The sequence below is a fragment of the Balaenoptera acutorostrata genome, chromosome 6 (assembly GCF_949987535.1).
Source record: "Balaenoptera acutorostrata chromosome 6, mBalAcu1.1, whole genome shotgun sequence".
Classification (NCBI taxonomy): domain Eukaryota; kingdom Metazoa; phylum Chordata; class Mammalia; order Artiodactyla; family Balaenopteridae; genus Balaenoptera; species Balaenoptera acutorostrata.
This window is the reverse complement of record NC_080069.1, coordinates 120,671,439-120,939,907: the sequence shown is the minus strand read 5'-3', so window position 1 is coordinate 120,939,907 and position 268,469 is coordinate 120,671,439. Positions and strand designations below refer to the sequence as shown.

Genomic DNA, 268,469 nt, shown 5'->3' with positions numbered 1-268,469 from the left:
ATATCTTCCCCAAATCAGTTTAAACATTAGATCTCCATATGATCACAGTAGGTTTCTGTGTAATTATCAATATTACTCCATAATACCCCTATCATAGCACTCAACAAATTATATCTGCATGTTCTGTGCATGTGTCTATCTTTGTCCCCTTCTTCCCCCCCACTGAGCCGTGAGCTGCCCCCTTCCTAGAGCAGGAACCAGATGGAACTCCCTGACTAGACAGGACACATCACGGGCACTGCTGAACTGGGGCCAAAGTGAATGATTGCACTTCAGCATTTCAGGGGCAGCCCCCCACTGCTGCTGAAGCAATTGACTGCTATTGAATGAGTCTCAGACATCTTTGAAATGAAGCTTTCAAATGTTGTTTGCATTGAAATATCTAAGGGCTCCCCAGGTCCACCGAGCCCGAGAAAGTCATTGATAGATTAGTTTGAATGAAGATTAATCAATAATTTATGCTGATGTTTTTCCTCCTGCAGCAGGGAGACCTGCTTTGATATGATTTGACAGGGTCAGGCACACCTTGGTTTAATTAAACCTGATACAGAAAATTAAAAGGAAAAGAAAATGCCCAGCAACCCACCAGCAATTGGTTACCCAAGATGGACTCAATCTACAATTGATGAAGAGGGCTGGAGGAGCAGATGGGGATGTGGACGGAAGTCCGGACTCAGCAGATGCTCCTGCATGACTGCCCTGATGGAGCAACGGCAAATGTAAATACGCTTATTGGCATCTTCTCATAATGTGGCCTTCAGGAGGCAAGCCGTTTGCACACAATGATGGATGATTTTGCTGGCAGGAGTGAACGCCACGTCTAGAAACCAATATCACTTAGTCCTCCCTTGGAGGAGCCAGAATGCTGAAACCGGCATCCTCAGAGCAGCCATCAAAAGGAACATGCAGAAATTGATGATCATTGTCTTCCCAGCAAAAGGGAGGCAGTCCTGAAACCCGGTGGGGAAGCATCATCAGGGGGAGCTTCTTGGTGGGACTTTCCGAGTTTTTTACCCTCCAAGCTCAGCAGGATCTCCTCGCTTTTTGTCACGTTCTGTTAGAGAGATCTCAGTGGATTCTTTCGGTTTTCAACCATATCCTCCCCGTCCTCTGGACATGGGTGTGAATCTTTGAGGAGGTAGGCCTGGGGTAAACTCAAGTAACTGTCCAATTCAGAATGGTATCTCCACCAGGGGACACTGAGGTTTGTTGCTCCATCAGGCTAGTCACCCGACGCCCTCTCCCCAGAGGACAGCTTCTCACTCAGGGGTCCTCGGTCCCACCCAACATTTGCTAGACATGGCCAGACATGTCTCAGAGCCAGAAGTGGATAAGCCCCAGGTGGCAAATGAGTAGCACACAGACCTGCCTCCTCACTGCCCTGTCCATGGCAGACATTACCAATCCATCCCTGCATGTTCTCTTGATGGAGAGGAAGTGGGAAGACTGAAGCCCAGCCCTTCCCACCCATGCAAACTAGAGGAAGTTCCAGGTAGACAGGGAAGGGCAGGAAGTGGAGAAATGCAAAGGAGAGGTAGAAGGGGAGCACATGTGTCCCCGTGCCCCTTCTCCAGACTTTGGCCCAAAGGGATGCTACATTGGTCCAGAGGAAAACTGGGAGCAGGGAGGTTTCTGTCCAAGTTCACATTTGAGACTCTGGGAAAAGATCACTTCCCAGGCTGCCCGCAGCCAACCTGGGAAACCTGCAGCTCCCCTATGGCCTGGATGGGTTGCAGCGACCCCACATGCCTGGAAGCAGCTGAGAGTCTGTGGGACCAGCTCGCAAAGCGGTGAGGACCCTGCAGCCGAGGATGCGGTGGTTGATAAGAGGCCAGGGGTCACTTGGAGCACACGGGGGAGACACAGAGGGGCTGGGAAGGGGGACCAGGCCAGCGAGAGCAAGCACCTCAGGGCCCAGGCAAGAGGGGCCGCCGGGACATTACCTGAAGCCTCACCAGCAGTGCTCAGTCCTGAGGGCTCCTGGGCAGCCACTCCCAGCAGAGAGGGGCGAGGATGGAGCTGCTGTGCACCCACAGACCCCTGCCCTCCGCCGCCATCCCATTTCCTGCACCACAAGCACCCAGGTTGGGAAGGAGTAGGGCCGTGTGGGACTCGGAAAGTTCGTTTGCCCAAAGCAACTGGTTGATTGTTGGATGAGGTTGGGTCTATCTGATTGGAACTCCCGATTGCCACTCACAGAGTGAGCAGAGGAGAAGTGTCTCAGTTTCTGTACAACAGGCAGAGGCGGCCAAATAGGAGGTCCAACCAGCAGTTCCCCCAGCTCCAGCTCCCAGGCAGCTCGTGCAGCTGGCCTTGCACACGTCCCTTGGGCCACAGCTGGTGTCCCCGAGTCCAGACTCTGCGGTGACGGTCGGCAGGCTTCCAAGTGCTGCTCGTCCTCTCCCAGCACAGCCCTGCTCGTTTCTGCTGGCCCAGCATCTGTCCCACCTTATTTGGAGGCAGCACTCCGAGGTGACTTTGGGAGCCCCCAACCCAGGCCAGACACACGTATGCTGCCTTGGAAGGGCTGTCATTGGAGGCGCCCCCTCCCCCTGAACAAGGGATGGACACAAGACTCTGACCAAGCCAGCTGACCCCCGCTCCCTGGGACGCTGACCCCTGAGCCGAGTGATCCGAGGGCTGGACGCCGGCTGGAGCCTCTTCTCCCTCAGAGCCAAGAAGAGCCTGGCCTCGCTCTTGTTCCCCTCGCCCCCGAGCTGCCTCCCGCCTGCCCTTTCCGCCACCGACTTCTTCACCTTTGCTTTGTATTTTTCAGTTTAATTTTTCTTATTGTAGCAAAATATACATAACATGAGATTTACCATTTTAACCATTTTAAAATGTTTTTTTAATTATTTTATTTTATTTTATTTTATTTATTTTTTTATTTTTTTAAATTTTTTAAAAAATTATTTATTTATTTATTTTTGGCTGTGTTGGGTCTTCGTTTCTGTGCGAGGGCTTTCTCCAGTTGCGGAGAGCGGGGGCCACTCTTCATCGCGGTGCACGGGCCTCTCACTATCGTGGCCTCTCTTGTTGCGGAGCACAGGCTCCAGACGCGCAGGCTCAGTAGTTGTGGCTCATGGGCCTAGTTGCTCCGCGGCATGTGGGATCTTCCCAGACCAGAGCTCGAACCCGTGTCCCATGCATCAGCAGGCAGATTCTCAACCACTGCGCCACCAGGGAAGTCCCCTATTTTATTTATTTATTTTTGGCTGTGTTGGGTCTTTGTTGCTGCACGTGGGCTTTCTCTAGTTGCGGCGAGTGGGGGCTACTCTTCGTTGCAGTGTGCGGGCTTCTCATTGCAGTGGCTTCTCTTGTTGCAGAGCACGGGCTCTAGGCACACAGGCTTCAGTAGTTGTGGCACGTGGGCTTCAGTAGTTGTGGCACGCGGGCTTCAGTAGTTGTGGCTCGCGGGCTCTGGAGCGTAGGCTCAGTAGTTGTGGTGCACGGGCTTAGTTGCTCCGCGGCATGTGGGATCTCCCCAGACCAGGGATCGAGCCTGTGTCTCCTGCGTTGGCAGGCGGATTCTCAACCACTGCGCCACCAGGGAAACCCAATTTTAACCATTTTTAAGTGCACAGTTCAGTGGCATTAAGTACATTCACGGTGCTGTGCAACCGTCACCACAATACATCCACAGAACTTTCCATCTTCCCAAACTGAAACTCTGCCCCCATGAAACACTAATTCCCCCTCCCCCTCCCCCCAGCCCCTGCGCCCACCATTCTACTTCCTGTCTCTGAGAATTGGGCCACTCTCAGTACCCCACATCAGTGAAATCATACAGTATTTGTCCTTTTGTGTCTGGCTTATTTCACTTACATAATGTCTTTAAGTGTCTTCATTCACGTTGCAGCTTGTGTTGGGATTTCCTTCCTTTTTAAGACTGAGTAACATTCCGTTGTGTGGATGGACCGCGTTTTGTTTATCTATCATCCGTCAAGGGACATTTACGTTGTGTCCGCCTCTTGGCTGTTGTGAATAATGCAGCTGTGAACACGGGTGTACAAATATCTGTTCAAGTCCCTGTTTTCGATTCTTTTGAGAATATACCCAGGATGGAATGACTGGATCAAATGGCAATTCTACGTTTAATTTTTTGAGGGCCCCTCCACAGCGGCTGCACCATTTTACATTCCCACCAGCAGCGCACAAGGGTTCATGGTTGTCCACACGCTCACCACACCTGCTGTATTCTGGCTTTTTGATCATTGCCGTCCTGGTGGGTGTGAGACGTTTACTGCTGCTTTGGATTCTGTGAGCCCCATTTCCTTCCACAAATCCTCTTTATTCTTCCTGATATTAGCCAGAGTCACTTTCTGTTGCTTAGACCCCAGTCACCCTGACTGATCCAGGAGGGGAGACTGTCACGTGTGCCCGAACCACGGGACCACGTGGAGCTCATCGGAGCCAGCCCCGTGTCAGCTGCAGTAGGCCCCCCTGTGTGCAGGGCCCTGGGGGCGCGGGGAGGGGCTACGGCCGTGCTCAGAGGACTCGCCTGCTCGCCAGGAGCACAGGGCTGTTTGGAGGGTGAACTCTGTGCCGGAAAGCACACACCCCACTCCTTTCAATCTGAATTGCCAGGGCTGGGAACCCGGATGTACGGTAGCGTTGAGAGCCATGGACCACAAAGAGGCGGCGGTGGCTGGCCCGGAGGGTGTGGCTGAGGGAGGGCAGACGAGGCTGGGGGATGGACACGGCTAGAAGCTGCATCACAGATGATGCCCCAGGACGATGGAGCACAGAGGGCCCGGAGCACAGCTGGGCGGCCCAGAACGGGAGAAGGTAGTCCCCAGGTCACCCAGACGCCGACCGTGACCCAGCGGCCACTCCCTGGCCTGGGTCTCCGGGAAAGTCACTTCCTCTGTCTGAGTTTCACAGCCCTCGTCTGCTAAGTGGTAATAAAACATCCCGTCCCAGCCAGAGCAGCTGGAACCTGGGCTCGGCGGGCTGCCGCGGAGAACTAGGCCAGCAGCGGCTCCCAGAGGTTTCCTTTCGGAGTCCTGGGACTCCGTCCCAGGCGGGGCTTGGGGCCCAGCTGTGCCCTGAGAGGAGGAGGTCACGGCAGGCGGCTCTGGCCCTGTTGTACATTGTGCTGCTGTGTCTCTCGCTGAAGTGGGTTGAATGGTGGCCCCCAACACCCCCCCAAAGATGTGTCCACCCAGAACCTCAGCTCAACCTTATTTGAAATAAGAGGCTTTGCAGCTGTAATTAAGGTAAGGATCTTGAGGTCATCTTGAATTAGGGTGGGCCCTAAATCCAGTGACAGGTGTCCTCATAGAAAAGAGAGACACAGAGAAACACAAAGGAGAACACAGCGTGTGAAGGTGGAGGCAGAGACCGCAGTGATGTGTCCACAAACCAAGGACGGCTGGGGCGTGCCGGAGCCTCCAGGCGCGAGGAGAGGGGAAGCAACAGATTCTCCCGCGGAGCCTCCGTCTGCTGACACTTTGGACGCTGGCCTCCTGAACTATGAGAAGACTGTCGTCTTGAGCCACGCGGTCTGTTGGCATCTGTTATGAATACTTCGCCCTCCCAGGTCCATCTCCAGCTTCTCTGAGGGCAGGGGTGCCCAGCGGCCGCCCACCCACCTCCGCTCCCCTGCTTTGGCTCCGCCCTGCCCTCCGCTCATCCAGCTGTTGAGGCCTGGATGGAGCAACTCAGAATCTCCTGTTCAGGAGCCAGACCACCTGCCGCTGGGACGGGGGCGTCTCGTCGGCTCCACAGGAAGCTTGTGATGCGGCTGAAACTGTCCCCACCCAAGGTGACCGTCTCATGACAAGCCTGGCGCTGGCGTCAATTATTCACAAGGAGCATCTTGGAACGCGCTCAAAACACACGGGCCAGGGGTTTTTGTTGTTACCCCCTCCCCTGACTTTAAAGACATTTGTCAGATCTGCGCCTGGCAGAGAAACAGAGAGACGGGGCACTGGGGAGGGGCGGGAGCAGAGCGCCCAGGGCTCCGCCGGCGCGGGCAGAGGGCTCTCACGGCGGCCCCACGGCGGGCCTCGAAAGCCACGTCGCTGCTCCTCCGCGCAGAGAGAGCTGTCGGCCCGCCGCCGGGGGCCTTTGATTCCTCTCTGACAGGGCGCTGACAGATTGATCTGGCGCCCGTACATAATTCATGAGCCCCTGAGCAGCTGTGAATTCTGAGCAGACCTCTTCCACCGCGAAGCTGGGCTGGAGCGAGGGGTTTGGGGAGTGGGTATGGGTGGGGAGAGGGGACCTGCCCCTGCCTGTCCCTCTGCTGGTCCCCCCACTGCTGTCGCCCCCAGAGGTTTCTCCAGGAGGTGGGGAAGAGCTAAAGCGGGGTCCCGGGGCTGGGAGAGGGCGGTCCTTGGAAAAGCGCTCCAGGGTCTGCCGTCTCAGAGACAAGGGCCACGGGACACAGCCCGCTCCCTCCATGTCAGCCTGACCCCTCAGTCCTGCAGACCCACTAGCTGGATGACCTTGGACAGGTCACATGGGCTGCCTGAGCCCCGCCCTCTCCCTGTAGAATCCCAGTGACAATGTGGGGTGAGGCGCTTTCCCTCCACGGGCGAGCACCTTGGGCCATCGCTGTTAGAGGTGATGGATTCTTCTAGTACATCCCATCTTTTCCACTTGGCTCCCTGGGGGTGACGGCGCCACTTCCTGGGGTCTGGCCACAGACAGGCTTTAAGGACCCAGTTCACACTCGGATCAGGATCCAAACCAAACAGGAATAGAGCCACAGCAGGTGAAGGAGGTCTTTGCAAACGCAGCGTCAAGGAACCTAGAGACAGGGGTTCCCAAACCCAGTGTACCGTCAGAACCACCTGGAATTTTTACAGTGCAGAACCCAGGCCCCTAGGGATTCCGAGTCGGAGGTCTGGGTGGCCAGGAATCCACACAATCCTCCCAATCATGACCCCAGTGGCCACTGCCTGGCCAGAAACGGGTTCCTCAGAAGAGGCCCTGGCACGTTCCACAGAGTATTTTCCAATTGGAGTATGGCTTGAGTTGTTTTTGCGAAACAAGTAGGTTGTCCTTATTTTTCCAATATTTCTTTCTTTTTTTTTTTTTTTTTATAAATTTATTTATTTATTTATTTTTGGCTGTTGGGTCTTTGTTGCTGCATGCGGGCTTTCTCTAGTTGCAGTGAGTGAGGGGTTACTGTTCATTGCGGTGCACGGGCTTCTCATTGCAGTGGCTTCTCTTGTTGCGGAGCACGGGCTCTAGGCACGTGAGCTTCAGTAGTTGCGGCACGTGGGCTCAGTAGCTGTGGCTTGCAGGCTCTAGAGCGCAGTCTCCGTAGTTGTGGCACACGGGCTTAGTTGCTCCGCGGCATGTGGGATCTTCCCGGACCAGGGCTGGAACCTGCCTCCCCTGCATTGGCAGGCGGATTCCTAACCACTGCGCCGCCAGGGAAGCCCCCTCCAATATTTCTGTTTGGTTGAGGACATTGATTTTTTTTTCCCCTTTATAGTATTTATTGTTAATAGAATTTTTTTCCAAATTACAAAAGTAATATGTACATAAATGTTTGTTTTATTTTTCTCCATGCTTCTCTGTATTTGAAATTTTTCACATTAAAAAAGCAATATATATCCCATGCAAAAAAAAAAAGTGGGAAATAGAAAAGCAGAAAGAGAACTATCTCCCACAATCCCTTCACCTGGAGGTGACGACCATGAATGAGCGGGTCGGTCTGCGCCTTTCTAGGACTGTGACCGTGTGAACACAGGGACATCCTATTTTATTGCATTCTTTTTTTTTTTTTTTTTTTTTTTACTGTGGTAAAATATACATAGCACAAAATTTACCATTCTAAGCATTTTTAAGCGTACAGTTCAGGGGCATTAAGTACATTCACATTGCTGTGCAGCCATCACCACCATCCATCTCCAGACCTTTTCATCTCCCCAAACTGAAACTCTGCCCCATTAAACACTAATTCCCCGTTTCCCCTCCCCCAACCCCTGACAACCACCATTCTACTTCCTGCCTCTGTGGATTCGATTTCTCTAGGGACCTCATACACTTGGAATCATACAGTGTTTGTCCTTCTGTGTCTGGCTTGTTTCACGTAGCAAAATATCCTCCAGGTTCATCCAAGCTGTAGCATGAGTCAGGATTTCCTTACTTTTTAATGCTGAGACATCCTATTTATGAAATGAAATTATGTCGTGTGGTACAGACTGCTCTGTACCCACTTCTTTTTCTCACAGCGTTAGATTGCAAACATCCTCCCGTCAGAAAGTGAAATGTAACTTGCTTCCTCCTACCTCTTCTCCCACCAGTTACACCCTCCTGGAAGCAGCCCTGGCCCAGAAGCAGCAAGCTCTGATCCTCTGTGTCGGGGGTCCTCAAGGCCACCCCCAGGACAGGTGATTCACTGAAAGGCTGGCAGGACTCAGCATATAGTTGTATCACAGCTATGACTTATTACAGCAAAAGGACACAAAGCAAAATCAGCAAAGGGGAAGGCGGATGGGACAAAATCCAGAGGAAGCCAGGTACGAGCTTCCAAGAGTCTTCTCCCAGTGGAGTCATGCAGGGTGCTCTTGTAGTGTTGTCCCCCAGGGAAGCTCCTTAGAGACTCAGCACCCAGAGTTTTTCTTGGCAGCTGGTAACGTAGCCACCTTCTGCCCAGCACGTGCCAGAAATCCAGATTCCCCGGGACTTCCCTGGTGGTCCAGCAGTTAAGACTCCACGCTCCCAGTGCAGGGGGCCCGGGTTTGATCCCTAGTCAGGGAACTAGATCCCGCATGTTGGTGCAAACCACATGGTTTGCACCAACAATTTGGGCACAGTGAGCCACTCTTATACATTAGGGAGTGGTGGGCACTCTCCCAAAATCGAGGTTCCCAGATGCCAGTCCAAGGCCCACCTTGCATGCAGGCCTTTCAAAGGGTAGCTGTCTCAGGCCTGCTGTGGCACAGCTACCTCTTTCCTGCACACACACCAAAGTCTAGGGTTTTTAAAGTCCAAGATATAAAACAAAATTGAAGACCATCTGGCCATGATGGGCCCCTCTCCCACAGGCCGACTCAGCTGGGGCAGAACAGCTATATCTTTAGGGCAGGTGGGCAAGGTTTAGAATTGCCATTATTTTATTCTTGTGAATTAGCTGTAAATTTGAAAGTTGGAAGAAGTCTAATGAAGACACCCAAGACCTTTACACTGAAACATACAAAATGTTATTGAGAGAAATTAATGAGGTTATAGAGGAATATACTATGTTCATGGATTGGAAAACTGCAATACTGTAAATATGCTTTCCCCCGATTAATACCTAAACTCAATGCAATGCCAACCAAAATCCCAGTGGGTTTCTTTTTGGTAGAAATTGACAAGCTGATGTAAAATTTTATATGGAAAAGCAAAGAGCCAAGAACAAACAAGAAGATCTTGAAAACAGAGCAAGATGGCACCTATTAGGAGGCCGTGGTAATTAGGACAGCATGGGATTGGCACAAGGATAGACATTCTGACCAATGGAACACAGAGAGATTCCAAAAACAGAAGCTCCCCCCGCCCCCACCCAACACAGTCAGCAGGGGCACCCCTACAGTATAATGGTAAAAGGAAGTCACCTCGAAAACATACCTCACAAATTACAAAAAACACACTCCACACGGATCACAGCTCTACATGTGAAAGGCAAAGCAATAAAGCATTTAGAGGATACAGCTTTGTGACCTCAGAATAGGCAAAGATGTCTTAAACATGGGAAAAAAAAAAGCACTAACCATAAATTTAAAAAATTAATAGATTGGACTGTTGTAAGAATATCTACTCAACAGAAGAACCTACTAAGAGAAGGAAAAGGTAATCCACAGAATAGAAGTTATTTGCAATAAAAGGACTTGTATTTAAAACATGCCTATAAACCAGTAAGAAAAAGACAAACATACCAGGAGAAAAAAGGGCCAGAACCATGGCCCAGAAAAATGGTCAATAACCATATAACAAGGGGCTCAACCCCACTGGCCATTGGGGAAATGCAAAGAGCAGCCATGGTGTGATCCCATTACACACCCCCCGGAACAGCTAAAATGAAAAGATGGAGAATACCAAGAAGTTGGCAAGGATGTGGAACTGCTGCTGTCATGCATTGCTGGTGGAAGGTAGATTGGAACAACACTTTGGAAAACTGTGTGGCAAATCTAATAAAGCTGAACATATGCATACCCAATGACCCAGCAATTCTGCTCCAACCAGAAACGCATAAATATGTTCAGGAAAGACATGCCTCAGACCATTCATAGTATGTTTATAATTACCCAGAGGCCCAACAACAGTAGCATGGGTAAAATGTCGTATTCTCACCCAAAAGAATACTATACAGCAATGAGAATGAGTCATCTACCATGACAGGCAACAACATGTGTGAATCTCCCAGGCATGATTTTGAGTGATACGGGCCAGACACAAAGAGGACATGCTGTACGATTTCACTTACAAGAAATGCACACATAGATGGGAGGGGCCTTCTGGGGTGCTGGTTACACGGGCGTCCAGTGTGTGTAAATTCATACACTCGTGGGCACTCATTCACATACTCACGTATGCTCTGGGCACTTTTCTATGTGTGTTATACTTAAAGGCAAACAAACAAAAACTGGGGGGAAAAAAAGTGGGGCACGCTCTGGGTTACCATACCCCACCAGGAGCCTTCTTCCTTATTTGACATTGTGACCTCTGACCTGGGTGACCTCTGAGGTGCCTTCACCTTGTCCCTGGAGGCCTCCAGTAGAATGTATTTGTTCCCAGCTGCAATCCAGACTCATGCCAACAAGCCAGTGGATCAAAGTGTCATCATTTTTTGCTACATTCTAAAGGTTCGGGCAGTCCAGAAAGTTCTAAAACCTCCTGGGTGAGACCCAGCCCAGGCTCAGGGTCCAGTTCCAAGACTAGGCGTCCGAGAGGGACCAAGGGAAGGAATTGGGAAGACCCCACCCATACCTCCCCTGGGATAGAGGCTCCAGCTCCCTCCTGACCCGGGGCTGGTCCTATAGCCTTACACACCAAAGCCAGGGCAGCCCAATCCCACCACAGATGCGTCTAGTAGCAGAGGCTTTAGAAGCCAGCAGCAATAATCCCAGCCCTGCCTCTTACTGACTGTGTGACCCCTGGCAAGTCACGTACCCTCTCTGGACTTCCATCCCCTCATCTGTGACTAGTAACACCACCCATTGATGGGGCTGTTGCCGAAATTAACCTGAATCACTTAGCACAGAGCCTGGCACGAGCTCAGCCCCCGGCACGTGGCACCCGGCACGTCACTGTGATTACCATCACCATGGCCTTTCTTACTCTCCTGTTCATTTCCACTTCCAGATTCCTCCGCTCTGGATGAGGACCGTGAGCTCCCGTTTCCTGAGCCCTGTAAGGTAGGACAAACAAAGGTGGAAAACCGATTTCCGAGACGAACTCTTTTTAGCCAATATGATCAGCGCAGCTAAGCAGGTCCAGTGCCGTACTTGCACACTTGTTCCTTCCTTTCTCTGACACACGTAATATACCCTCGATGTCGCAAGGGCCTGCGCTGCCTCCCAACACCCACAGCGGGTCGGGGAAATGCACCTCTGCACGCTTCACGGAGGAAGATTTATTATTGCAGCATTGAGATGCAGAAGCAGCCCGAGGCCGTGGTTTGGGAGCCAAAGGCAGCTGGAGCTTGCATTTCATTTGGCTCTTATGAAAATGGTGCAGTAGATTCCGAATGGCCCTCCTCGTCTTCAGATCCCAGGGCAGTTCTTCTATGATAATACAGACCAGCTCCAAAAGCTGTTCTCTGGAAAGGTTTATTAAAACCCCCAGCATTCTCCCTGCTGTGGCTCAGGCTAAACCCAAAGTGCAGAAAGCCTCGGGCACCAGGGCATCACCGCTAATGCCCAGTGGCTGCGCCAGCTCAGGTTCTCAAAGGCTGTCACAGTCCCCTAAGTCCCTCCATGAAGCCCCCAGACTGTAGCTCTAGGACCGATGGGCCTGTAAGGCCCCCAGGGAAATCAAATTGACTTCTTGACTGCCAGGGTAGGAAGGCGTCCGTCAGCTCAGGGCTAGCAGGGTATAATCCAGCAGGGCAACGTGTGACAGGCAGGCCGCTGCTCCCCCGCCCACACCCTTGCCAGACATTGCTAATCAACCCCAGTGCCCTTTCCCACTGGGCCCAAACATGGCTTCTGAATCCTTCTTAGCCCAGGGCTCCAGGCAGCCAGATCGACGCGTGGCAGGCAGCCAGTGAAATGTCTGCCATCCCCAGTCAGGAGGAAGAACCCCAGGCTCTAGATCTACCCGATTACCCATGATACCTCGAGGTGGTCATTGAACTCACTGGCCTCTATTTTCTGGTCTCTAAAACGGGGATGAATTCAGGGGCGGCGCTGGTCATTCATCTGGCTTCGAACGCTCCCCATTGGCTGAGAGCCAGTTCCTGCCATGGCTGTGAGGCCCTGGGCCACTTCCAGGCCTCTGTTTCGTAAGGTGGGGACAGTGTCAGGCCCATCTCAGAGGTGCATGCGTAGGAGGCACTTAGCCTGGTCCCTGCAAGTAAGAAGTGCTGAAAAAACGGGGGACAGCATTGCTGTTTCCTTACTCAATGTACTGAAGGGCGATCTTGCATCATTCATGCCACTAAATCAGCCTAAGAAAAAGAGTCAGTCTCTTCCTCCCTTCCCTCTCCTTCCCTGCCCCCAGTGTGTCCGACACACGCAGAGGAAAGACTGGTCCATCTCGGGATGCTGACCGGGAACTTGGGAAGCTGCCTGGACACCGTCAGGCCCTCAGAACCGGATGGTTCACTGTGAAGGGTCCACTATTCCATGGATGTGAAACGACCCGCGCCCCCTCCACCCCTCCACCCCTCCATATGCCTCATGGCAACTGCTTGGAGTGTGGCAGGGCCCAGAGGGGTAAAGGTGCTCAGTGGAGCTGAGGGCAATCCAGGAAGGCTTCCTGGGGGAGGAGAGGTGGGCCCCACCTGGGACAGGGTCATAGGAGTGTGACCCTTGGAGTGGCCACCATAGTGGCCACTTGGTCTCCTAATTACTTCTTCTACCAGGATGGTGTCAAACCCCAGAAGAAGATGGCATTGAGGGAGGGGAGGAAACCCTGGCCATTTCACGGGAAAAGCACTGCTCCCGGGCCATGACAGCGTGTGATGACATCCATGGGGACACAGCCAGGCCACCTCCCTCACTCCTGCTTAATGGCCAAGGAGGCCCCCCTACCTTGCCTCTCTTTCCCCTCCCCCTCTCCATCTCCCTGCTCTCCCTCCTCATCTTGCCCTTCTGCTTGTCTGCAGGAAGGGGAGACGGGGACAGAGATGCCTGCCGCCCAGCTGTACCCTCGCCATCTCCCTCTCCACGCCAGGCCCTGGTCAGCCTTCCCCCTCCGCCTTCTGGGCGGAGACAGGCGGCTCCCCTCCCGGGTATCGGGGGAGCCTGGGCCGCCGCCCAGTGCCCTCCGCCTAAGAATGTTTGGAAGCTGCCTCTGGGTCGCTGCCAGGAGCTCTGCACAGACTGGCACGTTGGCCAGGGTCGCTGCTCCTGCAGGCAGGTCCTGGAAAATTCCACCCGTCCCATGGCCTCAAGATGCTGGCTGTCCAGAGCTCCCCCCTCCCAAGTGCTCTCACCGGCCAGGCCCTCCGGAACACCAGCCGCACTGGGAGAAGGCAGCTTGGCTTATGGAGAAACATAGGTTCTGGGGCACAGTGACCTTGGCCGAGTCCCTCGGCCTCGCTGGGCCTCCACTCCCTCTAGAAGCCAGTCCAGCCGTGAACACGGTTGGCCAGTCCAAGGGCAAAAAGTTAGGTATTTTCTCAAAGCAGCCAGGTTGGTAGGAGTCTGGAAATGTCTGCCCCTCCCCAGGCCTCGAGCTGTATTCCCGTAGCCCTCCTGCTGCTGCTGGGGAGACGAGGTTTTGGAGCTGATGAATTTTTCGAACACTCTGCCAGCTCCTGGAATAGAAAGTAAGCACAGCAGCAGCAGCAGCAACTAGGAAGGGCAGGGCGTGCCGCATGCCGGGCACCACCCTGAAGGCTTCACCTATGGAGCCCATGTGGTCCTCAGAGCAGTCCTGGGGGATAGGAATCTGCACCAGTTACCACCCAGATTTCACAGAGAAGGAAGCTCAGAGAGGTCAAGAGGCTTATCCAAGGTCACACAGCCAGGGAGTGGAGAAGCTGGGATTTCACGCCTTATCTTGGGGGAACACCAGCCCCTCCTCACTCTCCCTCCTCCCACCCCCTCATTCGTCACATTCAGCCTGAAAATCTCTTGCCCCAAGAGCCAGTCCTGAAATGTCACCGTTACTGCCCAGTTCCCATGGCTAATGGCAAAGTCTTTCTCATCAACGCTGCCTCCTGCTGGGGAGAAGCTGTTCTGTGCCTGAACTCTGCCGTCGGAAGGGGATTGGGATCCTCTCCTAAGACCAGAGAGAGGGACCCTGCTTCTAGGATGGAGGTGAGGGGACAGGAGCACAGTGCAGGGAAGCTGTGGGCTGAGAGTCGGGAACCGAGACTATTAAGGACCTGTTTCATGCCAGGCGGTTTTGTGCGTGTCTTCTCATTGCGCGCGGTAGGGATTTCCACCCCCAACCCACAGATGAGGAAACGGAGCCTGCAGAGGTTAAGTGAGCCCCTCGAGATTGTGCTGCTGGCTTCCGTCCCAACTGGGCATCTCCTGGCGTCTGAGCAGCTCTGGGGAAGCCATGGGCTCCTGGGGGCAGTGGGTCCCGGCAGGCGTAGGTAGCCGGCTTCCTGCAGGGCGCCCAGCCCCCCTCGTTCTTCCCGAAGGCTCCGCTGGCCCTGGACGCAGAGGGGCCGGTGGTGAGTGCCAGTAGCTCCTCTCAGAGTCATCGGGCTGGACTGGAGCCGCTGCCACCGACTGTGCCTGCAGCCCGGAGCCTTCCAGGTCTCCACAGGGCCCCGCCGGCCCGGCCAGCTCAGGGCAGCTGCCGCTTTGCATGGCTCCGGGGCAGACAGAGGAGGTCCCCTGCTCCCACCCCGGGGCAAGAGTAAACAGCATCCAGGCCTGCAGAGAGAGAGGGACCGGCGGAACCGCTGGCCCCACTGCCAGCCAAGCCCGCCCCGTGCCGGGCCCTGCACCCAGGGCTCCTTGTCCTGTATATTCTCACTGACTCCTCCCACTGCCCTGTTCAGGGAACAGGTGACACCACCTCTCAGAGAGAGAGGTTACCTGACTTACCTGAAACCACCACTAAGTCAGTCAATGGCAGAATGGAAATTTGAATCCAGGGCCGGGTCTAGGAACACTCTCTAAACCACTGAACCGCCTTGTCAGGAATTCTGGCCACTCCAAGGAGCACGGGCTCCTGCTCTGGTGGCATCACTCTTTCCTTTGAGAAAGGCTGTGAGCCAAGCCTGTGCTGGCCTCTGGGGATAAAACAGTGACCAAGTAAGACAACGTCCCCTCTCCGGGGAATCCTACAGCCAGGCAGGCACATGGCACGTGATTCAGAGTGTGGCGTCAAGCTGGGAGTCCCGCTCTGAGGGAAAGTGGTGAGGTTTGGTAAGAACCCAGGACGAAGGGCCCTGGGCCGGCCTAGGAGTCAGGGAAGGCAGGAAAGGAAGGCTCCATTTGACATCTGATCATGTCGGCATCAAAAGACAGAGGTCGGCAGCTGGGGGAGGGGAGGAGAGAGCCCTGGAGCAGAGGGAACCGTGTGTGCAAAGGCCCTGTGGTGAGGGGTCACGGACATGGAGGATTCAGGGAACCACAGGCCAGGGCAGCTGGAGGGCAGGGCCGGGCTCTGATAGGACGTGGTGAGGGTCCTAAAAACAGCAGGGTTTGTTGGAGATTTGTTGAGCACATTAACAAGTCGACTGTCCTGCGAGGTGTCTCCCCAGCAGAAATGGCCCCCCGTGTAGTGTCCTCTGCCCGCTTCCTTTGTTGACAGATGTTGTCTCTCTGCTCCTGGGGGCCGCCCGCTCTCACAGGAGCCGAGGCCTTCTCTGCTCAGCTGCGGGCCGGGCACAGACCCCTTCGTGTCTCTCTGTTGCTGGGAGGGCTCTGTCTGAGCAAGATGTCTGGTTTTCGCAGCCACTCTTCTGACCCCCACGAGGGATTCTGCTTACTCTTTGCTGGAGCCTGGCCTCTGGGTGGCGCCTGCCCTCGTGAGCTCCCGTCTTTAGGCACACACGCTCTCACAGAGAAGTCAGGTGACAGCCCAGCAGCAAGCATCCCCCACCCTGCCCCCTGCCACCGCTCCACACACACCCCTCCAGCAGCGTGTCCGGCCTTGGGGAATCCCAGGGCTCTGCCATCCGCCAGCTGCCGTGTGGATGTCCTCCCAGGGTCCCACCAAGAGATTGAACACCCATAGGCGACCAGTCCTGGTGACACCCTGGCTCCCTCCCTGGGCGCTTGTTCAGCATCCCACAATTAATGACAAGTTATTAATCATTAATGACAAGCGTCGAGTACTGTGCTCAAGGGGCCCGTGGGCGAGACGCCCAGGTGAAGAAAAGCTCCCACGACCATGGACCAAGTGCTAAACCTGAAACAGGCCCAGAGTCTGTGGGTCCTCCTTTCCAACCTTGAGCAACGTGGTGGAAAACGCCTTCCTTGCATTTAGCTGACAGCCGTCTCCTTGTCGCTTTCCGCCTCCTGATACTAATTCAAACGCCATCCAGGCTCCTTGGCTGCAGGATCCTAGATTCATTCTGGAGGCAGGACCCAGAAGGGCAGTCAAGAGGCCTCTCTTCCACCGAGGGAAAACAGAACACTCACAAAACTAGTTGTCAAGCAGATTCATGCTAAGCTGGTTTGGTTTTTTTAATTGGCCAGGGGCCTAGAATCCGACTGGCAGCAATGGAGCGGACAGATGGGATCCTATATGAAGCTACTGACGCATTCAACTTAGAAAGAGAAGAAAACCTTATTAGTCAAGGTTTCAAAGGCTGCGACTTCACAGGAAGCCTTCTCCGGCCCAGCCAGCTGGGCCTGCATCCCTGGCTGGTACCGCCCGGCTTTGCCAGGCCCTGCTCGAGGCTCCCAGCGTCTCAGCCAGGCGCCAGCAGCCGAAAGCCGGCCCCATTCTTGTCCCCCAGGAGCTGCTGCTTCCTGAGTCCCCGGGGGCTTCTGTCTGCCCTCCCGCGGGCTGGACCAGGCAGGAAGCTCTCCACAGCCACTCTCACTGTCCCATCCTTGCTCTGAGCTCAGAGTGACCTGTTCTAGGTTGAAGTGTGTCCCCCACCCAAATTCATATTTTTTTGGGGGGGGACACCCAAATCTCTTTTATTGCGGCAGGGAGTGGAGTGGCCGCTCACTGCACGGGTTGTTCATTGGCGCGGCTTCCTGAGTCCCACGGCTTCGTCACAGCTAGAAGCTCGCGTGCGCTGGAGAAGGGCTGGATGCGCAGGTCCTCAAAGGCTTCGTGTGCCCTGAAGGCTAGCCCCGCAGCGGCTGGGCCCCGAGGCTGTGCCGTCTGGCTGGTTAAGCCACACTCGCCCGGTGTCTTGCCATCGTCCGGAAGCCGGTTGTCCTAGTACAGCCGCTGCTCTTCCGGCGGCCGCTTGAGGATGCCCTCGACGGCGCGTTTCAGCTCAGACACGGCGCTCGATTCCCTGGCGTCCGTGAAGATGGTGGTCTTGGGGCGCCGGATCATGCGGCACACGTCCATCGCGGCTGCTGCCGCTTCCCCTCGATGCCCCGGCGCGGCCGCGCTTCCGGATTCATATGTTGGAGTCCTAACCCCAAGTATCTCAGAGTGTGACCTTGTTTGGAGACAAGGTCTTTGTAGAGGTCATAGTTAAAGTGAGGTCCTTAGGGCGGGCTCTACTCCAAGATGATGTCCTTACAAAAGGGGGACACGTGGACACAGACACACTCACAGAGAGAAGAGACTCAGGTAGAAGGCGGCCGTCCACAAGACAAGGAGAGAGGCCTGGGGCAGATCCTTTCCTCGGGGCCCTCGGGAGGAACCAGTCCTGCCGACACACTGATCTCAAGCTTTTGGCCTCCAGACAAATGTCAGTTGTTTAAGCCGCCCGGTTTGCAGTACTGTGTCAGAGCAGCCCTGGCAAAGGAATACATGACCTTACCCAAGAGGCCTCCCATCTCATGGGCTCCACCCCCCAGGATCCCAGCATGTGGCCTGGACACGGACATCTGCCCAGCCCAGGGATGCTCACCAGGCCTGCTCTCCTGTCACACCCACCCGGCCCCCGCCACGGCCATCCACTGGTCCGTGGATCCCCTCGCTGTGGCCAGGTGGAAATGTCCCTTCCGAGGAGCTGGAGGAGTGGTCTGGGCTTGACTTCATCGTCACCTTCTGAGAGCCCTGGAGGAGGCGTCCCAACCCACAGGGCTGAGCCAGGCACCCTGGGACGGAGCCTGGGAGCACCCTGAGTCCCAGATGCCTCACCGCGCCCGACATCTGCACACCTGCAGTGTTCCAGGTACTGGGCAGCACTACCGATGACATTAGGATGGACGAGACTGGGCTTCCCCGTGGTTGCAGAACTCACAGTAATCCTTTACGTTTGTTTTCAAGGCACATGCTTTCAGGAGGTCAGTAAGCAAAGTGTATCATACAGCGTTGTATCCTCGCTCACCAGGGTGAAAACTACCAAGTCAGTCGTCCTTCTACAGCTCATCGTGAGTGCCCACTCCACGCCACACGTCAGCGATCTCGCTTCAGCCCTTCAAAGATCCTTTCAGGGTAGTTAATGTCATCCCACGTCACAGGTGAGGAAGGCGATGCTCAGGGAGGCTGTGAGCTTGCAGAAGGTGACAGAGTTGCTAAGGGACCCACTTGGGGTTCAAACTGGACCCCAAAGTTTGTGCTGAGACCACCCTGGCATGCTCCCTCTCCAGGCTCGGCCCACATGCTCTGCACAGGGTGTCATTCTGAGGACGAGGAGGGACAGTTCCACCAGGCCATGGGCTCTGGGGTCACCCCCTACCCCCAACCTCTCTCAGAGCACCTGGCGTTGCCGAATTTTGCTTTATGAAAAAGTTTCGAGTCGCACAGCCACTGAGCAAATAGAAGAGTGGCTTCGTCTTACAGTGTATGGAGCTAGTTTTCCGTACTCTTGACAGCTTCAAATCATTCTCCTCCGGGAGTTGGGAGGGGGGGACAGGCAGCCCTCATCCCACTACACAGCGTTTGTGCTGGACCACAGGTGTGGATAAACCAGGGACCCCGCCCTCAGCCCCCCGATGGCTGTTTGACAGCCGTCTCACAAAACTCTCAGGTCCTGTGTGGGTGCATATCAAGGTCTGTGGGCGCCCCAGGGGTGGGCCTGGACCTTCCAGCCACGCCCGGCTTTTCCGTCGCCCACACCCCAGCAGCTGCCGCTCTTCTCTGCGGGACAATGCGGGTGAAAGTACTTGGAAAGAGGAAGGAGAGCTCAGCTTAAGGGGGCTTCCAATCGAGGTGGGCAGAGGGGCTGGGAGGGTGGGGGAGATGATGAAGAGTTTGGGGAGGCAAGGGCCCCCCTCTTTTCTGACTCGGACAAAGCTTTCTTAGGAAACACCGCACTGAATCTCCGCATTTAGAAGCGAGGAAAACTGAGGTCCACTGGTGGCAGTGGAAGGTCCTGGGCCAAGCCAGGTGAGGGACCTCCCCCTACACTCCCCCAGTCCCGGCCCACCTGGGCACTGGGAAGCCTCAGCTCCCCCCGACCCTTGCCCTGCCCCTCCTCTCCCCAGGTTCCCATTTCCATCAGGCTCACTGATCCATTCAGGTCAGAGCCACCGGCCAGAGGCCAGGCAGAGAGGTCACTGCTAACTGTATGCTAATGACAGCAGGGACCAATCAATCTCCCCCTTAATCAGGCAATCAATGTGCACTGCAGGTGTGTCCGATCCAGGCCTGCAACTGAGGAGTAGGGAAGGGGGAGGGAGGGGAGGGAGGGGAAGAGGAGGAAAGGGAGGGGGAGAGGAGGCTGGATAGTCGGGGAGCTCCCTCCCAGCCCCGTCCTCTTCTCCATCCCAGAGAGAGTCGGCTGCAAATTGAAATCACTGCTCAGGAAAGAACTGAGGGGGAAAGAGAAAGGGAAAAAAAGATGGCATCTTTTTAATCAAGGCTCAGAGCTGCAGTCGCTAATGAATTCAAGGTTCTCGGGAATCCCAGGGCAAGTCAGGGTGGATAGAAGCCAAAACACTTCCTCCTTCCTCTCCCCTGCGGCCCCTCAGCAGGGGGGAGGGTGGGACTGGAGGACCAGGAGGTTCCCCGCGTCCTCCTGCCTTTAGAGTTGGAAGGGTCACCCAAGGTCACGGCCAGGCCCCTCCCGCCCAGGACTCCTCTGTTAGGGTCCCTCTCAGCCTTGCTTTAGGAGGGACTGTTCTTAGGAGAGGTGCCAACAGGCCGTTTCCTGGTTCTTTCTCTGAACAGCCCTCCTCTGCACCCGCAGGAGTTTTCAACCTTTACCACTGATTGCGTACCTACTGTGCGCCGGCTTTAGATACAACAGCACCCTGAGTTCTCACAACCCCCTCACGTATGTAACCTAGTTGCTAAGATTATCCCATTTTACAGATGAGAAAACCAAGGCTCAGTCAGGATCATGGAATCTGCCAACATTTCAGCCGAGGTGGGAGGGCGGGGACACGGCCCCTTGGCCTCCAAATTCCCTTCCCAGGAGCCCCGCAGCCACTCGGGCTCCAGGATCCTGGTTAGGATCATGGCACCCCCCACCCCCCATGCTCTGAGGTGCCCTGATGCTGCCCCCAGCTCTGCAGCTCCTCAGCCCCCCACCACCTGCCTCAGCTTTGCCCCTTTTACAGATTAGCCTAGGATTCAGATCTGATTGTCTGTGGAGTTCCTTCATTTCCAAAGTGTGAAGGTACTGAGTTATGGCAGTTGGCACTTAGGCTGTGTTTGTTCCTTAGCGACTGTGTGCTTATACGCAAGTTGCTGGCTGTCTCTGGGCTCAGCAGGCAATGTGTGGCGTGACCGAGCTACCAGGCCCTGGCCCACTGTAAGGCCTTCGCTGTACCCCACTTCCCCATCTCAACAGATGAGTCACCTGAGACCCAGAGAGGTTAACTAACTTGCCCAGGGTCACCCAGCAAACCCAGGGCAACACAGGCGCTGAGCACGTCTCTGTGCCCAGAAAACCCGAGAACCTTCCACTCCCACCTCTTCTCTTTGCCACCCCCAGAGCTGTCAGATGGAGGAGCAGAATGAAGAACTGGCCGGAGAAGGAAAGGGGTAAATGATGCTGGTTAAGGAATTCACGGCCTGGGAGACGTATTCCCAGGGCAGCTCACTTCAAAAGTTCTGTCGTTAAGGGCTCTACGCAGGGAAACTACGCAAAAACTGAGGTTCCAGGCCACGCCCATGAGGGGAGAAGGTGGGCCTCATCTGCTTCTCCATCAGGCCTGCCTGGCCTGACCTCCCTTCCCGAGTGGCTTGCTCTCCCACCGTGCACAGACACTCACACTCACACGCAGATATAGCCTTGGGAGGCCCCGGCCCCCAGCCTGAGAAACCCCACCCGGGGCAGCTTAATCGCGGTGGCAGGGGTCGCTCCCGGCCCCTCTACCCAGGCAAGACCTCGGCCTGGGGGAACGGCAGCGAGGCACTAGAGCTTCGCTGTCCGAGGTGACCGCCAGCTGCCGCATTTGAATTAGAACTAATTTAACGAAATAAATGTGAGCAGAGTTTACGTTTCTGTCACGTAACTGAAGCGCCCCGTCCATTGGCTCAGCTGCACTTGTCACACCTCAGGTGGTCAGTAGCCACACGTTATAACCGAGGCTGAGCCTGAGAGCCACCGCCCGCCCCGGCCGGCCATGCAGACACAGCACATCAGAAGGTGCTACTGGACAGACTGTCTCCTAGAGACGTGGCTTTTCCTCTTCCTGGGTCTGCTTCACTCTTCTCTCTCGTTGGATATTCCTCTGTTTGCTCCTCTGGTACGTGGTCCAACATGACCGTCAGCAGCACTTCATCACGCCCTCTCCGCTAACACGTCACCCCAGTCCCTCCTAGGTCAGAATCCCAGGAGAGAAAGGCGGATGGCTCAGCCCCATCTGCAGATGAGCACGGGCTCCCCGGTGCAGGCAGCGGTGCCCAGGGTGTCAGGGCTGTGCCTGGGAACCCAGGGCTGCGGGCAGGGTCTCCTCAGAAGGGATAGGGCTCCAGGGGCCAAAGCACTGAGAATACGAGCGAGCGAGAAGGGACACCATATGTAAATGCCACTGGGGAGGGGGAGTGGGGGACATGCCTCCCTGCCGAAGGTCCCATATTGCCAGCAACTCTAGGAGAAAGGTCCTCTTGATCACGTTTTACAGATAAGAAAACTGAAGCTGGGGGAGGGAGAGTTAAGGAATTTATCCAGCATCACACAGCCAGTAACTGACAAACCCTCAAGGTCACGTTCCCTAAGATGACCGTCCTGAGAACAAGGTTGCCTCTCCAAGACCAACAGGCTGGCACCAGTACGGGCTGCCCATGGGGCTCCCTCTCCCCACACTCGGGTCTTCTTCCTATTTTATCTCCCATGAGGAGAGAAGGGTCCTCACCACTCTGTAAAAGTAACCTCACCCAGACCACACTTCAGGGTCACCAGGCCTAAGTGACTGTGGTCCTGCAGGAGCCCTGGCCTGGAGACAAGCCTCCTTCCCAGGGTGTGCAGGGCACAGGGTGAGAGGACAGACTGGCAGCCGTGTTTCTGCTGCTGCCAGAACCGGAGCTCCGGGCAGTGTGTATTCACGACCCCCAACCTCAGTAACTCAACACACTGAAGGTTTCTTGCCTGTTTGTGGCACATTCCCATGAAGCTTATTGCAGGAGGGGAGCCTGTGCTCCGCAGTCATCCAGGGACCCAGGCTTCTTCCAGCTAGTGGCTCCCCCATCCCCCAGAGCAGGAGCCAGCAAGCTTTTTCTGTAAAGGGCTAGGTAGCAAATATTTTAGGCTTTGCAGGCCATAGAGTGGCAACTACTCAATTCTGCCATTGTGGTATGAAAGCAGACATAGACAACACAGAAAGGAATGAGCATGATCATGTTCCAATAAAACTTTATTTACAAAAACAGAGGGAGGGTCATAGCTTTCCCACCTCTGCCCTAGAGCCTTGGAGTCCCTCATTGGGCCCTCTGTATCTGATGAGGAGACCAAGAAAGAGAAAGCTATAGGGGATCATACAGGAGGCTTTGGGGGCCAGGCCTGGAAGTGGCATACATTACTTCCACCCACAGAAATAAGTGCTTATTTTTGCATGACACTGAGATTTGGGGGTTGTTTGTTATGCAGCATTATTGTAGCAATAAAAGATACACTCTTTTTTTTTTTTTTTTTTGGCTGCTTTGGGTCTTCATTGTTGGGTCTTTGTTGCTGCACACGGGCTTTCTCTAGTTGTGGCGAGCGGGGGCTTCTCTTCGTTGCAGTGCGTGGGCTTTCTCATTGCGGTAGCTTCTCTTGTTTCGGAGCTCGGGCTCTAGGCGCACGGGCTTCAGTAGTTGTGACATGTGGGCTCAGTAGTTGTGGCTTGCGGGCTCCAGAGTGCAGGCTCAGTAGTTGTGGCACACGGGCTTAGTTGCTCCACGGCATGTGGGATCTTCCCGGACCAGGGCTCGAACCTGTATTCCCTGCATTGGCAGATGGATTCTTAACCACTGCGCCACCAGGGAAGTCCCGACGATACACTCTTGTTCTCTCCATTTTGAAGATGGAAAAAAGGAGGTTATTTGCTCAAGGTCTGACAGCTGGTAAATGGCAAAGCCACTCCAGGAGAGCCAAAGCTTTTGTCTAAAGATTTGACATCTGCTTGATCCCCTCAACTATAATGGTGTCTAGCATACAGTAGGCGCTAATATTTGTGGAGTGACAGAACCCTGCTTTTGAGTGGTCGTGACTGAGAGGCCCTTCTCACTCTCAAGGACAACATGGGGGCATTGACTTCCCCACAGCGGGGAGAGGAGGAAGCCACTGAGCCAGCAATCGAAACTCCCCCCATCGACAGGAGCCTGAAATGAAGGCTGACACGAGGGACCCGTTCCATTCCCGCTCACTCATGCACTTTGTTCTCTAGCAGACCCGGGGGAAACGGGGGCAGAATCAAAGGATGAGGAGAGAAAGGCTTTTTTAAAAGCCCTGGGCTTCTGACATGGTGACAGCCCCTTTGGGAAGGATGCAGAGAAGAGGGTGCAAGGGGCAGGGGAGGCTCAGAGCAGGAAGGAACTGCCCAGAGGGCCATGTTGGGGGATAATGGAGGGAGAGAAGCTTGACCAGGCCCCTTCACAAGCATCTTACTGGCCCCTGTTCACCCCAACCTTGCAACTCCAAGAGCTCCCCAGATAGCCCCTGCTCGGCTCAGCATCAGCTCTGAGAGCAGCCGAAGCAGCATTTTCTCATTGGCTGGATATTTTACACACACACACACACACACACACACACACACACACACACAGGGAAGTGATTTTCACTTATCTTATTTTCCCCATCATGCACCCATGCTCCAATAACCTTATGATTTCATCGTGTTCCTGCACCTGTTCCTTGTCAAGATTGGTGTATCTCTAATTGAAAAGAAATGCAGAAGTGCACAGGCATGCGTGTGCACCACTCACCACACAGACACCACACACACACACACACGGAAGTGATTTTCACTTATCTTATTTTCCCCATCATGCACCCATGCTCCAATAACCTTACGATTTCATCGTGTTCCTGCACCTGTTCCTTGTCAGGATTGGTGTATCTCCAACTGAAAAGAAATGCAGAAGTGCACAGGCATGCGTGTGCACCACTCACCACACAGACACCCCCCCCACACACAGAAACCCATCCTGATGGACCGGCTTGGCTCCCTGGCTGGTTTGATGTCATCCAACAGCCTGACAATGCAAAGCAGCCACCAGATAAGGCGTATCTATGGTTCACTGTCTCCTGAAAACTCCAGAGCCCCCGTCCCAAATGCCCCTCTTGTCTCTCCAGGAGTCCACGCAATTTTCAGAATACTCCAAGGTCTCTCTGAAAGCAGAGAAGCTGGTGCCACCTATTGGCTGGGCCTCCAGGAGAAAGATGGGGCTGGGCCACCGACTCCTTTCCCGATTCTCTAAAATCTTCTGTCACAGGCTGACAGTGTCAGCATGTGTTGTATTTATGACCATCTGACTCAGTACTCATCATACCGCATAATGCATGGCATGCAACGGACACTCCATAAATATGTGTAGAAATTAGTGCAACTCTTAGAGGCAGGGGAAGATTGCAGTGCTCTGCTCCATCCCGCTAAAAAACGGTACTCTCTCTGATTCTTCTAGCACTGATTCTCGGGGGGGGGGTAGAGTTTCACCGTAAGTAAAGAGCAGAGCCGAGCTGGTTTCAGTGTGTGTTTCAGTTACGGGTCATTGCTGTGAATCTGATGCACTGGCGGTTAAGAGCTGGTCTCCGAGGTCAGACAGACCTTCTCTTGAACCCTGGCTCTGGTGCATCTATGGCTTCGGGCAAGTTACTCGATCCCTCTGAGCCTCCCGTTATAATGACGATAATTACTGGACCTGCTTCAAAGAGTTATTCTGAGTTTTCAGTGAGATAAAGTGTGAAAAGCGCCAGCACGGCCATTGCACGGTGTTAGCGCTCATTCATGGCGGTCGATGGTCTGCTGATGGTGATGATGGCGATGATGATGAGGATATTCTCGCCCAGTCCCGGCTCGGCTCTTCTGGACAAGAATCAGGTCCTCTGAGAGCCCACGGCTGGGTGGTGAGAAAGAGAAAGCTCACGGGGAACAGCTAGAGAAGCACCACTTGCTAAACTTGGCTCTAAGTTCAGTAGGAGGTCAGAAGAGCAAGAGGGCAGAGTGGGCTGAAGTGGTCAAGAGGGGCTTCCTGGGGGAGGCTACACTGAGGATGGGCCTGGAAGGATGTAAGGGGTGGATAGATGAAACAGTGGGAAGGTGAGCAAGAGGCCTGGGCTGAAAGGAACAGAGTGAGTGGAGTGGCCTGCAAAGAGCCGGCGGACAAGGGGAAGGGGTGTGAGCACAGATCCTAGGTCTGGACACATGGGATGGGTTTGCTTTTCACCATAAAGGCATTGTCAGAGCACAGTGGGTGGGGGAGAAGTGCCCAAGTTTCCCACAGTGGGGAGTTATTGCTTAAGGGTTGCAGTAATGTAGAAAGAAAAGTCCCACCCTCCAGTAGTCCGGCATTGGTTGTGTCTGACCAGCAGCCTTTGTCTGGTGTCACCTCTCACTCTCTATCCTCCCTTCGCCACCCCGCCACTTCTTGTCTCCCCTGGCTCGGAATTCCTGAAAGAAGGCGGAGAGGCTTCAACTGAGCCCGGGCAGAGGCGAGGCTGCTGGGCCCCTGGTCCAAGATGGTGGTTCAGCACCACGGAGAGTACCCAGGGGGCAAGCCCCGCCTAGACGGTGGGCTCGAAATGCCAGTGATTTCCATGCCCCCATAAAAGCCCCATCTCCTCTGACTGCTGGTTACCGCTCTCCTACCGTGCCCACTCTCAGACCTCCACTCCTGGCGTGTGTGTATGTGTGTGTGTGTGTGTGTGTGTGTATCTCACACTCACAAAGCCTAGTTCTCAATCTCCCAAGAGGTCAACAAAAACATCTGCCCGTCCATTCCGCAAGCATTTGCCGAGTATCCTGTGTGTGTCAGGCAACGTACTGATGCGAGGCCTCGGCTTACCTGCCCATGGCAGTGGGCCACAGAGGACCTCTCTGGTATCAGCTGATGCGCATTTTCCCCAAGGTCTCTGGAAGCTCCGGGGTGCCTTTGCCAGCAAAGCAACTCTGAAGAAGCGAGTGCTGGGCAAGCCAGCAGGAGAGCCACACCCTCCCAGTGCCCCTGTGAGTTGCTAGTTAATGCTGCCGAAACAGCTGCTGTTGACTGCGCCCTGCTTCTGCAGTGACCACCGCGGCAGGTAGTGATGCATTCGGGTTCAGGGAAGCTGCGTGCCCTCCCTGGGAGGCAGTGCCGTGATTACTCGTGCTCAACAAGCAGGCGCAGAGCGATGAGGCCAAGCTCCCTAAGCCGCCCAGCTGACAAGTAGTAGAGCAGGACCGGACCTGGTTTCTGACTCCTTTCTCCTCCTCCTGCCCTCCCTCTCTATAGGAGCAACTTAGATGGTCCTATTAGGTTGAAATGCCATTTTCCTGAGTCGACAAATGGCTGAATATCAGAAATATCATATGGCTCGTCTTAATATCTTCTCCTGTGAGAACATCCCACCCCCTGCCAGGTATCTGCTTCCCTCCACAGATTCCAGGCCACTGGGTCTGGCCAGTAGTGACCTTCCAGTCACTCCCCACTCTCCCAGTGGGCAGGCTGGGGAGAGCGTCCCTCCAGGGGGACTGTGTGCTCAGAGGTGGCCTCTCTGAACCAGCGAAACTGTGCGACCCTTGCAGCAGCTAATGAACACGAGTCACAGGGGAAAGCAGCTTTGTGAAATAATCCTTGATCTGGGAGGCTGCCTGGCTCAAGCACGTGGCTTCATCAGAACGTTGCTGGAGGGGAATTGATCGTGAAACTGGCTGGAGTCACCAGCGGTGGAGAGGCGTGAGGAAGGTGGCAGAGTTTGGGGTGGGGGGCTGTCCCATCTCAGCAATCAACACTAGAAAGGATTCTGTGAATATCAGTTGTCCCAACGCAGTCTGGAGGCTGGTCGAGGACACCAGAAAGCAGGAAGAGCCAGTCGAGTGAGAAATAACCCATCGTCCTCTGCAGCTGGAGAACAGAAGGGTTGCTGGCATTCATTTATTCATTCATTCAACTTCTAGTCAATTAAACAGTGTTTATGGAGGTCCTTCACACGCTGGAGCCTTGCTGGGTGCTGGGACGGTTACACGGGTGACCGGACAGGCATGGCCCGGCCTTCAAGACTGAATGGAAGAGCCATTTAGAATCCAGCTCGGAGATTTTGAACCTATTTACAACGCCCTGAGTTCCCCCACCTCTCCCCTGACCGCTGTTGTGTTTCATCATCATCATGTATTGAGCCCGTACCCTGTGCCAGGCACAGTGCGGTGCTCTCGGTACATCCTGTCGATGCATTTTGGGAGGAGACACAATTATTCTGCTGTTACAGTTGGGAGAACAAGGCTCTGAGAGGCGAAAGAACTCACCCAAGTTCCCCGACTTAGCAAGTGGCGATCTGGGTTCCAAACCCAGGCCAGTCTAAGTCCAGAGCCCACTCTCTTAGCCACGCTGACCTGCTGCCTCCTGGAGGGAACAAAACTTTTTAATGCTGTGACCAGACTCTCCATTTCCCTCGGCCTCTGCATCCCCACATCCTCGCCTCTTCCAGCTCACAGCCCTGAGGTAAGTTTCTCTTGGCCCCCCTTAACCCTTTGTGTCCTCTCACTTACTGTTCACCTGGACGATAATTAAGCAAAATGAAAAGATTTAGAGGAAAACCGAAGTTCTTTGAAGACACGGAGGGGAAACTCCTGATGTCTAAGTGTGTGGGAGTGCCTCTGGCCTGTGGTACCCTCTCCTTGGCACCCCCATCTGAGAGCCCCTCGGGGCCCCCCACCTGTGCCCTCCCATCCTGTCCTGAGGACTTGCCGACAGCCAGCCAATCTGCAGGAACCCTTCTAGCTCTTACTGTCTGTGGGACCTCCTGGACACTCCTCACTCTGGGATCCGAAGACGCAGCACAAGGCAGGGGTGGCCCTGGCTGTACCCCTTCTCACCTCCTTTCCAAGAGCCTGCCAGCCTCAACATTCATTCTGCAGACAGTCACAGTGCGCCTGCCCTGGCTGGACACCACAGAGGCAGCAGGAGTAGCCCAATCCAGTCTTTGTTCTCATAGACCTGCAAGTCCAACCGGAAAGACAGGCATCCGACAGATCATTACACCAATAACGGATTATTTCCAACTGTGATGAATTTTCTACAGCCAGGGGATGAGTTGAATAGCGTCCTCCCAAACACCGCGTCCACCTGGAACCTCAGAATGTGACCTTATTTGGAATAAGGGCCTTTGCAGGTGTAATAGGGTAAGGATCTTGGATTGAGAACACCCTGGATTAGGGTGGGCCCTAAAGCCAATGACAGTGTCCTTATAAGAGACTGAAGAGAAGACCCAGACACACAGAGGAAAGGGTGATGTGAAGATGGGGGCAGAGATTGGAGTGATTCGGCCAAAAGCCAAGGAACGCCAGTGATTTCCAGAAGCCACCAGAAGCTGGAAGAGAGGCGTGGAACAGATTAAGTCAGAGTCTCCAGAGGGAACCGGCCCTGTAGGGAGTCAGGGGCAGTCCCTTGAGGAGGTGACATTTGAGCAGAGACCTGAGGTTGTATGGGAGAGAGCATGCCAGGCAGCAGGAAGAGCAGGTGCAAAGGCCCGGAGCCCGGAGGGAGGAGCTGAAGGAAGGACCCAGGAGGCCGGTGCCCCAGGGAGGGAGGAGGTCATGGCAGACATGTCCGGAGAGGGGGCAGAGACAGCCCCGGAGGAGCGCGGGCTTCCTACCGAGAGAAGCAGGATGGTGCTTCAAGCTGGGAGTCTGACAGATCTCGGCCCCGTGGGATCCGAGGCTTACTGGTCTCTGCCCTTTGCACACATGAGGTGCTGGATAAATATTTGTTGACGGGTTTCATCGTGTGTTTGAGTGTGTCTGCAGTGTGCATGCCACGCCACCTCCCAGGACAGCAAGTCACACCTACCCCCGAGCTCTGGCTTCACCCTGTGGGCTGCAGCTTCATTCCACCCTTTCAAACACGTTTCCTGGAAGCCCCCTCGAGGTCCCTGCATCCCTGCATCCATCCTGGGTCCTTTGTCCGTGTTAGACAAGTTCTGAGTTCCTGTCACCCCCTCCAAATTCCTGTCCCCCAAGCTCATCGTGTTAACAGGGGACTTTCTCTCCTTTGGTCATCCTCAGACTGAATTAAAATAGCGTCGCCACGGAGCCGAGTCAGATGTGCCCAAGGAATTCCGAGTCTCCGGTGACTTCATTAGCTCCAGTGCCTTGAGAAACTGAGCCACAGTGCTTTCTTGTCCCAGCCCCTCCCTCCTGTAGAGGGGGCCTCATTAGCTGGGAAAGATGAACCACTAAATAGTTCCATTAACTTGGTGCTTCCAACACGTTTCATCTCTGCCTTTCTTCCCGCTCTGCCCTGTCACCTGTGGTTCTCTGCCTCTCTGCTCATTAGCCAGAGGTGCCTCCGAATGATGACTCCCCCCTCGCTCTCCCTGTCTCTCTTCCCCTTCCCCTCCTGATTCCCCATCCATTTCAAACCTGAACACTTGGACATCTTGAACCAGCACCTTCTCCCGTAGTGAATCTAAAATGCCCACTGGCTGGGGGGTTCAGAGTTTGGGATGTGGGGAGTGGGGTCTGGGTCAGAAAGGCCTCTGCTACCATTTTGTCTCTGCCGCTTCCAGGCTGTGTGACCCTGGGTAAGTTGCTTCACCTCTCGGGGCCTCAGTTTTGTCATCTGTAAAATGGGGGGTAGCAACGACCCCGTGTAGTTGTAAGAATGAGATGAGGTGGCTTGTTCAGGACCACCGCTCAGTGCCCAGCACTCAGTTAGCACCTCACCAAGGTCTGTTGCGGCCGCTGCCCTCACAAGGGCGTACGTGGATGTGGGAGTAGAAGCGTGGACGTGGACGTGAAGGAGGGTAACGTTCTGACCGGCGCTTGAGCTGAGCCTAAGAGGACCCGGACGTTCCATTAGGTGAGAAGCATTTGTGTGCCGGGTCCACGGATCAGCCAGGAGGGTCGGCGAGTCTGAGTGTGGCAGCTTGAGCGTCCCTCCTCGGTGGCGCATTTACTGAGCTCCTGATTCATGCAGGGACCAGCCCTGCCAAGGTGCACACGCCCAAGTGGCACCGTTCCCACACAGCCCGAGGTGATGGGCGCCCCCTGGGGTTGTGCCACACGGCAGCCCTGCACTGGCTGTGCTGGCTGGGCACTGGGACGCCGGCGATGGGCAGAGCAGCTCCTACGCTCACGAGAGCCAAGGCTATGCGGGAAGGAGACGGGAGACCCGTGACATGGAGGCCCAGCCGCGACTCGGAGCGCGCCCACCATTTCCCAGGTGTCGGGCCCCCAGCGTCCCCGCAGAGGCGGCTGTTCTTCCTGCGTTTCAGTTGCGAGGTCCCCGTGGGTCACGAAAGTAGCAAGCAAGCTTGCCCTCCCCTCACTTAGCCCACGGCTCTGTGAAGCCAATTAAAGCGCATGCTAATCACCTACACAGGGAAGAGCAGACCTGGGGTCAGTTGAAGCAAAAATATCCACATGCTTCATTGTGGGGAGGAGGTTGTCACCCTAAATCCGGCTCTCACACCCGTGCCTTCTGGGCAGGTTTCCTTTACAGGAACTCGGGCAGCTGAGCCTCGCAAGGGGTCTCTATGGTGCTGCAGGATGCAAACACCCACCCACCCAGCCACCCATCCATCCACCCACCCAGCCACCCACCCACCCATCCTTCCACCCACCCATCCACCCATCCACCCATCCACCCACCCATCCACCCATCCACCCACCCATCCATCCACCCACCCAGCCACCCACCCACCCATTCACCCACCCACCCACCCATCCATCCACCCACCCAGCCACCCACCCACCCATCCATCCACCCAGCCATCCACCCACCCAGCCACCCACCCATCCACCCACCCAGCCACCCACCCACCCATCCATCCACCCATCCATCCACCCACCCAGCCACCCATCCATCCACCCACCCATCCACCCATCCACCCACCCATCCATCCACCCACCCAGCCACCCAGCCATCCACCCACCCAGCCACCCAGCCATCCACCCACCCAGCCACCCATCCACCCACCCACCCAGCCACCCAGCCATCCACCCACCCACCCATCCATCCACCCACCCAGCCACCCACCCACCCATCCATCCACCCACCCAGCCACTCAGCCATCCACCCACCCAGCCACCCACCCACCCAGCCATCCATCCACCCACCCAGCCACCCAGCCATCCACCCACCCAGCCATCCACCCACCCAGCCACCCACCCACCCAGCCACCCAGCCATCCACCCACCCAGCCAGCCATCCATCCACCCACCCACCCACCCAGCCATTCATTCAGCAGATACTGATGGGGGCTCCTCTGTGCCAGATGCTGGGGACCCAGCCCTGCCACTAGGTGCTCGCTCCTAGGAGGAGGCAAGCATCAGTAAGGACATTAGAGAGAGTGTTGAGAGATGATTCACTCCAGGGAGAGGAATAAAGCAGGGCCACTGGGTCAGGAGTTGGGGGGTGGGTGCTGTCAAAGAGGTCAGTGGGGAAGGTGTCAGAGAATCGAGGTTCTAGCAAAGTCTTGAAGGAGGTGAGGGAGCTGGCTGGTGGGATCTGAGTTGAAGGCATCAGGCAGAGGGGGCAGTGGCCCTCCTGGCTTCATGTATTAGTGCCCTAGGACTGCTGCGACAAAGTACCACAAACTGGGTAGCTTAACACGACAGAAAATTATTCTCAGTCCAGGAAGCCAGAAGTCCAAAGTCAAGGTGTTGGCAGGGTTGGTTCCTCCTGCAGGCTCTGAGGGAGGATCTGGTCCAGGCCTCTCTCCCGGCTTTTGGGGGCTCCGGACATCCCATGTCTTATGGACGCGTCACTCCACTCTCTAACGCCGTCTTCCTGGGGCCTCCCCCACGTGGCTCTGTGTCTCTTCTCCTCTTGTTATAAGGATGCCAGTTTTTGGATTCAGGGCCCACCCTCATCCAGCAGGACCTCTTCTGAGCTAATTACATCTGCAAAGACCTTATTTCCAAAAGAGGTCATATCCACGGGTGCCTGGGGGTTAGGACTCACGCATTCCTTTTGGGGGACACAGTTCAGCCCACAGCACTTTGGTTTTCTTGAGTGTGGCTTCAGCCCAAGACTGGCTTTGGACACACTGAGCATCCTGACCCCGGTCACGAGGAGATGGTAAGGATGAGGACGATAACGAATTCCCGTGCCTGGCACCCTCCCCCCAGGCCAGGCCCTGTGCTAAGCTGCCCATCAGACTCACCCAGAGTTCACAACAGCCCATGAGGCAGGGCAGGGGGACCCACTGTACACAGCTGCCCGTTCCTGCACCCGCAGAGCTTGGGGGAGGGGGGTCCCTGCCTTTTCTCCCCTCCACCCCGTGCCCTGTGGTCCCCCTCAGCCAGGGACAGCCTTGGTCTCAGGGGGTCCCAGGGGCCACAGTGCCCAGCGTGGAACCCGCCTCCTCGGGCATCTGTCACGGTTCCCAGTTCGGGTCCCAGGGCGGGTCTTGGTGAGGTGGAAGGAAGCAGCCACTGCTGTCACCTGGGCTGGTGGCCCTGGGGACAGAGCTGTGAGGGAGGGCTGGGGAGAGCCCTGGCTGACTGCGTGCATTACGGCACCGAATCCTCTCAGTGGCCACGAGTCAGGGATCGGGGTTACCCGGCTCTGCAGAAGAGGGAGCCGAGGCCCAGGGCGGCAGCGCCGCACCCCCAGCGTTTCTGCTCCCGGCCTGCAGCCACACCCCCTCTCTCGTGGTCACAGCCCCCGATCGCACATCAGCCCAGCGCCTGGCACGTAGGACTCAGGTGGTAAACAGAAGCTACGGTTATTACTATCATCACCTCTGGTTCTCCTGTTCATTGGTATCCGGTGTTTTAGCTCCTCAGCAGCGTGAGGGCGGATCTGACTGGTCCCCCGCTGACCCCCAGTGCCCAGGGCAGGACCTGACTCCTGGTGGGCCCTCGGACACATCTGTCACTCCCCGAAATGGTTTCATCCGGGCTGCCTACCTTGGAAGCTCCTAGAGGGCAGGACCCTGGTTCTAGCCTCACCGGTCTCCCCAGGGAGCCCAGGACAGTGTGGAATATTCGGGGAGCCCCAGAGAGCGCCGCGTGGAGCAGGAGGCGCCTCGGTGGGAGCTGCAGAGCTGGTGGCAGCGCCTCCCCTACAAGTGGGGCAGCGTCCCTGCCTGCCCGGCTCGCCCGGCGGGGACTGAGTGAGACAGCGACCTGCCGAATGAGCCCAAACCACTGGGCTGCCTCGGGGTCCTCCACGTGGGTAACCACCACAGGTCGCAGTCCTTGGCCTGGCCGGACACGAGGCCCTGCTGGGTGCTGCTGCCTCCTGCCGACCCCCACCCGCCTCTACGCCCCGCTTCCCCGGCGGCCTGGCCTGGTGCAGGTACCACGCCCACCCAGGGCTTCTCACCTCCACGCCTGCGCTGCCCTCCTTCCAGCCCCTCTCTGTCTCCTGGGAAGCTCCAAGTCGTGCTCTGCGACCCACTCAGCACCCAGCGGAGCGGCTAAAGGCCAGGAGGCTGACAACACCAAGTGCTGACGAGGCTGCAGAGCGGCTGAAAGTGGCGTGTGTTCCCACAGGAGCACGAGATGCCCCCTCATGGGAGGGCTGACCACCGTTTCCTGCAACATCCAGCATCCACCTGCCCTGGGACCGGCAGTTCCACTCCTGCGAACTCACCCAAGAGACTGGAAGACACGTGTTCACAAAAGACGTGCTTGAGAGTGCCCACGACAGCCTGATTCATCATGGCCAGAAATGTCCACCAACAGGTGAAAGGCTAGACATCCTCATTACCGGATGCTGCTCAGCTATGAAAAGGAAGGAACTGCTGGCTCACAAACATCACAGACAGCTCTGGAGACAAGCCCAGTGAGTGTGTGAGGGGTACATTTAAAGAAACCCTAGATCAGGCAGAAGTGGTTTACGGTGACAAAAATCAGAACAGTGGAGGAGGGGCGTTGACTAGAAGGGCTGATGGGGACGGTTGGTATCTTGCTCTGGCTGCCAGACACATAGGCGTATAAACTTACCCAAGTGAATGTAAGATCCGGTACACTTTACTGTACCTGAATTATTCCTCACGTACCTATCTGTAGGTATCTATGTGTGTGTGCAGGTGTGTAAAGACCCCCCTCCTCAGGCCTCACCCTCCCAGGGCTGCTTCCCCGATGCCCCCCCCCACCAGCTGAGGCAGGAACCCCTCCTTCGTGCTCCCCCGTCAGCACCTCTGCCTCGTCTTTGCTCCGTTGTAATCATGGGTCTGGCTGCTCAGCAGCCCCAGCCCTCAGGGCGCCCCTGGTGGACACTGGTGGTGCTGCATCCTTTTCACCCGTGTGTCCCCCTGAGCCCAGCATCACTCCTGCTGCCTCTGGGGGCTCAGTAGGCGTTTAGTGAACAGACAGATGAGGAAATGATTGCTGTGTCTTTATATTTATGGTTTAGCTACAGTCTAGATACATGTTTATGTCCATAACCTCCATTTCCTGTTTATATCGATCTCTATTAAATCCATATAGAGCCATAAACTCAATTTCCAGTGCATCTGTGTCACTAACTCTCTCTGTGAACCTAACTAAGCTCCTGGGACAGTATAGGCACCAGTCAACCCACAGGTCCTCAGGGTCCCCGTGGGCTGACAGATCAGCAGCCTCTGCCAGCCCCTCCACCCAGGCTGGCCTGCTTCCAAAGACCCTCTGCCACCTCCCCCTTCTCGCCTTTCTTGTCCCCTGCCAGTGTGGGTGTCTGCCCCCTGCTCTAACGTATTGCATAGAGCTCAGGGATTCTGAGGTCAGGCTCTGAGCTGAAGAGTGCTCGGTTTGATTTCTGGCTCTGCTATGTGACCTTGAGCAAGTAACTTATTCTCCAGGCCTCAGTTTACTCATCTGTGAAATAGGACAGTATCAGCACCAGCCTCGTAGGGATGTCAGGGGGACCAGGTGAGATTTTGCTCATAAAGCTCTGAGCTGGGTGCATGAGGGAAACTGGCCAGCCAGGCAGCCCCTGTGTGCCCCCCAGGGGTTGTGTGAGTTGAGGGGGGTCTCCAGATGCAGAGTGATGCCAGCCTTGCCCCACCCCTGCACCCGGGCAGCCTCCGGTGGCCTTCTCAGCACAAAGAGCATTTTCAGCTCAGACCAAATAGCCCTAAGCTAATTTTAAAATAAGGCTCGCATGGTGGCTACAATTAATAATACTGTTATATACTTGAAGGCTGCTACGAGAGTAGATCTTAAATGTTCTCACCACAAAAAAAGAGATGGCAATTATGAGAGGTGATGGAGGTGTTAGCTAACGCTATGGTGATAATCATTCTGCAATGTGTAAGTGTATCAAATCAACACATTGTACATCTTAAACCTATACAATGTTATATGTCAATTATATCTCAATGAAGCTGAGGAAAAACATTTTAGTACAAAAAATTAGAAGGACAAAGGTTTTTAATGTCTGTCATTTAAATGAAAAGAAAATTAACAAAGTGATTTATATTTAAAAAAAAAAATTGGGGGACTTCCCTGGTGGCGCAGTGGTTAAGAATCCGCCTGCCAATTCAGGGGACACGGGTTCGAGCCCTGGTCCGGGAAGATCCCACATGCTGCGGAGCAACTAAGCCCGTGAGCCACAACTACTGAAGCCCATGCGCCTAGAACCCGTGCTCAGCAACAAAGACAAGCCACCGCAATGAGAAGCCCGCGCACCGCAAGGAAGAGTAGCCCCCGCTTGCCGCAACTAGAGAAAGCCCGCGCACAGCAACGAAGACCCACTACAGCCAAAGTAAAAAAATAAAAAAATAAAAAATAAATTGGGAATTCCCTGGCAGTCCAGTGGTTAAGACTCTGCGCTTCCACTGCAGGGGGCATGGGTTGGGTTCAATCTCTGGTCAGTGAGCTAAGATCCTGTGGGCCATGAGGCTCAGCCAAAAAAAAAAAAAGAAGGCGGATTGGAGACCGCAGACCGCCCACCCGCACCCAACTACAAGAGAAAAAGCAGAAATGAAAACTTTGAAAAAATAGTGGCCAAATGCTGGTGTGAAACTCGGTTCTGGGCAGAAGGGGGAACCTGTCCTGAACGTGGCGAAGGTCATTTCTCTTTCCTGGTGGAGGCAGCAACCAAAGGCCATTTTCCTGAGGAAGGACAGAGAGGCGGGGTCATGTAATCAGCCCACAAAGCTCGGACCTGGGTTGTTGCCCAGGCTCCACCCCTTCCTCAAAGCTGTGTGACCTCTAGTAAGTCACTGAACCTCTCTGAAGTGTTTGTGTGTTTCGGTCCCAGGTCCCTCCGCAGGGCTGGGCGTAAGTGGGATACTTGATACAGACTCGGTAGAGAATGAAGGACAGTCTGAGCTGGGGGGGAAACTGAGGCACGGAGGAGTTGCTTAGGGTGACTGCAGAGGAGCATGGAGATGCAATGCCAGATGTCACCCCAGACGCTGAAGGCAAAGTCCCTGTGGGCGTGTGTCTTCCCTCTCCTGTGTACTCTCACAGCCCTGATAATCACACAAGAAATATATGTCCAGGAGAAATTAGGAACTATAGGAAAATACAAAGAAAAGAAAAATCGCCCAAATCCCGCCACCCCAAGCCAGGTAGAGGTGAGACTGCAATGCACCTTCTTGACCCTTCGATGCATGTGTTCACATATGCCCTGGTGGGCACGATTTAATATACATGGGATCAAGCTCCTCCGGCTTCAGGCCCAGTGTTGTTCACACAATGATAATTGTGCACATCTTTTTACATCAATAAAAATGCACCTCTGGCATCATTTTTACTGGCTGTGTGATACTCTGTTGTGTGGACAGATCCTAATTTAATCAGTAAATCCCCAGTTGGGGTAGAGATCCCTCAGTGGTGTTTGTTTGTTTTCAGATATAAACACTGGAAGTAGGCGCCCCTGGCAGGTGGACATCCTTCTCTGAATCACCCCAGGTGACAGATGCTTGCTATTCCCAAGGCAGCCTCATTCCATTGTCAGGTGGCCCCAGGGCTGGGGAATCCTTCCTGAAGTGGACCCCAAATCTGTCTCCCAAGAACTTCCACAAGCTGGTGTCAATTCTGCATTGGGGTGACTCGGACTGTCCACCCCTTGGCCTCAGCCTCGGCCTCCTCCTCCCCACCCGAAGACAGCCAGCATTTTCCCAGCTCACCGCACACCCGTCCTTTTCTCTCACTCAGTTCCAGGGAAGGATGCCTTCCCCACAGGCCTTGGGAAGCCTCCCAGGTGGGTGTGAGGTTTGCAGGTTTAGAGGTCCCTGTCTTTAGAGCCAGGCAGAGCTGAATTCAAACCCAGCTCCACCACTTCCTGGCTCTGTGACCTGGGGAAGGCCCTTGACCTGCCTGAGCCTCACTTTCCTCATCTGTAAAATGGGTTTAATAACAGTGCTGACCTCGTGGGGCTATTGCAAGGATTTCACAGTGCCATCCTCGTAAACCACTTGGTTCTGGACCAGCTCCTGGTAAGGACTTAATAAACAGTGGATAATGATGCCCTAGACGGCGGGAGTTCCTGTCCGTGAGAATCCTGGGGGGGCGGGCTCAGCCGGGCTGTGGGGTGTCCCCGAGACACGCAGCACTGCCCCCTGCCCTCTGGCTGTCAAAGGCCAGTGATGAGCTCATCTCTCATACTGGGGAGGACCCCAGTGCGGCTCAGGGGCAGGGGAGGGCTGCAGACATGGAAAGCGATCAATACATTATTTAACAGCAAGAATGCAAATGAGGAGAAATTAATGAAGGCACTTCCTCCGCCCCCGCCCCCCAGCCCCCACTCTTCCTCGACTCTGCGATTGCTGACAAATTCTCTAGAAAATATCAAAACAGCCTCCGGCTGGAGCCTGCCACAGCGATGCACCGTTATCTATTATTGATGTAAACCCTGACAAGTTCTCTTTTTGAGGAAGGGGAGCTGGGGAGAGAGCTGCTAATCTGTGTTTAAAGGGAGAGGCTCTTGTTTCCCCCTCCCCAGGGCCACAGGAGCAGCTGCAAACTGCAGCCTCCGCCATCTGCCCCCTCGTCCTAGCCAGGCAGGGAGGAGGAGAGGGGTGGGGACCTGGAGAGGGCAACAGGTAGGCAGGGCTCTTGCCTCTCACCAACTTTCCCTTGGCTGTGCCTCAGTTTCCCTTTGTGTGCATTTGCCAAGGCCAGCAGTTAATGGCATGGCCTGCGGACAGTGGCGGGTGGGGGAGAGCTGCGGGGGTCCTGCGAGAAGCCGGACAGCTCTGACTCTCGCCTCTAGGCAGTGGAGGAGGGGCATGCCCGGGGCAGAGGACTGTCTGCGGTGCTCCAGCATCTCACTCTAAGGACGGAGGACCCTAAGGTCCATTCTGCAAAATGGAGTCCGTCCAAAGCTGGTGATTTTTAAATGTTTAATATTAGAAATACCTCAGTCATCCAGAAATCACTGGATGAACAACTCAAGTGGCCTGGAATATTGAAAAGAATCCGAAAGGGAAGCTGAAAAATCCTCCAAAGGGGCCATTTCAAGGTTGCAAAACCCAAGAATTCAAGTACGTGCCCTTGACCCACAAGTGAGTTCCTCGGGCCCCATCAGTCTTATTTCAGACTCGTTTCTAACAAGCATGGGATTTTCTTCTCATTTCTTCTCGCGGGTGTGAAATGGCGATACTTGGAAAGGCAGAAGGGGGCCGTTGTGGAGATCAGACGCTATAAACAGCACAACTCGACAAGAGGCAGCCAGACCAGAAGGAGGGGAGAGGGTGTGTAAGAGATGGAGGCCAGAGGTGAAGAGGCAGGACCAGCCGGGGCCACTTACGGGGCCCAGTGCCCTTGCAGGACCTCTGGTTTCACAAAGCAGTTGGGTATTAAGCAAGTCTGACTTGCTTGAATTTAAAGCAGTTAGAAAAAGGGCTCCAGAGACCTCACTGCTGTCTTATAGCAGAGGGATCACAGGAGGCAAAGGGAGAGAATTTGACTCACAAACTCGAGTGCCTTTGTGGGACCAGCCAGGTCATATAAGTGAAAGGAACAGGAGGGGTGTGGTCACAGGGAGGAAGGGTGACTGTCACAAGCTGGGGACCACAGGCCTGGTCTCAAAAGGGCAGCTGGCCCTGAGCTCTGGTCACCCCCCCAGTGGAAGAACTGGGCCCATTTCTTCAAAAGAAGGTAGAAATAGAATTTTAAGATGCGATTCCCAATTTTCAAACCTGGACAACTCATTTTTATTTTCTAAACACTGAGCAGGCTAAACAAAGCCTGTCTGTAGGCTGAGCCCAGCCTGAGAGCCGGGTCTGCAGTGTCCCATCTTCACAGACAAGGAAAGTGAGGCCTGGAGAGGGTTGATGACATTGTGGCCAGCTGCCCAGCCTGGTGCCCTTTAAACAGTTTGGTACCTTCTCCGAATTAAGCAAGAGGAGCTTGGGCCTGGGGCACCTCACGCGAACATCAACGCGTCAGGCCTGTGCTGCGGCCCGTACACGTTCTACCTTGTGAAACCTCCACAAGAGCCCTGTGGGGTGGGGATTACTCTTCTCCTTTTACTGATGAGAAAAACAGGCCCAGAGGAGTCAAGCGGCTTCCTAAGGTCACATAGCTACAGGGTATCACTTCGCTATAAAATGGAAATCAGGAACTTCCCTGGTGGTCCAGTGGTTAAGGCTCTGGACTCCCAATGCAGGGGGCCCAGGTTCGATCCCTGGTCAGGGAACTAGATCCCCGCATGCTGCAACTAAAAGACTCCTCATGCTGCAACTAAAGATCCCGCATGCTGCAGCTAAGACCAGGTGCAGCCAAATAAATAAATAAATATTAAAAGGGAAATCAAGGGTGGGGGAGCAAATACAGAATTGCATAGTAGTTATATATAGTAGTTGCCCAGAGCTGCTCTGACAAATTACCACAGCCGTGGTGGCTTGAAACAACACATGTTTGTTGCCCTCCAGTTCTGGAGGTCAGAAGTCCCCAAATCAAGGTGTCAGCAGGGCTGGTTCCTTCTGGAGACTCCAGAGAGACTCTGTCCCTTGCCTTTTTCAGCTTCTAGAGGCTTCCTTGGCTCCCTGCCCCTTCCTCCACGTTCAAAGTCAATCTCCGTCTCTGACCTCTGCTTCTATCATCACATTTTCTTTCTCTGACTCTGACCCTCCCGCCTCCCTCTTGCAAGGACCTTTGTGATCACATGGGGCCCACCCACATGATCCAGGATAATCCTTAACTTAATCCCATCCGCAATGTCCCTTTGCAGTGTTAGGTAACATACTCACAGGTTCCAGGGATTAGGATGTGGCCTTCTTGGGGGTAGCACTGTTCTGTCCCCCACAGCTGTCTTCCCTGCAGAGTAGAGGGGTGGGGAAGAGACCAACGGTGGAGGGTTCCTTGAGAAAGCTCGGGCTTCAGTTTGAGGGCAGGCAGATCCCCCTGAGAGGATGCAGGAAGCCCGTGCAGGGGGCCAGTCCCCGGTGACCCCAGGAGCAGCTCAGGGAAAGCTGGGGCAGAGGTGCTGCCACCTCGTCCTGCCAGCCCCACACCCCAGGTTGGAGCGATAGTTACCCAGTGTCAGGTGAGGCCTTCATCACCTTTTACCGCCTGTCAGCCCTGATGCGTCACTCCCTGGGGAGAGGGGCTGGGACCTGAATCCCACATTCTCTGTTCCAATACCCGCCCTGGGCTCGAGGCCTCATCTGAGCCCGGCTTCATGGTCCTGGAGAGCTCGGGAACTCCAAGGGTGGGCAGGGAGCGCCAGGTCATTTCACCCAGGGATGAGGCTGTAATCAAGGCAGATGGGGCCCAGGCCCACGTAGAGCTGTCGGTTTGGCAAGAGAGATGGGTATTAAGCACGCAGTCATTTAATTGCAGATATGAAAAGGTGGTTGGGGACATGGAATATTTGAGAAGTGAGAGCCCTCATGTGCATTTTCTGGAGAACTGGAGGTCCCTCCTTGAAGGAATAATACAGGCAGTTGGAGAAGGAAGAGGAGAAGGAGAAGAGGTGAAATATCTCTGAAATGCACCCCTCCCCTTCCCCATCCCACAGCTCCCATCCCAGCCAGTACAGCTGTCAGCACTGTGGTCTGGCCTTTAACCTCTGATTCACGCTTGTTCTGGGCTGTGAGGTGCTGACTCCCTTCTCTCGTTTTGGGTTTCTCCCATTTTTTGCTTCTACATCCCTTTCCTGACTGCTAACCCCACTTCTCCCAGGGGAAGGGCTTTTGGAGCGTCACCTCCACTGCTCTGCTGCTAGTGTCCAGGGGACCAGGTGGGGGACCTGCATGCAAGTCCCCCCAGCCGGGGTACACCAGGCCCAAGCTTCTCCAGGAGCCCAGGGCCCTGGAACTCACGAAGGCCCCGTATCACTCACAGCCCGAGAGCCATGTCCCAAGTCTGCCTGGTGGTGGACAATGGCCCTGGGCAAGTCTCACCCCATCTCTGAGCCCCAGGGTCCCCATCTGAAAAGTGGGGAAAATGGATCAGCCGGTGCCCAGGGCCCCTTGTAGAGCCCTTTCTTGTATCATAAAAGGGACCTCGTGGGTGTCGGGCTGTCTTCCTGGACTGGACTGCAGGCTCTTCGGGCAGAGGGTGGCCGCCCCCCAGGAACACTGGCGTGAACAGCCTGTGAGCTGCTGCGTGGAGCTCGGCCTCCCGACGTCCGATGATGCTCGCAGTAGGGCTGGTACCGCCCCCGTGGCTTTGGCCCAAGGCTGCAGGCACCGGCGGGGAGGTACCATCCTGCCACTCCATGGGGAACTGCAGACACTGTGTCCTTGTCTGTGGCAGGGAGAGAGCCGAGGCCAGCTTGGGACTCCCAGGGCTGGCGCCTTCCCTGAATTCCTAAAGGGCCCCCAACCCGGCTGCACGATCTCACCCCCTCCCGCCCAGAGGAGAGCGGTCTGAGCGGGTCAGCCTTCAAAGCTGGCACTTGGGAATCTAACAGCTCTGGGTTCAAGTCCTGCTTTCTCTCTTGCTAACAAGCAACCTTGGGCAAGTGGCACAACCTCCTACAGCCTCCGTTTTCTCATCTGCGAAAAGAGAGATGAGAACCCCCTCTCAGGGTCCTTGTGGGGCTAAATGAAGATAGTAAGGTGCGGTAGAGTGTTTAGCATGTAGTAAGTGCTCAATAAGTAAACGGTGCCTATTAAAATGATTAAACTGATCAATCAGCCTACTGGTTTCAAGGCTAGGCTGCTACTGACTCACTCGGTGACCTTGGGGAAGTCCTTCCTCCTTGGGGAGTGGGAGAAGGGCAGCGGTCCTAACAGTCTCTCCGTACCTTTCAAGCTCACATTCTGTGACCTGTACCAGCAGTTACTCCCCTGTCACTCCTCTCTAGCACTAGATTGTGGCCTTCGAAAGCCAGGACCGCCTTGCCCCTGGCTGCCCAGCAAACAGTCAGTGCCCAGTAAGGACTGGTGGGCAGAGCCACTGGGGGAAGTGAGCGATGGCTTAGCCGGGGTGGTAGAGGCAGGCGAGGCCACCCACAGCGAAGGGAGGGGGCGACAGGGGGCAGCCCTGCAGCTCCTGAACAAAGGTCACCCTTTCCCCCATCAGAGGTCATCCCTCTCTAAATATCAGAGCCCAACTTTCAGATGAGCCAAAAAAGCTCCCTGGATTTAAGAGCTTATGGAGAGTTTAATTAAAGAACCTCGTTGTTACTTTTGAAAAAAAAAAAAAACCCTGCCTGCATTGATCCTTTTTTGAAAGGTGTTTTCTCCAGCAGAGCATCAGGGGAAGTGGAGGGCGAGAGGAGGAAGGGGCCGCCCGTGACCTGCATGGGCAAGAGGCCCGGCTCCCTAGGCGCCCAGGCCCTGCCGTCTGGGAGGGGTTTGCCTCCTGGAAAGATGACTCTGGGTTCAAAGAGGGCTGGAAACCTCCCCGCCCCGCCCCCAGGGCCCGGCTGGCCCGGTTGCCATTCTGTCTGTCCTCTCCCCCCTGGAGAGGCTGGGTGTGGCCGCAATGACACAGCAGATGGTCTGGGACCTGGGCACGGAGCTCAGGGGCAGCGAGCTCTTTCCAGCGGGGAGTCTCGTGAGACCTCACAGACGGCCCCAGCTCCCCTCCGCTCGGCGGGAATCTGGCTCAGCGAGGCCCTGAATTACCGCAGCCCCTGAGTTACCGCAGCCCCTGCTGACCCCTCCTTTGGAGCCCTTCTCCCCACGGCCACTGGGGCCCCCAAACCCTGGGGCTGGCCGTTAGACCCCTCCGTGTCTCAGGGGATGGAGTCGTCTGTAAAATGGGGGCTTTCACAAACCGCGGCAAGAGGCAGCGAGGCACCGGGGTACCGCGGAGGACTTCACACGCGAAGAGCGGAACCCTTGGGCACAAGGGGATCTTGGGAGTCACCGCGCGTCTCCGGGAAATCAGGGGCAGGAGGCTGCCAGGCCTGTGGACAGGGCAGAGCCTGAGACCCGCAAACCAAGCCGCCCGCCCACTGGCTCCTTTCTTTGCCGAGCCTCCCTCTGGAGGGGCTGCCCTGTGCCCTCTCGTGTTCTTCAAACCACAGGGAGGAAAATGGCCGCTCACCAACCCCAAGTGGACCTAGTGCCCTTTCTTGGTCCCGCCTCCAAGCCCCTGGGAAAGCAAGTTGGATTGGTCCTCCTTGGGTCACGTGCCCACCTGGCCCAATCAGCCACACACACAGGCTGATTGCTCCCCTGAGAACCCAACCCTGAGATGAGGGAAGAGGGGTTCCCAGAGTCCCTGATCCTCCAGCAAGGAAGTCGCTCCCAAGGGGTCCCTGACAAGTGGCCTGTGGCCATGGTCTGGGAGTCTGGAAGAGCTGGGGTAGGGGTGTGGGTGGGGGGGAGTCTAGCGCAGTTCAGCACCTTGGACAAGACACCCCAGTTTCTTACTTGGCAAAAGGGAGTGTGATACCACCTGCCCTGCTGCCCTGCCTTCCTCACAGTGAGGCCAGCAAGGGGCCACTGAATGGCCAGAAGTAGACTCACATCCTAAACTCCTTACCCAGGGTGTGGACAAGAGCAGACTGTCTATCCAAGGTAGAGACTGATGCAGGCGTTCATGTGGGAAAGTGTTCTAAAATGTAAGTTTTCTGATTATTCAGGTGTGGTTAGGCCAACAGATCAGGAGACAACTGCCATTGAAAAGACGGTTTGTTATACTCACAGATGGGAAGAGGAAGGACATGCCACACCATGCAGGGCCACACCAGGAAGCACCAGCGTTGCTCAGAAGGCAGAAGGAGTGAGGGGAAAACATGGGCAAGGGTCTTTTTGTGGTTTCTATGGGAAGGAACGGGTGAGGCAGCATAAACAGGCTTAGGATTGGATAGTTTGAATAATTTCAGTATGCTATGGGGCATATGGGGCTATGTGAGCTGGCACCTGGCCCTGGGGAGATTAGGGCAGGTGGACAGAGGCCCAGAATATGAGAGCCCCATAAAGGAGGTTGAGGGTGTGGACTCTGGGTTGGGTGGCTGCATATGTAAGGTGTGCTCACAGGTGAGTCCTTTACTGTCTCTAGGAACTGGCTAACCCTGGAAGGGGCCATCCCTCCAGGGTCATCAAGGCCCCAAGATGTCAAATTATCAAAAATACAGACAATACAAAGACATGATTAATACAAAAGTGTGGATGTCTGGGCAGAGAAACCCCAGGGTCCAAACTCCTGAGCAGTGACTGGCCCCTCAGAGGGTCCCATCTGCCCAGCTGAGGAAAGACTGAGGTGCCCTGAGGAAGGGTGCTGGCGTGGGATGAGTCAGCCCCGCTGTCCATCCCCAGGGCCCACGTTATCCTGCCTGACATGCTCTTATTCAACTCTCCACACCCAGCCTTGTTCTTCCTCACCATAGTGGCCTGGTCTAGCAGCACCCAGGCCAGTGCTAGGTGGGGGCTGGCAGGGGCGGCTCTCTGGCTTGACTTCATATAGCCTGGCTGGTGAAAGCAAGGGTTCAGGAGTCAGACTGGGGGTAGAGACTAGGGTGGGGAACCTAACCTCTTCAGACCTCAGTTTCCCATCTGCAAAATGGGACTAATGACATCTAATCACTGAGTACTAGGGGTGTGCTGTGGGTGAAATGAGATGGTGCTCGCAAAACTCTTAGCACAGGGCATGGCACAGAGCAAGCCCTCGGTAAGAGGTAGTTAGTAATAGGATTATTTCAAAGGCTCTTTATGGGCTGTCTGCCTCACCAGCCTCATCTCTCTTTGCTGCCCACTCACTCACCCCTCTGCTCACATGGACATCCTAGAGTTCCTAGGATGATAGAATGATATGCTATCATTTGCCTCCCAACCTTTGCACATGCTGTCCTCTTTGCCCAGAATGCTCGTCCCTCCTCTGCTCCCGACTCCTTCCCTAGCTCACTCCTGCTCTAGCTTAGATATTCTCTTCTTCAGAATGTCTTCTCTGACCCCAATTCCTCACCTTGGGAGATACCCCTCTCACAGGAACCCAGAGCACTCTGTCCCCATCCCCTTACTCGGCACTGACCACACAGGATTGTAACCACATGCCCTCCTCCTAGACCAACTAGTCTGAGAGCTCCCAAATTTGTATTAGTTTCCTGTGGCTGCCATAACAAATTACTCCAAACTGGGTAGCTTATGATAAGCCCACAGCTAACATCATTCTCAATAGTGAAAACCTGAAAGCATTTTCTCTAAGATCAGGAACAAGACAAGGATTCCCACTTTAGCCACTTTTATTCAACGTAGTATTGGAAGTCCTAGCCACGGCAATCAGACAAGAAAAAGAAATAAAAGGAATGCAAATTGGAAAGGAAGAAATAAAACTGTTACTGTTTGCAGATGATATGATACTATACATAGAAAATCCTAAAGATGCCACCAAAAAACTACTACAGCTTGTCAATGAATTTGGTAAATTTTCAGGATACAAAATTAATATATATAAGTCTGTTGCATTTCTATACACTAACCACAAGGAATCAGAAAGAGAAATTAAGAAAACAGTCCCATCTACCATCGCATCAAAAGGGATAAAACACCTAGGAATAAACCTACCTAAGGAGGTAAAAGATCTGTACTCAGAAAACTATAAAACACTGATGAGAGAAATTGAAAATGAGGCAAATATATGTGAAGATATACCATGTTCATGGATTGGAAGAATTAATATTGTTTAAATGACCATACCATCCAAGGCGATCTACAGATTCAGTGCAATCCTTATCAAAATATCAACAGCATTTTTCACAGAACTAGAACTAATAATACTAAAATTTGTATGAAAACCCAGCCAAAACAATTTGAGAAAGAATAACAGAGCTGTAGATATCATTCTCTCTGACTTCAGACTATACTACAAAGCTACAGTAATTAAAACCATATGGTACTGGCACAAAAACAGACACATAGATCAATGGAACAGAATAGAGAACCCAGAAGTAAATCCACGCACTTATAGTCAATTAATCTACAACAAAGGAGGCAAGAATATACAATGGAAAAAAGACAGTCTCTTCAATAAATGGTGCTGGGAAAATTGGACAGCTACATGTAAAAGAATGAAATTAGAATACTTCCTAACACCATACACAAATATAAACTCAAAATGGATTAAAGCCCTAAATGTAAGGCCAGACACTATAAAACTCTTAGAGGAAAACATAGGCAGAACACTCTATGACATAAATCACATCAAGATCCTTTCTGACCCACTTCCTAGAGTAATGGAAATAAAAACAAAAGTAAACAAATGGGACCTAATGAAACTTAGAAGCTTTTGCACAACAAAGGAAACCAATAAACAAGACGAAAAGACAACCCTCAGAATGGGAGAAAATATTTGCAAACAAATCAACCGACAAAGGATTAATCTCAAAAATATACAAGCAGCTCATGCAGCTCAATATCAGAAAAACAAACAACCCAATCCAAAAATGGGCAGAAGACCTAAATAGACATTTCTCCAAAGAAGACATACAGATTGCCAACAAATTCATGAAAAGGTGCTCAACATCACTAATCATTAGAGAAATACAAATCAAAACCTCAGTGAGGTATCACCTCACACCAGTCAGAATGGCCATCATCAAAAAATCTGCAAACAATAAATGCTGGAGAGGGTGTGGAGAAAAGGGAATCCTCCTGCACTGTTGGTGGGAATGTAAATTGATACAGCCACTATGGAGACCAGTATGGAGGTTCCTTAGAAAACTAAAAATAGAATTACCATATGACCCAGCAATCCCACTACTGGGCATATACCCAGAGAAAACCATAATTCAAAAAGACACATGCACCCCAGTGTTCATTGCAGCACTATTTACAATAGCCAGGTCATGGAAGCAATCTAAATGCCCATCGACAGATGAATGGATAAAGAAGATGTGGTACATCTATACAATGGAATATTACTCAGCCATTAAAAGGAACGAAATTGGGTCATTTGTAGAGACGAGGATGGATCTAGAGACTGTCATACAGACTGAAGTAAGTCAGAAAGAGAAAAACAAATATCGTATATTAACACATATATGTGGAACCTAGAAAAATGGTACAGATGAACCGGTTTGCAGGGCAGAAATAGAGACACCGATGTAGAGAACAAACATATGGACACCAAGGGGGGAAAGTGGTGGTGGGGGGGGTGATGGTAGTGGGATGAATTGGGAAATTGGGATTGACATATATACACTATTATGTATAAAATAGATAACTAATAAGAACTGCTGTATAAAAAAATTAATAAAATAAAATTCAAAAATTCAAAAGAAAACCCAAAACACTAAAAATAGAACTACCATATGACCCAGCAATCCCACTACTGGGCATATACCCTGAGAAAACCATAATTCAAAAAGAGACATGGACCACAATGTTCATTGCAGCACTATTTGTAATAGCTAGGACATGGAAGCAACCTAAGTGTCCATTGACAGATGAATGGATAAAGAAGATGTGGCACATATATACAATGGAATATTACTGAGCCATAAAAGGGAATGAAATTGAGTTACTTGTAATGAGGTGGATGGACCTAGAGACTGTCATACAGAGTGAAGTAAGTCAGAAAGAGAAAAACAAATACCATATGCTAACACACATATGTGGAATCTAAAAAAACGGTACTGATGAACCTAGTGGCATGGCAGGAATAAAGACACAGATGTAGAGAACGGACTTGAGGACACAGGGCAGGGAGGGGAAGCTGGGACGAAGTGAGAGAGTAGCACTGACATATACACTACCAAATGTAAAATAGATAGCTAGTGGGAAGCTGCTGCATAGCACAGGGAGATCAGCTAGGTGCTTTGTGACCACCTAGAGGGGTGGGATAGGGAGGGTGGGAGGGAGGCTCAAGAGGGAGGAGATATGGGGATATATGTATACATATAACTGATTCACTTTGTTGTACAGCAGAAACTAACACAACATTGTAAAGCAATTATACTCCAATAAAGACATAAAAATTTTTTTTAATTTTAAAAATGAAAGCAAGTAAGTGTGCTGGGAAAACTGGACAGCTACATGTATAAGAGTGAAATTAAAACTTCCTTTCACACCAGACACAAAAATAAATTCAAAATGGATTAAAGTCCTAAATGCATTCTCTTTAAATTTACAACTATAAAACTATAAAACTCCTTGAAGAAAACATAGGCAAAACACTCTGACATAAATCATAGCAATATTTTTTTGGATCTGTCCCCTAAAGCAAAGGAAACAAAAGCAAAAATAAATGGGACCTTATTAAACTTAAAAGCTTTTGCACAGCAAAGGAAATCGCTGACAAAACAAAAAGACAACTTACTGAATGGGAAAATATATTTGCAAATGATATGACTGATAAGAGGTTAATATCATATATAAACAGCTCATACAACTCAATATCAATTAAAAACTGGGCAGAAGAACTGAATAGACATTTTTTCCAAAGAAGACATACTAAAGATGACCAACAGGCACGTGAAAAGATGCTCAGCATCACTAATCATCAGAGAAAGGCAAAGCAGAACCACAATGAGATATCACCTCACACCTGTCAGAATAGCTGTCATCAAAAAGACCACAAGTAACAAGTGTTGGCAAGGACGTAGAGAAAAGGGAGCCCTTGTACACTGCTGGTGGGAGTGTAAATTGGTGCAGCCCCTATGGAAAACAGTATGGAGGTTCCTCAAAAAACTGAAAATAGAACTATCATATGATCCAGCAATTCCACATTCCTGGGTATATATCCAAAGAAAATAAAAACACTAATTCAGAAAGATACATGCACCCCAATGTTCTCAGCATTATCTGCAATAGGAAAGACATGAAAGCAACCTAAGTGTCCATCAACAGATGAATGGATATAGATGTGGTATATGTATACGATGGAATATTACTCAGCCATAAAAAAGAATGAAATTTTGCCATTTACAACAACATGGATAGACCTGGAGGGTATTATGCTAAGTGAAATAAATCAGATAGAGAAAGACAACTACTGTATGTTATCACTTATGTGTGGAATCTAAAAAATAAAACAAACAAATGAATAGAAACAAAAAAGGAAAAAAAAAAGGACACGTGATGCATTTAGGGCCCACCTAGAGAGTCCAGGATGATCTCCTCATTTCATGGTCCTTAACTTAATCACATCTACAAAGACCCTTTTCCCCCCAAAAATCAGCATTTGCTCTTTTGCCATATGAGGCAATATTCACAGGTCCTGGAGACTGGGAAGTGGATATATCTTTGGGGACCATTTTTTTCAGCTGGCCACAGGGCCCATGTCTAGTTCACAGCTGGAATGCCAGTGCTTATCGCAGCGCCTGGCACATTGTTGGTGCTCAGTAAACACCCGTTGCTGGAACGAGTGGGGTCGGTGGTAGACAGGGTGGAAGAGGGCTTTTTCCTCTTGGTCAGGCTGGATGGGGCGGGAATCATAGGCTCAAAGCTGGAAAGAGCGTTTGATTCAATCTCTCCATTTTTCTCCTCTTTTGAAGCCCAGAGAAGTAGAGACAGGCCAAGGCTGCAGAGCTAATTTGTGCCCTAGACACCGGGGAGCATGTTTCCAATGCCAGGGTCCCCATCATTGGCACCAGCCTCACAGTTTCGCCGGCCAAAAGTGACACAGGCCTCGTGCACCGGCCCCCAGGGGCACTGCTGGCTCCTGCCTACAGAGGAGGGATGGGCAGGGCTTTTCCACCACCACTCATGCTGGCCCCCTGGCCGCCCTGCCTTCTGAACCCCATTTTTGTGGCTTGACTTTGGAATACGGACTGTACGCCCTGCTGGCTTTCCTATTTGTTAGTCAGGCTTTTGGTCGGACACATCCTCTTGGAAGCAGCCTGGGGTCACCTTCACATCCCGCCCGCCCCCACCAGAGGGTCTCCTGGCCACAGAGAAAGACGGGGAAGAAAGGCAGGACCCTGGGGAGACCCCGATCGATGGGGGTCTTTCTTCTGGCGCAGCAGCGGCTCAGCAGTGCCCGGCTTCCAGGCTGCCTGTGTGCAGCCGTGGCTCTGCTGGCTGGAAGAGAAAAGCTGGACCCCGCAGAGGGACTGAGCCATTGTGGAGAGCCTGGGCGGAGCTCACGGTGCCACAGGAGTTCAGCACAGGCCAAGCTGGTGGGGGGAACAGGCCTGGGCCAGGGGTCCGAAGGCTGGGCGTGCGGCCTCCAAGGGGAGTACACTTGCTGCCCAGTGCCCTCTGGATAAAGCCAGGCCCCTGGGACACCAGGCTGCTCTGGAGTCAGGCAGGCCTGGGCTAAACCCTTGGGCGAGGTATTCCACCCCTGGGTCTCAGTTACCACATCTGTAAAATGGGGATAATAACAGTACTTCCTTATAGGCCGCAGGAGGAAGGAATGAGGTGAATACACCTGACTCATTGTAAGGGCCCGATTATCAGTCATTCCCATTACAATAACACCCCCAGCTTTCTTGCTACTCTCCCACTCCACACTCTAGCCAGACTGAACTGTTTTTTTGCTTTTGGAAGCTTCCATGCTCTCTCTCCTCCAGGCTTGTGTATGTGGAACACTCTGCCAGCTCCTCTTACCCAGCTTCTAGGTCTCAATCTCCATGTCACCTCCTCCAGGAAGCCCCTGTGTTAGGCACTCTTGCTGTGTGCCTGTGCTTTCTGCATCCCGGCGCTCCTCACGGTCATGGTGGAGTCTCTGTTCGATTGTCTGTCTCCTCCTCTAGGCTGTGAGCCCGCTGGGGCTGGAAGCATCTGAACGGTGCGCCCCTGTGTCTCCAGCACCAGGTACCTGAACGTAGTTACACGTCGCAAATGAACGTGCTTAGCACACCGGGGAGCTCCATCTCCAGCGTCGGGGGTTGTTACGACCGAATTGGGCTGACAGGAGATGAAGTAATGAGACTGAAAAGTCCCTGGTGTCTGGGAGGCGCGGAGGGAGTGATGCTACCTTATTTACTTGGAGTTTTCAGCGGAAGGTGAGATACTTCCTAGGAAATAGGGTCATTCCCCGCGAGGCTCAAGAGACCACCTCGCACATGGGAAAGATGTGGATTCCAATCCAGATCCCTCCTCTCCCACTTCCTCCTCCAAGGCCAACGGACTCCCCTTTGATAAAAAGCACACACCACAGAGGACTTTTGAGAGAGTTAAATGTGATGTTCGAGTACCTAGCGCAGAGTCTGGTGTGGAGCAGGTGATAAATTTTTTAAAAGCAACAAATGTTAATTTTTTAAAAGACACCATAACTCAGAATCGTGTTTTACATCTTCTCCCTCTGATATCTTTTCGCCGATCCCCAATACGCAGTTCATAATTCCTTCCCCATGACATTATCTTCAAGAAAATGTTTTCAATTTATAATTTATTGGGTTTTTTTCCCCCTGAGACAGACATCTTCTAGTTTTGATCTAAAGGATACAATCAATGAAATTAATATTTAAATCTAGAAAAATCTAAATTTAGTGACTGATCTCAGGGATTTGAATTAACAGGAAGATTTTTAGACCTTCCAGGCTCTGCACATTCTCTGTGATTCTCCCGGGCCAAGGAGGGCAGGAAAACTGCCCCCCTCCCACTGCCCCAACCTCACAGCCAGAAAGCTCAGCAAGGAAAGGGGCTGTTAGTGATTACACGGGGACGACAGCCATGAGCCAGGACAGTTGTGGCAGACAGGGAGCCCTGGTACCCCTCCTGACAGCTGTCATCGCTAAGGACTCACAGCCTCCTCCCCACAGAGCCCCACCAGCCTCAGAATCCTCTCCAGTCCCAGGCTGCCTGTCTCAATGCACCTTCCAGACCGCTAGACAGGACGCTCCACACGGTCAGCAAGTATGTCCATTTTGTTTGAAGCGTATCCCCAGAACGTGGTCTAGAACGGTGCCTGGGTGTGGTCGGCGCTCAGTAAATGCATGTGGAATAAACGAACGAGTCAGGGTTGGCACGCAAGATGAAGCCCTTTGCCGAGCCTGCAGCAAACAGCGGTGACTTCTGCTTTAAAATCATCATTACCTCCAATAAACTCTGTATTTCTTCACTTTGGGTCTTCCTACACACGCCTTTGAATTCATTAATGAAAACTGATGTTTGAAAAAATCCTTAGCAACCAAGAGGCCCTTCGGTAGATGACTGGATGAACAAACTGTGGTACATCCATACGGTGGAGTATTACGCTGAGCCGTCCAGCCTGGAAAGTTAAATGCGTATCACTCAGTGAAAGAAGCCAATCTGAAAAGGCTACATATTATATGATTCCAAGTATATGACATTCTGGAAAAGGCAAAACTATGCAGACAGTAAAAAGATCAGTGTTTGCCAGGTGTTGTGCAGAGGAAGGAATGAATAGGCAGACACAGGATTTTTAGGGCAGTGAAAATACTCTATATGGGTACATGTCATTATACCTTTGTCCAAACCCACAGACTGTATAACACCAGGAGTGAACCCTCATGTAAACTATGGACTCTGGGTGACAATGATGTGTCAGTGTAGGTGCACTGATTGTAACAAATGTACCATCTGGTGGGGATGTTGATAGTGGGGAGGAGGTATACGGGAAATCTCTGTACTTTCTGCTCAGTTTTACTGTGAACCTAAAACAGCTCTAAAAATATAAAGTCTATTTTAAAAAAAAATTCAGTTCTTACGCTTGTTTTCTAGCCAAAATTGGAATGACTGTAAGAACACTTACCACATCTGAACTAATTACTGAAGTCTCCTGGCATTTAGAGAAACCTCTACTCCCCTGCCAGGATGCCCTGAGACTGGCCCCTCTCCCCCTTTTAAAGTGCTTCTTATCATTCAAAATATGGAACAATATAAATGCAGAATCAATCTCCAATGTATGTCTCCAGCTCTGCCCTCTCCCAGGGGGGCTCCCCCATCCTGGCTTCTTTCCAGCTCTGTGCAGCAGGTCCTCACCACCCCTCCTGCCACCCTGTGGGCTCTCCCCCCTCACGGCACATATCGCCCCCTAAGTGTGACATATTTATTTACTTGTTTTTCTAACGGCTCTCTGGAGGAGTAATTGACATACACATATTTAAAATGTTCAATTTGATACTTTTTATGCCTGTGAAGTCATCACTACCATAAAGATAGTGACCATACTTGTTATGGGCTGAACTGTGTCCTTCTAAAAATTCATATGTCGGTGTCCTAACCCTCAGGACTTCAGAATGTGACCATATTTGGAGAAGGCGTCTTTTTAGAGGTGATTACGTTAAAATGAGGGCACTAGGAAGGGCACTAATCCAACATGACTGGTGTCCTTATAAGAAGAGGAGATTAAGACACAGACAGGCACAGAGGGGAGACCACGTGAGGACACAGGGAGAAGATGGCTGTCTGCAAGCCAAGGAGAGAGGCCTCAGAAGGAACCAACCCTGCCAACACCTTGATCTCAGACTTCCAGCCCCAAAGACAGAAAATAGACTTCTTTTGTTTCAGCCACCTGGCCTGTGGTGCTTTATTACAGCAGCCCAGCAAACTAATACGCCACCCCTCACCCCCCAAAAGTTCTCTCGTGCCCCTGTGTGGTCCCTCCCAGCCCCCAACGTCCCCGCACAACCACTGACCTACTTTCTTTCACCGTCGATTAGTCTGCATTTTCTAGAATTGCATATAATGAAATTCTCTAATAATACTCTTTTTTTTTAAATCTAACTTCTTTCATTCAGCATCATTGTGTGGTTGTGTGTATCGGTAGTTCCTTCCATTAGTTTGCTGAGCACTAGTCTAGTGAACTGATATGCTGTAGCTTTTAAATTCGTGACAGCCAAAAACTGGGGGGAATCCGAATGTCCATTAACAGATGAATGGACATGTACTTGGTTTACTCCCTTTCTCCACTTGGAGTGGACACTCCGTGATGTCAGGGACTTGGTTTATGGCTCTGCCCATAGCACCCAGGAACCCGTGCTGGCACATAGTAGGCCCTCAATAGCTAGCAATTGCATTCATCATTTAAAGGCTCATTCCCGTGGAGGGGACATGCCCTCCCCCCTACCCCCCGCAGCCGGGCTGGCCTCTCTCCCTGGACGACAGCCCCACTGGCACACTGGCCTGAGCCATCTCTGGGCTGCCTTGCGCCGTCTCCTGCCCGTGTCCTCATGCCCCAGATGGCAGGTTCGTCTCATCCCCTGCCTGCCCACCATCGCCCCCCACCCCCAGGGGGCCTGGTCCTGGGCTAGGCACAGGGTGTAGCCCCCCGGGGAGCGTTCCTGTCAGCCCCTGCCCACGAGGATGCCCCTTTCGCTCGTGCTCCGCCCCTGTGGCCCAGCTGCTCAGTTAGCTCAGCTGCTGATGTTTGCATTTATTCACCAAACAATCACTGGGCGCCTGTTGTGAGCCCTGGGCTGGAGGCCGGGGCAGACAGACGCCGAAGTCACGGTCCAGTCTGGGAAGCCAGGATTGAACAAATAATACATAATCACCCTCTTCGAGCTGCTGTCCTGTGCCACGAAGGGCGAGGCTCCTGAGAGGGGGTGATGGCAGTGGAGGAACTTAATTTCCTTTGGGGGTTCTCTGATGGGTGACGGTCGGGCCAGCGAGGGTTGAGGGGAGACTGGGGGCGTGGGGTCCACGTGGGCAGGGCTGGAGGGTACCAGAGGTTGGCCCATTGCCGTCGCTGAAGGAGGGTCCGTGTGGCCAGGGAACGGTGAGCAGAGGTGAGGGGCCCCCAGGGAGGACGGGAGCTCAGGCATGGCCTTGAGGGTTGGGGCAAAGGTGTGGCTTTTGTTCCAACCCCCCCTTAGCATTCATGCTGCATTTCATGCTGTGCCCAAAGCCAAGGCCGTGTCCCTCTCTAGCCACAATTCCGTCTTGCGTGTCGAGACCCTCAGTTTTCTTACAGCTCCTAACACTACGAGGTCCACGTGAGGCAGACGACGTGCACTTCTGGGCTGATCAATGGCTGACGTGATTGATCATCTCATTCTCGTGCTGGGGAAGGGGAGACTGTCGTGAAGGATGCTGTGTCCTTCCGAGGACGGTGATGTCTGTAGAAAGGGTGAGACTCTCCTTCAGAGCTGCGCTGTGGGTTAGGCTGGAAGAGAGTTTATTTACAGGTAAAGTGGGCTTTCTTACCACATTACTTTATTCCCCAGGAGAATAGGGGCCATTAAAATGCTCTCAGAAGCGCTAGGGTCAAAATGCACCCTCTTTCTCATATATCCTGAAAACTGCTTAAAATGTGGAATTTATTCAAGTAAAATGGATTCATCTCTGCATTCAAAAGAGAAGGTTGGTAGCATAGATCAGAAAATGATGATGAAAAAAAATGTGCATGTATATGTGAGCCTCTTTTTCCTTTGTTTCTTTTTCCTTTTTCCTCTTTCCGGTCTCACTTGTTAATAGCAAATTCTCTTCCACCAGACCCTGGTGCCCCGTCCCTGGAACGCCACATGGGCTTCTAGTAGCTGTTCTGTGAGAAATATCGCAGATTTGGGCTAGGAGAGGGCCAGATCGATTATGTTAAAGGTTGGTCTTGTGAAGAACCCCAGAGGGGAAGGTTAGGCTTCCAATCCAGAATGAGAAAACAGGAGTGTGGCTGGAGCCAGTGAGGTCATGAAAATAGAGCCAGAAACAGGGTAGAATAGAGACTTCATAGAAAAGCTGGGGCCTCCAAAACTGGATGTGCGGGTGGGGAGTGGCTGCAATGCAAGAAGGAAAATTTTAAGATTAAAAAAAAGCAAAACAAGACACAAAAAGAAGTCTGCACTCAGTAGGGAAAAGGTAAATGGAACTTACCAGCTAAAAATAGAAATAGGTTCAAGAAAGGTGTTCATAAAATATTTAGAACTCAGAGGGACCTCAGGAATTATCTAGTCTAGTGGTTTTAAACATTTTGGGGGTTAATTTTAGCATCAGAACTCTTTTTCCAGAATAAAATATACAAAGCCTGTAAGAGCTGCTCTGGCAGGAAGTGGGGAGGAGGGCGCGACACCACGGGACTCCTCACCTACCCCCGGTCCCTCTGACCTGCAGGACCTCTGGGGCACCTCCAAGAAGCATTGATTGAAAAGCACTGATTCTGGGCTTCCCTGGTGACGCAGTGGTTAAGAATCCGCCTGCCAATGCAGGGGACACGGGTTCGAGCCCTGATCCGGGAAGATCCCACATGCTGTGGAGCAACTAAGCCCGTGCGCCACAGCTACTGAGCCTGCACTCTAGAGCCCTCGAGCCACAACTACTGAAGCCCATGTGCCTAGAGCCCGTGCTCCGCAACAAGAGAAGCCACTGCAATAAGAAGCCCGCGCACCGCAGCGAAGACCACTCACCGCAACTAGAGAGAAAGCCTGCGTGCAGCAGCGAAGACCCAACGCAGCCAAAAATAATACATAAATTAAATATGTAAATTTATTTAAAAAAGAAAAGAAAAGAAAAGAAAAGCACTGATTCTCCTCTAGCTCCTCACACTGCGGGGAGAGAAGCAAGGTTGGGGGTTGGGGGCTGCAGCGAGCCCCGGGAAGCCAGCTCTGGGTTTGCAGCTGCCCTTGCTGCCCGACATCACGATAACAGTAGTACAGATGCCACCTGGGGAGGTGACAGCCACGTATGTACACGATGCCTGAGACCTCACAAACAACCCAGCGACTCTGATCAGGGGCTCTGTGGCCAGACTGCGTGGGTGGAGTCGGGGAACCCCAGCCTGGCTCCTACGACTCGGTGGGTCAGTTTGCCCCTCAGTTTCCCCCTCTGTGCACTGGCGATCATTACAGCCCCCATCATGGTGTGCTGTGGGGTAAAGGAAGGAGCTGAGTGCATGCCCAGCAAGGAGCAGGGCACCTAGCATGGGCTTGCGGGGGGTGGGGAGGCGTGTAGATGTGGCTGCTGTCGTGGGTCCTCGCCCCCCTCCCCTCCCAGGTCCTCCGAGGGCAGAGGTGAGGATTCTAGGGGAGAATGCTTCAAAGCACCAGCCTGAAGAGCCGCACAGGCTCCAGCTGAGAGTAAGCACCTGACAGATCATAGACGTTACCAATAATTATTACTGGCACTAAGCCTCACTATAGACCCACAAAGTGAGCAAGACGTTATTATTGCCATTTTACAGGTGTGGAAACTGAGGCACAGAGGAGTTGAATGATCCTCCCAAATCCCAAAGCTGGTGAGGGGCAGGAGCCAAGCGGGCCTTGGATCTCCTGCCCAGGGCCCAGCGCACCACCCCAGGGTGGGAGGCGGGGAGAAAGGCGGGTCCCTGAGGAGTGAGAAGCAAGGTCGGCCACTGCCCGCCCAGCTCCTCTCCGTGTGCCCGGCCGACGCGTGGAGCCGGGCCGCACGGTCCTTCTGCGGGGCTGTGTCGCCCCCTAGTGGTTCCACACAGGACTCTGGCCACAACCAGGCCGTCCAGAGGGACACTCGCCCTTGCCCTTCACACCCTCGAGCTGCAGAGACTTCTCGCATTGCCCGGTCCTGTGCGGGCAGGACCACTCAGTGACCCCCATCCAGGACATAAGTCAGCCACCCCCGGAGCAGCCTGCAAGACCTCACCAGGAGCTGGGGAGAGTGTGTGACTACAAATTGGGCTGGATCAGGTGCCTTGGCTCGGGTGTGCGTGGGTGTGTGCGTGTGCGTGTGTGTGTGTGTGTGGAGGCGGTGTACATAGGTGAGAAGGAAAATGGAAAGACAGAACTCCAGTGCATATGGTGCTCACTCTAGTGCATTTAAGGTGTCACCTTAAATGGAGTTTAGGGAAATAGTGGGACTCCTTGCAGGTGTGTGTTTTGCAATTATCTACATCATCACAGCACGTTCTAAGAGCCAAGAGACAGGCAGGAGTGTAAACTGACACAACCACTTGGGGAAAATGTTTGGCAGTACCTACTGAAGCTAAGGGTACATACACCCTAAGACCCAGCAAGGCCGTTCACTGGGTATGTACCTGGACTCAGGAAACACACACACTCTGTCCACCAAAAGACAGGTACAAGGTCCATGACTGCTTTAGTGGTAATGGCCCAAACCTGGAAACAACCCAAATATCCATCAATGGTAAAACAGATGCACAAATGGTGGTAGTTGTGCACATTTCCTGTAATGGAATATTAGGCAGCAATGTAAAAGGGTTACATGCACAGCATACATGAATGTCATAGGCATAGTGTTAAGCAATGGAAAGACCCAAACTTCCCATTTATATGAAATTCAAAACCAGGCTAAGTGAATCTATGGTGGGAGAGGCCAAAGTACTGGTTGCCTCCAGGAGGTTGGCGGGGGACCTGTGTGTGCACTTAAATGTTGTAGATTTCTTTCTGGATGATGCCTATACAGGTGTGCACACGTGTGAAACATCATCAAGCTGTACACTTAAGATCATCCTGCTTTATTGTATGTGTGCATCAAGCTGTACACTTAAGATCATCCTGCTTTACTGTATGTGTGTTAAACCTTTAAAAACTCTAGCAATAAAATGAAAGCCAAGAGACATGGCGGGAAGGGGGGAGTGATAAGCACGTGGCAGCGCAGGGCAGTGGTGGGTAGGACTCTGAGGCCTGATGGGCCTGAGGACTGCTCTGGGGCCCTTCTGGGGCAATCCATGTGAAGCACGGACAAGTTCCCAGGGATGCTGGCTTTTGTTCACTGTTTTCAAAACCCCAAAGCATCCTGCTAGATGGCTTCCTTTCCTGAAATGTACTTAGTTGATTTCCTAGTTCAAAGCTATAGGATAGGGTTGTGGCTTTTTGCCCCTTTCTTTTTGCTTCTCTGTATTTTTACCTATTTTTTTCCCCCTATAATGAAAGTGTTAGAGCTTTTTCAATATGAAAAAAAAAGCCAATAAAAGCTATTTTAATTAGAGGAAAAAAGCTGTGAGCGCAGATTCGGGTTTGTGGATTTTACACGAAGGCACATTTGGTAGCAGGGCCAGACTCTAAGAGCATTCAAGTCACGTGGGTTGGGAAAAGGGTGGGGGATTTTGAGCCTTTTGGCCAAAGCTGCCTCTACCTGCTTCATCTGTCTATGAGGTAGCAGGCTTTTTATGGACACAAATGCAAAAACATGGCATGCCTCCATGAATCGCCGTGCTACGTCGTTTCTTGAGCGCTTACTCAACTAAGTCACTTTTCCTCCCTTAGGTTTACAACAAGGTAGATGGCTCAGAGTGGCTTTGGTGACAGTGGGCTTTGATGGCCGTGGGTGGAAGTCAGGAGTGCTCTCTTCCAGTCCTGACCTCTCCCTTGACCAGTTGATATGCTGTGAATCACCTCCCTTTCTTGGACCTCCCTGTCTCCATCCTTCCTGTGAAGGCATCGAGCTATAGTATCACTCCCTGCCTTACAAGAATGGTCACTATTATTATATCCATGTTACACTCAAGGACACAGATTTTAAAACATTTAAATAACTTGACCAAGACCTCCCAATCCATAAGTGACAGCATAGGGAGTCACAGGTAGAACTCTTTGGCCCGGTACTGACTTCGCCAACCCAAGCCGATGGTCCCTCGGGTTCTGACCTTCGGGTTGTCTTATTCTACCTTTCTGGGTGAGGAAAACTGTGAAAATTAACATTTTCCCCCCTCTAGCAAATGAGAGGTTACACAGTTTGTTTTTCAGAGCAGCAAAAGTGAGAGTAGAAAGGATTTCAAGAAGACTTCTCAGGTAAAGACTAAAGGAAATGTTATATCGAAGCTAGCAATGGTGGATTTTTTTTTTAAATATTTATTTATTTATTTATTTTTGGCTGTGTTGGGTCTTCGTTTCTGTGCGAGGGGCTTCTCTAGTTGCGGCAAGTGGGGGCCACTCTTCATCGCGGTGCGCGGGCCTCTCACTATCGCGGCCTCTCTTGTGGCGGAGCACAGGCTCCAGACGCACAGGCTCAGTAGTTGTGGCTCACGGGCCTAGTTGCTCCGCGGCATGTGGGATCTTCCCAGACCAGGGCTCGAACCCGTGTCCCCTGCATTGGCAGGCAGATTCTCAACCACTGCACCACCAGGGAAGCCCGGTGGATTTTTTTTTAAACGTCTTTGTTGGAATATAATTGCTTTACATTGTTGTATTAGTTGCTGCTGTATAACAAAGTGAATCATCTATATGTATACTTACATCTCCATATCCCCTCCCTCTTGTTTTCAAAACCTAGAGCATTGTCTTTTCATTTTAAAAAACAGTCTAAGTGATGAGTTGGTGCATTTGCCTCGTAGGAATTTGTAAATAAGGAAGGTGTGCCTCTGTTTTTCATTCTGACACCCTGGGTTGTATGTAATATAGAAATAAAGTTTATCCAGGATTTTTATTGGCTATGCCCTTTCTTAATTTAAAGTGTGGATTAGTGAGGAGAGAAAGGGATTGTTAGAGTCAGAGGATGAATCCGTCAAGTGAAAGTATAAATTGATACAGTCTTTCTAGAGGACAATATGGCAACATGTATCAATGTTTCACTTATGCATATTTCCTGACCCAGAAATGTCGCTTCTAGCAAAGATATATACACAAGGATGCTCATAGTAACATGGCTTGTAGTGGTAAAAATTAGGAACAATGTAACTCTAACAATATGGAATTGGTCCAATAAAATATAGCACATCCAGCCAATGAGATACAGCACAACTTTTAGAAACAGAGGTGCAGAAACTGATCAGTGGGTGTTTCCCGGGGCAGGGGCGGGGGAGACGACCTACTTTTCATTGTCTAAATACATTTGTGATTTTTTTTTAATGCTTTATTTTGAGATAACTAGATTCACACGTAGTTGTAAGAAATAATACAGAGAGATCCCAGGTATCCTTTATCAAATGGTTAACATCTTGCAGGACTCATACGATAACTCAACCACCATACTGACATCTACGCAGCCAAGATACAGGGCATCCCCATCGCCACAACCATCCTACCTGTTTTCCTTTTATAGTTACACCCGCTTCCCTCCTGCTCCCACCCCCTCTTTAACTGCTGGCAATCACTAATCTGTTCTTCACCCTTATAATTATTTTATTCCGCAAACTTCATATACATGGAATCATACAATATATAGCTTTGCGGGACTGGCTTTTTTTAATTCAACGTAGTTCTCTGGAAATCTATCCAGCTATTGTATCAAGAGTTGATTCCTTTTTATTGCTGAGTTGTGTTCGATGGTGTACAGGTTTTTGTGTGAACACAAGTTTTCATTTTTCTGGGATATATGCCCAGGCGTGTAACTGCTGGATATGACGGTTGCATGTTTAGTTTTGTAAGAAACTGCCCAACTGTTTTCTAGAGGGCTGTACCATGTTCCATTCCCACCAGCAATGTAAGAGTGAGCCAGTTTCTCTGCATCCTCACCAGAATTTGGTGTTCTCACTTTTTTCATTTTCACCATTCTGATAGGCATGTCGTGATATCTCATTGCAGTTTTAATTTTCATTTCCCTAATGGCTAATGGTGTTGAACATCTTTTCATGTGCGTTCTTGTCATTTGTATATCCTCTTTAATGAAATGTGTTTTCATGTCTTTTGCCCATTTTCTAATTGGATTGTTCATTTTTTTAATTTTTTTTAAACTTTTAAAAAAATTTCTATTTATTTTTTGCCTGCATTGGGTCTTTGCTGCTGTGTGCGGGCTTTCTCTAGTTGTGGCGAGAGGGGGCTACTCTTCATTGCGGTGCTTCTCATTCCATGGCTTCTCTTGTTGCGGAGCACGGGCTCTAGGTGCATGGGCTTCAGTAGTTGCAGCGCGTAGGCTCAGTAGTTGTGGCACACGGGCTTAGTTGCTCCGCGACATGTGGGATCTTCCCGGACCAGGGATCGAACCCATGTCCCCTGCATTCGCAGGCGGATTCTTAACTACTGTGCGACCAGGGAAGTCCTGTTCATTTTTATTTAAATGTTGAGTTTAGAGAGTTGTGTATTCTGCATACTACTCCTTTATCAGATATGTAGTTTGCAAATATTTTCTCTCAGTATATAGCTTGTCTTTTCATTCTCTTAAAAGGGCCTTTAGATCCAAATGGTTTTCCCTTTTTTTTCCTCTAAAAGTTTTATAGTTTTACATTTTACATTTAAGTCTGAGATTCATTTTGAGCTAACTTTTGTACAAAGTATGAGACTTAAGGTGATGTTCATATTTTTGCATATGGATGGCCACTTGCTCCAGGACTATTCGTTTAAAAGGCTCTATTTCCTCCACTGAATTGGTTTTTTGCACCTTTGTCAAAAATCAGTTGGGCATACTTGTGGGATCTATTTCTGGGTTCTCAATTCATGTGCATTTATCATCTATTAAAATTCATTTTAAAATTGCACTGATGATATATCCTTATTAACATGGGAAAATGTAGGATAAAATCTTATAAAAGGGCAATTTGGTATATGCTGATTTTTGTAAAGCTTTTTTTAAAGAGTGCTTTTATGCCTGTACATGGGGTCAACTCATTAGAAAGACGCTGAAATAATGTTTTCCAATCTGGGTTCCTGGGGTTACTCTCAAGGGTTTTAAGAAAGCCGAATTCAGCGCCTTTACCTTGCTTATTAGCTGTGATGTTCCGTGAGTATAATGTAGCTCTTCCTGGGGACTTTTTTGACTATGGAATCCCTGTCTTTCCCTAAGAAGCTTTTCTCAGGGCTGTCGTTCAAAGGAATACACTTTCAGAAACAGGTTTGAAAGGTTCCCTGCCAAAATATTAATAGTGATTATCACAGAATTGTGGGATTTAGGGTGGTTTTTCCTTTTCCCCTTCTCCTTTCTAAGTTCGGTTAGCTGAAAAAAAAGTTACAACAAACGTGTTCATTTTATAAACCAGAAAGATAATAAAGATGTTTGGGGGTGGAGGGGGAGCAACTAGGTGCCAGAGGACTAGAAGGGAAGGCAGATGTGAGCTGGTTTGCAGAAGCTGGAAAGAAAGCCAGGCTGGCAAGAATCCCTGGGAGGATGGGAGAAGCAGAGAACACAGAGGGCGCACTGCCAGTTCACCTACAGGAGGGAGAGAGAGGGAGATGGGGGCTCAAATCCACACAGATCACAGCAGTGCTGCGTGGTGATGGAGAATGTTGTCATACACGAACACTCCCAGCATGCCCTTGGGAAGACCTTGCAGGGGGCCACTGGGAAGGGCTGGTCCTGACGCCACCTGCACGGGTGGTGGGGGGGGCATGAGTATGAAGGTATGTGTGATGCTGGGGGCTGTTACATCTCTGAGACTTCATAGCAGAGTATTTTGATGAAGTCAGCTTAAAATGAGACTCCTGCTAATTGTATCCCCAGACCACTCTTTTTTCAATTTCTCATTTATTTATTTATACCCTGCCTTGTTCTGGGGAAAAAAAAAAACAATTAAGAATGGCTCACAGGGTTCATAAAATAAGACTAAATAGTGTAAAATTAAAAGCAGATGGAAGAAGACAGGAGAACAAGGATGGGTGCCAAGAGGATCCAGCAAGGAGGCTTCTTCTTGGTCCTCTTCTCATTGTCCAGGTGAATAAGATGGCGCAGTGGAATTCCTTAGGGTGCAGGCAAGGGGACGGCCACCCTGAGCTGGGGTATCAGGTCCCGCCATGGGCCCAGGCCCTGTCCGAGATATGCTCTCAATACATATCTATTGAATGAATACGCACATTTGACATCAAAAAGTCAAAACTGCCTCAGGATTCCATCGGTGACTCTCAGGTTGTGGAACCACTATTGGGACAGAGCTGAGATTTCCCAGGATTAAGATTTGTGTGGCTTGGAGACCAGGGTTCTCTCAGGAGAAGACCTTGAAGAGGGAACAAACCAGCCCTCAGAAGTGGACTTTCCCTCATACCCATTAGGATGGCTATTATGAAAAGAAAAAAGAAAAAAACAAAACAGAAAATAACAAGTGTTGGTGAGGATGTGGAGAAACAGGAACCCTTGTGCACTGTTGGTGGGGATGCCAAATGGTCCAGCCACTGTGGAAAACAGTATAGTGGTTCCTCAAAAGATTAAAAATAGAATTACCATATGATCCAGCCATTCTACTTCTGGGTATGTACCCCAAAGAGTTGAAAACAGAGACTCTGAGAGATATTTGTACACCCACATTCACAGCAGCATTATTCACAATAGCCAAAAGGTGGAAGCAACCCAAGTGTCCATTGATGGATGAATGGATAAACAAACAACAAAGGAACAAAAAATATATATATATAATAATTATTATTATTATTCAACATCAAAAAGGAAGGAAATTAGTTAGATGCTACACATGCTACGACTTGGATGAACCAACCTTGAGGACATTATGCAAAGTGAAACAAGCCAGACACAAAAAGACAATGCTGTATGATTCCACTTATATGAGAGACCTAGAGTAGTCAAATTCATAGAGACAGAAAGTAGACTGGTGTTTGCCAAGGGCTGGGGGTGGGGGCGGAGGGTGGACTGGGAAATTAGTGTTTAATAGGTACAGAGTTTCAGTTTTGCAAGATGAAAGAGTTCTGGAAATGGAATGTGGTGATGGTTGCACAACAAGGTGAATGTACTTAATGCCCCTGAACTGTACACTTAAACGTGGTTAAGATGGTAAATTTTATACTGTGTGTATTTTACCACAAAAATAATTAAAGAAAAAAAGAAGGTGATTTCCAAAAGGAGGCTGTGAGCCGGGAACTATGGGTCTACGAGCTGTCACATCTAGGGGGTGTGGGAGAGCAAGGGGTGCCAGAGAAGGCTAGGGACTTCCAAGAAGACAATTTTAGCAAGGTCCCTGCTCTCCTGCTTGGCTAGAGAGACTCAAGGTCTCCCTGATCAGCGTAGCTCCTGGGACTTCCCTGGTGGTGCAGTGGATAAGACTGCGCTCCCAATGCAGGGGGCCCAGGTTCCATTCCTGGTCAGGGAACTAGATCCCACATGCATGCCACAACTAAGAGTTTCCATGCCACAACTAAGGAGTCCTGGAGCTGCAACTAAGACCAGGCTCAACCAAATAAATAAAATAAATAAATAAAGAAATTTTTAAAAAACAAACAAACATAGCTCCTGCCCCAGAGAAACTACCTAAGGTCATAGTGTTTATTGATTTAGTCAACAAGTATTCATGGGGCACCTACTATGTGCCAGGCATCATGACACAAACCCTGTCCTTGTGTATCTTGCACTCTTTTAGGGGGAGATGCCCCCAAAGCAAACAAGAAAGTATAAAATTGAGATAGGAACCAAAAATACACACCAGTATGATTCCATTAGATAGCATTCTGGAAAATGAAAAAGAATCTAGAGTGACAGGAAGCAGATCGGTGGTTGCCTGGGGCTGGTGGTGGATGAAAGGGTCAAGTGCCAAGGGCACGAGGAAAGCTTTGGGAGTGATGGAAATGTTCTGTATCTTGATTGTTGATGGTGATTTCATGGGTGTGTGCATCTGTCAAAACTCATCCCACTGTACACTTTAAATGTATGCTGTTTACTGTGCATACATTCTATTTTGCTTGATAAAATATTGTTTTAGTTGAGTGATAAGCTACAAAATAGTGGGTTTCTCAAAGCTCACATTTCAAGTGAGGCCTGCAGGAAGAGATGGGGCCATCTCGACAAGGATGGAGGGAGGGGAGGAGGGGGGGAGAAGTGTCCTAGGTGAAGGGAGCAGGATTTGCCAAGGTCCAGAGATGTCAGGAGAGCCCAGCACATCCAGAAAGCTCGACTGGCTGAGGATGACCAGGGGTCCTGGTTGTGTCTGGTGGGCCTGGTGAAGGAGAGATGAGGTTGAAGATGAGAGTGGATGGTTGTACTTTGTGCTGAGGGTGATGGGGCGTGGCTGAGGCTTTTTAATTTGGAGATTGACACAATCAGGTTAGCATGGGGAAGATTTCTCTGGCCGCAGTGTAGAGCACGAATTGCCAGAAGGGCAAGAATGAAGGTTGGGGCCCATTAGGGTCCTGTTGGCATAACACAGGTGTGAGATGGAGGCCCAGATGAAGAGCAAGGAGAGTGGCGGTGGGGTCGGAGTGGAGAGGAAAGCCTCGGGGCATTTGTAATTGAGTAAGTGGGGGTTGAAAGAAGGCAGAGGCAAGATGGACGCCCAGGCTTCTGAACTGGGCAACCCATGGAAGGAGGTGGCATTTCCTGAATAGGAAACCCTGGAGGAGAAGCAGGTTTAGGGGCTGAAAGGCTGGGTCCAGGTTTGGACATTTGAGTCTGAGCTGCCTACAAGACAGCCTGGGCAGGTGTTCAGCAGGCCGTGGACACTCAGGAGAAAGTCTGAGCTGGAGACTCCAGGAGGCATACACATGGGGTTGGAAGCAGGGGCTAGGGCAGATTAACCTCCCAAAGATGCTCACAACATCATCTTCCATCCCAGGTGGTCCTTTTTAGTGACCGTGGCAACCCCCACCAAGCAGTGCAGTCCATTGCTCCACCCCCTTGAATCTGGGCGGATCCTGTGACTGCTTTGACCAATAGGACGTGGGGATGGAAGGTTTGACCAATGGGACATAGGGATGAAAAGTTTGACCAATAGGACATAGGGATGAAAAGTTTGACCAATAGAACGCAGGGATGGAAGGCTTGACCAATAGAATGCAGGGATGGAAGGCATGCCCAGCCAGGTCCAGGAGTGGCCCTTAACTGTCCTGGTAGCTTCTGCTTCCAGGCTCTCAGAGGCCAGCCACCATGTTCCAAGTGCATGTTTTCCAAGACCGCTGTTCTGTAAGAAACCCAAGCCATGTGGAGACAAAGAGAGTGGTCGAGGAGCACTGAGGCCCAGCACATTCCTGAAGAAGCCACTTTGTAAGTGAATCCTCCAAACCCTGACCCTGACTGATGCCACCAAGATCAGATGCAGGCTTTCTAGGCGAACTCTTGCTGGTACCCAAGAGCTGCACAGATTTAAGCTATTAAATCCGGAGATAGTTTGTTATTCAGCAATATAAATAATCAACCAAGACAATAGCAAATGGTCCACTGAGCGAGCGGATCCTGCGACAGGGGGACAGGTAGAGGAACGGAGGGGCCAGACTCACCTCTCAGAATAATCCCAGAGCCAGGAGGAGAGCTTTGAGGTATGATTGTCGACAGTATTGCTTCTTCTTCATTTTTACACCACTCTTTCCTTCTAGATGGAGAGAGCTCAGATAGCATAACACTCGTAGCCTCTCTCTGCTCCTGCACCAACTCCCACCCCCCACCCCCAGGAGGAGTTGCCCAATCTGGTTGGTCAGTTTAGAAGGAGAAAGTGGACACGTGTGATTAAGCCCTTTCCCGTCTCTTCCCCTGCTCTGTTCCCCCCACACCAAGTTTTACAAGGTAACCCTGCAGTTCCCTGTGCATCTCCCCTCTGTCCTGTGAACTCTGGCTACCTTATTCTCCCCAGACTCTCAGCATTGTCTCCTCAACTCAGGGAGTCTGCCAGGCTCTGCCTGGGTCGCCCTTCCCTGCACTGCGGCCTGGAAACTCTCTCCAGGCACTAAGCTGGAACAATCTTAAGGCTCACTTCATTTGTATCCATCCTTCAGGGGTCACTGTCCTTCCTTCCTTCATCATTGAACCTTGATCAGTTTATGAGGTAGGTACTCATATCCCCATTTTATTATCCCCATTTTACAGATACACCGATATGAGGCAGGCACCAGCATTACCCTCATTTCACAGATGAGTAAACTGAGGCTTAGAGAGGTTAAGTGACTTGTACAAGGTTGCTTAATAAGGAGCAGGACCAGAACTTGGACCTGGTTCTTTCTTTCTTCCAGGATCTGAAACACCGCACTCTACTACCTCTCCAAATGCATGCCATAACCAAATGTAACTATTCCAGGTCATTCTCCACTGCCCAGGTTGTTGTATTTCTGTGTCCTTATCTAAAACAATAGGGAATAAGAACCTGCCCTGCAGAAATAATAACATGAATGAGCAAGATATACTGACCTTGATATTTATTGCAGTTTTGTTTATAATTTTTAAAAATTGGAAACATGTGCCCATCAAGAAGAGGATGCTTAGGGACTTCCCAGGTGGTCCAGTGGTTAAGACTCCACACTTCCAATGCAAGGGGCGTGGGTTTGATCCCTGGTCAGGGAACTAAGATCCCACATACCCTGCGGTGCTGCCAAAAAAAAAAAAAAAAAAAAAGAAGAGGATGCTTAAATACATTCTGATACACCCATACAATGGAGTGCTGCACAGCTGTTAAAAAGTATCAAGAAGATTTATATGTATTGGGTATTAAAGATGTTCAATCTCTCTCTGTATATATATATACACACATACATATATATGTAAAATGATAGTACGTTGCTTTTTAAAAAAAATCTATCTATTGATACCTCCAGTCCCATGCAGGTCCATGAGGAGGAACATTGCTCTGCTCCAGGCAGCCATTCAGGGACCCAGACTCCTTCCATCTTCCATATTTCATCACAGCAGGAAGAGAAGAGAGAGAGTAGAGGATCAGGTGTGGGAGATTTTTATGGACTGGGCATGGAAGTGGCAGTCATTACTTCGACCATATTCCATTGTCCACCCTTGAGCATATGGCCACTCCTCACCACAGGGGAGGCTGGGAGATGTCGTCTAGCTGTATGCCAGTAGGTGGGCTTGGTGAGCATCTAGCCAGCCTCGGTTGCACCAACTGATATGTACCTTTTAAACCGATTCATATAAAAAAAACATAAGTATGTGCATGGATATATTTTTAATATGGAAAAGTCTGGAGGGATGTACATTAAGCCGTTCCCTCTCATGAGTGAAAGGGAGACTTTGACTTTATATGTCTGTATGTTATTTTTCAAAATGATGGCACGTATTTTCTGTGATGAACACTTAAAGATTTGTATGGGACTTCCCTGGTGGTCTAGTAAGACTTTGTGCTCCCAGTGGAGGGGGCCAGGGTTCGATGCTTGATTGGGGAACTAGATCCCACATGCATGCCGCAACCAAGAGTCTGCATGTCGCAACTAAAGATCCCACATGCCACAACTAAGACCAAGCACAGCCTAAATAAATAAATATTTTTTAAAAAACACACACACACTTAAAGATTTGTAAAATGATATTACGTTGCTTTTCTTAAAAATGGCTTTGGGGCTTCCCTGGTGGTGCAGTGGTTGAGAATCTGCCTGCTAATGCAGGGGACACGGGTTCGAGCCCTGGTCTGGGAAGATCCCACATGCCACGGAGCAGCTGGGCCCGTGAGCCACAATTGCTGAGCCTGCGCGTCTGGAGCCTGTGCCCCGCAACGGGAGGGGCCGCGATGGAGAAAGGCCCGCGCACCGCGATGAAGAGCGGTCCCCGCACCGCGATGAAGAGTGGCCCCCGCTTGCCGCAACTGGAGAAAGCCCTCGCACGAACCGAAGACCCAATACAGACAAAAATAAATTAATTAATTAATTAAAAAGAAAATCCTTAAAAAAAAAAAAAAAATGGCTTTGAGCTACAGTAATCAAGGCAGCATGGTACTGGCACAAAAACAGAAATATAGATCAATGGAACAAGATAGAAAGCCCAGAGATAAACCCATGCACAAATGGTCACCTTATCTTTGATAAAGGAGGCAAGAATATACAACGGAGAAAAGACAGCCTCTTCAATAAGTGGTGCTGGGAAAACTGGACAGCTACATGTAAAAGAATGAAATTAGAACACTCCCTAACACCATACACAAAAATAAACTCAAAATGGATTAAAGACCTAAATGTAAGACTGGACACTATAAAACTCTTAGAGGAAAACATAGGCAGAACACTCCATGACATAAATCACAGCAAGATCCTTTATGACCCACCTCCTAGAGAAATGGAAATAAAAACAAAAATAAACAAATGGGACCTAATGAAACGTAAAAGCTTTTGCACAGCAAAGGAAACCATAAACAAGACGAAAAGACAACCCTCAGAATGGGAGAAAATATTTTCAAACGAAGCAACTGACAAAGGATTAATCTTCAAAATATACAAGCAGCTCATGCAGCTCAATATCAAAAAAACAAACAACCCAATCCAAAAATGGGCAGAAGACCTAAATAGACATTTCTCCAAAGAAGATATACAGATTGCCAACAAATACATGAAAGGATGCTCAACATCACTAATCATTAGAGAAATGCAAATCAAAACTACAGTGAGGCATCACCTCACACCAGTCAGAATGGCCATCATCAAAAAATCTACAAACAATAAATGCTGGAAAGGGTGTGGAGAAAAGGGAACCCTCTTGCACTGTGGGTGGAAATGTAAATTGATACAGCCACTATGGAGAACAGTATGGAGGTTCCCAAAAAAACTACAAATAGAACTACCATACAACCCAGCAATCCCACTACTGGGCATATACCCTGAGAAAACCATAATTCAAAAAGAGACATGTACCACAATGTTCATTGCAGCTCTATTTACAATAGCCAGGACATGGAAGCAACCTAAGTGTCCATCGACAGATGAATGGATAAAGAAGATGTGGCACATATATACAATGGAATATTAGCCATAAAAAGAAATGAAATTGAGTTATTTGTAGTGAGGTGGATGGACCTAGAGACTGTCATACAGAGTGAAGTAAGTCAGAAAGAGAAAAACAAATACCGTATGCCGTATGCTAACACATATATATGGAATCTAAAAATAAAATAAATAAAAAGGTTCTGAAGAACCTAGGGGTAGGGCAGGAATAAAGATGCAGACATAGAGAATGGACTTGAGGACACAGGGAGAGGGAAGGGTAAGCTGGGACGAAGTGAGAGAGTGGCATGGGCATATATACACTACCAATTGTAAAACAGATAGCTAGCGGGAAGCAGCCGCATAGCACAGGGAGATCAGTTCGGTGCTTTGTGTCCACCTAGAGGGGTGGGATAGGGAGGGTGGGAGGGAGCCGCAAGAGGGAGGAGATATGGGGATATATGTATACGTATAGCTGATTCACTTTGTTATACAGCAGAAAGTAACACACCATTGTAAAGCAATTATACTCCAATAAAGATGTTTTTAAAAAAATGGCTTTGAGCCAACGAAGTTTAGAATTTTAAATGTTCACTAGGGGGCAGGAGAGATGTGCGTTTTGTGTGCTTCTACTATTTGCTAATTGCCATTTACCACATTTCTTGCATAATTTCCTCCTTCAGCAGGCCATCTGTAACGTTTGCTGAACTGCTTAAGAAAATGACAGCACGGCTTCCCTGGTGGCTCAGTGGTTAAGAATCCGCCTACCAATGCAGGGGACACGGGTTCGAGCCCTGGTCCGGGAAGATCCCACATGCTGTGGAGCAACTAAGCCCGTGCGCCACAACTACTGAGCCTGTGCTCTAGAGCCCACGAGCCACAGCTACTGAGCCTGCATGCCACACCTACTGAAGCCCACGCACGTAGAGCCCATGCTCCACCACAAGAGAAGCCACCGCAATGAGAAGCCTGTGCACCACAACGAAGAGTAGCCCCTGCTCGCCGCAACTAGAGAAAGCCCGTGTGCAGCAACGAAGACCCAACACAACCAAAAATAAATAAAGCCAAAAATAAATAAATAAATAAAATAAATTTAATAAAAAAAGAAAGAAAATGACAGCACCCAGGCCTTGCACACTAGCGGGCTTCAGCTATGGGCTCAACCATCCCATTTTAATCGGATCCTCAAGGCTGTGGTTACCTTGTGTCAGGATTGAAAATGCGTGTGTTTCATACTAGCTTTCGAGCACCCAGAGCAAGAAGTCTGTTAACTTGCCCGAGAAAAGGCCAAAGTACTGTGAAGCCAATGTACTGCCTGCTCTGCTGGGATCAGTCTGGGAGATGCCACATTTAGATCACGGAGTGATGACCCAGACATCTGTCCCCACCTTTTTGAGGAGGTATGTGGACACTTCCCCAGTCTCCTGAGCACGGCAACCAGATCGGGGACTAAACCATTTGGGGAGGCATGGGGGAATGTGGGGGAACTCATGCTCACAGGAATGAATAATGAGCAAAATTTCAATGAAAACAAAATCACTAATGTCATCTAAAGTCACTAAAACATTTGTCTCCTCTGTTTGGACTTTCCTGATGCTCCGAATCGGGATGAATACCCTCACACCCAGACAACATGGTGGGCACCCCCCGCTGGAATGTTCATCATAGCCAGTCTCATAGAAGAGTTTGCTGGGGACTGAGAGTTCCACCCCCAATTCCCTTGCAGCTCCTGGAGACCAGGAACCAGGTCTTGTTGGTCTTTGTTTTTCTCATGAGGCCAGTACGCTGAGGACATGCAATCTATGTGAACGGAATGGAACTGAACTGAACAAATACAGAGCATCATGTAAAATACTGCGGGGTATCTAAAGAGAAGTCTGGGTGAGGGAAGTTGTAGCACAGTGGTTAAAACATGAGCCTGGGGGGAATAAAGTTAAAAAAAAAAAAAGTGTGGAGCAGACTACTTACTAGAAGTGTGTCTCTGTGTAACCCACTCAGCCAAGGGAGGGGAGAAGATGGACGTGACTGCCCTCCTTCACCAGACCAGGAGGGTTAGACCCTAGCAGCTGTTTGGACTGTGTAACCCTATCCACCTGGCCAGCCCCGATTGGACCGGGGGTGAGCCTCTGACTGGAGCTGGGCCAATCAGATCATCTCTCTTGGAACTCAGGTTTGGGAATGAGCATCCTTCATGGGTCTGGTCTGTTAGCTGAGGTGGGAGAGGAAGGGACCTGGGGGTGGGTGGATAAGGGGCCGTGTGGGCAGTTCAGGTGCCAGTGAGGTATTGCACTTCCTGCCCTTCGGTTCTACTCATGAGACACCCACGTGCTTTCTAATAAATTCTTCTTTTTGCCAAGCCATTATTAAATTGGTATCTGTAACATGTGACCAAACAAATACTCCCTGATCTAGATCCCACCCTCCCAGGATTACTGTGAGGGTTGAAGCAATGACCAGCCGCAAGCAGCCCTCATACCATTGCTACTATTATTAATGGACTCCACCTCCCCTTCTGATCTGCAATAATGATATAGTGAAGAGATCATCTCTGTCCTCAGGGAACTGACGGTGTGGTTGGGGAGTTCAGGCAGGGACATGTGACGTGATTATCAACAATCCAATCTGAGATGAGCCCTGGAGCCACCAGTCTCACTTTGGCTGGTTTTATTTGTTTATTTATCTATTTATTTATTTATTTTTGGCTGCATTGGGTCTTCATTGCTGCACGTGGGCTTTCTCTAGTTGTGGCGAGCGGGGGCTACTCTTGGTTGCAGTGCACGGGCTTCTCATTGTCGTGCCTTCTCTTGTTGCGGAGCATGGGCTGTAGGCATGTGGGGTTCAGTAGTTGTGGCACGTGGGCTCAGTAGTTGTGGTTTGTGGGCTCTAGAGCGCAGGCTCAGTAGTTGTGGTGCATGGGCTTAGTTGCTCCGCGACATGTGGGATCTTCCTGGGCCAGGGCTCGAACCTGTGTCCCCTGCATTGGCAGGCAGATTCTTAACCACTGTGCCACCAGGGAAGCCCCAAAAGCCCCGTCTTAAAAAGGCTCTCTTAGCAGGCTCCTGGCCACCTCGCTGTTCCTTCCACCGTGGATTCTGCAGAGCTGTGTAGTGGTCATCTGGTTCATTCTTCCCTGGACTGTTGGGAGAGGGCCCAGAAGCACCCTTGCAGGTACTGATTGAGTTCCTTCCCTGTGCTGCTGCCACGTACATAAGCCAGACATGGTCCTAGTACTAATAATGTTTTTCATTTTCTGTATCTTATGATGTGTTTTTTTTTAAGTTGAAATTTTATTTTTATATTTACTTATTTATTTTTAATTGAAGTATAGGTGATTTACAATGTTGTGTTAGTTTCAGATGTGCAGCAAAGTGATTCAGTTATGCACACACACACACACACACACACATATATTGAGTATAGTTCCCTGGGCTATACAGTAGGTCCTTGTTGGTTAGTTATTTTATATATAGTAGTGTGTATATGTTAATCCAAAACTCCTAATTTATCCCTCCCTCTCCCTGTCCCCTTTGGTAACCATAAGTTTGTTTTCCATGTCTGTCTCATGAAGTTTTGACATCTTAAAAGTCTTGCTGGCTTGGGAGAGACTAGCCAATTCTTAGAGATAGGAAAGGGAGCACACTTTCATATGCAAACCAACCCATCCCCGATCACCTTATGAGAGGACATGCCTGCCTTCATATGGTTCTCTAATTTCTTGTATCTGTTATGTTACTCTCACACACCACACCAATATTTCCTCTGCCCTAAGTTATCCCAGGGCCAGGCAACTAGAGTGCACCCCTTTTTCCAGAGCCCATTGGAATTATTCACACTAGTCAATCCTAAACTGTTTACCCTGCCCTGCCTTGCCTTTCCTGAAAAAAAACCCAATAAAGACTCTGTCCTAAGCTTTCCTCTCACTCCTGCTTCTGCCTCCTGACCACCCTGGTGCTCCCCATGTGGTCCTGCATGGTATGGTGTGACCCCTTCTCTCAGGAAATGTAAGTAATAAATTCTCAACGGCATTGGCCTCTCCTTGTTGTCACTCAGTCACCTCCATAAATTAAAATCCCATGGGTACAAATGAGACAGTCCCTGCTTGTAGGAGCTCACAGTGTCCTGAAGGGGACAGACATTAAACAGATACAAGAAATTAAAGAACTATATGGAGGTGTGTGCTATCAAGGAGACATATAGGATGCTGCAAGGCTCTTAACCCTCCAAGATGCCAAGATGAATGTCCATGGATTTTGCCTCATCAGCATCTCTTCCCCAGATATTGCTTTGAGCATCACCCGTCCCCACTCCCAGTTGCTGGTTCTGTGGCATCCACTCCCAAGCTTTCTTGCATTTGGTGCAATTCTCAGGCCTGGCCGATTTATGCACCCTACCCCCCCACCCCCTGCCTGCAGTCATTGGCTCAGGGACAGGCATGTGACTCAAACTAGGCTAAGGAGAGTCAGCTGGCACCCAACTCAGCCACTGCACAGAGAGAGATCACTTGGGAATAGAGCCAACCCAGAGGAGTAATGTCGTAGTTTGAGAGCCTAGAGGTAGCTGTTGGTCCTGGCTGTAACCCTGGTTTGCTAGTTATGATGTCCAACAAACTCCCTTTTTGCCCTAACCGAGCTGAACTGGGTTTCTGACAGTGAAATCAAGCATCTTGACCAGTACAGGGAACTGGCCCTAATGCGAGGGGTGGGGGGGTCAGGGAAGGGTTTCCCGTAGAAGTGGCAGTTAAGCTGAGAAGTGAAAGATGACTAGGAATTAGCCAGGTAGAGAGGAGGGAGAGAGAATATTCTAGACAAAAAGAGCAGCATGAGAGAAGGCTGTAAGGTAGGAAGAACAAAGCTGTAGGAATTTGTTTGCTTTCATTACCTTGCATGTGTTCTCTTATAGCTATAAACACCTTTGATGAATAACCTTTATTAAATAAGCTCCATGACCCTTATTAACAGTAATGTCCATTTATAAAGTACTTTTTAAAAAATTATTATTATTATTTATTTTATTTATTTATTTTGGTTGTGCTGGGTCTTAGCTGTGGCAGGTGGGCTCCTTAGTTGTGGCTCACCGGCTTCTTAAGTTGCGGCACGTGTGCTCCTTAGCTGCAACTCACCAGCTCCTTAGTTGCGGCATGCATGTGGGATCTAGTTCCCTGACCAGGGATCGAACCTGCGTCCTCTGCATTGGAAGCTGGATTCTTAACCACTGCGCCACCAGGGAAGTCCCTATAAAGTACTTTATTGTTTGAAAATGTCTTGTCATTTGATATGTCATGATTTATTGAATATATTTGGTTCCACTCTCACGAACCCCTGACTGGGCCTACTATTCAGACTGATTTTCTGCTTTGCACCCAGACATTTGGACCTAAAAGACTGACTCAGAAGCCTAGAAGGACTGGGGACAGCTTTGGGAGTTGGGGGGGGGGTGGTCTGGGGCCAAGGGCCAGTTTTGCCTGACGACGCAGCTGCCACGAGAGCTGAGCAGTGCGGCTCTGGCTCAGAGCAGCCATTCATCAGCTCGAAAAGAGAGATGAATTTGTCAATCTTTGGCTTTGCCTTTGACCCCTAGAGAGCTGGAACTGAGGACTCTGGAAATTTGGCCGCCACCCAGGGCCAGCTCTCAGTTACAGAATCAGCGAGCCCGCCAGAGTGTGCCGGCAGATGCGAACAGGAATCTCTGCAACGTCAATTACCTTTCCTTCTCCCTCCACCTCTTCCAAACCCTTTTCCCATCACCAGATTATTTAATTTATCTGAGGGAAACAGGAGGGAAAACCGAGTTCGTTTTGTGTTACTTCCTTGTACTCCATCTTGGGCCAAGAATAGCGAGCAGGGGGCAGGATGTGAACATCCCTTGTGTTACTAAAATTTGTTGTTATTTATACTTGCATTATATGATTTAACTTTGACTCCCCAAGTTACAAACTCTTTGGAGGGAAGAACTGATCGTGCACATTTTTGTAGGACCCATAGCAGCTCACACAGTGCCTAGCCCTAAGTGGATCTTTGATTCTTTAACCAATGACTTTTTCTGAACTCATCGCCGTGCTAGAAAATGCCCACAGCTGAGACCCAGGCTGGAGGATAGCCTGGTCCCCATTTGGGGGTCAAATGAGTAGAGCAGGCAGGGGTCGCTGTGTCCTAATGGGTTGGGCCCAGACGTTGGCAGGGAGACTCTGGGCCTCTGGGGACACTGAACCTTCAGGGGAGTCTGGCCCAGACCTAGCCAGGTGGCTCCTGCCCTCAGGGGCTGCTGAGTCTCAGGTAAGGGGACAGGTCAGGTCAGGCTGAACCCCTGGTCAGGTCAGTCCCCGGCCTGGAGCCTCTGGGAGGGCAGGGCGCACCGGCCAGGTGACTCAGCCAGCAGGGGCTGCCGAGACCCAGATGGAGGGAGGGAGGGGGGATTGGTCCCAGGCCTTGGCATGAACTATGGGCCATTGAGGGGCCCTGAATCCCGGGTGGCGTCAGTCATAGGCCTGGCATGGAGGCTAGAGTTCGGGTGGGAGCTCTGTGTTCCAAGTTGTGAGGGGGCATGCCAGGCCCTGGGCAGGGGAGGGCGCTGAACCCTGGATTGGGGTATCAGTCCCAAGCCATGGTATGGAGACTACAGGCCAGCAGCGGGGGGTTTTGGGGGGGGGGTGGCTGAGTCTCGGGAGAGAGGGTCACGATAGCCTTTCAGCCAGCAGGGCAAGCTGAGTCCTGGTTGGGATCAGACTCAGGCTTTGAGCTGGAGACTCTGGTTCCACGGCAGAGGATGCTGAGTCTGGGGTGGTGTCCAACTCCAGGCCTTGGCTTGGAGGCTCCGCGCGGGCAGGGGACGCTGAGTCCCAGGTGCAGGCGGGGTTGGGGGGGCGGGTGGTTGTCGAGGGGGTGGGTCCCTCGCCCTGGCTTGGAGACTCCGGGCCGGCAGGGGGCGCTGAGCTCGCGGCGGCGCGGCAGCTGCCCGGCAGGTGGCGCTCTGGCCGCGGCCGAGGCCGGCGGGCGGGCGGCGGCGGCGCGGCGCTGCGGCCGGCTCGCGGGCCCGGGGAAGCGGCGGCGGCGGCGGCGACGGCGGGAGCGGAGGAGGCGGAGCGGCGGCGGCTGGCGGCGGGAGCGGCGGCGGCCCCGGGCGGGCTGGGGCGCCGCTGGCCGAGCGCACAGGCCGCGGCCCGCAGAGCCCGCCATGCCGGCGCGGGTCTGAGGCGCGGCGAGCCAGGGCCGAGGCGAGCGGCGGCCGCGCCGGCCTGTGGCCCCGCAGCGGCCCGGCGCGGGCCCGATGAGCGGCGGCCTCGGCCTCCGGCGCAGCCCGGAAATGTCCGGCAAGATCGAGAAAGCAGGTGAGGCGCGCGGCCGGTGCGGGGCGGCCCATGCCCGGGGCGGGCGGGCGGCCGGGCTCCCGGGGGGGCGCGGGCCCGTCGCCGCGCCGGGAGCAGAAGTGAAAGCGCCGCCGGGCCTGCCGGGGCGCGTCTCGGGCGGGCGGCGGGCCGGGCCGCGCGGCGCTCCCCGGGGCGCACGGCCGGCGGGGGCCGGGGTGCGGGCGCAGGGCCCCGCGGCCGGGCCGGTCGGTGCCCGCCGCTCGGCCCGCGGCGTGAACTTTGAGACAACGGCGGCGACTGGGGACTGGGCAGGGACCGCGGCCGCGTGCCCGAGTGGCTCGGCGGCGGGCGGTTGTCTTTCAGGCAGTGAACAGAGCAGAGTCGTAAAATGTGTCATTTCTGATGAGCCTCGAGTTTATATTTAACCAGAAGTATCCACTTCGGAGGCTTCAAAGGAAGTGGGCAGGATGTGTCTGGGCGTTTTCAGGGCGCGGGCGAGCTCTCCTCTGGTATCAAGCTGAGCCCTGGAAGCGGGGCTTGTGGGGAGCCAGTTGGGTTGGGGGTGGGTTGGAAGTCTTGATGCCAACCCCATCCCTTTGTGTGCTCCTGGAAATCTCGGAGCCTCGCCTTCCGGTTAGCTGGGTTTTGCCCGGACGGGGAATAGAGTCTCCAAAGATTCTTCTCGGGCCGTGCACCTGGGGCCCAGGGCTTAATTAGCGACACCTTGCAGGGCGCATCCTTGAGTCGCAGGTGAGGGAAGCGGGCGGTCCTGGGCTCCCTAGCGGGGACATCACTGGTTGTCATAACCTGGTACCTTGTCATCACCTTGGCAGCCAAGCTATGGAAGGTGGGAGCTTAGGGGAATGGATAGGGGGAAGGTTACACTGATTTTGGAAGTTGCTGGTTTCCGAGGTTGAACCAGGACACTTTTCGGAGAGGCGCCTCGGAAGTGGACCGAGCCGGCCGTGTAACTTGCAGGCTGTGGCTTGAGCACAGGAAGGAAATTTTCGTCGCCTTCTTTGAGGGTTTTCTGTGTATCCGGCTCTGTGCTGAGCACCTTAAACGTATGGCTTATTAAATCTTCGTAGATTCTCTGTGACAGAGAACGTGGTCCCGGTTTGACAGGCTTGGGGGCTCAATGGCTTCTCGTAGGCCGCCCGGCCAGACGACAGCAGGCCGGGCCCGATGCCCTGCTCTCTGAGTGGAAGCCTGGGTGCCTTCCTTGGGGGCAGGGCCCTTGGCTTCAGGTGCTGCTTCTTGGGTATTTCTGTCACTGTTCTTCAGGGCCAGGGCCGTGCCCAGTGACCAGGAGTTTCCTCCCAGCACACATGCCGTTCCAGAAATAACCTCTGGTTAATATATGCAGTGTTTCTCAGTATGCGTCGCATCTCTGAATGGTATTGATGGGAAACTTGGCTGGTTTATTTTCAAAATAGCATTAACAGAGTTTTGTCTAATTATAAGGATAATTGAAAAATTTGTCGATCACGGAAAGCCAAAAGAGCACAGTGAAAAGCACCTGCCACCCCACGGGCTGCTTTCCACAGCTCAGCCCTCTCAGAGGAGCTGCCACGTGCATCCTCTACTCCCTGGAGAAAGGAGGCCTGAGGCCAGTTCTTTTCGGCCCAGGTTATGCCTGGGCACCTCCATCGGCCAGGGGCTGTAGCAGATGCAGAATCCAGTGGTGCCTGCCTTCGGAGAAGCTTGTCTGTGGGTGGGAGAGCTGGCCCCAGCATCACCCCTGGGCTGCCAGGCCTCGGGAACTGTGGGGCAGCAGGAGGCAGGGCCCGTGGGCACAGGTGAGGGGTGGCCTGTGCACTGAGGGCATGAGGAAGGCTCTGGAGGAGGGCGAGGGTGCCCCACGTGGAGGTGGGGGAAGAGGCCAAGCAGGGGTTGTGGAAATCTCAGGAGGAAGATGCATGTGGTGGGAGGCGGCTGAGCTGAAAGTGCTGAGGTCGGCAAGACCAGAGATGGCAGCTCACGTGGAGCTAGCGGGAGGTCTGTCCTTCTAGTGTAAGGTCTTCTGCTCTGATTCACACACAACTGTCGAGGAAGCCTGGGACACTCTGGAATGAGGGGCACACCTTCTCGGTGGTTTCTGCTTGGCATTGTGGGTGGCTTTCAACTTTGCATTTTGATGAGATTTCCCATTCGGTTTCTGTTGGAGTTTTCTAAATGGACCTACTGTGAAGTCACCCGCAAAGTGTTTCCTGAAGGAAGGGTCCTTAGGTGAAGTGGCGCCTCCTGTTAGCAGGTGAACAGTCTCTGGGAGATTACAGAGCCTGACACCCCGTCAGTGCTCATTGTTGTTAGGTTTTGCTGTTTTCTGTTGACTTGAGCAGAAGAGTTGCTTACATGTGTTCATAATCTCTTCTCTCTGATAATAGGACCAGTGCTTTCACTTCTCAGGGCTTAAGGGAGCCAAGGTTTTTTGAATGTAAAAGAAAACTTTGTGCATCCCTTACAGCCCCGAGACTCTTGCCCATCCTTCCCACCTGATACCTCTCATGAGCCGCAGCCTCTTCAGCCTCTGGGGGAGATCTTTTTGAAGCTGTTTGTGCTGCTTTTCAACCTGTTTACTTACTGAGCAGTGCCTGCCTGGGATGGGGGTGTCATACATACTGCCCTCCTAGGAGGGCCTGCCCTTCTGTAGGGACCAGATTGGCTGTCTTCAGTTATCTGCTCTGGGCCCAGTGGGGGATGAAGACAGCCTGGGTTCCAGAGGGTGGCACAGGATCAGCTTGCTAGCTGGTTGGGCCAGTCCAGTTAGGCTTGGTGGAGAAGGGTTGAATTTGGAAGGCCAGGAAGAATGCTGGAGTGGAGGGGGAGGCTCCTTGGTGTCTTCCAGAGATAATGGGGAGGCGGGGAGTGAGTGGAGCCAGACAGATTAGGGCGCTCCCGGGGTGAGCTTTCGGGCAGGCCTGGCAAGGAGAAGAGGCGCTTCCCTGGGAACTAAGAGGGACTTGTTCTGGAGGACCCACACTGGCGGGAGATGTGTGCAGTGCTGAGGCCACTTTGGGGGACCAGTGAACCTGGTTCTGGCGTGTACGCAGTTACGGTGGGTCTCAGCGTGCTCATGCTTACTCCCAGCAAATGCACTAAGCGGAGGGAATTGAAGCCTTAATGCTTCTGGAGCTGAAGCACCTCTCTGGCCTGGTGAGCAGAGGTGACAGACTGGTGGCTGTGGGCTGGATTCAGGCAATGGATGTGTTGTGTGCGATCCATACATGTTCTTGGAGAAAAAGGAAAGAATTGATGGTCAGTATTTAACAATCAGGAAATGACTCACAAATCTCAGGTTTCTGGTTCTTTTGGAAAATGAGCAGCTCTAGTAACCCTGGGCGCTTGTTCCTACGAGGCCACTGTGGCGGGGACCTCCCACTCCTGCTGCCAGCCCCAGCGCTGATTCCTGCTTCCCACTTGGACTGTTGACGTTTGAGTTTGCATCCCTCTCCTTGCAGAAATCACTCGTGTTTGTTTGCTTTTTATCTGGACTTTGAAGTCTTTGCCCCATTCCTTCATGGATTTATTCTTTGATCCCCTTGCTTGGCACTGATCGAGCTCCTGTCCGGCGCTGTGCAAGGCTCTGGGGAGCCAGCGGTGAACTCGGCGAGCATCATGCCGCCACACAGGCCTTACCTCTCTGGCAGTGTGAGGAGCGCTGGGGGGGTTACAAGGGATCCCATCAGACTCACGGTGGGAACTGCCTCTGTGAGGGGCTGAGATTTCAGGTGAGATTTCAGGTGAGCCGTTAGCTGGGTGCAGCAGGGCGGGTAGGGAAGAAGGTGGCCTCAGTTTCACCTGTTGTACTCATCAGAGAGTCTCAGGTGCTCATTCCTCAGTTCATTTATCAAATAGTTTATCCAGAACCTCCCAAAGGCCCAGAGTTTCTAGTGTTTGGGATACAAGAAAGATCTGTGCTTCCTGGGCCATACCATCCAACTGGGGCAGACAATAAAAGTAGACGTCATAAAGATATAAATTACGCAGGTTTTTCTATTTGTTTGTTTGTTTGGTGGGGGGGGTCTTTCCCTGCTGTGTATTTCCAGCAGACCACTGGGAGTCTGTCTAGGAGTTTCATCAATTACCGAACCCTCTGGCCACTCTCTAGGCCCCCTGTGGCCTCGGGCTACTCCGTGGGGCTGCTGAAGTGGCAGCAGACTCAGCCAGTGCCCTGCCCAAGGACTGAATAAATACGGTGTCTCAGACTCAGGTGCTGTGTATTTCAAATGTGTGAAGATGCTTTCATTATAAATTAAAATGAAAAATTCACACTGTCTGCTGTCATAGTAACTTTTTGTCATTATGTATTCTCTCAGAACAGATGAAAAGTACAAGTGCAGTCTGTCACATGAGGCTGCACATTTTTGGCCTAGGAAAGAGTCCTTGTAGATCAGCGGTCACTGTATTTTGATCAATTTTAAACTCCTCTCAAATTTTACACTTCCTTTTTTCCCCACGATTATCAATCTTTGCGCTCAAAATGTATCCGATCAATAAATACAGCACTCTCATGGCACCTGCTAGTCATTCATTCCCTCACTCCTGTGGCACTTACTGCGACCCTCCACCCTCCTCGTTGGCACACACCGTGCCGCCTTGTGGTGGCCCGGAGCCAGCAGGAGCCTGGCCCTCCCGGGCTCTCGGTCCAGGGGTAACATCAAGATGGTCTTGAATATTTGTGCAGTTTCTATAGTTTCCGCCCGGAGTGCATTGACAGATGACCTCATTTCAGTTGATCCCTACAACAAGTCCTGAGGACTAGAGCAGGGCCAGTTATCCCCGTTTTACCCTGAGGGCAGTTCAGGCCCGGGAAGGTTGGTGATTTGCCCAGGGTCACAACCCTGGTGCGGTGCAGGGCAGCGGGGCGCCCACCTCTGCTCCGACTCCTCCAGCCCTTTTCCAGAGCACTGCTTAGAGCTTCCCACGTTGCTGGAGACACAGTAACTTTATCTTAATTATTGTTCATGTTTCTAAGTTTCTTTTCTGGTGTTACAAAAAAAAAAAAAATCGCTGTTAAATTAGGGTAGGCCAAATGCAGTCTTTAGGCTGCATATGATACTAATATCACCGGCAGTACTGTACGGAGGTAAAAAATAGCACAGATGCAGAGGCTAAATACATCTTAAAAAATCAACCGCAGCAACCCCAGTGTTTCCTGGTCTCCTGAGCAGCTGTTGGCAGAGGTGGTTTGAATGGGATTCCTTGTAGCCAGCAGACCTGATAGGAGGCCTGTAAAGATGAGTCATGTATGAGTTTGCAGAAAAATCATCTCCCAAACCAGCCCGGATTGGAGAATGCCTTGAGCACAGGGCTGGGGCTTACCTCAGTCCAGCTGAATGTGTTCCCGTTGCCATAATAAGATGACGCGCTGGAAGGAGTAGCGACCTGGCAGGCCGCTCCGCTACCGCACCCACACGGCCCCGACTGGGCGCCCGGCTGCCGGGACAGGTGTTCCTCTGACTTGTCATCCACCCTGCCCCAGAGGCTGTTTTATGATTTAAAAACAAACAAACAAACAAAAAAACCAGTTTGTGAATTATTAAGGGATCTGTCATCTTAGGTTGTGGTCATTTGTTTTAGACCATTTGACCATGTACGCAATTGTGACCTTGGGAGATTCGTTCCCTTTTCTGGGTCTCATTTTCTCCATCAGTGCCAAGAAGCGGGGAGAGGGAGAATCTAAAATTAGTGCTTCCTTGTTTTGTTTTGTTTTAAAGCATCAGGCCTTTTATAACATATAGGAAAGCTCTTAGCCAACCATCAATGGGGAGCACTTTGGACACAGCAAGTCCTTACCACTCAGCTGTGGCCCCTGAGGCCCCTCCTTGGATCCTCCACCAGCACAGTGTGGAGACCCACTTCCTGGATGCGCTCAGCCTCCTCTTCCAAATCCGCCTTCCTTTAGGCTCTTCGTGCCTTCTCTTCCTCTAGCAGATAGTGAATTCCGTGCGAAGACCCCAGATAAACCCTTTGGATAGAACGATACTGTTTAGCTCTTTCAGAAACCAAAGCCCCAGTTTCCTTTCCTCAAGTTAAAAATCAACAAATACAGTTTTAAATAGACCATTAGCCCCTCGAGGGAGTGTGCCTGTCTGGTCCACCACGGGGTTGCCACCACTGTACCTACAACGTAGTAGGTGCTCAGAAACTACTTACTAGTGAATTTAATTAATGTTGTCAAAGAATGAACTTAGGTTTCTGATTCCAAGTCTCAAAATCAACTTTAAATGGAGCTTCTTCTGGGTTTTGAATTGCCAACTGAGATGTTTCTTGGTGAGTTAGTAGGACTAATACTCTGATAAGGGTATGCAGTTGGTTGGGGTTCTGTGTTAACCATATACATTGATCAGTGTTCTGGTGTATTCTTCCGAAAATTGATGGAGGGGCTGAGATGAAATTCCCAGGACACTCTGTAGGGGGGAGAGCTCTAGGAAGTGACGAGAGGCCGAGGCCCGTGCAGCCCGGACAGTCTGGAGCTCCCGTTTGTGGTGGCTGTGTGTGGTTCTGGGGCTGCACAGGAGCGAAGTACTCTTAGGCAGCGCTCATTCGCGTCGAGCAGTTGTGATTTTGCCTTTCATTTACAAACCACAGCACATGCCAGCTCTGCTCTGCCTGCCAGTGTGACCAGCGCCATGATGGGAGGCCCTGTCTGTACTTGTTACTTTTTTCATTTGGCCTCTGAGCGTTATTTCGGACCAGCTCCCTGCACCGTCAGCTCTCTGTTTATGGAGTGGTTGTACAGTACACGCTGTCTTCGAGGGGCTGGAGAGGCAGGCTGTTGGTGTTCTCTTGGCGCCCCCTTTCTTCTATATCGGGGGGTTTAAGCAGAGTCTCTCTTGCCACTTCTTCCTCTTTGTGAGTGAAGATGCAGTGGAGAGACTTACCTAAATGGATTAGAAATCTGGCATCAGATGGTCACAATTCCTCTTTCTCCCCACTTTTTTTTCCAGGCTGTGGGGTGGAAGATAGACGATAGTTCTCTGAGCCTGTCCTGTCCTGCAGTCTGGACTGCGTCTTCCTAAAGTACTGTTACTATGTCATAACAGCTCAGACCCTTCGTTCCCATTGGTCCCTTAAAGATGCTCTTTCTCCTTGCTTTTCATTGGCTTGCTGGCTCCACACAGTCATTTTACTGCAAATTAAGTTTCAGGATCAGGAAACTCTACCCTGCTTTTACAGTGTAGACGAAATGGAGCTGTCAAACCCAGGATGGTGTGTGGTGCCTCCTGGGCCGGGCACAAAAGGGCGGAGTTCAGGCATTTGGTGTGGACTTGACTGGACGCACACTGTGCTGTTAAGGATGGGAGCAGCCCGTGGGCCCCCTGAGCAGAAGTATGGTGCTTGTAGTCTTTGGAAGAAGGAAGGCGCGGACATGGAATGAGAAGACAGGACAGCGGAAGTCCAGAGGAATGAGATGGCGCCGCAGAGCCACTTAGTTGGCCCAAAACAAGCAAACAGAAAAACAAACAAAACCTCTGGCTTGCAAACAGTGGTTGTATTTATTTGCTGGGTCTGGATGATCACGTGTGCCCTCTGTCCTTCAAGTGACTATGAATAAATAGACGGATGGTTGTGCATGGGTCATGGATTTGGCTGCTCTCAACCTCTCCTTTCAATGATAAATACAAATAAGAGTAGTAGCTAACATTCATTAAGCACTTACCACGTGCTGGTACCAGGCTCTGTTCTGTGTATTTTACACACATGGTCTCCTTCAATGCTCACAACAGGAGAAAGGTACTGTTACGTTCTCCTTCTACAGAGGACAAAACTCCGACACAGAGCTTTTCTTTTGTGCGTGGGATCCTGAGATCCAAAATAGCTGAGACTTGCCTATGGTCATACCAAGTTGGGGCCAAGACAGGACTAAAGCCCATTTGACTATGTCCCATTTATCCATATTCTCATTGGCTGTGATGACACTGGACATTGTTCTCTTGGTTTTTGTGACTTGGCTCAAAATGAGCGTCCACGTTTCCAGGGACTTTTCCATCACTGAGGTGGCTGCTACACTGAAAGGGCCACCTGATAATGTTGGAGGGGATGCTTGCGATGACATTGGTCCCCTGGCTATCCTGCTCCAGCTCTCAGGGGGCCAGGAAGCCCTGCTTCTTGCTGGGTGACCTTGGGCAAGTTGCTTAATCTTTCTGAGCCTCTGGTGCCTCTGTTGTAACCTGATGAGGGGGACAAACCCATCTCCAAGCCCTTTCTAATGCTGATTCTTTGTGAGTCTAGTCTGCAGTATAAAGGGGTGTGTGTGTTAGGGTTGTTTTGTTGGTTTTTACTGACACTAGTGTTGCATGGCATGTAACTATTCATCATCATGATAAAACTTACATGATCCTTTGTAGCTTTCAAAACACTATTATAGGCATCAGTTTTTTTTGCTCTTGTTTTAGGTTTTGTTTGTCTGTTTGTTTTGTTATTAAAAGGTATTAGAGTAACACAGCATTTTTCCCAGATGAGAAGGGTGACTGCTCACGATTGTTGAGTACTTCCTGTGTCCTTGGGAGTTTTACCTTTTTATTTTTTAATTTTTTTTAATTTATTTATTTGGCTGCAGCAGGATCTAGTTCCTGGGCCAGGGATCAAACCTGGGCCCCCTGCATTGGGAGTGGGAGTCTTCTTCTTTTTTAAAGATTTATTTTATTATTTATTTAATTTATTTTTGGCTGCATCGGGTCTTAGTTGCAGCACGCAGGCCCTTTGTTGCAGCACGCGGGCTTCTCTCTAGTTGTGGAGTGTGGGTTTTCTCTTCTCTAGTTGTGGCGCGTAGGCTCCAGGGCACGTGGGCTCCGTAGTCTGTGGCACGCGGGCTCTCTAGTTGAGGCGGGCGAGCTCAGTAGTTGTGTCGCACATGGGCTTAGTTGCCCCGTGGCATGTGGGATCTTAGTTCCCTGACCAGGGATCGAACCCGCATCCCCTGCACTGTAAGGCGGATTCTTTACCACTGGACCACCAGGGAAGTCTCTCAGAGCTTTACCTTCTGATACTTGTATGATTTAATTAGGTCTATTGTTATAAAGAGAGAAATGGCAAGTATTGTGCCATCTGACGGCTGAAGAAAGGGAGGCAGGTGACAAGTTGAGTGAGAGGTAGAACTGGTTGGGGAACTTGGGTTTCCTTCATCCCTTGTCTTCCCTGCCTTCGTGTGTGCTCCTCTGGTCCCACTGAGAGTCTGGATCTGGGGTCTGCTGCTCTTCTACCACAGAGCCACAGGGAGGCTGGCTGGAAGGCACTGTCATTGTCTTTGGTTGGAACCTGCTCTGGGATTCCCCTGGGGCTTTCCAGCCTCTCTGCAGGACTGTTAAGGTGGCTTCACATCTGCCTACAGATTTATGAAGCAGCTCCTGCTTTTTCCATTATAGAGGTGGCTTAAAAAGTGCATTTGCTGAAAATATTGCAAGGGCATCTACTTTGGATGTATACCAGTGGGAAGTAGCCCTTAGTCGACATAGCTCTATCCACCCACCTACACACTCACCCACCCATCCATCCACCCACACACCCATCCATACATGCACCCAACACCTCTTCATCCATACAGCATTGGCTGAATGCTCACCAAGTGTCCAGCAGCCCTCCAAGGCAATGGGGGTACTGAGAAGTTTGGAGGCATCTGTGCCCTTAGGGAGTTGAGAATCTGGCCACCGCATGTGCTGTGTGCAGGAGACTTTTGATCTAGGCTTTCATACTTTTCTTAACACTCATCCATGTTAGAGGCAGCATGAGCCTGGGCTGGAGGTCAGGAGACCTGCTTCGTGGCTCCTGGGTCTGCAGCAGTGGCCTGGATCAGTGTCCCTCTGAGCCCTCAGTCTCCCCATCTGTGAAGTGAGAGGGTGGCCTCATAGAGCAGCGATGGGGAGCTTCGACTGAGTCCTAAAGCTGTAGTTTCGGATCCCAGCTCTCCCCTGGAACGGTAGAATCCTGGACAAGTTGCTTTCCGTGTCTGAGCCTCAGTTCCTTATCTGTAAAATGGAAAAAAGTTATAACAGTGCCTACCTTATGGTGTTGAGAGAGGATTAAACGAGGTGATGTACAATAAAGCATGTTAGCAGAGTCTTGACACAGTAAACATTAGCTTTTGTTCCTACCTCATGTCCCCTTCTGCTCTAAAATTACCGTTTCTTCAAAATGGTCATATGGTAAGTGAAGTTCGGACCTCAGCACTCACAGAAGAAGGGGAGGTCTTTGGGTATTGAGGTATTACCTTGCAGGGTGTCTGTCTGTCTGTCTGTCCGTCTCTCTCTCTCAAGTTGAATTCCAGGGAATAGGTTTTTAGAACTAAGTAATAAACCTCCAAAGAGATAATTTATGGGAAGAGTTGATGACATTTCATTTCAGCCACACACGTGGCCCCAGCACGTGCAGTAGATGGAGGAAAAGTCCTGATTATATCCTTTTGTAAGTTTTTCTGAAAGGAACGGGCCTGTGCTCGTGGGCAGCGGCTTATCTCAGAGCCAGAGCAGGGCTGAGCAGGTCACCAGCAGGTAGGCTTTTGCTCCATCCCTTGAGACACCACCTCAGTTTCTCCTTGTAGGGGTGACTCTCAGGATTAACTAAACCATCTTTGTTCAACACTGAACGTGAAATTATCACAAGATGTTGTTTTTGTTTTGTGACAGCTAAAACACCACAAGCCATTCAAGGGCCTTGTGTACAGGTAACTTACAAATTGCATTGAACGTGGCAAGTGGGGTGGTTTCATACCCTATATTCCCCTTCCTTGATTAATTTTCACAGTTAAGATAAATGCAGAAATTCTAGTGTATTTTTCTGAGTCTTCCTTACTTAACCTGTGCTCTCTTGGGCCTTTCTGTTTAGAGAAAGTAGATGTGTGTAGTCTGCTTGCAGTTTTGTCAGTTCAACAAGCTCAAAGCACACAGCTATTTGCAGAGAGACCAAAGCCCAGTCAACCCTTTTCACTTGCTTCAGTCACTTGGTCCTGGACCTCTCATTTAATTACCATAACATCACCAATTTGTGCTTCTGCCTCAGCTTGTCAAGAGTACCTTGCAAATACTAATTCTCTGAGGTCATCAGAAAACCAAAGGTGCAGATCAAAAGCATGCTTTCCTGCATGAGCTATCCTTGTTTTATTCTGTTTATGGGGAGCTGTCTATTACTTACCCTAAATGTGCAAGATTGTAGAATGAAGTTTTTATATTTGACCAAGATAGGAATTGGACTAGGAACCTGGGCTCCGTTTCAGGCCTGAGTTGCAGGGAGGCCAAAGTACTGGTCCCAGCTTGGTAGTGAAATGCACCTACCACTGGGGAAGTTGTGTAGACTAAAATCATCTCGGGGAACATACGAAGTCACTGTCACCAGAAATGCTTGGAACTGTGGCATTTTTTGGATGATGGAGAGAGAACCAGCCTGAGTGTCTGGAGCCTTCCCTTCTGGCCTGGCACTGTCACAGATGTGCTGTGTCCTCTGGGACAGGCCACAGCCCCTCCCTGGACCTTGAACGGGAACGGTGGTTCTTGAGCTTTTTAAGATCCTAAGTGCTGCTAAGGATCTGATAGAAGCCCTGTGGACCCCATCCCCAGGGAGAAAGATTATGTGTGGATGTGGTTCTACCAACACTAAATTCCTCCTACTGTATGATAGATAATAATTTACAAACACCCCAGGTCTTGGAAAGATTGAGTGGAATCTTGGGTATCTGAATAATCAGGACTTAGTTTCTCCTAGTTCAGTCAGACCTGGGCTCAAGTGACAGTCAATATTTATACATTTCTGAAGTTTTGTAAGGATTCCCTGAGATGATGCTTATAAGCTGCTTAGCGTAATGCCTATGTGGTTGAAAGGAGAACCCTTTCCCCTTCTGCATGAGAATGTCTTAAAATTTTACATGTAGTAAAATTGACCCTTTTTTGGGTGTACAGTTCTCTGAGTTTTAACTCATGTGTAGATTTGTGTAACCACTACCACAGTCAGGATTGAGAACAATTCCATCACCCCGCTTTTTGCTGTCCCTTTGTTGTCAAACCCTTCCTCCACCTCAGGCTCCTGGCAACCATTGATCTGTTTTCCATCCCTATAGTTTTGTCTTTTCCAGAATATCATATAGCATGTAACTTTTGGGAATTGGCTTCTTTTACTCAGCATACTGACTTTGAGATTCATGAAGTTATTGTTTTTATGAGTAGTTTATTGCTTTTTATAGCTGAGTAGTATTCCATTGTATGGATATAATCATTGTTTATCTGCATAGAATTTGATTTTGGTTAACTAGCTCTGTTTCCTAGAAATAAAGATGGCATTTGACCAACAAAAAATCAAACAACTCAATTAAAAAACTTGAGTAGACATCTCCAAAGATATGCAAATGGCCAATAAACACATGAAAAGATGCTCAACATCACTAACCATTAGTGATGTGCACATCAAAACCACAGTGAGATACCACCTCACACCCATTAGGATGTCTGCTTTCAAAAAATCAGACAGTAGCAAGTGTTGGCAAGGATGTGTAGAAATCGGAACCCTTGTGCATTGTTGGTGAGAATGTAAAATGGTGCAGCCATTATGGAAAACAGTGGCAGTTCCTCAAAAAATTAAAAATAGAATCACCATATGATTCAGCAGTCCTCCTTCTGAGTGTATACCCAAAAGAAATGAAAGAAGGGACTCAAAAAGATATTTGTATATCCAGTTTCATAGCAGCATTAGTCACACAATAGCCAAAAGGTACCCATCATCAGATGATGGATAAACAACAATGTGGTATGTACACACAATGAAACATTATCCAGCCTTAAAAGGAAGGACATTCTGACACACATTTCAACATGGATGAACCTTGAGGACATTATGCTAAGTGGAAGAAGTCAGACACAAAAGGACAAATACCGTATGCTTCCACTTGTATGAGATACCTAAGAGTAATCGAATCATAGAGACAGAAAGTAAGTGGAATGGTGGTTGCCAGGGGCTGGGAGAAGGGAGAATGGGGAATTATTGTTTAACATTTAATTAATGTTTAAATTCAGTTTTACAGGACAAAAAGAGTCCTGTGACCTCAGCAGTCCCCAACCTTTTTGGCACCAGGGACAGGTTTTGTGGAAGCCAGTTTTTCCACCGGGGTGGGGGGCAGGGATGGTTTGGGCGGTCACGTGAGTGACGGGGAGCGGCGGGTGAAGTTTGCTCGCCTGCCGCTCACCTCCTGCCCTGCTGTGACTGGATAGTAGCACAACAGCGTGAATGTACTTATTACCACTGAACTGTGGTAACACTTAAAAATGGTTAAGGTGGTAAATTTTATGTATATTTTACCACAGTTTCTTAAAAAAAAATACTGTGGATACCAATTATTTTTCAATATTTATTTGTGTAATAGTTATTTAATCTTAAATGTCTTATAATAAGTTATATTAAAACATTTAAAAAGTGATGGCATAAGCCAAGTATATTACTAGGGAGCAGTGCTTATGGTAAAAATGACCTCTGGTTTAATTAATTACATCTGGGCTGGGAGGACCTCTAGGTGAACGATAAACACTTGGTGGGACACAACACCCTGGGCTCCCTGAGTGCGGTGGCTCTCGTAACTGGGTGTGCTTCTTTTTTTTTTTGCTGCGTTGGGTCTTCCTTGCTGCGCACGGACTTCCTCTAGTTGCAGTGGGTGGGGGCTACTCTTCACTGCGGTGCGTGGGCTTCTCATTTCGGTGGTGGTGGCTTCTCTTGTTGTGGAGCATGGGCTCTAGGCACGTGGGCTCAGTAGTTGTGGCTCATGGGCTCTAGGCGCGCGGACTTCAGTAGTTGCGGCACACAGGCTTAGTTGCTCCGTGGCATGTGGGATCTTCCCGGACCAGGGCTCAAACCCGTGTCCCCTGCATTGGCAGGTGGACTCTTAGCCGCTGTGCCACCAGGGAAGTCCTTGGGCGTGCTTCTTGAGGGAGCCTGTGAGATTATGAGACGTGGGCTCCTGTGGGGCGGGAAGCTTTTAAGCCAGGGTGGATCCCCTCCCCACCGGATGTGGCACTTCTCAGCTGTGCTGGGCTCCTCGAGGACCCTGACAGAGGGAATTTGTCCAGTGCTGCCCTCTGGCAACCTTTGGTTCCTGTCCTTTATTCTTCTGAGTAGAACGTTGCCAGGAGTGGAAGAGAAGTCCAGGGACCTCAACGTCTAGTTGGGCCCCAGAGCCTGGGGGTGCTATAGCCTGGCGCACAGTGAGTGCTCAGTGCATGTCAGCTCTTAGTAAAGACCCTCACGAGCCTCTCAGCGGCTTCCTCTGGGACTGCCTGGGTACCATCGTCGGCACTTACTCTGGGTTGACAGCACAGATGGCATTCACTCTAGCGCTGTTCGGCAGGATTCCAGGCTACTGGCCACATTCATGAGAAGGTATCACTGACTTGGGGGAGGGGAAGAGAGAGGACGATCTATGGAAGCAAGATCAAGGCTTTCTCTGAGAGTTTTAAGGCCAGGAAACTGTTAGATGGAATGGTGCCTCCATTTGGGAGATGTCGCCTCGAGATTGTCACAATTAGGTCTCTGGTCCCATGAGTATCATTAACACATCTCCGCGAATCTGCGATGATAGGCAGTCGCTGTGTTTTTTGATACTATGGCACCAACACATGTAAGACATTTTAGCGATATAGTAACACTTCTCAGGAAACAGAGAAAAATAAAATACATTAGCAGGGTTGATTACAAAACAACATATCCTGATTTTAAAAGTTAAACTGTGAAGAAGTATACATTTTAGAATCAAGGAAATACAACAGGAAGCATTGCTTCATTCTTTCAGCTGCTTTCTTGAGCAGCTGCTGCCTTTGGTTCGTGAAGGTAGATGCTGAGGACACAGTGATAAATGAGCCAGGCTGCTCTCGTGGAGCTCACTGTGCCTGTCCAGGTCTCCCCTCTAGGCCAGGTCTAGCCTTTGATTGAAGAGTCAGACTCTAGAGTTTTGCTTATAAATGTAGCTCTCATCTAGCCTCACAGTTAGGTGTCTGGACACCAGAGGAAAATTACGTTGAGGATCACTGGGCTCATGCAGACATGACAGATGGGGTAATGATCACACATCCCGGCTTACACCTGCTGTCCTGGCATAATTATTAATAGCGCCGTCCCTGTCACTCTCAGAAGTGTCCTGATTTGGATGGGAAAACACTGAGGGAGGAATCATTTACAACTACTGAGTTCCACACATTTGTGTTGGAGAGGGTCTTGCTTTTGCAGTGAGAGAACTATTTCAGAAATATGGCTTATTCCAAGGCGGGATCAGTCCCATAGAGTCCACAGGAGGGTCAGCTGAATTCGGTTTTCGTCCCCTTCTCCCTGTGGGCATCTGCCACTTCGTATGTTCCAATCACTCAACTCATGGAAGCATCAAAATCTGGGACAATTTGGTTTCTAAAAACAATAAACGTGTACATAAAACAACCAGAGCATGTTTTCCTTATGAGAAAAATTAGACTAACCAGATCTTAAATTCATATTCTTTGGAATGGATGGAAAGGATCTTAGTGTTCGTGTCAAGAGAATTGGAAAAATAATTATATAATAATTACATAATTATATAATAATTATAAATATGTAGTGTATAACATAATAATATATATTATTACTTATATATAATAATATATATAATAATATATATAATTATATAGTTATTATATAGGAACAGTAATCTGGGTTAAGTTAGAGATTTTCTTTTCCCTGCTGCTATAGAAAGGAGGGTAGGGATTGAATTTTTATAAGAAGTTTTATTTTTATTCAAGTGATATAGTTGATGTTTAAAGAAAACAGCCAGAAAGGTAGGAAGCTTTGTGTTTATAACAGATTGGCAGCTTGCAGCCTGTTATATTAGCAGGTATTGATGACAGGATCGTCTGGGTCAGGTGGTCCCTGTCCTGAGGACCTGCTGGGTGTCCCAGAATGCCGCCTGCCTTCTCCAGTAGGTCTCAGATTTTAGCACCTGGAGGTTGCTGTGCTCCAACCCCCGGTTTCTACTTCAGTAGGTCTGGAGTTGGGCTGAGAATTGGCATTTCTAACAAGTTCCCAGATGATGTCGATGCTCCTGGTGGGGTAGGTGTTTGGGGGTGGGGGCACCCTTTGGAATCACTGCTTAAAGTTAAGTATGGAGAGGAACGGAAAAGCTCCTAGGGATTCGACCTGAAAAGTTGCTCTTGGCGGGGGAGGAGGGATATAAAAAACAACTTACATGCATTGATGCCAGGAGCTGTGCTGAATATATTTAATGCCTTCAACAGCACTGCAGGGAGGTGATAGTGGCTTCATTTTACAGATGAGAAAACTGAGGTTTATATGACTTGCCCAGTTGGCATGTGGAAGAGCTGGATTGAACCATTGCCCAGGACTGAAACAAACCCTTTTTAAATGGATAAGTGGCAAAGACACCACAGATTGAAGAAGATTCTAATAATACACACACAGGTGAACAGCAAGAGAAGGACGATGTTCACAGTTCCTCTACTCCCAGTACCTGCTTTTGTCAGCAGCTTTGTGAGGTAAAGAACAGCAGTCTAATTATCTCTGACAAGAGGATGGCCAGGAGATTGGCAGCTGTGAAGAAAACTCTTTGATGAATACCACACTAAATGTATATTTTTCCTTGGGATATCAGCTAATTCATTGGTTTGATATATTAGTCGTCATGATTAGCAAGACAGTTTAAAACTAGTATCTAGGACTCGAGAACCAAACTCTAAAATTTAAATTATGTTTAAAGTCAGTACTTTAAAAACATCGTGGTCAGTGTTTACAAGCTTCTTCTGAATTGTCTTAATGTGTAAGTGTTCTGGTAGCACGTAGACACGTCCATCTCAGCCCTCCTTTTCTGTATCCTCTGCTCTTCCAGACTCTCAATTTTGGAATATCCTAGGGCTGAGTCCTCCAGTCTCTTCCTAGGCAATCTAGTCCCATGTCTAAATGCCATCTAAATACTGGTCATTCCCAAGTGTATGTGTCCAGACTCCATCTCTTCCCTGAACTGCAGACTGCCCACTTAACATCTCCACTCGGATGTCTTGTAAGCGTCAGACTTGATGTGCCTAAACCAGGGCTTTTGGTTCACCACCTAACCTCCTGCCCAACTGGCTCCTCCCTGGGTGCCCATGACGGTAAATAATGCCATTTTTGACCTAGTTGTTCAGGCTCAGAAATCTTGGAGTCCTCCCCGACTCCTCTTTAGTAGCCCGTATCTGATCCATCAGCAGATCCTCTTGGGCTTACTTCAAATATATCCTGCCTCTGGTCCCTCTTGCCAGCTGCTCTGCTGACTCAGGCTCCAGGCCACCGCCGTCTCTCCCTGTACTGCCGTGGTGCCCTCCTAACTGGCCTCTTGGTTCCCACTTTGCCTCACAGCTCTCTAGTCTTCCTTCCTTCATTCAACAGCCAGAGCGTAAATTAGATGAAATCAGGCCTGATCAGGATTGTCCCGTGGCTTCCCTTTACACTGTGAATAAAACCCAAAGTCCTTACCACGGCCTGCGTGTGGCACCCTGTACTCTGGCGCCTGGCTCGCTCGTACCACTGTCCCTTGCTGCTCTGTCCCAGCCGCTCGGGTTTTTGAGCTTTTCCTTCGAGTGTTCTTGGAAGATACCAAGCCGACTCCTGCCTCAGAACCTGCACTTGCTCTTCCCTCTGCCTGTTCATCCCCCCAGGCATTGGGGTTAATGGCTGCCGAGAGCCTGTGGTCAGAAGCCACTTGCTGGTTATGTGACCTTGGGAAGGTCACTCACGCCTCTTCCTCTTAAAAATCTTCCTCATGGAGAAAATGGAGCCAGTGGTGGGGTCCTTATGAGTTCGCGCACAGGAAGCACTTAGGTCCTGAGTCTCGGGAAACGTGAGCTGCCCTTCTGGGTGCGTTTGCTCCCTAACTCCTTTCGGCTCTTTGTTCATGTGTCACCCCCGAGCGGCCCCCTCTAGCCACGGGGGTCCAAAGTAGTACTCCCATCACATTATCCCCTCACTGTCCCCTAACCCTGCCTTTGCTTTTTTTTTTTTTTTTTTAATATAGTGCTTATTTGCTTCTTTTTTATGATCTTTCTCTCTCATTAGGAGGTAAGCTCCTTGTCAGCTGCTGTTTCACCAGAGCTCAAAAGGCACACAGGTGAAGCTCACAAATTCTTGTTGAATGAGTGGATAAAAGCACACTTTGGCTGTGGGCTCAGCTTCGTAGTGGAGAAGGCTGTGCGGCTTTAAAAGCCTGGAGAGCGTTAACTCGAGGGCGCTGCTGTGACTCTCACGCCGGCCCCGCCCCAAATAGAGGCCGCTTAGTCCATGTGGAGGACCGCGTCTGCAAGTCGGGTGCTGTAAAGGGCAGGAGGCCACAGGCCCTGGGGGCTTAGTGGGCTAGCGGAAGGTGATGGGGGCCTGTCCCCAGTGAGGGCGTTGCCTCTTCTGACCCCGCCATGTTCCAGGCAAAGCAGAGAATGTGCTTCCCCTTGATGGTTGCCCATTGAGAGTCTGCTGGGTGTTGACTCTTAGGTTTCATCTGCTTTGCTGGGGAGGAAGGAGGTGGGATTCAGTGCAGGCAGGAGCAGGTTCACACAGGGTATTGAGTCTTTAGCCAAAGTAAAGGCCCCTGAGGGGGGGATGTGGGAGATGGAGGTGGGAAAGGTAGTTCAGGGGCTGCACTCCCAAAGGCCTCAAATGGCCGTCTGGGCACTTGACTTCCTCCTTTGGTTATTCCAGGAAGCATCAAGAGCTTAAGAAATGTTCTCCACACATATTTAGATTTTACCCCGAGTATTCCAAACAGTATGAAATAAATGGCAGAGGAGAAAATTACTATTTTTGTTCACTTAAAAAATAGCTCCTTTCTCTCAATTCCAGGTGGAATTAATAAAGTTGAGGGTGTGGGCTTTCTCCCTTTCATGTCCTGCAGGCTAGTTCCTGGCCCAGTCCTGACTTTATGTATGTATGTATGTATGTATGTATGTATGTATGTATGTATGTATGGCTGTGTTGGGTCTTCGTTGCTGCGCACGGGCTTTCTCTAGTTGCCATGAGCGGGGGCTACTCTTCATTGCGGTGAGCGGGCGTCTCATTGCGGTGGCTTCTTTTGTTGCGGAGCACGGGCTCTAGGCGCATGGGCTTCAATAGTTGCGGCTCGCGGGCTCCAGAGCGCAGGCTCAGTAGTTGTGGCGCACGGGCTTAGTTTCTCTGTGGCATGTGGAACCCTCCCGGACCAGAGCTCGAACCTGTGTCCCCTGCATCGGCAGGTGGATTCTTAACCACTGCGCCACCAGGGAAATCCCCAGTCCTGACTTTAGAAAGAACAAAAAATAAGCAGCTTCTTTAAAAGTCTGGATGCTGATTTAGCAGCGAGGACTCTGCCTTAATTGCCCTTCCTTTAGTGAACCAGCATCATCTGCCAGGGTCCCTGAAAACCCAGAAGCTTTCTCATGGGGGTGCCTTGGAATTGGAGGTTCTGCCCCCTGTATTTTGCAGGTTAGGTCACACCCCAAGAAAGATGGACTGGCCGACTTTACAGTTCATTCTGTAGAGTGTCAGTTCTGGGGCTGCCTGGACAGAAACAAGAGTAGCCTTGTGTGGGATACAGTATCAGTATTCAGTGAGGATTAGCACTTTGTTGTTGTTGACACACCCCTGCCAGAAGTAAGGCAGCCGGCTAGCTGTGGAAGAACACCAGACTGGGATCCAGTGATTAGGGTTCTCTGGCTGTCTGTGAAACCGTGGGGAAATGTCTTTCCCTCAAAATGAGAGACCTCAGTTTCCTTGTTTTGGAATGAGAGGGTTGGACTAGCTCTGTGGATCTTAACCTTTTGGAACTCTTTGAGACTTTAATGAAAGCCATGGACTTCTCTTCCCAGAAAAATGAACACACGTGATTTGGTCAACACTTTAGGCACCCCCTGAAGCCCATGAGATGAAACCCTGGACCTCTAAGGCTCTGCTTTATCTGACCCCCATCCACCTCCCCCCGTTCTCATACCTCCAGCTGCACAGGGCCTTTGCACGTGCTGCTCCTGCCCAGAATGCTTTTCACCCATTTGCTTGGTCAGCTCCTGCTCATCCTTTGAGTCTCACCCTTCCCTGACCTCCCAGATTAGATTAGGTTGCCCTGCTAGACATGTTTCCCTTCCTGGAACTTCTCAGCACTGATTACAGTGGTAACTAAGTGATTCTTTGCTCATGTTGTCTGATTCTCCCTAAACTCCACGTCGGCACTTGTCGGATGAATCTGAGGCCACTCAGGCCATGACATTCTGAGACTGATCTGTGAGTGTGCAAGTGTGTCGTAAGAGAACCCCGGTCTCTGTTTCCTGTGATGCACTACTCGAGATGTGCATTCTCCTTCAGTGATTTCCGCAGCACTGGGCAGGAATGTCACTTCAAAGCAGGGACTAGGGCACCCAGAAGACTGGCTCCCAGACTTTTTGCCTCAGTGCTCTGCTGGCCTGACCTCCAGGCTGGTCATTCCCCTTTGTTTATACTCTGGACTGAGCTGGAACTCCCACTTTGGAACATTCCCACAGTGCTTGGTGCTTCCTTGTATTGTTGTATTTTTCTCTGGAGGGGAAGTGACCAACATCAGACTTTCCTCCCAACAGACAAATTCCATGCACAAAGCTTCAAGTCAGCTACTGGGCACCGGCTCCAGAGCCCAGCTTCCATCTCCCGCCCGCACACCTGGGGGCGGGGGTGGGGAGGAGGTGGTGAAGGTGCACATTACAGCGATCACTGGCCTTTCCCTTCTGAGCAGTGAGCGGCGCCTTGCAGGACTCCCTGACGCAGGTTTCTTTTGAATCCAGTTGCATCTTGCATTGAGAACAGGACTCCGTAAAATGTTTCAAACTTCAGTAACCACAGTGTTACCTCCCTGGTTTATGTCGCTTGCATTCCATGATCAAAAAAGTATTCTGATGATACAAGTGTTTGGAAGTAAAATTTTATTTTATTTGCGCTAAGGGAATGAGTTATTTACCAGAATATTGCAATGGATCTTACTGGGATATTTAAGAAAACAAAAAAATCTCTGTGACGGTAAATAATTTTTCTTTAATGTATTGTCTCTAAAGCTGGATGTTCATAGATAATGAAATTAAAAAGAAAAAAAAACAGCAATGGTAACTATTCTTTAAGTGTGCCAAGCACCTTTAAAACATCATATTTAAGCTTTAGACTGCCCTATGAAGTAGGCAGCATATTAGTACATATTTTACAGAGGCGAAAAAATCAGGTCCAGGGAGGTGAAGTTCCTATCTCAAAGTCACCCTGATGGGAAGTGCTCACATAAAGATTCAAACCGGGTCAGCTCTCCTCCAGAGCCAGCACTTTACACTCCTCCCGTACCTCGTCCCTCTGGTCAGGAGGAAGAGGTAGCAGGTTTCCCGGCTAAGAATTAAAATTCTTGGGCTGGATCTGGCTCTCTCACTAAGTGTGTAACCTTGACCCCTGCCCTGCCCTGCCCCAAGCTCTTAGGAGGAGATGATTTTGTCAGTCTGTGTCCTTAGGCCCTACCCTTCTGTGAGTCCGTGATTTGGGGCTTGCGGTAGTAATACCTCAGGAGTAACTTGGTAACACGCGGTCAAACACGGTCTGATTGGAAGCAGTCCATGCACCCACAGCACCCTTGGAGGATTTGCGCAGGACGTGGAGACACGTGATACTGGCCATGCAGTGAGCTTTCCACTTCTGGTGGCCTTTCACTTGTGATTCGTCTCATCTGTTTGAGTCCCATGTTGTCTCCCTAAGGTGTAGACGGGGTGGGTCACTTGCCCATCTTGGATGGTGAGCATATTCACCCTTGGGGACGACTCTGGGAGACATTCTTTCTGAGATGAGAATTAGGGAGGAATTCTTAAGAACAGGCTATTCGATTTATCTTCCCCAGCCCCCCCAGCCCCCATCCAGTTCACACGGAATCATTTTGGGAGGCTGTGGTTACCCGAGAAGCAGTTGAACCACAGGGTCCTCACTTAAGAGCTGCTCTCAAGGAAATTTCTAGTTTGTTTGGAAGGTTCATGAGAAAATTAGCTGTTAGAATGTGGCAGCCCCTAGCTGAGAAATGGCAGCGTCGGCCTCGAGCCCAGGTTTCCCTGGTGACCTGTTGTCCTGTGCGCACGCAGGCACATGGGAACTGACCCAAACCCAGTGCCTGACTTTAAAGGCTTTACAGACTAGTGGGGATAAAAAAGATACGGATGAAACTCCAAGTTGGGGACTTGGCCTGAGCTGAGGGGTGGGGAAGGTGGATGAAACAGTGCTCTGGTGGGCCCACGCCCCTGGCGCTTGCAGGAAGGAGAGTTCATTTATGGATTAGAAACTCCGGTTGGGCTTCTCTGGTGGCAAAGTGGTTAAGAATCCGCCTGCCAATGCAGGGGACACGGGTTTGAGCCCTGGTCCGGGAAGATCCCACATGCCGCGGAGCAACTAAGCCCGTGCGCCACAACTACTGAGCCTGCACTCTAGAGCCCATGAGCCACAACTACTGAGCCCGCACGCCTAGAACCGGTGCTCTGCAACAAGAGAAGCCACCACGATGAGAAGCCTGCACACCACAACGAAGAGTAGTCCCCGCTCGCCACAACTAGAGAAAGCCCGTGCACAGCAATGAGGACCCAACGCAGCCAAAAATAAAATAAAAATAAAAAATAAATAAATGTATTAAAAAAAAAAAGGAACTCCGGTTAACACATTGTAGGGTGTGTTTGCGGGGGGGGCGGGGAGCCTTCATTTGTTCATCCATTTGTTTATTCCTTCATCTGTCTGCCCATTTATTCAAAAATTATTAAGCACCTACTGTGCGTGGGTATTCTGCTGGTGCTGGGCGGCATCTTGTGCAGAGCATTTGACAAGTTAAAACTTTCTTTAGGTGAAAAGAGACATTAAGATGCAGGTTCAAAAGTAGAGCCTTTTTGATCTATTATGCTTTTGTAGATATTTTGAACTAAATGTCTTCTGGAAGAAATGAGGTCAGATATAATATCTGGCATTGAAAACTTGCCTAAGGAATTGTTACGGTTTTTGGAAAGAAACTGAAGTCTCTTCAAGTGTATCGAAAGGGTGGGGTGGTTGCTGATGAGTTGGGGTGGGTGCTGAATTTGAACTGGATCTTTTACCAGCTCTTAGGTTTCAGCGGCCCCCTCTGGCGCGGTTGGGGTGCAGGCCTTTGCTCTTTTCCGGTTTGTGGTTGCAGTTTGATTGGAAGGTGAGTTCAGCGTACAGTGTGAGGGAAGCGGGGTTGGCCGTGGCCTTCACTGAAGCATTTGCTCTCTTTCCTGCCTGTCATTGGAGGAGTGAAACGGACACGTGCTATTTGCTTTAAGAAGTTTGGAATCTCAGGCTGTGATTTTGTAAAAATGATTTCTGTATTGGTAGATCAAAATAGGAAACCTTAAGATCTTGTAGAGACTTGGATTTGGCTTCATTCATTTTGCATACATTGGCAGGATTATTTGTGTTTCCCTCAGAATGGGCAGTGGCTGGTGCAGCGCGCTGGCCATGGCCCTGGGAGTGGTAACAGAGCACACTGAACAGTTGGAGCACTAGTGCATTTAGTGCCTCTCCAACTCCATTTCTTTGGTTCTGTGGGTCTTTTTTGGAATATTGTCTTTAAATTTTACTCTGGCTCCCACCTTGTACCCTCCAACCCCAACAGAATGAAATTCACTGTGATTATGTGCCTTTGGCTAAATTGCCTGAAGCCAGATATCGGCCATCTGAGCTAATACAGTTTCACAGTCAAAGAGTATAACAGTGTTGGTGATAACGATTTACCAAGGGATTCCTAAGTGTCCCTTTTATTTGATCCTCATTATGTTGCAGGAAGGGGGACCCCTTCCAGGGCCCGAGAGTGGGCTCTTGTCTAACACTCGGAAATGAACTGTCCGAGGAGACACATGTGCTGACAAAGCAAGAGACTTTATTCGGAAGGGGTGCCCGGGGCGGAGAGCAGCAGGGTAAGGGAGCCCAGGAAGACTGCTCTGCCACGTGGCTCGCAGTCTCGGGGTTTATGGTGATGGGGTGAGTTTTGGGGTTGTCTCTGGCCAATCATTCTGACTGAGGGTCCTTTCTGGTGGCACGCGCAACCGCTCAGCCAAGATGGATTCCAGCGAGGAGGATTCTGGGAGGTTAGTAGGACGTGTGGACTGGCGTCTCCTCTCTCCTTTTGACCTTTCCCCTATTCTTCTGGTTGGTTGTAGCTTGTTAGTTCCCTGTTCCTTACCAGGATCTCCTGTGGTAAAATAACTTCTGCACATTGTTACTGTCTTTGCCTGGCCAGGGCGGGCGGTTTCAGTCAGTGTTTCCCCTAACGATTACAGCCGGGGAGGTGGGACTACTGGCATTATGCCCAATTAACAGATAAGGAAACTGAGACGGCTGTGCTCTGTTGGCAGAGGCAGAATTTGAACCCAGGTGGTTGGTCCTGCAGCCGGTCTCACCCACTGCATGTGCTCCAGGGATTCTTTAAGAGCTTTTCTACCCTCAAACTCTGGTATCTAAATCAATGAAATCTTTCCACGTACCTTGCCATTTTCTTTGTTTTTACCAAAAAGCATATGATTTCATGCCCTTCTTTCTTCCAGGAAACCTGTTGTTCAGAATTTAGGTGGTGCCACATTTTCTCCAGGAAAATTAATTCCGAAATAGAGTGTAAGATTGGAGCTTGAGGTTACAAACTCCTGGCTCCTTGTCCTCTGAGGCCTTTTCTTCTTTGGAAACTGAAGTGCAGCTTGCATTCTGATGTTTGTTTGTTTTTCCCTTGGAAACACAGGACTAATGAAGTCAGCTTGTTTTCTCTCTGATGGAACTTGTCACCTGATGCACACTGGTCTGAGGGCCAGAACCTTAAAAAGTGTGAAAATGTTTCTTGTGGCACACCCCCAAATTGGTCTATTTTTAACCTTCAGCTTTTTGATCATCTCATTTCCCACTCCTCCCCCCAAAGAAAAGCAGTGTCCAAAGCGTTTGGAAATTAATCTGAGGCTGCTGTGCCAGTGAGTAACAGAGTGTCAAAGGAGGGCGGAGGAAGAGCTTCCTAGTATAGACGGTACCGAGACCCACCGCCAGGGCGATAACAAGCCTTTTATTCTGATTTCCTTCCTGGGAGTGAAGGGAGTTTGAAAGGCAGAGGCAAGGACCTTCCAGAGTAGAGTTCAGGTTTTTCTTGTGAGGGTTTGCCAGGGCTCACCGCTGGGTGATTGGGATGTCTGAGAGATGAATCCCCTTCCAGCTAGTGACTTGGTCCGTATTCGCTGTTCAACAAAGACACCTGGGCTTGGAAGGGCCCTGTGATCCTCTGGCTTTAGAATGGGAAATGCTATTGAAAAACAGAAGCCCCTGAAACGAAGCCATCTGTGCCCCTGGAAACAAGGTAAGAAGGCCCTGCGCTTCATCTCCAGGAAGAGGGAAGGAGGCAGCCTTCTGTTGGGAAACTTTGGTTTAAAACCAGAGCTGAAACTGCTTGGGGAAATACCTTTCATCAGAAAATGCTTGCAGTTCAGCATATTTTAAAGAAAATTAACAGGCAGTTCTCCTAAGGAATAAAACGATTTGCATCTCAATGTGATGGCCTGGCTTGGCTGAGAACTTAGTTCAGTTTGAGATTTTTATTTAGTACAGCACACGTCCGTTGGTTGAAAATTTTCAGCTTTAAAAAATATCCCAAGTAAAAATTTTGATATCCAGGAGTTTGAATCTTTTGTGACAGTTTGGTTTAGAGAATGTTATTAATAGCTTTCAAATATATAGCGCCTTTCTTCCAAAGAGTTCAAACTACCTTCTATTAAAAAAAAAAACAAGTCTCATATTTATCCATCCTAGATGTCTGTGACCCGGGACAGCAACACCTGTTAAAACCTACTCGGTGTCACTCAGGCTTGTGTTAGCGTCAGCGTTGAGGAGGAGGAAGCCAGAGGGGCCACACGGCGGTGCGCTGTGGTGTGCCTGGAACTGGAGGACCCTTCAGCAGCCCCAGGGCCTTTGGGTCTCCCAGTGCACTCGGCTGCCCTTTTCACTGATACTAACCTAGCAGACCAGCAGTTCGCAGACCCGGCAGGCACCAAAATACCAAAGATGGTGCCCACAGGACTTCATCAGGTATCGGCTCTTTTTTTTTTTTTTATAAATTTATTTATGTATGTATTTATTTGCTGCGTTGGGGTCTTTGTTGCAGTGCACGGGCTTCTCATGGTGGTGGCTTCTCTTGTTGCGGAGCACAGGCTCTAGGCGCGCACGTTTCAGTAGTTGTGGCACATGGGCTCAGTAGTTGTGGCACACGGGCCTAGTTGCTCCGCGGCATGTGGGATCTTCCCGGGCCAGGGCTTGAATCCATGTCCCCTGCATTGGCAGGCGGATTCTTAACCACTGCGCCACCAGGGAAGCCCCAGGTATTGGCTCTTTTATCTCCACTTGCCAAAAAGAGTGGAGATAGCACCTGACCTGTAGCAAGACAGTTTGAGCGCAAGCGTATGTACGGGTGTGTGTTTATGAACAGAAAAAATAAACTGGAAGAAAATGCATGGAGATGTTAATAATAGTTGTCTTTTGTGGTCAGATTATATATAATTTTTTTTTCTTCTTAATAGGGAAAAGTAGGTCGGATGCTAATTTACTGTTCAGTTCCAGCCCCTCTGACTTTCCATCAGTCATTCATTCTTTGTCCAACAAGTTACTTTGAAAAAGGTACTCCTTACTGGTCCTTGATCAAATCCTGGTGTGAACAAAACAGTAATAAAAGACATTTGGGGGACAGTTCAGGAAATTTGAGTATGAACTGCGTGGTAGATGATATTTGGGAACTGTTGCTTATGTTATTACGTGTGATGATGGTAATGAGTCATGTAGGAGAATGTCCTTTTTGGGGTTGTCATGCTGAAGTATTCAGAGCTAAAGGGTTATGCTGGCCATAATTTTACTCTAAAATGGTTCAGGTGACTGAATGAACACATACATACAGATAAGAAAAACAGGATCATTTTAACAACTGTTAGAATCCAGGTAATGCATATATGAGGTTTGTTATATTTTCTTTAATGTACTTTACTCATTTGGGGGAGAAAAACATTAAAAAAAAAAAAAGCAGTTGCTGCTTACATCATAGTACCTTGTCCTTCAGAAGAATGAATCTTAGCAGACATGGGTATTTACTGGTGGGTCAGGATGTAACACTCTTTCAGTGCCATGTGGCCTGGTATCTCCAACCACCAAGAAGAAAATTGGCATTGATCCAATAACTCAAATCACTTTTATAACAGGAATTTAATATTTTACTTACTTTTAAGTTATCTCTGGTTTTCCTTAGAAAAATGTGTGAGTTAAAACTTCTTAATACTTCCATAGGAAGCAGCTGGGCTTACAGACAAAATTTAAAGCTTTTGTGTTTTGTTGTGTTGTTTGGTTGTGTTCAGAAATTTAAACGAGAGGAGTTGATAGTAGGGATTTCAGGATCCACAGTGAATTGGGGATAAAAAGAAGAGCAGTTAATTGCCACTGATTTCTAAGTCTTCACAGATCCCATTTACCAGGGCTGTGTCTCTCGCAGTGTAAGATTTGTTGGTTTGAGCAGCGTAGACCCTGGACCCGCAGTTTGTTCTCCAGTCCAAGGATCCACGATAACAATGGTGTGGTTATTTATTCTTCACAGTTTGTCTGTTTGTCTTTGTCTTTAAAGTTGTTTATATTTTGGAACTGGGATTTTGGAACAATGGTTAGGAATGATTTAGTGCAGGGGTCCCCAGCCCCTGGGCCACGGACCAGTGTCGGTCCTTGGCCTGTTAGGAACCAGGCCGCACAGCAGGAGGTGAGTGGTAGGTGGTTGAAGCTTCATCTGCCGCTCCCCATCGCTCACATTACTGCCTCAACCATCCCCCCTCACCCCCCGCCCCCCGCCCCCCGCCCCGGTCTGTGGAAAAATTGTCTTCCGCGAAACTGGTCCCTGGTGCCAGAAAGGTTGGGGAGCGCTGCTTTAGTGGATCCCACCCACCACCCTGACCCTGATCCGCGTGCATTTTTCAGAGTCCAAGCTCAGTGGATGACTGGTGGCACCGGGCTTGAGAGCAAGCTGCGTGGTATCTGTGTCTGCTTTAGGGGCAGGTGAAACTGGGGCACGCCCTTGTGTGCATTTGCTGCAGGCAGCTGGAGCTGCCCAGCCTGCCCCTGACTTCTGTCCAGTCTGTGTGTTGACCTGCGACGGCAGACTTTAACCAGAGCCAGACTGTCGTGATTAGGAAGGTCAAATGCAGAATAAATTCTGAAGGGACATTTAAAGGAAATCATTATCTGCCTTTTGGATCATTTATGTTTCTGTTTCCATGTTGTAGACCTGGAAAGTTAAAAAACTGAGGTGACAGAATACTAGTTTGAGAAACATGAATCTCACTTCTGCTTGCCGTCACCCTAAAGAGCATTTTACACCTAGTAGAGAAATGTCTCTCTAATGATTTTAAACAGTGTGGGACGTGCACCCTTTGAAGGGACCAACATTATATACTCTCTGACTCTTATAGTTCTAGTTTTCCTTATAGCTCTCAGAACCCAAAACATAAGAAAGAAACGGTACTGCCTTTTTGGTTTTTACAATAATGAATGCTTGCAGTGGTTGATAAATTTAAGTCATTTGCATTACCATAGTGAGTTCTAGCAGGCCCTGTCCAAAAAAATAGGATGGGAGGTAGGATAAGGCAGTGGCTTCCTGTGATCCCGAGTGGTCCATCCAGCCAGAGCTCTGCTGCGTCTGACTTTCTGTCTGACCCTGAACAAGTGAATTTTGTAATCCCAAATCGTTTCCCCACTGTCCTTACCTCCAGTGGCCTTCCAGTGACTGCATTACAGCCCTCACCACAGGGATGGGCCGGTGGAGGGCCGGCGGAGGAAGGGGAGGTCTGTTTACTACAGTACCTGACCAGAAACCTGAGGGCTCTCCCTTGGGATCATTGTTCTGTCCTCCATGCTAGCACAGCGTATGGCACTTGGTGCCCTCCGTGAGTGCACTCGGTAACCAAACTGAGTGCTGCCTGGCCTCCAGGGCTGCCGCGGGTATACGTGAGGGACGAAGGGTGCAGCGTGGTTCCTGGTGCACGGTAGGTGCTCAGCAATGGCGTCTACCAGGGCGGGCGGGCGGGCGTGTGGGGGCAGCGTTCCTTCTTTGCCTTCTGTGCCCAGAGTAGAGGCGTCGGGGGATGAAAACAGGTACACCCTCCTCTGTCCCACAGCAGTTCTGAATTTACGAAGACTAAGTAAATTCATTGATGATTGTTCACACTGCAAAAGATTGCTTCACAAAAGGCACTTAAATCACAGTAGGCATTTCGTTATTGATTCATTGACCCAGGCATCTGGGGAAACCTTCATTTTAGAGCTAAATCGAACTGCTCTGAAATATACCTACTATCCGTCCAGTGCTCTCAGAAGAATTCTTTGTTTCTTCTGGTCTTTTTTTTTTTTTTCATGAATAACTTGAAGGGTTGCTTACAGTGGTCATTTTGGCTTTTGGGAATATAACACGGGCAGAAGTTTCCTTGGGAATTAAAAATTGCGGCTGTAGTTGCAAATAGAATTGTTATCTCCTTCAGAAATCCCAGCAGCTCAAGGCCATACCGGCCTGGTAAATGGAAATGTTAATGATTTGCATGTTTGTACACAGTTGGGTGTGAGCAAATGAAATTAACACCCTCGGTGGAAGAGCTGAGGCTGAAGTGTCTTTCCCAGGCCTGGGCTGACTATGGGCTTAGCAAGGCTGGGAAGGAGATTGCCTGGCTGGGCGGGAGTGGGGACTCAAGGATTTGCATAAATTCTACATGCTCTCTGGTTCCTGTGCTGTGGGGGCAGATTTATAATTGTTTGGATTCCAGTCAGCAAGGGCGCTTAGACTTGCCTCTACAAGCTTGTACCTAGCTAGGTAGTCAAGAAGCATCTGGGGCCGCTGGATGCCTGTGTGCCAGATAATTAATATTGATGGCTTTTCTGGCCAGAGCTGGAGCCGGCCTACCTACCCCCATGCACTCACTGTGTGGTCTTATTCCATTGCTTTGGGGCTGCAGTGCTCCAGAATGTGCAAGGGCTGGGTGCTGCACTCCGGTCACCTGAATCAGGGCCTTCTAGCTGAGTGAGGCGAGCCACACGACTCCACGTTTCCAAGCCTGTTTCCTAGTCTCCACGTGAGATTAATAATAATGCCTACCTCGGAGGACTGTGGCGCAAAATTAAATAATTGACGCAAAGGGCTTATAGCCCTTAGCGTACACAAGCACTTAATGAATCATAGTCATTCTTGTCATCACATGTTGCATAATAGAAAGAAAGAACCCGGGTTTTACCAGGTCCGCGGGTATGGATCATGGGCCTGGATCTGTCCCAATCCCAGCTAGCAGTGTGAGTTTGGCTAATTCTACCCATTTCCTTCCCTCAGTTGAAGGGATCACATGCCAGATGATCTCAGAGGTGCCTTGTGGGCTGTGAATCAGTGACCATCAGCACTCATCACTGCTGTTCATATCTGCAAGCTCCCCTGGTGTTCAGTACCTGCAGAAAGCATCAGTTCTGCTGAACAGCATGGTCACAGGGGCGTTTTTATGGTGTTGAATTTCTTTGAAAATAGTTACTGCAGGACCAGACATAGTTGAGCTATTCCTAGTTAACTAGAATATTGAACTAAGCAGGACAGTCCATTTTCCCATCCTGAGTAATGCTGCAATGTTTTTTCATAATTACATAGTGGTTAAGAGCCTGTACACTGGAGCCCAGATGCCACGGTTGACTCCTTGCTTCCCTACTTCTAGCTGGCTGATGGTTGGCGAGTTACTTAACTTCTGGACCTCAGTTTTCTCACTTGTAGATAGTACCTACCTCATGGGGAGGTGTGAGGGTCAAGGGGTTTATACATGTAAAGTGCTTAGAACAGTACCTGGCACATAGTATATGTCCAGTAAGTGTTTATTAGTGTTGTTATTTTTAGGCTAAGTACAGAGAAATTTCATTTTATTTTAGTCGAAAAGATGTTGTTATTAAAGAAGAAATTGGAAAAAAATTGGCAAAATGCGAAGAAGAAAATGCATATTGAGTGACTAGATCTAAAGGGCCTAGGGACTTCCCTGGTGGCGCAGTGGTTAAGAATTTGCCTGCCAATGCGGGGGACACGGGTTCGAGCCCTGGCCTGGGAAGATCCCACATGCTGCGGAGCAGCTAAGCCCCTGCTCCACAACTGCTGAGCAACCCCCGCTCTCCACGACTAGAGAAAGCCCGCACACAGCAACGAAGACCCAGTGCAGCCAAAAATAAATAAATAAAAATAAATTTATAAAAAAATAATAATAAAGGGCCTAAAACCTAGTGAGTGAGCAGAAGAATTAGCTGTTACTGTTAATTTTTTCCAGAGCTGCTGCACATGCACGCATATTTTTCATATGTGGTCTTCAGAGCTACTGTAATGACTGTGACGTTCTATCATGTTGCTGTCCCATAACTTATTAAGTCATTCACCTGCTGGTGGATATTGAAATTATTTCCCCTTTTTGCTGTTACAGGTAAGGTAACAGTAAGTAGCTGTATTCATATATATTTGTGATTTGCTGGATGATTTCCTTAGGATAAGTTCCCAGTCCAGGAACCTGCCGTGGACTATTGCCATGTTGTTTTCCAAAAGGGATGTATCTGTTAACATTTTCCTGAGTGATGCATAAATTTATCAGTTAGCCACAAGCACGTCAGTGTTGAGCATTATCATTTTGAAATTGCTTTTCTTGTGAAACTTAAACTGTATTTACTAGTTCCATCGTGATGAGTTACCTAAAGGCATGGGGCTCAGAGAAGGGAATGGGAAGTTCAAAAACCATTATTAGGGCCGAGAATCTATTTTTGTTTCAAAATTCTATTTTCCCATGGTCTTTTGCATTGGACTTGGCTCAGTCTCTTTCAAGTGCTGAGTTTCACATTAAAAAAGGCATGAGAAGACTTTATTTAAGGATACTCATTTACCATCACAACTTTTTGTCTTCTGTCTCCCAGGGAGCAATGATTATTAGGTACTTTAATTTCCTCACATGAAAGGGACAGAGTGAGCCCAGAAGTGTTATTAACATTTTTAGTGTAATGCTTACTGTTCAGCAGCATGACTAATGACCCAGCGTGACTAATGACCCAACTCTTCCTCTTTACTGTTTCTGTTGAGGGATGATTCGTTACCTTTTTCCCCAGATGTTTGTACATCATGGGGCACCAACCCAGTTGTTATTAAAATAGATAAACTGCTATTAAACAGCTTGCTTCAAACTTTGCTGCGAGGGCGGCTTGAATCAACAAATGCAGAGCATCAGGTGTTGATGTAATGAACGAAGATGATGTCCATGCCTGTCCATTGTGGGGTTCCAAGCCGTGATTGGGTGTGACCATGCACAGGCTTCAGGGTAGGAGAAGAAGTTTTCAAAGGAAAGGTTATTTAGCATGCTTTTGGCGTTAGTCTTGAGCTGGAAGAGAGTGGTAAAAATCTAAAATGATTACCTAATTTTACCAGTGAAGAATTGAGGCTTAGAAAGAAGTGAAGTGACTTGTCTGAAGTCTCACAGCTAGTTTGTGGCTTAGTATCCCCTGTGTTAGGAGAGTAATATAACAATGATATATAATAATGTGTGTAACAATGATATAAAACAATACAGCATATTGTGTATATAATGATTATATATTTTATATTTATATTATATATTTACATGTTATAGAATATAACATGTTCAATATGTTGTGTTACAGTACATTATATATTGTGTCTACCATACATAAAGTATGCAATGTGATACAATAACAGATGTAATAATAATAATAATATGTTGGGTATACTATTAAAAGAATGCTGATAGCTTCCTACATGCCAGGCGTGGTACTAAAAGATCTGTATACATCATGGGCTTCCATTAGTCATTTTTTTTGTTAAGTGAAAGATCAAATGTAGGAAATGGAAACCATAAGTGTGAAGGAATTTTTCTCATGAGAAAGGTAGGGTGTTGTTTTGGGTGTGGTAAGAAAAGGGAAGGAAACTTCGCTTTGTCATCGGATATTTCCAAATTTAGAACAATATCTATCCCTAGCCATTGGTTTTAGGATATGCTTTACCCTGGGAACATGCGTAAAATACATTTCCGTATTTGGCTGTTTCTTTTCCAGCTGTATAGAGGGTGTCACCGATATGGAAGATAATAGCAGTGGCCACTGGCCACTTTATATCTAATTACCTTTTGGCAGTTGCTTATAGGGCACTTGGTTTTGGAAGTCACTTCATGCTGAAATACCCAGATGACTGTTGCTGGGGATTTTGTGGTCTTCAGCTGAGGCATTGGCCCCAGGATGGCACATTTGTGTCGGGGTGGGTACACTTCTTAAAGAGCCAGATAGTGAATATTGTAGGCTTTGCAGGGCCAGGAGGCACAATCAAGACTATTATGTAGGTACTTACATTACCAGCTAAAATGAAACCATTTAAAAATGGGAAAACCATTCTTCACTTGCAGGCTATAAACAAGGAATCTGAACAAACAACCAGGAGGCTGGCGGGATTTAGGCTTCAGGCACAAGTTTGCCAACCTCTGACCTATGGGGTCTTTTTGGTTTGGTGCTCTCTGCCATCGTTACTTGGGCACTCAGAAGCAGGTCACTCATCAGTTACCAAAAATATTCACATTTTCAAGCCAGAAAAAGGACTTAAATACCACCCTCCAGGTGACTTATTTTAAAAATTGGGGTTACTTAAACTGAGCCTTCTGGTTTGTAGTCTGTCACACACCATTCAGGTCTTTATCTATAAGAATACTTCTCATCACTACAGTGATAAGAAAGGAGATCATGGAAGGTTTGAAGAACCCGGTGCTTTGCATATAAAGGCCTTAAATAGTCTTCCTTTACCATTGAAGGGGGCACTATCCTAAAAACATCCCAAGTTTCTATACTTTCATTCATTCATTGATTGATGGATTTTCATTCGTTCAACAACATTCATTGAATGGGTCCTATGTCAGGCACTATTCTAGGCACAGGGGGTACCTAATGAAAAATTAAGACATCATTGCCCTCTGAAGTGTATAGTTTAATATAAACAGTAAAATATATAGTCTGTTAGATGACAGGCATCGTAGAAAGAGGACAGGGGAGGGGATGGGAAGTCCAGGACTAGGAGAGGGATTGTTAGTTTTACAGAGGCAGGAAAGGGAGAGTGCTCAGCTGTGAGGAATCGGGGCGGAAGTGCTGAGCCTTCCGGACAAGCGCACTCCAGGAGAAAGGGGAGCTGGTGCAGGGGGCCTGAGCCTGAGGACGTGAGGTCAGCATGGCTGGAGCAGAGGGACGCGGGAGAGACTGGTAACGCACGAGGCCAGGGAGAAGCAAATCACGTAGGGCCTTGTAGGTGATGGTAAGGAATTTGAAGGGAGAGCCAGTGGGATTTGCTAAGGGGTAAAGTATCGGGTGTGAGAGAAAAAGAGGTGTTTTGGCTTGAGCATTTTGTCTGTTAAAAACAGAAGAGTGCCAGAGGAGCAGATGGGGGCGAGGGGGGAGATCGGGAGCTGTGTTTGGCACAGGTTGAGTTTGAGATGCCTATTAGAGATCTAAAAGGAGGTGGCCGTAAGGCAGGGTGAGTGTCAGAATCTGGATTTCAGAGAAAATCTAGGCCTTCTTGAGTTTTTGACTTTTGAGACTGGATGAGATTACCAAGGAAGTGAGTTAGAGAAGAGAAGAGGCCAAGGACTGACCTCAGGGCACTCCAGCATCGGGAGGTTGAGGTGACCAGAAAGGCCCTCTGGTGAGGTAGGAAGAAAACTCGGAGACTGTGGCGTCCCAGGAGCCAGGTGCAGAAAGTGTTGGAGCAGAGGGACCAGTGGTGACAGATGATGCTGATTTGAGCCAAATCACATAAGGACTGAGACTTGACCACGGGATTTAGTAACATGGTGTTCACTGGGGACCTTGACGAGACGTTTCAGTGCGGTGTTGGAGGTGAAAGAGGATGTGAAAGCGAAGGGGCCGAGGGGAATTAGACGCAGTGAGCTTGGGCGGTTCTTTGAGGAGTTTTGCTGCAAGACAGCAAAGACGAGGTGGTAGTTATTGAGGGTAGTGGGGTCAAGGGAGAGCTTTTTTTAAAGGGAGAAGTAATGGCATGATTGAATGCAGATGTGAATGATCCAGTAGAGAAGGACGAATTGAGGACTGGGGGGATTACTGGCGAAGAGAAGCTCTAATAGCTTCGTGTTGTGAGTGCTGCTGTAGCAGTCAGTCAGTGCTAACACATCACCCCAGTATTTAGTGACCTAACAATGGTTAATTTAGTTCACGCTTCTGCAAGTGGCAGTTTAGGCTGGAGTCCTGGTCTCAGCCGGGGTCCCTCCTGTGTCTGCCGTCAGCTGCCAGGAGGGCTCAGCTCTGCCTCTGGCAGGCAGCCGGGATCACTCACCTGGCAGCTGTCGGCTTCCTAGAGAGCGAGGCGCACACGGCCTCCCGAGGCCCAGGGTCGGAACTGGCACAGTGTTGCCTCCACTTCATTTCGTTGGTAAAAGCAAGTCCCAAGCCAACCCAGATTCAAGACGGGAGAGAGACCCCACCTCTTGATGGAAGGTCCCTGAAGTCAAGGGTCGGGGTGGTTGTACTGCGGCCCTGTTTGCAGACGGGCGCCCACAGCTGTCTGTGAGCCGAGCATGTTGCGTTGGCGCCTCACAGGAGTTTTGTGTGGTAGGTAGCGTTTTATCTTCATTTCACAGACGGGGAAACAAGGTCATTGAGGGTCTGCCATCTTGCTCAGTGTCACACAGCTAGTCAGTGGCAGAGTTGGGACCCAAACCTTGGTCTCTCTGATGTCAGAATCCCTTGCACTCTGTTCTACATTCCTGATAGTGTGGGTTTACAAGCAGACCAGAGTGTTGCTTCCTCTCTTTCCTTGTTAGGCAAGGGAATAATATTTTTGAAGATGACTGTTATCTCATAATTAGAATGGACTGAGGGAGGCGATTATCTTGTGATTTGCCTGTTTACTGTGGGGATTGGACAGCTGTATTTATTAGAATCCCAGTGAGGTCACAGTTGTGTATGTAATTAGGGCCATTATTGACACAAATTCATATCTCCACTGCCAGCTGGACCCTCAGTGCCCTCTGACAGTCTCTGTGCGTGTCCTTGGTCAGGTGACTGTCCTGTTCCTTGTAGCAGCCTGTGCAGATAGTCACCACTGTCTACAAGACCCGATTCAAGCCCCCTTTGCCTCCAGGCCTTCTGACTTTCTATGTCTGCCTTTATCCCTGCCTCTCTCTTTCTGTCCCTGACACAGACACCCTGCCTCTCTAGTCCAAGGTCAACTCCCTCTGCTCAGGTCCTCCTCCCTCCAGAACCTGTTGTAATCAACATCTGTCTCCTCAAGCAGCTGGACTTCAAGCTTTCCAAGAGCAGAGTCCAAAAGGTGGAAAAATTAGCCTTAGCATCAGGGAACTTTGGCCCTTCCACTGGTTGAATAGCCTCGGGCAGTCATTTCTCCTAACGTTCATGAATCTGAGTGGACAAGCTGAGCCATCTCAAAGACCACTCAGGGAGAGTGAGGTCTGCTTATGTTCACATAGGAAGCCCTTGGCCTAGAGCTCAATTCTCTCTGCAGTGGCTACCAGTGTGTCCTGAGTCCCGTGTGTATCTGACAGCCCTTCTGTTTGCTGCAGGAGCTGCAGCGTTCTCTTTGCCCTGTCATCATTCCAATGTCAAAACTTTGTTGGCCCCGGGGCTCGAGCAGCTGCCCTCCACTTAGCTCATTAGGGAAGCAGCTGGAGAGAGGGCTGGTCTGGGTGCTGATTCCACAGTCTCAGAAAAGATATTTGGTTGGAAAGCAAAGACCATGGTGAAAACATTTTTTAAAAGCTCTCTTTGGATAAAGGGAGCACATAAATGAGTAATTAGGTTAAGTCTAGCATTTCAGGTCTCTATAACCTCGCTTATAGGGAGCCCAGGAGCTTCGCTCTTCTGTGAAGTCCTTGGGTTGGGATCCCAGCAAGCTGGGCGGGAGGCAGAGCTTCCCTGGAGGAGAAGCCTGGGGCCAGTGGGGAGGGCTCCGTGTGTCGGCTGTGCCCTCAGCAGGCTGCAGCTGAGGCATGAAGATTCAGGAGGAAGTTGGTCTTTATACTTACATACTTTGCTGTAAGAGTAAATCGTCCTGCTGCTTATTTATCATGTAACCTTGGGGAAATTACATAATTTCTGTCAGCTTTCACTTGCTCATCTGTAAAAATGGAGGCAGCTAATAACCCCTACCTCATAGGGCGTGAGGATGCGCGAATGAGGGAGTATTTGGCAGGGAGTTAGCTATGCTTGTAACTACTGTGTAAGATTCACCTTTGGTCTTATGTTATAAATCACTGACTAAAGATTTTTCATACTTTCGTGGTTACTCTACACTTTCAAGATGTGTCCTTATAGTATTTCTTATTTCTTTAGTCATTCATTCACTGAGTTTACATTTATCAACCTTCTTCTTACGGGCAAGGTGTGGTTGATTGTCTTCTCTCTGCTCAGGTTACGCGGTGAGCTGTCCGTTTCTTAGTGGCTGACGTTACAGTGACGTTCAGAGCTGCGGTTGGCGGAGTACCTACTTCAGTAGGGTTGCTTACCTAGGAGTTAGCTTCTAAAGTCAGGGCATAAGGGAAACATTGCCTATAGTCAAAATAACCCTTGAAAACCCCTTAAGTCATCTATAATAAACAGTCTGCATTGGGGGAGGGTCATCAAACTTTTTCTATAAAGAGCCGTATAGTAAATAATTTGGGCTTTGCAGGCCATGTATGGTCTCTGTCACATATTCTTCATTTTCTCTTTTACAGCCCTTTAAAATATAAAAAACCATCTTAGCTCTGGGCCCTTTAAAAACAGGCCTTGGTCTGCATGAATAACCTGTGGTTAGCAGCCTCCAAGATGGCCCCAGAGGCCCCCCCTCACCCCCCCCCACCCCCCCACCCGCCCCCGGTAGTCACAAGCCCAGGTGCAGCCCCTCCCCTTTTGTATCAGGGTTGGTCGCATGACCAGTAGAAGAACGTGGCAGAAGCGATGGATGAGTTGTCACTTCTGACTGTGGGTGGGTGCTGCCTTCCTGCTTCTCTCTTGGATCTGCTGCTCTGGGGAGACCAGCTGCCCTGTCGTGAGGAGAGGCTCACAAGGTGAGGACCTGAGGCCTGCTGCCGACAGCACGGGGCGGGGGGTGAGCTTGGAAATGGCTCCTCCAGCCCTGGTCAAGCCTCAGATGATGCCGCCCTGGCCACACCTGAGACCCTGAGCCAGAGCCACCTGGCTCATTTAAATCATTCTGTCTTTAGGTAATTGTAAAATCCTCAGCGGCGCAAGGGGGAACAGTGAGAAATTCTAAAAAATGCCTGCTTGCCTGCAGAGTTTAATCCATTCATTTTTAATATTAAGTGTTTTTTACCAATTCTCCATGTCAACAAATCTGTTTATGGCTGGGATAGTTAAGTTATCTGAGAGTACGATGAAGCTCCTCTGGGTGGGCCAGACATTGAAATGTACCACTTAATCCCCACAACAACTCTTGCTAAGGTCAGTGTTGGGAGCTCAACATCTACTCTGATCTGACCCCTTCTAGGCTTTCTCTGACATTCATGAAGGCACTCTGCTATAATACAGCAGTGCTCTTGTGATCTATGGAGAGCTTGTGCTCCCACAACGAATAGCTCCAGATGGCTTTGCTCTTTTTCAGTTTTGCCCAGAGGACCTTCTGTACTTAATGGCTCTTCCTCAGGCAGCTGGCCATTGACCTATGTCATGTGGCCTGCCTTAGAAAGATGAGCTGGGCCAATTGGTTCTGGCTCAGGAATTTGAACCAGGACTCAGAGAGACAGTCTAAGCACTGGTGGGCACTGGAGCTAAAGAGTCTTAAAGAACTGCAGAGTTAAATAGGGCGGACAGGGGTGGCCTCGTTGGGAAGGCGAGATTTGCGTCAAGACTTGGAGGAAGGGAGTTGGCCCAGCAGGTATCTGAGGGACAGACATTCCAGGAGGTGGAACGTCAGGTAGGTGTGTTCAAGGAATAGTGAGGAGGCTGGGATGACTGGAACAGAGAGAGAAGATCCTCTCAGGCCTTGAGGATCATTGTAAGGACTTTGACTTTTATCATGAGAGAAATGGGCAGGTGTTGCAGAGTTTTGAGCCGAGTTTTGAGCCGAGTGAAACCATCTGACTTAAGTTTTCCTCGGATCACTCTATTGTGTGTATAGGGGAATAAAGGGGCGCCGGAGCACAGGTAGGCAGCCCTGCTAGATAGAAGCTGCTGCAGTGATCCAGGGAGGCGCAGTGCAAATGATGCAAGGTGATTGGATCTGAAGGATTTTGAAGATTAGGGTCAACAGGGTTTCCCGACTGCTTGGATAAGGATTGTAGCATATAAAGAGGAGTCAAGGATGACTTCAAGGTTTCTGGCCTGAGCATCTAACTTTAAGAATGGAGTTGCCATCCACTTGGATGGAGAAGGCTGTGGCAGTGATCAGGAGTTCAGTTAGACGTGCCTTCTAGATCTCCACATGGAAGTACTGAGTGGACAGTTAAGTGTATGCCTTGAAAGGAGAAAGATCTGGATTAGAGGTGTAAACTTGGGAGTCTTGGTATAAAGATTGTATTTAAAGTCGCAAGAGTGGACGAGCTCCCTAAGGGCGTGAGCCTGGATGAGGCGCGGAGCCGGCGTAGAGGCACCGCAGCAGGGGGAGATGGTGGACGCTGGTTCTGAGCCGCCTTCTTGGTTCTTACCCGCCTTCTTGGTTCTTACCCTTCCTGACGGTTGGATGTTGAGCTTTCCTTGGATTCCCAGGAGTCTCATTACACTCATACTTATCTTAAGCCTTCCTTTTTACTTGAACATGATTCATGAGGCTTCTGTCCCTTGCTACCAAAGAGCCATGGCTGAAATGGTGGTATCAGTCCCCTTTACTGGAAGGAAACAGATTCAGAAGTTAAACTTACTCAAGGTTTTACCCAGTGGCTAACTGGGATTGGTGTCTACATCCCTCTGGCTCCAGTATGTGCAAAGTGTGTGGGATCCCATTGTCGTTCCCTGGCTGTGGATGACTGTTGGGCTGTGGGCAGTGATTAGTGTAATTTGAATGGTTTAAATTGTTTCGTGCAAATTAGGAGGTAGGGCAAGTCCACCCCCACCCCCACCCCCAGCCCCCGTGCTGAGACTGTCATTGGCTTGAGTTTTAAATCTCAGGGGTCCCGATGCAGTGAAAGGAATAGAAGCATGGGTGGGGAGTTCATTGATTAATTTATTTCTTCATTTTCTATCTACAAATATTTGAGCACCTGCTATGTGAGATACTGTTAGGCACAAATCTTTCCAAACCTGAATTTTTCATCTGAACCACAGAACACAGAATTATTTGAGTGACTGTTTTCTCAGATATTCCAGGATGGTACATAGCTAGAGTCATTCTGGATGCATAGGAGAATTCAGTTCATCCAATATGCCTTAGGGTCTTAGACTTCATTCTCTCCTCTCAGTTGAGAAAGGCAGAAACCAAAATAGTCCCCAGGTAGATACTAATTACAGACTGACAAATACTGTGAAAGAGCAGAGCTGAAGTTGGAAGGGTTAAGTCAGAGTTAACCAGGTGAAATGAGGTGGGCCTTTGGGCGGGGGTGAGCGGGGACACACCACTGTCTGATGAGGAAACACCGTGTAAAGGCCCCGAGGACAAGGTCTGGGGGTGGTGAGAGGGCCACTCAGTGGCGGATGACACGTACCTATCCAGTCAAAGCCTTGAGTTTAAGAGCACTGACAACCTGAAAAGACGCTCGGTGTTTTAAGTGGTATGTGTGTGTATTTGCGAAAGAGATTGAGAGAGATGAGATTTGTGCTTTGAAGATTACCCTGACTTCAGTGGGAGAATGTACTGGAAAGGGCAAGAATGGACTCGGAGGATGAGTTAGTCATCCCTGCAGGTGATGGCTGCATGGATGAGGGTGGTGGCAGTGGGACAGATTTGCTGATAATTTGGAAGGTGAAATGGACGGGACTTGGCAATGGAAAGGATTTGGGGATAACAGGGTTGAAGCAGGTCAAAGATGACAGCCGGGTTTTTGGCTTATGTTCACGAGTGGTCACCATCCACTGAAATAAGAAGTACAGGAGGAAACCCATTGCTGTTTATTTGGTTTACATATAAACAGTGAATTGTGGTTCTTTTAGGGCTTTTTCTGTTTTTATTAACCACAGGAGTTACAACCATTGGTTGCAGGTGTTTGCAAACTCAGACTAATTGACTGAGTTCTCCCTGAAATTCCTTTATTTATTTTATTTTATTTTATGTTACTATTTTTTTGGCCGTGTTGGGTCTTCGTTGCTGTGCGCGGGCTTTCTCTAGTTGCAGTGAGCGGGGGCTACTCTTCGTTGCGGTGCGCGGGCTTCTCATTGCGGTGGCTTCTCTTGTGGAGCACAGGCTCTAGGCGCGCAGGCTTCAGTAGCTGTGGCTCGTGGGCTCAATAGTTGTGGTGCGCGGGCTTAGTTGCTCCGTGGCATGTGGGATCTTCCCAGACCGGGGCTTGAACCCGTGTCCCCTGAATTGGCAGGTGGGTTCTTAACCACTGCGCCACCAGGGAAGTCCCCTGAAGTTCTTAACTTATGGGATTTGGGAGCTTTTAAAGGGAGTGACTTAGAGGGACAGTGTCCCAAGTCCATCTTGAAAGGTCTTCCTTTTGCCTGGCATGGCATCTCTAGCGCCATCTCCTCAAGGTAACTCTGCCCGGGGAGATAACCGCACACATCCTGACCTTCAAAAGGGAGAAGAGACCTGGCTGTGGCTCATTTTTATTTCTTTTCATGGGCAGTTGGGCTCCTAATGAGAATGTTTTCCATTAGGAGGTCCCAGGAAACCTCCATGCATGAGTGACTCCCATGACTATTGGGAGAACTGCTGTGTCGGATGTGCTCTTGTGGGTAGCTAACACTTGTACAAGCAGCCAGAAGGGTGTCGTCGTCCAGCAGTTGGGACCTGTGATGATGGAGTATCAAGATGGACAAGTTAATTTTCTATTTATATGAAAACTCACTTCTTTTAAGGCTTGGGGGTGGAGAGTCCTGGGCTGGATGGCACGGAGGGAGAGAAGACAGGGTCTCCTACTTGGCGTTAAGTATTTGCCAACTACATTTAAGCTTGTTATCCTTGGCACCAACCCAGGGGCTGGGCAAGCTCTGAGTTCTAAATAGGAAGGCGGTTGTGCAAATGGCTAAAGTCCTTTTATGTGTCTCCTTTCCTTCTTCCAATTAAGAAAAATCTGAGGACTGCCTCACTCTTGAGACATTTTAAAAAATGAATTCTAAAGAGAACATACTCAGTTGAGAACAGGCTTGTGGGGAGGGGTGAATAGAATTCCCTCTGTAAGTTACTCAATTGGCCACTAAAAAATGACTTCTAAAGAGAACATACTCAGTTGAGAACAGGCTTGTGGGGAGGGGTGAATAGAATTCCCTCTGTAAGTTACTCAATTGGCCACTCAAAAATAATTGGTTATTAATTGAATCCTTTGTTCGGGCTTGCCTTCTCAAATTTTCCAGTATTGGTAAGAAGCCAGCGGCTAGCAATTTGCTTTAACATAACTGATACTGTTGGTAATTTTATTTTTGTATGATTTTGAACCTCAGCAGTTGAAATGTTCAGTTTATTTTGTATCTTCCTTTTCACCCCCATTCATACTCCATTCACACCCCATTCATAGTTCTACTAAATAATTATAGTACAACTATGTAATTACATTCAAGTGCTGTGAATGAAAAGTATCTGGGGCTGAGGAGGCATGTAATGGGCCCTAATCTTTTACTTCATTCAGCGTTTGTTAATGAGGACTTCGCACGTGTCCAGCACAGTGCAGGGCCCTGGGAATACAGTCACGAGCAGGCGAGACACTGCCATGCCTCTCACGGCCTAGTGAAAGAGAGGGGCGGTCAACGTACCCTGCAGTACAGAGCATTGAGCTTCATGCATGGCCTCTAACTGAGTCACCTGGTCTGGGAGGTCAAGGAAGGTCAGTGAGAAACAACAATTATTTAAACAGGAGCCGAGCGTATTGTATGTAGGTAGTCTGGGTGGTGACTTTACTTGGATTTCAGGGCTGATTTGACAGCTCTGTGTGTTGATGCTCAGTTATATAGTGGAGTTGCATTTTATACAGAGGAGTTGGGTTTGAATAAAAGTACATAAAACAACAGTTACGTATAGCCAAATTACCCTTGAGAATCCCTGTTGGAGACCAACAAAGTGAGCTGTCCTTTCGGCATTGATACAGAATGCTGTTTCTTTAGACCAGGGGAGTGCAAACCACCACCCCTGGGGCCAAATCCACTTGGCTGCCTGTTTCTGTAAATAGTTTTATTGGAACACAGCCACACCCATTCATTTACACATCACCTGTGCTGCTTTCCCATTAAAATGGCAGTCAAGTAGTTTGACAGACTGTATGCCCCACAAAACCAAAAATATTTACTCTACTGCCCTTTAAAGAAAAACTTTGCTGACCCCTGCTTAGAGCAAATGTAGGAATTAGTTTTATATTTGGGCACCACATGGTAAAAAGAAAATTGTTATCTTTAAATACCAGAATCCTGTAGTGAGGTGAGATGTTCACACCACAGAAGGCATGAAGGAACTGAGGAAACAGTCATTTCACCTCTCCTATCTTACTTTCACCTGAGGTCATGTGCACATTAACAGAAATGGAGAGTGATTTGCCTAAAATATGTATCCTCCTTTTCCCTTCCTCCCTCCCTCTTTCTGTCTGTTTTTCAAGTGTACATAATTGAATTCATCTGAGGTTAATGGAGTCCATCATATCCTCTTTGTGCTTCAGTTGTGCGGGCTGAGGAGAAAAGAACAGGTAGACTTAATATGCAGATGGTGCGTTTCTACGACCTGAAAAGCTAAATGATGTCAAAGCTAAAATGATGTCATCATGATTTCACTGGAGAAAAGTGGTAAGAATGAGTCATCATTTTGACATAGTTAAGCATCTTGAACCCAAAACACTGTCCTGCAGCTTTCCACACTGTGTCTACATTGTAACTGGTGATGCAGTCTCAAGAAACCATTGTCCATGGGTTTAACCAATATTGTTAAATGTTTTGAATTATAAATTTAATTTGATTTTATAATTGTATGGGAGCTATAAGCATGTGGCAGACAAACTTTCAGGTGGCCCTCGTGATTGTTACCTCCTGGTGTTCACACCTTTGTCTAATCCCGAAGTGTGAACGGACCTGTGACTCACTTCTGACCGCGAAAACATGGCAGAGGTGATGGGATGTCTCTTCCTGATTATGTTTTGTGATAGCAGACCCACTAGAGGCATCCTCCCTTGCAAGCTTTAGAGAAGTCAGAGGCGATGTGTGTCAAGGAGCTGAGGGTGGCCTCCTGCCTACAATCAGTAAGAAGCTGGGGACCTTAATCTGATGGCTGCAAGGAAATTAAGTCTGCTAGCTGGGCTGCCTGAGGGAGCTTGGACACAGAGCGTTCCCGGGTCAGGCCTCCGGATGAGGTCTCAGCCTGCCGACACCTTGACCACAGCCTTGGCAGAGGGTGCGTCTGAGCCGTGCGTGGGCCCTGACCAGCAGAGACCTCGTAACAATAACATGCGCATGTTTTTCGTTACATGGCGCTGGAGAACTACGACAAAACATAAGCAGTTTAGAGCAGCTTTTACTGTTTCATACTTAACATTGTAAGAATCCAGGCTAACCCTGGGAATCTGCAGTAGGTTTTTTTCCTCCTCAGAGCTTGTCCTTAAATTATTGGGCCGCTTGACAAAATTGCAATATGAATGGTAGCTTAGATAACGGTATTGTGTCAGTGTTAAATCTTATGAAGCTGATTACTGCACTGCAGTGATGCAGAGTATCCCTATTCTTAGGAACTACTCAGTGAAGTGTTTTAGGGAACCCACTTACTCTCATATGGTTCAGAAAAAATTTGCATGTGTGTCAAATAAATAAATGTGTTTGTGTAGTATTTCTCCCCTGCTTTTTATTTATTTATTTATTTATTTTTTTTATTTTTGGCTGTGTTGGGTCTTCGGTTCGTGCGAGGGCTTTCTCCAGTTGCGGCAAGCGGGGGCCACTCTTCATCGCGGTGCGGGGACCGCTCTTCATCGCGGTGCGCGGGCCTTTCTCTATCGCGGCCCCTCCCGTCGCGGGGCACAGGCTCCAGACGCGCAGGCTCAGCAATTGTGGCTCACGGGCCCAGCTGCTCCGTGGCATGTGGGATCTTCCCAGACCAGGGCTCGAACCCGTGTCCCCTGCATTAGCAGGCAGATTCTCAACCACTGCGCCACCAGGGAAGCCCTCCCCTGCTTTTTAAATGTGAAGTCAGAGAAGGTCTAGAAGGTCTTCCCTCTTAGGGTAGAGCATTTTACCTTTTGATTTTGCTTTTGCATTTCCTGTATGTAATACCTCCTGAAGCAAAATGGGCAGCCAAGAATGTCACTTGGCGTTTGTTATTGTTTTGCCTAAGCAAAAGAGGCTAGCGGTTGTAGGACCCCTATCTGATGTGGTTACTTGTGTAAAAAAGCTTAATTCTCAGGTAAATACATATTCTGTCATTTATTACTCACAGTAGCCCTTTGTAGTGGGTGCTATTGTTTGTCTCCATTTTGCTAATGAGGATGTTAAATTAATGTCCGAGTTTTCAGAGCTAGTTAGTGGTGGAGCCAGGCTTGACCGCAGCCCTGTCCCTGCCTGGTTACCACAGAACTTCAGCCTAGGAGGGCTGTTCCTGCTCTTTCCCTTCTAAACTGGCCCTGGGAAGAGGTGGACCACTCACACGATGCTGAGTCCGCAGCAGTTCACCTCCAACAGCACGTCTGATCCCAGCCTGGTGGGCTTTCATTCTTTAGTCCCTTTCTTTCTTTTATTTATTTATTTATTTTGTTTATTATTTTTGGCTGCATTGGGTCTTCGTTGCTGCACGCGGGCTTTCTCTAGTTGCGGTGAGCCGGGGCAACTCTTCATTGCGGTGCGCGGGCTTCTCATTGCGGTGGCTTCTCTTGTTACGGAACATGGGCTCTAGGCACGTGGGCTTCAGTAGTTGTGGCTCACGGGCTCTAGAGCGCAGGCTCAGTAGCTGTGGCGCACGGGCTTAGTTGTTCTGCGGCACGTGGGATCTTCCCGGACCAGGGCTCGAACCCGTGTCCCCTGCATCAGCGGGCGGATTCTTAACCACTGCGCCACCAGGGAAGTCCTAGTCCCTTTCTCGTCTCGCTCGGCAAATCCAGAAGCGGCTCCTGTGGTCATTTCTACGGTCCTGACAAGGTATCTCTGGCAAGGAGCTAATGAGAGATGCCGTGGTCATGGTGGAGGAGATGGGCACCTCACACTGGCTAGCCCAGTGTTCTTCGGCCAGGGGACACACGGAGGATGGGCCTGTCCTCGTGCGTGTCCTCCCCAGAGTCAGTCTCAGCTTCCAAGGTGTTGGTACCTGGAGACTTCATAATCCATCCTTTACACAGCTGCCTGGGTGCCCTCTTCTTGTCAGTGATGAGGTTTCGGCCTGACTTCTTCCCTTGAGTTTCAGTGGGGCCCCTGCTTCCCACACTTGGGGGCCATGTTGGTGACGGCCTTCTTGTTCACCCCTTAACCTCAGTGCCGCTTCTCCAGTCTGACGGATTGCTGACTTCTTGATCTGTCTTATGCCTGCTGTCCTCTTTGTCATTCTACTGCCCTTCTAGACCTTACCCATTTTACTCACAAAAAGCTGCGGGAAGTGGTAAAAGCAAACCTCCAGCCTCCCTGTGTAATCTTGGCTGCCTGTGTGAATGTGGGGCTCTTTGAAGAAAGATTCTCTGAGAAGGAAGTGGGCTGCTGGTTCTCCTTCCCCAGCCCATCTCCCTACCCCCGGTGGGGGCCGGCTCGCAGGTGCACCATTTGATTGGTTTTTCTTTTGCACCCAAAGTCCCCGCTAGTGCCAGGAGTGCTTGATATCCTGTGGGTGCGGACGTGGGCCAGGTCATCAGTACTTCAACCGCACCGAGTTTAGGCCTCCGACTGACATCTCATTTCTGCCAAAAATAGGTGGGGAAAGACCACATTTCCATTAAGTTCTTTAAGGGTTATTTCTATATTAAGCCGGAGCTCCTGGAAACAACACACCAGGCTATATTAGTAGCTTACATTCCTAAGAAATGTCTTCCCTGATAAAGTTATTGGGTTATTGATTTTTTAATATATAGCAGATATTAACTGGTTATATGAAGAACATTGTAGATCTTGTAAAGCCAAGGTTGAAGACTCAATTCACAGTGTTACTTCACATCCTACTTGAAATTTCTTTCTAGAATGTTGTATCCGGAAAAGTTTCCCTCTTCTGTTGAGTTCATATATTTTCTTTGGATGGTCCAAAATTAACCTGTCTTTTTGCCCTTTTACCTTTGCTACGAGGAAATTTAAGAACTGAATGATCATGGCTCAGTCACAGTAAATATTGTGTTCCAAGCTTTTGGTTATGTTCTCTTTTAAACTGTCTTATTAGTAATGTGTTTAGTGTTGCCTAAATAAATACCTACCTAGGGGAAGAGTTGCTTTGTTCCTGCTTCTGAGTAGAAGCAGCTGTGAGGGTGTTACATTAATTATTAGGTACGTGTTTTAACTAATGTAGACAAGAGCTTGTTGACCTGTGCTCTGGGTGAGATCTCTGATTTCTGCTTCTGCTCTAGGGGTCAAATCCCATGATGTAATTTTGCTTGAGGAGAATTCCATTCTGACCTGGAGTGTATCTGTGGGCTTGGTGCAGACCAAGGCTCTCTTCTGCAGCCAGCGTTGAAGACAAGGTCTGCAGCAGCCGGGCTGTTTGTTTGCCTTCTGGCCACGTTTCATTCACCCTCCCTGGTCACTTGGACCGAGGGGGGAGGAGGAAAAGCTCTTGGCTCAAGCTTTTAGCAGGACCCTTAGGCATAAGGGAGGAAGCTAATTTTAGTTGTTTTTAATGTTATGGTAGTTGGGTTGCGTCTTACCTCTTAAGAGTAGAGCATTTTAGCTTTTGTTTTTGCTTTTGCATTTCCTGTGTGTATACCTCCTGAAGCAAAATGGACTGCTAAAAATGTCACTTGGTGTTTATTTTGTGCCTAGAATAACAGTCAAGACTTGTAAACACTGTGAGTCACTAAAATAGTTTTAGGAGGAAAGAAATGTTATCTGTGTTACTCTTTTCTATATGGAAATTTTCCAGTAGATTTTTCTATGCTTATTTTAATTGCATAATCTAGTTCTTTCATCAGTAGCCATACAGTAACATTTTATTTGCTGGCACCTTGCATCTCTGCTTGTATGCAAAACACCTTATTTTTAAAAGTGAAGCAAGTTTTGGAGGAAGATCATGGTTAGAGAGGAAAGTTGCTGGAAAACGGGGTTGTGCTGCCGATCCAACAACCAGGAACAAGCCACGTGCGCATCCATTGTCATCAGAGCGCGCTCACCTGCCTGCTTTCCACAAAGCGCACTTGGCCTTGTTCACCAGGTGTCCCCTAGCACACAGTAGAGGCTGCGTAAGTATTTGTTGAGTAAATGAAGTCAGTAGCACGGCAGGTAGGGAGAGGGTAAAGAATAGTGGACTTATAAAACAATGAAGAAAGAAGGGAAATCAGCTAGGCCAGTGGTTCTCAAACTTGGTGTGTAACAGGATCACTTGGAAGGAAGGCTGGTTAAAGCAGAGCGCTGGGCCCCAGCCCCAGAGTCTCCCATCCAGTTAGGCGTGGCGCGGGGCCCAAGAGATTGCACTTCAGACCAGTCCCTCCTGGGTGAGGCTGCCACTGCTGGTGGTTCAGGGCCGCGCTCTGAGAGCCAGTGATCTATGCTTATTGCCCTTGTTTTCCAGCTGAGACGACAGGCTTGGAGAAGTTGCGCCGGGTCTAACTGACGAAACTCATTAGTGGCAGAACTGACACTAAATGCCGGACCTTTCCTCCCGCTTTCTGGAAAGAGAAATGTACAGGAAGTCCCCTGTATACGAACGAGTTCCCTTCTGAGAGCACGTTCATAAGTCCAGTTTGTTCATAAGTCCAACAAAGTTAGCCTAGGTACCCAACTAACACAATCGGCCATATAATACTGTGATAGGTTTATAATACTTTTCACACAAATAATACATAACAAACAAACACAAAAAATAAAGAAAACATTTAAAATCTTACAGTACCTTGAAAAGTCCAGTAGTACAGTACAATAGCTGGTATACAGGGGATGGCAACGAGTGAACAGGCAAGAAGAGCTACTGACTGGAGGAGGGAGAGGAGGTGGGAGATGGTAGCGTACTACTGTACTCTGTACAGTACTGTACAGTAAAGTACACAAAAGCACAACCACTTGTAGAGGATGCACGCACATGACAGTGTATATGCCAGACACATGAACTAACTTACATGATTGGACATGCGAACGCACATTCACATCTTTGAAAGTTTGCAACTTGAAGGTTCGTATGTAGGGGACTTACTGTATTCTGATGTCTCTAAATTGGCAAACTGCTATGGTGACCACATTCCCCAGTTTCTTTCTTGGGAAGAAAGACAACTTGGGACAGAATAAGAGGATAAGAGGCGTTGTTCCATATATTGGTTAGTTACTCCTGCAAAAGTGCCCTATAGCAACTGCCCGTTTGTGACCGGATGGTATCCGCCACCCAGCAAAGGGAGTGGTTTGTTTGGGAGCTGAGTAGTGTCCTCGCATTGTTGCCAGTTCCTCCCTCATGTCTCTTGACTGTCTGGGAGATGTTAGCACCTCCCTCGTGCTTGGTCAGCTGTGGACGGGACGCTGCCTTGAGGGAAAGTCAGCCACCTGCACAGGTGATTTCCACGCTGTGCTGTTGGTACTGAAGTTGGAGTGGAGGAGCACCCTTTTTTTTCTTTTTGGTAATTTATTTTTTTGAAGTATAGTTGATTTACAAAGTTGTGTTAATTTCTGCTGTGCAGCTAACGGATTCAGTTATACATATTTCTCTTTTTTAAAGATTTTATTTATTTATTTTTTATTTTTGGCTGCGTCGGGTCTTAGTTGCGGCACGCGGGATCTTTCGTTGTGTGTGGTGCGTGGTGTTGTGGCATGTGGGTTTTCTCTTCTCTAGTTGTGGCGCGCAGGCTCCAGGGCACACGGGCTATGTAGTTGTGGTGCAGGGGTTCCAGAATGCATGGGCTCTGTAGTTTGAGGCCCGCAGGCTCTCTTGTTGAGGCGCGCGAGCTCAGTAGTTGTGGTGCATGGGCTTACTTGCCCCAGGGCATGCGGGATCTTAGTTCCCTGACCAGGGATCGAACCCGCATCCCCTGCATTGCAAGGCGGATTCTTTACCACTGGACCACCAGGGAAGTCCCCCATACTTCTTTTTATGTACATTCTTTTTCATCTTCTTTTCCATTATGGTTTATCACAGGGTATTGAATATAGTTCTCTGTGCTATACGGTAGGACCTTGTTGTCTATCCATTCTCTGTATAATAGTTTGCATCTGTTAATCCCAAACTCCCAATCCATCCCTCCCTCACCCTCTCCTCCTTGGCAACCACAAGTCTGTTCTCTATTCTGTAAGTCTGTTTCTGTTTCATAGCTAAGTTCATTTCTGTCATATTTTAGATTCCACAAATATGTGGACAAATATGGTATTTGTCTTTCTCTGTCTGATTTACTTCAGTTAGTGTGATCATCTCTAGGACCATCCGTGTTGCTGCAAATGGCATTATTTCATTCCTTTTATGGTTGAGTGATACTCCATTGTATATGTGTACCATACTTTCTTTATCCATTCCTCTGTTGATGGGCATTTAGGTTGTTTCCACGTCTTGGCTGTTGTGAATAGTGCTGCTGTGAACATCAGGGTGCACGTATCATTTCAAATTAATAGTTTTTTCCAGATACACGCCCAGGAATGGGATTGCTGCATCATATGGCAACTCTATTTTTAGTTTCTTGAGGAACCTCCAGACTGTTCTCCATAGTGGCTGCACCAATTTACATTCCCACCGACAGTGTAGGAGGGTTCCCTTTTCTGGAGGAGCACTCTTGTTGGACCTCTGAGTTCCATGGCTCTTTGACTCACAGCCCTTCTCTCTTTCCTCTGTCTGGGATGGTGAGGATCCCTGATGGGCAGCCAGGCTTGGAGCAAAAGCTCTTCAGTGTAGGCAGAAAAAGGTTATTGTAGGCGTTTCCTGTGCACACTTTTTCATTTTCCATCACCCTGGTGCCACCTTCCCAGCACCTTCCCACTTGAAAAGACACAGTCACTGATAATGCTTAACGAAGACACTTTCATGCATGATTGAGTCAGCTTGCAGCAAGATGAGCAGAGTCTGAGTTCAGGCTATTTCCCCAATTGCTGAGTGACTTTGAGCCTAGTTATTTTCTCTGAGCCTTAGTTTCTTCACCTATAAAATGGATTTTACATTAGTTTCTGGCATAGTAAGTGCTCAATAAATTATGGGCTGTTTTAAGGAGAATGTGATGTGGAACAGGTTGCGTTATAGGCAATACATGGCTAACACTTGCCTTAAATTCCTGTTTACTCTTCCTGTGGTCTCTGCTGGCCTAAGGACAAGACAGGTGTGCCTGCACACTTGGATTTTGCCTTATGGCAATTTGCGTTAAGACAGGGTTGGGGGAATTCACTTTGTCTAAACAGCAAGACCACCGGTACATTCGTAATGAATCTCCTTGTTGAAAGGAAGATGGCTTCAGAGTGGTTGGCTTCTCACCCTGTTGGGGACCATATTTAGATTTCTGTAGCAAGTGAAGAAAGCACATGCTGGACCCTGTGCTGTGTCACCCGCTGTAAAACGCACTTCCCAGCACCCTCAGGGGCTTCAGGCTCCCTGATCCAGCAGGGCCCATCTCCCCGGCCTCGGCTGCCATACTGACCTCCTGTCAGGTCTCCTGATTCACCTTGACCCTGCTGACCCTGGCCTTCTAAACCTGCCCTTCCCTCTGCCAGGAACACTTTTCCCCAGTCCACTCCTCTAGCCCCACCAGAAAGAAAATGAAAATCTGGCCAACCGCTGTGAATCTTTCAGGCTTCAGTTTAAACTGGCTTCCTTGCAGGGCTGCGTGTGGTTGCCCACCGTGAAAGAGGGCTTTAAAGCGCGCCTTTTAGTGGCTGTCTTTCCTTCCCTGTCTTCTGCCCCACTCCCCTGCCAGCACCTCCCACATAAGCGACTTGCACCTGAACCCTGTCTCAGCCTGCCTCTGGGGAAACCCAGGCCAAAGTTCAGGCATTCACCACCCTCCCCCGATTTGGTTAGTGGGCTTTGGCCCCCCTTTTGTAGCAGTTGTCATCCTTGCAATGGTGTGTTTCAGGTTTTCCTTCCCTGTTCCTTTTAAGTATTGGTGCCATGTCTGTCTGACTCACTGCTGCATCCTGGGCACTGAGTACTTAGGGGTTTGAAAAGTGCTGTGTTAACCTCACGCAGTCATCCATCTACACAGGGTTCCTTCTCCTCTGAGGAGGAGTGAGGGGAATGTGACAGAGGATCTTCCTTGGCAGGCAGCCAGCTTGGATTGGACTTTGCTTACAGGGCACTCTCTTCAGCTTGGGGCCTTATGGAACAGGTGGGGCAACGTCAGGGGACATTTACGTTCACCAGACGGATGCCGTCAGTTTACACCTCTCCAAGCTCCTGCCACACCCAAGCCAGCAGAGTTACGTAAGTGCCATGGGCCTCGCGTAGCTATAGCCCTGGAAGAGGGAAATCACGCAGGAGAAAAGTTTTTTCCTGAACCAAATGTGGAGCTCTAGATTTCTTCGTGCCTGGGGAGAGGCCCAGAGTGGGACCTCTCATGCTTTGGGGAATTGGCACAGGGCCAGCTGTATAGCACAGAGGTGTGAGCTGAGTTTTATGAGGTTGACGTCTTTAAGTAGGAGATCAGAATTTTAAAGCCAAACAGTGCTCCATGAGACTGGATAGAAGAGGCTGCCTGTTTCAGCATTTCAGAACTGGCTTCTCCGTGGTTGGTTTTGGTTCATCGCCTCAGAAATGAATGTTGAAGATAAAGTGGGGGAACCCCATACAGACGGACTTTAACCAAGCTTCAGGACACACAGTTGTGTGCTAATATTTTTGTTTTGATGAAAAATTTAAACACACTACTCTCACCTCTCTTGCCTTCTGAGATGGCCCACACTCTGTAGAGTGTGTTTCTCTCTAAATAAATCCACTTCTTACCTATCACTTTGTCTCTTACTGAATTCTTTCTGCGATGAGACATCAAGAACCTGAGCTTAGGGGCTTCCCTGGTGGCTCAGTGGTTAAAAATCTGCCTGCCAATGCAGGGGACATGGATTTGAGCCCTGGACCAGGAAGATCCCACTGCCGCGGAGCAACTAAGCCTGTGTGCCACAGCTACTGAGCCTGCGCTCTAGAGCCCGAAAGCCACAACTACTGAGCCCGCACGCCTAGAGCCTGTGTACCGCAATAAGAGAAGACACCACAGTAATAAGCCTGCACACTGCAACAAAGAGTAGCCCCTGCTCGCCACAACTGGAGAAAGCCCGTGCACAGCAATGAAGACGCAATGCAGCCAAAAACAAACAAATAAATAAATAAATAAAATTGAAAATAAAAACACTACTCTCAACTTCTACCACAAAGAATACAAAAATATTATTACAAAGAAACTAAATTTCTTTTGATCCCTGCTCTGTGGTGATGTTTCAGTTTGTAAAGAAAGTTCGAACCAAAAATGTTTGAAAAGGTGGCCTTAAAAAAATGTGCCAAGCTTTCTGCAGAACGTAGACCCATTTACAGATTCAATCCACTGATTTTCATGCATTTTTCAAACATATCCATGAGCTTTTTGGGAGCTGCATATTTTATTATTAAGGTGCCCTTAGTTCTGAGGACACCAGTGGCTGGCGGACACCAGTTGCAGAACAAAAACTATCTTTTAGCAGATTTAAGTCATGATGAGTACATGACGGGCCCACGCTTCCTGGAAGAAATGAAGTGACATGTTTTTCTCTATGGCCGCTTGGTGGCTCTTGGAAGCTTTGGTTGAATACCACCAGACTTTCTTCTGCCATACCCTTTCCTCCAAGGAAGGGGTCTTTGTAGACCCCACACAGACTAGGTGACAGGAACATACTGCTAGCTGTCACATCTGGGGGGGACCTGTGCTTGGGGAGTCTGGGTCCTGGGCAAATTCCTTTCCTTCCCGGTTGATTTTGTTTTCCTCTTTACGAAATATAAGATTTCCCATCTTGAATGTGAAATGTGGTTTTCATCTTAGGATGTGCTTGAATTTTAAAGATACTTAAAGGACTTTAAAGATACTGCATTCTCCATGGAGGAAACAGTTCATTCATGGTTGGGGTCAGTGTGGTGACCTCTCACCCCCGCAGCCCTAACTGTGGTCGTTCGGACACCTCAGCCCTTCCCCTTTCAGCTTCTGTCTGTTTTGTCCAGGTTTGCTTTCTTCTGACTGCAAATGGGAATGTGTTGTATAGGTGTCTTGTTTATGCTTTTTTAGACCAAAACCTTGTCATTACCCACCTCTCTACCCTCTTGAGAATCACTGTCTTAGAGCAATTACTTGAGGGCAAAAATCACAGATTTTTCTAGCACAAAGTAGATGCCAAATATAAGTAAGCATGGCATTAAGCTGAAGGAAGAGCAATGATTGATCACTTTGGTCCACCGGTTCTGGGTGAAATACGTTGTCCCAAGAACTCTGCACATGGTAGGTCCTGTTTTATTTATCAGTTTACTTGTGCTCTGAGCCTTGTAGCTAAAGATTCTTGCTTGGGGTGGCTGATTGGAATTTGTCAGCTGAGACTGGTGGTCACCCCTTTCCCCCAGGCCTCCCGGCTGTGCTAATGCAGGTCTGTTCTAGGTACAGCGTTTACAAATCCGTCTCCCCGTCAGGAGGGGCTTATCCTGAGGAATGTTCTGATCTGAGATGAGACCCTCCCCTTCGGTCAGAGTCAAAGGATCCGCCTGCCTATCACTTCATGTGTGCACTTGGCTCTGCTGGGCTTGCAGTCAGCCCCTCCCCCTCTTTGGCCCAAGATTTGGAGTTTCTTATCAGTTTCACTGCTTTCCCCCAGATCTTTGTCTTCCAAAACAGAGCTTCTCAAACTTGAGTGTGCTGCAGAGTTATCCGGAGGACTAGTTAAAGCCCCACTTCCTGGGTCCCTTCCCCATAGACCTCAATTCATTAGGTCCAGGTTGGGTGGAGAGCCAGCACTCTGACCAGCTCCAGGTCACGGTGATGCTGCCGTCGGCCACACAGTTCCTCCCCCTGCTCCTTACTCTCCGTCAGGGGAGGGATTCAAACACTGTTTGGTCGTAGAATCAACTCAGTGGATTAAAAAGTGAAAAAGAATTTAAAACTTGTAGATTTTTGATATACTCTGTGTACTTGATTGCAAAATAAAATACATTTCTTACTGTGGTCAGAAAAGGTTTGAAAGCTACTGATAAGCCTCCACCTTAGAAATGACCCACCTATTGGCGCTACACCTGTGCATGATTCTTAGTTCCAGACCCAGGTCGGGAAGCTCAACCAATGTCCTGGTGACTTCGGGTAAAGGCTAGATTTGCAGTCTTGATTGCCCCGACAGGACCCCTGACCTGTAGCTCCTCTTTGTCCTAGTGAGAGGGTTTCTCTACCCCGTGCTCCCCAGGGAGAAGGGTCTTCAGCGTGTCAAGTTGGTCGTAAGTGAAATAAGTTTCATGAAATATTTAGCCTTACTATCTGCAGTGCCCTCTGGTATTTTGTATTCTGTTTCATGTTTTGATCCAGGAAATTGATTTGGGGACCTACTAGTGGGTTGTGACTTGCAGTAAACGTTAGCAGGAGGAGTAGACCACACATCTGCCCCCCTGGGTAGCCAAGGCCCATTCAGCTTCGTCTCTCAAGGATGCCTTTTCACCCAAGTCAACCCTCATCCCTTTGCATTTTTCACAGCTGGATTCTGCAGTGTCTGCTTGGCTTACAACTCCAGGGCTTCCTTCATGAATGTTTTGTGGCTATGTCAGGAAGTAAACCCTTTAATTCTTCAGCAGCTGTCTCGCTCTGCTGTGTGTTGGAGCCCTGGGTGTACGGCTTTACTTCGTTGTTAGCTGATAAACCACTTGAGGGCAGGACCTACATTCCTGTTCAACCACAGACCCTCTATGGTTCCAAATGCCTAGCATCTGGCTGGTGGAAGGGGCCACGTTGTGCCCCATGGCCAGGTCCTGAACTCGGTTTTTAATAATGTTCCAGTGGAAAAGTGAATTCTGACCGCAGACAGCTGACTTTGAGAAGGCATGTCTCTGCCTTCCCCTCGCCATGTGGCCTGTGCGTGTTCTTCCTCCTTGGCTTGCCGAGATGGAGGCCTTTAGACAATCGGCAGGAAGCTGCCTCCTGTGCAAATATTTGGTCCTTTAAAAAGAACTTCAATTCTAGGACACTTAAAGGATACGGCTGCTGAGGGAGAACAAGGGAAAATGAGATGTCTTCTCAAAAAATGCACACAGTTTCCTGCTCTGAGGATTCTAGAATGAGACAATTGGATTTTTACTAAAGGCACTCACTGGGGTGGGGTGGGTTTTCGGAGAGTTCTGAACAAGAGAGAGGATTTGGAGGGAGTTAGAGGAATGTTGGTTGGCTGAGTCCAAGATCCAGGAAAGGGGCTGGCCGCCACTGAAGAACTGTCTTTTAAAAATACATATTGTGAGGCCATTTGTTATTTATCACAGACTGTAAAGGTATAAATTCCTTGAGAACTGAGAGGCCTTTTTGACTTCAGAAAATCCCCTTCCAATCCTTTCTAGCCAAATGTTGGCAACTCCAGCAGTCACCAAAATATGTATTCTTCAGCGACCTGTTGTTTAAAAATAGTGTCTCGGTTCCATCCATAATCCCACCTCCCAAATTGAAAGAGTCAGTGTATAACTTTGGCCTCTCTCCCGTAGGCTAAGGGACTGTGCCTGAGATTTCATCACTGAGGGTATTTTTAGCCCAGGTGCCAGCACGGCCAGGAGGTGGCCACATCTTTGATGTGATGCTGTGAGTGAGCCATCTTGGTCTTGGACTTTTCCAGAAGGGCGTGATTCACTTTTACAAGCAGTACTGGCCTGAAAGTCTTTTCTTCTACTCTTGTGGTGACTTGCTTCCCTGGTGATCAAAGTTGTGAACACATCTAATAAACGGCATATTTGCTAGGCTCTGGCTTAAAAAAGAGGAAGAGGAGCCCACGCTGAGATGTGCTGTCTGAGTCGGAAGCCGGGGTGGGGGCAGGGCAGTGGTGCTCGTAGGCGAGCACAGGGCCCTGCGCCCACGGGCACTGGATTGTTATGAGTGGGACACACGAGCCCTCCTTCCTCTGAACCTGTACTCTGCTTCATTTGAGCCATCTTTAGGGTACTTAACTCACTTCTCTCGCTACCAAGTTTGGAGACTGCGCGGCTGGCATGTGAAGCTGCACCGGGCTCAGATCCAGTCTGTCCCTTGTTGCTCAGCCTCAGTTTCCCTGCCCTGGAGGGTCACTGTGAGGATTGACTGAGACAGACCCACAGAGTGCCGGGGTGGCGCTGGGCACGTGCCGGGGTGACGCTGGGCACTCCCTGCAAGCGGCGGCCCCAGCGGCTGCTGTGTTGCTGTTGTCGGCTTCACGTGGTGTATGCAGCACCTTGTGCGCGGGGGGCCCATGCTTCTGACTGGAAACAAATTGGATTGGATTTCAGGCTGTAAGCTAATGAAATTCTGGCTTTGACTAAACCAGCCTGACGTCAGATTTTCGAGGCCGCTCAGAGCCTCTGGTGGGCGGTTAGACCATCTGTGGCTGAAGTAATTCATGAGCAGAGAGTAGGTGGTGTCCCCAGCACTGGAGCAGCTGTCTCACTTTCTGTCTTCTTTGCATTTTTACTGACTATGCTGAAGTTGTCCCATGAGGAAGAGAAATGACTGGAAGCTGGTTAATACTTCTCAGCCATTACTGAGGAGGGAGCCCTGGACCGGCTTTGCTCAGGAGGCCTGGGTCCTAGGCTGGCGGGAAATCAGTTCCCAGGGCCTCGGCTTCCTCTGTCAGTAGACTCAGATCCTTTCAAGTTCCCACACTTCATGGAAGCTGAGAGCCCACCACTCACTTGGCACCTGGTGGGGAGTGGGGCCTCTGAAGCCGGGCAACCGGGACCACCTTGGCCCTTACCCTAGAGAGACTGGGATTGATCAGCGCTTGATTCTGAATGTATAGAGCAGAGTGGGGTTTGTTTTTTACCCCATGCATGTATGAACCGACATGATCGACGTTCTTGTGAGAACAGAGCCCTGGCCACAGATGTATTTGAGGGACAGGAGCAGAGGGCCAGGGTCTGTCAAGAAACGCTCGTCAAGGAGCAGCCGAGTAGCCTTTGCTCATTTTGTTCCGGAGAAAATGCGCTGCCTCTGGTTGGGGGAGAGCAAAGCCTGCCTCTCCTGCATACCTGCCCCCTCCCACTCCCGCCGCCACGCCTGGGAAGCCAGAAGCGCGTCTTTGGAGAAGTGGTCATTTTCAGATACCTCTGTGTCCTTCAGAGTTTTTTGCAGCCTTTTCCAAACCAGCTCCTGTTTGCCAACTCTGATGTTTTTCATTGGTCCCCATGTGAAACGTCCAAAGCCTGGAGTCTCAGCCCTTTTTCCTGCCCTGAGGAGCAGGCTGGGTTTTCACTCAAAGACCGTGGGTTCCAGGGTGCTTCCACCGGCACCTGGAACCGTCCTCCTCCTGAGCGGGCTGTGAGCAGCTGGAACGGTCCTGCCTTTACTCAGCATGTCTCCATCCCAGGAGTCCTTGCTGCATCAGGACTGAGGATTTTCCTGTGTCTCCCCCACAAGATTAGGGGCTCCTTGGAGGGAGGCGCTGTGTCCTGCTCCTCTTTCTGACACCAGCACTTTGCAAATGCTTGGCATATAAATATGTATGGAACGAACGAGTGAGTGAATGAATGAGGGCGCCGTTTGTGCCTGCCCTGCATTATCTGATGCACCCGGTTTCTCTGAGGTGATAGGGAAGGGAGGGGAGTTGTCAGGTGACCCTTGTCCCTTCGCTTTCTTCGATCTTTGCCCAGCGAGAAATTCCAGCAGTGTCCCAGACTGCTGGGGATTGTGACTCCCAGCTCCTTCTCCTGTTGCCTGGGAAATAAATAAGTGAACGTGTGCTCACTGACAAATGCAAATGTTGTTTTTCCTCTGGAAGCCCAGAGGGTGGCCTGACAAATCGTGCGTTCTCGGGGGTCCCGTAGCTGGGCCTAGAGCAGCTGAGGTGGACGGAGCCGCCGTCTGCTGCGGCCGTGGTGCTGCGGTGCCCCGTGCTGGGCCTGGCGCCTCCCAAACACGACTTCCTGCCCCCACCTCGGGCTGCTGGGCGGGCAACACCGTGCTACACAGCGGGCTCGGCTGCCCTTGAGGCACGTCGTTTGAATTCTGAACTGGCACCAGTCCTAACATCCAAGTTCCTCTGAGGGACAGAGGCTGCTCCAGACAGCTCCACCTAAAGGACAAAGGTTAGGGTGGACCTGCTTCCTGCTGTAGCTGGGATCCTGATGATGTGATGCGCTTTGGCCCTGCCTGCTTTCTGCCCAGCGTGTTGGTATGTTTACTCGGAATAAACTGATCTCTCTCCCTCTCTCTCTCCTCTCTCCTCTCTCGTCTCTAGAAATAACACTCTGGAGAAATGACTAATTTACATCTCTGGAAGTCTGTGAAGCCTGTGGCCTTAAGAATCTCTGGGTCAATTCCAAACAGTCATAGAAAAAAAATCCTTCCTTGGGAGTAGGCCACCCTGGGGACAGGCTGACCTTGAGTGGTTCACAGCACGTGTTAGGGCTACAGTTGCCTTGTCTGCGATGTGTGTGTGCATGTTCTGGGGGTGGGAGGTGGGGGATTAGGCCCCTGTGACTTGGTTTCCTCATTTGCCAAAGGGTGCTAAGAATCCTTCCCGTCCAGTGTTGTTGTGAGCGTGGCCCTGGGCAGCGCCTGGCTTCCAATAGGGTGTTTAAACACACAAGCTGCTGATTTAGCCACTTGATTGGGCTCCAGGAGGGAAGCAGCTCTCAATCCCAGAGGGTCCCCTTTCATCTCATGGGATATCTGTTCGTTATTTGACGAATTTTTTATAATAGGAGTAAGTGTTGGGAAAACTCTTTGTTCAGCGCCCTCTCTGACAGGTAGCGGGTGGGAGGCTCCCCAGGAGGTCATCTCCAGGCTTTGTTCACATCAGAAGTTTACCTGGTGGAGGCTGTGGCTTCTATTTAAATCCTACAGGGTACTTTAGTTACTGGATTCTCCTCTTTTTCTACTTTTTTTCTTTTTTTTTTCAAGTTGCTGGAAGTTGAGAGGCAGTTGAGCCTCAGACAAGTAACACTGTATCTAACAGCCCAGACAGCATCACCAAGAGTCCAGCTCCTCTCATCTCTGCTCTACCTTTTTTTTTTTACTACAACTTTTTTTAAATTAAAGTAAAACACACATATAGAAAAATGCTCAAATCATAAGAGCACTGGCTCAATGAATTATCTCCTCTATTTAAAAATTCTACAGTGTTAAAAAATAATAATTGCCCATTCAAAATGGTGGCAGTTATCTCAGAACATTTGGGTAACAGCAGATAATATTCATTTAATGTTTACAAAGTGCCAGTACTGTGCTAAGTGACTTTACTTGGAGTACTTTATTACATCCTTATAACAGCACCATGAGGTGAGGTAAGGATCATCATTCCCATTTTATAAATGAGAAAAGTGAGGCCCCAGTGGGCAGCTTACTCAGAGTCACACACATTGAGAGTGTTTCACTTATATCTGAGCTGCAGGTGGGGTGGGAATGAGTTCACAGGGCTGTCCTTGGCCATGTGTGGAGGTCAGTGTCACTCCTTTTGCCCCCAAATCATAGCAGAGGACATGATGTCACTGCCAGCATGAATGTCCTTGGTCCCTGCTGCCAAAGAAAATCAGTTTGCATTGTTGGGAAGCGATGATTGTCAGAAATTCCTTCTGTTCAAACAGAGTCTACCTCCTTTGCCCTACACCTCCTGCCTTGCACAGCAAGTTTCCTCACTCTCTGTCCCTGTACCACGTGGTGGCTAGAATGAGATCCTGCAGTACCTCCACGTAGGCAGTGGTTAGTGGAGGGCCTCAGAGCCTGGAACTCACGTGCTGCCCTGGAGCCCAGCCTGGGGGTGAGGGGTCCTCCTGTGGTGGGCCCTTCTGCAGCTGCACACTGTCTGCCTTTCCGGGGGAGGCGAAGCACCCTTAAAGACCTCAGCGACACAGTCCAGAAGCACTGGAATCCAACCAGCCCAAGGCGCTTTCTTTCAAGAGACCAGTGGACTAGCCTTCCTCACAGGGACGGGGAGGGCCAGCCACTCCCAGGGCCTCGAGCTGCAGCAGTGCTGGAAATGTGTCTGGTCCCGCTGGAGACTGGATTCTGAAGACTTAGCATGAAAGAAAAAGAAGAGTAAAATGTCTCGTTGATGGTTTTTATTTAATTGCATATTGAAATTATAATATTATGGATAATTTAGGTTAATTTAAAATCATATGTGGCTCTTGTTGTATTTCTGTTAGATAGTGTACTGGCCCAGGGAGTCCGTTGTCCTCTGGAGACCTAGACGGGGAGAGGGAAGGGTATGCTTTCTCTCTTGTCTTCTCCCTGGAAGTGGCTTGAACAACATTCTCTTAACCCAGATGACCCAAACTGAACCACCACAGCAGAGAAAGTTCTTGATTGAGTTGTCTCTGACTCACGTGTTGGCATTCCTCAGAGAATTGTATTAAAAATCAGTATAAACCGTCCCATCTACATCACTAATCAGATACTACTCTCTGGTTTTGGTTGAATGTAGTAGTTGTTAGTTGTTGCAGAATTCATTCATTGATTCTTTTGTCTTTGTGTTCACTAACAATCATTTATTTATTTTCACCGTGTGCCGGTTTTGGGGCTAAGTGCCGGATTCCAAAATGAGTAAGATTTAATCCTGGGCCTCCAGGAAGCGTGTGCTCAGCTCTCGTCCTGCCTTGCCCTCTGCAGCAGTGGAGAGAGGGTGCCCGTTCCTCTTCATCCTCACCAATGCTTAGTGTTTCCTCTTTTTTCTTTTTATCCATTCTGGTGTGTGTGTAGTCGTATTGCTTCATGGTTTTAATTTATTGTTTCCTGATGACAAATGGAACTGAGCACCTTGTCGTCTGTTTATTGGCCATTTGGATTTCATCTTTTGTGAAGTGTCTGTTCAGTTCTGAATCTGCTTTTATTCCTTACCAGTTATGCAAGTAAAGCGAAACTGGTAGCTCTGTCAGAGTTGAGCCCAGATCCACAGTGAAGCCTGGGTTCTTCTGTAGGTGGCAGGGGCCCCCAGGCCTGGTCTCTTTCCTGCACCCCACCTCTTCTGCTTGCACCCCGAGTCTCGCTGTCTGGCACAGTCCCTGCTGGCCTGCCTCCAGCTCAAGGCAGCTGCGCGGTCTCTCAGCAGGTTTTCAGTGCTCATGCCATTTGGCCTAACAGTTGCATTTCTAGGAGCCTGTCTCAGACAGGTGCTCAGAGGGCTAAGCCTGAGGGGCTTCTTCCATGTGCTGTTGTTTGAAGGGCAGGGGCTCGGAACCGGAACCATCAGTCAGGAGACTGGTGGACTGTGTGTGGTTGGCCTTTCAGCAGAACATGATTCACCCGTTAACTGTGCTCACGTGGGAAAATGCCCACCGCATATCGCTCAGGTGAAAAGAGCAAGTCAGGGAAGTATTTCAGCTCTGCCATACGTGGAGTTATGAGGGATTTTCACTTTCTATGTTATATATTTTTACAGTGCTTGGATTTTTATAATGAGGTTGTTTTACTTTTGTTACTGAAAAAAAAAAAAAGGACATGCTTAATATTTCCATTAGCACCCACGGCAGCATCGTAGCGATCAGTCGACTTCCTGAACCAACGGGTAACATGAAAAGATTTTCATGTCAAAAGAGCCTTTGGTGTTGCAGAACTAGAGAAATTATTTTCCCTAACACGAATAGTTCTGTATTAAGAAAGAGGATCTTTTAATATGGAAATTGTTGGAAAAAATGAAACATCAGGTTACTTTGCGCTCTACTAGGCTGGGATTATTTTTAGCCTTTGCCATACTGAGTGTCGGCAGAGGCTTGGCGGTGTTATCCCGTAACAGTAACGGGTGCCGTGTGCTGAGCATTTGCTGTATATCGGGTCCTTTGCTAAATGCTTCACACACAGGATCACGTGTAACCCTCGCAACAGCAACCCAGGCAGGTCGGTCCTGTGGTTACGCTTGCTCCACAGGCGAGGCACCTTCAGCTCAGAGAGGCCAAGCGCAAGTGAGATCACCAGCTGCCTGCTTCCAGAGCCCGCGGGCCACCTGCCGTGCCCGCGACCCGCTCACTCTCACGCTGTCTCCGTCTTTACATTACAGTCTGTACGATTCTAGATAAGCAAACACACCTTTAAAAGTCTGAAGTCCTTATGTTTAAAATAGTTCTTCCTGAGGTCCTCGTGTCACTTCTCCACTCTAGTTGTCCTTTTAACACATTTGGGAAATGGTGTGGATGAAGGAAGCGGAAGTGTGCAACCAGAGCTCGTGCGCGGATGAGCGGGAGTCCTTCCAGTGCCCAGCTCTGCGCCCTGCACGCCATCGGTACGAAGAATGAGCAGCCGCCGTGTCTCCCAAGGAACTGCCTCAGAGTGTTATCCACCCTGCCCCTGACTTTGTGGTCCCTTGTATGGTTGATATGTAGAGACTCCCCCCATCCAAGGCGAAATTAAGCCCTGACAGAAACCACTGCTAAGTTGGGATCCCAGCTGCTGCTAAAAATGACGTCTGAAAGGCCAGTTGATGTGTACATTTGTCAGCACCAAGCAGAGATCGTTGTTAAGCCTGGCCAAGGGGCAAATTGAAAATTTAAGAATGAAATATTGAACACCTGGCAGACTACTTGGAAGAAACTGGTTTGGCTTTGGTGTGTTTTTGGTTTTGGTTGAGACATGATTTTGTGAGCAGGCTACGTGCCTCTCCTCCAGCCCGTTCTCTCTCCCTCTGGGTAGAGAAGGCCGTTCAGCTGACAGCCTGTCTGCAGCCTGTGATGGCTGCCCAGGAGAGTGCTGCTCTGGGCGACATCGCGGCCATCTCTACAGAAGTTGATTGTGAGGTCAGGTAAGCTTTCCTCCTCTGGCAGAAATGACTGGCAGATTGCTCATTGGGAGTTCCAGACCCTCCGTGGTATAAATGCCGTACTAAGTGGCGGCTGAGGGTTTTTCTTAAGTTCTATCCATGAGCTTTGAAGTTGTTCTGGCAGATTTGATAGAACACAGTAAGATACACCAATTTATAGCATTTCCATGGGAAGGAGGGCTTTTGTTTCCTTTGTTTAGGTATGGCCCTATCGAAAAGTGTGCAAGTTTGGCAAACCCAGGTGTTGGGAGAGCAGCTGGGACTCAACCTTGCCCTTGGGGCTGCAGAGTGGCACAGACTCTTTGGAGAGTCATCTGGCAACATCCATGGAATGAGATGTGGTGTGTACTCTGTAGCCCAGCGGTTCTAGTCACAGAAAGCTCTTGCATGTGCTCCAGAAGGCAAGTATGAGAAGGTCCATCGCCGTGTTGTTTATAAAAGCAAAAACGCTGAAAATGACCCAGTATTCACTGGCAGGGAGGGGGTAAGTAAAACTGCTATATGTGGAACTTCACAGCACTGAAAACAAAAGCACTTGTATACACTTCACCTGGCCAAACGTCAGACCTACCACTAAGTGAAAAAGCAAGGACATAGGAATATTTACAATGAAATTCCATTTAAGTTAACTTCACAAACCTATACATTAAACTATACTTATAGATATAAACTATGACAAAATATAAGGGATGAGGGACTTCCCTGGTGGTGCAGTGGTTAAGAATCCGCCTGCCAATGCAGGGGACACGGATTCAAGCCCTGGTCCGGGAAGATCCCACATGCCGCGTAGCAACTAAGCCCATGCGCCACAACTACTGAGCCTGCACTCTAGAGCCCGTGAGCCACAACTACTGAGCCTGTGTGCCACAACTACTGAACCCGCGCTCTAGAGCCTGTGAGCCATAACTACTGAGCCCATGTGCCACAACTACTGGACCCATGCTCTAGAGCCCGTGAGCCACAACTACTGAGCCCACGTGCTGCAACTACCGAGCCTGTGTGCTCTAGAGCCCACGAGCCACAACTACTGAAGCCCGTGGGCCACAACTACAGAGCCTGTGCTCTAGGGCCCGTGTTCCTCAACTACTCAGCCCGCGTGCCAAAACTACCAAGCCTGCGCCCTGGAGCCCGTGAACCACAACTACTGAGCCTGCGCTCTAGAGCCCGTGAGCCATAACTACTGAGCCCGCGCTCTACAGCCCATGAGCCACAACTACTGAGCCCACGTGCCACAACTACTGAGCCTGTGCTCTAGAGCCCGCGAGCCATAACTACTGGAGCCTGCGCACCTAGAGCCCATGCTCCGCAACAAGAGAAGCCACTGCAGTGAGAAGCCCGTGCACCGCAACGAAGAGTAGCCCCCACTCGCCGCAACTAGAGAAAGCCCCTGCGCATCAACAAAGACCCAACGTAGCCATAAATAAATAAATAAAATTTTTTTAAAAATAAGGGATGATAAGCACAAAAATCAAAATCACAGTTACCCATCGTCGGGAAGAAAGATATGATTATGACGGAGCATGCGGTGGCAGCAGTGAGATTGCCAATGTTCTGCTTCTAGAGCCGTGCTGTCCAGTACGGCAGCCACCAGTCTCGTGTGGCTGTTTAATTACATTTCAATAAAAAGTCAGTTTCTCGGTCACACTAGGCACATTTCAAGTGCTTAATAGCCTCCAGTGGCGGCCATGTTGGGTAGTGCAGATATTCTGTCATTGCTCACGGTTCTCTTTGATAGTCTGGGCTGGTGGATGCATGGATTTGATGAATTCTCTGTACGTTGTACATGTGTATGTATGAAATCTTTCAAAATTTTGTTTTAATTTCAGTACTGGAAAATATCTAAACACATACATTTACAACTTCCCAAGTGAAAAGTCAGAGTGGTCATTAAAGTCACCTGAAACTCTGCAGTAGTGTGAGAGCATCTCTTTAGCATTGCCCTCTACCCAAGATGATTGATACACATGAGGAATGTGAGAAGAGGGGCAGGAAGTGTGTGTGGGGGGGGCTACTGTTGGCAAGATTACCCCAACATAGCTGCCACCTTTGCTTCCTTCCACTCTGCTGTCACTGGTCGTTATAGTGCTTTATCAGCACTGAAATGCATAGTTTGAGTGACCTTGCAAGTCTCCTGAAACCTGTGTTGAAACCTGTGTTGCTAAGCTGTTGTTTCAAGGAAAAGGTGACAAGCAGCCTCCAAGTCAAAATCTGCCCTAGTTAGTGCTGTCCTTGATTTCCAGGCTTGAGGAGGTTGGCTGTCATTACAAAGAACCTGCTTCCTCCACTTGATTTATCACATCTTGTGCTAGAGCTGGCTGCTTTGAGGCTGTTAAATACTACAAGGAGAGAGATTTCTTGGTAGATATAACACTTTCTTTAAATGCTGATGTGGATTCCCAGCTGTGCCCCAAGACAGACCAGAGTCTCAGGCTATGCTTGGCAAAGCAGAGGTTGAGAGAGTATGTTGTGATATATTTCCTGGGCTCTGTTTGCTCTCAGGCGGAGGTGTCCTTACTTGACCCCTGGGTCATGATCAGGGGTTTTGGGGAGCCCCCATACCTTGTTTGCCTACCCTAGTTCTACCCTGGTCATGATGGCAGAGATGTGAACCTGGGCAGTCCCTCAGCCCCCTGCCTACCCATATAGCAACTCGGGGCAGCAGACCAGAGGAGGCAGAAGTTGGCTCGCCCAGCCCATGTCTCTGAACATTTTTGACCACCAAAGAAACCGTGCATCCTGCCTTTACTTCCCCATTTGTGTCTGCTTTTCTTGCCCCGCTTTCAGTCTTGCTTGCCAGGGTGGAAGTCACACCCTAACATCTGACTTGGGAACCTGTCTGGTGAGGGATGTGCTGAGACTTTCGGGATGCTGAGGCCAGCATCCGAAGGAGGAGGATGGGGGCAGCAATAAGGGCAATATGGAAGGAGGCACCAGAGAGGGGCACAGATGAACTTCTGGTCAGGACTAAAGGAAGAGGAGAGGGGCATGTGTAAGGCCCGCAGTTCCTCGGGATCGTGGGTCAGATGTTCAGTGCTGCAGAGTATCCTGATTCAGATCTGTTAGCAGTTGGGAAATAAGAATTCAAAGTTTGGTCAGACTTGCTACCCATCCAAATCATATAGTTAGGTTGATTAGCTCCCTGTATTGAGCAGGTACCGTGTGCCCAGCACATGGCTGAGCACCTCACCACGTCGTCCACAAGCAGCATCTCATTTAACCTACGTCACATCAGCCGTTTCTAGAACAATGTTATGAGCCCCATTTTCCAGACAAAGAGACTTAGACTTGGAGAGGTGCCGATGAAGTCTGTTCACTCAAACAGACTGACTGCAAAGCTCACCCTCTTAATTACCACATGAATTATTACACTGGTCACATCATTTCGAAGTATAAAGAAGGAAGTATAAACTGTACATGGGGCCCACCCTGCTTGGGTGGGGAAGGGGAAGGAGGGGAGCTGGAGCAATCAAACCATCCCAGTTTACCTGCTTTGAATCCCAGGGGTGATGCAGCGTTTGAGGACTGGTGCTGAGAGCCCCTCCGACCCTGCGTTGAGCCGTTCCAGGTGAGGAGAGAGGTGCCTGAGCTTCCTGTGGACTTGTGTCCACACTGGGGCTCTAAGAAGGGCTTTCTGCAGTTCTGGCCAGCAGACAGACAGACAGCTGTGAAGCTGTGTTTGGTTTGACTCCACTTGTGAACGAAGGTCAGACCCTGGCTTTTTCTCTTTGGTCCAGAGTGCAGTGGGTTCCTAGATAATTGCAAAGGGCAGATCATTTATCTGATCCTGCCTGCCACCTGGAAGGTCTTTGACAAAAGAATTGAACTTTGGCCCTATTAAGTCATATGCAACACTAATAGACACAGTGACATGCCTGTAATACAAGATGCTGTGTCATTTATTTGGAAGGTTTTTTGTTTTTTGTTTTTTTAGTACTTAATTGCTGGAAAAATTGAAAGGGAGTGTAATTTTTATTTTAAAGATACAGATAGGGGACTTCCCTGGTGGTGCAGTAGTTAAGAATCTGCCTGCCAATGCAGGGAACATGGGTTTGAGCCCTGGTCTGGGAAGATCCACATGTCGCGGAGTAGCTAAGCCCGTGAGCCACAACTGCTGAGCCCACACTCCACAACTACTGAGCCCACGCACTGCAACTCCTGAAGCCCGCGTGCTGCAACTGCGGAAGCCCACACGCCTAGAGCCCGTGCTCCACAACAAGAGAAGCCACCGCAATGAGAAGCCCACGCACCACAACGAAGAGTAGGCCCCGCTCACCACAACTAGAGAAAGCCTGCACGCAGCAACGAAGACGCAACGCAGCCAAAAAAAAAATACAGATACTTCTTTTTCCATTGCGTAGGATCACGTTCTCCCTAATTTTCAACCAATTTCAAGTATTTCCTGTGAATTTCTGACATTACCTAAAGAAGCAGTCCTTTTCGTGGGTTTTTTTTTTTTTTTTTGGCTGCATTGGGTCTTTGTTGCTGTGCATGGGACTACTCTTCGTTGTGGTGCACGGGCTTCTCATTGCGGTGGCTTCTCTTGTTGTGGAGCGTGGGCTTCAGTAGTTGTGGCACACAGGCTTCAGTAGTTGTGGCTCGAGGGCTCTAGAGGGCAGGCTCAGTAGTTGTGGCGCACGGGCTTAGTTGCTCCGCAGCATGTGGGATCTTCCCAGACCAGGGCTCGAACCCGTGTCCCCTGCAGTGGCAGGCGGATTCTTAACTGCTGCACCACCAGGGAAGCCCTCGTGGGGTATTTTTTCATTGGTTGATTTGTTCATTTGTTGAATTAATGTTTCCTGAGCATCTTCTATGGGCCAGGTACCATGTTAGCACTGGAGATGCAGGCTTGAACAAGGCAGGTACAGCCTTCAGTGAGTTTGCATTCTTGTGAGGAGATAAACACATAAGTAAATAATTTAATAAGGTGGTTTCAAACACTGGAAAGTGCTGTGGTAAATGGCGGGTGGTAAATGAAGGAAGGCTGCTCATTGGGTTAGTTTTTTTTAACAGCTTCATTGAGATATAATTCACATACATGACTCCTTTAAAGTGTAGAATTCAAGTTTTTTTTTTGTAGTAATTCACTGGGTTGTATAATCATCACCAGATTCTAATTTTAGAACACTTTTATCCCCCACCAAAAAAAACCTCTTACTCACTAGCAGCCCCTCTCCGTCCCTCTCCGCTCTCTTCAGTCTTAGGCAACCATTAATCTACTTTCTGTCTCTATAGATTTGCCTGTTCTGGACATTTCAGATACATGGAGTCATACACTGTGTGGTCTTTGTGACTGGCCTCTTTCACTTAGCATAATGTTTTCAAGATTCATCCACGGTATAGCATATCAGTACTTCACTTAAGTGTAATTTTATGCCTAAGTATTTTATTCTTGTTGATGATTGTGAGTGGAAGCTTTTTAGACATTCGTTTTGAATGTTCCTTGCTAATGTATAGAAATATTGATTTTTGTATATGATCTTGCATATGATTTTGTATGTCATCTTGTATCCTGTGAGCCCACTAAATTTGTTTATTAGTACTAGTAGTTTCTTAGTGGATTGCTTGGGATTTTTCGTATACAGGATTATGTCATCTACAAATAGAGACAGTTTTATATCTTCCTTTCCAATCTGGTTGGCTTTTATTGGAGTAAGAGAGTACAAAATTGAATAACAGTAGTAAGAACGGACACCCTCATCTTGTTCCTGACCTTGGCGATAAACCACTTAGTGTTTCACTGTGTCCCCGAGGGTTTCAAACACCTTAGTTCTGTTTCAGTCTCCACTGCCAGCTCTGAGGCCTTACCCATGTCACTTGTTGCAGTTCCCTAAACCAGAAAACGTGAAGGTTGATTCAAAAGGGCCTTCCTTTCCAGTTCTTACATCCAGCACTTCTGTGATTCTACTTTGGTATTCTTTCATCTTAGTCAGTTCCCTTGGACATTGGTTAGATCATCAGACAAACTCTATAAGGTCACTTGGAAATATTTGCACATTCGTTTTCCAAACCCATTTTGACTGCGTTCAACCTAGACTAGATGGAAATGGCAAAAATTGAAACATGCAAGCAGAGATGTTTAATGGATCCATATTTCCTTTTCTTTGTAACCCTGAACAGCTAGGGGGAGAGATTTGTTTGAGGACGATGCTCACTTCCACAGAAGGTCAAAGAACCACAGCTTCTTCCCACTCTACCTCTAAAAATCATCACCTTCTTTGTTTTCAGACTCTCAGCGTTCTCATCTCTCCTCCTTCACCATGAAGCTGATGGACAAATTCCACTCACCCAAAATCAAGAGAACGCCATCGAAGAAGGGAAAACCAGCTGAGGTGTCTGTGAAGATTCCAGAGAAGCCTGTGAACAAAGTAAGCTGACTCTCTAGGTGTTTCTCCTGGCCTTCACCTGCTTTGAGCAGTGAGTTTGTGCTGTTTTTTAAGTTTATTCCCTGGGGATTGAACTTTCAGTACAGAACACCTATTCCATAGCATTCCACGGTTCCAGGCGGAGCCTTCAGTGTCCCTGTGAAATATGAACCTTTAGGTTGGTGAGTGTTTCTCCTGTTAATCAGAGTCAAGCTTGGTTGGCTAGAACAGTTCTTTTCCAGCTGTGTCATCCTCTGGGCATTTAAAATAGCTCAGCTCGTCATGTTCACACTCCAGGGTGCTGCCTCTGCCCCAGAAAGGCCCACATTGCCCACACATTCTCTCTCTCTCTCTCTCTCTCTCTCTCACACACACACACACACACACACACACACACACACGGAAATTTGTGATGTCCAGAACATCCATCATTCGGCTTTAGGGCCCATGCTCTGAAACTTGCTAAACCCTTGAAACCCAGCCAAAGATGTCCTCAAACACCAGTAACCTCAGCAGGGCCAGTCAAGCCAGATGTGTTGGAACAGCTGTTGGTTTTCATCAACCCCTCCCTTCAGCCTAAAACGGCCATTTCAAGCTCTGTAGGAATCCAGGTTTCCTCTCTTCCAGGAGGCAACAGACAGATTTCTACCAGAGGGCTACCCTATCCCCTTGGATCTGGAGCAGCAGGCAGTAGCATTTATGTCCACCAGTGCTGTGGCTTCCAGGTCTCAAAGGCAGAAGGTCAGTGTGATGTTAAGAACAATTGGGTTTGCCTTGCCTTCTACTGCAGAATCCTGGCCCATGGTTTTGGGGATGGAAAAAAAATCTATTGCAATATCATTGTGTTCAGCTGGGTGGCAACTATGGGCTTAATTGTTCAGGAGACAGTCCAAGGAGCCTTGGATAAATGTAAGAGTTTATCCAAGCCCCCATGGCCTTTGGAGAGAGCTCAGTACTCAATGGCGAAAGCTCCGGGATTTTTGGGATTGGTTTGGGTGTGCTGCTTGGGTCCAACGGGTTCGGGGGAAGCGGGTGAGTCTCATCTCTTAAGACCAGCTGTTCTTTCCTTGAGTTGCTAAGATGATCTGGATAGTTGAGAAAAGGAAGGGCATCTAAAGTGTAAGGTACTCTGTTAACTATCTCCCGAGACTCGTGAGTGTGATGATACTGTGCAGAACCAGCGCTCTCAGAGCCAGGGACACCTTTTGTGCCACTAACATGTACCAAGCCTTTTCTTAGCCCCATGCTATGTGCTTTACACTCGTTCTCTCACTTAATTCTCATTATAACCCTGGGAGGTGGAAACTTATCTTGCAGAAAAGGAAACTGGGACTATGGAGATATTAAACGTTTGGGCAAAGTCACACAAAGAGTGGTGACACTGAGATTTGAACACAGGCCATCTGACATCAAGTCGAAACTCTCTCGATGCTACAGTTACTCTTTATGAAAGTCAATTTCTTTTTTAATATCTAACAAATCTAATGTTAGCTCCCACACGTAACTGAACATAAAAACAAAATTAAACTCAGCAGTGTAAAATAAAGACAAGCCTCACAGATAAGTAGATTCTGAACCCTTCAGTGACTGTCCACAGCATAGTTTGTAGAACTGTTGTCACAGCTGTCAATTTAATGCCACTAGCAAACACTACCCTGTTATATAAACACATAACTCTTGAATTTTGCAGTGCATCTACTTTTGTTTTTATGTTGACCAGCAGAATATCTTAAAAGTCTAGTTAAAAGTGGAGAAAATAAAGGTTTTAAGTCCAAAGTCTTTGTTGAATAATCGTTTTTCCTGCCCCATCTGTTAAGAAAAAGAGGCTAGAGAGCAAGAATGAAATATACGGTGTTTGCCAGATTGATCTAAATTCCAGATTGAAGAAGAGTAATAAAGTGGAAGATTTGGTCTGTACCGCAATTATTTTTTATTGCAATCTGTTTAGCAACCCCTTGGAACTGGGTTTTATATTAAACGCCAAGAAGAGTGCCACTTGTCATCTGACACTAGTCCAGGCGGCCCGGAGTGAAATGATTTACTAACCACTGTGTTTTGCTAGTGAACTCTGATAAGGAACTGTTTCAGCTGCTCACTTCTTGCAACTTTTCCCCCTTTCTTCATCACTCCAAGAGAGGTCATAGGGGAAATTTGATGCTAAAGTACCCTTTCCTTAGTGGGGGTTTCTGCAAACTCCAGGGGACATTTGGCAATGTCTGGAGACATTTTTGGTTGTCACAACTAGGAGACTGAAGCAGGTGCTACTGGCATCTGTTGGCTGGAGGCCAGGGATGCTGGTAAACATCGTACAATACAGAGGACAGCAACCCCGCCTCACCCCACCCCACAAAGGATTTTCTGTCCTAAAATGTCAGTGCCATGGCTGAGAAACTCTGTTCTCTGGGAAGGAGCTATAGATGTGATCTTTGCCCAAGGAAGAGTGTTACCCTGGTTTCTGGTCATTGCCCTTTAAAAAGGGTTGAATTACTGTGCTCTGCTCCAGGTCACCTGCATGAGTCAAAGTGAGTGTAAACCCATGGTGGGGGCCCACAGTCAGAACAGGAAGTGTTGGGGAATCTGCCAGGGTGTGTGACCTTAGCTGACTCGGTCATTTGCCATCATCCTTAATTATTACTTACTAGCTGTCTTACGACTTAGTATTTCCGTATATATTCTCATTTTTCCCAGGTTATTACATGGCAAATTGCAACTCAGGTAGACAGAAATAGATTTGGATCCATCTACAACTTACTGCAGGTCTCTCTTTGCCCGGGCCCTATCCTGGGTGATTTCACGCGCCATCTTACTTACTCCTCACCTTGACCATGTGCACAAGCTTTCACTCTTCCCAGTATACAGAGAGTGTGGGCTCTGGCCCAAGTTTTCTTAATCAAAATCTCTTTCTCCCTTAATTTTATGAAGTACTTCCATATGCATTCTCACCCAGCCCCCGACACGAACCTCTTTAGATCACCCAGGGCAGGCATTATTCTCCCCATTTTGCAGATGAGGAGCCTGAAGCCCAGCAGTGCCTTTGGATCGAGGCCCTTCCCCAGCACCGCTGGCCTCATGTAGTTTCCAGCTTTGTTGGCACCAGTGGTGGCGTCTGACCCCTGACGCAGGAGCCGTGTGCAGGTGGATGCAGCTGCCTCTCTGAGGCCTCGGCCTCGGGTTCCCTGTTCCTGGGGGTGTTCGGTCCGGGTGTCTCGTGGTCAACTCTTCCCACTGCTGGCTGTGTCTTGCGAGAAGCCATAGTTTAACAGCTGATGGGCTAGGGGAATGCACAGCGTTCAGAGGCCATTAATTCTGGGAGTGGAATTTGCTGGAGAGTTAATGGATGAAACCTGACTCTGCTAGGTTGTCGGCTCCTTTATTAGGAGCCCAGGGCAGCCCGGCTCTTCAGTGGCTCATTTGATCTCTCTGCAAATGACAGGAGAGTTCTCTTTTTTTCCGTGAAGTGCCTTGCCGCTTTTGGACGGCTCCCATCCCCAGATTAGCCCCTTTCTCCCTAGCAAACCTCGTGACACATTTTCTTAAAATGTTTCCTGCTTCCTGCCCACGTTTCGTCTCTGCTGGCTCCTGACGTGCTGAGATGGCAGTGCTGGAGCCATAGTCAGTCCTCTTGCTCAGCTGGCCAAAGCGGTCTTGGTCACATTTGATGTCTGCAAGGCACCATGAGTTCCTTCGTGCTGAGGTTCCCCTCAGCCCCGTGTAGGCCATGGCGAAACGGAGCGCTCTGGGCCACGAGGTGGAGAAGCAAGTGCCTGGCTCTTGGAAACAGACAGTAAATAAACAAACGTGTCAGGTAGTGAGAAGAGAAAAATAAGTGACGGCAAAGAGGCCACAGTGATGGGGATGGGGAAGGGGTGTTTTTTTCCTCCCTTGGAGAAATGTATCATGGTGGTCTACAGAATACCTTTTGGGAAGTACCCCCATTGAGAGAAATTAAATCGGGTTTTTGAAAGTTGTCTGACGAAAGGAGGTAATTACTTCTTGATTCCATTTATTTGTTTTTCCTTTGATATTCCCATGAAATCCACTATTGAAATTTTTTATTTAAAATGACATTCCTCATTATTTTAAAAGAGCTGGTGTTCAGAATCATAATCACTTTTTATTGTGTATCACTTTTTTATATATTTATATAGTTTTAAATCTACTTTTCCTAGAAATTATCTTCTTGTTCTCGGTGGTTTTTATTTGAATATTCTCTGGACCTCACAGAGCCCACAGGTGGCAGTTTTCCTCATATGTACCACTCTTAATTTGCCCTGGACATGTAATCGATTCTACTTGAGTAGATCATCCATTTTTGGATTTATCCATTTTATAGATTATTCTTCATCTCCCTTTCCCTGCCAGCCAGCTGGGATCTGGGTTGTTGACATTAGGGTCAGTATAAGGAGAGGTTGGAGAAAGAAACCAAAGGGGTGTGTTTACCCACTGTCTGTGGATTCAAGGTATCCCACAGTCAAGGAGAGAAGATTTGGGTGTGGGAATGTGAGTGCTGGGAAGTACAGGGCTCTGTGTTTTATTTTCCTCCTAGGCGGGCTTTCCTCAGGGGCAGAGGGACCCTGCGTGCTGTTAGCACACGCTGCAGGAGTAGTGATTGAATCATTGCCATCTGTCCAGCTTCTTCACCTTTTCACCCCAGCACATCCTGCCCCTTCTAACCCTAGGGTTTCCAGGTCCTTTGGGAGAGCCATATCATTTCATTGAGAGGGGCTGCGTCTTTGGTCAAATGTAGGAATCTAGTGAAGAGTCCTGGGAGAGTGGGTTTTGAGCACTAATGCCTCTGACCAGTCTTCCACAGCCCCTAGGACCTTGAAAGGCCTGGGGTTTCTTGATTTGATTTACTGGATAGATATACACGTTGGGACTTAACTGTTGGTTCTGTAAGCATCCTGCAGCCATCAGCAAATTAGTCCTCACTACACTTACTGAGATTAATGGTGATATCTCAGTGTGGTTGAGGCAGAGACCCCAGGGCAAATCTGTCTCTGTCCGGGAAGGGAATTAGGAATATCTGAACAACCTTTCTCAGTCAGCCCCTTCTTCTTCCTTCAAGTCTAGCCTCTGTATCCTGATTGCAATCCTTAGAAAAACAATTTGGCTTGCTTTCTGCAGCAAGAAGCCTTTCCCATTGGTGTCAATCTCAAACTAGTTTGCAGGAAATTTTATTTTATTTATTTATTTTAAAATTGCTCCCTTTAATCTCTCTCCTCCCTCCTTATGCTTAACATTTCCTTTCAGAACCTGAGCTGGCTGGAAGAGAAAGAGAAGGAAGTTGTCAGTGCCTTGCGCTACTTTAAGACCATTGTGGACAAAATGGCTATTGATAAGAAGGTACTGGAGATGCTTCCGGGGTCTGCCAGCAAGGTGCTGGAGGCCATCTTACCCCTGGTGCAGAGCGACCCTCGAATTCAACACAGGTGAGTTGCTCTGGGCTGTGTCAGAGCAGTGGAGGCCTAGTGGCACCTTGGTTCGGGGGCATTTCACACTCAGTGTTTCTAGGACCAGTGAGGAATGCCAGGAGGAAAAGGAGCCCTCCCACGCCCTGCCCCCACCCCTACCCCATGGCTATCACTTGGTATTCTTCCAAGGTTGAAGTCATTGTTACTCATGAGGCCTCAACACTGAGGAAGATCGCCACCATTGCTAGGGGTGTATCCACAGCGTAAATCTGTGGTTATTTTTTCGTACTAGCTAGCTCATTGGCAATAATTGCATTGATTTGGACACATTTTTCCCAGTACCCTATGTTAACCATAGTTTATTATGACATTAAATCCTGCCAATATCTAACCTATTGGAGACCTTGGCTGCTTAGATTATTAGGCCAAAAGAGGTAGAGAAGAATCCCATTAGAGCATGGATTAGTGAAACATTTAATTGTATCAAGCCAGGTCCTCCCAAATAGCACCTGGATTCATTGGAAGCCAGGTATGGAAGTGTAGTCAGCTTTTGTGGGGTAATGCTTTTATTGCTAGAGTTCGTTTTCCTCTGAAAGGTTAGTGAGCGGCTTGCCCCCATGTTTGTTGTTAAATACAGAAAGGAAAGCAGTATTAAAAGTAACCTTCAGTGAGAGCCTATCAGGAGCTTCTTCTTGAGAGGCTGTCAGATGCCTGCTGGCTTTGTTTTTCTTCCCTGGTACCTGTTCAGGATAAACATCTCTCTGTTTCAGTTCCTCAAGATGGTTTAGTGTCCTTGTAGCCCCATGAGGCTAAGCTTTTGTGAACTGCTTTCAGAACTTGACAGTGAAGTGCATAGTTTTCTTCTTCTGGGAGATAAAACAGTATCTTTATTTCCAAGAAGCTCTCTGCCCTGGAGCTTCTGCTGACCCCTGTAGATGGTGGTCTTTTGGCTGGAAGCTCACTGAGGCCACTTGGCGGGGAAGGATAAGCCGTTGGGAGGGCTTTGCTCTGCTCTGTCTTCACTTGCCGGGCCAGGCTGCTGTCATGTGCGAGAGGCCTCTGAGGAAGCGAGTCCCTCTGGGGCCTTGTTCATTGCTCCATATGGAGGACTCTGTGAGACCAAGCATCATGCTTTTCCAGTAGGTAGCCCAGTGCCCAGCTCGTAGACAGGCCCGGTGCTGTTCTCCTTTGAGGGAACGTGCTTAACAGTACACTGGGTCTCAGACACACAGGTAGCTTTTATGAAATGCTCTCATACACTTCTTCTCATGGGATGGGCCTACCGTGGGAGAGTTAAGATCTGAGAAAATCAACTCCCCCACTGTATGACAGTGCTGATTTGATGGTACCAAGTGGGAGCTCTGTTGGACTTTGAAGGAGGGAGAGTTACAGGAGAGTTGCACTTCCTGGGGGAGGATATGCTGCAGCTGCACCTGCAGGAAGGGCAGGATTTGGGTGGGCAGTGGGGGCAGGAGAAGGGGAAGAGCAGAGGAGCTGAGGCCAGCGGGCACAGTGTGCCCGGCAGGGACGAGACCCGCAGTCCTGTGAGCAGAGTGTGATCACACCAGGGCGCCGACGGGCGGCGCTGTGGGAGGTGAGGGCGCATCCCCTCACGTGCCAGGCCTCTGGGAGAGTCCAGGACAGTCACCTTCACTGAGCCCTGTAACAGCGTTGACGGGGCGCTGCTGCTACGACTGTCGCTTCCTGCAGTGTCAGCCAGCAACTCTGCTTGCGAAGTTACTTTCTAGACATGCAGGCTCTGGAAGAATTGACCAAGTAATAGGACGATGGTGTGGGGCATTTTTTGTCCGTGGGGAGGTTTTGTAGTTACTTTATAGTTGACTAAAATTACTTACTGTCTATAACAGTTTCCTAGAGGGGAAAAGAGAAATGCCTGGGTGTGGCCATAAGGAATAATGATTTCTTTTTTTTTCTTTGTAGTCCTTTGGCTAATACCATTTAAGGGATTTTTTCCTCCTGAAATTCTTCCAAAGCCCGTTGATGATACTTTATTGATCTCCCTGAGATGATCTAAAATGCTCCTCAAATGTTTCTTTTAGCTTCCTTCCATCATCTCATCCTCCTGTGCATCTGTTAGCTGGGAGGGTGTTTTCCTGCCTCTTCTCTGTGGGTTGGGCCCTAGCGGGTAGGCTCTTCGCCACGCTCCCCTAGGTTCCGAGGGCAGTGGTGACGGGCCTGTGAACAGGCGGCTGGCTGTTCAGTGTGGGCAATGAATGGAGGCTTTTCCTGACGGTGGAACATTCAGAGATGTTTGAGAGCAGGATCCCTGCTTGCCCTCAGTGCAGACAGCTTTGCTCCATTTCAGAAACAGACCAACGACTGGTCCACTGGACATTTTTATGGTACAAGACCCTCCTTCCTTTTTTAATGTCCTTCCCGTGACATTAAGACACAGGAATATTCTTCTTGCAAGCTCACAGTGTGAAGGGTGGACACAATTACCAACATTTTTAGGTGCTTTCAGGGAAATGTTAACATCCAGTGCAGGTAGGAATTAAGTATCACATAAAAGTGACCCCTCCCACGTCTTTCATTTAATTATTGGGGGCGGGAGGCCACAGTCTTTGTTTCAAGAGGCCTAGCCTGGCCTTGCCAGGGAGGAGGAGCAGAGCTGCTAGAAGCACGCCCCCCTTCAGGACGACGCCATCTATGGTCCGGCCCGCCCCCCCCCCCCCCCCCCCGCAGGTCTGCAAGTTTTGTTTTATTCTCTCAGTCCTCCTTCCGAAGAGAATAGGTCTGACACCGAACACTTTTCATTTGTATCATCCTCTAAAGCAGCCAAACCCTGGCTTTCTTGTGGCTCCTTTTGTAAAGTTTTCTTGTTTGTAATGGGGCTTGAGGAGCTGCTTTCATTCTTTCTGACTCTTCTTTCCTCTGCCTGAACATGCACGGAGCCGAGTGAATGGCGAAGTGGAGACTTCAGACCTCCTGGAAATTCTCTTCCTCCTTACCTGATTCTGAAGAGCTTCTCATTAGAGCATTGTTTGGTTCAGGCTTTTTTTTTTTTTAATGTCTTTGTTTTTAGAACCTGTTTTAATCATATCTTACAATATTATATATTTTTCTCAAAATTATATCTTTGGGGAAAAAGTATATCTTTGGCTCCTAAATGTCTGCCTCATTCTTTTTTTTTTTTTTTTTAGTGGAGGAGGTAGCATCCCACAAATTTTCTACATTTTTGCTCTACCTCTGTTGTAATACATAATATTTAAAATGGAAAAATAATCCTTTCCATAAATCCTAGGGAAAATTATCTTTAGTTGTTTAAAAATATGTGGAAGATATAAAACTTCTTCATTTTGGCCTCCACTCCACAATCGTTGGGGCCTCCAGGTGTGCTCAGGGCTTCTGTTTTGAGTTCTTGGCATCACGGTGAAGTTAGTACCTCCGCCCCCCACCTACCATCACCACAGGTCACCTCGCCTCTGACTTGTCCTCCTTAAAATACTCCTCATTAATGCGTTCCTCTGACAGCTCAGCCATGGTTTATTGCAGGCGATGGTGAAGCTGAGCCCATGTTAGAAGGAATTCTGGTAAATTTCAGATCTCTTTGAGCTCATGTTTAAAGACTGTTCCTTGGGACTTCCCTGGCAGTCCAGTGGTTAAGGCTCCGCGCTTCCACGGCAGAGGGTGCAGATTCGATCCCTGGTCAGGGAACTAAGATCCAAAAAAAATTTTTTAATAAAAATAAAGGCTGTTCCTTTAAAGGATCCTGCCTGCTAAAATTCCACAAACCTGTTGACTCCTTGTGACACAATATAACATGAATTTTTATCTAATTCAGAACAAGAAGTGTACAACAGTCTGACCTACTAGAAGGAGAGGACAATGAGGCACTCCTTGAGAGATGTTATCAGAATCTCGTGGAGGATGTGAAGTTTGAAAAAGCATATTAACTATCATGGTGGAATTTTTCTACATTATATATGAGAAATGAAAAAAAATTTGTAACAGACTGGAAGATAAAGCTCCACAAAATCTTCATTGGATGTAAGGAAATAGATTCAGGGAGGAAAAGTTTATTAAAAGGAGGTGCAGATCTTATAGAAAGAAGGATTGAGAAACCCTAGTCACTGAGAAACTAGTTCTCTGCTAAACAGATGTCGTAAAGTGATGGTCATGCTTTAGATTTTTAATATTCTTTTAAAAATCTTCTCCTACCTCTAGCTCAGCCCTCTCCTCCTGCTATAGCCGAGTGTACCAAAGTCTCGCCAACCTCATTCGTTGGTCTGACCAAGTGATGCTAGAAGGTGTGAACTCAGAAGATAAAGAGATGGTGACAACTGTGAAGGGGGTCATCAAAGCCGTGCTGGACGGAGTGAAGGTACGTGCAGGTTCCAGATGGTCCTCATCAGGGACTTGGAGCACCCTCCCTGCTGGGTGTTTGTCACATGAGAACTTGTTCCTAAACTTTGTACATTCGAGTGAACGTCTTCCAGTGTTTCTGCTGTTGGATGCTGCTCTGTCCCACAGCTGTTTCTCTGTGGTACAAATGACTCTTACAGGAATATAACCTTTGGAGTACTCGTCCTGATAGTTAGAAAAGCTGCCAGAAGCAGTCAGCCTTTACTGGGCCTTGTATTAAATCTACAGGTAGTCTTTATACTACAGCTCTGGCTGTGCACGCTTGCCGGCTAGACGAAGTCCAGTGGAAATTGTTTTTGCACTGACTTTTAGCAAAACTCCCAGCATGTCAACTGCTACCTTTTCATGTTCTAAGAACTTCTGGGATTCTTAGTAGAAAAGCAGGATTGACGTGAGTAAGAGATGAAACTAACTGTACTTGAAATCCATGATATGGTCTGTGAATTTACTACCCAGGGAAGTCAGAAATGGCATAATAGGAAATTATGAATCATTGTTACGGTGGAAAGTGAAGTCCTTGGAGGTCCTGGAATTGAGGTCCAAGGGACAAACCCTAATTGAGAAAATAAGTCCCAGTGGATGAGGAGCAAGGCAGAATGCAGGGCGTGAAACAGGTGAGATCCTGTGGGTTGGGACGAGGGCTGTGAGCGGTGGGAACGTGAGGCCGTATAATGTAGTGGAAAGAGGGCTAGATTAGAGTAGAGCCCAGCTAGATTTGAATCCCAAGTTCACCACTTACTAGTCTGTGAACTTGAGCAATTTACTCAAGTGCTCTGTACCTTAGTTAACTCATCTACAAAATACATGCAGTTGTTGTACCCTGTGTCATGGGGTTGTAGGAAGGATTAAATTAGTTAATACATATAAAGCTTTTAGAACTATGCTGGGCATACTAAACACTCAGATCTTAGCTGCTGTTTATTATTAATTATGTGGTGCTAGATGTATGCTTTGCAAACAGGTCTCTTGGCTTGAAAAACTGTGTTGTCTTCCTTTCTAGACCCTCCAGTACAAAACTGTAGCCAAGGTACTTACCCTAGGTCCAAAAAATTCCTTCCCCACTCAACCATGCCATTAGACTCCTGAATGCTGCCTCCTTGGATTGACATTCCCCAGAAGCTCTGGAGAGTAGAATAAGGACCCCCAACGGGTAAAACTTACAGATGGGAGGCTAAGAAAGCATTGCTGGACGTTATATGCTGCTCCGGAATGAAGCGTGTTGGCTGGGGCGGTCTGGGTGGCTCCTTACCTCCAGTACTGTGTAAGCAGGGCTGCTGTGTCTGCTGGGCTTTATGGAGCTCAGTTAGAGGGAGGCTTGACTAGACGGCATCACAGTGTCCTCTGACACCTCCCAGTTCTCTTCACTCCCCACAGTTACTAGGTCCTGCACGATCGGTTTTGGCTGGCTGGTGAGACTTAAGGATGTAGCCCAGGGTGGCTGCTATGTGGGACCTGACGTTGCTTTCCAGACCTGACGCCCAGTCACACATTCTCCCATTCCAGCCTCCCGCTCGCTGTCTGAGGTCGGCAGGGCAAGCGAGACGCGACCCGGGTCACACTTCACCATCGGGGTGTGTGCGCTTCGGGCTCGCCTCGCCTTGCTCTTCCTGTCCGGGCTTCTGGAGATGCTGTTATTGACAAGTGTTATTTTTCAGGTGACATTGTTAAGGTTTCCGTCTACCAAATTGATTATAATTAGATGTTTCGAAACAAGTCAGAACATCCAAAGTAGAAGAGAGGGAGTTAAGCGTAAAGCTTTGTAACATTCCCGAGTGGATTTCCTTTATGGAATCATTAAAGTGCCACTGTATCAGTTGAAAAATTGTCTAAAAGAAAAGTTTCTCAGATTTTTCAAATTGACCAGGATAAGAGAGGGGAAGGGAGAGAGAAAGCGAGAGACACCTATTGATTATGAACCTGTCAGCGTCTGAACTTTTCCATAATTGTTTTTAAAATATTTTAACCAGAACAAAGATTCTCTAGGTGAGGAGCTCTGTACATTAAATTTTGTTTCGTTTATTCAAGAAGCGTTTATTGAGAAACTCCTGTGTGCTGGGTAGTGTGATAGAATTCGGAATATAGTGATAAACAAAACTGGCACCGTCCCTGACCTGATGGAGCTTAGAATCTAAAGGCGGAAAAGGACAGCAATCAAAAACTTGTAATTGTATAATTATAACCAGGACTGGTGCTATAAAGGAAGAATGGCGTGTGGTCTTACTTGGGTGTAGGGGGGACCTTCAATTTACAGGGGGATCAGAGACACTTCCCCAGGGAGAGACAGGCAGGCTAAAGCCTAAAGGATGAGCAGGAGCTGGCCTGTGTCGCTAGAAGTTTTTCATAGTTGGAGTCAGTCAAGGCCACAGGGACGATTTAGACCCCGTAATGTTGGCGTTTGCTGTTAAGGTCTCAACTGTAATCATAGCTAACGTGTATTACCCACTTAATGCTTATAACGACCTCCAAGGTGGGTGTGATCCCCTCCTTCACAGGTGTGGAAACAGTCTCAGGCAGACCAGTAGTCAGTGGCAAGGGCATGATTCACACCCAGGCCTGCTGGACCCCAGACCCTGTGTTCTCACCGTCACCCTCAGCTGCCTCCCGCAAGGAGGAAGATTCATGGTTCGGCCCAAGGGATTCAGTGTGTCTCCCCTCCAGACCAGCTGGCCCCCATCCTCTCTCACTGTCCCCGTCAGGCTTAGGACACCTTATAAGCTCCTGTCCTCATGGTGTGAGGGAGCCTCGGTGGGCTGGGAGGGACAGGACTGTGCAGAGGTGAACTACATCCACAAGGGTGTCGTCATCCCACTTAGAGGGAAAGTGTTGGCATGTCCTGTAAACTGACTCACCATCTTCCAAGTTACTCATTCACGTGTTAAATGGAATTTTGCTTTTGAGGGTAGAAAAAGTGTTGTAAAGCAGGATTACTTTGTTTTTGTCCCTGAATGTGCAGTACCGTCTATCATTTAAACCTCCATGTAAATGCCACTTGTTAGCTCTGTAACCTTGGGCAACTTAACTCAGGTCGAAGGATGGACCTCTCTTATTATCTAATCTGACCCAGGCAGGTGCTTTACCAATGGGAGCCTGAGACTCAGATGGTCATGGCTCTCTGGAAGGAATTCAAAGGCCCTCACTTTCCCTTTGCTATAGGAACTACCTCCAGCCTAGGTCTTGGCTGTTGGAGGACTGAGCTTCTCAAGGTCAAACAGATAAACGAGTTTGTCCTTTCAAAACCAAGACCCCAACTCTTCCTAATTTCACCTTTTCAGCTTTTCTTCTTATCTCAGATGTACAGCTTCTTACCCATCTCTCTGGACTCTGCTTTACCATCTCTGCAGACCTTCTTGGATCTCCCTTCTAAGACCTCCAGCCTCTTCCCCTGACCTCCAGCCTCTTCCCCCACAACACACACACACACACACACACACACACACACACACACACACACATTTTTTAATTGGAAGAAAAAAAAACACTGATCTGGGAGGAAACTTTGGAATACTTGCAGTTCTGTCATTTAACCATCACCATCCAAAAATTGGGCTTGTATACCAGATTCACCTTGAATAGCAGGAATATTTTGAAAGAAATATTTTCCTGACTGTATCAGTTAGGGTTAGACTTGACTGCAAGAAAATCCAGCATAATACTGGCTTCAAAAGATAGAACTTTCTTTCTCCTTCACATATAAGAAGCCTACAGATAGGCAGGCAGTCCAAGGCTAGCGTGGCATTTTCACAAAATGGCCAGGGATGTGGTCTCCTATCCTGCTTTCCCACCATCTTAACACATGGATTCCACCTCACGGTCCAAAATGGCTGTTACAGTCTCCATGAATTATGACTGCATTCCACCTAGCCGGGAAGAAGAGAGAGTAGGGAGTTGTGGCTTCTCCACTTAGGGGTGCTTCCTCAAAGGCCTCACAGAGCTTCCACTTAATATTTTATTGGCCAGAACTTGGTCATATGCCCAAGTAAAATTCTGTTAATAAGGAAGAGCAGATACTGTGGGGCAGCTAGCTATCTCTACCACACTGACATTTCAGATGAGCCACCTCTTTTATTCCTTTATCAGCCTATTTTAAAATATTTACTTATGACGAATTTCAGACATTTGCAAAAAAGAGAACAGTGTAATGAAGCCCCATCGCAGAACTTCCACAGTTGGCCAGTCTTGTTTCTTCCAGACCTCTTCCTACTCCCCTGGATTATTTGGAAGCGAATTCCAGGCATCATGTCCATTCATCTGTAAATACCTTAGTGCATATCTCTAGAACAAGGCAAACTTTTTCTGTAAAGGGCCAGATAGTAAATATTTTAGGCTTCTGGGGCTACACGTAGTCTCTGCTGCATATTGGTCTGTTGCATATTCTTTGTTTGTTTTAATTTAATTTTTTTAAACAAAGCATTCTTACCTTGAGGGCCTTACAGAAGCAAGCCCTGGGCTGGATTTGGCCTGCAGGGTATATAGTTTGCTGTTTTCAAACAGTTTGGTTTTCAATTTCAGATCCAAATAGAGTCCAAACACTCTAACTCATTAATATTCGTCTAAAGTTCTCCCTTCTCTGTATTTTTCTCCTTGCAACTTATTTGTTTGGTTTTTTTTTTAAGGAAGGGTTGTTTCTCTGAGAAGTCTCCCACAGTCTGGTTTTGCTGATTACATCTATGCGGTGTTATTTAACATGTTCCTCTGTCCCTTGAATTTCCTGCAAAACTAGGCTGAATCAGGTTCATGTTTTTGTATCTAAAAGAATGTTTCCTAGGTGCTGCCCTGCACTTCCATCTAGAGGCATCTTTCCTTTTTTGATATTAATAGCCGTTGATGGTTATTGCCTAGATCGGTTAATTCCTTGGAGTTGCAGAATGATGACATTATAATTCTTTCTGCCATCCCTTCCTCATTCCTTAGCCGGAATACACTAAAAGAGACCTCCCCTTGTCAGTCAAGGTTATCCTGTGTTATAATTCTCAGGGGAAAGGCAGGATCAGTGCTTAATTCCTTCCTTCATTTACCAGTTACCAAAATGAGTGTTTCTTAGCATCATCTAACATGAGCATTGGATTGAGGTTTTGGTTTTTTTTTTTTTTTTTTTTTTTTTTAAAGGATTTTCTTATTTATTTATTTATTTATTTATTTATTTTTGGCTGTGTTGGGTCTTCGGTTCGTGCGAGGGCTTTCTCCAGTTGCGGCAAGCGGGGGCCACTCTTCATCGCGGTGCGGGGACCGCTCTTCATCGCGGTGCGCGGGCCTTTCTCTATCGCGGCCCCTCCCGTCGCGGGGCACAGGCTCCAGACGCGCAGGCTCAGCAATTGTGGCTCACGGGCCGAGCTGCTCCGTGGCATGTGGGATCTTCCCAGACCAGGGCTCGAACCCGTGTCCCCTGCATTAGCAGGCAGATTCTCAACCACTGCGCCACCAGGGAAGCCCAAGGTTTTGGTTTTTTAAAAAATTTATTTATTTGTATTTATTTATTTTTGGCTGTGTTGGGTCTTCGTTGCTACGCACAGGCTTTCTCTAGTTGCGTCGAGCGGGGGCTACTCTTCGTTGGGGTGCGCAGGCTTCTCATTGCGGTGGCTTCTCTTGTTGCAGAGCGCAGGCTCTAGGCACGCAGGCTTCAGTAGTTGTGGCACACGGGCTTAGCTGCTCCACGGCATGTGGGCTCTTCCCGGACCAGAGCTCGAACCCGTGTCCCCTGCATTGGCAGGCAGATTCTTAACCACTGAGCCACCGGGGAAGCCCTGGATTGAGTTTTTTAATATAGCATTCTGAGCTCAGGGATGTAAATAAACATAGTTTATATGTCCAGTCCATTGCAGTTATTATCCTTAGTGATGCTCAAGTCCCATCTTTGAACAGTGACAGCTTCTTCACATTGTTTCCTGAGTTCATTTTGACGTGACCCCAGAAGTCTTTGATCGTTTTCTCACTTTGGGATATGAAAAGGTGTTCCAGGTTCACCTTGTACTTACTTGTGTGTGTTTGTGGTAATAGCTTTATTGAGGTATAACGCCCATACCGTACAGTTCACCCAGTTTAAAGCAATTTAGTGATTTTTAGTATATTCACAGAGTTGTGCAGCCATCACCACAGTCAACTTTAGAACATTTTCATTGCCTCAGAAAGTAACCCCATACCCTTTGTACTCTCCCCATACCCTGCCCTCATTTCTCTCCATTCCCCCAGCCTTAGGCAGCCACTAATCTAACTTTCTGTCTCTATAAATTTGCGCCTTTCTTTTTTTTTGACCATGTCACGCAGCATGCGGGATCTTAGTTCCCTGACCAGGGATCGAACCTGCGTCCCCTGCGGAAGTGCAGAGTCTTAACCACTGGACCTCCAGGGAAGTCCCTAAATTTGCCTCTTCTAGACACTTCATATAGATGGAATCATATACTATGGGTCCTTTTATGACTGACTCCTGTCACTCAGCATAATGTGTTCAAAGTTCATCCATGTTGTAGCATGTATCAGTACTTCATTTCTTTTTATTGCCAAATAATATTCCATTACATGGATATACCACACGTTATTTATTCATGGACATTTGGACATCTCAGTTGTTTCCACATTTTGACAATCTTGAGTAATGCTGCTGCAAACACTCAGGTACAAGTTTTTGTGTGGATGTATGTTTTCATTTCTCTTGGGTATATGCCTAGGACTGCAATTGCTGGGTCATATAATATCTCTGTGTTTGATCTCGTAACAAACTGCCAGACTATTTTCTAAAGCAACTGCACCATTTTACATCCCTACCAACAGTACATGAGGGTTCCAATTTCTCTACATCCTCACCAGCACTTGTTATCACTGGCTTTTTTTGACGCAGCCATCCTAGTGGGTATGAAGTAGTATCTCACTATGGTTTTTGATTTTCGTTTCTCTGATGGCTAATGATGCTGAACATCTTTTCATGTGCTTATTGGCCATTTGTATATCTTATTTAGAGAAATGTTTATTCAAGTCTTTTGCTTGTTTTTAAATTGTGTTATTTATCTTTTTTTTGTTATTGAGTTATAATTACCTTGTACGTTTCTTACCACCGACCTGGAATCAGCCATTCCTTTAAGGAGCTCTGGTTCCCTTTATTGGGGAATGATGTTTAGAGACCTCACTCCAGGGTTCCTCATTGCTACTCATTGATCACATGTTTAGTTTCTTTAAGAGAAAATACATCTTGAATTTATACTGGTTTTTACTTAACCTCATCAAGCTCATATCTTAATTTTCTTCCTCTCACACTGAAAATCTCTGTTTTAAAAAATATCAACATTTGTTTTTGACTCATTTGTTTCTTCACAATACAAACACAAGTCTCAGAATAACACTAACCACCTCCATCAGTATGATTATTAGAAAGTATTAAAGACGTTTCAAAGTTATTTTTGACCTTCAGGTTACCCATCATTTTGCAGTCATTTGAAATATTTCTTCTTGGTGTGTCTACATGGTCCATCTTATGTGGCATGTATTTGAGTATTTCCTGTGTGCAGCGGTCTGAGTATTCCACTGCTTTACAAAGGAGGAGAAGGAGAGGGAAGAAGAAAGGGGGAAGAGACAGCAGGTTATGTGTAGTAGGAAATTGCCATGTAGGAATGTTGTGGATATACTTTCATAAGTCGGAGAAATCATCATGCTTCTATTCCAGCTTCATACGCTCAGGGTTTAGGGGTACTTTTGTTGTTAACGTTTTTTCAAAATAATAGGGTGGCTTAAACGAAGATAAGCCCTCCCCAGCCTACTTTCTGAGCAGTTCACTAAGTATTTTTTCTAGTAAATCCGCTAACCTGAAGAACTGCACCGAACATTTACTGCTTTTTCATTCTCAAGGGTGTTGGGAGTAGAAGGACATCCTGTCCAGCCAGGAGTTGTAGCAGCGGCATCTCCTTTCTGGGCCCACACGTGTTCTGCTTAGTTACAAATGTCAAGAGAAGGTCTTTCAGTAACCTGTAAGCTTGTTTAGGGCCTTTTTTGGGGTGAACCCTGAAAACTTTTATTGTTCGAGTTGTAGTGTTTGGCCCCAACTCATTATTTTGAAGACACGAGTGCCCAGTTTTAAAATTATGCCCCTCCCCCCATGCCAACCGGGCCTGGCACTGCTTCTGGGCTGGTCTCTTCAGCATCTTTCAGTGTGGAATTCGAGATCTCCTCTGACTGCCTTGTTTTTAGGCTGCCGTGAGCCTCCAGGAGCTGACTTGAGGAGTCACCCGCCAGGGCAGTGCACTCTGGCACCTTGTCTGCTTAGTGCTCTGTCTCCTCCTGAGCACATGTGAGAAGGAAGGCACTTCCTCTGCTCTGTCGCTGCCTCACCCCCGCTTAGGATGTGGGCAGGGAAGGTCCCCTGTTGTCACCATAAAGGTCACACTGGGGCTGGACAGCCCTGTGACTGCATTATGCCACTTCAGTTACAGGAGACTCCCCACTGGCCTGTACCCAGTGTCTTTGGTGAAGAACTTGTCTTAGGACCGCTCACCGGTAGAGGGGCTGTGTCATGGCCACGAGCACAGGACCCCATGGTGATAGAGGGTAGACGGTGGCAGGTCGGGACGCGGCCTGAGCAGGAGCAGTGGGCCCAGGCTGCAGGGTGGGGCGCTTCCAGTTAAAGCATGTGAACCTGGAGGACTCGGGCCTCTCCACGTGCAGCCCGTGTCCCCTCTGCCGGGCAGGGGCCGAGGAGGCAGAAACAGATAGGACCGTTTCTTACCTGAGCACCGAGCTGTGCTTTGACTGGATGAAGGTCATCTAAGATGGAAGTGTCTCTGTGATCACTCTCAGTATGAATGAAATGAACATGGAAATAAAGCATTGTGTATTTAGAAAGGTACTCTTCCTGGTACCTTTCGGGCTTTTGAAAACTGCTTTTCGGTGAACCGGCAGTTGTCTGGTTTACACCTGCCGGCTCTGGACACAGTCTCACGTGCCATCTCTCTCAGTCCTTCCGAACCTGTGCCTCAGGAGGACTGGAAAGTCTGACGTCCTCTCAGAAATCTGTCTTCAGTAGGGGGAGTTGGGCTCTGGCCAGGTTACAGACGGTGGGCTCTGAAGGAGATGAGGGTGCTGGCACGGTCGCCGGGTACGTGCACATTCTAAGGGTGCCCTTCTGCCTGTGAGCGAGAAGCCAGGTTGAGAGTGAAGACCTTCTGGCCGGTGTGTTTGTGTTTGGGCTGGAAGGTCGTGGTGCATATGGAAAGCTGCCCCCTCCTGTGATGGTCTCGTTGGGCCTGGGGGGAAGGAGGGTTAAGTGCTGGGATCTGACTTTGTCTTGGAATTCGGGTGCACACTTGCACATGTGTGCCTGTCATTGCGTGGTTCTTTTGCCATTGTTCTTTAGTTGAGTTCACACAGCTGCCTCTCCAGAAAGATGGCATTCTAATTATAATTGCTCAGGACTCAATGAAGAATTAGTGGAATTTTGTCCTCCCTCAGCAGATGCACGCATCCAGGCTCCTCCCTTTTGCTTTGCCCTGCTTGTGAGGAGAGTGAGCTGAGTGTGGCGCTTCCAAGACACTTTGACTCCCTCTGATGCCGCGATGCTCTTCTGTGTGGCCTGGGGATGGGCTGGATGGACGGCCTTCCCCAGCCTGCTGCAGGCGATGGGGTGCAGGGGGCCTGCCTCCTCGCCACTTGCTCTCTCTTCTAATTACGTCGTCTCTTGTCTCTCCACCTTGTCTGTAATCACCAGCTAGTTAGCTGTTCCTTACATATTTGCGAGATTATGTTTAACTCCTAGATGGTGGTAACAGGAAAATGCCAACCTTCTCCTTTCTTCTTCCAGTACTTGATTCTTGGCGATCTCAACCCTCCACGTTTCTCCAGGAATAGGCATCGAAACTATTACAGAGTGGGGTGACACTGATTCTGATTATATGGAGTATGCCTTATTTTTCTTTTAATTAGTATTTCAGAAGTAATACATGTTCATTGTAGCAAAGTAAGAAAAAGCAGAGAAGCAAAAACAAGAAAATAAGGGGTGTTTCATAGCCATATTTTTTCCTATACGTGTGTTCTTGGTTTTGTTTTGTTTCCAAAACATACTGTGTATACACCAGTGTACCATCTGGGCTGTTTTTCCACTTAACATTGTATTGTCTTTCCACGCTATCATATATTCTTGTTGTGAGTTTTTTTTAATGGTAATATAATGGTCCATTGTTTAATTCTATCTTAATTTATGTAATCAGTACCTAGTATTGAATATTTAATTATGGAATATTGAGTAGTCTGATTTTACCTGTTACACATAATGCTGTGGTGACCATTCTTTGTGGCTTAATTTTTGTACACATCCGTGTCATTTTCCTTGGGCTAAATTATTATAAAATGTATGCAAATACTTAAAGCTTTTTATGTATACTGACAAGTCATCTTTTAGAAAGGCTATCCAAAGCATTACTTCCATCCATCATATTAACTCTTTGCCTTACCACACTTGTCGGGATTCCTGTGTGGGGTGTTTTGAGTTGGGAGAGGCTTTGCAGTCCGATTTGGGGGCACACTGCTGTATTACCCACCTTCTTCCATTGCTGCCTCCTCTGTAACTTTAGAAATAGACGTTCATACTGAAAGCCTGAACTTCTCATGTGACACATGTAGGTCCTACCCAGGTGTGCATCAACAGGACAACGAGTGAAGAAATTGTGGGTTTATCCATATACTGGAATACAACTCAGCAACATCAAGGAACACTACTCATGCACACAGAGACGTAGGTGTTTACACTGAGCAAAAGAGGATCGACAAATAGAGATAGAGAGGGGTTTAGTGGTTGTGGGTCCGGGAGGGCTGGGGAGACGTGAGGAGGGACCATTGAAAGGTCCAGAGTTTGTTTTGGAAGTAATAATGAGTCCTAAAATTGATTGTGTTGATGGTTGCACAGCACTGTGAACAGACTAAAAACCATTGCATTGCACGCTTTAAATGGCTGAACTTTATGGCATAGAGCTGTTCAGAAAAGGAAGAGGGACACCAAAGAGTACATGCTGTATGGTTCCACTTATTTCAGGTTCTAGGCAGAAGTGATCCAAGAAGCAGAAGTGGAAAGTGGTTGCGGGGGGGCAGATTGACTGGAGAGGGCGGTGGGAACGTTCTGTATTTCTGAGTGATTCTTATATGGTGTATGCAATCACCAGAGCTCATCAAACTGGGGGAAAATGCATTCTAGTTGAAAAAACCAAGTAGGCCCTAATCACCTCTTTTTTTTTTCCTATTTAAAAAAATATTTTCTAAAGTCATTTCTCTGCTGGGTAATGTGCCCTAAACTTTCTGTCCATTGACAAAGATTCCCACCAGTCATTTCAGGACACCAGTGGCTGCCACACCCACGGCCGGCTCGCTCTGGGAAACCACCTCCCCCGGGACCAGAGGTTTGACTGTTAGTAGGCGGCATCCTGCACGTCGTCTAATGGCTTCAGAGAACTAAAGGGTAGTGCTTCTTCCTCCACAAACCGACTGGCGGTTGTTCTGCCAGGAGTTTGATCTGTGTGATGAACTTAGTCATTCTGAGACAGTGGGGCTTCTCATTTCCCCCTTCCAAAAGGAAGTGCCTTTATGCACTTGAAACTTTCGACGTGCTGTGCAGGTATTTTTGGAGGGTAGGGGACGTTTTGGGAAGTCAGGCAGATTACCTAAGTCAAATCATACTCGCACGTATGGTGAGTGAGGACTCTGTGGGCAGTGGAGGACAGACAGCTGACCCACCTGGTTGGGAACATTCACGGTGAGGGACCTTCCTCGTGTCTCACTGCTTTTCTCTTGTGTGGGGTGTAGGAGCTGGTCAGACTTACCGTCGAGAAGCAGGGGCACCCGTCTCCAACAAGCCCAGTGAAACCCAGTTCCCCAGCCTGCAAACCCGACGGGTGAGTGCTGACCAGACCCTCCAGTATCTGGGGTCACGGTTGATCTACACTTGAGAAAGAAGGGGAGCCAGGTCCGGAGCCCACATCAGGCAGGCCCTGTGAGGTCCACATTCCCTTCTCAGTGAATTCTGGGTAAGGGCCTGCATTACTTTAAAGTGTGTGTAGCTCACACCCATTTTGAAGAATTGCCTGGTCTCCAGGTTAATAGTCAGCATGACCTTTTCTAAGGATAGTGTGTGATGTCAAAACCCACCTGCACTTTTCTTGACCAGCTTCCTCCCATAATTAGAAAGAACTTTGAAGGGTTGGGTTTTAGGGGTTTGACTTGAGAGCATTTAGCTTTATCAAGAAAGGAAACTGAGGGTAATGTGGACAGTTATAAGGCCTTGCAGTAATTTCTAGTACAAGCCCCTAGTAAAAATGTAAAACCTACACTTGGAGCATTTTAGGACATCGTCTAGTCCAGAGAGTCCTCTTACAGATGAGGAAACTGAGGTGCAGAGGCAGGGGGACTTGGCCAAGCTTCCGCTGTTTGTGGGTGATCGAACCAGACTTGAAACCCCATCTCTGCCTTGGAGCCCAGGGCACAGTGTCTGCTCTGTGTCCAGGACACCTCCGTCCCTGTCCCCCCATGACTTCCCTGCCCTGGTCACATCCTCACGCTCTCAGGACCTTCTCTGTGGCCTTCTGTAACCCCGAGTTCTCTTCAACTCTCCAGCCAGTCTGAGCTCCCCCTGACAGATCGAGAGATGGAGATTCTAAACAAGACGACCGGCCTGTCGCAGTCGGCCGAGGGGCTCCCAGATTCCACGGATGAAGAGGTCGCGCCCCCCAAACCCCCCTTACCTGGCATTCGTGTGGTTGATAATAGGTAATCTTCTGTTTTTCTAGCACCCTCCTCTGTTTGTGTCATAAGTTCATGAATGGACGGGCAGGATGAGCCAAAAAGAAGACGGTGCCGTTAGGGTCAGCACCTGCTCTGTAGGCGCCTTGGCGTTTGACCTTCCTCCGGAGGGGCGTCTCCAGAGGACGCGAGCCTGGCCCAGCGCCCTCCCTTGCCCCGCACCCTGAGAACTCCCAACCGCTTGCCGCCTTTAGCCTTAGCCAAGCAAAAACTGGTACCATTTGTTAACGAAAAGAAAAGCAAGGACTTTGGATACTAGTTTTTTGGCACTGATGGGATGGGAGCTGAAAGTGTGAAAAGCAGGTGTGAAGTGTCTGATAATGAAAGAACCCACCTCCCATACCCCAGTATCTGTTTAAAGCATTTTGTGGGGTGTCTGGTTTGATAGGGTTCCTTGCTCTGTTTCAGTCCTCCACCAGCATTGCCACCGAAGAAGAGACAGTCGGCTCCATCCCCTACCCGAGTGGCCGTCGTGGCCCCCATGAGTCGAGCCACCAGTGGCTCCAGTTTGCCTGTTGGAATTAATAGGCAGGTAATTAGCCCCATCTAGAAAGGCAGAGGAAGGCTTCAGGTTTGGGGATTTGGTTCCTGAAGCTGAGAGAAACCCAGTGGTCTTCAGTCCCTGGCGTTGGTCACAGGAGGAGCTCTCCCCGCTGGGGTGGAAGTTCCCTCACGGGGTGGGGAGGCTGAGACCGGCCCCAGGGCCTCCCTCGCACTGAGCTCCCAGCGCTTGCAGAGGCCCTCTTTCTCGGAAGGCGCAGAAGTGGTGTTTACAGCCTACAGCAAAGACGGGCCTTTCCAGCGGGTTGCTGAGCTTGCCAGTATTTCCTTCTCCGAGTAAACGTACCGGCTCCCTCCCCTGGTCTCTGCCACCATTTCCCAGGAGTGACTTGGTTTGTTCTCGTTTTTGCCCGGGAGGATTTTGACGTGGACTGTTACGCACAGAGACGACTGTCGGGAGGCAGCCACTCATATGGCGGCGAGTCGCCCCGCCTGTCCCCCTGCAGCAGCATAGGCAAGCTCAGCAAGTCGGACGAGCAGCTGTCCTCTCTGGACAGGGACAGCGGGCAGTGCTCCCGGAACACAAGCTGTGAAACACTAGGTGAGCTGCCGGCGCCTCCGTCACCGTTGCTGGCTCGTCGTCTCTCGGTGGCTTTTTGGGCTCAGACAGTGATGCCAGTCACTGGCTCTGTTGACCTTGGCCAAGTCATTCAAAATCCGAGCCTCAGTTTCCTCGTCTGCAAAATGAGGATACCAGTGTCTGTCTGTGAAGGGGGTTGAAAGTTTAAATGGAGTAGCAGTGTGAAACCCCATGGGAGATACTGAAATGGTAGCTGTCACTTCGATTAGTCTGTCCGTGTGTCATTTGACTCCCTTTGCCAGAATTCAGAGCCATCTGTGCTCAGAGCCCCTGACCACTTTTGACGGAGGGCGAAGGCGAGTGAACAGCACATGCTGACCTCGGGCGGTGGGGCCCGATGAGGGTCTGGCATGCACTTTGGCAGGAGGCTTACAGAGCACTGAGCTGTTCATGTCCTGCGAACTAGATACTTCACTTCTGAGAGTTTATCTTAAGAACATAATCAGAGATTTATGGCAAGATTTCTGTCCAAAGACATTAATCTCAGCATTATTAAGAGTAATGATGATAAACTGGAAAGAATCTACTACTCAGTGGTAGGAAATCAGGAGACTTATGATACATCCATTTGGTGGAATAATACATAGCTGTATTAAAAACCAATTATGATATAGTGATCAGCGGACAAAATCCAAGACCACTTATATAGTATTTTCTCAGAGTTTAAAAAAAAGAATCCAAGGGAAAAAAGACTTTTAAGGAAATGCATCCAATGGTAAGCAGAGATTATAGTTAGATTATGGGATTGTGGGTGATTTTTATTTTCTCAATAGGGTTTTTTGGCCACCTTTTCTACAGTGGTCATGCATTTTTCTTTTTTTAAGTAAGAAACTTTTAAAAATCCAGGAAAGTACAAAGAATTGGATAGCAAACAGTCAAATTCCCATCTGGTTTTACTTTTATAAGCAGGAGAAAAATGAAGAATATAAAGTAAAGTGAGAGTCTTTGCGGATGAGACGGGAGATGTGTTTTGGTCACTCTCTAATGAGCAGCATTGGGTCAAGGAAGAAGGGTGGGATCTTTTCTTTCTGTGGGGGCTGGTGGCTCACAGTGTGTTTCTCCTGTTGTGAATGCAGATCATTACGACCCTGACTACGAATTCCTCCAGCAAGACCTCTCTAACGCAGACCAGATACCTCAGCAAGTGGCCTGTAACCTCAGCCCGTTGCCAGAGTCCTTGGGGGAGTCTGGGTCTCCATTTCTTGGCCATCCTTTCCAGTTGCCTCTGGGCAGCTGTCCCCAGCCAGAGGGGCCCTCGGCCCCAGGGCAGCAGATGGACGTGCCGCCTGCTCTTCCCGAGAAGAAGCGCAGGAGCGCGGCCTCCCAGACGGCGGACAGCTCTGGCTGCAGGGCGTCCTACGAGCGGCACCCCTCACAGTACGACAACATCTCCGAGGAGGACCTGCAGAACCCGGCCTCGGTCCAGTCCGTCCCCTTCACGCCCTTTGCTGCTATCCTTCCCTTTCAGCAAGGAGGTTCCTCAGCCTCTGTCGAATTTGTGGGTGATTTCACTGTTCCTGAATCAACGGGTGACCCAGAAAAACCTCCTCCTCTACCAGAGAAGAAAAACAAACACAGTAAGCTTTTGTTGAGCTGTTGTCGGGAAGCACCTTTTGTAACCTAAAATGGTGTTTTATTGAAACATTAGATCAGAATCAAACCAGTGGCCTCGTAATTTCATAAAAGGTAGAACCACAGGTATGTGGACACTTACAGGAGCCTTGTGTTGTCAATACTGGGGATCATTTTTAAAGCCTGATAAGCTGACCTCTCCTTTTGGTCTCAACAGAACCTCAGGTCTGGTCTCCACAGAGTATTTGGCCTCTTGTAGATGGCAGTCAGTTGGCCTTCTGGCCCGAACACGTGGTGACAAAGAGAAACAAATATCACGGCATTACATCTGGGTAAAGCAGAACAGACATTTGAATTAAAATAGCCCTGATCGCACCCACAGGGGTTTTCTAGGGCTCCATGAAATGCAAGGGACTGTTTAGAGAGAACCCTGGTACCGCTCTGTCTTCTGTTTGCAGACACTGAAATGTCACATAACGGCTTGGAATCTGGGATTGCCTGGTTGGAGTTGCTGAGGACACTTCTTGGACCAGATATTCTGATATATGATGTTATTAGGGCCCAGGGGTAGAGCTGAAATTTTGGATTTTTGTATTTTGAATATTTTCCAAGGTCCTAAGTAGAGTTCTGCAGGGATTTGCTTTTCCGCTGGCTCCCCGACTGCGCTGTGTCGCCTGTCTCTCTGCCCCGCCCTCTCCCCGCGTCACCCGCGCAGCTCTGCCTCGTCTTCCTTGGGCGGACAGGCTGTCAGTGTTCTGATATGTGTGTGGCCAAATCAGCCCACAGCCCCAGGATTCCCTGGCCTCAGTGGAAACATCCATCAGATGACTTCTGTGACCTGGAAGTTGAGTATCCATTCCAAATTCCCAAGTGAGAGCGTCTCATTGGCCCTGCCGAGAGCGGCCCGTTCTCAGAAGGGGAGACCTGGCCTTAGTTACCGCACTGGGTGTCGCCCAGCTTGTATAATGGCCTCGGTGGTATGGTCCCCCAGCTGGAGGGAGAGCTGGCTCTGTAGGGCTAATGATGTCATTCCCATCTGTCATGTAAGTTCACTCACTAGAAAGCAGGCCGCTAGCAGAGGGAGCTGCAAACAGCAAGGCCAGGAACGTCTCCTTCTGCGCCTCTCTGTCTACACGCACAGGTGTCTAAAGAGCTATGGGCCTCTCCCCTGCACCCACCTGGCCTTGACTTGAGCAGCGTGCCCTTGAGGGCTCGCACCCTTTCCCGTCCTTTCCTAGGAATCTTCTGGACCTAGACCAAGAGCAGGCTTCACCTGTGCAAACCACAGCAGATTTGTGGTGTCGCCTGGCTGGGGAGCCAGGAGCCTCGCGTCTGAGCTCTTAGACCAGGTGTGGGCAGCCGGCTTCAGGCAGAAAAGAAAAGGAAAGGGGGAGGCGTCCACTGTTGCCTTTTGACTAGCCTCAAGTCTCCTGTGGCTAAAAATACTTCCTATTAATTTAGGCATCCATTTTTAGGCTCTGCGTCATCCGTCAATGTCTGTAGCTCTTGTGCCTGCAAACCTTTAAAATCTACTGAGCGCCTCCGGTGTGGCACCCTGGGCTGAAGCTTGACATACTCTGACGTACTCTGTCGTATTCGTCCTTACCAACCTCCCGGCTGGCCGGGTGTCATTAGCCCCCTTTTTATAGTGGAAGAAACTGGAGCTCAAAGGAACTGAGCCTCTGCCCAAGATCAGATCAGCAAGGAAGTGGGTGGCAGATGTGGGCTTCTGAGCAGTGTTTTCCTAGCTCAGCTCACTGCCTCCCAGGCTGAGGAGGAAGGCCTCCCCCCACCTCCCTGAGCCCTGTGCCAGCTTACAGTAGTAACCCCTGCGCAGCCGGTGGTCTCCTCAGTGCCCTGTGAAAGGACCCCTGACTTGAGGCTCCCCGAGGCTTAGTCCTAGTCTCAGGTCTGCTCTTCGCTTCCCGAGGGGACCCTTGAAGAGCTCCAATCTGCAACCCCGTGGAACACTCCTCACAGAGTTGCTTTGAAGGAAAGGAGGAGGCCGTCATCATCTTTATACTTGGCTAGCGCTGGACAAAGCTTGTGCGCGCGCAGCCTCGCGTCAGAGCGCATCCCCGTCCTTCGGGTTGCTCTGAGGGTCCCCGGCCCTGTGAGCCCCTTGTGCCAGACAAGCTTCCTCATCACCGTCTGCCCACAGCCCCCGGTGCCCACTCGGCACTCCCAGTGATGCCGGCCGCTGTAGTCTCTGGGCCCTTGTGCTGGGCTGCCTTTGAAATGGACTGGTCCTCCTTGTTTCTAGAAGGTGGTGACCATCGCTGCTGCTTCTCTTGGTTAGCAGTTCTCTACAAGGACTTCAACATCAGGGAGTTCGTGGAGCTCCTGAAAAGATCGCAGCCTTACTGAAGCTTTCCATTTTGGTCAGGCAGAGGTGGTTGCATTCAGGCTCCTTAGGGAGAAATTCGTGGGCATTTGGGATCGTCTTCATGGTTTGCATCTTCCCCTGGAACCCAGTGGTGTTGCTTGTGCAGTGTTAGAGAAGAGGCGATGTGAGGTTCCAGGGGGACTGCAAGCTGCGCTTCTCTTTGAGAAGCACCGATTTTATGGGGGAAATCACCTTTCACAGCCAAGCTCCACTCTGTGCTTTTTGGAGCTGAGATGGTCTTACTGATTCCTTTAAATAAAGAAGGTAACGTTGAACCCCCTCTTTCAGTGAAGGGTGCTAGAAAGACGTATTTGGAGAAAGGCATTTCCTGTCTACCTTGACCCCCAGTGAGGTGCAGAGACGAAAAAGACCATCTCCCTACCTTCATGGCTGCCTTCCCCAGCAAAGTGTCTCTGTCCTTTCATTTCTGACTGGTTTAGGTCTCCAGTTAAGCCCAACTTTCTGGTTATTTGAAAATACAAAGTTAAGCCCTGCAAACTTGTCCTTGCTATGGTTTCTTGGTGTCTGAACTTTGGCTTCACCTAGCAGGTGCTCGCATCCCTTCACCTCCCTCTTAGTTCATGCATGGTCACTCTGTAAATAAGTTAGTACTTATTCCTGACGCAGGTATTGAGGGGCGCAACGGTGCCTTTCCCTCCAAACACGCGTCTGTATAGGGGATGCCCCAACACCCAGGAGCTTCCTCCGCTACCTAGAGAAGGGGAAGGGCGGAGCAGTTTGGGTCTGCCTTGAACTCGACTTTGCGACAGGGAGTGTAAAGTGCGAGATCCCGTCCACACAGGTAGTTTGGGGTTGGAGAAAGGGCTTCTGCTCCAGTCCAGCCCTCACAGCTACAGATGCCAGATGACGGCTCTGTCAGGTCCAGACTGTCACTTCTCCCAGAGCCCTCTGGAGTCTTCAGAAAGGCCTGGCTCAGAAGATGGGGCTTGGATCACTAACCACCAGAAGTCAGAAATAAAGTATACGCTGGTGCCCTCACGTGAGGGCTGAGGGCTTCACACCTGCTGCGGAGCCGCCGCCTGCGGCCGAGGGCTCCGTCGGTGATGCCACACTGCCGGTGAGGGCGCCTGCCCACCGTGCGTGCCCTGTAGGTGCAGGCAGCTCCGCCGTGAGGCCGCGGCTCCGTGACACATGGCCGCGGTGGCAAGGGCTAGGGCTGCTTTTTTTTTTTTTTTTTTAACGTCTTTATTGGAGTATAATTGCTTTACAGTGGTGTGTTAGTTTCTGCTTTATAACAGAGTGAATCAGCTATACATATATCCCCATATCCCCTCCTCCTTGCGTCTCCCTCCCACCCTCCCTATCCCACCCCTCTAGGTGGTCACAAAGCACCGGGGCTAGGGCTTCTTCAAGGGCTTTTAGAGAGGAGAGGATCCTTATGTTTCAGTGTGAGCACTTCTTTTCTCTCTGTTCGTCCCTCTGTACAGAGGATGTTCCATACAGCCTCTGGGCTTGGAGGGGGAGAGCTTAGTGACTGTTATTTCTTGCCCACCCAGCGGGTGTGCTGCAAGACCCGCCCCCGGGGCTGCAGCCTGGTACAGCAAGTCACTGAGCAGGGACAGATGCTGGGGGGACATGCGTTCTCTTCATTCATTCATTCTGTAAATATGTGTGGATGCCTGCTGTGTGTTCGGCACCGGTGAGACAGCAGCGGACAGGACAGACAAGGTCCCTGCCCTCCTGCAGCTTCCGCTCTTGAGTGAGAGGCAGTAAGTCCTGCTGCACCTGCTTTGGAGATTCTTCCTGAACCAAACCACTCTCACCCCCCCCCAACCCCCCCTGTGGCCTTTCACCTGAGCAAGCACAGCCGCCCAGAACTGTCTTCCCAAGACAAAGCAGCTCCGGGCACACTCAGGGCGGGGGGGGCCCTTCTGTGGGTTCCCGCCAACTCAGCATCAAGCCCGCTTCCTTGCCCCATTCACACAGCCCCATGCGACCTCCTGGGTCAGCCCTCTCCCCTCACCGGCTGTGCTCTGCCCACCGGACCCTCGTCCTGCCTGTGGGCCTCTGCCTGGCCGGGAAGACTCTTCCACCCGTCCTCACCCTTATTCTAGAGAAGCACCCCCATCGCCACCCCATTTCACTGTCCTCCATGGGACACACATACCCCACCTCGGCCTGTTTTCTGTCTCCCTGGGGAGGGTGTGAGCGCCATGCAGGCGAAGGATTCGCCTTGCTGGCCCCTGTGTAGTCCCAGCACCTGGGTCAGTGCCTAACACATAGTAGGTGCTCAGAAAAATCAGACGAATGAAAAAAGCCCAGCTAGCTCGTGACACGCTGTGGGAAAGCCTCCAAAGGAAGGGAACGTGGGGCCAAGGAGGGGCTGCTGGGGCAGGGCCGGGGGTGAGAGGCTTCTATGGAAGTCAGGGGACCTGAGCCCGAGGCCCAAAGGAGGGAAAGAGTCGGGCCTGGCAGCGTAGCAGCAGGGTTGTGGGAAGAGCAGCCGGAACAGCGCTGCGGAAAGCCCCGAGCGTGGTCCGGGAACTGAGAGAGCCAGAGGAACGGGCCACATGCGCTGGGCGCCCGGGCCACGGCCCTGGAGAGGCTGGAAAGCCCCAAGGGCTTCTCAGCAAGGAGTGGAGTGCCCCCTACGCCTTTCTAAAAACAGACTCTATTCCCTCGAGCGGTTCTAGGTTCCCAGGGACGTTGAGCGGAAAGTACAGGGAGTTCCCGTAGGTCCTTGCCCTCCCCTCCCCCGCACACGGCTCCCCCCCCCCCCCGTCACCACCTCCGCCGTGACCCCGCGTGACACGCCATGGTCGCCGAGTCAGGGTTCACGTCGCCTTGACACGGGTGTCCGCGTGGTAGTGTCGTACAGGGTGGGCTCTCCGGGCCCTCACGCTGGCCGCCGTGAGGGGGCAGGGTGGGGGTCTGGACACGGCGGTCCCCAGCCCAGTGCCCCGTCTGTGTCCGCAGTGCTGGCCTACATGCAGCTGCTCGAGGACTACTCGGAGCCGCAGCCCTCCGTGTTCTACCAGACGCCGCAGAAGGAGCACGTCTACCAGCAGAAGAACAAGCTTCTCATGGAGGTGTACGGCTTCAGTGACTCCTTCAGCGCCGGGGACGCCCCGCAGGAGCTCGCCCCGCCCCCCGCCCTGCCCCCCAAGCAGCGGCAGCTGGTAAGCGGCCCCCCCACCGACCGGTGGCCCTCGCTGTTCCACCCCCAGCGACCAGTCTCTCATCCTCACGGGTCTCTAGCAACTGGGATGGTCCTGGGGCAGGTTTCGGCGCCTCTCCTTCCGGGCCAGGGCTCTGGGTCGTGCTCCCGTGCCCTCGCTGCGGCCTGTCTCCTGCTGCACCGTCTCCCCACCCTGGGGGGCGGCGCCTTTCTTTTCCAGAGCAGCCCTTGCAGCTGGGGCTGGCTTGTACTCAGAATGTTTGCTTTCTCTGTTGACGGTCCTTTTTCTCTCTTCTTTGGCTCCAATATAGACCTCCCAGAAAGGAGGGACTCAATCAGAGCACAGGGCACTGTCTGTGTAGGGCCATCTGTGGACTTGATTTACATAATGGTCCTCACTCTGCCCAGTGATTTAACACCCCACCCTGGCCGGGGATGACCCAGTGAGAACCAGCTCTATTGAAGCAGGATGGCTTTGCACAGAGCCGCTTTGTGTTTCAGGCACGGCGCACCGTTCCTCCTTCAAAATCCCCTCCTGTGTAAGGACTCCGTGTAGGTGGCACAGAGGCAGGCTGTCCAGCCGTGGGCAGGCTGTGAGGCTCGGGGACCAGACGAGGGGCACGGCGGGTGCGCCTCTCAACCCTTTTCTCTTTGCCACCAGTTTACTAACCGAGTGGGCTCTGGTCAGGTTGTGGAATCCAAATGTCCCATCCAGCCGTGTTCTCCAGGAGAGGAGTCCCGACTTTATCAGAGCTGCATGTGCTGTCTTGCTCTTACGCTGGTCAGTCTGGTAGTGATTTAACCAGCGAGGGGCCCAGCGTGGCTGGCCAGGCCGCCTTTTATCCATTGCGAGAGCACGTGAGGTGCTGCCCCAACTTTTCTGAGAGGCAGCTGCCGACCGGACGACAAAGGCCCCTGGGTGACTCCTTGAAACTGTCTGGGCCTCAGCAGTGCTGTGATTGGGCCTCGAGCATGCCTGGCCCCAGGCGTCCCCGAGCCTTCCTACACTCAGCGGGCCCTGGGGCTGGCCCCGCAGAGCCACAGCCAGCCTCTTGGGGGACAGCCTGGTCTAGCAGAGGAAAGGCCAGGCTCGGGCTGGGGGTCGTGGGTCGCAGTTCTGCCACCAGCTAGCTGTGTCTCAGCAGTTGTGCTCAGGGTCTCAGCTTTTCACCTGTCCTGCTCACCCCACAGACACCTGAACATGCCCAAATACGAACAAAAATTGAAAATTGATCCTAGGATTTCAAGAAGGAATTGTCACCACAGAAATAAATGCCTGCCCCCGGGACCTCTGACCTAAAATGTTTGGTTGGACAGCTGGGCCAGTTAGGTTGAAATGTGAAGTTTTCTCATCCCCTCCTGCCGGAGTGCACGCGTGCCTGTCAGCCGGCCTTGGGCATCTTCTCTGTACCGTGTAGCCCGTAGGCGTCAGAGCACTGGGGAGAGATCCCTAAGGAGCGCACGCGAGTCCCAGCCCGCGTGAGAGAGCTGTCAGACGGCCTCGCCTGTGGCAGGGCGGCGGTGAGGGCAGCTCTGGGGAGAGACCTGCCAGGGGGCCCGGGAGGTGGGCCGACACCCTGTTGAACACCGCCCTGTGTGAGCACCGGGGCTTTCGTATGGTGTCGCACGATCCTCCCCACGGCCCCTGGCACCCCCATTTTAAGTAAACTGAGGCTGAGAGAGCTGGAGAGACTGACTCAAAGCCCACTGCCAGAAGTGGAAGATTGGGAGCCACGCCCAGCTCTGACTGAAGCCCGGGCACACACGTAACATGCCCTGTGCCGGCTGCTTGGCATCCCTTCTCCAGTGCAGACGCAAGAAGTGTGACCCCATTTTTCCAGACAAAAGTGAGAGCGCTGCTTACACCTGCTGGCCCGCGTGCGCTGAGGGAGGCTGGTTCTAAGTGCTTTCCATGCATACCGCCCCGCACCGTGTTCCCCACATCCTACGGATGACAACCTGGGGCACAGAGAGCTTTGAGTAATGCCCGGGGCCAAGCAGGTCACGAGTGGCGGGGCTCAGATTAAGCCCAGGCAGCCTGGCTCCCGCTCTGCGCTCTGCCGGAGCACGGCCACCCCACAGACAGGGTCTGGGGGCCGAAATAAGCGGAAGAGCAGGGGCTCACCCAGGTCTGCGTGGCTCCTCCCACCTTACCGCCACTTCCAGCGGACCCAGAAGTGAAGAGGGTACCCGCTCACCCAGGTCGCCTTTGGCAGGCATCCTTAACCCCTGAGCTGGGCCGGGAAGCCGTCCCTCTCCAGAATGTCCCAGCAGAGTCGGGTAGCAGCCTGTTTAGCCTTTATGTGTACATGCCTGACTGTTCTCTGCTTTTCTCCCTCCTTCCCTGTCTTCTCTCTCCTTCGTCTGTCCAGCAGGCCTCCTATGCTGCTTCTTCCTTCTCCTCTGTCTCCTACTGTGTCCAGCAAACTAAAGTGGCCTTCACTCCCGAGGACGGCAGTGCCACTCAGGGCATCAGTGTGTCCGTCTCTAACTCCTTTCTCAGCCGGCACGGCAACTTACCTGTGCCCTCGGTGAGTCGCTCCCTGCTGCTCGCTACTGGGAAACTGGTGAGCGAGATCTCTCCCTTGTCGCTCCTGCCTCCCGCCGTGTGTGCTGCTGCCCATCGCCGGCTCTGTCTCTCCGCAGGCCCCTGCACTAGATGGGAAAGGGTACGCGTGGTTGGCTGGCTGTGGCCCGAAGGACTGTGGGAGCGGGTGGGGTGGGGAACGTGAGCGGCCACGCTTGGAACACCATCACCCAGGCATAAACTGGCAGAGATGTTTTGGCCTTTTTATTGCATTCAGACACTGGGCCTGGGGTCAGTCCTGTGGTGTGCTGTGTTTAAAAAGGAGTAGTCCTCACGTAGGAAGCAAAGCCCCGGAGAGCAGGCTATACCCAGCATGACAGAGTTTGAGTTTGAGAGCTGTATCAGTTAGCTTTTGCTAACCCTTGCTACGTAACATACCACCCCAAAACCTTGTGGCTTAAAACAACAGTAACTGTTTGTCATTGCCTAGGACACAGCTTAGTAGTGCGGCTGTGCTGACCCAATTAGTCTGTTCCAATGAAACTCTGCATGTCAGGGGAAAGAACTTGGCAAGGGGGGGCACCTTTGGGCTCCACTTAAAATCGGTTTATCCTCCCCAGGCCTCAATTTCTGTCCTTTGGGATTGTACTTTTCCTTGCCCCTTATAATAGTTCGTGAATGGGAGGATTAAGTAAAATTATAGGAGACTTCCAGGCACATAGTAAGCTTAGAAAGTTTATTACTATTGCTCTTTCTCTTAGAGTTCTGGATTCTGGTCTTGGCTCTGCTCTAATTCTGTACAGGAGAGCTTGAGCAAGTGGCTTAACCTGCTTGCACTTCCCTTTCCCTCTGTGAATGACGAGGTTGACCTGGTGACTTTTGGAGACCTCTCCAAGCTTGGGTTCCCAGTGTGGTCTTGTCCGGTTTCCGTATTTGGGAGCCATCCAGCGCCCGGTTTAAGCTGGGCCTGCCCGTTGTGAGGCCCTTGGGACGCAGTCCTCCCTTCAGTGCTAGGGCCTAGCTTTGTAGAGCCTGCACCAAGCATACGTGCTGTAGAAAGGCTAAACACCACTCGCCCCACCCCCCCGCCCCAGCCCTGCCCTGGTGCACAGACGCCCTCTGTTTCCTCAGCATGCACCTCTGGCAAGCTCCCTTCACAAATCTTGCAAAACTTGGCCTGTAGACAATCCCAGCTCTTGACAGTTTTTCCCCCTCTGTGAACAGAAAGTAAGTGTGAGTTTTCCTAAGAGTGTCTACAATATCCCTTTTGAGTAGTTTGGGGTAGAAGACTGTCAATGCATTGGACTGTTTACTAGAGAATTAAAGAAGATTTGAGGGCATTTTAATTAAGTTTGGGTATGAGTACGTCATGGTTTTCACCCCTGGCACGTAGGGGAGCCTTACGGCATCTTGCAGCAGAAATGTTGTGTTCTCAGCGGCAGCTCCACAACGGAGCCTGAGGGGAGTGAGCTAAGAAAGGTGCTTTATTTCACTTAAAGGAAAGTCCCTCCAGGCCTCAAGAGCTGTTAGTAATGGCCTAAATGTATGCAACACTTGACATTTGAAATGCTGAAACCCCGGAGAAATGATTTAGTGTAATACCAGCGTATTCTTCGTATATTCTCTGCTACGTTCGAAGATGAGCCCCAGACAGAGGGCTTTGACATGCTCTCAGAGCAGCCCTTTATTCCCGAATGTCCCTGGGCCTGTGTCGTCAGTCCAGCATGGAATTCCGAAGGGCTGCCTCGTAGGAATACAGCAGGTGCCAAATCTGAAGACACCTCACACAGTTCTTGGTCCAGTGACCTGTTACTGCTGCCATGTAACAGGAAGACTGAAAACCTTGCCAAGGGAATTGTAGAGCAGTAAACCTGCCTTGATCAATGTAAAATGAAGTAGGTGCTGAAAAAGCATTCTTGTTCACTCTTCCCAGGATCCCAGGATAAGTTTAATCCAATAAGCACGGAGCCTCTCCTAGTGCGGGTCAGGCAGCAAGAAGGATCCAGAGCGAGTAGGATGGCCCCATCATCCTTGAGAAGCCCTTGCAATTGAGTAGGCAGAATAAGTTGAGCATAAAAGAGACTCGGGCCCGGGCAGAGTGTGAGTAACAGCGTGAGAGTCGCAGATGGTCTGCGGAGCCAGGACAGCGTCAGGCAGCGCTTCGTGGGGAAGGGGCGCTTGAGTGGTGGTGTGAAGGACAGTTAGGATCTCAGGGAGATAAAGGTCAGGGAAGTCTAGTCAGAGTTGCTCACACCGAGGGTCCTGCCTGAACATGAGGCCGGGAAGGCCTGGCATACACTCTGGAAGGTTGTCTCCCGTATAAGCACGCGGGACTGAGGTCCTGGTGAGCGGGCTGGAGGGTAGCGGCAGCAGCCAGCCCTTCCACGTGTCTTGCCCCTTCGCCCAGACCAGCTGCTCCCCGAGCTGCTCCCTTCTGGGTGCGGCCCTCTGGGGCTCAGGCCCCGTCTCGAGCTCTTTCCCCACTTGTCCGCCAGTCGCGTTCCTGCCCCCGTCCCTGCCTGGCGCCCCGCCTCCTCTTCGCGGTCTCTGGCTGGGTCTGCTTAGCCCCCAGCCCGCAGACTCCCCCTCCTTCCCGCCACGCGCTGCGATCCTAGGAGACGCGCAGCCGGACTGGCGTGTGGTGTCCAGGGTATTAAGACCAGTTTGATAGGAGAAGGTGTTGAGGGAAACGATGAGTGACCGTGAGGCCAGAATGACGTGGAGAGCTAGGTGCAGCCTCCCCCGGGCTGGGAGGCCGACGCCCTCGTTCCTGTTCTGATTCTGCTGGGCCTTGCAATGGGCCTGCCCCTTGGTGACACTGGTAAGGGTTTGAGTGACGGGCCCTCCTAGAAACAGCTCTCAGACGTGGTGCTGGCGTCTGCTCCTGTCCCTGGATTCTCCTCCATCACTTGTAGCCCTTGGGCTGCCTGCCCTGTTCTCACTGCGGCCGAGCCCGTGCTCCTGCCCGCCTTCCACCTCCACCCCCTTCTCGGCCCTCCAGCACCAGCCCTTCCCCCCACCCTGAAGTCCCACGTGCCGGTTCCTCACCATCTCCCTCCTCTGGCTTGCGTTTTCTGTCATTCTGAACCCTAGTGGTGCCAATCTTGCAAGTTTTGGGTTGGGTCCATATTCACCTTACCCTTGACCAAGGTGTTACTGAGAGTCTGTCAGTAACCGTTGGGGTTGCCAGTGCCCTCCAGGTATCACAATGGCAACATTAGAAAAATCACTTTCCGCCGTCTCCTGAACTATTTTCTGGTACATCCTTTCTTTGCCAACTGATATTTACTATCACCAAGAGATCTATCTGGATGCTAGGAATCTGTTGAAATACTTTCTTTACCATCTTGGCTTCCGAAATGATTCTGGAGAAGTAAAACTACTAGAAGACCCAGGTTTTAAGAACTTCAGAAATACCCATAATAACTGTCATCTGTTTTTAAAAATCTTTCGGGTAACAAAGTCGAGGGTGTGTCATGTTGAGGGCTTCAGTCTAAAGGGGGGAGACGTGTGGAGCCGCTGACAGTGACCCTCTGAGGGCTGGGCGCAGGCTCTCGTGCCGCAGCACGCGTGCCCTTCAGGGCCCACCCCGGGGAGACTCGCTCTGTCCGGCCCCCTCCTCGACCTCCCGTCACAGGCATCCCGGAGACCGGGGCACTCTGACAGGTCTGGAGGCCAGACGGGGAAGGGGGAGGAGACGGGAAAGCAGAGAGGACGGAGCCGGGTGAGAAAGGGATTGTGGGCCGGAGTCACGAGGGGGCCGGCCGCTCGGCACAGCACAGCATGTGCCCTCCTGCTGGGAAAAATGTGTTCCTGCCTCCCGTGCCTGCCTCTTGTTTCTTCCTGATGCCACTTTCTTACGGTTCCTGCCCTGCTTAGAGAGAACTCACTCTGAGAGAAGAGGGAGTGTCCGTGGGCAGCACTGGGGCCCAGGGACGGGCAGGTGTGTCTCCAAGCTGACCTCTCCTGGGGGGCGTTGTTCGTCGGCCTGCCCGACTCTGCGGGCTTTCCTGGAGAGCAGCCCCAGCGCCATCAGCATCGGGCAAGCCAGGGCCATGCTGCCGCCCGCCAGGGAGTCTCTGCGGGCCCCTCTGCGACCTGCTGCGGCCCAGGCAGCCCAGGGGCCACTCAGGTGCCCGGAAGCCGTGGACTCTCAGGCTCTGCCCCATTCTTGGGGGCCTCACCACAGAGCGTAGTGGGCGGGTGCCGGCGTCTCCTCGCTAGACTCTGGGCCCCCTGGGATTAGGGATCCACCCCCACACACACGCCTGCCACGCGGGACGGGCCAAAGCCCTCGGCCCCCCGTCCCGGTGATTTCTGTGCGTGTTCCCCCCATCCACTGAGTTGCCCAGGCGAGAACTGAGCTCATCGTGTCCCCCCAGCCCCACGTACACACCTCGTTTTCACGGGACACGTGCACGCCCAGTCAGCAAGCCCTGTGGCCCATCCCGTCGCCCACCCCACGCTGGTCCTTCTCTCCACCCCATCGCCGCCCCCGGTGTGGCCACCGTGGCCTCCTTTCCAGCCTTGCCGCCACAGCCGGCCGCCCTCCTTCCCCACAAAGCAGCACAGGCAGACCGAAGTGTCACCCCGTCCCTGCAGGGCCAGGCCTTCCGAGGCCTGGCCGGCCCGTCCGCCCACCTGTCCCGGGCCCCGCCTTCCCTCCGCTTTCTCCTGCCCCGGCTCCTCATCACTGCCTGCCCCCCTCCCACCCCACCCCCGGGCTTCTCTCCTCTGCCCCGGCCCTTTCCCACTTCCCCCAGTCCCTTCCCCACTTCCCCCAATCCCTTCCCCACTTCCCCCAGTCCCTTCCCCACTTCCCCCAATCCCTTCCCCACTTCCCCCAATCCCTTCCCCACCAGGCTGTCTCCTTATTTGCTGCATGGACCTGAGCATACCACCCCAGCTCCGCTTCCTCCTCTGTCACTGGGGGCGTGAAGTTGTCGGGAGGATTAAAGGGAAAACCCACATAAAGAGCGTAATGTAGTGCAAGATGCACACTGGCATTCAGTAAAAAGGGAGGAATTATCTCGGTATTGCTGCATTGGGCGGTTTTTCTTTCTTCTGCAATGTTGAGGCTCTTTTTCTCTGCAAGTAAGGACTGGGCTTTTTATGTTCTTGCACCTTGTACCTGGGTCAGGGCCCAGCAGCGAGTCGCAGGTGCTCTGTGACACTGACCTGACTGGGAGCGGTGACAGGGAGGCGTCCAGCTCGCCCGCACCCGACCATCCCGGCCGTCTTTTCCTGCTTCCGAGCATTTCATCAGAACAACCTGAGCGGACTCATCATGGGAGAGCCTCTCCGTTCCCACGAATCAGAGGCACTGATCCCAGGCTGTGGCTGAGAACCCTCTTTCTTCCTCTTTTTCCTTCTCTGCTGACCCAGGAGGCTCTGGCTGCTGGCTCTCTGGCCCAAGAGATTCACAGGCACTTCTTGTCTGCTGGGCCCTTGAAATATGATTTGGCTCCTCCGGGAAGTTCACCCTGTGCTTTTCCGCCCTTCCTCAGTGACCCGGGGTGCTTGTGTGGCCGTCGCTTCCCTGAAGTGTGACGCCCGAGTTCACTGCCCCTCTGAGCCTAGACACGGCCTTGAGGCAGGAGACACAGGCAGCCAAGCACCTGCCGGGTTTCTGCTGCCCGCAGGGGGGCGGTAGAAGCCCGGCTCTGTGCCGAGCCCCCTCCCTGGAGGAGATGGTCACCGCCTGAGTCCAGGAGTGAGCCTGGCGCACCTGCCGTGGACAGCAAGGGCCGAGCGAGGAGGCGGGACTGGTCATAGCCCAGAAGCAGGACCGGGGCTTGGGGATCCTTGCGGCAGCAGCCGCTCCAGCCAGCTGTTTCTGCCCCTCCTTCTGAAGACTCCCTGACTCTGTTGTTGGTGCTCGCGGCATTGTGGATGGTCAGCGCCCGCAGGCTGCTTCACACACAGGAACTTCCCTGCAGCCCCTCACTGCACGTGTACATCTGACTCAGTCCGTGACAGTCGACTGGTCAGGTACCAAAAGGAGCCCCTGGTCCTCGTGAAGGTCCTGTGTGACGTGAACCCTAAGGGTGCTGTTCCTGCATTGACAGTTGCCTTTACATTCATGTTGTCAAGCTGCTTGTCGACTTGTCAAGGGCCCTTCCTTTCTGCTCTGTGACGGAATGTTTACCCCTGTTCTGGAGATGGAGGCACCAGAATAGAGAAGCTGAACCATTTGATCAGAGTTTTAAGTCAGAGCTAAGGTTAGAATCCAGATCCCCATCCTGTGAAATACAGTGTCAAGTTGACGTTTATGAATTGCTTAATGGCCAGTAAGCATTGAGACCCAATGAGGCTCAGTAGAAAGAAAAGCCCATGCACGGGCTAGACGTTGAGAGGCGTGCTTTTGTCCTTTGTGTTCTGACACAGAGTGTAGCTACAGGCTCTAAATAGTGCTAAAGATAAGTATAAGTTAGAGCCCTTGTCGTGCTGTTTAAATCCAAACTGAGTAAAAAATAGTTGAGTCAGATTTCTAGAACTAAGTTCAGATCATTTTGGAATCTATACTGAATTTTCTTATGAAGAGTTGATATTATTAAGGTTAATATTTAATGAATATACAGAGCATCCTAAAACGTATTGGAGGTTCTTACAAGAATACAATTAGCCACGAAACCATGGGCCAAAAATGTAGTGTTTTCAAGGAAGATCTTGTGATTCAGCTTGCAAAAATATGCAACATGAGAAGAAACATAGTAAATTTCTATTACATCTGTCCTAGAATTCTCCTGAGCAGAACATTTTTGTCCTTTTACATCCTTTGTTATAAAATTACAGATTGGAATTTTGAAATGAGTTTAAAAAATAGACTCCACCAAGAAGTTTATGCAGAAAGAGAGAAGGTGTATTTTGAATCCAGCATGATGCTGATGTTGCCTTTCTTGGGTGAGCTGAGCGCCGTCTCATTGTTCACGTGATGGGACCAACAACAGTGTCTGGCCTCGCCTTGAGCAGGGAAATCGCAAGTGCAGAAGCTTGCGGCATTGGCCTCAGAATCTGCTTCTTGGCTTCGGAAACTCATCTTTGGACATTATCTAACATGTAGTTGTTATAAATTAACAGAAGCGCATCAAAGAAGGAAGTTCCCTCTGGACCTAGGATAGACCCGAAGGATGGCTTTCGTAAACACGTAATTAACTGGGACCAGGAAGGAGAGAGGAGACGAGCAGTCTTCCAGCCAGTTTGCCACATGGAGTGACAAGGACCGTTATCAAGGGTCCTTCCTGGTGACCTAGGAGTGGTCACGTCCCATCTAAGAACCAAATCTGATGTGGTTCTTTCCAGGAGATTCCTCCCCAGGAAATCATGGACGTGTGTGTTTTGCAGCGGCTAAAAGCTTTACTTCCTTCCAAGAGAAATAACTGACACCCATATCGTGTCAACACTCGCAGGCCCTGGTTGAAAGAAGCATCCTCAGAGCCCAGGACTGGCCCTGGGCTGTGGTTTCCACTGGCTCTCCATAGGGGAAGGAAGCCCAAACCACCCTAGAAAAGCACCTTCCCTTGAATATGTTTTCTCACAAATGATGGATAAAAATTTAAGCCCCCAAACAAGCTGTCCAGTAGCTTATCTGTTTTGCTAAGTAGCGTCCCAAAACAATGAAGTCATAAGCCTTGCTTGAGCCAAGAGGATACAGTACTGACTGATCTCTGGAATTCTCTATACTTCCAAACACTTGCCCGCAGCAGTACGTCCATTCACTCCGATGAGCGCGTGTTCCCCATGATCAGTAGAGCTGACCGTTCTCCAAAGCTTGGAGCCCAGGTCACCGTGGAATAGCTGTACCAGTCAAGGTCCTCTGGCCTGTGGCCCCAGCTCTCCGCTGCTGGCTCGCTGGCTGCCCCCTCCGGCTCCCCCAGCTTTCTGCTAATCAGTGGAATTAAATGGAACGTCTGTCACATTGAGGAATCAGAATTTTTCATGTGAAGATCTGCTTTCCTGTTTTCTTGCCAACACAACACAGGGCCTGTCCCTAGTCGTTTTTCATGCCAGGATATGATGGAAAGGAAGTGGCACTGAAAACCGGTGCCTGGCCAGCTTCAGGTGGCTTTGCCTTTTAGCATGTGACTGGCCACACATCACATCAGCCTCCCTCATCCTTTATACCCAGAAGACTCTCTCGGCAGTTCTTTCAGGTGTATGTTTTCAAAAGAGTGGGGTGCTGGCTCCTGTGTCTCTCATGAGGGCAGATCTTTTCGCTGCGTCCCCGGCTGGTATATCAAGCCGTGGCTCACTGCCTTTTGCAGGCTGGTCACCCCTCAGGAGATCTCCGAGTGGAGTGAGCCGGCGGGATTCTGCAGAGCTGCGGGACCACGCGCTTAGGGCCTGTCACGTGCCCAGGGCGCTCCCTGAGTGTGAGATGGCCGCCCCAGCACCGTCTCTGCTGAGCCGAGCCACGTGTTACTAGGTACATGGCTTCCCCTTCCAGCCCGTTTCTCCATCCTTGTAATAAGGATCATTACAGCACTTCGTGCGGAGTAAACGAGGTGATTCAGGTAAAACCTTTAGCACCTCACCTGACCAGCAGGAAGTATTCTGTAAGAGTAGCTGTCGTCGTCGTCATCATCATGAGATGGTTCTTGCTGGCGCTTTGATTGTGTGATCAGGGCTGGTGTGGGGGCCAGGTGCCCCCTCTCCTGACTGCTCTCCTCCCCAGCAACTTGCTCCAGCACGCCTAGATCTTCTGCAGAAATCTGCCGTCTCCAGACAGGCAGCCCCTCGTGTTATAAACTCCTCCTCAGCCCAAACAGTCTTACTCTGGCTATAAATAAAAATTCCTGCCGCGGAGCGCAGCAGCAAATCCCGGCACCAGCCAGATCCTAAAATAAACTCCAGGCTGTGGTGAAGGGGTGTTTCTGCTCAGCGGCCAGCCCTGCTTTCTCCCTGCCCGTGTGAATAAATATGATCTTAAAGGGCCTGGAAACATTTCTCTGGGAGTCAGTGGAGACCGGGCTTGTTGACCGGTATGGGAATGAGTGTGCAGGGCGGCCGGAGGGACCGCATCTCCCCGCCCACTGGAAGGTGATTTTCAGGCTTGGCTCCTGTCCCAGCAGGACTGCATAGCTTGAATACCAGAGCTGCTGCAGCCTTGTTGCAGAGGGCGGGCTGGCGGGCGGGGCGGCCTGGACGCTTTGTCCAAGAGATGCGCATCTTCCTTCCCTTTTCCTTGGCGGCTGCCCCCTCCCCTGCAGTCCGCACCCTTGGTGGCCTCCCCCACCTCCCACTTCGGACCCGCACCTGCACAGCGAGGGAAGCTTGTCCAGTACTGTCCACACCCGCAGTCGATGCTCTGCTGAGTCAGGTGATATTCTAGGCACTTTAGTTAATAACATTAGAATCTATTCCTAAGTATTCCCTCATTCAGTAAATATGTATTGAATTAATTAATTAAATGCCTTGGCTGTTTTTAGAGGAGTTCCTGAGGGTATTTTGGAGGGCAGGAGAGGCTAGCTGACGTTGATTGCTTGTCACACAGCAGGACTTAGGGGGCGTCTCAGTAAATCCACACAGAGACCCTGTAAGAGAAGAACTGTTGTTTTCATCCCCATTTTAAAGAGGAAGAGACTGAGGCTCGAGAACTTACTTCACTTGCCCAAGGTCACACAGGTAGAGAGCCCAGGACCCAAGCCCAGGTCTGTGTGACTAGAGAATGTGCCCTCTAGGCAATTGTTCCGCCTCCCAGAAAAGGCACCGCATGCGTGTGTGTGTGTGTGTGTGTGTGTGTGTGTGTGTGTGTAAGTGGGTGCTTGGTTACTGCAGAGCCCACAAAAGTGCTCAACATGGGGCATGGACAAGAGGGGGGCGTCAGTGAGGACGTGTCAGGACTCCAGAGCTGGCATTTGCCTTACTTCGTTCAGGCTGCTGTAACAAAATACCGGAGACTGGATGGTTATAATAACAAGTTTGTTTCTCGCAGTTCTGGAGGCTGGGAGTCCAAGATCAGGGTGCCAGCGTGGTTAGGTGAGGGCCCTCTTCCTGGTCACAGATTTTTCGCTGTCCTCACGTGGCAGAAGGGTGAGGCATCCCCCTGGAGCCTCTTTTCTGTGGCACAGATCCCATCATCCCTGGGGGTTAGGATTTCATCATAAGAATTTGGGGGGACGCAGACATCCCGACCATAGCAGCATTGACCATGAATCGTAAACTAGATGGAGTCATGGCCAAGGGAGAGGTATCTGTTAGCACATCTCATAGCAACACCTGCGTGCTGGGAGCGAGCATCCGACAGGCCTGGGGACCGGGCTCCTGCGTGAGGCCTCAGCCACTGCCCAAAACAGGCTGGCCTCCCAGGACCGGGCCATCCCATCCCTCCATCCCTCAGCTGATGCATTTCCCTCAAGGTCTTCTCTGCGCACCTTGCCAGCCAGTGAGAGAGCCTCACTGTGAGGGGAACATCCTCCAGAGGTGAAATGGAGAGTCCCCAAAGCCAAACCCGTCACCCGTCTGCCATCCCCAGCAAGGCCAGGCCTGGATGGCTGCCCTGAGAGGTCAGGTGAAACATGGCGCCTGCCGGGGGAGGGCACTGTGGCCGCTCAGGCCCCACAGCCCTCGGGGGCAGAGCAGCCGAGCCAGGGGTCCACCACCCCCAGCTTCTCTCAAAAGAAGGGATGTGGACGAATTGGAACCAGTAGGAATCTAAGCCTTCAGTGTCGGTACAGCACTTCCACTAATTCACCTGCCTGTGTCCAAGGGTCGACCTTGAGTTTGTGAGTTAGATGGAGAATAAAATGTGTAAAGACGAGTCGGTTCCCAGGCAGTATCCTGGGTCTGATCTAAACCAGCAGCCAGTGGGGCTCATGGGGTGAGAGGGCCTTGGCCTCACCAAGGAGGGGGGAGGAGCTCTAGACTGATCCGCACAGCCTAGGAGGGCAGGGCGGGCAGCAGGGGGACAGAGGGAGGCTGTGCCTGTCCCTTGAGTGGCAGCAGCTCTCCGTCCAGTTAACCTGTAAGCATGTAGCTTCGCAAAAACGCTTAAGGGTAGGAGTGGCTTTGACCTCTGGTTAGTTTAAAACTTCATTTCTTCTTCCTCCTCCTCCTTGTCCGTGGGTTTCAGAAATCCTATGCCAAAATGCAAAGGACATTTGAGTGAGCAGTGTGCATGTTTGTGCTGGGCGGGCTGCTGTCAAGTTCCAGCACCTGGGGTGGGAAGTGAGCCTGGCAGGGACTTCAGATTCAGGCCCTGCCTCGCGCTCCTCCCCGTTTGGCAAACCCTTTGCAGGACATGATGACACTATGGGATTCTTGTCCCAAAGCTCCTCCATCCCTCCTGCCGCAGCAGAGCCCAGGCCCAAGTGCGCTCGCTGGCTCCTAGGAGCTGTGGGCATCTGCTGTCGCGCCCCCGCCTGACCTCAGGCCTTTCTCCCACGATGAGAATCTTGAAGAGCGAAGAGCGTAGCCTGGCGGTTCTCAGGTGGTGTCAGAGGCATCGCACTTCATTTGTTAAAAAAAGAAAGAAAACAGGTTAGGCAGAAAGGGAAATGAATTCAGAAATTTTTAGCATTTTGGTAGCACAGTTCTTTCAACCATTTTTTAAGGCTTATGCCCTTCCCTTCCAAAAGGATTTGAAGTGATTACAACATTTAAAAGGCTGCAGTGTTTGACTTCCAAGGAATAAAACCAGAGAGATTCAACCAAAAACCTCAAAATAAGTAAACATGACCAGGTGTCTGACTACACGCACTGAATTTAGCCACCAGGTTCCTGGAAGGACAAGAGGCATAGATGGGGTTGCGTGGGTTTAATTTTCTGACAAGGAGGACGGGACCCCCATACAGTGGGGGGCGGCTTGCTCTCCTTTGGGGCTACCCGCGTCCTGCCCCTGAGGACAGGGTAGACACTGCCCCTTAGACACTGAGGACAGCACTGGTCGGTCTTCAGGCCCTTCTCAAGGGACCCATGCCAGGGTGGGGGGACCTCAGGCCAGAGGAGCACGGTGGTGGTTTGGCCTGAGTGGTGGTCCTGGTTAGAATGACTGAACGGCCTGTCACGGCTCAGCTGAGTTAATCTAATTACTTTTTCTTTTGTCTGTTTTCTTCTTCCCATCCTCTCATGTTCGTGTCTGTGTTCCACTCTGACTCTGTAGTATAAATCTGTGTTTAGGTCCTACTCGCAGGATTTCGTGCCTCACAGCCAAGCTTCCGTTCAGCCTTTCCTCCCGTCTACCTCCTCTTCCTCTCCACATTTCCCACCTGTGCACCAGTCTCAGAGCTCTGACTTAGCGGTGCCAACCGTAGCCAGTCCGCCTCCCAGCACCCTGGACGGGCCTCTCTCATCTTCTCAGGAGAGCAGCTTTCATGGGAACACTGTCTGCCTTCCTTCCGAAACCTCTTTCACTGACTCGCCCCAGACGCCTTCGGTGAGAACTCAACACACACACGCCTCCCCGTGGGGCTGCGCCTTCTGAGAAAGCCTCCACCCTCACGAGCAGTCAAGTCTGTTGCTGGCGTGGGCCAGTCGCGGCGTGGCTGGACTGAGGGGTGCACAGGTCACCAGGTGAAACCGTAGCCCGTCTGTTTCCAGAACAGAAAATGAACCTTCTCTGCAAAGTTCCTATCAAACTAGGGATCTGATTTTCCACAAATGGGTTAGTGACCATTTAGAGACAACAGATTGTCATAAGCATAAGATAGCAAATGCTACTGGTTTTCTGTGTGATTGGTGGTTTCTAGAGAAAGGTGCAGAGATCTCCAACAGCTCAGAAGGCAGTTGCGTGTTTAGTTGCCGAGGTGCTGAGGGTGGAGGGCCTCTTTGCTGTGCTTCGAGATGGGCCGCAGCGCTTCGCCCGGGCACAGGGAGTGCTGCCGTGCACGTGGGCGGGGACACGGACAGGGAGGGGGCAGGGCAAGCGCAGGCACGTGCAGCCAGTGCTCCGGCCTGGAGCTGTCTTGACGTGTTGCCTCTCTCCGTCCATGTGTGGCCCCAGCACGGCAGAGTGGGGAGGAGTACACCTCCCCCAGGACAGCTTGAGTGGCCCTTGACGCCTCTGGGGAAGCTCCAGCAGGAAACGTGGGTCCCCTCTGACAGAGGCAGGAGGTGGCAGAAGCAGCTTTGTTCCCCGACCCTGGGAAGGCGTCCCCGGAGAACGGAGGGCATGCCGCCGCTGCCATCCTCTCCTCCTGGTGAAAGGAGCGTCCCAGCCAGGGCCAGCTCCGTGGCGGGGGGCCGTCATATGTGCGTTTCCTCTCGTCCTGTCTCCCCCAGAGCGAACGCGCCAGTGAGGGTGAATCCGTCAGTCTGTATGCCCCTGGCCAGAGCAGCGAGGAGTAAGTAACCGCTGGCTGCCTTGTGCCTGCGGCCTAGCCTGGCAGGGGTCGGGCCCTGCTTCTGTCTGGCTGAGCCTCCCGGTCACCAGCAGCCCAGCCGGGGGCCGGCTCGGCTCCGCGGGGAGAGGACAGGGCTTCCAGCGGAGCCTCCTTTGCTTTCGCTTCAGCGGTGTACTGCTCCTCCAGCCTGGCCGGTGGGCCGTCTGGAGATCACAGGAGCAGCCTGGCCTTGGCCCTGGCCACGTGTCCGGTTGCTCTCAGGGATTTCTTTCTACCCCATCTTCTGGTGTTGGGGCCCGTCTTCTGTCCCTCCCCCAGAGGCAGGGACTCCTCTCTCCCACACTGAGCCTTCCAAGCCGACATCCCCCTCCCACCCAGCAAGCTCCACGCCTACAGTCCCTGCTTCCAAGGAACCTGGTGAGTCCGCCAGGCCTCCCTGCTATCGTGGTTGCCCTTGTTTTACTGCCCTCCCAGCGGCAGACAGTCAAGGTACAGCAGTTCTGTTAAGCAGTCAGCTTTCCAGGTTTTGCTGCAGCAAAACATGAGCAACTGCAAAACCTTCAAAACTAATTCTCGCCACCATCCCGAGCGGGGGGCCGAGTCCCTGGAGGGGAGTGCCATGAGGACTCCGTCCTCCTCAGGGGTCAGCTCGAGGGCCCAGTCCATTAAAAGCGTGGTCACTCTCGTGAGGATGGCCCCCTAAGGGGGCCCCATAGCACCTGGATATCCACATGAGGCAAGCCCCACTTCAGGTATTAGCACGTTGTAGAACACTGTGGAATTTTCACTCCAGTGGGTTCAGCCCCGTCCTTGGGAGCTAAGCTGTTTCTCGCCTGGTGTTCCCACCTCACCTGTCCCCTCTGGTGACCTCCCCCACCGTCATCCAGTTCAGCCTCTGCACATGGAGTCCATTCCAGGCTGGCCTTGCAGAGCTCTCCCCTCCACCTGTGGCCCCGTGAGGTGCTGCAGTGCCCTCCGTGAGGACGTTCCGCATCTTCACACTCCCCCCACCCCACCCCGTTCTCTTGTGGCCTCGGTGGCAGACGAGGGATGCCGGGGGGCCGTGTCGTCATTGAGTGGGTGGGCCCAGGTTCCTAGGAAGAAGCAAGGCTGCTGGAGGAGGGAGGGGTTGCCTTTGTGCACTCGAGCAGCTAGGCCCTTGGGTGCTGAGGGCGTGCTGTGACTGGGAAGCTGGCGGAGGCCTGCTGCACACCTGCAGGGCATAGCGGGCAGGGCCACAGCCTTCCAGCTCGGGGGTCTGGGCCGGGCCCTTCATTTCCCACAGCCTCTGTTTCTTCGTGTGACCGGGTATGGTGATGTCGGCCAGCAGGCAGGGTGTTGGTCAGGGCCCGGTGAGGAAAGGCATGCGCAGCGCCTGGCGGAGCTTGGCTGAGCGGTAGCTCCTGTGACGGTCCTTTCTTCCAGGAGGTGGTTGGGGTGGCTTCCTCTAGGTCGGCAGCTGACAAAGGTTATAAGTAGTGGTGCTTTCACTCTCCCCAGAGGCAAGATGCTAGTCTGAAGAGGGCCCGTGCTTCCTGTGTAATGGACCACGGTCACGGTTGACGTGTTTACATCTCAAGTTCCTTAGGAACTTGCACTCAAAAGCCACCTGCAGGCAGGAATGCTGGGAAGCAGAGCAGCCCAGCGGGGGCACCTGTCACACACCCAGCACTGCCTTCTCTTTTCAGGAATCACCAGCGTCGAAGGACGGACATCCCAGAGATGCCTCGTCGGCCGGCAGTGCACCTGGGAAGGAAAGCAGGGACGGCGGGGACAGGTAGGAAGTTACCCACGTGGAGCCGGGTGCCCTGAAAGCATCACGTCTGCCTGCCCAGTGAGAGCTGCCCCAGCTGCCCCTGCGGCGAGCACGCCAGGCCTGCTGGGGCTTTATGTTTACACTTGCGCTGCGCCAGATGTGTTTTTTACAAAGTGAAGGTTTGTAGCAACCCTGCGTCAAGCAAGTCTGTAGGCGTCATCTTTCCAACAGCATTTGCTCACTTCATGTATCTGGTAATTCTCCCAGGATTTCACATTTTTTCATTATTATATTTGTTATGACGATCGGTGATCTTTGAGGTTATGATTGTAATTGTTTGGAGGCACCACAAACCATGCCCATATAAGATGGCAAACAATTGATAAACGTTGTGTGTGTTCTGACTGCTCTACCAAATGGCTGTTCCCCCATCTCTCTCCCTCTCAGGCCTCCCTGTTCCCTGAGACACAGTATTGAAGTTAGGCTAGTTAATAACCGCACAATGGCCCCTAAGTGTTCAAGCGAAAGCAAGAGTCACACATCTCTCTCACATTTTTTTTTGTCTGCGTTGGGTCTTCGTTACTGTGCGCAGGCTTCCTCTAGTTGTGGCGAGCGGGGACTACTCTTCGTTGTGGTGCGCGGGCTTCTCATTGCGGTGGCATCTCGTTGCGGAGCATGGGCTCTAGGCACGCAGGCTTCAGTAGTTGCAGCACGCGGGCTCTAGAGCACAGGCTCAGTAGTTGTGGCGCACGGGCTTAGTTGCTCCGTGGCATGTGGGATCTTCCCGGGCCAGGGCTCGAACCCGTGTCCCCTGCATTGGCAAGCGGGTTCTCAACCACTGCGCCACCAGGGAAGGCCCTCTCACTTTAAATCAAAAGCTGGAAATGAAGCTTAGTGAGGAGGGCATGTTGAAAGCCAGGATAGGCCTAAAGCTAGGCCTCTTGTACCAACCAAACAGTTAACCAAGTTGTGAATGCAAAGGAAAAGTTCTTGAAGAAAATTAAAAGTGCTGCTCCAGTGATCGCACAAATGATAAGAAAGCAAAACAGCCTTATTGCTGGTATGGAGAAAGTTCGAGTAGTCTGGATAGAAGATCAGACCAGCCCAATGTTCTCTTAAGCCAAAGTCTCATCCAGAGCAAGGTCCTAACCCTCTTCAATTCTGTGAAGGTTGAGAGAGGCGAGGAAGCTGCAGAAGAAAATTTTGAAGCTGACAGACGTTGGCTGAAGAGGTTTAAGGAAAGAAGCCGTCTCGTAATGTCGAAGTGCCAGGTGAAGCAGCAAGTGCTGATGGAGAAGCTGCAGCAAGTTATCCAGAAGATCTAGCTAAGATCATTCATGAAGGTGGCTACACTACGCAACAGATTTTCAATGTAGACGAAACCGCCTTCTATTGGAAGAAGACACCATCCAGGACTTTCATAGCCAGAGAGGAGAAGTCAATGCCTGGCTTCAAAGGACAGGCTGACTCTCTCGTTAGGGGCTAATGCAGCTGGTGACTTTAAGTTGAAGTCAGTGCTCATTTACCATTCCCAGAATCCAAGGGCCCATAAGAATTATGCTATATCTACTCTGCCTGTGCTCTGTAAATGGAACAACAAGGCCTGGATGACAGCACATCTGTTTACTACGTGGTTCACTGAATATTTCAAGCCCACTGTTGAGACCTACTGCTCAGAAAAAAAGATTCTTTTAAAAATAGTACTGCTCATGGATAATGAACCTGGTGACCCAAGAGCTCTGATGGAGATGATATACAATGAGATCAGTGTTGTTTCCTTGCCTGGTAACACAACATCCATTCTGCAGCCCCTGGATCAAGGAGGAATTCCAACTCTCAAGTCTTATTACTTAAAAAATACATTTTGTAAGGCTATCAGTACCGTAATTTGTGATTCCTCTCATGGATCTGGCAAAGTAAATTGAATCCCTTCCAGAAAGGACTCACCATTCTATATGCCATTAAGAACATTCATGATTCATGGGAAGAGATCAAAATATCAACGTTAACGAGAGTTTGGAAGAAGTTGATTCCAACCTTCCTGGATGACTTTGAGGGGTTCAAGACTTTAGTGGAAAAAGTCACTGCAGATGTGGTAGAAATAGCAAGAGAACTAGAATGAGAAGTGGAGCCCGAAGATGTGACTGAATTGCTGCAACCTCATGATAAAACTGTAACAGAGGAGGAGTTGCTTCTTATGGATGAGCAAAGGAAGTGATGTCTTGAGATGGAATCTACTCTGGGTGAAGAGGCGGTGAAGATTATTGAAATGACAACAAAGGATTTAGAATATTAGCGGCAGGGTTTGAGAGGACTGACTCCAATTTTGGAAGAATTTCCACTGTGAGTAAAATGCTAGCAAACAGCATCGCCTGCTCCAGAGAAAAGTGTTTGTGAGAGGAGAGCCAGTTGGTGCGGCAGACTCCACTGCGGTCTTGTCTTAAGAAATCGCTGCAGCCCCAGCCTGATCAGTCAGCAGCCGCCAGCATCGAGGCAGGCCCTCCACCCCCAGAAAGATTACAGCTCACCAGTGGCTCAGATGGGGGTTAGCATTTTTTTAGCAATAAAGCATTGTTTAATTAAGGTGTATGTACACTTTTTAAATTTTTATTGATTGATTGATTTTTAAGATTTAATTTTTATTTTTTTTGGCTGCGTTGGGTCTCCATTGCTGCGTGCAGGCTTTCACTAGTTGCGGCGAGAGGGGGCTACTCTTGGTTGCGGTGCGCGGGCTTCTCATTGCGGTGGCTTCTCTTGTTGCGGAGCACGGGCTCTAGGCACGCGGGCTTCAGTAGGTGTGGCTTGCAGGCTCTAGAGGTCAGGCTCAGAAGTTGTATCTCGCGGGCTGTAGAGCGCAGGCTCAGTAGTTGTGGCGCACGGGCTTAGTTGCTCCGCGGCATGTGGGATCTTCCTGGACCAGGGCTCGAACCCGTGTCCCCTGCATTGGCAGGCGGATTCTTATCCACTGCGCCACCAGGGATGTCCCTACAGTTTTTTTAGACATAATGCTATTGCACACTTAACAGACTACAGTATAGTATAAATATGCCTTTTATATGCACTGGGAAACGAAAAAAATTCATGTGAATCACTTTATTGTGATATTTGCTTTATTGCAGTGGCTGGGAACCGAGTCCACAGTATCTCTGAGATATGTGTGTACACTCTTCCCTTTATTCTGATTCTCAAAATTATGCGTGCTCAGGGTAGAGAACATGGAAAGTATAGAAACGTACAAGAAAATAAGAAAAATCACTGGTAACTGCACCCCTCAGAAGCCTTCCTGCTGGCACACAGGCTGCCGCTGCTTCTGGAGCATCTCCACGCATACTCTTCACCTTACAAATTACCCACAACAGTGTTTTCTTTCTCAAATCCTAGGCCAACCTTCCTTCTGCCTCTTCCAAGTTCAAATGTAATAAAGAAGTGTAAAAGATTCCCCCCCACCAAACTTTTTATTGTGAGTTTCTAGAGATAGTGTGTAAATTGTATGTAGTGTGTATTTGAAAGTAAGTCACAGACATGACACTCAGCCCCTAAATATTTCAGCATGCCTCCTAAAAAATTTTAGATGCCTACCTGATTACAATATGATTATCGCACCTAAGAAGACTAATAAATTCTTCACATTATCTGATATGCAAATGATCTTCCATTTCCCTAGTTCTCCCTAATATGTCTTATAAGGCTTATTTTTTGGAACCAGGGTCAATCAGGAGTCATCTCTGCATTTAGTCATATGTCTCTTTAATCTTTGATAACATTTTCAACATTAGCATGAGTCAAACCTGCCCAGGTTTGGAAATATGTAGTAGATTTCTCCAGTCCACACGTAGAAAGGATAATGTGCAGGACCTGTGAATCAGCCCTGCCACCTGCGACTTTATGTTGACTTCCCCTTCTTTGTGAAATGCTCCACAAATTCAAGCTTTTCCTCCCTCTTTAGGCTAAGGTTCGGCTACTTCTGGAGTCCTGGGTACAGAGCTAAGCAATACCCACTTGCTATTGTCAGGCCTAAACATAAATGGTTAAAGATGTGGTAAAAATAGCAAGAGACAGGAAAAAAAATAGAAAGCATTCTCTAGGGGCCTGTTGACAAGGGCTGCCTGCCCAGCCTACTCTGGCCGCCCCTCAGTACCGTCCACACGGAGTCTGATTCAGTGGCCCAGGCTCAGGTCTCCCCAAGTGTTAAGGGGTGATGGGTCGTCTAGTCTAACACGCAGTGGCAGAGGCGTCTGTGCCAGACAACAGCAGCTCATGGGCTCTGGCTCCGCTGGACCCAGGGGCGCCATCTTTCAGCGTTCAGGCGGCCCCGCGCCAGCAGCAGAAGGGTGCGCACGCTGACTGGCTAGAGGCGGCCACTGGGGTGTTGTCCTCTTTCCACGAAGGCCAGGCCACAGACCGGACGCTGACGTGCAGTGAGGGTTCGTCCCGGGACTGCGCGTGGTTTTGCTCTGGCCCATCCGTGTTGTCTTACTGAAGGCCCGGGGGTTTTGTTTGTTTGTTTTGTTTTGATTTGGGTTTTTTCGCCTGTACCGTGTGGCTTGTGGGAGCTTAGTTCGCCAACCAGGGATTGAACCCAGGCCCTCAGCAGTGAAAGCACGGAGTCTAATCACAGTCTCATTCCCTGGACTGCCAGGGAATTCCCAAAAGGCCCAGGTTTTAATGTCTCAGATGCTTAGGGTTAAAAATGAAGCTTGCGACCACAAGGCCAGTCAGTGACTCACAGGATTGATCATGAGAATGATGGGAATATGGGAGAAAATGCTGGGGGAAAGCGTGGTGCCCGCAGGCCCCACATCCATCTGCCTGCTGTCCCCCCTCTGCAGGCTCCCCATGTGCTTCGTGTGTTGGAGGTTCTCTCCTCCTCCCCCTTCACCCAAACTCCTACTCAACGCTTCATTCCCAGCTTGCCTGTCCCATCTTCACGCCTTCCCTGCCCTTGGCTCAGGCTGGACCCCTGCTTATGCTGCTGTCCAGCGGCACCCGCAGACAAGGGCCTGCTTCGTGCTCCTCTTCAGTCCACTAGAGAGGCGGCCCTGGGGAAAGACCTGGGGGTGGCATTGAGATCATGCTGGCTCGTTCCCCTGTCCCGCTGGCCCTTTGCCATTCTCTCCTTGAGTACTGACAGTCCGTGCGGTCTGTGGGCCTTGACACAGGCGACTGAGACCATTACTTTTTCAAATTGCTCAGTGGAACCTTCTTGCTCTGCGTGCTTAATCCCTTCCACTTACTGCTGGAGTGTCCGGAGAGAGCAGGGACTGTCCCCAGGTCACACAGCTTAGCAGGAGCAGAGCTAGAAACCCAGTCTGCGTCCCGGCCTCTTGTCCACCCCCTGGGCCCCCTGTGGAGGGGTGGGAAGCGGGTCTGGGCTTCTCGCTGGGGCCGCAGTCCGGGGAGGACTCGTTCAGGGGAGCGGCTGCGCCACACAGACCCCGCGCACGGGGCCACGCTCCCTTGGCCCCCGGGAGCCGTGGAGCTCAGGGCCTGTTGACACAACGCAAACCGTTTCTCTCTCCAGGGCCCTGAAGTCACCAGAGGCTCCAGAGGCTCGGTCGGAGGAGGAGGTAGACGAGCTGTCCCTCATTGACCACAGTGAGATCATGGCGAGGCTGACGCTCAAGCAAGAGGTGGGCTCCTCACAGGCCTTCATGTGCAGGGTCTGGCCCAGAAGGAGGGTGGGGGGCTTTGAGAAGGGGACCTGGTGGTGTCCCAAACAGAAAGGCCCAAGCCGAGTGCTGACCCCCCCTGGTGGCCCTCCTGGGCGGCGGGCTCTGGCATCCCGTTCGTCCTGGCCCCATGCCTGGGCCACCGTGGGTGCTCTAAGACCCTGGGCACATGGGTGACTTCCAGGAGGAAGTGTGCTGTCCCCTTCTCTGACACTTCTGGAGAGTGATCTTGGGCAAGTGACATGTCCTCTCTAAGCCCCAAATGACAGGACTCTGGAGGGTGTTGTGAGAAGGAAATCCACGAGGGTGCTCAGCACGGAGCCCGTGTGTGGTAAGCCCTCGCTAGTGCAAGATATTTTTATGTCGTTAATGACAGAATGACCCCAGTGTAGTGTCAGCGTGGGAAGCACAGCTAATTAAGAAATTTCAGGCCTGGCCGCCGAGGCTGCCTCCGTCCCATGTCTTGTCAGGAGAGCCTCATGGGTAAACACGGTGCCCAAACCCGGCACAGTAAGAGGAGCTAACCTGAGAGGGCCTCCCGTCTCCCTGCTGCCGAGCGATTCTGGGGACACAGACGAATGGCTCCCGGTGGTAGCCTTGACCCCTGCCGAGGAGGCGTCCGTGTTCTACACACACACGTGGCTAGGCTGCAGCAGAGAGGAAGCAGGAAGGTAGGGCTGGCTCCTCTGCAGAGAGAATGATGTTTCGTGACTCTGGCCAGAAATTTCTTCTGAAAAATCAGGTCCTGGGCGGAGCTGCCCTGTCTTAGCTGGAAATCCAAGACACTTCCAACGTAAAAACCTTGAAGCTTTGGAGAAGCAGGTGCATCTCCAAGAGCTAGAGACACGAGGAAGCTCGCGGGGCGTGGTCTCCTTCGGAATTACAGCGTATGGGGCTGGTGGCTGCAGGCCAGGTTTACGGGTTAAAGCCTCAGTTTGCTCATGTGAAAATAAGACTTTTCCCTTAACTGGCAGGCCACGGTCAGTGCAAGCAACATCGGATGTAATTGAGCATCTTTGTGACACTTTTCACTCCTCTAAGAAGGGCTCCCTGGAAGAACGTGTGATGTGACAAATGATTCCCTCCACCTGAGGAAGCAGGTTTAGATTTAGGGCAGCTTGCTGCAGTTTTGGGAACATGCACGTACCTGGAAGTGGTCTGCCGCCTCCACCATCATCCTGGGAAGGGCCGGTGCCGGTCCTGCCTGCCTCCCCGTCGGCTCCCTCCGTCCGCTCTTCCGCCCTGAGCCGTGGGCTGGTGACCAGGGAAAGACTGACTGGAGCCACGCCCCCCTGAGCCAGTGGTGTCCTCAGCGCTGTGCCATGCGGTGGGCGGGCTGGACGGGCGCCTGGCCTCTGCGGCCCGGCCACGCTGCTCCCGGAGTGAGGGAGGGCAGGGCAGGGAGGACCTGGCGTCTCTGCAACACCGCGTCTTTGTCATCTCGTCCCTGCTTGTGGCTCCCTAAATGGACTTTCTCACGGCTGCATTCTGCTTCACGCCCTCCTTTGCTGTGGTTTTGCAGGGCGACGACGGACCAGACGTCCGGGGAGGATCTGGTGACATCCTACTGGTCCACGCTACTGAGACGGACAGGAAAGGTACGGCAGCGCCGGCCGCGGCGGCCTCTGTGCCAGAGCTCCCTGGAGGGGGCTGGTCCCGCTGAACCGAGACATTGCTCGGCTCCACTGCCCTGCCCTGCCCTCTCCTCTCCTCCAGCCCTGAGCGGATCAGAACAGCAGTCCTGGTGCTGCTGGGTCACCGTAAGGAGTGCCCACATGGAGGACAGGTGACCCGCATTCAGAGCCAGACCCTCTGCTTCCCAACCCCCTCAGAGTGTGTTCTCTGGTGGTGCAGGGTAGTGAGGACCCCAGGATCATCAAGGGGGCAGGTTTCAGGTGCAGAGCCCGGCACCTGGTAGGTGCTCCACAGACAGTACCTTGAGTAGCGACACGTCCAACGATAGTGCTAAGATTACATTGATGTGCGGGTAGCTTTTTACGCTCTTCCTGATATTTTGCCCATTATATTATTCCAGACCGCTGGATTGGGTTTCCTTTATTCCCCTCTGGGAGCTTCCTGGGGCAGAGGTTCTGTCAGGAGCATCCCGTCTTCCAGCAGCGTTCCCTGCACAGGACGGGGTTCCCCACTCTCAGCGCAGAGACACCCCTTCACGTCCTGATCCTTCGAGAGGGCTGGAAAAGCAGGGCCTGTTTTCTGTTGCGTGGACTCTGCTGGCAGAGGAGCTGTCTTTCCAGTTGTGTTCTGGAAGGAGGAGGAAAAGGAGGGGCTGTAAGGCCGGTGCCCGTGACCTTGGTCAGGCGGGAGGGGCCTGCAGTGCACACACCCCACAGCTGGGCCCGGCCTCTCCCCGCACACACACTTCCTTTTTACGTTTTTTAAATTATTAAAAAGATGATGGAACAGCAATGTTAAAGTAAGGTGTGTAGGAATTAAAACACCCCAGTCATGAAACCCTAACCCACCAATTTCATTTCTATAAACAACCTGGTCCCTATGTTTTTACAGCAGATTTCCCAAAGTATGTTACACAGATGATTCTGGGAATTTTTAAATTATGAAAGTAGTACAAAAATAATTGTTTGCATTGCTGAAAATTTGAAAAATAGAGAGAAGAAATGGCTCCCACAAACTCACCACAGCCACGCTTTTGCCCTCCGGGTTTCTTCTGACCCGGGAAGAGTGCGGTCCTGGAGACTCTGAGTTTGAATCCTGGCCGTGCGTTCTCAGGCTGGGCCACTGCTGGGCACGTCCCTTCTCGGCCTCAGCTGACTCAGCTTTGTGAAGAGGTTCAAAGTGCCCAGTGGGTGTGAAGACTGAGTGAGTTGGCGCATAGGAAGTGCTCAGGGAGTATCTGTTTACGTCCCCCAGGAACAGCCCCTGCTCTGCCTTCAGTAAACCCTCCATGCCGGACAGGTCAGAGCTCCATCCTCAGCCTGGCATGCGAAACAGCTCTCATTTTTGTCCAGTAGTGAAAGGCTGAAGCGGGAGCTGGCCCCAGTCCTCAGCCCTGAGCAGTAAACTGCTGATCTGCCAGGTGCAGCCGGCTGCGGCCAAGGCCAGAGGCAGCCCTGCAGGCAGGGCAACCCAAGGACCTTCCAGTCGGTGCCCACCGTGCCTGGGAGCGGAGGCTCTGCTGCCCGCCGGGGCTTCCGCTCGGTTTTATCAATGGAAAGATTTTGAGGCTCCAATCATTTGTCCCTGGGATGGGCGGTTGAGGTAGAGGCCCTGGGCCACACAGCAAGCTCCTTGGGCGGTGGCTTCCTGCAGACCAGAGACCACACCAGTGGCTGGGAGACCCCGTGGCTCAGGGGGTGCAGCCTTGGACCCCTTCTTCCAGTGGGCCTTGCCCTCCCCTGGACCCATCTCTGCTTCCTTGCCCTCTTTGAACAGAAGCCCAAATTTGACAGTGAGCTAGGTGGGCTTGGGGTCCAGGAAGGAGCCTGAGCCCAGCACTGCTGGCCCCCTGCTGCAACTCCAGTCCGTGAGCTTCCCTCACGGCACCGCTCCGCCAGCCGGGTCACCCGAGCACGCCGCAGCTGCAGGCTCCAGCGTTTCTTTTCCTCTCGTTGTCCAGGGGGTGAGCAGCAGGGGCGGGGACAGGAGCCAGGGCTCTGCAGGGCTGGGCTGCCCAGCCGGAGAAGCGGGGTCCTTGACGTTCCTCCACCCGATGAGTTGTGGGAGGAATGAGAGAAGACGGGGGAAAGTGGTCTGTGTCCAGAAAAGAACATTTAAATAATGTGTGTGCATGTGCTCAGCTTCACGGTGAGGACCACAGACTTTGGAGCCGAATCAGGACTCGAACCTCAGCTCCAGCACAGAATAACTCTGAAGTTCACAAGCCTGACCAGGTCATTTGTCTCCAGGAGGGACCTGCGTTTAAAACATGCCCTCTCTTTTTTCCTTAGTGTCGGAGACTGCATGGTGGGGAGGGTGTGTCACAGCCATAAATAAACGGGTCTGTTGTGAATGTGGAAAGCTTGGGAATCCCTGGCTAGAACCAGCCCCTCCAAAGGGAAGGAGAGGCGTTGGGTGGGAGCTGCCAGCCCTAATCCCACGTGACTTCCAGGCTGGGCTCCTCCCAGTGGGCCCTGCCCTCCCCTGACACCAGAGCCTGCACTCCTGAGTGTCCAGCAGCACGCCAGGCTGAGCCCCTTCGGCCTTTTCTTAGGTCTCTCACTACGTGGAAATTCCCAAGACTTTTGTTCCTGGGCCCTGCCACCTAAAGTGTTACCTATGATTTAGCTTCAGAGTCCTGCTGATGAGTTTGAATTGTATTCTCTCTGCCCATGATGATTAAGACTCTGTGAATCATCGTCTTCCGGCAAACAAGAAGCTCTCCGTGTGTAATCAGAGGTGGCATGTACTTGCAGCAGGTGTGCTGCCTGTCTGTGCCCTGCGCCAGTGGCAGGCCTCACTAATCAACTGCTCTTCCCTCCAGATCTGGTGTTGTACTGTGAGGCCTTCTTGACCACCTACAGGACCTTCATCACCCCTGAGGAGCTCATCAAGAAGCTGCAGTACAGATATCCTTGCCTGTGCCTCAGCCCGGGCGCCACACCTCTCACTGCACAGAGCCTCCTGGAGCCGGGAGAGGGGCCTTCGTGCCCACACAGCCCTCGCGCAGGGAGCTGCGGGCAGGAGTGATGGAGGTGCTCAGCCCAGCTCCGCCGTGGCCCAGCTTTGGGACCTCAGGCAAGGCTTCTCTGAGCCTCGTTCCTCGTCTGTAAAAGGGCTGAGTGACGTTATAGGAAGTGCCTGGGACACAGGGTGCTGCCGTATGGCAGTTGTGATCACTGGGTGATTCTGGGAAAGAACTAGAAAGAACTGGCCCACACTGAGAGGGGGGGAGTGTGTGGGCCTCTGCGGAGACCCAGGGCACTGGCACCTGCAGCTTTGCGGAGCTGAGCCCCAGGGCATTAGGGGTGATGGGTACGAAGTGCGCAGGGTTTGAGGGAATCAGGACTCCAGAGAACAACCTCAGGGGCAGGCACGGCCACTCCCCCAGATGGCAGACCCAGCAGTGGACGGAACTCCACGTCCAGAGCACAGTCGCCTCCTGCCCCTCGACCACATCTACCCCACGGGCTCACCCTTTCAGATACGACTCCCCACAGCAGTGGCCAAGGAAGATCCCGAGGCCTGGACGGACACACTTCCATTGCGTCTTTCTCGGGTCCAAACCTGCCCATCCTGCCAAGGCTGAGGAGCTGGTGTTCCAGCCCAGGGTCCCTGCTCTCAGCGTCCTCCTGCGTCACAGCCCGTGACTGCCATCTGCTGGACAGCCGCTGTCCCTTGGGGCAGAAGTCCTGAGTCCTCCCAGCTCTCCCACCCCCTCCCGTGTGCCCGAGCCTCCTCTGCCTCCTGCCCTCCTCTATCCCCTGGCCCCCCCCCTCGGGGCCCTGGTCCCTCAGAACTGGACGGCCCCCATGTGCAGAGACTTCGTTCCCTCCCGCCTCACGCCTTCAGTGGCTCAGCGGCCTGGGTGAGCGAATGATAGTAACTCACACTTGCTGACAACGTCCTGGTGTCGGTTATGATGCTGAGCGATTGCATGGGTGATCTCGCTCTGCTATACCATTTTATACACACGTCACTACCATTTGTTATGCGGCACCATGATATTATTTCCTGCTGTGTAATTAAGGAAACTGAAGTTCAGAGAGGTTATGTGACCCGTCTGGCAGCGTGGAGGGAGAGTGCCCCCCAGGCCTCTCTGACTCGGCACCTCAGCATCTGCCCTGCTTGGCGCTTCAGGCATGTTAACGGACGTGTTGCAGCGTTGAGATCCTGGGCGCAGCTGGCCAGTGGGTCCTGTGTGCTGCCGGCCCTCGGCGCCATCCCTGGTGCACGGCTTCTTCCTGAGAGCAGGCGGTATGGAGCCGTAGAAGCGTCTGGAGGCTTGGTGAACACGAGGGCAGCGAGAAGTCGTGACCCTCAAGGTGGAACCCACGGCCTCAGGGAGGAAGTAGCCAGGTGTTTGAAGGGTAGATGTGCAGGCAGCCTCTGAAGCTGTGGAAGGGTGATGGGAACTCGTGACGAGAGCAGAGGGAGACCCCTGTGGGGGGCTGTGCGCCTTCCCCAAGGACCCGGGGATTTTAGGGCAAGTGCTTTCTGACCACCTTTCTCTGCCTGAGCTCAGCGATGCAGCCTTCAGCGTTTCAGCGGTCACAGGAAGCTTGGGTTGATCCCAACAGAGAGGCAAGCCTGGGAGCGCAGGGAGACGGTTCTGCAGGCAGGAGAGGATGGTGGTTGAGAACAGTCCTTGGGGTCAGAGAGGTCTGGGCTGAACCTCACTTTGCAGCTCCGCCACCCCGCACAGGTCCTCTGCCCTCCCCATGCCCTTGTTCCCAGGGTTCGCTCAGGGAAGGGGGGCTGGAGGAGGGCAGCCCTCCCACTCACTTCCCCGTCCCTACCTGTGAGGACGGTTGTTTCTTTAACCTGCGCCCACGTACGAGAAGTTCTCTCCTTTTGCTGACACATTCAAGAAGCGCGTCAGCAAGAACACATTCTTCGTGCTGGTACGGGTGGTGGACGAGCTCTGGTGAGTCCTTCTGCCCGGGGGATGGTGGCCGGGGGTACCCAGCAGGCCGTGGGCATCTCGGGGTCCCCGCCGGGGCACAGGCTTCCCTGCAGAGATCTGGGCCTCCTGTCACATTTCACTTGCATCTCCTGGGCCCTGTGTCCACAGAGCCCTGCCCAAGGCCCTGGACAGGGCTCACTCCTGCCTGCTTTAACATGACCCCTGGGGAGAATGGCTTGTCCCCTCAGACCTGCCCTGGCCCGGCCCAGCCCTGATTTCCTTGTGGGGGCCATCCCTCTGGCATGTGGCTTAGACCTTGGCTGCCCTCCTCATCTTTCCACGGTCCCCTGACTGAGTGGCACTTGCCATTTCCAGTCATTTAACAAACACAATGCACAAGGTCCCTTTCCTAGGTCTAGAGAGCCCTTGGTAAGGAAGCCACCCAGGCCCCGCCCTCAAGGTGTTTACCTTCTGCTGGGGGGTGGCCTTAGTGATTACGGGGTGGGGCTGTGAAATAGTGCGTGTTTATAGAATACTGTGCAGGGGCGTCCTAGGGCTGTCTGGTCTGTGGAGCCCAGACCTCGTCGTGATTCATCACCCCCGTGGGATCAGGAGCTCCCCTGGGGCAGGATTTGTCTCCATAGCCCAGGCCGCAGCATGGTCCCTGGTGCTTATCCAGTGCCAGCGACCATCTGCTGAGAGAATGGCAGTTATTTGTTACCAGTGGGACCACTCCTGGCACTCTGTAGGATGCAGACAGCCATCCCAAGACCTTCTCTGGCTCTCTACCCACGAGAGGTTTCCCAGCTCTGCTGGTGGGTGTCTCAGGTGTCTTGAGGGGGTTCTGGACCCGGTGGCAGCAGCCCTCTTCTTATGCTTGCGTCCCTGCCCCTCACCACATGGCCCTTGGCCCTTCAGCCTAGTGGAGTTGACGGAGGAGATCTTGAAGCTGCTGATGGAGCTGGTCTTCCGCCTGGTGTGCAGCGGGGAGCTCAGTCTGGCCCGTGTGCTCCGGAAGAACATCCTGGACAAGGCAGAGCAGAGGAGGCTGCTCAGGTGTGCCGACTCCGACCAGCCCCTGGCGGCCAGGGGCGTGGCAGCCAGGTGCGCCGCCCGCCGTCGTCCCGGGCTCCTCCGGGCCCTGCCTCTGCCGAGGGCCGTACCGGCAGCCGTGGCTCCATTCCGTTTCCTTCAGTGCCCCCCTCCCCGCCCCCGGCCTCACCGCCTCACCTCCCGGTCCTGCCCGGGCCCTGTGGCGAGGTGCCTCAGGGACAGCCCAGGGGTTCCCCCGGGGCTGGGCCTCTTCTCCAGGGTTACGTTGTATGACTGATCACCGCTTTAGTAGGAAGTGGGGCAGCAGGGCGTGTAGGGGCTTACCAGGACAGGGGACAGGAATGCCTTTCAGGCTGTGGTCAGCAGTTCATTCTCTTCCCGGCGCTAACGTGGCAACTTAATTCTAGCCGCCCCCTGTGCCACCCTGCCCGTTGCGAGCACCTGTGTGTAGGTTCCACGGGCCCTCTCCCGAGGCCGCGGAGGCTTGTTGATTTATCGCCTCTGTGTTGGTGTCTCGGCTCCATCACGTGGCACCGTCTTTGTTCCCACTGGGCCCTGAAGTGGGGTCGGGCTGAGCGTCCTCAGGCAGCTGGGCGCGCGAGTGGAGCCACCGAGCCTGCCGGGCGGAGGCAGGGAGGAAGGCAGGCCCCGGGGTCCCAGGGAGACGAGTGCAGGCTGGCCCTGACCCGCCCCGCTGCGTGGCCTCCGTGCTGCTGTGAAGCAAGTCGTGTTCCCTCAGCTCTGAGGCCTGAAGTGCGGCCCCCACCCAGCCGCCGCCGTCCCGTCCACTGACCACTCATCTTGTGCCTCTGTCTTCCAGGCCCGGGACCTTGCATGACTTTCACAGCCATGAGATAGCCGAGCAGCTGACACTGCTAGATGCCGAGCTCTTTTATAAGATAGAGGTATGGGCACGTGTGGGGCTGGGGGAGGGCTGTGCCCGGCCCCGGTGAGTGCTGCTGCTTGTCGCCGAGTGAGAGAAGCCACCGCGTCACAGCAGAGCCAGAGGGCCCAGGCTCTATCCGGTCTACCTGCTTTTTCAGATTCCTGAGGTTTTGCTTTGGGCAAAAGAGCAGAACGAGGAGAAGAGCCCCAACTTGACCCAGTTCACGGAGCACTTCAACAACATGTCCTACTGGTAAGAAGGGGCCTCAGTGCAAAGCACTTCTGGATGGGGGCCTGTGTGTCCTTCGCAGAGAGCGCCCACGGCAAGGAGAAAGAGGTGCCCTTTCATTCCTCCCAGCTCTGTCTGGGGCCCTGTGGGCATTCGTTGTGAACCAGAGACAGGACAAGGGCAGGGACAGGACAGGGCGTCCTTGCACGTTGGAAGGGGCCACCTGGGGGGCGGGTTGAGGAGGACTCAGCCGGGATTTATTAGTAATGTCTGTCTGCCATCGCTGGCGGCAGAGGAGCAGGTGTTAAACTTGCCATCCTGCACTGGCCGTTGCCAGCCTCCCCACTGCCAGGTGGCCTCAGGACTGAGCCTCACACTGACTCTGCCTGAAAGAGAAGTAGAGCAAAGGAGTGGCTGTATTAACACTTTTATTTAGCCTTCAATTCTTAAAGCAAAGTGAAGCCCAAAAGTGCATTTATGTTGTAACATACAGCAGAACTGTTGACGCTGAAAGATGCAACTCAAGGGTGTCCACGGCCTCTCGGCCTCAGTAGAGGATGGTTGGGTGTGGCGGCCAAGCAGTCTCATACTGACCCCCGGACACACACGATCCATCCCCACCACCAGGGAAACGTCTGTTTTTTAAGTGCTCTAAGGACTGCTCTTTGGAGGAGAATTGGGTCCTCTCCCCCTTGCGCTGCTTCTCTCTGCACCACAGGGAGCGCTTCACTCGTCAGCAACACGTGCTCAGCATAGCAGCCCGGCAGAGGACGAGGTGGTTTCCAGGGCAGACAAGCCGTGCAGCCCTGAGCACGGCCTCCAGCCCCGCCCCTTGCTGGGCCCGGGGGCTCCAGACACCCCCCTGGGGCCTGCCTAGGAGGGGATGCGGGTGGAGCCCCTTCAGAGCCCCGGTGCTCAAGGTGGACTCGGTGCCGGTGCCCTTTAATGGGTCAGAAGAGGGGCACGTCCTCTGGGTGATGGGCGGTGGCCCCTGTGAAAGCACAGGGGGTCGAGGCCACCGTGAGGTCCTCGTGCAAGGCTGGCCTTTGGCTTTGGTTGCTGCTAAGTTTCTGAGAGGTGCCCTCCCTCGTGGCCAGCAAGGTGGCCTCTTAGCCCACACGCCCACTCGTCTCTGAGCTAATCGTGAGGCCGCTCACTGAGCGTTTCCAGCCGCCGTGGTGCTCAGGGTCAGCGCTCGCCGGGAGCGCGTCCATCTGCACAGTCAGAGGTCCCAGCCACTGGATCTCTCTGTGGCCTCTTACCTACCCCTGGGATGCCACGAGCTCCTTCAGAGCAGAGACAGGGGTACACCTGGTGCCTCATGAGCCCGGGGCACTCCGTAGGCACGGGCTTCTGGCCACCTGGTGCAGGTGTCCCCGTCCCATTGCCACCAGGGCCAGCCAGAGGCCTGAAGACAGACGGGTCAGCTCAACTGTCTCTTTCTCCCCTTGGTCCGTGCAGGGTCCGGTCAATCATCATGTTACAGGAAAAGGCCCAAGACAGGGAACGGCTGCTCTTGAAGTTCATCAAGATCATGAAGGTAACTGTGGGCACCCTCCCCAGAGCCTGCCACAGGAGCCCCTGCCTGCCCACCCACCCGCCCATCCCTGCCCCCACCCTCTCTCTGCAGCACTTAAGGAAGCTGAACAACTTCAACTCCTACCTGGCCATCCTCTCAGCGCTGGACTCGGCCCCCATCCGCAGGCTGGAGTGGCAGAAGCAGACCTCAGAGGTGGGCAGCTAGGAGGGCAGCCGGGAGGGCAGTTGTGGGACGCGAGGCCCGGCTGTGGTGGGACGTGTTCTGCCCCGCTCTGCCCTAGTTTCCTGTCTCTAATCTCCAGTCACTGGGCCCTGCGGGGCTTGGTGTTAGCGAGTGCCGGGGTTGTCACACCACGTCACGTCCTGCTGCCTGTACCGCAGAACCGTGCCTGGGTCCCAGCTTCACCTTCTGCTTCCTGCCCTCGACCCAGGCTTCTAGAGGGGCTCCTTTGGGTACGGGCCGCACTAGGCATTGGGATGTACTCTGAACAGGCTAGACCCGTTATTAGGTGGAGCTCTTCAGGGCAGGTACTACAGGGAGAAGGATGGGGATGGGGTGCTGAGCAAGCATGTGAACGAGGAGTCTGGGCCAGCCTGGGGGTCAGGGAGGCCCCCTAAGGAGGTGTCGACCACACCATGACCCGAATAGGAGCTTCCTGGGAAGGGAGGGGAGTTCCCATCAGAGGGGACAGAGGCCAGCGTGGCCACATCACTGGGGAGAATGGCTCTGCATCACAGGGGTCTTGGGGGACCTGGCAAGGAATTGGACCTTTATCTTTGTGTGGGTGCTGTTCTTGGAAAAGAGACAAAGCCCACAGGGCTGAGTGTCGCCTGGGCTACCTGGGGGTCGTCTCATGGGGCAACATAAAGGGACAGTTAGTTATGAGACAGTGGTGTATGGAGAAATGGGACATTCACACCAGCTGCTCCAGAAACACATAACAGGCCCTGAGGAGGCAGGGAAGGCTTCCTGGAGGAGGTGACACATCAAGGCGAGAGGCACATAACAGGCAAAGGGGCAGGACAGGCAAAAACCCCACCCACGCTGCGTGCAGGAGCAGCGAGCTCACCCGCCATCCCTGGTGGACTCTGCCTTGAGGGCAGTGAGGTGCGAAGGCAGGCTGGGGGCCGGGAGTGACATGGTCCAGTGTGTGCTTTTGAGGTTCAGGCGGGCTGCAGCGCTGAGCACAGCCAAGCAGGAGCCCAGCTTGAGGTCCAGCACACGAGGCGCTGGCTGCTCAGAGACGCGGTTCTTTGTCGGCACCGCGGCCCCATGGGCCACTTACCCACGGAAGGCCTGGCCTGCCTGCGGCTGGGGCAGGGCGGGGTCTGGCTCTGGGTTGGTGGGGGGGGGGGGGGCTCGGTGCCCCAGCGTTGACGCCGTGCTCAGGAACTGTGCCTCCCTCCTGCCAGGGCCTGGCAGAGTACTGCACGCTGATCGACAGCTCGTCCTCCTTCCGCGCCTACCGGGCCGCCCTCTCGGAGGTGGAGCCGCCGTGCATCCCGTACCTGTGAGTACAGCCTCCCAGCTGGGTTTGCCCCTCGCGTGCTCCGGGGAAGGTACAGTGGGCCCCCGTGGAGAAGCCCTCCCTTAAAGGGTTCCAACCCAGACGTTTGTGCTTCTATTTGAACTTTAAAAATAAAACATGTGCCTTGTTAAACAATTTCAGTGAAAGCGGGGTCCAGTGAAAATGGTTCAGTCCCCCCCACCCAGTCCTGCTCCTCCTCCTTTCTTCCCCCATCGGCCAGTGGGCTTGTTGAGGCGCACGTGTGGACAGCCGTGCAGCACCTCTCCTCCCCCGCCAGCGGCAGCGTGCTATAGTCCCGCTGTCCTCAAGCTTAGCTGCACGTCACAACCACCAGAGGGCCCTCCGGCCACCCCAGGAACCCTGAGAGTACTTGGCGTGAGGCAGCTCAGGGAGCGTTTCCCCAAGTGTGGGCCACGGACTAAATAGGTATCTCGCCAAAAAGAATCCCATGTCACGTAAGCTTGGGAAATAACAGAAAAAACTGAAGCTAAACAGTTTTGTGCGGGACTCACCGGACCCCTTAATATGCTAGTGGACGGTGGGAATCTCCGAGAGAGACAGGAGACAGCGCTGTCCCGGGCTGAGTGTGCGGCGGCACGCCCCTGGCCTCCACGCTCCGAAGTGTAGATCTTGCAGCCGACGGCCCTGCCGTGCTTCCTAGCCTTCCTACCCCGGCCGAGCACAACACCCTTCCCCAGCCGGGCTGCTTGGGTGGGCGTGGCTGTGCCCCTCGGGCTGGGCTCTCCCTGTGCAAGAACCGCCCCCACTCGCCACGGGGCTTCGCGCCCTGTTTGATGACAGCGTGTGACCCCCACCCCGCCACTCAAGTTCAGGGTGGTGTCATTCTTTCCTGTTCATCTGTTACTTGTACCGGAGCTCTGCTGAGCCGGGACGGTTGTTGAAGAGGCTCCGTAGCAAGTGGGCCTGAGCCCACTTTCCGGAGACCAGAACCTGAGTCAGGAATTCGCACCTCCCCTCCCCGCAGACGCGCTTGTGGGTTTGGCAGCTGCTCGGGCTCCGGCTCGCCCATCAACCGACTACCTGCCAGGTCACCCTCCAGAGTCTAACCTGCTTCTCCGTCCTTCCAGGGGGCTCATCCTGCAGGACCTCACCTTCGTTCACCTGGGAAACCCAGACTATATTGACGGGAAGGTGAATTTTTCCAAACGGTGGCAGCAGTTCAACATCCTGGACAGCATGCGGTGCTTCCAGCAGGCGTGAGTGCTGCCGCCCTGAGGGACCGGGCGGGCGGGGTGCACTGAGCAGAGACCCACGGGGATCCAACAGCTTCCAGCGTGGCACAGGGCCTGCACCCAGAGCTGGCCGCCAGCTTGTCCTCCGCGAGCCCTGGCCCTCCTGACTGCAGCGCAGTGGGGTCTCCCTGGGACCTCGTGCAGAGGGGAGCCCTCGCACAGAGCAGAGCACAGCTCTGGGGTGCAGCTCACGCTCTGAGTGCCAGCGTCACACGTGGGCGCCCCTGCCCCGTGGGTCTGCTGGGGCGGCACATGTGGCACCTCCAAGGGGTCTTGGGGCTGTTTGGCCCACACTGGCTCTCACTGGCCACCCTCCTCCCTCTACCAGGCATTATGACATCCGGAGAAACGACGACATCATAAACTTCTTCAACGACTTCAGTGACCACCTGGCCGAGGAGGCACTATGGGAACTCTCTCTGAAAATCAAACCCAGGAACATAACACGGAGGAAAACAGACCGGGAAGAGAAGACCTAGGAGCAGGTGCCGCAAGCGAGGAGAACTCGAGAGGCTCAGAGGGCCGCTCCGAGGCCGGAAGGGACTTTGGACCTGTTACGTGGCGGTGGCACGTGTCCTGGCCTCAGAGCCGCCGGGCCCATCCAGGCCGCTGCTGTGCCGGGCAGGCGTCCGGAGCCGCACCAGCTTCCTGTCCCTCCTCCGCAGGAGCAGACCCCCGGCCCGGGGGGGCCGGCGGGCGGTCTCACTGCTGATTTGTGACCTGGGGGTTGGGTTTGGTTTTGGTTTCTGCTTTCGCTCTGTCTTCCGCTCTCCCTCTCTCCCCTCCCCCCAAGCCCGGGAGCAGCGCAGGGACTTCAGCAGCAGCCCAGGAATGGTGGGAATCTTCTGAATCGCCTGAAATGACAGATGAGTAGAGGCCCAAGGACCCTCGGGGCGGGGCTGCTCTCCCCGTGACCTTCAGTTGGGTGGGCAGAAAGTAGAGGAGACCCGGGGAAGACTCCTTTCACTTTCCATGTCCTACTTTTTAAGTGGAGGATGGTGTGAGCTTCTCACCTAGCCCAGAAGGGTACAGCAGGTGGCCTTTCAGCAGCCCTGGGGCTGGTGCTCCCGTCGCGGTACTGGCCCGCCCTTGCTGGGTCACGAGCAGCAGCCGTGGCTGTCATGTTTTCGCCCCTTCACTTCCTCCGCCCCGTCCCACCGGCCCTCCCCATCCTCTGGCACCGTGGGAGCTGGGAAGCAGCAGCTGGAAAGGAAGGACTTGACCATCCAAGAAACACACTTTATCTGAGCTGGGGCAAGTAGCTCTTGGTGAGTTAATCCAGAGAGAGGGGAGAGGGGAGGGGCATTTCTGTCGGGGGGAGGGCCGGCAGCCCCCTCCTCTGTCGCTTGCCGTGTGCCTTAAACTCCATCTCCTATCCGTCCCGCCCTGCGGGCTCCCCTCCTCCCTTGCGCTGAGCCTGGTGGGCCCAAAGGGGCTCCTCTTTGCTCATCAGACCTTCTGCCAGCCTGACCGGCTCTCAAGTGGGAAGGACAGGGTGTCCCTGCGAGGCCAGGGGCCTGGCGCAGAGGCGCCCCCTGGGGTTGGCGGCCACGGCTCACCTGCCACACGGCAGCGAGGCGCAGCGTCTTCAGGAGCAGGTGCTCTTTCCATCCTCCTCCTTCAGAACCACTCCCGCTGCTGAGGTTGACAATCTGAGGTGAGGTCTGCAGGGGCTTTCCACACCCACTGGCCTCCGTGCCAGCCAGACGTGGGCCTGCGGGCAGGCTGCCATCAGAATCCGGACGGCTGCCCCCAGGCCGCCCGCCTCCTGTTTTGTTCGTTTTACATAATTGAGAGCTCACTTCTCCTGGGTTTGGGACTTGGGCAGGCGAACACCAGGCTCAACCCGGGCTTAGCCCAGTTTAAACAGAACAAAAGAAAAGTAGAAAGCAACATCTGTTAACTGTTTAAAGAAACAGCCACGTCACTTTGAGTCCTTCATGGGTCTTTGAACAGCTTTTATCGAGAAGCTGTTTGTCCTGTGCACAGAGGGGAGGAATCTGTGAAATGTCAGTTACGACCCCTCAGGCAGCGATCCTGCGGCAGCGGGCGGAACGTGTCACTTTATTATTTAAAAAGAGTGTGTGTATAGAGTCGCTGGTTATGAACAATATTGTGTGTGGGGTTGGGTTTTAGTTTGTTCCCGCTTTTTTAAGTCCTCTCATTTCAGTCTTTCCCTCCTTCCCACCTTCCTCCTGGCCTGGCCCTGCTCTGCTGCTGCCGCTGTGTGCAGCCGCTGTGTGCTCAGGGCCCACGGGCTGTGTGGACTGCGGTTCCCTGGGGCCTCCCTCCATAGGCGGGCAGCTGCCGACGCCGCGCTTCGGGCTCAACGTCCCAGCCGCGAGCTGGACGGGGCTCGGGGGCTTCACCGTCCCTCAATTCAGAACAGACCCTGCACCCACACCTCCCCTCCTTGCTGGGAGCCCTGGCTCTGAGCCGAGGCACTGGGCAGGCAGTGCAGGTGGACAAGGGGCCGGCGTGGCCAGGTGACCCTGCATGAAGACAGCAGGGGCAATGTGTGTTTTAACTTATTGGCTGACAGGCTTCCCCACCTTGACCTCATTGAGACATTCTGGCTCTGGGAGTTGCCAGCCTGGCTGTGGTTTGTCTGTCTCAGGGGCCAGATCAGGTGTACGAATCAGTCTTTACGACAAAGACACCCTCGGGAGGATTCGTTCCCTGCAGAGGCAGTTCTCACCTGCAGGTGTGGGTGGATCAGGGCAAGGGCAGGCACGCGCCAGGGCTGAATTAAACCCCGATTCTGAGCAGCGCCTCCCTCCCACGGCCCCACGCCTCCCCAGTGTTACATTGTAATATATCCCCGACTAACCTGGCTGATGGTGGCATCTTCCTGCAGACATTTCAAACCTGTAACTTTTATATGAAAGGAAAATAAACAGATGAAAGCTGTGGCCACCTGTGTACCACATGCCGCGTGTGTCAAAGTGACAACTGAGCTGTCTCCTTTCTGTGACCTCCTCGTGGGCTGGGCACCTGGCAGGTGCAGGGGGTGTTGGGGGGGGGGGTCTTTTGTCCCCATCTCTGTGGTCCCTTCTCTGTTCCCCAGTTTCTCCATCTGGAAGTGGGGGTAATGACAGCTCTACCTTATACAGTCTGTGAAGGCTCAGCAAGTTATACCTGGAACAGTATCTGGTGAGCTGTCACCACTATTGTTACTTAGCATATATTGAGTACCAAGCACTTTGCAGGCAGCTTTACCTCACTGAATCCTCTTAATTTAAAAATCATACAAGTGAAATACTACAACTATAATAAGTACTACAAAGAAGAGGTACTTAACATTAAAGAAATTAAGTTGGATTTGAAATCCACTCACAAACATCAGGTCCAGACGGGCTTAACAGCTAATTTATGCTAAACAAACAGGTAGCTTCAGTCTTAGGCGAATACCCCTGAGAACAGAAGAAGGGAAACACTTCTCAACTTGTTTTATGAGTGGAATACAACCTTGACACCAAATCCAGACAAGGACAAGAAAGAAAATTATAGGCAAAATTAATTACTGATGCAAAAATTATAATCTTAGCAACCCCAAACCAGTGATGATAACGTAAAAATCAAGACTCCCCATTGGGCACATCCTCAAATGCAAAGATGGAGTGATGATAGTACTTGATTCCTTTTCTTAGACCCTTATTTGGGCATTCCCATCTGGTACACCTTTCCTTCCTGGGGAACTGAGAACAGGTGTGCCACCTCCATGTGCACTTTCTCCACCATGGCATACTTAGATTCCAGGTGTTTGTTGAGATGGCAGAGCCCTAACTGGAGGGAACCCAGTCAGGGACTACTCCCACTGTTCCACACTGGGCTTTACACGAATGAAAAATGAATTTGGGCTTACTAATAAGCTGCTGAGATTTCAGGGCTTGTAAGTTTTCACAAAGTGGCCTAGCCTCTCCTGAATAAACTACATTAACAGATTAAAGGAAGAACACCATATAATCACCTCAGCAGTCAGAAAGACCACTGTTAAAAAATTAAAACACCCATTCATAATTTTAATTTAAAAAATAACTAACAGTCTTAGGTAAGTAGAAATCAGAAACTTCCTTAATCTAATAAATGTTACTTTCTAAAATCCTATGCAAACGTTATATTTAATGGTGAAATATTTAAAGAAGTTCCTTTAAAATAGAACAAGGTAAGGATCCCACTGTCACCTTGTCTTTCATTGTTGTACTGGAGATACTAGCCAGTGCAACAAGAAAAGAAAATTAAGAGATTAGTAAGAAAATCACAGTAGTTGACAACAAACTACTAGAAAACATAATTCTTAAAATATCCAGTTTATACTAACATCATAATTCTTAAGGTACTAGGAATAAACCCAATAAGAGATGTATAAGACCTTATAGGAAAAAGGGTAATCTAGCAAGAGAACATAACACTTGTAAATATTTACGCACCCAAATAGGAGTAACCTAAATATACGAAGCAAATAGTAACAGACTTAAAGGGAGAATAAACAGCAATACAGTAATAGTAGGGAACTTTATACCCCACTTACATCAATGGATAGATCATCCAGACAGAAAATCAATAAGCAAACAATGGCCTTAAACACATTAGACCAGATGGACTTAAAGATACATACAGAGCATTCCATCCAAAAGCAACAGAATACATTCTTCTAAGAGCACATGGAACATGCTCCAGCATAAGTAACATGTTAGGCCACAGGTCGTTGTAAATGTACAAAGATTGAAATCATATCAAGCATCTTTGCCAGTCACAATGGTGACTAGCAATGAAACTAGAAATTACAAGAAAATGGGAAGATCCAAAAATAGATGGAGATTAAACAATATACTACTGAGCAACTAATAGGTCAAAGAAGAAAATAAAAAATACATTAAGACAAATGAAAATGGAAATACAACATATCAAAACTTACGGGATGCAGCAAGAGCAGTTCTAAAAGGGAAATTCATAATAATAAACACCTAAATCAAGAAATAAAAAGCTCAAATAAACATTCTAACTTTAAATTTCAAGGAACTAGAACAAATGAAACCCAAAGTTAGTAGAAGGAAGGAAATAAAAGATTAGAGTGGAAATAAAATACAGACTAAAAAGACAATAGAAAAGATCAAGGAAAGAGCTGGTTCTTTGAAAAGATAAACAAAATGGACAAACCTTTAGCTAAGCTCACCAAGAAAAAAAGAGAGTACTCAAAATCAGAAATGAAAGAGGAGCTATTACAACTGATACCACAAAACTACAGAGGCTCCTAAGAGACTTCTGTGAACAATTATATGTCAACAAATCTGACAACCTAGAAGACACAGATAAAAACCTAGAAGACACAGATAAATACCTAGACACATACAACCTACCAACACTGAATCATGAAAAAAATCTGAACAGACCGATTACTAGTAAGGAGATTGAATCAGTAATCAAAAACCTCTCAACAAACAAAAGTCTGGGACCAGATGGCCTCACTGGTGAATTCTACCAAACATTCAAAGAAGAAGTAATATCAGTTCTTCTCAAACTCTTCCAAAAACTAGAAGAGGAGGGAACACTTCCAAACTCATTTTTTTTTTAAAAACAAGGCCAGCATTACCCTGTCACCAAAAACACATGAGAATGCCACAAGAAAAGAAAACTACAGGCCAGTATCCCTGAGGAACATAGATGCAAAATACCTCAACAAAAAATATTAGCAAACAAAATTCAACAATACACTAAAAGGATCATACAGCATTAGCAAGTTGGATCTACTCCAGAGATGCAAGGATGGGTCAACATCTGCAAATCAATGTGATACATCACATTAACAAAATGAAGGATAAATACCAAAAGACCATCTCAATAGATATTGTAAAAGCATTTGATAAAATTCAACATCATTTATGATAAAAATTTCACAACAAAATGGGTATAGAGAGAACATACCTCAACATAATAAAAGTCATATATGACAAGCCCACAGCTAACATCATAGTGGTTAAAAGCTGAAAGCTTTTCCTTAAAGATCAGAACAAGACAGACACTGGAATTAAATTAATTAATTAATTAATTAATTAATTCCCTGGCAGTCCAGTGGTTAGGACTCAGTGTTTTCACTGCTGTGGCAGGGGTTTAATCCTTGGTCAGGGAACTAAGATCCCGCAAGCCGCACAGCGCAGCTGAAAAAAAACAGATCAGGACAAGACAAGGATGCCCACTGTCACAACTTTTATTCAACATAAGTATTAGAAATCCTAGCCAGAGCAGTTAGGCAAGAAAAAGAAACAAAAGGCATTCAAATTGAAAAGGAAGATATAAAACTATTTGTAGATGACATGATATTATATATAGACAACACTTGACTCCATCAAAAACTGTTAGAACTAATAAACAAATTCAGTAAAGTTGCAGAATGCAAAATCGATGTACAAAAATGTTATGTATCTATACACTAATAGTGAATTATAAGAAATTAAGGGACTTCCCTGGTGGCGCAGTGGGTAAGCATCCGCCTGCCAATGCAGGGGACATGGGTTCAATCCCTGGTCCCGGAAGATCCCACATGCTGTGGAGCAACTAAGCCTGTGCAACACAACTACTCTAGAGCCCGCGAGCCACAACTACTGAGCCCGTGTGCCACAACTACTGAAGCCTGCATGCCTGGACCCTGTGCTCTGCAACAAGAGAAGCCACCGCAATGAGAAGCCCACGCACTGCAACGAAGAGTAGCCCCCACTCGCTGCAGCTAGAGAAAGCCCACGCGCAGCAACGAAGACCCAACACAGCCAAAAATTAATGAATTTTTAAAAAAAGAAAACCATCTCACTTATAATATACAATTTACAATTGCATCAAAAAGAAGAGAATGCCTAGGAATAAATTTAACCAAGGAGGTGAATGACCTGTACACTAAAAATTTTAAGACATTAGAGAAACTGAAGAAGACAAATAAATGGAAAGATATTCTGTGCTCATGGATTGGAAAAACTAATGTTAAAATGTCCATACTACCCAAAGCAATCTACAGATTCAATGCAATTCCTATCAAAATTCCAATGGCATTTTACACAGAAATAGGAGAAACAATCCTAAGATTTGTGTGGAACCACAAAAGACCTTGAATAGCCAAAGCAACCTTGAGAGAGAAGAACAAAGCTGGAGCCATCATGCTCCCTGGTATCAAACTATATTACAAAGCTATAGTAATCAAAACAGTATGGTATTGGCATAAAAACAGACACATAGATCAACGGAACAGAAGAGAGACCCCAGAAGTAGATCAACACATATATCATCAAGTTATGGCAAAGGAGCCAAGAATACACAATGGGGAAAGGACAGTCTCTTCAATAAATGGTGTTGGGAAAACCACTATCTTACACCATACCCAAAAAATTAACTCAAAATGGACTAAAGACTTGAATGTAAGACCTGAAACCATAAAACTCCTGAAAGAAAACACAGGCAGAAAGCTCTCTGACATCAGTCTTGACAACGATTTTTTAGATTTGAAGCCAAAAGCAAAGGCAACAAAAGCAAAACAATACAAGTTGGGACTACAACAAAGTAAAGTTTCTGCACACAAAAGAAACCATCAACAAAATGAATTGACAACCTATCAAATGGGAGAAAATATCTGCAAATCATATACCTAATAAGGGGTTGATATCCAAAATACATGAAAAAACTCATACAACTCAATAGCAAAAAAAAAAATACTTTTCGAAAATGGGCAGGAGATCTGAACATTTTTCTAATGAAGACATACAGATGGCCAACAGATACATGAAAAGATGCTTAACATCACTCATCATCAGGGAAATGCAAATCAAAACCACAATGAGATATCACCCCACACCTGTTAGAATGGCTATCATCAAAATGAAAAGAAATAACAAGTATTGATGAGGAGGTGGAAAAAAGGGAATCCTTGTGCACTGTTGGTGGGAATGTAAATTGGTGCGGCTACTATGGAAAACAGTATGGAGATTCCTGAAAAAATTAAAAATAGAACTACTGTATGAACCATTGATTCTACTTCTAGGTATTTATCTGAAGGAAACAAAAACACAAACTTAAAAAGCTATATGTAAGTGGTGCTGGGAAAACTGGACGCTACGTGTAAAAGAATGAAATTAGAACACTCCCTAACACCATACACAAAAATAAACTCAGAATGGATTAAAGACCTAAATGTAAGCCCAGACACTATAAAACTCTTATAGGAAAACATAGGCAGAACACTCTTTGACAAAAATCACAGCAACATCTTTTTTGACCCATCTCCTAGAGTAATGAAAATTTAAACAAATGGGACCTAGTTAAACTTAAAAGCTTTTGCATAGCAAAGGAAACCATAAACAAGACGAAAAGACAACCCTCAGAATGGGAGAAAATATTTGCAAACGAAGCAACTGACAAAGGGTTAATCTCCAAAATATACGAGCAGCTCATACAGCTCAATATCAACAAAACAACCAACCAAATCAAAAAATGGGCAGAAGACCTAAATAGACATTTCCCCAAAGAAGACATACAGATTGCCAACAAACATATGAAAAGATGCTCAACATCACTAATTATTAGAGAAATGCAAATCAAAACTACGATGAGGTATCACCTTGCACCAGTCAGAATGGCCATCATCAAAAAATCTACCAAGAGTAAATACCAGAGAAAAGGGAACCTTCATACACTGCTGGTGGGAATGTAAATTGATACAGTCACTACGGAAAACAGTCTGGAGGTTCCTTAAAAAACTAAAAATAGAACTACCATATGACCCAGCAATCCCACTACTGGGCATATATACCCAGAGAAAACCATAATTCAAAAAAACACATGCGGGCTTCCCTGGTGGCGCAGTGGTTGAGAATCTGCCTGCCAATGCAGGGGACACGGGTTCGAGCCCTGGTCTGGGAAGATCCCACATGCCGCGGAGCAACAGGGCCCGTGAGCCACAATTACTGAGCCTGCGCGTCTGGAGCCTGTGCTCCGCCAAAAAGAGAGGCCGCGATAGTGAGAGGCCCGCGCACCGCGATGAAGAGTGGCCCCCGCTTGCCACAACTAGAGAAAGCCCTGGCACAGAAACGAAGACCCAACACAGCCATAAATAAACCCAAAGTTTAAAAAAAAAAAACACATGCACCCCAATGTTCACTGCAGCATTATTTACAGTAGCCAGGACATGGAAGCAACCTAAATGTTCATTGATAGAGGAATGGATAAAGAAGATGTGGTACATACATACAATGGAATATTACTCAGCCATAAAAAGGAATGAAATTGGGTCATTTGTAGAGACGTGGATGGACCTAGAGACTGTCATACAGAGTGAAGTAAGTCAGAAAGAGAAAAGCAAATATCGTATAATAACACATATATGTGGAATCTAGAAAAATGGTATAGATGATCTTATTTGCAAAGCAGAAGTAGAGACACAGACGTCAAGAACAAATGTATGGATACCAAGGGGGAAAGGGGTGGGGTGGGAGGAATTGGGAGACTGGGATTGACACATATACATTATTGATACTATGCATGAAATAGACAACTGATGGGGACATACTGTGTAGCACAGGGAGCTCTACCTAATGCACTGTGGTGACCTAAATGGGAGGGAAGTCCAAAAGGGAGGGGATATCTGTATGTGTATGGCTGATTCACTTTGTTGTGCAGTGGAGGCTAATACAACATTGTAAAGCAACCATACTCCAAAAAAAATTAATTTAAAAAATTTTTTAATTTTAAAAAGCTATATGTGGGCGTAGGAGGGGTTATGAAAGCAGATACATTTTTATCTTTCTATAACAACAAACAAAAAAAGCTATATGCACCCCAATGTTCATGGCAGCATTATTTACTACAGCTAAGCCATGAAAGCAACCTAAGAGTCCACCAATGGATGAATGGATAAAGATGTGGCATAGATATACACAAGAGAACATTATTCAGCCAGAAAAAAATGAAATTTTGCCATTTGCAACAGCAAAGATGATCCTGAGGGCATTATGCTACGAGAAATAAGCCAAAGAAAGACAAATACCATATGGTCTCACTTATATGTGGAATCTGGAGAAAAAAAAAAAAATACGACCCAGTTCATAGGTATAGAGAACAGACTGGTGGTTGCCTGAGGTAGGAGAGGTGGGCGAAATGGGTGAAGGGGGTCAAAAGGTATAGATTCTCAGTTATACAATAAGTCATGGGGGTGTCATGTACAGCTCAGTCACTCTGGTTAGTAATACTGCATTGCATATTGGAAAGTTGCTCGTAGGGTAGATATTAAAAGTTGTCATCACAAGAAAAAAAATTTTTGTAACTACGTGATGATGGATGTTAACTTGGTTTATTGTGGTGATCAATTCGCAATATATATAAACATCAATCGTTACATCTTACACCTGAAACTAATACTATATGTCAATTATGCCTCAGTAAAATTATATATTTTTTTAAATGAAAAATTAAGGTTTCATTTAAAAATAATAAAGACCTTAATAGTTGAGAGATACACATATTCATGGGTAGGAAGATTAAGTTTCTTAAAGATGTCAGTTATCCCCCATATTAATGTATATATTTCAAAACTATTCCAAAGAAAGTCCCAACAGGATTTTATATGGTTCTTGACAAGTTTATTCTAAAAACGTTTAAGAAGGAATTTTCCACTTCTGGGAATGGCACACTAGGTAATTCAGACCAGCCATCCTGCTAGGAAAGCTATACCAAGTATTTTTAAATCCCTGCCTGAATTCATCAGAGAGAGGGCAGGTGAAGGAAGAATTACTGGGCCAAGATTCAGGAGGAGACAGAAATCCCGGGAGGAAGCCTGACATTTGGGGTCACATTCCTGCCAATTCCAGAAGAGGTGTCTGAGAAGCTCAGCAGCACTTCTGAGAAGAGGGAGGTTTAAAAAAGAAAAAAGTCCAGAATTCATATTTTGAGACCCCAAAGGAGATACCTTCCAGCTGTGTGACTACGAGTACACCAGCCCTCACAGCCCTGTACCAAACCAGCTTCAGTCTGGATTCCTAGCCCCCAGGCGCCTGCCAGGAGCAAATGCAAAGCCTCACTGGAGGAGGTTGACATCATCCTAGGCCTCAATATATTTAATTTTTCATATACAACAAAAGATAACCAGGAACACAAGGGGACAAAGAAGCATGAACAGAAGAAGACCAGAAACAATGGACAGAATCAGACCTGCAGGGGCTGGGATTCTGGAGTTACCAGATGTAGTTGTGAAAGCTCAACACATACTCTGTCTAGGTGTAAGAGAGGACTGAGAATTTCAGCAAGTAATTGGAAAATAGAGGGAAAACGGAAATTCTAGAACCAAAAAATGCATTAACTGATATAAGGAACTCAGTGAATGTGTTTAACAAAATTGGGACTTCCCTGGTGGTCCAGTGGTAAAGACTCCGCCTTGCAATGCAAGGGACGCGGGTTTGATCCCTGGCCGGGGAACTAAGATCCCACGTGCCGCGGGGCAACTAAGCCCACGCGCCACAACTACTGAGCTCGCGCACCTCAACTAGAGCCCGCGTGCCGCAAACTCTAGAGCCCACGCGGCCCGGAGCCTGCACGCCACAGCCAGAGAGGGAAAACACGTGCGCCACAACTAGGGAGACGCCCATGCTCCACAATGAAGAGCCTGCGTGCCAACGAAGATCCCACATGCCTCAACTAAGACCTGATGCAGCCAAAAATAAAATAAATAAATAATACATCTTTAAAAAAACAGAATTAGTGAACTGGAGATAGATTAGGAGCTAGGGGTGGAATGAAGCCTGAAGAGAGAAAAGTGTGGACAAAACACAAGGCAGGAAGAGATAGGATGAGAAGCCTAACCGGAGTAGCAACAGAAAAGGAAAAAACAAAGTAGAAGCAACATTCATGGCGGTATTATTCACAATAGCCAAAAAGTGGAAATAATCCAGATGTCCACCAACCGGTCAAAGGATGAACAAAACATTTCCATACAATGGAACACCAGTTAGCACTGAAAAGGAATGAACTGACACACAACATGGATGAACCTCAAAAACATGGGTATGAAGGATGCCAGATGCAAAAGACGGTGTATTTCCTGCTTCTTTTTAAATGAAATGTACAGAGAAAGCAAATCTAGAGGCGGAGAGCAGACCAGTGGTTGCCTGCGAGTGGAAACAGACTGCAGGTGGCATGAGGGATCTTTTGGGGTGATGGAATTGTTTAAAAACTGGTTCATGGCGATAGTTACACAACTTTGTAAATGTACTAAATTTAACGTTATACTCAGAATGATATGTAGATCACACCCTCAGTAAAGCTGTTTATAAAGAAGTTTCCAAAACTGATCGTGCCGGTTATCAGTTTCTCATTCCTCATGTCCACGTCTCCCGTTTATCTGCTGCTCTGCAGGGAGCATTTCCCGTGTGCGGGGAGCGCAGGGTTTTGTCCCTGGAGGGGTCCTGCAGCAGGCGCCGGCTCCAGGCGTGGAGACCGCATTTTTCTTCTCACTCTGACCGCAGGGCTACTAGAGGCATGTGTTGGGAGGAATCCAGTGCATTCTGCCCCAGCCACGCCCTCTACCCACACCTTGCTGTCTTCTCGGCAAGCCTGCAGCCCAGCCTGACCTGCTCATCCTCTCACTGTGGCCCTCAGGCCTTGTGCCACCCTGTACGCATGCCCACCTGCCAGCCCCGGCTCACCCAGCTCTGAACCAGCTGTGTCCTGGGTGACCCAGTGTGTTTCTCAGCACGCCCAGTGGACTGACCACACCTTCTGCAACGAGCTCCGAATCCCAGCATGGGGACTTGGGCCCTCCTGAGAGCTGCTTTCCTCGGGTATTCACCTTCACCCTTGGGTAACTTTAGCACTCCCTCTACACCCTCATAGTCGCTCTTCTCTCACAGTTAATAATTATATTAATCTTTCTCTGTTCAAATTACTCCATAGTTTATGCCTTCTGATTGGTCCTTGACTGAAAAACATCAAGCCCTAAATTCAAGAAGCCTTATGAATCCCAAGCAGGATAATTAAAAAGAAATACAGTGGTCCCTCAGTATCCTCACAGGGGATTGGTTCCAAGACCCACTTTGGATACCAAAATCCACCGAAGTTCAGGTCCCAGAGTCAGCCCTCTGTACCCACGGAGTCAGCACCAGAGTCAACCTCAAATCTTAAACAGTATGTGACCCCGCAGCTGGTTGGGCCCACAGATAGGGAGGGCTGACTGTACACATCTAAGCACAGCGTGGTTAACCTTCGGAAAGACAAAGACAAAAAGAACATCTTTAAGCAGACAGAGAAGGAAAAAAAAAAGGACACATTACCTTCAAAGGTAACAGTGAATGAGACTCCCCAGTAGAAGCACCTTTGGGAGAGAAGTCGATGGAATACCTTCAGTACTGAAAGAAAATCACCAGCCACACTTCTATACTCACTCTAAATCTCTTTCATGAATGAAGGTAAAAATCACGGTATTGTCAGACAAACAGAAACAGAATTCATCACAAGCAGACCTACACCAAGACAAGACTGAACAGTGTTTTCAGGCCAAAGGGAAATAATCCCAAATGGAAAGTGAGACATGCAGGAGAGAAGGAAAAAGCCACAAAAAACAGTCAACATGTGGGTAAACCTAAATGAGCATGAACTGTATAAATAATAATCGTGTCCCATGGAGGCTTAAAATATGGAGAATTAAAATACCAACCAACAGTGTGTGATTCAGGAAGAAGACACATGGAGTTAGAGTATTCTCGAATTAGTTCTTGAATTGTCTAGAAAGGAGAAAAAGTACTAGGCTTTCAGAAGTCAAGAATGCAAGTGTGTAGTCTCTAGGGCACCACTATAGAGTGAAAGAATGCATAACTGCCAAGCCAATAGAGAAAAGATATAAGGTACACTCATCAAAAAGATTTAACAATTTCTAAATATGTATGCATCTAACTACATAGCCTCAAAATATCTAAAGCAAGGGCCGACATGGAGAAATGGACAAATCCGAGATGCTAATGGGAAGTTTTAACACACCCCTCTGAGGAACACTGTAAGAAATGACTAATCTTACGCAGCACTTCCAAAAAGAAAATGAGAATCCCTTCCCAACTCTTGTAATGAGACCAACATAACCCTGCTACCAAAACCATAAGCAAAAATGAAAATTACAAATCAATTTCACTTATGAACACAGATGCCAAAAACCCTAAACAAAATAGCCACAATCTTCGATACAGAAAAAGGATAATACATCATGATCAAGATGGGTTTGTTCCACGAATGAAAAGTTACTTTAACATTTGAAAATCGACATTAAGTCACCATATTAACAGAATTAGATAATTTTCTCAGTGGATATGTGAAAGTAATTTAACAAAATTCAATATCCATGCATGATTTTTAAAAACTCTTAGCAGGGCTTCCCTCGTGGCACAGTGGTTAAGAATCTGCCTGCCAATGCAGGGGACACAGGTTCGAGCCCTGGTCCAGGAAGATCCCACATGCCGCGGAGCAACTAAGCCCGTGGGCCACAGCTACTGAGCCTGTGCTCTAGAGCTCGCGTGCCACAACTACTGAAGCCCGCGCACCTACAGCCCATGCTCCGCAACAGGAGAAGCCACCACGATGAGAAGCCTGCGCACCACAACGAAGAACAGCCCCCGCTCACCACAACCAGATAAAGTCCGCGCACGGCAGCAAAGACCCAACACAGCCAAAAATAAAAATAAATAAATTTATTTAAAAAAAAAAAAAACTCTTAGCGAAATAGAAGAATACTTCCTTAATCTGAAAAAGGATGTCTATCTTTTACAAAAAAAACAGAATGTTGAAGCCTTCCTTTTGAAACAAGGAAAAAGATAGAGCTGCCCACTGTCAGCACTGCGATCCAGCATTGTACTTGGGGGGCCCCAGCCAGTGTAGGAAGGAAAACACACGAAAGAGTAAGGGCTGGAAAGGAAGGTAAGAAGCTCATTATATATAGACGGTAATACTGTGTAAAGAGAAAATTCAACAGAATCTCCAGAGAAGTTACCAGAATAAGTGAATTTAGAAAGTGTGCTGGATTCAAAGTCAATCATCTAGAATCAATTGCATTTTTGTACACTAGCAAGTAACAAAAAAATATAAAACTGATCATATTTATAATAGCATCAAAAAATCAAATACCTAGGGATACTAACAAAATGTGCAAACTTTCTGCACACAAAAAAAAATCAAGGGAACTGTTTAAACGACCTACTAAACAAATAAGGAGATTCACCATGTTTGTTGGAGAACAGCACTGTTAAGACGTCTGTTGTCCCCAAATTAATCTATAGATTTAAAGCAGAGTCAAAATCCCAGTTTTTTAGGAGGTAAAAATTGACATATTAATTCTAAAATTTATTATAAATACAAATGATTTTAAATGACCAAGAATCTTAAAGATGTCGGGAGGACCTGACCCACTCAATGTCCAGACTTACTATCAAGTCCCAGGCATGAGGTATGATAGTGGTAACAAGAGTAGACAAATGGATCTCTAAGATCTAGTCCAGGTGGGTGGCAGACCTAAATGTGAAGAAAACCCGAAAAGCTTCTAGATCTTGAAGACAACATAAGAGAATATCTCCATGACCTAGGAGTAGGGAAATTTTTCTTAAGCCTTAAAAAAGCATTATCCATAAAGGAAAAGATAAATTTGAATATATTACAATTGAGAACTTCTTTTCTATCAGATGACACCATTAAGAGAATGAAAAGGGAAGCTACAAAGTAGGAGAGGATGTTTGCAATCCCTGAATCTAACGTAGGACTCATATCTAGAAAACACTCAAGAACTCCTCTGAACTGAGAAGGACATAAAAATGGGCATAAGACTTAAACAAGTACATTATAAAAAGAGAGATCCAAACAGCTGATGAGCATATGATAAAAAGCTCAGTAGCATTCATCAGAAAAATGCAAATTAAAGCCACAATGAGGGGCTTCCCTGGTGGCGCAGTGGTTGAGAATCTGCCTGCTAATGCAGGGGACACGGGTTCGAGCCCTGGTCTGGGAAGATCCCACATGCCACGGAGCAGCTGGGCCCGTGAGCCACAACTACTGAGCCTGCGCGTCTGGAGCCTGTGCCCCGCAACGGGAGGGGCCGCGATAGTGAAAGGCCCGCGCACCGCGATGAAGAGCGGTCCCCGCACTGCGATGAAGAGTGGCCCCCGCTTGCCGCAACTAGAGAAAGCCCTCGCACGAACCGAAGACCCAGCACAGCCAAAAATAAATAAATAAATAAATAAATAAATAAATAAATAAATAAAATTAAAAAAAAAAAAAAAAAGCCACAATGAAATACCACTACAGTTTTAACGACCAGAAGCACTCAAGTGTAAAAGACTGACAAACACCAGGGATTGACGAGTTTGTGGAACCACTGAACTCCCATCTGTTGCTGGTGGGAATGCAAAACGACGCCACCACTTTGGAATGGCAGCATCTGATTGAAGCTTTATCTTACACACTCACAACTTCCTCAGGAGAGCCCTTCTTTACCACTCTCCAAGGCCAAACACCTCTAGGCCACACCGGAGTGATTCTAAGACACATATTTGAGCATCTCTGAAATCAGGGTGCACCCTAATGTAATCAGAGCGCTCATTCCAGATTTGCCCCAGTCACCTCTCCTTCATGGCCCTTTAGCCACAACACTGACAAATGTCTGTCGAAATGGACTGCCTTCTTCACTCCTGTGAATCCTGAAACTGGAATTACTGGGTCAAAAGACATGCACATTTTTTCCAGTTATTTTTTAATTACACAACACATGAATACACCCGTATTTTAAAATTCAGCACAAACCCTCCTAGTCCCGGCCCCTCCCCAAAGGCAGCCACTCTCAGCAGTCTGCAATATATCCTTCTAGACTCTGTTCTTTGCACTTACATGCAAATTAATATATGGTACACATATTACTAGTAGCTACCATTAGCCTACTTTCCACAAAGATGGTAGCAATACACATCTACCAGTAATAAATGAGAGGGGTCAGGCCTTCGCCACCTCTAGAATCAATCTTTCTAATTTTTTCCCAATCTGATAAGTAAAAATCGTCTCATGGTTTAAGTCTGTACTTCCCTTATACACAGAACTCAAATCCATCTCTTCCTCGGATCTGGAATTCCAGATTTTAGGAGGTCTCCCCTTCCACACTGCCTAACACCCTGAAGTTATACAAATATTCTCCTAAGCTTTCATCTACGATTGGTAGAGCTTTATTTCACACTACTTAGCTCTTTAATCCATCTGGAATTTATTTTTATATACAATAGGAGGAGAATAATTATTTTTCCAACCAGAGCTCCAACTTTGCTTACTGTCGGCCCTCCCTGACTCACTCAATTAAAATGCCATTTTGGTCAGATGTTAATGTCCCATATATACTTGGAATGTTTTCTGGACTTTGTTTTTCACTGATCCATCTCTGTGGCAAAGCCATACTGCGCCTTGTTTAGTGTAGCTTTATCGTAAGTTTCAAAATCTGGTGAAGAAAGTCCTCCCTCATTAAACTTTGAAAAATTATTAGCAGTTTTTGCACATTTTCCTTCCATATTAATTTTTAAAAACATCTTTTTCAGTTTTAAAAGCTTGGCTTTCTTGTTGGAAGTTCATTAAATCTGTTTATTTAAGAAGGCTAGATACTTTTATGATACTACATCTTACTATCCAGATATTTTGTTCTTTGCTCTTTTTAGAGGAGTTTCGGCCTTTTTGAGCACTAGCTGTCCTGGACTCCTTGTACCTTACAATACATGCACTTTCCTTCCAAAAAAATAAAATAAAATAAAATAATTCTCTTCATTTGGATCTGGATCTTTCCTGTTAAGTTTATTCCTAGGTTTTACTGTTTTTATCACTATTGTGAGTGGAATTTTAAAGTTTTTCCACTTTTACCTGAATATTGCTATTGACTATTGTATGCTCTGTATCCAATCACTTCTCTGAGTTCTCTTATTTTGATTTTTTCATTGACTCTTGGATATTCTGGCTAGAGTATCACTTTGTCTCTTCTAGTTTTCACACTACAAATTTCACTTTGCTGTTTTTTACATTAGCTAGAACCTCAAAACAATGTTGAACAGAGACTCTAGGGGGCACCCATGGCTTGGTCCTGGTTAGTGGTTTTAGTAATTTCCCACTTAACACACGATACGCTGTTGGTTCATCTACCAGCTTCAGCAGCACCTGGGAGCTCATTAGAAATGCAGGATCTCAGGCCCTACTTACTGAATCAGGATCTGCATTTTAATAAGATTTCCCAGGTGTTTCATAATGTACTTTGAGGTTCAAGGCACACTGGTCTAGATGGTTTCTTTCTATTCTGATTTTAGGTAAGAGTTTAGCAACAGGAAGAGCTATGGCAGTTGGGGTCTACCAAATGCTTCTTGGCATCTACGGACCCCTAAAATACAGCTTCCTCCTTCTTTTTCGCGGCAATCATGCATTTTAGGGTTTGATATCCTAATTCCGGGCCACGCCAGGTCCTAGACCGTGAGGCCACCTATCAGGCTCCAAGCGTCATCACTCCTCACCTACTTCCGCATCCCCATCTCTCCAGCCCCTGGACCATTTCGAGGGCCAAGATGGGCTGTCGTCCTGCCTCAGCTCCCAGTGCTGGTCAGTGCTCAGAAAGCACCTGATTTCACTTGAGCTCTCAACCTTTTACGGCTCAGCCAGGGGGCCCCCTTCCTCCTCTCTCCATGCAGATGGATTTCCTTGCTCTCTCATCACCTTTGGCCCGCGAAAGACCCTACAGAAATTCCCGCCATCGGTACCCAGCGGCTCCACCGCCACGTGCACAAGTCAGACACCGCGCTGCACAGACTGGGCAAACCCCAGCATCTCAGAGGGGCCGGCGTGGGAGCCCCAGGGCCCAGCTGTGGACAGATGCGTCCCGCTCACCCTACAGTGACCCAGGGCGAGCAACAGCCCCGACGCAGCAATGAGACGCTCTGCCCAGGGTGTTGCTGTTTGTTTACTGACCGGACGTCGTGGCCTTGGTTTCTGGACACGGGGTCATCAGGAGAGAGCCTGCCCCACCGGACGGGGCTGGGACGCAGTACGACCTTCCAGGAGCGACCCAGGAGAGAGGAGGCCGCTCCTCTCAACTCCCCAACAGGGAGAAAGAAAGCCCAGCAGCTCTGCCCTGCGATCCCAGGGCTGGGCTGGGCGATGGGGAGGCCAGAGGTGGCGATGTCCTTCCAGATGGCGCTGAGGACAGTGAGGGCACTGGTCCCTCTGCTGGTCTCTCAGGGGTCAAGTGAAGGCCAGGGGCATGGGGGCACTGCCAGCACAGTTCCAGGAAGACCTCAGGCCCCTGCACCACAGCTGGGCCTGGGCCCTGGGGCCACCTCGGGCTAGGACACTGCCTGAGGCCACCTGCAGGGGCAGAAGCCCAGCCATGAGCGTGCAGAGGGCTGCAAAGCCCACCTTCTTCTGAGCCTGCCCAGGTCCCCTCTGGGTGACAGATGGCCACCAGCAGGGATCCAAGTCCGCAGAAAGAGTCTGGCCAGGTCAGGAGTCCCTGGGTGTCCCGACGTCCCCGAAGGAGCCACCAGCCCTCAGGGCAGGTAGAGTGCTACCACCACGTAGATGACCCAGCTGGTGGACACGAAGACCCCGAAGAGCAGGCTGAAGAGCACGAGCGAGCGGGCCTTGCGCGAGGCCTCCTCGGCCTGGGCCAGGTCCCCCCTGCCCAGGGCCGCACGAGTCTGCAACGAGACGGGGGGGGTGAGCGGACGCAGAGTCCCCGCTCCCTCCCGGAGGCACCGTCGGGCCCGGCCCCAGTGCGCAGACTGGACCGCTGAGCCCGCGAGGCGGTCAGGGGCCTTCCCCGGGCCACAGCTCGCGAAGGAGCAGGAGCGATGGAGGTGGTGGCTGCCAGCCACGGGCCTGCGCCAGACCCGCGCCCTCCGCGCCATCGCCTGCCATCCTCACAACAGCCCTGAGTTTGGTGTCATCGTTATCCCCACTCTGAAGAGGAGGAAACGAAGGCTCAGAGAGGTTAAGTGACCCCCGTAGGGCCACACAGCTGGTGGTGGAGCCAGAATGGACAGGCAGGCAGCAGCCTCCAGGGTCCCGCCTCTGAGCTGTCCTGAGAGCTTCTTTCTCCCCACAGTCCTGCCTTGCTTATGACGGGGGAGCTTGACCATGGAGGGAGGTCAGGGCTGTCACCAGGTCAGCCTTGAGCAAAAGTCCCCGGGCCTTCCTACTCTGTCCATTAGAATGTCCTCACACTGGCATCATGCTAAGTCCCCAGGGCCTAATCTCTTGCCTGGTCATAGTCAGAAACAATCAGGAGGGAGGGACAGAGGAAGAAGAAAGAGTGTTGTCGAGATGGTGGGTGGGTGGGTGGGTGGATGGATGGACGGACGGACAGGGATAGGGGGTTGGATGGGTAGACAGATGGGTGCATTAGTGGATGAGCAGAGGGGTGGATGGATGGATGAATAGATGGAGACGAGAGAGATGGTGGATGGATGGGTGGGTAGTGGGTGAACAGACAGACAGGTAGCTAGACAGATGGAGGTGCATGGGTAGAAGTGAGTGGATGGGTGGATGGCAGTCTCCACCCGATTAAACACAAGCCCCACCGGACGGGCAGTTCCCTGGGCCTTAATCATCCACACCTTCAGTGTGAATTGTTTCAGTTGAATTTTCTAGGGCAGATCTTGAGTGGTAGGGAGCACAGACAGCAGAGGAGAGGGCGAGGACCGCACAGACAACTGGGCACCGATTTCCCAATCCTGCCACTCTTCTCAGGGGGAAACGCCAGGGGCCCAGGGGCCGCAGGCTGGGAGGGCTGTACCGAGGACCGCCCCACGCCCGCCTACCTCGTGGGAGTAGACGACGGCAATGAGCCCGGTGAGCAGGCAGCAGAAGAGGGTCACCAGCACCGACTCCATCATGTAGTCCTTGGGCAGGGGCCTGTGGTCCACGGTGGCCGGGGCTGGCACACCGGCCACGGGGCTGTTGTACTGTGAGGGCAGAGGCCACGGCGTGGTTAGGGAGCACGCAGCCTGCGACAGCCGTGGACCCGTCACTCCACCCACTGCCAAGCCCCACCCAGTGAGGCTGCGGGTCGCCCAGGGGTCAAGGCCCCCCTTCTGCCCGCTCCCTCGGCACCCCCAGCCTGTCACTCAGCCCCCAGGAGTCTCAGGGTTCTGCCCTCTACAAAGTGCTCAGTCCAGGGTCCAGCCACCAGTGTCTCCATGTCCCCACTGGGTCCCCACCAGGGGGGACCTCGAAGCTCTCCTCCACAGGCAGCCAGTGTTTTTTTTGTTTTGTTTTTTCCTAAAAATCTAATCAAGTCATCTCCTACCAAAGGCCCTGGGGACCCTCACGGTGGATGCCACCTTCCTGTCCTCCCCTCCCCGCTAAACTGAACCAACCACCGTCATTGCCAGAACACACCGGCCTTGGCCCCCTGCACGGCTGTGCTGTGCCCTCCTTCTCTCCTCTGCCTCAACTCTCCTATTCGTCCCGTAGAACCCAGCTCAAATGCCCCCACTGCTGGGAAGCCTCGCGCTCCCGCCCAATCCCCAAGCTGAGGGAGCCCTTTTCTACTGCGCCCCTGGGCACAGAAGCATCCCCTGCCGGGTGCTTGTGGTGACCTCTCACCTCCTGTGCGCCAAACTCTCCAGCCCAGGGAGGAAGGGACAGAGGGAGGGGCGAGGGGGGAGGAGGGAGGGGCGAGGGGGGAGGAGGGAGGGGCGGGGGGGGGTTGTGAACGGGGAGGGAGGGGCGAGGGGGGTAGTGAATGGGGAGGGGGCGGCGCCCGCGGCCTGACTCACCACCGGGAAGGGCGCGAAGAGCGGCTGCGCGGTGGGCGCGGGGAAGAGCGGCGCGGGCGGGGGGTACAGGGAGGAGGCGGAGGGCGCGGGCGGGAAGAGCATGGGCTGCGGGAAGGGCGGCGGGTAGAGCAGGTGCGCGGCCTTGGGGTCGGGCGGCGCGTAGGGCGGGGGCTCGCCCACGAAGCCGATGTTGGGGACCCCGCCGACCGCCGCCTTGGGTGCCTGCCTGGCCTCGCCCGCGGCCTGGGCCTGGTCCTGGGCAGGGGGCGTCGCCGAGGCCTCGGCCGGGCGATCCCCGGGGGTGCCCTCCGGCGCCTGGGCGCCGCCTCCGTCCGCGGCCGCTTCCTCGCTGGGCCCTCCGTCCTCCTCCAGGAGCTGCGGGCGGCAAGGGAGCTGCGGGAGCTCGGGGCGCGCGGCGCTCCCGGCGTCCTCGGGGCTGCCGCCCCCTTTCGCGTCCGCTCCTGGGAAGAAATGGCAGGGGTGGTAAGCCCCCAAGAGGCTGCCGGGCCAGGTGGGAGTCCTCCCCCCAAACCCCAGAACACAGCGCCTCCAAGGAGAAAGTCACAATGACCGTGCCGATCCTGACCCCTGGTGAGCCCCGCACTCAGGCTTCTCCAAGCTGGGCCCTTGAATATTTCCCCAAAGTGCAACAGTAGGACAAGAAAACCAAGGCTCAGAGAGGTGAAGTGCCTTCCTGGTGATCACACAGCCAGCACATATGGCCGGCTGGGATGGAAGGCAGGCCTTGCCCACACCTGCCAGCCCCTGCTCCAGATTGCCCCTGCTGGGAGGTGGCCCTGCCCCCACGGTCCTGCTGCCGCAGCCGATTAAACCAGGGAAGAAGCTTCAGCCCAGCGCAGCCCCCTCATAGGCTGTGCTGAGACACCGTCCAATGGGGGCTGGTCTGAGGAGATCAGCTGAGCCAATCAGGTTCTCGGCTCTGGAGTTGTCGGACCCCGGCCAAGCGAGTGACTTCAAAGAGCCAGGAGGTCACTAAGGGCCAAGTGCCTACTGAGGCAGAGAAGGAACAGAAACAGGAATGGGGTGGGGGAGGGGCAGGGAGAGGCCAGGAGCAGTGGGCAGAGAGCAGCCCACCCAGCAGCTTGGAGGGCGCTCAGAGGCCCTCAGCTGCCCAGCTGCCTTTCCCTCCCTGGTCCTGGCCTCCAGCATCTATACCATAGACTCTGGAGGCACCCCAGCTGGTCCCAGCAAGTCCTGAAGGTCCCCCTGCACCTCCTGAGAGCAGTTCTGACCAGCTGAGCACCTCTAGGCCTCAGGTAGGTCCTCGAGGAACAGCCTGGAAGGGTCCTGGGGCAGACCCCGTGGACCTGGGTGGGCATTCAAGGACCCACAGCAGTGACAGGCAGCCCAGAGCCCAGGGCCCAGGGTGTGGCTTTGGAGGTTCATTTCCTGAGTGTCTTGAAGGGTTACAGAAGGCAGAGAATTAAGTAAACCAGACATGACAGTGACAGCGCTGGTGAGGGTGGAGGAGCCTTGCTGAAATCCCCCTCCCATCCTTCCCCCCACCTCCACCTCCCATACAGCTGGTGGGTGGAGTCAGGCCAGGGATCCTTAGGGAAGGGATCCCCAGTGGCAGGGAGTACTGAGCCCCTGAGAGCTCCCCACCCACTTCCTCCAGCAGCCAGGGTCTCACTCAGGGCATTTCCTACACACGCATCTGGTGTTCATGCCTCCACACCTCTACCCATGCTGTTCCCTCTATTTCTCTACCCCTTGAATCTGGACTTGGCCATGTGACTTGCTTTGGCCAATTAATAAACATCTTGCACACAGAGGCTTTAAAAACCTACATCTCTCCACATTACCAGGGGCTGGTGAGGGATGAGGAGTTCGTGTTTAATGGGGACAGAGTTTCAGTTTGCGATGATGAAAACATTTTGGAGGTGGAGGGTGGTGATGGTTGCCCAACAGCATGAACGTAATTAATGCCCCTGAACTGTACACTTATAAATGGTTAAAATGGTAAATCTTACATATATTTTACCGGTTTTTTAAAGCCTCTCTCTCCTGCTGATCACTACTAAAAACACTAGACAAAATACAGAAGAAACTACCCAAAGACCCTGAAAAGTGAACAAAAGCAAGCAGATTGTGGAATGCAGTCAGAACGCAGAAGTGACCATAAAGGGGGTGAATTTCCCATTTTTTTCCTCTCATTTCCCTTGAAGCTCAAAGCTCCAGTCACAGAGCCACGTGATAGAGCACCAGAATGAGCAGCTAAAACTCCACTGGAAACTCTGTCATTCTAGCCAGAGGAACCAGGAAAGGGCCCCTGCAGAATGGAAATAGTGGGGAAATCCTAGAGAGGAAGTAGCTTCAGAGGGGGATCCCCTAGTTTTGTATGTGAACTGGGGTGACCAACGTATATCAGCTTGCCCAAGACTTCCCCGGGTTTACTACTGAAAATCTAGCATCCAGGCAAACCCCTTAGTCCCAGGCAAACTGGAATGGTTAGTCATCTTAGAATGGACCCACACAAGTCTTAGACTCACCCCCAAGCTGCATGTGAAGGGGACAGACCTAGACCAGCATAAGAAAGACTTTAAAAACTGGACCACTAAAAAAGCCAGAAAACGATTAACAAAATGGCAATAAGTGCATACCTATCAATTACGTTAAATGTAAACGGACTAAATTCTCCAAAAGACATAGAGTGGCTGAATGGATAAAAAGACAAGATCCATCTATATGCCGTCTACGGGAGATTCACTTCATATGTAAGAACACACACAGACTGAAAATGAAAGAATAGAAAAACATATTCAATGCAAAAGGAAACCAAAAAGCCTGGGGTAGCTCTACTTATATAACAAAAAAAGACTATAAAACAAAGACTGTAATAAGAGACAAAGAAGAGCATTACAAAATGATAAAGGGGTCAAATCCAACAAGAAGATATAATATTAGTAAATATTTATGCAACCAACATAGGAGCACCTAAACATAAAAGCAAATAATAACAGACCTAAAGAAAGAAATCGACAGCAATACAATAGTGGACTTTAATACCCACCTTACATCAATGGAAAAATCATCCAAACAAAAAAGAAAAAATCAATAAGGAAACAGCAACCTTAGAGGATATGTTAGACCAGATAAACTCAACAGATATATACAGAATATTCTATTTAAAAGAAACAATACACATTCTCATCAAGTGCACATGGAACATTCTCCAGGATAAATAATGGTAGGCCACAAAGTAAACTTTATAAATTTAAGAAGATTGAAATCATATCAAGCATCTTTGCCAACCACAATTGTATGAAACCAGAAATCAATTACAAAAAGAAAACTGGAAAATTCACAAATATGGAGATTAAACAACATGCTACTGAACAACCAATGCGTCAAAGAAGAAATCAAAAGGGAAATTTAAAAAAATACCTTCAGGGACTTCCCTGGTGGCGCAGTGGTTAGGAGTCCATCTGCCAATGTAGGGGACAAGGGTTCAATCCCTGGTCTGGGAGGATCCAACATGCCACGGAGCAGCTGGGCCCATGCGCCACAACTACTGAGCCCACACGCCACAACTGCTGAAGCCTGTGTGCTTAGAGCCTATGCTCTGCAACAAGAGAAGCCACAAGAGAGAGCCCGGGCACAGCAACAAAGAATAGCCCCCACTCGCCGCAACTAGAGAAGGTCTGTGCACAGCAACAAAGACCCAGTGCAGCCAAAAAATAAATAAATAAAAAAATACCTTCAGACAAATGAAAATGGATAGAACATACCAAAACTTATGCAATGCATCAAAAGCAGTTCTAGGAGGAAAGTTCATAACAATAAATACCTATACAACATCAGAAATCTCAAAAAAACACTCTATACCTCAAGGAACTAGAAAAAATGAAGCCCAAAGCTAGCAGAAGTTAGGAAATAACAAAGATCAGAGTGGAGATAAATAAAATAGAGATTAAAAAGACAATAGAAAATATTAAACTAAGAGCTGGTTCTTTGAAAAGATAAACAAAATGGACAAATCTTTAGCTAGACTAAGAAAAAAAGAGAAGATTCAAATAAATAACATAAAAAATGAAAGAGAACATGATACCACCAATACCACAGAAATACAAAGGCTCATAAGAGACTACTATGAAAAATTACATGCCAACAAATTTGCCAACCTAGAAGACATAAATTCCTAGACACATACAATCTGCCAACACTGAATCATAAGAAAGAATATCTGAACAGACTGATTACTAGGAGACTGAATCAGTAATCAAAAACCTCACAGCAAACAGAAATCCAGGACCAGATGGCTACCAAACATTCAAAGAATTAATACCAATCCTCAAACTCTACCAAAAATGTAGAAGAGGCAGAAACACTTCCAAACACATTTTATGAAGCCAGCATTACCTTGATATCAAAACCAGAAAAGGATGCCACAAGAAAATTACAGACCAATATCCCTGATAAACATAGACGTAAAAATCCTCAACAAAAATATTAGCAAACAAAACTCAACAATACATTAAAAGAGTCATACATCATTATCAAATAGAATTTATTACAGAGATGCAAGGATGATTCAACATCTGCAAAAAAATCAATGTGGTATACCACATAAACAAAATGAAGAACAAACATCATATGATCATCTCAATAGATGTTGATAAAGCATTTGACAATTCAATATCTATATATGATAAAAACACTCAACAAAGTGGGTATAGAGGAAATGTACCTCAACATAATAATAAAGGTCATGTACAATAAGCTCACAGCCAATATCATATCAATGGTTAAAAAAAAACTGAAAAGCTTTTGCTTTAAGATCAGGAACAAGACAGGGGTGCTCACTCTCACCACTTTTATTCAACAGAGTATTGGAAGTCCTAGCCACAGCAATCAGACAAGAAAAAGAAATAGAAGGAATCCAAATTGGAAAAGAAGAAGTAAAACTGTCACTATTTTAGATGACATGATATTATATACAGAAAACCCTAAAAACTCCACCAAAAAACCTTTAGAATTAATAAATGAATTCAGTAAAGTTGCAGAATATGAATTCAATATACAAAACTCTGTTGCATTTCTATACACTAATAGCAAACTACAAGAGGAATTAAGAAAATAATCCCTATCAAATAGAATAAAATACCTATCAAATATAGAATACTTAGGAATAAATTTAACCAAGCAGATGAAAGATCTGTACACTGAAAACAATAAGCCCTCAGTGAAAGAAATTGAAGAAGACAAATAAAATATAGTCTGTGCTCATGGATTGGAAGAATTAATGTTGTTAAAATATCCATACTACCCAAAGCAATCTATAGGTTCAATGCAACTCCTATCAAAATTCCAGCGGCATTTCTCACAGAAATAGGAGAAACAATCCTAAAATTTGTATGGAACCACAAAAGACCTCAAATAGCCAAAGCAATCTTGAGAAAGAAGAACAAAGCTAGAGGCATCATGTTCCCCAATTTCAAACTATATTACAAAGCTACACTAATCAAAACAGTGTGGTATTGGCATAAAAACAGACACACAGATGAATGTCAAAGAAGAAAAAGCTCAGAAGTAAACCAACATATATATCATGAATTAATTTATGACAAAGGAGCCAAGAATACACAATGGGGAAAGGACAGTCTCTTCAATAAATGGTGTTGGGGAAATTGGACAGCCACATGCAAAAGAATGAAACTGGACCACTATCTTACACCATACCCCCAAATTAACTCAAAATGGTTTAAAGACTTGAGTGTAAGACCTGAAACCATAAAACTCCCAAAAGAAAACATAGGCAGTAAGCTTCTTGACATCAGTCTTGACAATGATTTTTATAGATTTGAAGCCAAAAGCAAAGGCAACAAAAGCAAAAACACACAAGTTGGGATTACATCAAACTAAAAAGTTTCTGCACAACAAAGGAAACCATCAACAAAATGAATTGGCAACCTACTGAATGGGAGAAAATATTTGCAAATCATATATTTGATAACGGGTTGATATCCAAAGTATATAAAAAACTCATAAAACTCAATAGCAAAAAATAAACCCACAATTAAAAATTGGGCAGAGGGGTCTTCCCTGGTGGTCCAGCGGTTAAGACTCCATGCTCCCAATGCAGGGGGCCCAGGTTCAATCCATGGTCAGGGAACTAGATCCCACAAGCATGCTGCAACTAAGAGCCTGCATGCTGCAAATAAGATCCCATGTGCCACAACTAAGACCTGGCGCAGCCAAATAAATAAATAAATTTTTTAAAAAAAACTGGACAGAGGATCTGAGCAGACATTTTTCCAAAGACATAAGGGGGGCCAACAGGTACATGAAGAGATGCTCAATCAGGGAAATGCAAATCAAAACCACAATGAGGGCTTCCCTGGTGGCGCAGTGGTTGAGAATCTGCCTGCCAACGCAGGGGACACGGGTTCGAGCCCTGGTCTGGGAAGATCCCACATGCCACGGAGCAACTGGGCCCGTGAGCCACAATTACTGAGCCTGCGCATCTGGAGCCTGTGCTCCGCAACAAGAGAGGCCGTGATAGTGAGAGGCCCGCGCACCGTGATGAAGAGTGGCCCCCGCTTGCCACAACTAGAGAAAGCCCTCGCACAGAAACGAAGACCCAACACAGCCATAAAATAAAAAATAAATTAATTAATTAAAAAAAAATTACTAAAATCAGGATTTAAAGAGAGACATCACTACTAAGCTTAAAAAATAAAAATAATTTAAAAAATTTAAAAAAAAAAAAACCACAATGAGATATCACCCCACACCTGTTAGAATGGCTATCATCAAAAAGAAATAACAAGTGTTGGTGAGGAGGTGGAAAAAATGGAACCCTTGTGCACTGTTGGTGGGAACATCAACTGGCGCCACCACTATGGAAAACAGTATGGAGATTCCTGAAAAAATTAAACATAGAACTACTATATGACCCAGCAATTCCACTTCTGGGTATTTCTCTGAAGGAAACGAAAACACTAACTCAAAAAGCTATATGCACCCACACGTTCATTGCAGCATTATTTTCAATAGCTAAGACGTGGAAACAACCTAAGTGTCCACCGATGGATGAACAGATAAAGAAAATGGTATATCTCTAGACACACACACAATAGAATATTATTCAGCAGAATGAAATCTTGCTATTTGCAACAACAGGGATGGACCTTGAGAGCATTACGCTAAGTGAAATAGGTCAGACAGAGAAAGACAAATACTGCATGATCTCACTTACATGTGAAATCTGAAAAAAAAAATAAAAAAATAAAAAACCTGAGTTCATGGATATAGAGAACAGATTGGTGGTTGCCCGAAATGGGGATGGAGGTGGGCAAAATGAGTGAAGGGCGTCAAAAGGTACAAACTCAGTTTATAAAATAAATAAGTCCTGAGGATGTAGTGTACAGCATGGTGACTATAGTTAATAATACTGTATTGTTGGGACTTCGCTGGTGATGCGGTGGATAAGAATTTGCCTGCCAATGCAGGGGACACAGGTTTGATCCCTGGTCCAGGAAGATTCCACATGCCGCAGAGCAACTAAGCCCGTGTGCCACAACTACTGAGCCTGCGCTCTAGAGCCCGCGAGCCACAACTACTGAGCCTGTGTACCACAACTACTGAAGTCCACACGCCTAGAGCCCGTGCTCCACAACAAAGAGAGGCCACAGCAATGTCTCAGCCCGCACACTGCAACGAAGAGTAGCCCCCGCTCGCCGCAACTAGAGAAAGCCTGCTCGCAGCAACAAACACCCAACACAGCCAAAAAACAAAACAAAAAACCTTAAAAAAAAAATACTGTATTGCATATTTGAAAGTAGCTAGAAGAGTGGTTCTTGAAAGTTCTCATGACAAGAAAACAATTTTTCTAACTATTATGGTGATAGATGTTAACTGGACTTATTGTGGTGATCATTACACAATATATACAAATATCAAAACATTACATTGTACACCTGATATTAATGTAATGTTATGGCAATTGTACCTCAATAAAAAAACAGAAAACTGGACCAAGATTGGAAAGGCTACTCATAGAAGGTGAAACAACTAGTGATCTGAAACAACCCAGGTTGATTGCCTACTAAAACAAAACATATCAAGACTTTCCAGGGAATTATAACAGGACTGAGAATCTACACAACATAATATTCGCAATGTACAGGACATAATCCCAAAATCATTCACCATACAAAGAACTAGGAAAATGTGACCAGTCCTCAAGGGAAAAGACAATCAACATATGTCCACCTGGAGATGACCTAGACGTTGGAATTATCAGAAAAAGTGGCTGTTATAACTAGGCTCCATGAGGAAAGATAAACACACTTGAGAAAAGCTCTCAATAAAGAATTAGGAAGTTTGATGGGAAAAAAAGGAACCAACTGGAAATTTTCAACTAAAACACATAATATCTGAATTTTTTTTTTAATTCACTGATTGGTCTCAATATCAAAATGGAGGTGACAGGGAAAAAAAGTCAGTGAACTTGAAGAAGCACCAATCCAACAAACAGATTAAGGGGAAAAAAAAAAAAAAAGAATAGCGCCTCAGGGACCTGTGTGGTAACACAAGAAGGTCTTCACTCTGTGTGCCAGTCAAGTCCCAGGACAGATTTTAGGAAAAATATATTTGAAGTAATAATGGCTGCTAGCTTCCTAAATGTGGTGAAAGACAAATTCATAAAACTCAGAAAATCCAGAACAGGCACTCTGTGGGAGCAAACCACCCAGATACATCATCATAAAACTTCTCAAAACCAAAGATAACAACAAAGCCTTGAAAACAGGCAGAGAAAAATGACACGTTATATACAGGGGAACAACAATTTGAATTTCCATAGATAGTCAAGAGACGACCGAGGTCAGAAGACAGTGGGTCAACCCAGAAATCGATATCTAAAGGAAATATCCTTCAGGGACTTCCCTGGTGGTCCAGTGGTTAAGACTCAGTGCTTCCAGAGCAGGGGCGGGCGGGTTTGATCCCTGGTTGGGGAATTAAGGTACCACATGCCACGAGGCCAAAAAAAATAAAATAAAATAAAACATAAAGGAAATGTCCTTCAGGAATAAAGGCATGTATTCATTTTCTATTGCTGTATAACAAATTATCATAAATATAGTGGCTTACAACACCCATCCACCTCACATCCATTATAATGATTACAATCAAAAATATAATAAAACCCAGAGGCTAGGATATGGAGAAATCAGAGTCCTTGTGCACTGTTAGTGGGAATGTAAAACAGTGCAGCCATATGGCAATTCCACAAAAAATTAAAAATAGAATTTCCAGGGAATTCTCTGGCAGTCCAGTGGTTAGGACTCGGCCCTTTCACTGCCGTGGCCTGAGTTCAATCCCTGGTCGGGAAACTAAGATCCCACAAGCCTCACGGTGTGGCTAAATAAATAAATAAATGTTTTAAATAAATAAATAAATAAAAATAGAATTTCCACATGATCCAATAATTCCACTTCTGGGTATATACCCAGAAGAACTGAAAGCAGGAGCTTTAAGAGATATTTATACACCCATGTTCATAGCAGCACCATTCACAAAAACTAAAAGGTGGAAGCAACCCAAGTGTCTACCAACAGATGAATGGATAAGCAAAGTGTGGTCTGTCCATACAATGGAATATTATTCAGCCTTTAAAAGGAAGGAAATTCTGACAACAAGGAGGAAACTTAAGGACATTACTCTAAGTGAAATAAGCCAGTGACAAAAAGGCAAATATTGTATGATTCCACTGTCTGAGGTCCTTAGAGTGGTCAAACTCAGAGACAGAAAAGGGAATGGTGGTTACCAGGAGCTGGGATAGCGGGGGGAATCGAGACATTATTTAATGGGTACAGAGTTTCAGCTTGGAAAGATGAAAGAAGTTATGGAGATGGATGGTGGTGATGGTTACACAACAATGTAAATGCATTTAGTACCACTGAACTGTACACTTAAAAATTGTTAAGATGATAAATTTTATGTTATGTGTATTTTACAACAATTTTTTTTAATGGGGAAAAATTACCAAAATGCTCATGTACTAACTCACAGTTCTGTAGGTCAGAAGTCCAGGCTGACTCAACTCAGGGTCTTACCAGGCCAACATCAAGGTGTCAGTTGGAATGGGCTCTTACCTGGAGCTCTAAGGAAGAATCTATATGCAAGTTCATTCAGGTTGTTGGCAAATTCCAGTTCTGTGGGTCTGAGGTTCTCTGCTCCCAGAGGCTGCTCACCGTCCTTCCCATGTGACTATTTTGATCTTTAAAGCCAGGGATGCACATCAGATCCCTCTCATGCTTCAAAATTCCCTGTCTTCCCTTCTACTACCAGGTAGAGAGATATTTCTGCTTTTAAAGGGCTCACCTGATAAGGTCATGCCCACCCAGAAAAACTCTCTGTATTTTAAGATCAACTGACTTGAGACTTTAATTCCATCTGTAAAATCCCTTCACATCAGTACCTATACTAGTGTTTGATTGAATAACTAGGGAAGGGAAACCTGGGTGTCATCTTTAGAGCTCTGCCTACCACAAGTAAAATAAAGTCATTCTCAGATGAAAGAAAACTAAGAGAATTCCTTGCCAGAGACCTTCTGTTAACAGAAAGGCTAAAAGAAGTTCTTTGGGCTGAAAAGAAATAATACCAGAGGTAAACTTGAAACTTCAGAAATAAAGGAAGAACCACAGATGTATAATTATTGGGGTGAATATAAAAGATAATTTTTTCCTCTTAAATCCTCTAATATATGATGGTTGAAGGCCAAAATTATAACATTTTATGATGAGTTTGCAATGTGTACAGATGTATTACACATGAAAACTATAACACTTATTAAGCTTATAAATGGATGGGCATGAGGGTAAAGTGACCTCTAAGGTTCTACATTTTACTGGAAGTGATACAATACTAACTCTTAAGTAGACTATGAAAAGTTAGGTATGTATTTTAACCCCTAGAGCAACCACTAAAAAAATAACATGAAGCTATGCAGCCAAAACACCAAGAGATAAAATGGAATACTAAAAAATATTTAAGTAATACCCAAAAAAGGTAGGGAGTGGGGCACAGCACGGGAGTGGAAGAGGAACAAAACAGAGGCAAAGAGAAAACAGTAATAAAATTATATACTTAAATGCAACCATATCAATAATTACTTTAAATGCTGATGGTCTAAACTTTCCAGTTAAAATGCAGAGATTGACATAATGAATAAAAACCAAGACTTACAAGCAACCTACAATAGATAAACTTTAAATATAAAGACACAGAGAGCTGAAAGTAAATGGGTGGGAAAAGATATGCCAAATAAACAGTAAGCAAAAAGGGCTGGAGTGGCTCTTTTAATATCAGATAAAATAGGCAAAGACCGGGCGCCTAGAGCCCGTGCTCCGCAGCAAGAGAAACCACCGCAATGAGAAGCCCGCGCACCACAATGAAGAGTAGCCCCCGCTCGCCGCAACTAGAGAAAGCCTGCGCGCAGCAACAAAGACCCAACGCAGCCAAAAAAGAAAAAAAAAAAGTCAATGTTAAAGAAGATGTGGTATATATATGTGTGTGTGTGTGTGTATATGTATGTATGTGTAATACATACACACACACACACACACACAATGGAATACTACTCAGCCAAAAAAAAAAGAGAGACAGAATGAAATAATGCCATTTGCTGCAACATGTATGGACCTAGAGATGATCATACTAAGTGAAGTAAGTCAGACAGAGAAAGACAAACATCAGATGATATTTCTTATATGCAGAATCTAAAATATTATACAAAGGAACTTATTTACAAAACAGAAACAGACACATACATAGAAAACAAACTTATGGTTACCAAAGGGGAAAGGGGGGAGGGAGGGATAAATAAGGAGTTTGGGATTAGCAGATACAAACTACAATACTATATATAAAAGAGATAACAAGATCCTACTGTACAGCACAGGGAACTATATTCAATATCTTGTAATAACATATAATTGAAAAGAATCTGAAAAAGGGTATATATATATATATATATATATCACTTTGCTGTACACTTGAAACTAACACAACACTGTAATTTAACTATACTTCAATTTTTTTTAATGGCTTAAAAAATTTTAAAACAGGGAATTCCCTAGCAGTCCAATGGTTAGGACTCCATGCTTTCACTGCCGAGGACGCGGGTTGGATCCCTCACTGGGGAACTAAGATCCCACAAGCTGCACAGCCAAAAAATTTTTTTAAAAGTACAAATTTCCAGTTATAAGATAAAATTATAATTATAAAAATATGTCCAGTTATAAGACGGGTACTAGGGATGTAATGTACAACATGATAAATTAACACTGCTGAATGTTATGTATGAAAGTTGTGAAGAGAGAGGATCCTGGGAGTTCTCATCACAAGGAATAAATATCTGGGGAGTTCCCTGCCAAGGACACGGATTTGATCCCTGGCTGGGAAACTAAGATCCCACAAGCTGCACAGCGCAGCCAAAAAAAAATAAAGGTTTAAAAAAATAAACAAGTTAGATAGCCTCAACCACCAGAGAGCAGACAGCAGAAGTAAGAAAAACTACAATCCTGCAGCCTGTGGACCAAAAAACCACAGTTACAGAAAGATAGACAAGATGAAAAGGCAGAGGGCTATGTACCAGATGAAGGAACAAGAAAAAACCCCAGAAAAACAACTAAATGAAGTGGAGATAGGCAACCTTCCAGAAAAAGAATTCAGAATAATGATAGTGAAGATGATCCAGGACCTCGGAATAAGAATGGAGGCAAAGATTGAGAAGATGCAAGAAATGATTAACAAAGACCTAGAAGAATTAAAGAACAAACAAACAGAGATGACCAATACAATAACTGAAATGAAAACTACACTAGAAGGAATCAATAGCAGAATAACTGAGGCAGAAGAACGGATAAGTGACCTGGAAGACAGAATGGTGGAATTCACTGCTGCGGAACAGACTAAAGAAAAAAGAATGAAAAGAAATGAAGACAGCTTAAGAGACCTCTGGGACAACATTAAACGCAACAACATTCGCATTATAGGGGTCCCAGAAGGTGAAGAGAGAGAGAAAGGAACAGAGAAAATATTTGAAGAGATTATAGTCAAAAACTTCCCTAACATGGGAAAGGAAATAGCCACCCAAGTCCAGGAAGTGCAGAGAGTCCCATACAGAATAAACCCAAGGAGAAACACGCCGAGACACATAGTAATCAAAGTGGCAAAAATTAAAGACAAAGAAAAATTATTGAAAGCAGCAAGGGAAAAACGACAAATAACATACAAGGGAACTCCCATAAGGTTAACATCTGATTTCTCAGCAGAAACTCTGCAAGCCAGAAGGGAGTGGCATGATATACTTAAAGTGATGAAAGGGAAGAACCTACAACCAAGATTACTCTACCCAGCAAGGATCTCATTTAGATTTGATGGAGAAATCAAAAGCTTTACAGACAAGCAAAAGCTAAGAGAATTCAGCACCACCAAACCAGCTCTACAACAAATGCTAAAGGAACTTCTCTAAGTGGGAAACACAAGAGAAGAAAAGGACCTACAAAAACAAACCCAAAACAATTAAGAAAATGGTCATAGGAACATACATATCGATAATTACCTTAAACGTGAATGGATTAAATGCCCCAACCAAAAGACATAGACTGGCTGAATGGATACAAAAACAAGACCCATATATATGCTGTCTACAAGAGACCCACTTTAGACCTAGGGACACATACAGACTGAAAGTGAGGGGATGGAAAAAGATATTCCATGCAAATGGAAATCAAAAGAAAGCTGGAGTAGCTATACTCATATCAGATAAAATAGACTTTAAAATAAAGAATGTTACAAGAGACAAGGAAGGACACTACATAATGATCAAGGGATCAATCCAAGAAGAAGATATAACAATTATAAATATATATGCACCCAACATAGGAGCACCTCAATACATAAGACAACTGCTAACAGCTATAAAAGAGGAAATTGACAGTAACACAATCATAGTGGGGGACTTTAACACCTCACTTACACCAATGGACAGATCATCCAAAATGAAAATAAATAAGGAAACAGAAGCTTTAAATGACACAATAGACCAGATAGATTTAATTGATATATATAGGACATTCCATCCAAAAACAGCAGATTACACGTTCTTCAAGTGCACACGGAACATTCTCCAGGATAGATCACATCTTGGGTCACAAATCAAGCCTCAGTAAATTTAAGAAAATTGAAATCATATCAAGCATCTTTTCTGACCACAACGCTATGAGATTAGAAATGAATTACAGGGGGAAAAACGTAAAAAAGACAAACACATGGAGGCTAAACAATACGTTACTAAATAACCGAGAGATCACTGAAGAAATCAAAGAGGAAATCAAAAAATACCTAGAGACAAATGACAATGAAAACACGACGACCCAAAACCTATGGGATGCAGCGAAAGCAGTTCTAAGAGGGAAGTTTATAGCTATACAAGCCTACCTAAAGAAACAAGAAAAATCTCAAGTAAACAATCTAACCTTACACCTAAAGAAACTAGAGAAAGAAGAACAAACAAAACCCAAAGTTAGCAGAAGGAAAGAAATCATAAAGATCAGAGCAGAAATAAATGAAATAGAAACAAAGAAAACAATAGCAAAGATCAATAAAACTAAAAGTTGGTTCTTTGAGAAGATAAACAAAATTGATAAGCCATTAGCCAGACTCATCAAGAAAAAGAGGGAGAGGACTCAAATCAATAAAATCAGAAATGAAAAAGGAGAAGTTACAACAGACACTGCAGAAATACAAAGCATCCTAAGAGACTATTACAAGCAACTTTATGCCAATAAAATGGACAACCTGGAAGAAATGGACAAATTTTTAGAAAGGTATAACCTTCCAAGACTGAACCAGGAAGAAACAGAAAATATGAACAGACCAATCACAAGTAATGAAATTGAAACTGTGATTAAAAATCTTCCAACAAACAAAAGTCCAGGACCAGATGGCTTCACAGGTGAATTCTATCAAACATTTAGAGAAGAGCTAACACCTATCCTTCTCAAGCTCTTCCAAAAAATTGCAGAGGAAGGAACACTGCCAAACTCATTCTATGAGGCCACCATCACCCTGATACCAAAACCAGACAAAGACACTACAAAAAAAGAAAATTACAGACCAATATCACTGATGAATATAGATGCAAAAATCCTCAACAAAATACTAGCAAACAGAATCCAACAACACATTAAAAGGATCATACACCACGATCAAGTGGGATTTATCCCAGGGATGCAAGGATTCTTCAATATACGCAAATCAATCAATGTGATACACCATATTAACAAATTGAAGAATAAAAACCATATGATCATCTCAATAGATGCAGAAAAAGCTTTTGACAAAATTCAACACCCATTTATGATAAAAACTCTCCAGAAAGTGGGCATAGAGGGAACCTACCTCAACATAATAAAGGCCATATATGACAAACCCACAGCAAACATCATTCTCAATGGTGAAAAACTGAAAGCATTTCCTCTAAGATCAGGAACGAGACAAGGATGTCCACTCTCACCACTATTATTCAACATAGTTCTGGAAGTCCTAGCCACGGCAATCAGAGAAGAAAAAGAAATAAAAGGAATACAAATTGGAAAAGAAGAAGTAAAACTGTCACTGTTTGCGGATGACATGATACTATACATAGAGAATCCTAAAACTGCCACCAGAAAACTGCTAGAGCTAATTAATGAATATGGTAAAGTTGCAGGATACAAAATTAATGCACAGAAATCTCTTGCATTCCTATACACTAATGATGAAAAATCTGAAAGAGAAATTATGGAAACACTCCCATTTACCATTGCAACAAAAAGAATAAAATACCTAGGAATAAACCTACCTAGGGAGACAAAAGACCTGTATGCAGAAAACTATGACACTGATGAAAGAAATTAAAGATGATACCAACAGATGGAGAGATATACCATGTTCTTGGATTGGAAGAATCAACATTGTAAAAATGAGTATACTACCCAAAGCAATCTACAGATTCAATTCAATCCCTATCAAATTACCAATGGCATTTTTTACAGAGCTAGAACAAATCATCTTAAAATTTGTATGGAGACACAAAAGACCCCGAATAGCCAAAGCAGTCTTGAGGCAAAAAAATGGAGCTGGAGGAATCAGACTCCCTGACTTCAGACTATACTACAAAGCTACAGTAATCAAGACAATATGGTACTGGCACAAAAACAGAAACATAGATCAATGGAACAAGATAGAAAGCCCAGAGATTAACCCACGCACCTATGGTCAACTAATCTATGACAAAGGAGGCAAAGATATACAATGGAGAAAAGACAGTCTCTTCAATAAGTGGTGCTGGGAAAACTGGAGAGCTACATGTAAAAGAATGAAATTAGAATACTCCCTAACACCATACACAAAAATAAACTCAAAATGGATTAGAGACCTAAATATAAGACTGGACACTATAAAACTCTTAGAGGAAAACATAGGAAGAACACTCTTTGACATAAATCACAGCAAGATCTTTTTTGATCCACCTCCTAGAGTAATGGAAATAAAAACAAAAATAAACAAATGGGACCTAATGAAACTTCAAAGCTTTTGCACAGCAAAGGAAACCATAAACAAGACGAAAAGACAACCCTCAGAATGGGAGAAAATATTTGCAAACGAATCAACGGACAAAGGATTAATCTCCAAAATATATAAACAGCTCATTCAGCTCAATATTAAAGAAACAAACACCCCAATCCAAAAATGGGCAGAAGACCTAAATAGACATTTCCCCAAAGAAGACATACAGACAGCCACGAAGCACATGAAAAAATGCTCAACATCACTAATTATTAGAGAAATGCAAATCAAAACTACAATGAGGTATCACCTCACTCCTGTTAGAATGGGCATCATCAGAAAATCAACAAACAACAAATGCTGGAGAGGGTGTGGAGAAAAGGGAACCCTCTTGCACTGTTGGTGGGAATGTAAATTGATACAGCCACTATGGAGAACAATATGGAGGTTCCTTAAAAAACTAAAAATAGAATTACCATATGACCCAGCAATCCCACTACTGGGCATATACCCAGAGAAAACCGTAATTCAAAAAGACACATGCACCCGAATGTTCATTGCAGCACTATTTACAATAGCCAGGTCATGGAAGCAACCTAAATGCCCATCAACAGACGAATGGATAAAGAAGATGTGGTACATGTATACAATGGAATATTACTCAGCCTTAAAAAGGAACGAAATTGAGTCATTTGTTGAGACATGGATGGATCTAGAGACTGTCACACAGAGTGAAGTAAGTCAGAAAGAGAAAAACAAATATCATATATTAATGCATGTATGTGGAACCTAGAAAAATGGTACAGATGAGCCGGTTTGCAGGGCAGAAGTTGAGACACAGATGTAGAGAATGGACATATGGACACCAAGGGGGGAAAACTGCAGTGGGGTGGGGATGGTGGTGTGCTGAATTGGGCGATTGGGATTGACATGTATACACTGATGTGTATAAAATTGATGCCTAATAAGAACCTGCAGTATAAAACAACAAACAAACAAAACAACTAATACTAAACTTTCATTGGGTTATTTGTATGGAAATATGTTAATATAAATGTTTCAGACATTACATGAAATTTCTAAAAATCTTATATTTGTATTTGTATGGAAATATGTATGGAAATATGTTAATATAAATGTTTCAGACATTACATGAAATTTCTAAAAATCTTATATGTTCTGGTATAATGTTATAAGTAATAATCCTAGTTATTACTTTAAAATGTATATCTCAGAAATAACTAATTTTCTTGTCAACTGCATTATTATGAACTTTCATCAAATCTTTAACAGTGGTCATTTTTAAGTCTTTTGTCATTTACAGACAGTTCTGGGTGTACTCTGATGCTTTTGCAAATATGTTCCCATAAAAGGGTTTCATCTTCATGAAATTCATGGAAAAGACTCTGACAAGTACAGGTTTCTGGTAACTGACTGTACTGCTGAACTGAATGAATAAGCATTTTCAGAACTCTAATGAAAAACTGATGAACTCATAAAAGTGCTAACAAAAGATCAAGATAAAAAAAAATTTAATTACATGGGACTGAGTGAACTGATGAGGATGAGTATAATTTTTGTGACTTTCTGTCTGAATTAAAAAAAAAAAATCCCACAAGGACTCAGAGGCAAAGAATATACAAATCAATTTTCACTACAAAGTAAAGGAGCTGTTACAGTGGAGGATTACTGGACTGAATGTCAATATTATGACATAGTATGAGTGTGTTTCATGTTTGGTAATTGCAGTCATTGTTGCTTTTGTTGTGGTCATCCATGTACAATGCTTGGTGTCAGTCTATTTATCTCTTGTAAAAATAAAATACAGTGTGTGTGTGTGAAAAAAAATAAACAAAAAATTAAAAAAATAAAAAATAAACAAAAAACTCTTTAAAGGATGAAAGAGCATTTTAGGTAGGAAGGATTTGGGGTTGACCATGTAATTCTCGATTCCAAGCAGGTGAAAAAATATGTTATATATGATGGTGTGAGGAATGGAGGGATTAGTGGGGAAGACTTTTTTTTTCCTTAAAAGTCTTCTTAAAATAGACATGTGAGAATAGAGTAAATGTTCTCAGTGATTGTAACTATTTGAAGATTTCCAGAAGGTATAATTCTAACCTTTCAAATATGACGTAGATTATCGAAGTTCAGTAACAATTAGCATAAAATATTAGCATTATCGTAATACTAAGAGGATGAAACACAGGACAGAGTATAATAAATTCATGTAATCCTTTTGAAATAACTGTAAAGAAGTTGAGGAAAGTTTTCTGTCTAAACAGAAAGTTTTCTAGCTGTTGTAAAGCACTAAATTCAATTTAAAAATATTAACCATGCATGCTTATTAAAATAAATGCTTGGGGCTTCCCCGGTGGCGCAGTGGTTAAGAATCCGCCTGCTAATTCAGGGAACACGGGTTCGAGCCCTGGTCTGGGAAGATCCCACATGCCGCGGAGCAACTGGGCCCGTGAGCCACAACTGCTGAGCCTGCGCGTCTGCAGCTTGTGCTCCGCGACAAGAGAGGCCGCGATAGTGAGAGGCCCCCGCTTGCGGCAAATGGAGAAAGCCCTCGCACAGAAACGAAGACCCAACACAGCCATAAATAAATTAATTAATTAATAAATTTAAAAATAATAATAATAAATGCTTGGCTTTTAAAAAAATAAAATAAAATAAAAGGACATTCTTTAAAAAAACAAAACAAAATTGGAGGACTTTACCTGATTTCAAGACTTACTATAAATCGACAATAAACGAGACAGTTCATATTAATGAAATGATAGACACATACATCAATGTAGCACTAAAATAGTAGAGTATCAAAACAGACGCACATATCTATTTGGTCAGTTGATTTTTGCCAAATGGGGAAAGGAAAGTCTTTTTAATAATTGGTGTAAGAGCAACTGGCTATCTTTGTGGGAAAAAAGTGAATATTGACTCTTTCCTCACAACATAGAAATTAACTAAAATACATCATAAACCCAAATGTAACACCTAAAACTATAAAACTTCTGGAAAAAATATAGGAGAATATCTTTGTGACCTTAGACTAGATAAATAAATACTATGTATGACACCAAAAGCATGATCCATAAGAGAAAAAAATGCATATATTGGACTTCAAAATAAAAAACTTTCTTCAAAAGACATCACTAAGAAATACAAAGTCACATCACAGAGTGGGAGAAAATATAACACATATATCAGACAAAGGAGTTGTAACAACACTATATAAAGAACTGTTAAACTCAATAATAAGTCAAATATCCCAATAAGAAAGTGGACGAAATATTTGTCTACTTCACCAAAGTAGACACTCAAATGGCCAATAAGCACATAAAAAGATGCTCCATGTCTTTAGTCATCAGAAATACCATCAAAATCAGAAATGCCATCAAAATTAGAAATGCCATCAAAATTAGAAATGCCAATTAAAACGAGATATCACTACACATCCATTAGAATGGCTAAAATTAAAAACAAAACCAACCAACCTAACCTTAGCAAGCTTTGGTAAGTATGTAAAACAATGGAAGCAGGAAACAAACACTGCAAGTAGGAAAATAAAATAGTAAACCACTTTGGGAAACAGTTTGACAATTTCTTAAGAAGTTAGACATACATATACCATAAGATTCAGCTATTCCACTCCTAGGTGTTTACTCAAGGGAAATAAAAATATATAGCCACACAAATGTGTATAGAAACTCTGTTTGCAGTAGACCCAAACTGGAAACAACCCAAAAAGTCCACAACCAGATGAATGGATAAAGCAATTGTGCTGTATCCACACACTGGAATACGTCTGCAGAGGCAGCTCTATGATCCCTGCCTCCTGACATGTAATTCTCTCCCCTTGAGTGTCCCGGACTGCATGACTTTTTTACCGCGTGACTTTTCTTTTTTTGGCCATGTTGCTCGGCTTGTGGGATCTCAGTTCCCTGACCAGGGATTGAACCCGCACCCTCGGCAGTGAGAGCACAGAGTCCTAACACTGGACCCCCAGGGAATTCCCTGCATGACTTCTAATGAAGAGACTACGGCAGCAGGTATGGGGTCACTTCTGAGATTAGGTGCTTTTTTAAAAAGTATTTTATTTATTTATTCGTTAATTTATTTATTTTGGCTTCGCCGGGTCTCAGTTGCCACATGCTGGATCTAGTTCCCCGACCAGGGATCGAACCCAGGCCCCCTGCGTTGGGAGTGTGGAGGCTTACCCACTGCACCACCAGGGAAGTCCCAAGATTGGGTTTTAAAAAGATCATAGCTTCTTGTCAATTGCTCTCTCTTTGTCTCCGGCAACTCCAGGAGGAAGTGAACCATGGTGGGAGGGGCCCACATGACGCAACAGGACACTGAGGCCCTAGCCAACAACCCAGGAGGCACCGAAACCTGCCAACAACCAGGTGAGTGTGTTTGCAGGCAGCCCTTCAGCCTCTGCTGAGTCTTGAGGTGACTGCATCCCGGCTGATGACTTGGCTACAACATCAGGAGAAACTCAAGCCACAGGCACCCAGCCCAGCCACACCAGGCTGTGCAGTAATAAATGGGGGCTGTTTAAAACCTAAGTGTTGAGGGTACAGCTCTTCGTCAACTTACGATGGAGTTACCTCCTGAGAAACCCATCAAAAGTTGAAAATATCGGGCTTTCCTCGTGGCACAGTGGTTAAGAATCTGCCTGCCAATGCAGGGGACACGGGTTTGAGCCCTGGTCCCGGAAGATCCCACGTGCCGCGGAGCAACTAAGCCCGTGCGCCACAGCTACTGACCCTGCACTCTAGAGCCCGCGAGCCACAACTACTGAGCCTTCATGCCACAACTAATGAAGCCCGGACGCCTAGAGCCCGTGCTCCGCAACAAGAGAAGCCACCGCAATGAGAAGCCCGCGCACCACAACGGAGAGTAGCCCCCGCTCGCCACAACTAGAGAAAGCCTGCACACAGCAACAAAGACCCAACGCAGCCAAAAAAAATAAATGATAATAAATTTTTTTTAAAAATTGAAAGTATCATGTCAAAATAGCATTTAGTACACCTGACCTCTGGAACATCGTAGCTTAGCCCAGCTTACCTTAAACGTGCTCAGAACACTTACATTAGCCTATAGTTGGGCAAAACCATCTAACACAAAGCCTATTGGATACTAAAGTGTTGAGTATCTCATGTCATTTGTTGAACACTGTACTGAAAATGGAAAATAGAATGACTGAATGGGTACAGAATGTATCAGTTGTTTACCCCCGTGATCCCGTGGCTGACCGGGAGCAGAGGCCCTGCCACTGCCCAGCATCGTGCCACTGCACGTCACCAGGGCAGGAAAAATCAAAATTCAAAACAGAAAATATGGTTTCTACCGAATGCACATCACCTTCGCACCATTGTAAAGTCGAAAAATCAGAAGTTGAACCATCGTAAGTTGGGGACCATCTATAATTTGTTTAACAGTCACAACTACTCAGCAGTAAAAACGAATGAACTGTGGACACGCACAGCAGCCCACATGGATGGATCGCTAAATCATTAGACTGAGGAAAAGCAGCCAGTCAAAAAGGGTCCAGGCTATATGATTTCATGCATATAAAATCCTAGAATATGCCTTCTTAGAGGAACAGGAAGCCATTCCATAGTTGCAGGGAGGGATTACCAAGGGCACAAGGAAGCTTTTGGGGGTGATGAAGATTCTTATTTTGATGTAGTGATAGCTTGACAGATACGTAATACATCAAAACTGATCAAAGCGTACATTTTAAATTGTACCCCAAATAAAGTTAAAACGTTCTTTAAAGAAAAAATGTTTTAAAACACTTGCACGCTAGGGCTTGCTCTCTCCCACTTCTGGGAATCCTTCTGTCACTGCCGTGAGGGAGACCACTGGATCAGCTCCAAGGAGGAGAATGGGGGCTCCCAGCCAATGGCTTACCAACCCCTAGACCACCCAGCCCCAGTGAGCTGGCCCCGACCTGCAAAATCATGAGAAATAATAAATGTCTGTTGTTTTAGGCCACTCGGTTTGGGGTTGGTTTGTTCCGCAACAAAAGCCAACTGATAATTGACGCAGAAAGTTTCCTTTGGGAGCGTTGGAAGTGAGGAGAGGAGGCAAAGGAGGAATAAAGAGAGACACAGCAGTGGCCAGAGCCAGAGGGCTATGGACAAGCGGATGGACCTGGGCAGTACAAAGGCAGTGCACCGGACCTGGCAGCACCCGGGGGGAGGAGGGGAAGGGAGCTGACAAGAGCAACAGGGCAGATCAGATCTCTCCTCTCCCTGCTCAGTGCCCAGGGCAGAGCTGGCCTGGTGGATACGGGATGAGGTTCTTTTTTTCTTTTTTTTTTTTGGCCATGCCACGCAGCATGCGGGATCTTAGTTCCCCGACCAGGGATTGAACCCAGGGCCCCAGCAGTGAAAGTACCAAGTCCTAACCACTGGACCACCAGGGAAGTCCCTGGGCTGAGGTTCTAGGTCATGATCAGGAGCTGGAGCTCAGGGGCCAGACCGCCCGGGCTGCTTCCTTTCCCTGTGCCTCCTCAGTCTCCTCATCCTTAAAATGGGGACACCACCACTTCTCGGGGTTATCGTGGGGATGAAATGAGTGTATGCATGTACAGTGCTTGGGCGCTCCACTAACCCTGGCTACCGTTATCAGAGGTTAGGAAGCGGCTGGGAGATGAGAAACTGGAAGGGTGTTCCGGCCAGTTTGGGGAATCGGTAAGAAGTGGGGGAAATCAAAGCCAATGAGCAATGAGATCACACGTAACGTCAGCAAGGTTTGTGACTTCTGAGTTTGATCCAGAGAGCTGGGCTCTTCCAAGAGGACCTCCGTGGGGATCTTCAGGGTTGCTGATCTATTGGAGGGTGGGTGTGGCCTAAATGTCCCTGCGGGAGACACCAGGGCAGCTCTCAACCTCACCGACCCAGCCAAGGGCTGGAGTTTTCAAATAAGGCAACAAGAACAAAAGGAACATTGTGGGGAAAAAGAGAAATTGTGTTTGCTGTCTACGCTAGAGGGCCTTCCTCTAAGCCCAGAGGCCACTTGCTGACCTACTTATGAAGCTCTCAGCCAAAATCCACCACCCTTGGTACACAAAGCCCCCAAACCACCCTCTGAATATGCAGCTAGGTAGGCAGAGGGACCCAGCCGCCAGCCATTCAATCCCACACGTTTCCACTGGGCAACTCCTGTGGACTAGTGTTCTAGGCTCAGAAATACAATTCTGCATGGACCGAGAGATGATCATACTAAGTGAAGTCAGTCAGACAGAGAAAGACAAGTATCATATGATATCACTTATAGGTGGAATCTAAAAAACTGATACAAATGAACTTATTTACAAGACAGTAACAGACTCACAGACATAGAAAACAAATTTATGGTTACCGAAAGGGATGGGGGATAAATTAGGAGCTTGGGATTAACAGCTACGAACTACTATATATAAAATAGATAAACAACAAGGACCTACTGTAGAGCACAGGGAACTATATTCAATATCTTATAATAACCTATAATGGAAAAGAATCTGAAAAAGAATATATACATAACTGAATCACTTTGCTGTACACCTGAAACTAACACAACACTGGATATCAACTATACTTCAAATCAACTATACTTAAAAAAAAAAAAAAAAAAGAATTCTCTACACAAACCCCACAGAAATACCATGATTTCAGCAGGGTCAGGTGCCTGTGGGGCTGCTAAGTGGATGAAGATTTGCCGCTAAGATGTCCAAGTGAATAGCAGTGATAGTGCTTGGAACTGCAGCTACCATTTTTAAGCATCTATCAGGTGCCAGGCCCTGAGGAACAGACATGACATCTGCATTAACCCTGAGCCAGCTTTGCCACCCCGTGAACGCTGGCTCTGCTACCTTAGAGACAAACTCTCCATGTCTCCCTTTCCTCATCTGTAAATGAAGATAATAATAGTAACGATCATTTAAAAATAATAACAGGGACTTCCCTGGTGGCTCAGTGGTTAAGAATCCGCCTGCCAATGCAGGGGACACGGGTTCGAGCCCTGGTCCGGGAAGATCCCACAAGCCGCGGAGCAACTAAGCCCGTGCGCCACAACTACTGAGCCTGCGCTCTAGAGCCCGCGAGCCACAACTACCGAAGCCCGCGTGCCTAGAGCCCGTGCTCCGCAGCAAGAGAAGCCACCGCAATGAGAAGCCCGCGCACGCACGTCAACGAAGAGTAGCCCCCGCTCTAGCGAAAGCCCGCGGGCAGCAACAAATACCCAAGGCAGCCAAAAAGAAATTAATTAATTAAAATAAAATAATAAAAATAATAACAGTGGACACATGCTCAGGCTCTGTTCTGAGAGCTTCCTTACAGTAGCTCAGGTCAGCCTCAGGTGTGTCTTATTATCCCGTTTCACAGGTGAGAGAACTGAGGCTCCCAGCAGGTAACCTGAGCCTAGGAGGCGCTCCCTCGGTTGCTGGCACGGGAGTGCCCCGGGGAGACGCCGATCCCCTGCCCCAGTTATCATAACAAAAACCGCAGCTACCCGGGCCGCCTGGGTAAATACCTGGCCCGATGACGCGGAGATAGGGCTGCAGAATAAATAAATTTGCTGGCGGGGCTGCCCGGCCGTGGCCTCGGGTTCTCGGGTTCTCGACACCCGAGCCTCGGCGGGACATTCCAGCCGGAAAGGGGGGCCGGGAACTTGGTGGGAGGTGCTCGAGGGCCCGGGGTGCGGGCGGCAGATGAAGTCAGGCGAGGCCGGACCCCATTCGCAGCAGCAGCCCCTCGGGAGCCCCTTGCAGAAGAAATCTAGGTGCGCCCCGCCCCAGGTTCGCGGGGGCGGTGGGTCAGGCGGACACCGCCCCGCCTGCGGCTCCGGGTCCCGCCGCTGTCACCACGACCCCCTGCCCGGCCAGCCTGGGACCCCCGAGGGCAAGGCCGGGGTCTCGGTTCACCGCCCCCCGCCCCGCCCAGGGCTGGCTGCGCCGCGGGCCGCCGGAGTTGCCGGGCTGAGCCTCCCCGCGCCCCGCACCCCGTCTGCCCAGCTACCCAGCACGCCCCCCGCCCCCGCCCCGCCTCTCGGTCCCCGAGTCAGTCTGCGGGGTCTCCTGCCATCTCTTCCCGGCTCTCTCTCCCTCCCTGGCCCTGTCTCTGCCCCCCTTGCCAGGGTGGACTCCTTCCCCGCTCCAAGGACTGCAGCCCAGCCCGTTCACCACCTTTGCCCGGTGAACAGTCATTAGAGGAAGGACGGGGTGTGGGAGAGGGAGGGGAACGTGCCCCCCACATCGCCACTGCCGGGCACCTGCTGCCCGCCCGGGGGTTGCGCCGAGGGCTGCCCCTCGCCGGCGGAGGGGGCTGCGGCCAAGGTGCCCGAACTCCCCGCAGCGGCCTCCGGGCCCCTCAGTTCCGGGTGCGAGGGAGAGGCGTCCCAGGGCAGACCAGCCTCGGGGCCCGGGGCGGGGTCGCCCTCGCCTTCCCCGGGAGCCGGGACCCCCGGGAGCGCGCACCGGGCCCGCCGCCCTTACCTGCGTCCATGGCGAGACTAGCTGGGCTGCACGCCTCCCGCGCCCGGCGCCTCCCGCCGCCGCCGTCGGGCCCGGCTCCGCTTTCACGGGCGGCTCGGGTTTCCTGGTGCCGGCAGCGCGGCCGGTTAATCATTGACCGCCTGGATTGCCCGCGGCTGTGTCAACAGGCGGCTCCACGCGCGCCCCGGCGCTGGGGCCCGAACCTGCGGGCGCCCGCCAGCCTGGCCGCCTCGGCAGGACCCGCGCCCGGCGGCCCCCCGGGGAGGAAGCCGAGTTGGAGGCGGGTGGGAGGAGGGGAGCAGCCCAGGCCCAACTGGAAAAGGGCAAGGGGAGACTGGGGCAAGCCGGAGAGCACGGCTGGATGGATCTGTGGCCAGAAAAGGCCTTGGGGATCCGAGTTGCCGAATCCTTCCTTTTATTTTGCCCAGCAAGAGAAGCCAGAAATACAGACTGTCATATGAAATCTCCTGGGTTTTAAAACAATGTGTGTGAGACTTCTAGTCCCTGAAACTTACCAGACTGGAGAACTCAAAGCAGGTCTCACTCCAAACACCGAGAAATGCTAGACTACGCAGGCAAGCCAGAGGGCAATTTAAATTCATGGCTGAGCTCCCAAGATAGTAAGGGAGATCCCCAGGGACCAAGGAAGAGCGGACACCGACACAGCCTGGAGGGGATGGAGGCGGGTGCTGTCTGTGCACTGTGGTGGGTTATAGTGGTCTCTCAAGCTGGTCTCGGCTTAAGTTTTGCACCCAGATGTGGACAGGAGATGAAACCTTGGGTCTGCGAAGCAGGGAGTTGGGATGAAGAGCGATGAACACAAAATAAAATCTGCCCATGGCTCACAGAGGAGACAAGGAAGCTGGTCTGACCCAGACTAGGTTCTGGATGAGGAAACAAAGTCTCCCTGGGAGTTGTAACCACAGGCCTACTCTTCACATGGGTCTGGGTTTCAAGTTCAGCCCGTTGTTGTGGTCCAGAAACCCCGACTTTAAAAAATTGACATTAAAAAAAAAATAGTGGCTCCAGGAAAGAGCGCTGGGATTTCTCCCAAGCAAAACTACTCTGGTGGGACAACCCCCATCCAAGATGACAAGATTCCCACAGAAGAAGCGCCCCTGAAGATAAGTGCACAACCCCCAAAGGCAAAACGCACAGGCAAACAACCCACCGTGAGAGAGAGTCTCCAGTCACAAAAGCAGGACTTGATTCTGGGGCAATCAGGATCCAGCTGGGAAAGCAGAAACCACCTGGAGTATTTAAAAGAAACGGGACATTTAATGCAGGGAGCTGGCTTTGGTGATGACGGAAGAGGCAAAAGCTAACCCGGAGAGAGTGAAACAACCCAGAGCTGAGCCCGAGGAGGAGGAGGTTACACACCACGGGCAGCAGGGTGGAAGGGGTCCACCCTGGGTGGGCGCAGGCAACAAGGGGTGCATTGTTTGAAGACAATAATAAAACTGGCTAAAAGCTGCTCTGCTTTTAATAACCGTGGGACAGTAATTCTAAACAATGTCAGTGACAAAATACTCCTCCCTGAAAAGAATATTTTGTTGGTCTCAGTTCTAAAACAATTGCTGTGGTGTTCATTTTCTGTGCTCACAGGAAGCCAGCAGTCAGGATAGACTAACAGACGTATAGAAATATCAGGGTTTCCTCAATGGATGTATCCAGCCAAACAAACTTCACCCACACACTCAGAACTTCTAACCATCTTTCGAGTCCCCTGCTCTAAAATATCAACACGGACCGGGTTCATCCACCTTAGATGGGAAGAAAGAATCTCATTGAAAGAGACAGAAATAAACAAATGGGAAAAGTAACCATGAGGAAACAGAGGTGGTGCAGGTATTTGGAAGCTCTGATGTTGTATATCCCTTCCAAGAATCCATAAATTCAATCACAGGAGAGAAAAACCTCAGACAAACCACAGCTGGGGTGGGTGGGCTCTGCAAAACATCTTGATGTCTTTACTTTTCACGGTTAGAATTTTCATTTGGTTCTTTTAAAATCTGCATGTTTTTCATAATGTCTTTTTCTGTGGTGATGCACTCTATTCCATGTGCTTTCTCTTCAAATGGTTTTTAAAACTTTTTCTTGGAAAATAATTTCAAGCTCAGAGACAAGTTGCAAGAATGGGACAAATGAGCCAACAATGCCTTTTCCAGCACATTTTTTTGCCAGGACAGAATCCAGTCCAGGATTATGTGTTGCATTTAGTTGCCATGTTTTCAAACACTTTTATAGACCTGGTTTTAAAATCCTTTTCAAATCACTGTAGTTTTTTAGGTGCGATTCGGCCCATTTGCCACACCGGCTGACTGCTGCACAGTAGGGGGGTTTCCTCGTGGCCTTCAGCAGCCTCACGATTTCATGGTCGGCAGGAGTTGACTTCTAAAGGCACCCTGTGTGTACCGCACGTGTGCCCTGGTGTATGAGGCAGGTAGATTCTATGGTGGCTTCTAAGGAAGTCACTGGCTGTGGACCATCTTTTATTTCTCCACCTGGGGTTTCTGCACCATGTAGGTGGCCCACGTGCTGTCAGGCCCAGCGTTCCACTTTCTGGGAGAGGACTCTACTCAGAGCCATTGGGGTAGCAGTTTGCTTCAGTTTCACAAAAGCACAGACCCTTTCAGGCTCCCGCGGAATGCAGAGGGCCAGTTCCAGAACCCTGCTGCTGTGCATGGGGCTGTGGCTTTGACTCCCACCCCCCCACGGCACAATCTGCTCCTGGCTCCTTTATGGGCACTCGGCAACGAGGACCTTCTTCTCTCAAGGGCCTGGATACCGTATTTACCTTTCTTGTCTTGGAACAGGACGATGATGTACTCCTCCGTGTCTGGAGCTTGTATCTGTGCAAACACACCAGCTCAGCTATCTTGACTGGAGGTCCATTTGCAGCCGCAAGCCTTGGGCGAGCCATGTAATCTCTCTGCTCCTCAATTTCCCCATCAGGAAAATGGGTTTGTTAAAATAAAAAACAAACGAAGACCAGCCTTGAAAGTTGCCTGAGCAGACAAAACCAATTTTGTAACCGAGCAGGACCCTACAGGGCCTTCCCAAAGAAGACCCCCCCCCAACCCTAACCCCGCCATGTCCTCCACCTGCGTCTTGGCTGTAGAAAAACGTTAGCTTCCTAGGCCTTCCCCAAGTTCCAAAGAGCAAATTTAATCAGAGAAGTGAGAAAATGCAGAAAGGAAAACAGTCGAGCAGAACAAAATAATAGTTTAGCCATTAAACAAAGTCAAGGACCTTTAGTTCCTCCTCAAGGGCTACAGTTAATATTCTGAGCCACGTCCTTTGAGCTGTTTTGCAGATACTGAAACCCTGACCAGGTGGAAGAAGTTAACTGCATGCTGCCCACAAGCACGTAGACCCCAGACCGGTTGGAACCAGAAGGCTGATGATGTTGACTCCTGATGACCTCACCACCAACCCATCAGAAGAATGTCCACCAGTTGATCCCACACCCCACAGCCCCCCTCCCTCACCCTGCTTTAAAAACCTTCCCTGAAAGCCAGTGGAGAGTTTGGGCCTTTTAAGCACTAGCTGTCCTGGACTCCTTGCTTGGCGCCTGCAGTAAACGCTGTATTTTCCTTCACCACGACCCAGTGTCAGTAGATTGGCTTTGCTGTGCGCAGGCAAACAGACCCCGGTTTGGTTCGGTGACAGTTTACCTGTGCACATAAAGTTTAATTTAGCTTATTTTGCAAGAGTAACTTGACTGGGGTCATTCCTTCCTTCTGCCTCCGGAAATCATAAGCACAACTGAAACTGTTTCCCGAAATTGGTATGAGGTAACCAATTCCCTATCATTTAAGAAAATCCTAATATTATAACCAATCATGGTGAAGAATAAACAGTCACTGCCTCCACACTATACGAGCTGCTTTATAACAACGTACCCTGAGGCTTAGTCCATGTTTTGAGAGCTCTTGGTTCAAGAACTGTCTTTTGCACAATCGACTTTTACTAATTGCCACTTTGGTGATTCGTGGGTTTACTCCTGCTATTTCTGCCCTTTTGACTGATTGTGTGAGGCTTTACTGCTATTCAAGATATGTGACCAAACCTTGTTTAACTTTGCACTATCTAGCCATGGCCATATCAGACCAGAAAAGCAAACACCAGAATACAAAACCACGGTTTTCCCTGGGTGAGGGGTTACGGCTGATTTTAGTTTTATTTGTGTGTGTGTTTGTGCGTATGCATTTTCTGCAATGAGCGTGGGTTACACCTGTGATTGGGAAAATGGCAATAAATACTCTTGAAACGATGGACACCTGGTCAACTCTTTAAGTGCTGAGCGCCAGCTTGTGTTCAAACAAAAGCTTAAAGACCTGAGGGGAATAAACTGACATTTTTGCAGGTGGTGGGGCTGGCTAAGGGGATTGGGGGAGGAGGGCCATGTTGGAAAGCTGTGTTTCCTGTGCTCCTGTGAACTTGACCTGGTGGGGGGATGGTAAAGATGGGAGCCGAGAATCCCAGCGTTCTGCCTCACCTGGT

The 268,469-nt window shown here is 49.4% G+C and overlaps 2 protein-coding genes, 1 long non-coding RNA gene and 1 pseudogene across 13 annotated transcripts; 1 reads left to right on the top strand and 3 right to left on the bottom strand.

The window, feature by feature from the left end:
- Positions 1 to 17,256: 17,256 nt before the first annotated feature.
- LOC103016313 (elongin-B-like) lies at positions 17,257 to 17,613 on the bottom strand (annotated as a pseudogene).
- A 60,700-nt stretch (positions 17,614 to 78,313) lies between these two features.
- Positions 78,314 to 219,009, top strand: RAPGEF1 (Rap guanine nucleotide exchange factor 1). 10 transcript variants are annotated; one of them, XM_057547861.1, is made up of 26 exons: positions 78,314 to 78,598; positions 148,898 to 149,037; positions 149,662 to 149,775; positions 154,288 to 154,466; positions 158,637 to 158,793; positions 170,604 to 170,692; positions 171,411 to 171,563; positions 172,005 to 172,128; positions 172,515 to 172,698; positions 173,814 to 174,314; positions 179,633 to 179,835; positions 182,210 to 182,365; positions 194,462 to 194,734; positions 197,330 to 197,418; positions 202,919 to 203,027; positions 204,589 to 204,664; positions 207,526 to 207,610; positions 209,536 to 209,628; positions 210,526 to 210,711; positions 211,481 to 211,565; positions 211,704 to 211,798; positions 213,236 to 213,314; positions 213,405 to 213,506; positions 214,727 to 214,824; positions 215,931 to 216,059; positions 216,424 to 219,009. In XM_057547861.1, the coding sequence occupies exons 1-26, from the start codon at positions 78,538 to 78,540 to the stop codon at positions 216,572 to 216,574; spliced, it is 3,711 nt and encodes a 1,236-aa protein (XP_057403844.1). In that variant the 5' UTR covers positions 78,314 to 78,537; the 3' UTR covers positions 216,575 to 219,009. The 10 variants fall into 10 exon arrangements, with proteins under 10 accessions (XP_057403844.1, XP_057403842.1, XP_057403846.1 ...); XM_057547859.1 differs by having other exon boundaries at positions 182,207 to 182,365; XM_057547860.1 differs by lacking the exon at positions 78,314 to 78,598 and adding an exon at positions 103,680 to 103,904.
- Positions 209,014 to 209,590, bottom strand: LOC103016581 (uncharacterized). The gene is made up of 3 exons (XR_452186.2): positions 209,501 to 209,590; positions 209,207 to 209,313; positions 209,014 to 209,096 (listed from the first exon to the last, which is right to left on the bottom strand). It is a non-coding gene; the product is annotated as an uncharacterized LOC103016581 (long non-coding RNA).
- A 16,291-nt stretch (positions 219,010 to 235,300) lies between the features above and the next one.
- PRRT1B (proline rich transmembrane protein 1B) lies at positions 235,301 to 264,061 on the bottom strand. 2 transcript variants are annotated; one of them, XM_057547566.1, is made up of 4 exons: positions 263,964 to 264,061; positions 237,887 to 238,347; positions 236,927 to 237,070; positions 235,301 to 235,804 (listed from the first exon to the last, which is right to left on the bottom strand). In XM_057547566.1, the coding sequence occupies exons 1-4, from the start codon at positions 263,971 to 263,973 to the stop codon at positions 235,655 to 235,657; spliced, it is 765 nt and encodes a 254-aa protein (XP_057403549.1). In that variant the 5' UTR covers positions 263,974 to 264,061; the 3' UTR covers positions 235,301 to 235,654. The 2 variants fall into 2 exon arrangements, with proteins under 2 accessions (XP_057403549.1, XP_057403548.1); XM_057547565.1 differs by lacking the exon at positions 263,964 to 264,061 and adding an exon at positions 263,003 to 263,301.
- Between the last annotated feature and the right edge of the window lie 4,408 nt (positions 264,062 to 268,469).

Bases quoted from the DNA above. Each gene is read 5' to 3' on its own strand.
- RAPGEF1 (XM_057547858.1), top strand. From the start codon at position 103,841: ATGGGAAATGCTATTGAAAAACAGAAGCCCCTGAAACGAAGCCATCTG. The intron at 158,794-170,603 runs GTACGTGCAGGT...TGTGGGGTGTAG, and splicing joins CCGTGCTGGACGGAGTGAAG to GAGCTGGTCAGACTTACCGT. The intron at 214,825-215,930 runs GTGAGTACAGCC...CCGTCCTTCCAG, and splicing joins CCGCCGTGCATCCCGTACCT to GGGGCTCATCCTGCAGGACC.
- PRRT1B (XM_057547565.1), bottom strand. From the start codon at position 263,114: ATGTCCCGCCGAGGCTCGGGTGTCGAGAACCCGAGAACCCGAGGCCAC. The intron at 238,348-263,002 runs GTATTTACCCAG...ATTTCTTCCCAG, and splicing joins TCTCCGCGTCATCGGGCCAG to GAGCGGACGCGAAAGGGGGC. The intron at 237,071-237,886 runs GTGAGTCAGGCC...CTGCCCTCACAG, and splicing joins TCTTCGCGCCCTTCCCGGTG to TACAACAGCCCCGTGGCCGG.